Raw genomic sequence first — 288358 nt, forward strand, 5'->3', positions numbered from 1 at the left:
AGTAAATGATAAAAAAAGTCAACTAAACAATTCTGCATAGCAGAAGATACTTATCAAAATAACAAAGTGTAACAAGTTTGTGGTCTGGTATTATATATATAATACTACAGTTATAATGTTGAGTTATAATGTAAAATATATTTTCCACTGAAGGTCATGGTTAAAGATTCAAACATGACTGTAAAATAGAACCAGATGATATTTAAACCTTTTGCACAATCTGAAACAAAGTACATGTTAGCATTTACAATTAATATTTGCAAGCCACACAGAGAGTACAAATACTCTCAGCTGTGTTCTAAAGAGAACTGTAGTTATTGATTCTCTTTCCTGGAAGCCTTTATATTTCACTTTTCCCCATATCTCATGGGTTCTGGTTTTATAAAACAAAAAGTCCTTACTATTATTGCATATATGCCTATGCCCTTCTTGTTAGGGTTTTTTTGTTTGTTTGGTTGGTTTTTGTTTGTTTTTTTTTTTCCAATACAAATTAACACAAACGTAGGAGTATTTTAGACCAAAAGCTACTTAAGGTCTGTAGAGTTTGTGGAGTGTGAGTTTGTTATACTGTAGAGTATAAGCATTCTGGTTTAAGTCAACATTTCTGTAGGTCTACATTCTCCTGAGATTTGCTTTCTCCCCTTCTCAGTTTCCCCAGTTTCCAGGAGACCCTGGAAATTCCTCAGCTCAAGGCTCTTTCTGCATCTCCACATTTAGCAGTGTAGCACTTTAACCTCTACTTTAGTGGTCATCCTCCTTTCTGATTCTAAACCTATCTCTGTCTCTCTTTTAATGTACCCTGGTGATTTAGGGGCCTGTGAAGATATCCAGTATAATATCCCAATCTGAAAGTCCTTACTGAAATTTACCTAAGAATCTGAAAGTCCTTACTGAAATTTACCTGAGAATTCCGTTTGACTACTTAATAGTAGCAGTTTTTGAGGATAAAGTTTGCCTATTTGGAGGAGGGAACATCATTCTGCCCACTGCCCCCATAAATAAAAGATATAGATAGATAGATAGATAGATAGATAGATAGATAGATAGATAGATACTCCTTGTCTTTTGTAGGTGATTATCTAGGTAATTTCCTATAAACTTATTTTCTGGTTTTATGTTACTTCACTGACATGGATCAGTAAATTCACACCTCATCACTTATAACTTTTACAACCTTGCACTGGAGAATCTGATGAGATTTATATAACATTTCTTATTTTCACATTTTGAATGGGAAATGGTCTAATTTCTGTATCTGCATTGTTTGGTAATACATGGCAGGTAAGTACTCTCTGGAATGAGCATTAAAGAAGAATGGAAGAATGGGAGCTAGAAAGCACAAAGTTCCAGCCATCATTTGGGTAGGTGTCAGGATATGAAGATGTAAGTCTGATAAAGGCATTTGGGAAAAAACACGGTGCTCAAAATCACAGTGAAGGGAAGTATTCCAAGAGAATGCTACAAAATGTTCTATACTATCTAGTTTGTTTTACTTTTAAGCCAATACTTCTAACGCTTTTGATTCAGTGACTGGATTTTTTTTTTTTTAATTTTGGCTCACCTCCCCATTTTCTATGGGACTTTGGTCAAGCCAATCAGATTTTTGCAAATCATGAAATTTATTAGCAACATAGGTCCTTGGAATTATAGTCTATTACTTAAAATTTTTATGGTTTTCATAAAAAGAAAATGGACTCTGAATATTAAAATTAAAACTCAAGCATTTTTCATGGAAGTAGTGTATCTTATAACTTCAAGTATGTTAAATTGCTCTTTTAAATTAGCTTCTTTCCGCTTCTCAGTCTAGTTTTCCTTTTAATAGTTTTAATGTATAATCATTGGTTTTATTTGATATATTGCATGCCCTAAATTTAACCTTAATACCTTAAGTGGGTTTGTAAATTTACTTCTTTCTAATAATTTCATTTATATGTGTTCACATTTTCTCTTCAAAGCATAGTTTATTTTTCATTACCAATTTGACTAGATTTGGTTGTTAGCTTGTGCATTTATTTCAGTTTGAATGTACGTTTGGTTTGTCCTGGTAGCAGTCAATATTTGCTGTCACTACAATATGCAAAGGCAAGAAAGCAAGCACTCATGAACTCTCTGCCCATTAAGAGTGGAAAACATTGCAGTATCTTTTACATTCCCGGTGTCTTATTCTTTCAAACACTTCTTAGAGGTTAGAACCATAAAAAAAAAAAAAAAAAAAAGTTTGTCCTCTTACCTTTTAAAATGGTGTGTTCTTTGTCTATTAAAGCTGTAATAGAAAGGAACATCTTTGCTGGATAATTTACAAATGCTAAAAGTTGTTGATAATATTTGTAGAGCCTCAATAGCCCAAGGCCAGGGTGCCAGCAGAGGCTGGGTCTTAGGAGGAGCTTCCTTCTTTCAAGGGGCTGTTTTCTTGCTTTTTCTCTATTATGTAGCTATTTCCTCTGTATTGAAACACTTCTTAGAGGAAAGAAGGAGGTTTGTAAGACTCAAAAACAAACAAACAAACAAACAAACAAACTAATGAAATTTAAGGGTTTGGGGAGCTCAGAAATGGAATAAAAGGCCTTCTAAAAAGGTTATAACAGCACCAAACTACTGCTGTGGAGGAAAAAAAATGCTTTCCAGTGGAGCTGATCGTGCATGAAGTGTTACCTCAGGGATGAAGCTTCTGTACATTGTCATTCATGCTGCAGTTGGCTTTTTTTTATTAATATGTTAATTAATGATACACAATGATGGATATAATTACCAACAACATTTCAGATATAATTTATTTTTATCATATTTACCCTCAATTGTTTGACTCCCACTTCCATTAATCTCTTCCTCTGCCCAACTAGTCCCTCTCTTGTATTTTCATGATTTTTTTTCTGGCGACTAAAAGTTTAGCTTTTTCCTTGTTTGTTTGTTTGTTTTTAATGTGAGCTAGGGAGAGGAGCTATTAACTGGGTCATGTGCAAGTTTGCAGTAGGTACACCACTAAAAATGCCTTCCTCTCACCCAGGACTACTGCCCTGTTTACTATTAAACAAAAAGCTGTTGGGAAAGAAGCAGACAGAAATCCACTCCAGAAAACATTGAGTGGCCACATTTCAAATTCTGAAACCCTGAATATATTTTCTATCTCCAAGCAAACCAAGATCTAAGTACATGTGAAAGCTACAATTAATTGGAAAGAAGTTGTTAATTGAGAAGCAAGCTCTGCTATTCCCTGTAGGCAGTCAAGAGAGAACAGTGTTGCTTGTAACCCAATGAAACTGTGAAAAATCAATGACTAATCCTGCTCATGACTTTCAGTAATTATCACCGTGAAGCACGGGTTGGGCTAATTTGTCCCATTTTACATGGATCTGACCTGCCTATCCAACATTCTCAACTACTGCCGTGCCTCCATTTTGAAACTTAGCTAACAAAGTAAGCAGTATACTGTTAAACACGAGTACGGTTCACAGTGTGGGAGTCATTTATGCTTTTAATAATGTTTCAAAGGACCTGCTGAGAAAGTATGAGACTTTTCAATTAAATGTGATAAGAAATTTTAGAAAAAATATGTCTGGCATTAGTCAATGGCTAATGTTTTTCAGAGTTTTAAACCAGCAACAACAAAAAATGAATTTTGACTATATAGAATCATCCAGCTACGTTATAACCATCAAGGAGAACAAGACAGCATTTAAAACACATAGACAGAAGCCATGTAAACGTCTGTAATTTAAGAATACACCTTCAATGTAGACAATATGCTTTTGCTGTTTCTGTCAGCCATAGTTTTATTAAATCTATTTATTTATTTAGTGTGTGTGTGTGCATGAGCGTGTGTGCATGCATGCATGCGTCCAGCCACAGCATGCATGTGAAGCCCTAGGACTCCATCTTCCAACGTGATAGAACTGAGCAAACCAGGCTTTGTGGCAGGTACTTTCTACCCATAGAGCCATTTCACTGCCCCAGATAAATGTATTTATATAACAATTGGACACATTTTACAACAAAGGTAAAATATACTTTAAAAAATACTGGCATAGCGCTGATAATTCTACAAGTAAATTCTATAAGAAAAATGATATTTAAGTAGCTATGATGTTTAAGTAGAACTCAAAATAAGTGTTGTTGTTTTTTTTATTCTTACATATCAAGATTAATGAGTCCTGTAGGACAGACTAAAGAATAAATATGATGAAAGTAGTTTCTTACACCACTCGCATTCATACTGCAGTGCTGAGATACACCTTTCAATATTTCTGTATTACATTGTATACTTACAGATAGCTGTTTTTCTTCCATTTGAATAGTGGCTCATTGAAGACCCAAACAACCACTCTTTTTTTTTTTTTAGTTTTATTATTATTTTCTAATTCTTTATTAATTACACTTTATTCACTTTGTATTCCCCCTGTAGTTCCCTCCCTCCTCCTATCCCAATCCCTCCCTTCCTCCACCCTCTGCATGCATGCCGCTCCCCAAGTCCACTGATAGGGGAGGCCTTCTTTTCCTTCCTTCTGATCCTAGTCAATTAGGTCTCCTCAGGAGACTGATACTCCAACCAAGGACCATGCATGGAGATAACCTAAGATCCCTGCACAGATGTAGCCCATGGCAGTTCAATATCCACATGGGTTCCATTGTAATAGGAACAGGGACTGTCTCTAGCATGAAACTGATTGGCCTGCTCTTCAGTTACCTCCCCTGAGAGGGAAGCAACATTACCAGGCCACAGCAGAAGACAATGAAGCCAAACAACTACTTTTAAAGCATCTCTTTAGTTCTTCACACGGTAGGTGTCATGACAAATGCTCAGTATATTAAGAATTGATTGGTAACTGTAAAGTGACCACTCCCAGTATATTTAACTTTCTTTAAACTCTATGAGATATCACAATACTCTCATCTTAACAAATTCCTGTTTAGAATTTATAATGTGTTTCAGGCTCTGTGGTGGTAACTCTGATCCATCTCTCTAAAGTGCTAGGAGATTCTATAAACCAAAGGATTCCCCCAGAGCACCTTTTCTATATGAAATGCATTACAGTGAAGTGGCTTTCCTATATCATGGAGATACTATCTCATCTGATAATGTTGTGGGAAGTCCTGGATTTTAACATTGCCATAAGCACAGTGGAGAGTAGTGTGGATCTTGTCTCTTGTTCTTAGGCATGCATATTCTACTTGGTGGGTTGCTAAGATACACCAAACTTAAAAGTACAGAAATGTAACTCGACTCTTTAAAAATAGTCAAGGCAGCTTTCTTACATCTGACAAAATTATTCTCCAGGGAAAGTATACAGTTGCAGCACAGCCATTTATACTAGTTCCTTTCTGCTCTTAATCAAATACTGTGTTGTAAAGATTTTAATTTTACGTTTTGATATTGAAATAAACAAATTTACTTGAAGACTTAAGTGCACACCACTGGTTTTGGAGTCCTCACCTTTCATTTAGGTAGTCTGTAGAGAACATCCCGGATGTACTCCAGTTAAAGCCACAGTAGCTGATTTATTGCTTTTTCCATTCCTTCCCACCCTCAACCCTTAACCCTGGACAAAGCAAGGTGACACCACCCAGCTAAATTCCCTTTCATTATGAAGTGAAGTTGTTAGAAATTGTATAGGATTTACCATAGTAGACTCTTAAGTCACACAAAGCCTTTGACAATTGTATCTGCCCTAGTTGACCAAAATAACAAGCACAGATGTATTTGAAAAGTTCAAAATATTCCTTGTGTAGATCCTGATCTCAGAAACCATTCATGTTTGGTAATTTATAATGTTTTAACATTGCATAAAATTTCTAATTCATACCCTGGCCATTAGTTTTCTAATTTGTTTCTTGATGAGAACCAATAGAAAGTCATTTGTTCATTTGTTTTTATAGATGTGTTGTCTATATAAAATGAATGAAAAGATATGATCAGGAAAAATCTCTACAAGTTAGAAACATACATAGGTAGACTATAGATAGATAGATGATATAGATAAATAGATGTTAGGTTATTTTAAGATCCTTGTATCTGAAATGATAGATACATCTTTCCTAATCCTCTACTGATCCCCGAATTTGATCCTATTGTTTTTTTGTTCTCACAATGTTGCATATTCCCTTTAATTCCTCTGACATCATACTTACCTTAATTCTTTATAGGTTTTATTTCTCTTTCATAAAGCCTTTCATTTTACAATTGCAAAATTCATCTTTTCCCCATTCTTTCTTACTACTATACTCAGGCTACACTCAGCACAAAAACCACTGTCAAAACAAATTGCAAAGTGTTAAGTGTAGAACTCCCTGAATGTAACAGAAATTAAATATGAAGTGTTCCTGGAGCCAAAGGACACACTGGTGTGAACGTTCTTGGACTGGCACTCTCATAAGCTTCCCGTTACAGGTTTTAGAGACATCACTTGACTGTTTTGACACATTCCTGTATCTTTTTGTTTCCATGGATTTAGAAAACCCAAACATCCGGCCAAGGAGGATTGCACACAAATTCATCGGGTACATCACTTATTTGCTCCTGCTAAGTCCTCCTGGGTTTTCTCACTCATGATCACGTTGCTTGTTAGCTGTCCTCAGTGACGTCTGTGAGGATCCTGGTCACACAGCTGCCACCACCTGGGGAACCTCATTACCTCTGTGAAATAGTATGTTGTTGTCTTTTGCCTGCATAGCATGAGCTTTGCTAATCACTCTAGTAGAGGGAACCGTTTTTTTTTTTTTTCCTTCATCATTATCACACTGTGATCTTTGGTCATGTGACAGCATGACCCCATTGACATAGTTCTCTTAGAAAGACTGGTGATCCGACTTCTATTTGGCTTATACATTCTCATAGCATTTTGTCTCCTAAAGGTTTTGGGCAATATTCTAAAGAAAAACAGATAAAAAATAAAATTAAGTATTAGAACCTGAGCATATGTGGAGATAAATATTGAAATTATCTGTTTGTTTGGTTTTTTTTTAATCTTAAAGGAAGGCATTGGGTAAAGTTAATCTCCCACAATCTAAACATAAATAGCCTATAGTGTAGGATCATCCACATTTATGTTCGTGTCTTTACATCTGAGAGAAAGTTGCTCCCCCTACCCTTATGTTGCAGCTGTTACACATGTATGATTATTCTTTATGACATTTCAGCAGGGCAGAGAACATGCCCTGCTCTTCCTTGGTGTGATCACACCGCTAGTAAGTGCACCCATGGAAGCCTCACTGCATTCATGCATACCTTGCAAAAATCCCAAAGAGGTGGATTTTATCACTAAACCACTTTGTAGATGTATAAATACTCACAATAGGAAACTGAATAAGATTTCCACACAGCATCATGTTGAAGAACCAGAATGAAAACAAAAAGCCTTCTAACCAAGCCTGCACTCTGCACTCTTATTTGATGTTAAGTGGTTTCTTATAGTCAGCCTTGTGTAGCCAATAATTTCTAACCCCAAACATTTAGAGAACTACGTCTTGAAGTAAGCTGAGTATATGTATAAAGCTTTTTCTTTGCATGTATCTACATGGTATATTTATCTCCTCTCACTGAGGTTCCCTCCTACACTAAATTAATTAATAAAGGACTGGAACAACTGCAAGGACTTTTACTGAAACAGCCAGCACTAGGTAAAGGTATGTTGTGGTATTCCTACTATATAAGGAATGCTGATGTTATATTACTAATGCAACTTTTGAATAATTGCAACTGCTATCTTCAGACTTGGAATAGGATGCTACTTGATTCTTATGTTGGCTGGATATCAGAGATATTAATCAGATTCTAGATTCTAGAATGCATAGCTTGAAGAGAGACTAGAGCCCGTGTAAAGCATCCTTAAGGTCATCATGCTATGCTGGTCACTGTCGTTCGCAAGCAGCACATCTGGTGGGACTGTTGGTTGCGTACCTCCTTCGGAAAGCTATTTCTGGGGGAAATGCTTTAAGGTGAGTTCAAGCTCAGAGGGCGTCTATGCTCTGTGTCTCGAGTACATTTCTTCAGCAACAGGGACTTACTTTTTCTCTTGAGCAACTCTGACCAACAAAAAACTCAAAAGAAGGACAACTCATCCTCGTGTTGGGGTTCTGTTAGATGGTTTATGGCTCTTGGAAAGAACATTGTCAGCCCAGATAGAGAATTTTATTTAAACTGTATATGTATATATATATATATATATATATATATATATATATATACTGACTTGATTGTATTAGAGGTATTTTCAGATAAATAGTTATTAGTATAATATGTCTTTTTCAGGCATGCTTATTGTTTTTATACTCCTTCGACCTTCCCTGCTCAAAAAGAGGGAAAGTATAATTGGTACTGAGAACCTAGCCAGCTACCCAGGACTAGTCAACTCATGGATCTTGCAGGTAAATCTACAGCAGCCACCTGCCTAAAGCAGCATGATCCTTAGCTACATTCTAAATATTTGTCCTTGTACTCACAGATAAGTACAGCCTCATTGAAGAAGCTTTTCATCATAACAGATGGATATCATTACAGAAAACCAAAGAATTAAAATGCTGAGTTGTGGGCCCTAGTCCCAACTGATACATCTGCAACAAAACTTCTGCACCCAAGGCTCAAAAATCAGCAGAGGAAGGAGTGAAAAGATTTTAAGAGGCCGAGAATCACCGAGTGTGCTGTGAGAGCGTGTCTCCTAGGAGTGTTAGAAGCTACACTCATAAAGTCTCACTAACATAACTGCCTACACATGAACTGAACAAAAGAACATGCTTATATGGATGGGGAAAGCCAACAAGGAATCAAACATACACAAAGAACTACAGAAATGATAGTGGGACAGTAATCTCCCCAAAAGAGCATATATACCAATCTGTTATCCAATACCGAGTGATTAGTCCTGTAAACATACATAAAGGTGACATTACACAGACTGAGCAGGTTGTATTTAGGTATATGTACATATACATGCATACATGTATGTGTCTATAATTAATTTTAAAAGAGCATTCAAAAAGAGATCAAGAAGGAGTATATGGAAGGGTTTGGAGAGGGGAAGGGAAAAGAGAGAGATAAAATTATATCATAATATCAAAACCCAAAAGAAATAATTAAATGAGAACAAAAACTACCTGGTCTTTCTGTAATATTGTTCTACGGTAATGGAGAACAAACCAGTACAGTGCCTTCTGTTTTTAAATTTCCAAAAGCAATGGAAAAAAGATCTCATGAACAATCACCTAAGTGCCCAGACCTCCAGGGCCTCAAACCACCAGTACATTTGTACCGTCAGTACATCTCCTCAGCATGCTCTTGGTGCTTGTGAGAAGTAGGGAACTTGGTGAAAATGAATAGAATAGCCTTCCGAAGTCCAAAAGTTTTCAGGCTCTCTCAATTCTGGAACAGACTGGAGTAAGGCTGCTGACAGAAAAAAACATCCATAAGCAAATGGACTAGATATGCTATTTTTAAAACCCACTAACTGCAAATGTATTGATGGCTTTCTGAATCAGAGGTAAGAACTGTGCAAATGTGGGGCACAGGTCTGGTGTCAGTATCTTTACTGAGTGAATAATTTACAAATTCATGGTGTATAAAAAAATAAATAGATATTTATAAACTGAATTGTCACCCCTCCAAAAAAAGAAAAAGAAAACAAACAAACAAACAAACCTGGTTGCTAATCATGAATGCAAGTAGCTGCCTGTAGATGGCAAAGGGTGTTGGATTCCCCAAAACTGGAAGTAGAAGGGAGCCACCTGATGTCAGCACTGGAGACCAAAATGATTCCATTGCAAGAGCAGCAAGTTCTCTTAACCACCGAGTCTTGAAAGTTATCTCTAAAGTCAGTATTTGCACACTGACAAAGGCATGCCTGCACACACATGCGCACACAAACCCACACACAAACATGCACATCCAAATGCACAAACAAACATACAAACACACACATACAAAACCAGCTAAAGTCTTACACAAAATCTGAACTTTCAGTGCACTGCTACTCGAGTGACAATTCATGTCCTGTCTCAAGATTTCAAGAGGGCTGTGAGTAAGAAGTCTGAACAATTTGTCACCACACAGACTTGCTCACACCTTTTCTTTTTTTTTCCATTTATTTGTTTATTTTATTAATTACAGTTTATTCACTTCGTAGCTCAGCTGTAGCCCCCTTCCTCATCCCTCCCAATCTCACTCTCCCTTCCTCTCCTACTTTCATACCCCTCCCCCAGGTCCACTGATAGGGGAGGTCCTCCTGCCCTTCCATCTGACTTGCTCACACTTAAGGCTTACTTTCTTTTTAGACTGAAGGCTTCCCGGAATTCTTCAGAGCTTTCAATGTGAACAGCTAGGGCATTGCGTTTCTCCTGGAAGTCTCTCTGATCTCCTGTGTGTAGAACCTGCAGAGAATGGTAGGATCGGTTAGCCCACTTCAAAGTATACTTAGCTGACAAGAGCAATGCCATGGCCACAGAGGTGGTTTTTCCTGTGTGAGCGTCAACCGTGATACTCTGGGCATGCTGACCTCCGGATTTCCCCAACTGCAGGAGACTCCCGGAGGAGTGCGTTCATGACTTTCGCTGGCAATTTTGTTTCAAATATGTCTCAACTGTTGGATTTAAGGCCTTTGCATGAGTTGATGTCCCCATATTTGTACCTGAAAAGAAATGTGGGTGGTTTTTACATTTTCCTGTACGAGCGCAGTGTAACAGTGTTTGCTTAACACGTGAAAGGCCCTGGGTTCCGTTCCCAGCACCGCCAGACAAAAGACCCGAATAAAAAGAAATAAAAATATCTTAAATGTTTTAGGGATTTCCAAAATGTTGTCAAGTTCTTGCTCAAAATAGAATTCAGTGGCATTTACAAAAATGGACTGATATTAAAAGTTCATAGACCCTTATTCCTGATCAATAGTAAAGCATAAGCTATTCCTTAGTATCTTTACCAAAATTCATTATTCATGCCCCCTCTGAGGCTTTCCCATCAGTATAGGCTCTTTGTGAGATGCATAGGTTCATCTTAAATAGTCATCCGTGACAGATGTCGTGATGACCATAATTTCAATATGCCCCCTTCTCTCTCTCCATCCCTCCCACTTCCTGCTCTGCTGATACTTTCCAGCATTTTTCTTCAGTACTCAAAGAACAGCATTTCAATTTTCCCCGAAGTACTGGCACACATTTACCGTTTCTGATGACATCATGAGCTCCAAAAAAGAAAAGAGTGTGTTGTATAAGTAGCTATATTTACTAAGGAAGAAGATGCAAGAAGTAAAATAGGGTCCCAGCTGCCAGGAAACCAGAGCCTCCAGCCTTGTAACTTTGCACAGAGCATCTTACATATATGTAAAAACTTTTAGATTTTTGGGGGAGGAGGAGTGGGATTGTTTCTGTGTCTTGATGTGTCTATGTGTTATGTATGCCATTTGTGTGTTCTGTCTTCCTATGCATAGGCCCAGGGAGGACAGAGCACTTTCCTTAATTGTTGTCTGCCTTATTCCCTTGGAACAGTCTCTGCTTTATCTGAAGTTTGCTGGATTTCTTCAGCCAGGCCAGCAGCCAGCAAACCCCATTGGCCTTCCTGTCAGCCATTCTCAACACTACTGTGATTACATGGGCGCGAGGAATCTGAACTTAAGAGTGGGTTAGTGTCTTACCCACTGAGCCATCCCCCTCACCTAGAGTTGACTGTTTTGTATTGGTTTGATTCTTTGTTTTCAAAAGGTCCCCGAGCTCAAGAAAATCTCTAGTAAAGAAATGTAGACAGTGGAATTTATTTCTCTCATTGCATTTCATATGACCATGTCAATTACAAAAATATATACAAATATTACAATATCAAATAGAGAAGATATAATGAATTAATACATTTATTTGTACCCTAATGTATATTTAAACAACTGTACCTGTAATGAGTTTGGAATTACTCTTTCTGTTTTCTTAATTTATTCTCAAATTTAAAGAAAAATAGTTAGAGGAATGTTTAAAGTTTAAGCACCATTACTCAGAATTAGTAAAATATTTCATGAAAAGTAAAGTAGGCACTTACCAAAAATGTGTATTACATTTGAAGGCCCTACTTTTCTACTGGTTTAAGTTTTAAACCCACAAAGTATTCAGATAAAGTGCTAGAATTGAAGTAAAACAAGTTCTTCTGTATTTTTGCAGTGTGCTGGCATTATGCATTTAAATCTACTGTTTAATTAAGCAAAATGTGTATGTACTAGCAGAGACAAAATCATACCAAAGCAAAATAAAAAGCAATGAAATGCTCCCCTATTGTGTATGTGTGTGTGTGTGTGTGTAGCATTAATTCTGTTCAAAACTTTCCAGAATAACTTTGCTATATTTATAGTATGTAATATTAACTAACAGATAGTAATTAAAACAGGTCCATCTGAAGCTTGTACACAGCTTATTAAAAGCTACTAATTAGTCATAGCAGCTGTTTAGAATATAAACCAGATTAAAATACCTTTTTCTGTCAGGAGTATTTTAACCTGACATTGCTGGTGTGTAGGGTGATAAAGTGTAAACTGCCTTCAGAAGGCTTTATTGCTGTCTCTTGAACTCTCACTGCACTGCCTGTCACCCCAGCTTTGTCCTTGTCTCCACAGCCTGAGGCTGATAGTCTGAAACAATGAGCCCTGGAAGCTCACCTCAGTGGTTCTGTTTGGTGTTGACACCTGGCAGAATTTACCTTTCCTAAGCACACAGGCTCTGCTTCTTACTCTAGTACATAAAATTCAGTGGTCTTGTTTACACAAAAATGATCAACAGATTCATACTGTTTTCCCAATGGTACGAGGGACTTTTTGGTTTTGTTTTTAAGTTTTCAACTGCAAATGAGATATTACATATCAAATGAAAGACCTCTCCTTTCCCTTTTTGTTTGCTATGACAGCAGCACGAGGAAGAAAGGAGGGATGTACAAGCCAGGAGACAACAGTTCCTCTGCTGCTCAACCAGAATGTGGCTGCTCCCACCATTCTGTGGGCTGTGAGCATCTGGACTTTAGGAAGGTTTCATGGTATCTACATGTCTCAGTAGTATGGTTATTATAAGAATATTTTCTCCTATAAGGGTGCTTAAAGGATAGGATTAGGCAATTCATGTTGAAAGGAGGTCTTCTGTCCTCTGAGAGACTGACAAAGGCTTCACATGTTCCAGGAGCCATTATTAAAATCATAATAACTACAGAAATTCCAGAGAAGTCACTTCTAATCACACCCATCCTTTTCTGCCACACTCAGAACTTTTTCTGCCATTTTCACAAAAAAACAGTTACGCAGTTAGCATTGGCACCCCATTCTTTTTGCTATCTTAACTTAAAAAGTAAAGTCTTTTTTCTTATTTAATCTCTCATACAGTTTTTCTTCACTGCACACTGACATATTTCCATGTGATATGTTACACACACACACACTACGCTTAAATTTCTAGTTTGTATTTTAGTAATATAAAAAGCCAACCATTTTTAAATTAAAGACTTAAAAGTCTGAAATGTAATTCATTTAAGTGTTGGGGGCTCAGCTCAAGTCAAGGACACTATATATTTAATTTTTTAAAAAGGCAATCTGCACGGTTCGGCAGATCCAGGTGAGTCTCGGCATCCAAGCATACCCTGGAGTTACTGGAAAGTCCTTTGTTAGGACCAGTGCTTGGAGAAGAGAGTCTTCTGAATGGGAAACATGGCAACACTTTCAAATCAGGATCAGTGGGTAGTGAGATCAAAAAACGAATGCTCTATTTGGTGAGAACCAGCTCTCTGCACTACCATAAGAGGATGAGGCCTTTGCAAACCCAAAAGGTCCCTCAAAAGTCCTTCAAAAGAGAGAGGCAGATGGTGACAGAAAATATTCTATCAGCGGAAAAGAAACTTCCTACCATTTCTCCACCTAGCTTTAAGTCAGGAAAAAACATTAATTAGGAACTAGAAATTTTCCCACAGGATTATTGCTTATGACTCAAGTCTGATGCAATGGATTCATATGCACTGTTAAAACAGTGGCACTTCAATGTTTCATATATCATTACACTTTTCCTGGCTTTATATAGTGCTGGATTTGTCTGTAATTAAAAAGGACTTTTATTAATTGAAAGTGCTAATCATCTACATTGAAATAACAGTAGTACTAATTCCATTGCTCGTCATTTTCACTTATGCCTTAGAGTACTATTATAAATGCTTTGTTTTTACAGATTTTTTGTGTGTGCAGAATCTTATTCTACTCATACCATGTGGGCTTCATTTGGTGAATTCTAATGGTTCTCAGTGAAAAAAAAATTTAATAATCGTAAATTTGCTAGTCTTGCTCTTATTCCTGGTTAAGACTGCAGACATCGCTATTTCTGTGTGTATGTTGCAGCTGCTTCTTCTGCAAAATAGGACAATAATTAAAGTCCATTTCAGCTTATCTTTAAATTCCACTGATCTCCTTCAACTTCCTCTTGGGTGGGTAATGTGCCAGGTTCAAGTATGATGATCTGCTTCCTCCCTCCTCTACATTATAATTTTCTCTGCCATGGTGAGCTGTGTTCTATAAATTTCAGCACATTTCACACACAGATCAACGAAGCAGATTTAGACAGTCTTTCCCATTCACACATCCCTGCACACAAAATTCCGTCAAATGTTTTGCTATCTTTTTTATTTTGCAAATGAAAATATGTTCTGAAATATTCTTGCTGAAAGAAACAAGAAGGGATTCCATGGGATGTTTTTGATGTCACCTTGAAGAAATTGTCACACACCATCTGCTAGTTTATTGAGCAAACAGCGTGTCAATGCTGATGAATCCCACTTTAATAAATGACACATATTGACAGCCACCAACCATGTCCTAACGATCACAGCCGTGCCAAGAAGCCTTGAAATACACCTGGATTAAATTACACATGCGTCTTTCATATTTATGGGGTGACTAATCGTCTTAGTCATCTATTTTGGTTTGGACAACGAGGTGTGGCTTCCAGTCCACCTGACAAACAAGAAGGTTAAGTCTTCCCTGCCGTCATGGTTCCCGTGTCCCCTAAGGATTCTTTCTCCCTCAGTTGAGGATATGCAGATAACAAGACATCATCGGGTTAGTTACACATCACGGATAATTTAGAGATGAAACTTGCTGCTTTGCTACTGGATGGACTACAGTGAATGCAGGCACAAGGCAGGTGGTAACTATGGCAGAGACAAGAGTATGGTTACCTGAAGACAAACAGGAGAGTGCTGACAAATTAATGAATAACTAATTAAATTTTAAAGTTTTTTTTTTTATGAATCATGTGAAAGAAAATCACAGAACACTTCACAATCTCAGTTGGAAAATTGGCCTCTGGAAGCAATGGCAGAGAGACTGAAACATTCAGTCAGCTCCTGGGTAACCTGCATTTTAACATTATTTTACATCAATAGTCAGCATTTGAATTGCTGCTATCAATGACAACACACACACATGAAAAAGAAATTAAGCTTGGGGAGAAGATTTGGTGAGCAAAGGGTTTGCTATAAAAGCATGATGTCCTGATATTCAGAATCCATATTAAAATAACCAGGCACATAGACACACACCCGTAATTGTATATTGCTAAGGCAGAGACCGGAGGATCCCTGGGGCATGTAGACGAGCAAGTCTAGATGAATCAGTGAGGTCAAAGTTCAGTGAAGGACTGTCTCCAAAGAAAAGGTGCAGAGGCTGGAGGGATGGCTCAGCGGTTAAGATCTCTTGCTGCCTTTATGAAGACCTACATTTGTTAGTGAGCTCCCACGTGGAATATTACCACCCTCTGTAACTCCCATTTAAGACTATCCCACAAACAGAGCTAAACAGAGAATTCTCGACAGAGGAATATCGAATGGCAGAAAAACACTTAAAGAAATGTTCATCCTCATTAGCCATCAGGGAAATGCAAATCAAAACGACCCTGAGATATCACCTTACACCCATCAGAATGGCCAAGATGAAAAACTCAAGCGATAACACATGCTGGAGAGGTTGTGGAGAAAGGGGAACCCTCCTCCACTGCTGGTGGGAATGTAAACTTGTACAACCACTCTGGAAAGCTATCTGGCGCTTTCTAAGACAAATAGGAATAGTGCTTCCTCCAGACCCAGCTATACCACTGCTAGGTATATACCCAAAGTTTGTTCAAGTACACAAAAAGGACACTTGCTCAACCATGTTTATAGCAGCTCTATTTGTAATAGCCAGAACCTGGAAACAACCCAGATGTCCATCAACGGTGGAATGGGTACAGAAATTGTGGTATTTTTACACAATGGAATACTACTCAGCAATCAAAAAGGAGGAAATCATGAAATTTGCAGGCAAATGGTGGGATCTAGAAAAGATCATTCTGAGTGAAATATCCCAGAAGGAGAAAGACAAACATGGGATATACTCACTTATATAGACCTATAAGATATGATAAACATAATGAAATCTATACACCTAAAAAAGATAATCAATTGAGCGGACATGGAGTAAGATGATCAATCCTCGTTTAGAAAGACAGATGGGATGTGCATTGAACGTATGACAGGAGTCTACTGAGCGCATCTGAAAGACTCTAACTAGCAGTGTTTTCAAAGCAAAGACTCATGACCAAACCTTTGGCAGAGTACAGGGAATCATAAGAAAGAAGGGGAGTTAGTCTGATGGGGAAAGGATAGGAGCTCCACAAGGACCAAATATATCTGGGCACGGGGTCTTTTCTGAGACTGACATTCAACCAAGGACCATGTATGGATATAACCTAGAACCTCCACTCAGATGGAGCCTGTGGTAGCTCAGTAACCAATTGGTTTCCCAAAGTGAGGGGAACAGGGACTATTTCTAACAGGAACTCAATGACTGGCTCTTTGGTCTCCCCACCCCCGAAGGGAGGAGCAGTCCTGTTAGGCTTGAGGAGGGCTTTGCAGCCAGTCCTGAAGATACCTGATAAAACAGGATCAGATGAATGGGGAGGAGGTCCCCCCCATCAGTGGACTTGGAAAGGGGCACGGTGGAGATGAGGGAGGGAGGGAGGGACTGGGAGGGAATGAGGGATCGGGACACGGCTGGGATACTGAGTTAATAAAATGTAACTGATAAAAAAATAAAAAAATTAAAAAAAAAAAGACTATCCCACAAAGCTTCTGGCTTATGTGGCAATCAAGCACACATGTGGGCACATACATACATTCGGTCTAATATTTATGCAAATGAAGGAAGAATAAATAAAATTTTGAAAAGGTAAGGTAAAATTATTAAGTCTGAACATCAACCTGTGGCCTACATACACACACACCACACACCACACACACACACACATACACACACACACACAGAGTTTGGTTGGGAAACACTGCTCTCTAGGTTCCTTAAAAAGGAAAGGAATCAAAATCAAGGAATTCTGTAAACTTGTTGCAGTTACTGAAGATGTAAGTTCAAGGTTGTGCCTCCAAGGCCTATGCCAGACTCAGGAAGGAGAGGAATCAGGAATCACTGACAATCGTACTGAGTTAGACACAAACTACCACCACTACCACTGCATACAAAGTGTGGAGCAGCTCCCTAAGCACTATCCTGCCACACTTCCTCCTTTACAAAGGAAGTTCCTTGCTGAGCCTTAGGATACTAGGGAGCTTACTCTTCTCTCTGAGAGAGAGAGAGAGAGAGAGAGAGAGAGAGAGAGAGAGAGAGAGAGAGAGAGAGAATCTTTCTATTCAACTCCTTCCCCTAGCAGCTCACAGTAACCAGGAAACTGTACCAGCTCTGTGCACATGCGTAGACTGTAGACTCTTGTTCCTACGTAGGAAGTGCTTATATAAATCACAGGACTATTTAAAATAGCTGGGCATGAATGTCTCAGCGTCTAGGCTTGGCAATATAGCAAGGACCCTGGGAAACCTGGGTATTGAGCACCAGTCCGTCGTGTGCAATATCTGTCCAACCAGCCTTCACCGTCAATATACTACGTACGTATAAAACCCACCAGGCCAGGTGGCACTCTCCCCATTTTCAGATGAAGAAAATTTCAATTTAAAGGTGTAGTATGTCCAAGATTAAAGATGAAATAATGGTGAATTGGTTGTACAGGCTGGCTTTGAAGTCCTCCCTGCTAATGAGAGCTAATGGCTCTCAAAAACTATGGAGAGATAGTAATAGGTTCTGTTTCTTGGTAATAAACTATTTATAAAACGGGGATGAACACTAGCTAAAATACACACACACACACACACACACACACACACACACACACACACACAATTATTCCTATAGACTGAATGTTTGTATACTCCTAAATTCACGTTAGAATATTAGTCCCTAACATGATGGCATGAGAAAATGGGTCCTTTGGAGTTGTTTAGTTCATGAGGAAAATGCCTTCATGGTTGACATAATTTCCTTATAAGAAGGACCAGATAATGCACTAGTTTGACACTTTGGTCATATTGATGCAAAGCGGTGCCACAGCAAGCTGTGGGTGAGAGACTGGGTTGGTGGTGGTGTGTCACAGCAGGCTGACCAGACTAAGATAACCATCCAGCAAAAGGAACACACCCCTCTATAATAAATATGGTCATTTAAAGTTCTGAAATGGAATAAGAATTCATTGTGGAGTTAAAAAAAAAATCAAAGTCAAAAGCTCAATACTCCAAAAAGAAGTTCAGTATTGAAAATATGGTTATATAGAGAAGTATCCTCACTTTCTTACAGTCTTTTTAATTTTTTTACTCTTTTGTTTATTAATTACACCTTACTTACTTTGTATCCCCCCTGTAGTTCCCTCCCTCCTCCCCTCCTAATCTCTCCCTTCCTCCTCCTTCTCTATGCATGCCCCTCCCCAAGTCCACTGATAGGGGAGGTCTTCTTTTCCTTCCTTCTAATCCTAGTCTGTTATGTCTCATCAGGAGTGGCTGCATTGTCTTCCTCTGTGTTCATTCTTCAATTGAGGGACATTTTGGTTGTTTCCAGATTCCAGCTATTAAAAATAACGCTTCTATAAACATAGTTGAGCAAATGTCATTGTTGAATGGCATCTTTTGGGTATATGCCCAGGAGTGGTATAGCTGGATCTTGAGATAGCACTACTTCCAATTTTCTGAGAAAACGCCAAATTGATTTCCACAGTGGTTGTATAAGTTTGTACTCCCACCAGCAATGGAGAAGTGTTCTCCTTTCTCCATATTCTTGCCAACACAGGAGGACCCTAGAGGATGCTTATTTCTCATTCAGAAGGATAAATAGAATAGGCAGAGGAAGTGAAGAAAGAATAAAAGTGAGCCTACCGTATCCATCTGGGGATCTAAATAGATGCTGAGACTTGAAGCCACATTTTCGGCAGAGTTCAGGGAGCCTTAAGGAAGAGTGGAGGCAGATATGGAAGGGTGGTATAAAAGGACCAGGAGGAAACAGGAGCTCCACAAGGAGACCAACAGAACCAACAAATCTGGGTCCAGGGGGTCCTACAGAGACTGATGCACCAACCAAAGACCATGCATGGAGAGGATCTAAACCACCTGCGCAGATGTAGCCTATAGGCAGCTCAGTCTTCATGTGAATACCTTAGTAAGGGGAGCAGGGCCTACCATGGTACTCTGTTGCCTGCTCTTTGATCATTTCCCCCTGGCAAGGCCACAGAGGAAGAGGATGCAGGCAGTCCTGAGAAGTCTTGATAGGCTGGTAGAGCAGGAGAGCTCTCCCTTTCAGAGAACTAGGGGAGGGAAATGGGGAGAAAAAGGGAGGGAGTGTAGGACTGGGAGGAGACAAAGAAGGGGGCTACAATCAGGATTTAAAGTGAATAAATAATAAAAACAGAAAAGAAGAAAAAAAAAAACTTAGTCCAGGACAGCAAAGGCTACACAGAGAAACCTTATCTTGAAAAAAACCTACCAAACAAGCAAAGAAAAGACTAAGTCAGTTAAGGTATGAAGCGATGATACCAAGAACTAATCTTATTGAAAAGCTTTAGTTTTGTTAATCATCAGAAGACATGTGTTTATGTTATGCCAGGTTCACGGGACCTTCAGAGACCACCAGGAGATGACTCGATGCAATTACAAGAGAGCTTCATTACGAGAGCGATCGAACTCAGGACCCAAGTCTCACTGACACAGCAATAGAGAAGTGGGACTCCGAGCTCTGAGTGAACAGGATTTTTAAAGGGAAAGTCTGTGAGCAGGGGGTTTCCATGGCAGCAAGCAGGGGGGCACAAGCCTTGGCGTTACAGAATTGGGTGAAGTTTAGCAGGGCAGGGTGACCTTTTCTGAGGCACACAATCACAATGGCTAAGACATATAATCACAATGGCTATTTTTCTAAACCATATCTGAAACATTGGGGAGAATTTTCCCACCCGATTCTTAACCAATTCCCATTGATTATTGCCAGGGAGTTTGTCTCTATTTTCTATGAAGCATTTATTCTGTTATATTTCCTGGAGGCTGTTGCTAGGAGAGTTAACTTTGTTTTCTACCAGGTGTACATTTTGTGATATTTCCTGGTACCTGAATTTAGTTCCCAGTCAAGATCTTTATTTCAAAAGGGAGTTATATTCAGGCTATGTTAAGCTCTTCATTTATAAATATGATCTTTAAAAAGTATTTTAATTATTTGTATGTGTGTGTGTGTGAGTGTGTGTGAGAGAGAAAGAGAAAGAGAGAGAGAGAGAACATAGGCTCTCCTGGATATAAGCAGTTGTGAGCTGGATTGAGTTACTTTGTACGAGGACCTAAATTCATTTCCTCTATCAGATCCCCAAGCACTCTTTTTTTTTTCCTCCATTAATTCATTTATTTATTCACTTTACACCCTTCTTCTCTTCCCAGTCCTCTTGACATACAACCTCTCCGCATTCTTCCCTTCCTTCTCCTCAGAGAAGGATGAGGTCCTTCATGGGCACCAACCTGCCCTGACCCATTAAGTCACTGCAACAAGCACTCTTAACTGATGATTCTCTGCAGCCCTGAACAATGATTAAAAACAAACAGATATAAATGATTCTCTGTAAGTTAGAAATATCTTCTGTGCTTATGGTTTTAACATCTCTAAAATTTTGTCATTAAAAATGGGACGAAAGTTGAGAATGTTTAAACCCCACATTGTCTTTGTTTATTTGTGTGTGAGTGTGTGTGTGTGAGTGTGTGTGTGTGAGTGTGTGTGTGTGTGTGTGTGTGTGTGTGTGTGTGCATGCCTGAAGCTGATGTTGGTGTTGGCTATCTTCTCTGGTTGCTCTCCACATTATCTAGGCAGAATCTCGGTGTTAACCTGATGCTCACCACGTCTAGCTAGTCTAGCCGGCCAGCTTCCTCCAGTGATAGCTTGTTTTTGCCTCTTGAGTGCAGCTGCCATCCCTTCCCAGCTTTTTCTGGCTTCTCAAGATCTGCACCCACATCTGCAGGCTTGGGGAAATTTACCCATTGACTCTTCTCCTCAGACTGAACCACACATTTTAAAACCTATCTTGAATTATTTTATTTTGATAACTCCATCTGCTATCACTATTCCATGCACACTACTGTATGTCTATTATTGAATCCCATTTAAATATTCTTTAATGGTCTTATTTTGTATTAAGAAAAACAATGTTTTCCAAAAAGTTAAAAAAAATAATGAGAGCTGGACACAGTGACATGGACTTGAAATTCCAACATTCAAGGAAGGAAACCAGGAGTTCATGGCCAGCCTTGGCTAGATAAGAACTACTTATGGAGGATACATCAAGATGATCTAAAAATGTGAGTTCAATTCTCAGCTCCCATCATATAGTGGAAGTAAGAAGGGAACTGGCTCTCACAAATCAATTTCCATAAGTGCACTGTGGCATACAAGCATTATCCCACCTCTATGCTAAATATAAGCAAAATGTAAAATGATGAAAGTGGTGGATAGCATTATGTCAAATTGAGTCATGAGGAAGGAGGAAACCTCACTGAAAAATGCCTCCATAAAATCAGGGTGTAGGCAAGCCTGAAGGGCATTTTCTTAATTTGTGATTGATCAGGGAGGGTCCAGATTATTGTGTGTGAGGCCTACCATGGGCTGATGGTCCTGGGTTCTAAAAAAAAAAAAGTAGTCTGAGAAAGTCAGTAAGCAACATTCCTCCATGGCCTCTGCATCAACTCCTACAGCCATGTTCCTTCCTTGTTTGAGTTCCTGCCCTGACTTCCCTCAATGATGGACTATGACATGGAAGTGAAAGCCAAATAAAGCTTTTCCTCCCCAACTTGCTTTTGATCATGGTGTTTTCTCACAACAATAGAAAACCCAAAATAATGACAACTTGGAGAAGAGTAAACACATCCAAGAGAAACAGTCAAAATGCTACCATTCAGATACAGCTGCTTAATTTTGATGTAAATTGTATGGATTTTATAGATTGAAATAATATGATACAGTGTGTTATAAGCTTTCCCCAGCCTTTTAAGACTGTAAGACGAAATCTCAGGGGAACTGGAAAAGATCATCCTGAGTGAGATATCCCAGAAGCAGAAAGACACACATGGTATATACTCACTCATATAGACATATAATAGAGGATAAAACTACTAAAATCTGTACACCTGAAGAAACTCATCAAGAGGGAGAACTCTGGCTAAAATGCTCAATCCCCATCCAGAAAGGCAAAGAGGATGGACATCTGAAGAAGGAGAAAACAGGTAATAAGTTAGGATCCTGCCACAGAGGGCCTCTGAAAGGCTCTGCCCTGCAGACTATCAAAGCCGATGCTGAGACTTATGGCTAAACTTTGAGGAGGTTGCAAGGAATCTTATGAAAGAAGTGGGAATTAGTAAGACCCAGAAGGGTCAGGAGCTCCACAAGGAGAGCAATGGATCCAAAAAATCTGGGCACATGGGTCTTCGCTGAGACTGATAGTCCATCCAAGTAGCATGCATGGAGATAACCCAGAACCCCTGCACAGATGTAGCCAATGACAGTTCAGTCTCACAAATTGTGGTACATTTACAATGGAATACTACTCAGCTATTAAAAACAAGGAAATCATGAAATTTGCAGGCAAATGGATGCAAATAGAAAAGATCAACCTGAGTTAGGTAACCCAGACCCAGAAAGACACACAGGGTATATACTCACTTATAAGTGGATATTAGCCATATAAAGCATGAGAAGCATATTATAATCCGCAGAGCTAAAGAAGCTAAATAATAAGCTAGACTCCCTTTTGTATACCAGACAGGCCTTGAACTCCTAGACATCTGTCTGCCTCTGCCTTGCGGAGTGCTGGGATTACAGGCATGCGCCATCGTGCCCCGCTGATTTAGTTATTATTTCCTCAATATATTTTTGTATAGTTATTTAAACAATTCGTGCTTTATTTACTATTTTCTATTTTTGCTATTGCATTGTTAAAAGTAATTTCACTTTTTCTGTTAATTGCAAGTTTAATAAAGTCGTACCATGTAAATTTTGTTACAAGCTTGAAAATAAGGTGCTACTTAAAGAAAAGAAAGAAAGAAAGAAAGAAAAAGACACTGTAGGTGCATCAAACCACCTAATTAGAAGAAAATAGTATTAGAACAGGACATGTGGAGGCTGCACCCACAATTTCTTATTTAAGTTTCAAAGAAGTAATGCAGTCTAAAATAGAGCACATACAACTGAGATTTCAGCGAAATGACGAAGGTGGTGCGATTATAGGTTTGAGGTTTTAAATAGGAAAAAAGTACTGCAAACACAAGTTTTAGAAAAGATAATCTATTTTTTTCATGAAATAGAATAGGAAAACAATTTGAAAATTGTTATTTTTGTAAATTTTCTTTTACCCGAGGTTAATTGATAACTTGACAAAAATCTAGAATCATTTGGGGTATGCGCCTCTGACCAGACCTGTGAGATGTTTTTCTGACTGTGTAAATGTGGGAGGATGCCCTCCCCAAACGGGGTGTTACCCTGGACCCCAGGCTGAAAGCAAAGCAGAGATGAAACTGAGGAGCTTGCGCGCATCCTTTTTCTTCTGGCGGTGGACATGATGCGAGCAGCTGCTTCCAGCTCCTGATGTCTTGGTTTCTCGCCCTGACCACAGAACTGCGGCCCAAAACAACGCCTTTGCCATCAAGCTGCCTGGGCAGGGGTGCTGTGTGGGCAAAACGGGATTCAGTTTCTCTATTTCCCCAAAGCATTCAAGTTTCAGCCTAAAAAGACCCAAAAAATCTGAGCAAGTGATCAATAGTGTTTCACTGAAAAATTATTGATCATGTTTGGCTAGTGATTGAAAGTTTTATTTCGTTTTGTTTGATTTTACTTGCTCGAATTTTGGCTTAGCTTTCTCAATGAGATTGTGTACTGAGGCAAATAAAACTTTAAAATTTTATAATCATAAAATCTCTTTGTACAGCAAGCAGCAAGCAGCTTCGAATATAATTCTTTCTTTTCCTTTTTTTGTATTTCTTTTTTTCTTTATTAATTACACTTTATTCACTTTGTATCCCCCCTGTGGTTCCCTCCCTCCTCTCTTCCCAATCCCTCCCTTCCTCCACCCTCTGCATGCATGCCCCTCCCCAAGTCCACTGATAGGGGAGGTCTTCTTTTCCTTCCTTCTGATTCTAGTCAATTAGGTCTCATCAGGAGTGGCTGCAGTGTCTTCTTCTGTGGCCTGGTAATGCTGCTTTCCCCTTAGGTAATCAAAGAGCAGGCCAATCAGTTCGTGTCAGAGACAGTCACTGTTCCTATTACAATGGAACCCACTTGGATACTGAACTGCCATGGGCTACATCTGTGCAGGGGTCTTAGGTTATCTCCATGCATAGTCCTTTGTTGGAATATCAGTCTCAGGAAATATAATTCTTATTCAATGGCAAAATATATTCAAGGATGAATTGCCAATGAAGGTTTGTTTTGATTATGTTTCAAAATCTTTCATTCATTTTATTTTTGAAGCAAAGTTGTAGTTTATTAAAGACTTTTCTATCACATATTGCACAGAGAGTAACAGAGAGATGATTAAGTATAGACTAAAATGTACCTATGAGTAGGTATAAGCTTCTCAAATTTAATTTGTTTAGTATCCAAAACAAACAAAAACAAAAACAAACAAACAAACAAAAAAAAAACACCAGATAATCATTTAAATGTCTGAAGGGTGCCTAGAAAGAATTGTTGAATTGATAAGGTAATAGAGTTCCAGAAATTCTAATTTGTGAGTACTAGCTTAGTTCCAAAGCTGCAGGATATATTTCAAGAAATAATTTGAAATAAAATCTTAAACACAAATACTAAATTTTATTGTATGAAAGTACAAACATGTATTTGAAAGAGAAGTTTATTATAAATATTTAGACATAATAACTCATGCATGACTAGTTTTGGGTCAGGTAATATTTTCAAAGTATAGCAACTTGCCATGAATTATGCTAGGAAGTATAATGAAGAAATTAATTATTTCCTTTCTCATATGTCCTGGAAATTAGCAATGCTACCTGGAAAATGACTTGCAGACATTACCTCCAGAAGACAGCATGCCATGTTATGTATCTATCATTGGTGCCCCTGCCTGTACCTTACTGAACTCCAATTCCAGAAGTTAATTATCTTGAGGAAGTCAGTAAATCCTGTACATGTATGTGATTCTGAAGAACTGCAGATAATTTATAGCCTCCTACGTCAAATGTTGAGGAAAGCACTTTAGAATAGACAGTGAATTAAGCGGAGATGAAATTTCATGTGGATTAGCTGCTACTGTTTTGGAATCTCAGGCCTATGGAATGTGAGCCTGCTACATCAGTCACTAACTATTCTCCCTCAACAGGTTTCAGAATTGTCAGTCCACCCCCTCCATAGCTTGTGGCTGTTGTGCCCAATGTCTTCTCTCCATTGGTGTCTCCATCTCTCTATCCTAATTACTTCATGCCCTGCCACCCAAAATATGTATAATTCTGCTCCCTTTCACACACACACACACACACACACACACACACACACACACACACAAATCTGTATTCTCCTAGGCTCAGTATTCTCTTTTTTGAGTTCTTCACTCAGAAATGGACATTAGCCCAGGCATTCTAAGTAAATGAATGTCCCTTGTTATTAGTGACAGCTTTGAAAACCTAGATATGAGGGCAAGGTATTTTTATGGCTACCATTCTATACTTAGCCCTGCTTTACTATTCATGTGGCTTATTTGTTGTGTTTAACTGTCCTTTGTACTTAAGTATCCCTTTTTACCTATAGCCCTCTTCCATAGATCACACCCTAAATTTTTGAACCACTTATGTTTTTGTGTGTTGTTCTTGTATATTAAAAATGCAAGTAGATTTGACTATTTGTTCAGACTAATTAAAGTGTTAATCAGTGGTTTAAAAAAATAAAACCATGCAAAGATCAACACGGAAAATACAAAAATCCATTTATTCACTCTTTTCCTGAAATCTGTACTTGCTTTAAATTATGAAGCTTTTCAAATTGAAAAAGAAAACTGCTTCTGAGTGGCAGTTCTTTTTTCAAACTAATGGAACTTAACGAGTGAAAATGTGAATTTAAGTGAACTTGTGGGCACAGATCAAGGTATGCTAGAGTACTTTGTCCTAGTAATAAGTAAATTGTGCTATATCCCCTTCCAGAGACCTCACTGAGTTGATGTTCCTTACCCAGAGTCTCCACCGTTTATTATGTTCTGTCTTACAAACACGTGGCAGCTGGTGGGCCAGGGTGAGGTAGTAGATAGGTTGGGGCAGGTGAGGAAAAGATCTTGGAGTGGAACAGAGGTTTATATGGGGTGGCAGGTGGAAATACTGAAGTCCCTGCTGTCACCGGTGAAGTCAGAGCAGGAGTAGCATGAGCTCCATTGGGAGGCGAGGAGACAGTGATTCATCTCAAAGGAAGCTATGACCGAACCCTTTCCAACTTGGGAATCAGAAACTGTTTACACAAAGGGCAGAGTTGCCCAACTGCAATCTGGCAGGAGTTACTTTACCTGTTTAAGAGATGGATGTCAGAATATGCGGGGATACCTCCTACTATTCCTGATGACAGGGAATTAATTAAGACAGCTTTTGGAGGATGGGGGCTGGGGAAGGCAGATTGAGGGGAAATGCTTGATACCAACTCCTCACACCCTGCAGAGAAGGTTGAAACAATTTTAAATCAGTAACGCAGAAAAATTAAAAAAAGTAAATCAGCTAGCATGAATCTGAAGTTGCAGTATGTGTCATGTGTCAACACTGTGAAAATTGCATTAAGGAAACTAGCAGACAGCACATGTTCCAAATGTTACTAAGAATGTCTATCCAGGGATGCTGTAGAAATAATTATCAAATTATGACTGATAATCAGTAAAATAAGACATGGTGGAAAGGGCAGAGACCTAGAAAGTCTGCTTATGCTAACCAAGAGTTGTAACCAAGACCTTAACTTGTATTAACAATCTGTGCAAACAAACAATTTTTGTACTTCGTATCAGCTTTGTCTTTATGTAACTCAAATGTAGATGACTCTACAACTCATGTTTTTTAGCAGCTGAATGCTTTCACAACAGAAGGGACTTGGCCTATTCATAGTAGTCCATACTTTTGCACATAAACACATACCTTCACACACACACACACATATACTTGTATGTATGTATGCATGTAAACAATATTTTAGTATTTTAACTTTGGCTCATGGTTTACCTGAAATTTTGATTCATATGAAAATGTCAAAACAAATTCTGTGGCTCTTTTACAAAAGTTCCATGTTTGACTGCCGTAATTCCAAAGGGTACTAATGTGTGAAATCTTGAAGCATTTTATCTAACATTTAGCCACTATAGAGATAATATCATTACAAATAAGAATACAGACTTTCAAAAAGCAGGCAATCGAGTTCATGACAGACGCAGCACCCTCTCTCCTTACTCAGGAACCCATATGGAGGCTGAGCTGCCAGTCAGCTACATCTGAGCAGGGGGTCTAGGTCATCTCTGTGCATGGTCCTTGCCTCTGGTGATGCAATCTTGTCAGGCCACAGAGAAAGTGGATACAGGCAATCCTGATGGGTCTCGACAAGCTATGGGCAGATGGTAGAGGAGAACTCCCCCATTCAATGAACTAAAGGAAAGGGATAGGGAGGAAGAAGGAGGAATGCTGGGACTGGGAGAAGCTGAGGGAGGGGGCTACAATCAGGATATATAATGACTAAATTGTGAGAAAAATAAAAATTTAATTAAAAGAGTATAAAATTTTATGTAAGGTATCTGCACTAAGATGCCTACAAAAGACTTCCAGAAAGTTAAAAATACTTTTATTTATAAAGAATAATAATGTTAAAACTTTACATTCTTTGATTACTTCAGATGTATGTTTTAGTCTACATTTACAATATTTAGATATGTTTTCATGATTTCAACCATGTGTTTTATAGAATTTCTTCACCTGATTTACTGTTTAATGTAGTGATCATAATAAGAATGTATGTTTTAAATGTATCAAGCTAATAGTGTCATGTGATAAATAGGTAAATAAGTTTATGTTTAATACTTACTGACTCTTTTAAATTAAGATTATAGTTTTATACCTTACTATCTTAAATATTTCTGATGATTTTAAACTTCAGCAAGGATCTAAAATTGTTTGTAGGAGTTTTATGCCACCATAAGCACTTATATAATAAAATAATAAAAAACTTAATGCTTCATGGCTTTAGAAATTTTAAGGTGACATCTAAATAAAGTAGTAAAAAAGAAATCAAAGGAATTAAAAATGAGGACCAACCCTTCTGGCAAATGCGCTCTGAAGGAAGCAGAGAGCGTGCAGAAACAAGAATTGCAGGTTGTGGTAAGACTCAGTCTGGAGGACACAATGCCAGAGGTCTCCTACCTGACTGCCTATGTGAGCTACAATACTTTGCTAAAAACAGGAAATACAAACCCAAACTGCTTAAAACATCTATGCTGTATTGACCCATGTGAACTATACACAGAGCAAAACCATGTCCTGTTCATTCAGCAAGTGAACCACCTTTACAGGTACAGTAAAAGACCCCAAACAGAGGCTCATTGTCTTTCCAGCCTGAGTTCTGCAACCTAAGCTTCATTTGGAAAAATGGCTTGTCTTGTAACAGCAAGGAACTGAAAGCAGATCCCTGGAACCCATGCTTCCTAGAGCAAACCTTTTGCACTGTGGAAGAGAATGTGTTTATCTCAGCACTCAAAGAAAATGTCTCAAGAATAACTTTCCTCCCAATGTCACTCATTTTAAAACTAACATTTCATTAAATTTTGAGCATTTCAAACAAGATGTTCATCCCTTCCTCCCACAACACCCCACAGATCCACCCCCACCTCTCTAGCCATTGTCTTTTTTGTTTTATCTACTTGCTGATGTTACAGGTGCACTTCCTTGCCAACACACACACTGTATTCACAGAGATGGAACAAACTGGTTGGAGCAGAGCACCTACAAACTTAAGGAAGCTCCCGTGGAACAATGTAGACCTACCACCATCACCAATAGAAGAGTCTGATAGGACTGGGAAGTGGGGGTGGGGTGGTTTGAAAGCACAGCTCCCTTCCAGAGCAGATAAGTCCATGCATATTAGATACAATACAATCAGGTTAGATGGATACAATCACTGTAATGGAGAGAAGCTGTCATCACCCGAGTCATTCCTATCCCAAGGTTACAACAAAAGCGTTTTATGCTGGACACATAGGAAACAAAAATCAGAGAGAACACTGAACATACCATTCAACAATCACATTCAGACCAGTTGCTGCTAAGGTAAAATAGATCACTACTGTTCGGAGTTACATAAAACTCAAGATTTTCGTTATTAGGTTTCAAACATTAAAAATGATTATGATGAGTACACTGCTCTTACAATGGCATTTGAAAATGCATTAAGGGAAAATTAATATTTAACTAATACTTATTCTTCTTGTATATATTGTCCTGATCATAGCAAGGTAAATGAATACTATTTCCTTGCAACCACAGTTAATGTCAACAAAATACCAGGATGGTTAAAAATGAGTTAGGGACTTCAGTGAGATAAAAGTTCCAGAAAACAACTTTTAATTGGAATGCACTTGAAATTAAAATTTTAGAAAGAAAATATGACTTGGTGGTAAACATTTCTAAATAGCACATTTTAAATATAGTATAGAACACGGGATATGTCCTGATGCATTAACTCCCCGTGGGAAACACGAATAACTGTGTGTTTACCACAAATAGGGTGCCAAAACCAGATCAAACTATGGTTCCACCAAAGATCAATGCATTTATTGGGCTTATGCCACAAAGGTGAACAAAAGCACCTGGAAAATAAACAAATAACAAGAACAACAAAACCACTGCATATTGCATTTAACTTCTACAAGACTAATTAACTAATCTGAGTTTCTATAATTGTAGAAAGATTGGATGCTAGAAGGCCAGGCTTAATTACAGTATATCTGGAACTATATTTGAAACTCTTAAAAGCCAACCCTTGCCCAGCATTGCGAGTGATAGAACATTATTGTGATTATTGCGTAAATTATTTGTAATGTACAGATAGACAGCTTTCACCAACTGAAAGGCTATCAGTTAAACTCTGAGGCCTCTAGCTGAGATTGTCCATAATCTACCCACCTGTTTTTCTCACCAATGTATTTGAAAAGTGTCTTGATTCATGATTTTCTTTTTTCTGTTACTATAAAAACTCCAAGAAAGTGTTGTCATATTGGAATATGATTTCGATGTGAGATCAGGTTATTTTGTGTTCCTAGCCATGATCACCCAGAGCTGCCTCCAGAATACTGCCTTTTACTTCCTCTAAGGCTAAGACTTGTTTTCCTGTTGATGTTCTCGACAGCCCAGCGTGGGATCCTAAAATAGCAATTCTCTTGTATACATAAGGACTACTGATTTTCTTTTAATTAATTAATATCCAGCCACTTTGCTGAAGGTGTTTATCAGCTGTAGGAGTTCCTTGGTAGAATTTTTGGGGTCACTTATGTATACTATCATATCATTTGCAAATAGTGATACTTTGAATTATTTTTTTTCCAATTTGTATCCCCTTGATCTCTAGTTGTCTTATTGCTCTGGCTAGGACTTCCAGTACTACGTTGAAGAATATGGAGAGAGTGGGCAGTCTTGCCTTGTCCCTGATTTCAGTGGGATTGATTTAAGTTGCTCTACCTTTAGTTTGATGTTGGCTATAGGCCTGTGGTGTATTTTCTTTACTATGTTTAGGTAAGCACCTTGTATCCCTGATCTCTCCAAGACTTTTAGCATGAATGACTGCTGGATTTTCACAAATTCTTTTTCAACATCTAAAAAGATGATCGTATGGTTTTTTTCTTTCAGTGTTTTTTTTTTAATATGGTGGATTACATTGATAATTTTTCATATGTTAAACCACCTCTGCATGCCTGGGATGAAAATGTCTTGGTCATGGTGGACAATATCTTCGATGTGTTCTTGGATTTGATTTACAAGTAATTTTTATACATATTTTTGTCAATATTCATAAGGGAAATTGGCCTGAAAATCTCTTTGTTGGGTCTTTGCCTGGTTTAGGTGACTGTTGCCTCAGAATAAGTTTTGTAATATTCCTTTTGTTTCTATTTTGTTAGATAGTTTGGAGAATATTGGTATTAGCTCTTCTTTTCTCACTGGAGACACCAACCAGAGAAGAACCAGGTATCAACATAGGTCCCCTGTGTCCAAACCCTTCACTGGTCAGCACCTCTTCCCTGATGGGTAGACAGTGCAGCGAGAAGGGTGAATAGGAATACTGGTGCTAATGCAATCCTGGAAGCCTGCACAGTATCTGCCAGCACTACAGAGGCCATGCAACAGGGAAACAGCTTAGAGTTCACACACAGCTTGATTTCTCCATGTTCTACAACCAGCTCATATAGTAGTGTCTTCAGCAATAAGACCTCAGCATGTAATTATGGGATACAACCAACAGTAGTGATGTATGCTTTACCATTTGTAGGCCACTCTTCTTGGCCACTTAAGATATAGAAAAACAAAATAAACAAACAAAGAATGATTGTTTAACTGTTCTTTCAGATGTAAAACTCTTAGAGGTTATTGCTCAAACACTTGGATGATGATTTTTATTTTTAAAGTTGGCAGTATCCATCTCAAGCAAGTGTCAGTTGATCTCAGACATCAGCATCTAAAGAGAAACTAAAATTTCCAGTTAGCATGAAAACATTCCATCATTTACATCAAGTGTTCCTCAAAAGAGAACTTTAGGGGGCCAGTGATCAATAAGTAAATATACTTGCTATCCAGGCTGAGGAACTGAGTTCAGCCCAAGGAACCACCCATTGGAAGGAGTCAACCAACTCCAAATTGGCCTCTGACTTCCACATGTCTGCAAAGGCACAATAAATAGATAAATGTAGCAATGTTTACTTGCCTAAAGAGCAACTTTGAGTAAATGATACAGTTGGAAGTTACAACCTTATCTAGCTCTTTAGAATCCATGGACAATTTCCATTGGCAGTTTTTTCACCCTGTTGTACACTCATGGGGAAACCACACATCTCTCCCCGCTGCTCAAAGATGCTCAGCCTAGCCCAGGGCCAAGAGGGAATGAGACTTCCTGGTGGCTACTTTGTAGTGTTCAGGCTGGCTTCCTGGGTCTGACATGCTATGAAAATGCTTTTTTGGGGGGTGGGTGGGTGAAGTGTTTCAAGACAGGGTTTCTCTGTGTAGCCTTGGCTGTCCTGGACTTGCTTTGTAGACCAGGCTGGCCTTGAACTCACAGTGATCCACCTCCCTCTTCCTCCCTGAGTGCTGGGATTAAGGGCGTGTGTCACCACACCTTGCCAGATAAAGCTTTGAAAGGGTATTTCCCTCAATTACACAAGGCTATGAAATGGCTTTGGGTTAATTTTTGGATCAAAAGTTTTGTCAGTGGGTTGTTATTCTCTTTCCACTCGTCCTTCCTGGCTAAAAGGTGGTCACTTCAGTCTTCATGTTTCCCACTGTTAGGAGTCTCAGCAAGTGTCACACACATATCCTCCTAGGAACCTACCCTGTTGCAGGCCTCCACCTTGACAAAGGGATTTCCTCTCCCTCCCCTCAGTTTCCCTTCTTGTTCCTAACCCTTTTACCTCCCACCTTCCTTCTCCTCACATCTGATCCCCACTCTTGTTTCCCTTTCCATTCTATCTTCTGTCCAGTTCCCTCTCTTCATCTACATCTGCTGTCTATTCTATTTCCCCTTCTGAGTGACATTCTGGCAACCTCTCTTGGGCCCTCCTTGTACTTAGCTTCTTTGGGTCTGTGGATTGTAGTATGATTATCCTGTACTATAGGTCTAATATCCATTTATAACTGAGTATATACCATGTGCATCTTTGTGGGTCTGGGTTACCTAACTTAGGATAATCTTTTCTAGTTCCATCCATATACCTGAAGAGATTGAGGGAATGTCCAACCAATAATTGGCCTAACCTGAGACCCACCCTAGGGTAGAGAGCTAACCCCTGACACCATTATTGATGCTCTTCTATGCATGCAGAGAGGAGGCTAACTTGACTGTCTTCTGGAGGGGGGGGGAGGGCTTCAGCCAGCAGCAGATTAAGACAGATGCTGGGACTTACAACCAAGCATAGGGTGGAGCTCTGGGGGTCCTGTGGAAGCGTTGGGGAAAATATGGAAGGAGCTGGGAGGGACAGGAACCTCAAAAGAAGACCAACAGAGACAACTAACCCAATCCCATGGGGACTTACAGAGGCTGAGACATGAACTAAGGAGCATGCATGGTCTGGACCTAGCCCCCTGCACACATGTGGCTGACAGGTGGCTTGGTCTTCCTAAGGGGCACCTGGAGAGTAAAGGGGTTGGGCTGCTTCTAACATAGACTTTATTGCCTATTTTTGGATCGCCTCCTCCCTAGGCAGGGCTGCCTTTCCTGGCCTCAGGGGATGAAAATATGCTCAGTCCTGATGTGACATGATGTGCTAGGGATGTTTGATATGAGGAGTGGGAACTCCCCTTTTCTGGGGGAAAAGGGAGTGGGGAAGAAGAAAGGAGGGAAAGGTGAGAGAATGAGAGGAGAGGAGGGAGGGGGCACCTTTGGGATGTAAAGGAAATAAACAGAAATTTTATTTAAAAAAGCTTTGGGTTAAGCAAACAGTTTTCAAATTCTTTTTCGTGGTAGAGAAATGTACACAGGTTACATTTCTGACAACCCATATATGGGATAAACTTGATATTTTTCATCTATGGTTTTGTTTTTGCCTTTGCTGAACTATTGTTCCAGCTGTAAAGCTTTCCAGGTATTCTCTAGCCCAGCATTTGATTTTGTGTCAATTTTTCTCAGAGGAACTCCAACTCAGCACAAATCTCTCCACATTTGTTTTCAAGTAACCTAGGCTGACTCCTTTGATTACTTTGGCTATTGAAAAAAAAAAAATCCTTCCTCTACATTGGCTTCTCACTTTACAAACACGATTTACATGTTGGTCTAAGAAACTCAGATGCACCATACATAGTCCCTCTGACCTTGTAGACACCATGGCCCACCAAGGATTCAGCAGAACCTCTAGGATTCCACACTGGTCTCCAGCGCCTTGAAATAGTAAGGTCTTTCTTAACCCTCATCCACTCTGGTGAACTGAAAATAAAATGCTTCTTCTTACATGCCCCAGCTTTTCTACAGCCTGTAGTCTCTGATAGTCATGGAAATATCAGTATTTGATGGTCAAGTATCTCTAATGGCTCATATAAATTAATCTATAAGATTTCTTTCATTTTGCCTCAATTTGTACAACCGTTATCACAGGGAGGGATTGTAAACTTAGATTTTTCAACAAACTTACTACATTTAGCTTCTTAAATGCTTTCACCTCCCTTCCACTCAGTGACCAGAGGTAGTGGAGAAAGAAGGTTATTTTTAGAAGTAGTTCCTTGGGTCGAGTCCACTCTTCGTTGTCTGGATACCAGCAGTCCCATCCAAATGCCATCGCTAAACTGTAACATGAATCAGCACGAGTCAGCAGAAACAGTAAGACCCCACTAAATCAGAATGAGTCAGAGAAAGCCCCAAAACTCAGTTGGATCTCCCAGAGAAGTTCTCTGGAAAGTTTCTCTTTCTGAAGTCAAGTGTCAGAGAACAAAGATGAGTGAAACAATGTGGATCCAAAATAAGTGTCCTCTCACTGCCCGTGGGCTTCTGTATTTCTCCTCTCCCCAGAGTCCACCTCCAGATGTTTTCAGCTGCCCCTTGTGTGAGACAGCTCTCAACAAATCATCATGTGTCCTCTCACAAGGCAGTTTATAGCAAGGCATCACAAACCCTCTCACAGGGCAGCTTCTAGCAAAATATCACATTAAAATAAGAAAGAAAGAAAGAAAGAAAGAAAGAAAGAAAGAAAGAAAGAAAGAAAGAAAAGAAAAGAAAAAAAGAAACTTACACTTCAAAGGATCAGGAATCACATTATTCAACATTTTACTCAGGGGCCCTATCACTGTGATAAGCACCATGGCCAAATTCAACTTGGAGAGAAAAGGGTTTATTCCAGCTTATGTTTGATCGTGCAGTCCATCACAAAGGAAATTCGGGGGCAGGGACTCAAGCAGAGCAGTACCCTTTAAGCAGGAACTGATGGAGAGGCAGAGAATGAGTGATGTTGAGTGGCTTGTTCAGTCTGCTTTTTCATATCACCAAGGATCACAGTCCCCAGGGTAGTGTTATCTATAGTGAGCTGTTCTCTCACACACCAATCATGAGTCAATAAAATGCACCCCAGAATTGCCTACAAGCCAATCTAGTGGGAAGATTTTTCTCAATTGGGGTTTCCATTTCCAAAATGACTATAGCTTGTGTCCTTAATATAAAACTGGCTAGTAAGCACACCGAGCTTCTCTCTTTCCCCAGCACTCATACTGATTTCATATGCCCCATCCCATAACTTAAGAAGCCAGCCCATGAGAACTACACCAAAACAAACTCAAATGTAAGTAATGAAATATACTCTCTCTCTCCTTCCCTCTTTCCATAGTTCCCTCCTTCCTTTGTTCTCTATCATTGTCCCTCCCTCTCTCTCTCTCCCTCTTCATATTTTTAGTGAATGTAATGGTTTGACAGTTTGGTGAGTGTTTCAAAGAAAAAGTTGCATCTGAGTGTTGCAGTTTGAATATGCAGAATATAACCCCCCATTCCACTCCAGGGCATATGCTAAGAGTCTCTATTCTAGTACAGAGATGCTTGCTCTTCTATACTCTCACTGTTTTATTCACAATATCCATGAAAACAAATCAACCCAGGGTTCTATAAACTGGTGATTAGATAATGAAAAATGTGGTACATATATTGAACATAATTTTATTTTGATTTAAAGAAAATTAAAATTTGCAGAAGAAAAGAAATGAAACCCAGGTTCAGAGAGGAAAACATCAAATATTATCCCTCATACATAGGTCATACATGTGTTTACGTTGGAGTCAGTATCTGAAGATGTCAGGGAGCTTGAAAGGAGCCATAAGCTGTAAAGGCGGTGTACTGTTGTGGAGAAGGAGATATAGAAGTAGAATGAGGGGATATAAGGAAAGGAAGAGTTAAATAGGAGTGGGAGGCATGGGGGAAATGGTGAGGATAGATAAGGGAAAGCCATGTAGAAACATACTAAATTGTAATGTAACCAAAAGATTTGATAATGTAAAAAGCAGTTAAGGAAGGTGCCCTGCATGAATGGATAATGCTCCTCCAGGATCTCTAAAGGAAAATCTAGGGGCCTCATATGAAATATCTCTCTGTGAACTGTTGGCTTCTGGAAGTTCTCACAATGATGAAGGTTATTACCACCGTCCTTGTCACATACCAGGCCTAGGCATTAAGACACTCATACTGAAAATGGCACACATGTGAGATGCAAAACAGAGATAAATCAAGCTGGAAATAATGTATAAGCCTCCACCTTAATTGCTAGCTTTCACAATACCATAAAAGGCTGTATAGGCTGCTGGGGGGAAGAGCATTACTATTCCTATCAAGGTGTGGAGCATGAGTACGACAATACTGACTTTTTGTCAAGAAGTTCTCACTGATACAACAGTGCATGGGTATAACGGAGATAGCCATCTTCCAATTAGATTTGAGTCCTGCTTCATGGGATGAAATGTACATCTGAAATTAGACTTGAGCCAGAGTCTACGACAGGGTACATCATAGGCCTTACAGTAGAAGGTACTATTGTTATTAACCTAAGTGGGTATTATAGCCAATCTTCTAAATGCTTAAAATTATCCTCAGACACTAGTATTGCTATTCACCTTGCCCATAGAAGTTTCTTCTCTTTGCCTCTGCAATGGTTAATACAGAGATGTATATCTGGTCAAATGTTGAGAACAAATCACTGTTGAGTGCTCAGCCCTAAATTGGACAACTGTATCACCCCATTCTAAGACTCAGACACTAGTACAGAAAAAAAGGGGTGGAAAGATTGTAAGACCTAGAGGATGGAGAGGAGTCCTCTGAAATGCTGTCTTCTGGACATGACAAGGACAGACTAATCATGGACACATAATTTCTGCTGCTACCTGCACATACACACAAAATAAAACAAGAAAGTCGGAAGGGAAGAGGGAAGAAGTGGGAAAAAGAAAGCCATAGAAGTAGAAGGTTATATGATGAGGTACCAAGGTGAATAAGCCTCCACAGTGCATTGCATATGTGGTGTGCTTGAACTCATGTCCTCAAGCTAGTGCAGCAAGTGCTCTTATTTGTGGAAGTCCTCCAGCCCTACCCCCTACCCTGCTCTCCTTTTTTTTTTTTTTTTTTTTTTTGCCTTATACTGATAGTAACATTATGGAATAAACAATATATATGAAAGAAAGGGATGTAGAAAAGGAGGGAGGGAGAACAAGGAAGAGATGAAGAGATAAAGGAAGAAAGGTGAAGTTCCTTGAAATCTAAATCCTTGAAATAAACTTTCTTCAGAGTTTAAAAATAATGCTGCTAACTTAGGTGTAGTTTAAAAGTACTAGAAATCCAAAGATTAAAGAGAGAGAGAGGAAAAAATACTTTTTGCCATTCTTATTTTATCCTGCAGCAGCCATACCTGAAAGGAAATAGGTAATTGGAAAAAAGCAGCATCAAGACTGACAGGGTTTTTTTGTTGTTATTGTTTGGTCCTATTCTGTTTGTTTGTTTGTTTTATCTTATTATCTTATTTACATTCATATTTGCTTTCCAATGAGAGAAAAACAGAAAGGGTGTGGATTTGGGTGGGAGGGGTGGTATTGAGGATGAGGAAGGAATTGCAGGAGGGAGAAAAGTAATCTTAAAATGTATAAGAAATCCTAATTTCAATAAAAAGTAGAAAAAAATCAATTGATCAATAAAATTATAGGTATCCCATCCAACAAAGATGAACACAGGAAAGAAACTGGTTGCCAAAAAAGACTGAAAATGCTTCCCCACAGGACTACCTGTGCAAGAGAGACCCACCACTCACAATCAGGCAAGAAAGCAGTGGTTGTGTAAATGACCCATGCAGGAGCTTGACTCTCTTGGTCAGTGCTATTTTCTCAACATAGCTATCTGTATTTCTATTTGTAGCCTTGTGTGCCTTGTGCAGTCCTTTTTGTTCCAGGATACAAAATCCTGGAAGTGTAGAAGGTGTCCTCCAAACTCAGATCTCTGCCTAAAACAGTAGAACCATCACAGTGGTGCTTCTCTTGGGTTTTGACTGTGACTGTAACATCTTGCTAAGGTTTTCGAGAAGAAATCAGAACTAGAATGCTTATGGCAAGGCAGCTTGTTTTAGCCTCTATGTACAAAGTGTTCAACATAGAAGTCCACTTTTGAAACACAAATATTAATATGCTGGCTGCCACCTACATCTGAGTGTGGGTACAAAAGGGATGCATTTACTAAATGATTATGCTTATCAATCATGCACACTTGACAAATTAAGTTACATTTAAACCTTGTTTATTTGTCATGTCTATATGTTTAGCTGATAAACATCTCACAGATGATACTTGCTTCAATGTCTTCACAATATATTTTGGAAATGCAATTATTTCCTATGACTAACTAAAGGTATTCTTCCCCTTTGCTGAATCCACTGATGTTTTCCTCTGTCCTGAAGCTTATGCTCCTATCTCCAAAGATCTGACATATACAAAGGAGGGTGGTTTGTATCAGGCTCTTCTGAAAAGTCTAAGATAAAGAAGTAAGACTTACCATGTTCCTAGTTTTAGCAAAACAAAAAATCTGCTGGCAAGCACGCACATTTATATGCTTTATCAAGTACAGGAATCACTTTTTTTTTTTTTCTTTGAGTAGATCTGCAGTTCAACTTAGGAGCTGATGCCAGCTTCTTGAACATGCTGGGAAGAATCATTTCAGAAACCAAGTCTTTTAGTGTTTACTTGCTTTTAATCCGAATAAGAAGACAAATTGTTTTCTCAGCCAGATGCACACAGCAGGCAGGAATGGTAGCTTGCACCTATAATTCCAGTACTCATGATGCCAGAGGATTCCAAAGGTCAGCCTGGGCTACGTCATAGGTATCAGGAGAGTCTGGGCTAAAAATTCATCTAACTATCCAAAATTATAAATTAACAACAAGCTAAGTAATAAGTGTTTCACCGTAAGAAAATAGAACATCTTAAAAGCAAAAATTCTCTGATACACTCAAGCGATTGGCAATTTCTACTGTGCAATATCTAGCCATATAAAAAAAAGGCTTTGATTACCAAAGCAGTTATTGAATCCAGCTAATTTTTCCAGAAATTAATTGAAATAATTAGGAGTCTGTTTTGAAATAGCATCTCTACACTTGCACATAGACTTGGAAAATTTAATTTTCAAGCAGCTCTATTATCAGCAATAAGTAAATGATGATTTCCAAGGATTGTTTCCAGTCATGATATGGAAACAGAAAATAAAATGCAAGATTAGTCAGTTTAGGTCCTGTGGTTGTTAATGAGTTACATAACTAGGCCTTTTCATCTCTCCCATTTTACTTCATATTAACCCACTATTTAAGATTTGGAGGTCAGGCTTTGAAGAGTGAGTTGGTCCTTGGTGCTAAGGTCCCATCAATAGTATGTATGCCCTTTCAAAAGAGGCCTCAGGGGCTTGGAGGCAGTGCTGTGGTAGAGTATGCACCTGACAAAGCCATGACTGTGATTCCCCAATTCCCAAAAGCAACTCAATTTTTTTTTCACATGCAGACCTAGTAAGAGATGACACTGTAAACCAAGAAGCAGCCCTTAACATATACAGATCTATCCATACCTTAATAGTAGGTCTCCTACTCTTTAGCATTATGAAAAGTAAGTTTCTACTAGTAAAAAACCACGGAGTCTGTTCTGTTATGACAGCCTATGACAGAGACAGGAGGTGTCTTTCTTCCAGGAGTTGCTACAACAATGTAACAATAAATTAATGAATTAATTTAAAACAACAGGAATGTGTTCTCTGACACATCCTCAGAGAATACCGGAGATCAAGGTGATGATGAAAACATGCTCCTCCTTAAGATCTTTGGAGAGAATTCCTGTCTCTTTCAGGATCTGGAAGGCTCTGGCACTTGTTGGCATGTGCCAATACTACTTTCATGTCTATCTCTGCCTTCACTTGTCTTCTCTGTCACTTCTAATCAGGACACACACTGGATCAAAGTCTCACACAACTCCATTCGTGCCAATTACCATGAGCTTGTATCTAAATAAAGCTATGGTATAAGGCTCTAAGAGAACTTTTGTGTACCTTTTGGGAGATCAAAATTTAACTCATTGTTGAGACCTATAAATCTAGCATTTCTTTCCTGCATGATTTCTGAACAAAATGAGAAAGAAATGGTTTTCATGTAATTTTTTTTGCTCATTTACACATCTTATTTTAAAAAGCACTTGTTTGATTAATTTGCATATTTGTTAGCTGGATTTTTCAGCCTTTTTATGCATTCCAGATACTACTCCTTATCATATTAACAATTAGCAAAGATTTCCTATTCTTCTTTGGGGTGTCTGCATGGTGTATCAATTGTCATTAAAGTGCAGATTTTTAAACGGATGCAATCCAGTTTTCATCCTTGCTATTCATTCCTGGACTATTAGAATCCTATTCAGTAGCATTGACTTTGCCTAGACAGTTAAGGGATATTTCCATTTTCTCTAGTACCTACAAAGCTTCTGCTCTTATTTTAAGAATTTTCATCCATTTTTAGATCATTTTTGTTTGTACAGGATGAAAGATGGAGCTCTAGATTCATTCTTCTCCATGTTGAATACAATTTTTCCAGCACCATTTGTTGAAGGAACTGTCATTTCTCAAATGTATGTTTATTGGCACCTTTGTTGAGAAACAGATGGTTATAGATGCACAGGTTTATTTCTGGGTCCTCTCTTCTATTTTGGTCTACATGTCTGAGGGGTGTTTTTGCCAGCACCATACTGTTTTTGTTAATATGACTGTACTGTATAATTTGAATTCAGATATTGTGATGCCTAAAGATATCTTATAAATATTTGTATCCATAGCTACAGTGTATCTAAAAGATAGCTGAATTATTTTATTTTACACTAAGATAAAAGTGTAAATAAAGCTTTTAGAATACTACAAATCAGAGATCAGAATATAACTCGGTGTAGGGTGTTTTCCTAGGATGCTTAAGGTACTTAATTTGATCCCTGTCACAAATGTATCCCCGATAGCTCTTTCTTTTACACACACACATATATATATATATATATATATATATGTATAAAATTTACAGTTTATTTACATTGTATCCCAGCAGTGGCCCCCTCCCCCATTCCCACCTAATCCCACCCTCCCTCCCTCATCTCCTTTCTACCCCTCTCTAAGTCCACTGATTGGGGAGGTCCTCATCCCCTTCCCCTTCCATCTGACCCTAGCTTATCAGATCTCATCAGGGATGGCTGCAAAGTCCTCCTCTGTGGCCTAGCAAGGCTGCTCCTCCTTGGGGGGGGGGAAACGTCAAAGAGCCAGCCACTGAGTTCATGTTGGAAACAGTCCCTGTTCCCCTAACTAGGGAACACACTTGGATACTGAGCTGCAATGGGCTGTATCTGGCAGGGATTCTAGGTTATATCTATTCATGGTCCTTGGTTGGAGAAACAGTCTCAGAAAAGGCCCATGGGCCCAGATATATTTGTTCCTTGTGGAACTCCTGTCCTCTCCAGGTCATCCTATAGCTCTTTCTAAACTGAGGAAGTTATAGGTCCTCATAGATGAGCGGTCAGGAGGTGCATTTGCTCAAAAAGTAATGTTCATGATTAATTTCAAGCACTTACTTTTTATTTATTTATTTGGGGTGTGTGTGGGGTGTGTGTGTGTGTGTTAAACAGAGCCTCACTCTATATCCTAAACTGTCCTATAACTGATTAGAACAGCCAGGCCTTGAACTCATGAGCATCCTCTTGGCCTCAGCCTCCCAAGTGCTGTGATTACCAATGTGAATGATCATGTTGGGCTTTGAAGCTTAGCTTCAGAAGTCAGAACATAAAACCATAAAAATTGAAAGAAAATGTTTCATAACTTTAAATTGCATTTTTTTGTACTAGACTATACTGTCTATAATAAAATGCCAGTGATAGCTTTTGTGACTTCAGAAGTTAAATTGAAAATCTTAAAAGTCATCCTGTTGTCTTGAAAGGGGTAATTTGTTTAAAGTCAATAAGTAAGGAAGAGTACAGAATCATTAGTTCCATTTTGATACAATGTAGCCTTTAAGGAGTTAGAAAGGTTGAAAATGTTAACTGGCCTATGCTTCCGGAAAGGTACATGAAACACATCAACTTAGATTTTTTGTTTCTATGTTGGGAAGGGTGTGGCAGCTAGTCACAAAGCCTGTTCTGTGAGCATGGATTAGACTCGCTGACTTGACTTCAAATAAAGATGATATGTCAACAGGGATGGACCTTCACCCCTCAAATTTAAATTATATTTTATTAAGTATTTGAGATTTTCAAAGTTATTTTAATCATATTCACCCTCCTCCTCCAATTCCTCCCAGACCCACCCCCACTTCCCTACCTGCCCAGATTCAGGCTTATCTGTTTTTAACCCATATGGTCCAGTTTGTGTTGTCCAGAGTCTCTTGGGTGTAGGGCCTGCCCTGGTTATGCAACCCGGGATCACACCCTTCTAGAAAAATGATTCCACCTCTCTCAGCAGCTTCTAATCCCAATGGCTCCTCAGCTAAGAGTGGAACTCACTCCCACCTTCACCCTTCATGCTGGGATTTTTGTCTGACTTGAGCTTTTGCACAGGCGTTGTCCCTGTGCAGTACCTGCTGTCACTATCCCTGTGAATTCACATAGGCAACTGCCCTGTGTCTAAGAAACACTGTTTTCTTGAAGTGTTTCTTTAAGTATCACATCAGGATATTACAATCTTTCTGATCCTCCTCAGGAGACCCCTGATCCTTGTGGGTTGTGAATAATACAGAGGTCCCATTTATTGGTGAGCACTCTGTAGTCTTTTGTTTTCTGTGTGTTTTCCAGTTCTGTGTGTCTTGTTGTTATATTATTGTGAAGAGACCCCTTGACCAAAGCAATGATTATAGAAACAAAACAAAAGAAACAAAAAAATATATATATATTTGGGGCTTGTTCACAGTTTCAGAGGCTTATTACATTATCATCATGGTGGGACCATGGCAGCATGTAGGCAGGCTGAGAGCTACATCCTGAGCAGTAGGCATAGAGAAGGAGAAGGAGAGGAAGAGGAAGACACACATAGAGAGGGAGAAGGGAGAAGGGGGAGGGGAGAGGGAGACAGAGATGGAGACATAGAGACAGACACAGACAGAGAGAGACAGAAAGACAGAGACAGACAGAGACTGGACCTGGCAAGGGATATTGAAACTTCAAGGCCCATCCCCAGTGATACACTTTCTCCAACAAGGCCACAACCCCCAATCCTTCTAATACTTTCGAATTTTGCCACTCCCTGGTGACTGAGCATTCAAACAATAACCCCAGGAGAACTGCTCTTATTCAAACTGTCACACTGTGTTAACTGATATTTATAACAAGAAGAAGCTTCACTGGCAAGGGGTAAAAAAATTCACTTATTTCTGAGTATAATAATAAACTTTTAGGAGTTGTTATAATACATTATCTACTTAGCAAAATAATTGTAGTAGGTTCTCCCCTAGGACCTGGGACTTTCTTTTTTTTTTTTTTTTATGGAACTTAAAGTTGTTTTATTAATTAAAGGCTTTTGACAGTGAGACTTATCAGCTCCTGAGGGCATCCTCATTCTACTTCAAAGAAAATGATGGACAACAAAGACCCTCCATATGGTGTTTGCTTCAAATGTGGCAAGCTATCTACTGGACGAAATCTGTCCTTGCTACAATGTTGGTATAATGATCTTTTGGGATATATGACAACTTACCCTTGTTCACTCAAATGCTGATTTCTCTCCCCCACTCTCTGTTTTCAATCTGGAAGTTGCATTGTGATACTTATTCTAAGCATCACCAGTCTCAAATTTGTGTAAACAAGCCAAAATAAAGCAACCAGCCACAATGTTGAGCAATGGAGAGGAAGGAGTAGGTGGGAGAGAGGAGGAGCCAAGGGACAAGAAAGAGTGGGAGGCAGAGGAGGAGTAGAAGAAGAGAGAAGCTGGGAGTATGAAAGGACCTGGGACTTTCAAGCTAAAGCTTCTTGTCCTCAGTAATGGTGCCACTCAGGGGTTTTGTCTTGTGGAGCAGGGCTTCAATCCAGCCGTAAAATGGTTGGTCACTCCTATAACATTCATATCACTACTGGACCAGTGGGCATGTATTTGCAGTATAGTCAGTATTGAGGCTCATAGGGTTTGTAGCTGGGTAAAATTTATACTTTTCTCCTCTGATAGCATGTTTCAAAAGCTTTCTTTCAACTGAGCAATAGAGTTTCTAAGTCAGTGCTTGATTGATTTCTCCATGTTTCATGTGTCAACTATGTGGTGTCCTCACCCATAGAGTCATACTTACAAGTTTTGAGGGTAACCAAGATAGACGATAATATTCTGTAATGTTTGGGTGTATATGAGACACCAGTGGGCAACAATTCAAAAGGAGATAACCTATTCCTGGTAGGGGAGAATTTTTTATTTGTAGCAAATATTTCATTTGTTACCATGTGGTATCTAATTGTGGAATTGCCCCTATTATAGAATAACTCTGAGTTCTAGTAAGATTGTTACTGTTGTCATTAAACACACTGACTAAAAATAGCTTAAACAGGAAAGTGTTTATCTCAGCTTGAACTGTATGCTCCATCATGAAAGGGAGTCACAGTAAGAACTCAAGGCAGAAACAGGAGGCAAGAACTAAAGCAGTAGAATGGAAGAAATTTGTTTACTGGCTTGCTTTCTAGGATAAAATTGTATACCTTTCTTATACCTCCAAAATGACCTGTTTGGAGGTAACCTCATACATGGTAGGCTGAAACCTCCCATACCAACCAATAATCAAGAAAGTATGTAATAGACTTATCTACTGGCCAATATGATAGAGGTGTTTTCTCCACTGAGGTTTTCTTGGCCTAGATGATTCAGTTTCCATCAAGATGACAAAAAATTAACTGATATACCCCATTTAAATAGCTTTATAAGTATATGAACTGGAGAGAGAGCTTAGCAGTTAAGAGCATGCATTGCTTTTACAGAGGACCTGAGTTTGATTTCCAGCACACAGCACATTGGATGACTCTGTAACTTCAGCCAAAGTATTGGCCTTGTGTGTAAGTTCAAATATATCCAAAGTGTTACTGCTCTCATATTATTAAATTTGCAGGTTTATTTTCTTTAAGCATTCACATAATGTAGGTACCCATCGTTGTTTAATTTGTGAATGGCAAAGGGGGGTGGAGGAAAGTTCCACTGTGTTTCATTGCAACAGAATTGACTTTATCTGTGACATTGACTGAAACACTGAGCAGAATGAACATGCTGGTCCTGGAAATGACATAAGTAAAATTCTAATCATGTCCAGGTCGCATGTTCTCTACTGATCATAGGTTCTGACACAAATAAAAACTGCACAGAAGTCTCTCAGGCCACCTGTTCAGTTCAAAGTCAAGATGAGTAATTAATGGGCTAAACATGCCAAAGGGAGGACCCCAACCAGGTCTATGTCTCTGCTTCCAACACCTGACATATGTTACTTATTGATGAATGAAAACAAATGACTGAACAAAGTTGAGAACTGACCAGATTTGCTATGAAATTTTATTTTGGAGTCAGCCATTTTTCTGAGTTTACCTCTGTCAAAACCATCCCATGCTAAAACAAACTTCACTTTCATATTTTTCATCAAATTTATCAAAATACCTTTTTCTGTGCTCAGCAATTTGGTTGTAGTTGTAGAAGAAAAATAAAGAAAACACAAATACTGTTTTCGTAGAGCATATGGCCATTAACAGAGAAAAATGTGATCTGAAAATTGTTCATGTGTGTAAATTATGAATCCTGACAGCTGCATTTAAAGCAACTACGACAGTTGATGGCAAGAGAATAGAATTAAAATCTGAGGCAATAAAGAAGATTTTAATGAGAACATGACTTTTGATATGGGAATAGGAAGGTGATTACAAATGAAATAAAGTAAGCAGTTTGAAGAGATTTGTGTTTGTAGGGATAACAGAATCTGAATGAAGCCTGAGCTGGGAATCAGGATAATACATGGAAAGAAGAAGGAGCAAGACGTGAAGGGACAGATGACAAAGATCAGCACAGGCAGCTCTGCAAAGCCGTGTAGGAGAGAGACCGTGGGATAGAAGACCTTTGAAGAGTCTGAAGGGTTGTTATATTTCTAAAGACCAACTATTAGGACCAGGCTTAGTGAACTTGCTCCTGCCTACTGATGCACAGCCTGGCCAAAGGCAGGTCTTCTGCCTGGAGTTACCTATGTCCAGGTAGTGGATGGAGTTACCTGAGAGCTTCTGACCTCTTGGCCATACTGCTTCCTGGCTCATGAGTGGGTTATTAGACTGGCTTGCAGGATGAGGTGTGGGCAGTCAGCAACTGTTCTTTCATGGTGCAAAGGCCGAGGTTCTGGTAGTTGCACATTCCACAAGGCTGGACGTCTCAGCAGTCACCTTCGTGAGTTCGGGAAGATTCCTGGAGAATTTACAATCTTCAGTTTATGTTGGGATCCCAAATAAGTTAGTTCTGATACCAAGGAAAGAACTGCTGTGGCATCAGGATCGATGGACTTGCCAGAAAGAGTGGCAACGAGTAGGGAAATCCCAAATATTTCCCTCTTCCAGGTGCTTTTATCTGAGCTGATAGCAAAAGGCATGGCTCAGAGTCAGGTTGAATCTCCTTGCTTCACATAATCTGAGTAGTAAGAGCTACACATCCTCAGAATTCATTATTCTACTATCCACAGTCTCTCAGGAAAGGACTATATATCCAGTATGGAGATAAGAATAAATAAAGCTGTCTAGAAATGTAGAAGCAGCTGATAGCATATGAAAAGTTCAACAGGCTGTTTTTATGAGGCAGATATTAGTGAACTATAGTAGGGACGGATTGTCATTTTTTTTTTAAACCACAGTCTTACGATGTCTCATTTTACAGTGATTCATGCTCTATACATTTTATTTTGTATTTCACCCCGTAAGCTTTAATATTAAGTAAAATATTCCATTTTGCAGGGTGACATTTAGGAAGGAAGTGGGTAAGCAATGCTTGTTGATCCTGTATGAAAGCCAAGTTCAAAAACAACAGCTGTAGGACAAAGATGACTAAAAGGGATGGAGGCCAAGCCAGGAGCAGCATATCACAGCAAGCTAATGTGGAGAGATTAATTCTACCTTCATTCCCCACACTTCACAATTCAAAGGAGGCATATTAGTTAACTTTCTCATTGATGTGAAGAAAAAAAAATCTAACAAAAGCAACTTGAGACAGGAAGAGACTATTATGAATCACAGTTTGAGTGTGTGGTACATTGTGGTGGGGAAGTCACGAAGGGAGAATTTTGAGGCAGCTGGTTACATAGCACACATAATCATGAAGCAGAAAAAGGTGAATGCTGTTACTTCGCTCAGTTTCTATTTTGTTGTTGTTGTTCTTGTTCAACCTGAGAACAAAGCCCATAGAATGGTGCTACCAATTTTCAGTGCAGATCTTCCATTTCACCTCTCTAGAAACACCCTTGTAGACTAACCCAAATGTGTTTTCATGGTGAATCTTACTCCCAAATTGACAGTCAAAATGGCCTGCTCTTTGATCACCTCCCCCTGAGGGTAGAGCAGGCTTACCAGGACACAGAGGAAGACAATGCAGCCACTCCTGAAGAGACCTGATAGACTAGGGTCAGAAGGAAGGGGAGGAAGATCTCCCCTATCAGTGGACTGGGGGAGGGGCATGCATGTAGAAGGGGAAGGAGGGTGAGATTGGCAGGGGAGGAAGGAGAGAGCTACATGGGGAATACAAAGTGAATAAATTGTAATTAATAAAAATTAAAATTAAAAAAAAGAAAAGTAAGATTAACTGTGATGGGAGCCTTGCCCAGCATAAGCCTCCTTGACGGAACAGCAAGTTTGTAAATCTTTTATTTACCAGATTAATACGGGTTATACAGATTGGGCTTTCAATTGAGCAGACAAGATATGTTCCAACCTTCAAAGTGCCTGCAATGTGTAGGAGGGATGACAAACATCACACTTTGGCGGCACCAAGTTTGGCAGAGCAATGTAACAGCATGGAGAAACCTGTGCAAAGCAGGGGGTGTATTCTTGAGAAGGCTCCAGAGCTGATGCTTCGGCTGCAGATGGAAGGCTGGACAACAGTCCTTGAATACATAGTGGAAGGCAGGCATTTCACAATAGCAAATAACAGTGTACACAAATGCAGATACTGGAGACACAATGCCAGTATCTGTCTTTGTCACTTTATAATCCGTCTCAATTCAGCTACAAGGACCTTAGCCTTATATTCTTTAAATCTAACTAATCCCAACTGATTCTGTCCCCTCCAGCTATCTCTGGGTCCTTCTCCGGCATACATGGTCCTGCTTTTCCGCCTCCCTCCTGCTTCCTTTTCCGTGTTTATGTAAGCGCTCTAATGTTTCCTGTTATCATCATGTTCCATAGCTTCACATGTTCATTTCTGGGTTGCCTCCTCTGTTTACTTCTCTGGAAAATTCTTGAAAATTGTATCCACACAAGCTTTTCCCACTTTCTAATTATCTGTGTATAAGGTGCTTTTCTCTTTCCATGATAAAACAACATGATCAAGGCAATATTTAGTAGGAAGAGGTTATTCTGGCTTATGGTTCCAAGGGAATAAGCAGGCAGGAATGGTGGTATTCTCAGTATGCTGAGAGTTCACGTCTTCCAATGCAAACACAAAGCATAGAGAGAACTGGAAATCAGTCAAGGCTCTATAACCTCAAAGCTCACTCTGTGTTGTAATCACCCAGTGATGCTAGCCTACCTTCTCCAAACAGTACTACCAATTGTGCTCAATATCCGTGGCTGTGGAGGACATTTCTCATTCAAACCACTGCAGTATCATGAAACAGAAAGAGGTGAATGCTGTTGCTGCACGCAGTTTCTATTTTTTTGTTCAATCTGAGAACAAAGCCCATACAATGGTGCTACCAACATTATTTTATTTTTTTTATAATTTATTCATTTTATATCCCAATTGTAGTCCCCTCCCTCATTTCCTCCTGGTACCACCCTCCCTTCCTCTTTCCCCCATCTTGTTCCCCTAGTCCACTGAAAGGCAGAGTTCTCCTCCCTTGCCATCTGACCCTAGATTATTAAATCTCTCTGGACAGCCTGGATCCTCTTCCTCTGTGGCCTGGCAAGGCCTCATCACCAGAGAGAAGTGATCAAAGAATAGGCAACAGAAAGACACAGTCAAACAGATTGTAGCCTTTAGAGAAGAAATAAATAACTGAAAGAAATAGAGGAAAGTTGAAAAAAAAAACAAGTAAAGGAATTGAATGAAAGGTAGGGAAATACAAACAAACTAGTAAAGGAAATCAACAAAATGGTTCAAGATCTGAAGACAAAAATGGAAACATTAAAGAAAACACAAACTAAAGAAATCCTGGAAAGGGAGAACTTAGGGGAAAAAAAACAAACAAAACAACAGGAACCACAGAGGTAAGCATCTCCAACAGAATACAAGAGATGGAAGAAAGAATCTCAGGTGAAGAAGATACAATGGAAGAAATCAATGTATCTGTCATAGGAAATGTTAAATCTAAAAAATTCGTGACACAAACCATCCAAGAAATCAAGGACAACATTAAAAGATGAAACCTAAGAATAATAGGAATAGAGCGAAAAGATTATTGGCTCCAAGGCCCAGAAAATATTTTTAACAAAATCACAGAAGAAAATTTTCCCAGTTTAAAGAAGGACATGCCTATAAGCCTATAAGTGGCCTACAGAACACCTAATAGATTAGAACAGAAAAAGAAGAATCCTCCCACCACATACTAATCAAAACACTAAATATATGGAACAAAGAAAAAAATTCTAAAAGCTGCAAAAGAAAAGAAGCCAAGTATAATGGCAAACCCATCAGAATCACACCTGACTTCTCAACAGAGACTGAAATCCAGAAGGGCCTCAATGGATATCATGCAGAATCTAAGAGAACACAGATGGCGGCCAAGACTCCTATACCTACCAAAACTCTCAATCATCATAGAGAAAGAAAACAAAAGATTCAACGACAAAAACAAATGTGCTTCCAACGCTTAAACTTTTCATAATCAAAAACAACTATAAACCTATCTCAAGCTATTTTTACCAAAGAGCCAGTCAATTCTGTTGTTGAAACCAAATGGACATCTACAGACATGTGGCACAGCTGTTAATTCCTTCTTAGAAAGAACCACTGAGCTTTCTGCAGGATAACAAACTATAAGCTTCTCCTTCCCAAGTTTGCATCTCCTCTTTAGCCTTCTTCTTTTCTTCCATTCCTGAATAAGCATAAATTTTTCCATATTCATTTGTGGATTTTGGTTACAGTCTAAGTGCTGTGTCTTCCAAAAAAGCATAATTTGAAATCTAATCACCAGCCTGACAGTATTAAGGACTGGGGAGTCAGGAAGATAATTCAGTCAGAAGTCTTTGCTCTCATGTATGAACTAGAGTCCTTATAAAAGAGAACCCCAGGAAGCTTGTTCACTCTTCTCTCATGTTGAGAATGTGACAAGAAGGTGCCATGAACGAAGGAACAAATATGCTGATATCTTAGATACTGTGCTTTTAACTGTCAGGGCTATGCAAAATACCATAATACTTGTCTGCTGTTTATAAATTCCCCAGGGTGTTTTTTTGTTGTTGTTGTTACAACTTGGATGGACTAGGAAATTTTTGTTTTTTGTTCTTGTTTTTAATTCTAGAAGTTATTGAATGAAATGGGTAGCATTTTAAAGATACACTTTAAGCCTGGGGATGGAACCTAGAAAATACCAGAATACTTTAAGTAAAATACTTTACTTAGTAAAGTTCTGGGTCAAAGACACACTAAAAACAAAACTTCATTTAATAGATTCAATGTATACTAGTCTCCCGAAAAAGATACGATGACTTTTCGGGAGTGTTCACTGTCATAACCAAAATAAGCTCTGTGGAGACTAGAAACATTTTTTTTTTAAGCAGTGTAGTGTGAGAAACGCCATGGTTGTGTTTGTCTTCACCAACAATTTCTCCTAAGAAATGTCCTTTGCTGCTGTTTTGTGAAAACAGAAATATCCAACTCAGCTTGGAAAATGTTGTTAAAAACAGTGTGGGAACTGGACAGTGCAACAGAGCCGGGGAGGCAAGAAAGCAATTAAAGCTGTGAAATTAAATCTGAAGCAACCAACATAATTAATCAAAAGCAATGGACTTGTTAAAATAACTCCCTTTTTATGCTTCTCTTTGCACTTGGTGGCCATTTTTCAAGATTAAAAAAAAATGCTACCAACATCAAATAAAGTACCTCTTCCATTTCCTTTCAAATGACTGACAATGATTATTTTCTAAATAAAAAAAAATCCTTTTGAAAAGTCAGGAATGTTTTTCTTTTGTTGAGAAATATTTTGCTCTTCATATGGCTCTACCAATAGTCCTCTGCCCACACAGAGAGTGGCTTTGAAATAACAGCTCATCTTCCTAAGAAAAATAATTACTTATAAAGAGTGAGCCAAACATTTTATCTCCAGATTGAATAGATTAAGTGACCGAGGCCACTGGAGGTTCAGAGTTCTTTGCATAAGGATGGAGGGCATTATGACAGAATGAGTCCCCTGGGAATCAATATGCATAAATACTCTGATGATCAGTTTTTTTATGGTTGCTTTTGAAACTTGATTCTCTAGTCACAGCCTTATGTGTGGGGAGAAATTAGTCAAGAGAGAGTTCTGAGGACATGGCTCAGTGGGTAAGAGCACTTGCAGTACCAGCATGAAAACCTGAGCTCAAGTTCCTAGGACCCAGGGGTAGCCATGTATGCACCTCCAACCTCAGCAAAGTGGAGAGCAAAGATAGAGAATCGCCAGGACTTCCTTGCTGCCAGCCAAGCTTGAGGTCCAATTAAAAACTCATCTCAATGTGATATAAGAAGAGTGAGAAAAGAAAATACTAATATTCTTCTGAACCTCTAACACCCCCCCCACGCACACAGAGAGAAAGAAGTCAAAAGTATACATCAGTATTTGCATTTTGACTTAAAATTTATAGAAATGAGGAACTATTCAAAAGATAAAACACAGTGCCTAATTATTAATTAATTCAATTTACATCTTGGTCATAGGCTCCTCTTTCCTCTCCTCCAATTCCCACCCTCCCTCCCCTCTTCCCTATTCTTCAGAATAGGGAGCCCTCCTACCCAGACACACCAGCTCATCTATTCATAGGACTGAGTTTGTCTTCCTCCCTTGTGGTCTGGTAGGGATGTCCCATCAGGAGGAAGCAATCATAAAGCAGGCAACATAGTCCATGTCAGAGATATCCTCTCCTAACTAGTGGGCTGACATGAAGCCTAAGATGCCCATCGGGTTTATCTTCTTGGGGCCTGAACATTGTAGTATGTCTATCCTGTGGATTATATGACTAAAATCTGCTTATGTGTAAATACCATATATGTCTTTCTGGGTCTTTGTTATTTCACTCAGTGATCTTTTCTAGTTCCCGCCATTTGCCTGAAAATTTCATGATTTCCTTGTTTTTAATGGTTGAGTAGTATTCTATTATATAAATGTACCATAGTTTCTTTATCCTTTATCCATTCTTTGGTTGAAGGACATCTAGGTTGTTTCCAGTTTCTGGCTATTCCCATACATGGTGAGCAAATCTCTTTGTTGTATGGTGGAGCATATTTTTGATATATGCCCTAGACTGGGTCTTGAGGTGGCACTATCCCTAATTGTCTGAGAAAGTGCCAGATTGATTTCCAAAGTGGCTGTACAAATTTGCATTCCCACCAGCAATAGAGAAGGGTTCCCCTTTCTCCACATCCTCTCCAACATGTGCTGTCACTTGAGTTTTTAATCTTAGCCATTCTGACAACTATAAGATGGAATCTCAAAGTCATTTTGATTTGCATTTTCCTCATGACTTTTTTAAGCACTTGTCCACCATTTGAGATTCCTCTGTTGATAATTCTGTTTGGCCCTGTATACCATTTTCAATTGGAATATTTCATTTGTTGGTGCTTAATTTCTTGAGTTCTTTATATATTCTGCATATTAGCCCTTTGTCATATGTAGGATTGTTGAAGATCTTTGTCCAATCTGCCATTTTGTTCTATTGGTAGTGTTCTTTGCTTTACAGAGGCTTTTCCTTTTCAAGAGGTCCCAATTATTAATTGTAGATCTTAAAGCCTGTGCTGTTGGTGTTCCTTTCTGGAAGTTGTCTCCTCTGCCAACAAGTTCAAAGCTCTTCCCCACTTTTTCTTCTAACAGATTTAGTTTTATATTGAGGTCTTTGATCCAATGGACTTGAGTTTTGTGCAGGGTGATAGATATGGGTCTATTTGCATTTTTCTACATTTAGACACCCAGTTAGACCAACACCATTTGTTGAAGATGTCTTTTTTCCATTGTATGGTTTTGGCTCATTTGTAAAAAATCAAGTGTGCATAGGTGTGTGGATTTATTTCTGGGACATCAATTCAATTCTATTGATCAACGAGCCTATTTCTATACCAGTACCATGCAGTTTTTTATTATTATTGCTCTGTAGTATAGTTTGAGGTCAGGTATGGAGATAACTCCTGAAGTTGTATAGGACTATTTCCACTATTGTGAGATTTTTGTTTTTCTATGTGAAGTTTAGAATTGTTCTTTCAAGGTCTGTGAAAAATTGTGTTGGTATTTTGATGAGGATTGCATTGAATCTGTAAATTGTCTTTTTTAAGATGGCCATTTTTACTATGTTAATCCTTCTGTCCATAAACATGGGAACTCTTTCCACCTTCTGGTGTCTTCTTCAATTTCTTTCTTGAGAGACTTGAAGTCATACAGGTCTTTGGCTTTCTTAGTTAGAGTTACCTCCTAGAAACTTTATATTATTTGTGGCTATTCTGAAGAGTGTGGTTTCTTTCTCAACCTGTCTGTCATTTGTATACAGGAGGGCTACTGATTTTTTTTTTTAAATTAATCTTGTATCCAGCTACTTTTTTGAAGGAGTTTATCAGCTGCAGGAGTTGTAGGGTGAAATTTTTGGAGTCACTTATGTATACTATCTTATCATCTGCAAATAGCAATACTTTAACTTCTTTCTTTCCTATTTGTATCCCTTTAATCTCCTTTAGTCATCTTCTTGCTATAGTTAGAATGTCTACTACTATACTGAAGAGATATGGAGAGAGTGGGCAACGTTGTCTTGCCCCTGATTTTAGTGGAATTGCTTTGAATTTCTCTCCATTTAGTTTGATGTTGGGTAGAGGCTTGCTATGTACAGACTTTATTATGTTTAGGTATAGGCCTATTGTCCCTTATTTTCCCAATACTTTTATCATGAAGGAGTGTTCCATTTTGTCAAAGGCTTTTTCTGAATCTAATGAGATAATAATGTGATTTTTTTTCTTTCAGTTTGTTTATATTGTGGATTACATTGATGGATTTTCATCAATGTTGAATCATCTCTGCAAGCCTGGTATAAAGCCTATTTGGTCATGGTGGATGATGGGTTTGATGTGTCCTTGAATTTGGTTTGCAAGTATGTTATTGAGTATTTTTGCATCAATGTTCATAAGAGAGATTGTTCTGATATTTTCTTTTTTGTTGTTGAGTTTTTGTGTGGTTTAGCTATCAGAGTAACTGTGGCTTCACAGAAAAATTTTGGTTAAGTTCCTTCTGTTTCTATTTTGTGGAATAGTTTGAGGAGTATTGGTGTGAGTTCTTATTTGAAAGTCTGGTAGAATTCTGCACTAAAACCATCTGGCCCTGGCCGTTTTTTGGTTGGGAGACTTTCGATGGCTGCTTCTATTTTCTTAGGGGCTATAGGGCTGTTTAAACTATTTACCTTCTCTTGATTTACCTTTGGTAGGTGAAATCTATCAAAAAATTATCCATTTCCTTTAGATTTTCCAATTTTGTGGAATACAGGTTCTTTTAAGTAAGACCAATGATTATTTTGATTTCCTCATTGCCTGTTGTTATGTCTCCCTTTTTCATTTCTGATTTTGTTAATTTGGGTACTGTTTCTCTGTCTTATAATTAGTTTGGCTAGGGGTTTGTCTATCTTTTGATTTTTCTCAAACAACCAACTCTGTTTCATTGATTTTTTTGTATTGCTCTCTTTGTTTCTAATTTATTGATTTCAGCCTTGAGTTTGATTGTTTCCTCTTGGGTGTGTTTGCTTCTTTTTAGGTGATCTGTTAAATTGCTTATATGGGATCTCTCCAATTTCTTTATGAAGGCATTTAGGGCTATGAACTTTTTTCTTAACACTGCTTTCATGGTGTCCCATAAGTTGGATAAGTTGTGCCCTCATTTTCATTGAATTCTTTAATTTGTTTCTTCATTTCTTCACTCACCCAGTGATCATTGAGCAGGGAGTTGTTCAGTTTCCATGAATGTGCAGCCTCATTCCAGCCACAGCTACAATCCATCCCTTCTTCTCCTCTAGCATTCACAGGAAATCCAAAGAGTTTGGGATGGGGCTACCTGCTCAACTAAGTTAAGGGCTTATTGAAAACAAGGCCGTGCCCAGGAAGGCAATGGAACTCTGGAGCTGGGAGAGATCATAACACTGAAGAATCACCTGTGAAAGCCACAGTCTAGAAGTCCAGCTGTGGCAGTTTGACTGAGAATGGACCCCTATAGGCCCATTTGTTTGAATATGGTCCTCAGTTGGTGAATTTGTTTGAGAAAGTCTAGGTGGCTTTGTTGAAGATGTGTCACGCAGAGTTGGTCTTTTCATTGTTCTCTTTGCCTCTGTGTGTGAGTCAAGGTGAGAGCTCTCAGCTGTTTTCCTAATTTCATGTCTCCATACCTTTTCTCTACCATCAGAGACTATAATTCTCTGAGTTAAACTCAGTCAAACTCTTACAGTTTGCCTTTGTTGTTACAGCTGGATCTATTAAGTCCAATTTCAGAATGTTTGAGAATGTTCCCCATGCTATCATATCACGCCAACCACCATTGCAAATAGTACACTGGACTATAAGATCTGGGAGAGCCAGCTGCCTAAGGAAGCATGCTTAGGGATGTTCTAGGAAAAACAGAACAAGTTATTCAAGAAATTTGAAGTTTCTAGCACTCATGGCCACAGCAAACAATACACCCAGATTAACATATTCCCACACTCCAAGTCTATTTTAACTCAATTCCTACCCTTCAGAGATCTATCACACATCTTCCACCAACAACGAAATAAAACTACTTGGCCTTCCAAAAGTGTAGGAAAAGATAGGTTGAAGAGAGACAGAGAAAAATTAGAGCCACAATCAGATATGACAACAATTTTGATATTATCAGACTAAAAAAGTTTAACCATGAGTAATGGGTTGAAGCTTCTGATGGAAAAAAAATGATCAGGAATAAATAAGTCATATAAACAGAGTGACAGGAAATCTAAGAAAGGATAAAAAATAAATGTCAGGAATAGAAGCAACATTAACAGAAATAATAGGTTATCAAATTGGAATTAATAGATCTGCCTGTCGAAACACTCACTGAGCTTGAAGAGAGATCAATAGACATAATTATTTAAAAAAATCCAAAGCAAGAGGAGACATTAAAGGTTTCCTCTTTTATTCTTTTGAAAATTTGCATTGAGACGTTCATTTTCTTCCTCTCCCTCTCTGTCTCTGTCTCTGTCTGTCTGTCTGTCTGTCTCCTTCTCTCTTTGCTGGAATGTTACTTCTCAAAATCACCTGAAGCTGGTTTCAAGGCAGTGAATCTTACAAGTTGTATGTAATTATTATTTAATTGAGATAAACAGATGGGCATGGAAGATTGCTCAGTGGGTAGAGTTCTCCACAAACTTAAAGACTGGAATCTGGATCTCTGAAGCACATGAAAAGCCATACGTAGCACAGCACATCTACCAGCATGTGTTGGGGCAAGAGGCAGGCAAATCCATGGGGTTTTCTTACAAGCTAGTCTAGCAAAAATGGTGAGACTCAGTTTTAGTGAGAAAAATATTCACAAATGTCTCAAAAAAATTAAGTAAAGAAATGATTGAGAAAGACGTCTAATGTCAACTTCTGGCCTTCACACGCCCAGACGGAAGAGTGGACCTACATATACAAATGTGCACACACCACAGATGGAGAGAGAAAAAAGAGGAATTAGGAATTTTTCCCAGTGTCCACAGACTTTGCAATTATTTTTAAATCATATTCCGTGCTGTTATTATTTTAATGAATGTTCTATATTTATTGTACTGTGGGCTTTACCCTGATTTATGACTGCTTTGGTCTTTTCTGGGGTTAAGGATCAGTTGTCAAGCATTGGAATGAAGAGCTCTAGCTATGGCCTTTCCTCCTTGGACTCCAAGATTTTATGTCACTCCAGACAGTGTCAATTTCAGTTCAGCTGTTCGTGTTTGAACATTTAGGTAACTTGCTTCCAAATATTCATGGCTCTGAGCTATTGAAGGTCAAGTTGCTGCTAAGTGGCTCTTTTGTAGTAATATACTATTGGAACAAGAGGTCATCGGTTTCTATTTATTGACATTTAAGATAATTGGGCACCTAATCATAAATTCACCATGCTTATCATTATCATATCCTGTGTGTGAAATTTTGTACTGCGGTAGACATGAATAAGTGGCACCTGCCAAAATAGTGTCATCAGGCTGTACCTGTCAAATATATATATATATATGCAAACACATATATGTGCACACGTGAGAGTTCAGAGGGCAAAGACATATCCAACAAAAATAAGCAACAATGTTCTGTGAGCTGAAAAGGGCTGGAAAATATTTGGAAGGAAAACCTGACTGAAGTCAGATGCATTCCTGGCAGAAGGATACTATGATGACAGAAAGGCAAACATATATACTCGTCAAAGACCTTTGTGGACAATGTAAACAGAGACTAATAGGGTTGAAGGGTTATAAGATAAAAAAGGAATTAAAGTCCAAGTGAAGAGATCTTGAACACTTGGATTTCAGGATATTGTTATTATAAAGTATGTCTTATATAGATTTTGTTTTGTTTAAATGTCCAGAAATGTAAGTCTGTTATTCCCCAATTTTAAAAGTAAGCATTTTAATAGTTTTAAAATATCTTTCAGTTACTTCCATAATTGTTACTCTGTTTGTCATTTAACAGAATTGACTTTCATCCTAAATGTGGGTTCATAATTCTTAGGCATTTTTTTCTTCCTCAGGCACATAGACATAATTTAAATATATAGGTGCTTATTTTCCTAAACAAAATCTATTTTCCATGTTAAAATTTTTTTTATCATCTATTGAAACAAATCTATGTGGCATGGTGGAAAAGCTGCATCAGGAAGTTGAATTTGGAAGAAACATTAAAAAAAAATCAGCCAGTATACAAAGTGAATAAACTGTAAATAATGATGATGATGATGATGATGATGATAAAAAAGTGCATCAGCTAGGACTATTTGAAACTGGCCAGTAAAACTGTGCTTAGAGAGAAATATAATTAAATATCAAAGAACAGGAGGGAAATATTAATGTCTTGAGAATTGAAAATAGGAACCAGGATGAGTCAAAACAAGGCACAAACTTTAGTCCAGAGCAATTACAACTATGAGGTGTTGTTGACAGATTCAGTGAGTCAGAAGGACTGGCTTCCAGGAGTGGTGCTTTTTCTGGAACTTGGTGTCCTGAAAGCCATTTGCTCATGGCTGAGGCACTCTGGTCCTTAGCCTCTGCTGTGCCTTTCTCCTTCCTAACTTTCCTTTTGCTCCTAGGCACTAAGATCAACAATGAATAAACTGGACTTCATGACACTGAAAAACTCCTGTAAGGCAAAGCACACTGTCAGTTGGACAAAACTGCAAGCAACAGAATGAGAAAAAAATCTTCACCAGCCCTACATCTGACACAGGGCTAATTCCAAAATACATAAAGAACTCAAAAAATTAGACACCAACAAACCAAATAACACAATTAAAAATGGGATACAGAGCTAAACAAAGAATTCTCAACAGAGGAATCTTGAATGGCCAAGAAATACTTAAAGAAATGTTCAACGTCCTTAATCATCAGGGAAATTCAAATGAAAATTACTCTGAAATTCCATCTTATGGAATGACAGCACATGCTGGTGAGGTTGTTGAGAAAGGGAAATATCTTTCCATCACTGGTGGGAGTGCAAACTTGTACAAGCACTGTGAAAATCAATCTGGTGTTTCTCAGAAAACTGGGATTAGATCTACCTCAAGACCCAGCTAGAGCACCCCTAGACATAGTCCCAAAAGATGCTCCACCATACCACAAGGACACTCACTAAATTATATTCATAGCAGCTTTATTCATAATAGCCAGAAACTGGAAACAACACAGATGTCCTTCAACCAAAGAATAGATGGGGAAATTGTGGTACATTTATACAATGGAATACTACTAAGCTATTAAAAATGAGAACATCTTGAAATTTGGCAGAAAATGGATGGAACTAGGGGAAAAAAACCCATCCTGAGTGAAGTAATCCAACCCCCAAAATAGATGCATGCTATGTACTCACTTATAAATAGGCATTGGAGGTGGATGGAAGGAAGGAACTGGGTAGGAGAGGGTATGGGTTGGGAGGACCAGGGTGAAGACTAGGAGTAGGGAGAGTGAGGGAGAGAAAGCCCTGTGAAAAAAACAGAAATCAAAGGTTGGGAGCATCTCTGGGATTTGAATCTTTAGGATAGAGGAGGCCCCAGAAAGTCTATGGGGGGGGTCTCCCTAGCTGAGACTCCTAGCAATGGGGGATATGGAGCCTGAAGTGGCCACCTCCTGTAGCCAGGCAGGACTTCCAGTGGGGGATAAGATACCAACAGGCCCATATAACCTTTGATTCAAAATTTGTTCCTCCTACACGATGTGCAGGACAAAGATGAAGCAAAGATTTAGGGAATGGCCAAACAAAGACTGTCCCTACTTGAGACTCATTCCATGGGAGAGAACCACTCCTTGACACTATTAATGTTACTCGTCTATGCTGCAGACAGGAGCCTAGAATAACTGACTTCTGAAGGGCTCCATCCAGAAGCTGATGGAAACAGATGCAGAGACCCATAATCAAACATTAGACAGAGTTCCGGGAGTGTTGTGGAAGAGTTGGGGGAACAATTGAGGGAGTCAGAGGGGTCAAAAACTCTACAGGAAGACCTACAGAGTCAACTAACTGGGGCACACGGAGAATGAATGACTAGTCAAAGAGCATGCAGGTCCTGGTTCTAGCCCCCCTGTATGTAGGTAGCAGATTTGTAGCTTTGTCTTCATGTGAACCAACTGGAGCAGGGCCCTTTTTGACCCCGGTGCTGGCGTTTCCACTCCATGCCCCTAACTTGGATGCCTTGTCTGACCTAAGTGAGAGAGAATGTGCCTAGTTCTGCAGCAACTTAAAGTGCTAGGGCAGGTTACCAAGGGGTAACTCCCCCTTCTCTGCAGAAAAAGAGGGAATGTTTTTGGTTATTTTTCTTTTTTCTTCTTTCCTTTTTTCTTTTCCTTTCTTTTCTTTTTCTCTTCTCTTCTCTTCTCTTCTCTTCTCTGCTTTGCTTTTCTTCTCTTCTTCTTCTTATTTACTATTTACTCACTTTGTATCCTGGCTGTAGCCCCTACCCTCATATCCTCCCAGTCCCACCCTTCTTCCTTCTTCCTGCCTATGTCCCTCAGCTAGCTCGTTGATAGAGGAGGTCCTCCTCCCCTTCTACCTGACCTTATCCTAGCAGATCTCATCGGGACTGTCTGGATCCTCTCACTGTGGCTGGGGAGATGGTTCAGTCCTTAAAGGGTAGGCTTACAACCAAAAATATAAGTTAAAAAATTTTAAATTAAAAAAGGAAAAGAAAAAAACCTAAAACTTTCCTGATTAGGAGAACTATGAACCCATCTATATCTCTAATCATCTTTATTCTAAACAGTTGTTGGTACACATGAATAGTATAGCTCCTGAATAACTAGAAAATTTATTTTCAGAATAACCCCTGGTCACCTGATAGTTGTCCAAACAAGTCACAGATGATACCAGCATTTACACAAGTGAAAGGAGAAAGGAGACTAACATTGCCTTGGAGACCATGTAGCAAGAAAAGTTGCAATCAGATGCCTTTACTAGCCGACCGCTACCCTAGTCAGGAACTTCAACCTCAACAACTGCTTAAACGAACATGGACCTTCTAAACTCATGTGGGATGAGTAGTGGTTTGGTGATTAATTCTAAATCATTCACTATTAAGAAACTTACTCATGGAATGTCCCGGGCCCCTACTTCCTCGGACGTTGTCGTGAGCACTCTGTGGGGTCTCTTACACAGCACACAAAGGTTTTCCAAGCAGAAAAGAGAAATGTTTGGTTAGTACAGATTTCTAAGAGACAGAGGGAAGAGATCACATAACATACTACTTACAGAGATCTTTTCTTTCTTTTTTTTTATTCTTTATTAATTAGACTTTATTCACTCTGTATCTCCCCTGTGGTTCCCTCCCTCCTCCCAGCCCAATCCCTCCCTTCCTCCACCCTCTGCATGTTTGCCCCTCCCCAAGTCCACTGATAGCAGAGGTCTTCTTTTCCTTCCTTCTGATCCTAGTCCACTAGGTCTCATCAGGAGTGGCTGCATTGTCTTCTTCTGTGGCCTGGTAATGCTGCTTCCCCCTCAGGGGGAGGTAATTAAAGAGCAGGCCAATCAGTTCATGTCAGAGACAGTCCCTGTTCCTATTATAATGGAACCCACTTGGATACCGAACTGCCATGAGCTACATCTGTGCAGGGGTCTTAGGTTATCTCCATGCATGGTCCTTGGTTGTAGTATCAGTCTCAGCAAAGACCCCTGTGCTCAGATTTTTTGGTTCTGTTGCTCTCCTTATAGAGTTCCTGTGCTCTTCAGATCTTACTATTTTCCACTTCTTTCATAAGATTCCCTGCACTCTGCCCAAAGGTTACCCTGAGTGAGCTATCCCAGAAGCAGAAAGACACACATGGTATATACTCACTCATATAGACATATAATATAGGATAAACCTACTAAAATCTGTACACGTAAAGAAACTACTTAAGAGGGAGGACTCTGGCTAAAATGCCCAATTCCTATCCAGAAAGGCAAAGATGATGGACATCAGAAGAAGGAGAAAAGAGGGAACAAGTCAGGAGCCTGACATGGAGGACCTCTGAAAAGCTCTGCCCTACAGACTGCTAATGTAGATACTGAGACTTATGGGCAACCTTTGGGCAGAGTACTCACAGAGATTTAAGTAAAACCTACTACACCAAGCAGTTCTCAGTTTCTTCCCAGTTTAACAGCTCTTCTCTCCCCTTTCTGTTCCTCTACTTATTCTTGTCTTTTCTTAATGCCTTCTTTAGCAAATTCATATCAACTCTAATTCTAACCTTATAATGAACAGATGGAATAAACTTTGAAATTAAATTACACACACACACACACACACACACACACACACACACATATATGTCCTAATGGGTTTTATTGTCCACCATATTGAACCACATTCTTAAGTCCCTGTCAAACAAAATCAGGTTGCTTCTTGTCAGGAGAGAGGACAGATGTAAATTCTACAGAAAACATGTTCCTTCATAGTATCACATTTTTTTCTCTCATGGTGGTCAGTTTAAATAGTTTCTATAGAAGCAAAAACAAAATACCTTATCTTTATGGCAAAAGGCTGAGTGAACATGTCACTGGTCAATCAATTTGCAGTCACTATAGCAAATACCTGAGAAGAACTGCAGGCAGCAAATGACTGCTGGGAGAATGAGAACCAGCTTCTCCCAGGAATGATCTGTCTTATTTCTTGCCTAGTGTACAAACAGAAACAGACCTACAAGGTGATGGTGAGAAATATTTTGGGTTAGAGTTTCAAAAGTTCATCCCTTAGTCAGTGCTCTTAGTACTTCTGGGCCTATGTGAGGCAGCACAGGATGACTGGGAACAGAAGGTGGGAGAATGATTCTTATCTTACCAAGATAAAGAAGAATTCATACTCAAGAGCATGGCCATACTGACCTAAAACTTATGTTCAAGTATGTGAATAAAATGGAATGCACAGAAGCACAGGACTATTATATTAAGTCATTACCGTAAAATATAAACAGGTCAAATGTCAGAGCAATAAAAGCAAACTATACTGCCCGTACTCTAGAATCAGTGCAGACTTCACATAAAACTTGAAATCATAAAGATGCTTTTGGAATCGTCCTGAGAATGTCAAAGTCTGTTCTTAACACTGTGATTGTTTAGTATTCATTCCATGTCTCATATTATCATTAAATTTTGGGGCAAGGCTGGATGTACATTCTATATCAAGAAGATAATTTGATATAGAATGTATATATCTATATATTAAATAAAATAATTTCTATCACTGTAAGAAGTATGGCATGAAAATGTGGGCAACCGTTAATATGCTCTTTCCCTAAAATCAGAGATGATAACCACCAACCTCTAAAAACACAATAAATACAGTTTTTAAATGCACTCTTTTTAGTAAAGAACAAAGCATTACATAGACAAACAACCGCAAACCACTTCCTACAAGAGAAGACTGTATTTTCCATCTATGAACAGTTTATTTTCATTTTACAACCACTTTGCTCACACCACTGAGGAATCACACCACTGATCATAATTTTTTGAGCACAGTTACAAGAATACAACATATTTCCTGAACGTTTAGTTCTTAAAAAACATATGTATACTCTATTTCTGGTTTTATGGCCATCCATAAGTGGAACTTTTGTCATTAAGTTTTATTTTTCTCAGCTATTTCTAAAGGACAGAGTAGTAACGTTAAAACACTGAAACTCAGAACCCCAGGCCAAGATGTTTTAGTGTTTGTGTAGTATCAAAGAGCTTTTCTATTTAATATTTAAGTACATTGATTAATATTTAAATAGTAAGGTACTCATGCTGAGCAAATTCTATCTGAAGTAAAGTGTAAACTAGTTTCCCTTTGCCACATTTTAAAACTATAAACTAGAGATTCTCAGATATAAGCTTTGATGTGTGCAAGTGCCTCAATTGCATGGAAGCTTGGCTATTTAATCCTTTTCAGCCTATTCAGTGTAAAATAGTTTCCAGATTTATTTTTCGTCCGAATTGAACAGGAGGTAAAACTAGTTGAAATATTAAAATGATTCTTAACCTTTTTCTAGTTCCAAGATCTTCAACAAAATAAAATTTTCCAGAAGAAAATGCCATTCTTGTTAAATTTAGATTGTTAGCCATGTTTGCATTCTTCTTTCTTTTACTTATCTTATGTAATATATTGTTTTGCTATAAAGAGACATATAGTTCTGACTCTTTAGAGTACCAATATTTGTAAATGGAATGTTTTATAATCACAAAACAGAATCTGTTAAGCGTATGTCTGATAGACTCTAAAGGTATAAGTAAAAATACTAAGTTTTCTGAGGAACGGTTATTCCCTAGATCCTTAGATTTGCTTGATTTAGGATCAGAGTTCTTACATATTAGGTGAATCCCGTAAGAACTGTGTATTTTTTTAATTAATTTTTAAAAATTAGTTACAGTTTATTTACTTTGTATCCCAGCTCTAGCCCCCTCCTTCATTCCCTCCTAATCCCACCCTCCCTCCCTCATCTCCTCCCTCCCTCCATCATCTCCTCCCTGACCCTCTCCAAGTCTACTGATATTAGAGGTCTTCCTCCCCTTCCATCTGACCCTAGTTTATCAGGTCTCTACAGGACTGGCTGGTATGTTCTCTGTAGCCTAGCAATTCTGCAAACAGCCCAGATGTCCCTGAACAGAGAAATGGATACAGAAATTGTGGTACGTTTACACAATGGAATACTACTCAGCAATTAAAAACAAGGAAATCATGAAATTTGCAGGCAAATGGTGGGATCTAGAAAAGATCATCCTGAGTGAGGTATCGCAGAAGCAGAAAGACACACAAAGTATATACTCGCTTATAAGAGTTATGATTTTTAATTAAAAAATTGTTAATTTGCAGCGTAATGCAGCCATGACCATTCAGGCCTTTACAGCCATTGAAGCAGGACAGTCTCCCCAAGCATGGTTGGCTACCATAAAAAGCTAAAATGTTACGCTCAGTATGCGAGGCTAAGCACTGCACTCAGGGTCAGCTGCTTTCGACCCAGAGAAGAGCACGTCTGATTGCATGCGGGTTGATGCCCCAGGTCCCGCCTCTGAGAAAAAGGTATCAGACGGGTCTGATGCTCTTTGGGTGGATGACACCTAAATGAACATCAGTACAAAGTCCCAATTTATTTCTAATATCAGAGATCAGAGCTCTACTCTTGCCTGATGCGTCAAAAACAAAAAGGGGGAACTGCAGAGAGCTGCTTAATGCCGCGCCTTAAAGATGGAGCTGGTTTCCACCTTCCACCTTCCTGATGGTGAGTGCTCTCTGTCAGGAACAACTCCACATTTGGCTAAGGCCGAGGATCTGGCTTGCTTCCATGTATGTGGACCTATCTGCATTGCCCACGTGGCATGCTGGGGTTGGCTACCCAGAGGCTATTTAAGCTGTGGGCTGGCTTTCCCCAGGGTCAGATGATTGTTCAAGGTTCCTGAATAAACTGCATTGAAAAAAAAATGTAAATTGAAAAAAAAATTGTTAATTTGAATTGTATGAGTTGTGTTGATGGGTAAGGATAAAGAGATTGTAGATGGAATAGCATTTTCTGAAAGCATTGAGATCAATGCACAGAATCACACGTTTAGAATGTTGAAAGAATCCATTGCATGCTGTCAGCATTTTGACTAGTGTCTTCAACCTGTAAAAATACTTTCAGTGTTTTAAATTGATATAAAATGAACCTATTTGCTTTAAACTTAAATATGTATGATACTGCTTTTTGGAGGAAAATGAAGGACTTTGATAAAAGAATTATTCTTATTCTTATATCCCCTTGAATTAAAAAAATTCCTCTTATGAATATGTACTATATTCATACACATACATATACATATGACATGACACATACATATAATCTACAATTAAAGTTATTAAATGAAGGAAACTATTAAAGGAAAAAATAAAAAGGATAGATTGTATATGAGGCCTTATTTTTCCTCTGGGTACTATATCATGTATAAACAGGGTACAATATACTGGAGGAGGGCTGGGGGTAGGAAGGGAGGGGCTACGGCTGGGATACAAAGTGAATAAATTGTAACAAATAAAAATTAATTAAAAACAAACAAAAAAACAAATAGAAAGAAAGGAAACTTGTACTTATAATTGTCCCACAGAAAGAAACAGTGGTAGGATGAGATTAAAAAAAAGAAATTAAAAACCTTTACTATGGGAGCCTGTGAAGACATGAACTGCCTGGTTAACGTGTCAAGATATAAAACAAAGTTTGCTGTGCAGGAGGATTGCCCCCTAAGTTGTGCAACAGTGAAGGCTCTGGACCTCATGGGAGATCATTAGACCTTAACAGGGGATACTGTCCCTGGGAAAAACTAATGGTGACATCCTGGAGTGAGTCATTTTCAGGAGACTGAGTTGTTACAAAAGACAAGTTCAGCCCTGAATCTCTCTTGCTTGCCTCTCACTTACCACATAGTCCTCTTTCTCCCTCTCTTCCCCCCTTGCTGTCACACACACACACACAAACACACACACACACATTCACTCCTGACAGATGAAATGCATCCACCTCCCAATATTAAACTTTCAGCCTTCAGATCTGTGGATTGAATAAACCTCTTTTCCTTATAAAAATAAATAATTGCATCCTCTTGAATTTTTAAAAATCCGTTTGTGTGAGTGCTAAGTGTGTGTAATTTTTTAAAAATTTAAACATAAAATTTTGAACAAGTTGCATGGATGACAGATATCATTATGGACCACATGAGAATGCCTAGGTTCTGGGTAAGGCCATTGAAAGTATAGAAAGTTAACTCCCAGTTGACCCTTGCTGAAGGGTTTATTTGGGTTCACAGATAGAAAGTATCTCTCTCTCTCTCTCTTTTTATCATGTAAGGGAAGGAGGGGCAGTAAGAGCAATTCTAGCCATGGCACCAGGACCATGAAATCTCAGTCACATTGTGTCTGTAGTCTGGAAGCAGAGACATGGATGTTGGCCCTCTACTTACCTTCTCCTTTTTATTCAGCCTGTAACCTTGGACCATAACATGTGCCACCTATGTTCATGGCAACTTTTATTCTATCCTCAACTTAATATCTCTAGAAATAATCTCACAGATATGCCTCAAAGTCTCCCAGTTGGTTCTATATCCTGGTCAGTTAAAAGTCAAGACATCTGGGTTGAGGGACATCTGGGCTGTTTCCAGATTCTGGCTGTTATGAATAAAGGTGCTACGAATATGGCTGAACAAAGGTCCTCTTTGTATACTTGAGCATCTTTTGGATATATACCTAGGAGTGGCATAGTTGTATCTTTATAAATATATATATATATATATATAAATTTTAGTAGGTGAGTCTTTTGATCAATTTCTATCATCATATTTTTGGCTCAGCAGCTAGCCACATTTAAACACTTGCTTCTCTCATTCCAGTTAGCTATTTTCTTTTTTATTTATTTAAATTTTATTAACTCTGTATCCCAGCTATATCCTGCTCCCTCATTCCCTCCCAATCCCACCCTGCCTCCCTCATCTCCTCTCTGCCCTTTTCCAAGTCCATTGCTTGGGGAGGACCTCATCCCCATTCATCTGACCCTGTTTAATCAGGTATCTTCAGGACTGGCTGCAAAGTCCTCCTCTGTGGCTGGCAGGACTGCTCCTCCCTTGGGGGGTAGGGAGGTCAAAGAGCCTGCCATTGAGTTCTTGTCAGAAATACTCCCTGTTCCCCTTACTATGGGAAACTCTGCTAGTTATCAGTTACATCTTGATTTAGCACTATTCCTAATTGTCTGAGAAAGCGCCAGATTGATTTCCAAAGTGGTTGTACAAGTTTACATTCCCACCAGCAATGGAGAAGGGTTCCCCTTTCTCCACATCCTCTCCAGCATGTGTTGTCATTTGAGTTCTTGATCTTAGCCATTCTGATGGGTATAAGGTCTCAGGGTCAAGAAGAAAAAAAGAACCAAAAAATATGGGCTTAGGGATCTTTTCTGAGACTGATACTTCAACCAAGGACCATTCATGGAGATAACCTGGACCCCACACACAGATGTTGCCCATGACAGATCAGTCTCCAAATGGTTTCCCTAATAAAGGGAGCAGGAGTTGTCTCTGACATTAACTCAGTGGCTGGCCTTTTGACAACCTCCCCTGAGTTGGGAGCAGCCTGACCAGGCCACAAAGGAAGACTATGAAAGACTGTCCTGAGGAGACCTGACAGGCTAGGATCAAATGGAAGGGGAGAAGGTCCTCCACTATCAGTGGACTGGGGATGGAGCATGGGAGGAGATGAGGGAGGGAAGGGATGAGGGTGAGGCTACAGCTGGGATACAAAGTGAATAAACTGTAATAAATTAAACTTATATAAAATAATAAACATTAAAAATAAGTCAAGAAAAATCATCATGAAGCCTGTGTGACCTGTTCAAATTAACATATCATCCTTTCTAGAGCATTATACATTTATGCTGCCTTCAGGGGGGCATTATCTAATTACTTGGAAATTGTTATACCATAAATGGAATTAATTTTCCATAGAAATTGTTAAAATTAGAAGCAGTAGAGACACAACTGCAGTATATATTCTAATCCTTAGAAAAACTTGGTTTCATTGTTATAAACAACAGAAATTAGTTATAATTTTAGAAGTGTGTTAGTAACTGACAGAAAAAAAAAGAAAATGAGAAATGGGTGAGAACTTAGAACTCCAGCCAAAAAGATTAATTGTCAGTCCCCAGTGTAGTGCCACACTGGAAGTCCTCATTCCCTCATTACCGCCATGTTCTCGCTCCCTACTATTCCAACTTCAGGAATAACATTAAAGTGATCTGGGTTTTGCCTCACAAGCTATAGATTCAGGTCTAGAAAACCATCTCATCACTGGAATTTGTGTAGAATTCTCAGAGAGCAAGGTCCTGGCATTTTTCTTTTTCTTCTGTGGGAGTAAAAAGGGCCTTGCCTGTCACCATGAGTCAGATAATGATTAGTTACACAAACGTAGTGTTCAGATATTGGATTACCACCATTAACAAAACACTGGCACCATACAACGTTGTCATCTTTTAGAACTAGCCTTAATTTGGTGACATAGTAGAAGGAAATTGTATAGTAGGTACAAATTTTGGGAAGAAATCCAAAGGCAAAGAAAGCAAAAACATCAAAGTAAGATTTTTTTTCAAGGCTAAGTATCGGGTTCTTTTTAGAAATAATTATATAAAAGAAAAATGGAAAATGTTCTGAACAGTTTGTGGTTTCATAGAAGTTGCCATTTGCAGTCACAACTCTGTGTGATACTATCCTAAAAGAGTGAAGAATCTGTAATGCTTATGGAGCTGGAGTGCAAGCGTCACTCTCAAGACTTTCTTTAACATGAAAGCAAGGAAAAGAAAACCCATCCCCTAACCTGAGAATTGCAATGTCTGTGGCAAAGGATATACTGCTCAATGCATGCATGCAATTCAACCCAAATGAAACATTGTGTTTATGCTCATTGTGAAATCTTGCTTCTTCTTTCTCTCACAGGAGGCTTGTTCCATTTATCCTTCTGTAGTCTGGGGAATTTGTAAATCACTTAAAAAAACATCTGGCAGCTCAGACATAGGATGCAACAGAATGCAACTGTGTTGAAAGAAAAGCTCCACATTCAGGCGGAGTCATGCACTCCTGCCTCCTCGGCTCCTCCCCACGTATGTTATGACACTGATTCTGTAGCAGGGTTCCCATCAAACTGCTTAGGGGTAGGGTGTTTTGTTTTGTTTTATACTTTGTCCATGGTACTGAAATTTGAAAGTACAAAAATTGCAGTATGTACAAATGGATGGAAGTTTCCTTTATTTTGGCCAAATTATTATTCTTTTGTAGTACTAGTTAAGTTCATATGTATTTGTCTGATTTTAGAAGTTAATCATAGCATGCAATGTGGAAAAATATTAGCATTTCATTACTCACTGAAAACAAAAAACACAGGGGCTGGAGAGATGACTCAGTAGTAAGAGCACTTGCTCCTGTTCCGAGGACTTGAGTTTAATTCCCACCATGCATACTGGACAGCTCACAATAGCCAGTCATGTGCAAATTAATCTCCATATGTAGTGACCCCTTCTTCTGACCTCTGCAGACTCCTACATACGACTCCTACATACATGTGACATGCACAGAGGAATAAAGACAGGACAAAGAGAGATTTTCATGATTTTTTAATTTATTAAGATTATATTACATCATTTTCCCCTTCTCTTTCTCTAAATCTTCCCATATACCCCTCTTTGCACTTTTTCATATTTGTGGCTTTTTTATTCATTAACTGTTGTTAAATACATATTGTTTATATAATAAATACTTATATTCTTAAATAAAATATTACACATGGAAAACACATTTGAAGATTAAATAGAAGGGAGAACAAACCCTTTAATGTAAGAATAGCCATCACCTTTGTCTGTACTGCTCTCTTAGGAAAGAGTTTCAGAAAGCCTGGCATGTTCGCACACGCCTGTAATCCCAGTACTTTGGAGGCAGAGGAAGGTGGATCTCTGTGAGTTAGAAAGCCAGCCTGGCCTACAATTTGAGTCCAGAAGAACCAAGGCTACACAGAGAAACACTGTCTCAAAAACAATCAGACCTCTACTCTTGCCTGATGCGTCTAAAACAAAAAGGGGGAACTGTAGAGAGCTGCGGAATGCTATGCCTTAAAGATGGAGCTGGTTTCCGCCTTCCACCTTCCCGATGGTGAGTGCTCTCTGTCACGAACAATTCCACATTTGGCTAAGGCTGAGGATCTGGCTTGCTTCCATGTATGTGGACCTATCTGCATTGCACACGTGGCACGCTGGGGTTGGCTACCCAGAGGCTATTTAAGCTGTGGGCTGGCTTTCCGCAGGGTCCGAGGATTGTTCAAGGTTCCTGAATAAACTGCATTGAAAACAAAACAAAACAAAACAAAACAAAACAAAACAAAACAAAACAAAAAAACTCTCCTCCCCCCAGAAAAAAAGAAAGAAGAAAAAGCTGCATAAAGAAATTCTACATCAGTGTTACATTATGTCTTTTTAAATTTCTTTCAAATTTATGATTTCAGGTGAGACACTATTATAAAATCTACCTCCCTTAAGTCGGCCTACGCCAACTCTAAGACTAGACTAGGAATACTTGTTCTCTTATTCAGTGAGTATTTACTGAAGCATTGTGATAAGGGTATGTTTTAATGTGACTATACATTTGCTACGAGGTTCTGGTAAGTCATTCAACTACTGCTAAAATTAGATTTTCACGTTTATATGATGGAAATTGAGTATGTTCTGCCTTTTTTCTTCAGCCTGGTTAGAGTTGGTGAAAGGAAATGTATTCTGTTTTCAAGTGCATTATATATTGAGATGAATGTAAAAGTGAAGTTATTGCAGTTGTCACATTAGAGTTCTAGCAAGCACATTTTTATCATATATAGTAAGTATTGGTGCTCTGTTAGCAGGGCTAACTCCCAACTTCCACAACTGGACGACTGTGAAGTACTATGGTAACTCACAGTAACACCAGACATTTAATTTGCCCTCTCAACCTTTACAATACTGTTAAATAGTTAATCTTTGATCCTTTCAGAAGTAGAAAACGTAGAGCAACCTTCCCAATTTTGGTTTTCCATGCATACCTCTCAAAGTCTCTATTTTTAGAACTACATGAGCATCCTTAAGCCTTGAGTGCAACTCCTGTATGGCTGGTACCGTACATGTTGCCTTTATTTCCTCACATGAGGGGATGAGATGACAGCCATACCCAAACTTCATGAATACATGGCTGGGGCTGAGCCCAGAGCATTTCTATCTCTGTAGTAACTATCCTTAGACCTAGGCCTTCAAACTTTTAGCCTCTATACAGTCTAGTCTTCTGTAAGTCTTGAAGACCTCAGCTTCCAGCCTTCGTCTGCTAACCGAGGCCTAGAATGTTTTCAGGTGCAGAGACTTCTGAATACAATCATCCTTTCTAGCTCTTTCTGAACTCTGGCTGGCTTTCTGAATTCAGCTGTTCTGGCTCAAACTCCTCTCCAAGCAAACTGATTCAGTTTGGCTTTTCTTAGCTTGTGAATGAATTGCTCTGCCTGGAAAAAAACTGCCTGTGAACTCCACAAACTGAACTGCACTGACTGGACAAACTGAACAGAACTGCACAACTTCAGCTGAACTCAACTGTGCTGAACTGAAGTAGCCTCTTCTCCCTGTCTGCTCTCTTGAGAGCTGGGCATGTCTTATCTCTGACTCATTCTGTCAAACCTTTTCCGTCATTGTTTGGGATGAAAGGTGTCTACTAAGGGCGTGTATGTATTCCCGACAGAGTGATGAAAAGTGTGTGGTGTGTCTGCATTCCAGCCAGATCACACAGACCTAGAAGGTCTTTAGATATGCTCCCTTGCCAAAGCAGCCATGGTGCTGGATTAAAATTCCACTACATGGTACAAATAAGAAAAACATTTGATGCACCTTCTTTCTTTTAAGAATATTCTTTATGTATTCTTTCACAGTTTCATAAACATAGACAATAAATCTTGAACATAACCATTCTCAGTTCCTCTCTTACTTCCTTTGCCTCCATTCTTCCTCCCACTTTCATGTTTTTTTTTTAATTAACCCACTGAGCCCAATCAGAGCTTTCATGCACTTTTTTTTTTTTTTTTGTGGGGGGCCATCCATTAGTTCATGGGCAATCTATGAGTAATCATTCCTCTGAACAATAGTGTTTTTCCCTTCCTGAGCAACCATAAGTTGCCAATAGCTGTTCAACTATGAATAGAATCTCAGGAGCCCCTCTGCTTTCCATCTAAAATATTGACTAGCTTGATCTTATGCAAATCTTGTGCAAGTAACCACAGATCCTCTGATTTCACTAACCCTGTCATGTCCAGAAGACAGCATTACACGGAATTCCTCCCCATCCTCTGGCTTTTTTTTTTTTTTACCCCATTCTCCAAGATGGTTTTTGAGCCTTAAAATGGTTGATATAAACTTTTCACTTAGGAGTGAGCATTTAATCTCAGTAATTTGAACCATTATAAGTGTCTTCACTGACCACTGATCACATCAGAAGGGAGTTTCTCTGACCAAGGTTGAGAATATCACTAATCTATGGATATATTGAAAAGACAGTTTAATAACATTTCCATTTGTTGAAGCAACAGTAGCATTCCTCCCTACCCACAAGGGACATAACCTTTTGGGCCAGGTTTTCTACACCAGACATTAATGACCTCTTGTGACACATTCCTCAAATCCAATAAAAAAGCAGGTGGTTACTCACATAACAATCATGCCACTAATGCATTGGTAGGCATGCATATCTTGACTGGTAGTTCATTATTGTAGCATATAGGATCCAGTGCAAATAAGCCCATCGATGGCTCTCTTCCCGAGCAGCCTGCCTAGCATCATCACACACCATTCAAACTAGATAATGAGGAGAGGGGTTTCTTGCTGAATTCATGCTTGACTGTCTCTGGCCTGAAACTAAACTGTGTAATGTCTTCAAAATAGAGTCTTACCTTCTATTCATCACAGCAACCGAGAACAATGTCAATATTCTCTGCTATTTTGGGGATCTTTTGGAACCTCACTGACAAATGACTCATTGAGTGGTAGCCTGTGCCTGGTGCAGAAATTTTCATTAAATAACCCCTGTGTTCTGGAAAAAGCATTGTCTTAGTTAGGGTCTCTATTGCTACAAGGAAAGACCATGAACAAAAATCACATAAGGGGTGGTGGTGGTAAAGAGTTATTTAGCCTACACTTTCACAGCACTGTTACCATTAAAGAAAATCAGGACGGGAACTGAAACAGCATAGGATCCTGCAGGCAAAACCCTTGGAGAGGTGTGTCATTGGGACTTTATAAGCAGGGTTAGTTTTGCTTATGTCTCCCTTGGAAGTCAATTCTTGTAATGCCTGCCCCCCCATCCATGCTTAAACCTTTTATCATCAGTATGTCCCTCCTAATTTACTATAACATATGTTCTACTCCAATTTCTTCAGTTTTGTTTTTCTTTTTTCTTTTTTATTTTTTGCAACAGAGTTTCTCTGTGTAGCTTTGGCTATCCTGGACTCACTTTGTAGATTAGATTAGGATGGCCTCAAACTCACAGCAATCTACCTGCTTCTACCTTCCTGAGTGCTGGGATTAAAGGCATGCGCCATCAAGCCTGGCTTGTACATTCACAGTCTTAAGTATGATATTTTGTTAAGAAATTTAATAGTCTTCTTTGAAACATTTATATGTAAAGTGAATACTATCTTCATGTAGAACATGTGTGTGTGTGTGTATATATGTGTGTGTGTGTGTGTGTGTGTGTGTGTATTTTTGCAACCCATGTTTTTAATTGTGATAGGTCTGGGTTCTTGGCTGGCAAGAAACTTCAGTAAGACTCTAGGATAAGAATTTTTTTTCCTGTTATATCTCCTTAGTTTTTCCTGACTTTCTACTATGCGTAACTGGGATCATGAGCAGGTGCCATAACACCTAGCTTTACTACATTTTAATATAAGCATATTTTATGAGAACAGTTACATTTCATGAAAACAGAAAAGCAGCGCGAAGAATGATACTGTTTTACATTTTTACAAATGTCTATGGAATTCTCCAATCTGCCTCTCCTTTCGATTGTTTTGGGCTGAAATATATAAAGAAAATCTGTTATCACATAGAATGGTTGCCTCTTACCAACTTGTCAAGAATTTGAGGACCTCCAGGAATCTGTCAATCCCATTTTGAGAATTTCTGTTGACAGTGTAGAATGTCGAAGATTTGAAATCACACAGACTCCCTTCCTGGGATCCAACGGACCTAACAAGGTATGAGTTTGTGCCTTAGGGTAATTTGTTTCAGTCCTATCCACTGCAGTTTCTCCCTCTATACAGAATATCCTTCAGTCCAACTTCATAGATGGTTATCAGAGTTAAATAATAAGAATAAAGAACTTGGCACATGACATAGCAAATCATGAGTGCACTGAAAATAGTAGCTAATTCTGCATGCATCATGGGCTGTTTACTGTATCATCCTAGAATGGAAACCTAGAATAGCACTCTAACTCACAAAGCAACAGGGCCGGCTTTGGAGAGGAGATTCTGAAAAGTGAAGATTCTAATATTTAAAAAATGTTCTATTGTCTACAGCCTGGAATTATTGCCAGCCTGTGTTCTCTCATACACTTAAAAGTGCTTATGCCACAATTACTGAAACAGAACGTGTGGAGAGTTCTGTTACAGTGACCGCATGCTCCTGGAGAAATTGGGGTTCCCTGTTCTGACTCTCATGAATAAAAGAATGGACTCAAAAGGAAGTCCAAAGACAATTTTATTAGAGTTTTTTTTAAAAAAGAAAACTTCAAAGCAGGTACTCTGTACAAGTCGGCAGGCTGAAGGCAAAAGATGACGAGGAGGAGAAAAAAAAGCCCTAGCGTTTGGTATAAGATGGCATGGAGGCCAGCCCCATGGTAGACAAGCAGCCACATAATGAGTAGAGAAGCTTTAGAGAAAGAGAAGGGAAGCCTGAGGGACCAGACAAAGCATCCTTGGGCCAGTGTTAGAAACAAAAAGACAGAAAAGAAAATCGAAACTTGTGCCAGGCAGGTAGACTTTACGGAATCTTATGGTAGTTTATAAGGACTAGGGGATTAGAATGCTGGGAAGGAAAAATACATTACCTCAGTAAAGAAAAAAAAAATATTTCTTCAACTTTTTTAGTGTGGCTTAAGGTGAACCCACCTTGCTGAGGGATTCTACTTCCCTCAATGGTCAAATGGTCAAATCATTGACTTGCCCAACTGGAATGCTAGGTCTCTCAGCCATAAGAAAATGATTTTCCTTTAATGGGACTTCAATGCTAATTGAACACCATGGCTGAGATGTCTGTGATTTCAATGACCTATAGTTAATTATAATTTGATTATATTAAGTGAAGAGCTCTGAGTAGTGTAATAATATACATCATTATATAATGCTGCCTTGCAAGAAGGCTACTCATTCCTTGGTCTAATGTTTCCATACTGTATACGCTATCTCCCTGGGTTTACTGAGTAGCTACCTTACTTGTCAATATCCATCATTCTGCTATCACAGTACTTGTGTTCAAGAACTCTTGATTTTAGTGCACAAGGGTCACATAGTGCAAAAGTAATGATGGTGACAAGTCAGTCATGAGAAAGAGTGGCTAAATAGTGTTTCTTTACCTGGGAAAAGGTGAAAGTACAATGAGATATTTTGAGAAAGTGATCTATATAATTATACTTTATTAATAGCATTTTAATTTTATTTTATTAATGGATATTGTCAGGCATTTGTTGTATCTTACTTAAATCTTAAACTGTTTCATAAATATTTATAGAAATATTACATGCCCATTTGGTATGATCCAAAGTGTTGGAATCAGTGAATATCTTGAATTGTATCCTGCACAGACAGGGAGAGTATTGTAACATGATAGCCCATGCTAAAAGCTATGGCAGATTTGAGCAGAACTTCCACAGTCAACTTATGTTAAAAAAATTCTGTTTATTTTTATATAAAAAACAATAGACTGAATTAATAAGCAGAGAAATTAGTAGACTCTAATAGTCATAGCTTCTTTTACAGGATGAGATGAGGCATACATACTAAATAGTTTCTGATGGCTAGGAAGTAGCAATGAATATTTTCTTATAATTTGCATTATTTTGTTTATAAATTAATTTTAATTATGTTTAATGACCACTGATGCAGTATAAATGTCATTATTCTAAATGCAAAGCTGAATAGCATTTTTTGGCTAATATTTAATGCTTTTCTTTCTGCATGCTTGTAGTATATTTTCTGATTTCTATAACCTTAATATGTCTTCATTTTGTGGTATTTATATACATGTTTTATGCCTTTTTCTTTTATCCAAGGTACAAAGGTTCACCAAGGGTTTGAAGAAATAGCTGCCCAAGAATTTCTAGGCAAGGTCATTTGTACATGATCTGACTTATTAAACTATTACTGGAATTTCAATAGCACAATCCCTTCCTCGACTGCCAAGGTTTTCAACCGACCTCACTTAACCCTGCTCCTGGAACTGGAGTAGTCAATACCAGCTGGCTAGTTCCTCTTCCTACCCACTACAGGCTTTATCTACTGAAAGGAGGCGCAAGAAATGTCCTCCTGACACCCCTCTGGGCTTCAAATGAAACTGACAAAAGAGGTCAACAAGAGGAAGACAATATTTCATTAGGTATGTGGGAAAGATAGTCTCAACAATCAGGAGAACACAACCATCTTGTGTGTCTGGCTTAGGCTGATCCAGAAGGTAGCTACTCAGTCAGCATTTGGAGCTAGGAAAGGATAAGGACATGGTTCTTTGAGGCTGGGTGTGGCAACAGAAGTCATGACAAAATCAGGGACAGAAATGCAAGGTGAGTGAAGAGTGTCTTAAGCTAAGCATGGGGCTTATAACTTCAACACTTACACATAGAATGTCAACAGTTGAAAAGATGAGGCAGGAGGATTTCTGTGACTCCCAGGCAGGACTACATTGTGGATTCAAGGCCAGTCTGGGCTATAGTAACACCCTGCTTTAAAGCCAATCTCCACCAGTGCCACCAGTAACAATTTAAAAAATGGATGTCTCATTGTTCATGTGAACTTTTTGTCCTGGGTTGAATATAAAGTGTCCACCACAGGAACAATTGTTTGAGTGATTGATCCCCATTAGGTTGTACTGTTTTGATAGTATGTGGAGCCTTTAGAAGTGAGGGCTTGGTGAAAAAAGCAGGTAGCTGACCGTAAGCTTGAGGGATATAACCTCACTGGTTCCAGCAACCTGGTGTCCCTACTGCTTGTGTGAATTCTGCCATGGCTTCCCTGTCATGGTAGACTATTGCCTCTGGATTTGTGAGACAAAATAAACCATTTGTCTCCCAAATTGCTTTGAGGGGTATTTTGTTAGTAGAAGAAGGACAGTAATAAAGAAACGCTTGGAGCAGCCCTCTTTCTGACAGCTCCTTGACTACCATAGATTCCCCATATGAGCATACATTGTTTCTACAAAGGGAAAGCTTTTCAGAAAGACTCTTATGTCTGCAGTTTCTCAAAATAACCAGTGCAAAACATGCCAGCAATGTATTTTGAGGAGCATTTTCTAGTCTCTTACATCCAGATTTGGAATTGGTTTATCTCATGCCTAAAAATTTATCAACTTCTATATACAAAGAAATTCTTAGTGATAACATATAAAGGGTCAAAGAGCAAGAAGCTTTCTCATGATTGTGAAAAAACGTACAGGAAAATTAAAAGCGAATGTTGAAAGACCTTTTGAAATGAGCATTGGAAGGGCTTGAGGATAGAACCTATGCCCCACTCTAGCTTCTGTCCATGAACATGAATTTTTGTGCAAACAGTAGTTTGCTAGGCATTATGCAGACATAATTGCACTGTGTTCAAGACATAAGACTCATATCAAGATATTTTACTATTGTTTGTATATTTTTGCTAAGTAGACATTTTTATTTCTGTATCATTTATTGGTCACATAGCATTGTCATTTACAAAAACAAAAATTTAATTTTCTTTATTTTATGTTAATTTTAATTTTTATATTAATTATAGTTTATTTACTTTATATCCCAGATGAAGCTTCTGCCCTCATCTCCTCCCAATCCCACCCTTCCTCATCTCCTCCCATGCCCCTCCCTCAGCCCACTGAGGAGAGAGTTCCTCCTCCTCTTCCATCTGAACCTAGCCTATCAAGTCTCATCAGGGCTAGCTGCAATGTCTTCCTCTGTGGCCTGGTAAGGCTGCTCCCCTCTCAGGGGAAGGTGATCAAAGAACCAGTCACTGAGTTCATGCCAGAAACAGTCCCTGCTCCCCTTACTAGGGAACCCACTGTTCCCCTTACTAGATGCCATGGGCAACATCTGTGCAGGGGTTCTAAGTTATCTCCATGCATGGCCCTTGGTTGGATTATCAGCTTCAGAAAAGACCCCTGGGCCCAGATTACTTGGTTCTGTTGTTCTTCTCGAGGAGCTCCTGTCCCCTCCAGGTCTTTCTATCTCCCCATTCTTTCATAAGATTCCTTACACTGTGCTCAAAGTTTGGCTATGAGCTTAAGTGTCTGCTTTGATACACTGCTGGGTAGAGTCTTTCAGAGACCCTCTGTGTTAGGCTCCTATCTTGTTTCCTGTTTTCTCCAGCTTTCTATGCCCATCCTGTTTGCCTTTCTGAGTGAGGATTGATCATCTTACCTAGGGTCCTCCTCTTTGCTTAGCTTCTTTAGGAGTACAGATTTTAGTATTTTTATCCTATACTATATATCCATATATACTATATATCTACATATAAGTGAGTATATAACAGTGTGTCTTTCTGCTTCAGTAAATGATTTTCCATGATAGATCTTCCTTGCCATATAATGAATCAAGACCGTTAGCTTAATATAATTTCCTATTCTCCCTGATTTTGCTACAACAGTGAGTTCTGAATCTATGCTCCCTGAATCATATTTTTTAACTACAGATAAAATTTATATACTTTTAGTTTCTGAGTTTGGGTTAATTGACTGATGTACTTTTTGTGTACTTACTCTGTGTCTGTATAAATTGGGTTTCAGTGACTGCAACAAAATACTTAATACTTTCAACTTTAAAAGAGCAAAGTTTAGTTAGCCATGGTTATGTGTGTCTATAATCCCAGTACTTGAGATACATAGGAGGATCATGAATTAAAGATCAGCCTGAGGTACACAGAAAGGGCCAATAACAAGGTAAGATTTACTTTGGCTCATGATTTGGAAGTGTTCATTCATGATCAAGAGGCCTCATTGCTTTTGGGTATGTGTTGAGGCCAGCACATCTTGCTGGTGAATGTGTGGCAAAGAAAAGTGATCATCTCACAGCAACTAGAAAGCCAAAGGAAGGGCGAAGGATGAGGACACATTAGACCCTTTGATGGCATGTTCCCCAAACCTCTGGTTTTTGTCACAGTGAAGGAATGGTGAATAGTAAGCATACTTACTGTCATCGTTCATCCATCCTTAAAATAAAAATAGCCACAGTTCTTTGGGTTAGGTTATTCTGTCTAAACTTCTAGTACTGTTTTGAAGCATGACTCTTACTGAACACACATTATTTTTGAAATGAAAATAACAAAGTAAAGGTGGTTATTTTGCTGGCTAAGTGACTGACCCCATGTGAGATGGCCAGAAAACTATAAGGCATTCTACAGCATGGATCAAGAATGTTCTTCAAGGCTACTGATTTGGAGCCTTAGTCTTTACATTCTTGGGAGGTAGTGAAACCCTTTAACAGGAGGGCTTAATGGCAGATCTTGGGTCATGTTTAAGCATGAATATCTGAATTGGGATCCTCAGCACCCATCTGTAACCAGGCATGGTGACATCTGCTTGTAATCCCAGTATTAGGGAGCAAGCCTGAGATAGGGGGACCCCTGGGGCTTGTTGGGCAACTATTCTAGCCAAGTCCATGAACTGTAGGTTCAGTGATAGACTCTTTCTTAAAAAAAATGTGGAGAGCAATAGAGAAAGACATCTCTATGTTCTGCCATAGATACGTGAAGACATGTACGTGCATACATATGAGCAAATCACTACACACACACACACACACACACACACACACACACACACACACACGTATGCATTGCCAACCTTATTTTAGAATGATAAAGAGTAGAGATCACGTTTGTATGTCTCAAGAACCGAACTTCTCAGTAAAACTCAACATACACAAGTGAGTCTGATAAGAGCTAAGACCATTAAAAAATACAATCTAAAAGTGAATATATAAATTAAAATTAAAATTAAAAAATACAGTCTAAGAGATTGCCACACAGTGAAGCTGGAGGTGAAAGAATAGCTTAACCTTTTCACTCCTCCCGCCCTTCAGTGTACCACGTATCCTTTCACTAACCAAATACATTCTGAAGTCACATGATTTGATTTCATGTACATGCAGGGGTATACTCTCCACAAGTTAGAGAAGAACAAAGGCCAGGAAATCTAAAGTGTCGGGATGGTGTAGAAGATTTGTAGAACTTGGCCAAGATCACAGAGCTAAAGTTTTCATGTCTGTATACAAGATTTTTCTCTTTCTATGTATATATGTATGTATATATATGAAATGTGTAGACACACATAAAATGTACTATGAAAATGGAGCAGAAGTCTTGTGTAGTGGAATTACTTTCTTATGTAGTTTCATTTGATCGTATATATGATAAGATAGTTTGGAAGAAAGGTCATGAGAAAGAGTCTGAGGCCTGTGAGCCCGTGAGAAAGAGAACAACTTGGGGCTTGTTCAGGGTGAGGTAAAACAAATGATTGATACCATCAAAATCATCTTTTATGCTATCAATCAGTAAGCCGCAGCCTTTTCTCCATATGGTCTTTGCTTTCAGAGATCACTTTCAGAGATCAGCCGTAATTTATATTGTTATATGCATTGGTAGAAATGCTGTATTTACTTGTGTGCAGGTGTGTAGGTGTGGAAGGATGGAGTCAGAAAACAATTCATTAGGTTCTTGGTTCTCTCCTACCGTGTGGGGGAGAACAAAATTAAGCCAATAGGCTTCTGGACAGGTGTTGTGGCAATTCTGGATTTTTTTTTTTTTTTAGAAAACCAGGAACATTATGATAATATGTTTTCATTTTATCCCTAGGTGTGGAGATATGGGACTGCTTTGGACTGTCTGTAGCAGCTGACTATAATTTTTTTTTTTCTTTTTTGCCTCATGCTGTAGCAGAGGCATGGTTTTGCCTGGTACAGATAGTTTCTGCGATTGTGTGACATTTGGAATTCTGGGAACTTTTCAGACGGGATGGATATAAATGCTGGATTCCAGACAGGGAGTCAGTGGCTGTTGGCCATTTAGGGAGGTTGGTTGAGATTTGCTAGTAGCTGTGGTCAAAGAAGAAACAAAAGGAATTAGATTCAGGGATCTTTCTCTCTCTCTCCCTCTATTTTTCTTTCTCTCCTATCTAGTGGTGTGGGTGGAACCAGGGGACAAAGAGGTAGGAGAAAAGAAGACCCCAACACGTAGCAATACTGGACACAGGCAGGTTTGAAAAGCCCCTGAGCCACATGACCAGTCCCAGTTATATCTGTTTTCAGTTTAGAGAACATTTTCTCCAGTAAAACTATTATAGTGCAAATGTCAATACTGGCAGAAAATGTGTCGAGTTACTACTCTTTTATGGGGCAAAGCAACTCTTACCAATCTAAAAGGTTATGTGTTAGGCAGACAAGAGTTACAAGGGATAAGGAAAGTATATTGAACAAGGCTGTGCCAGACTGCGGTGAATTCCCAGAAGATTCATACATTGAAGCACTAGATTTTTATACTCCAGGATCTAAATTCTGTAAAGAAGTTCAAGTGTGTGACTGCTCTCCCGGGACCACTCAATACAACCTATTTCCTTAGGAAAAGATGGAGATATGGTAGGCTTACATGTACAGAAGGACAAGGAATGTGGCCCACTGGAAGCTAAGGAGAGAAATAGCAAGACACACATATACCCAGTCTGATCTCTGATCTTAGACTTCCAGCTCTCTGGACAGTTAAAGACATCCAACCCTGTTGTTTAAAACCCCAGTCTGTGGTCATTTGTTATACAGAATCTAGTATAGCAACCCAATACAAAGGGAGGTGCTATTTATTGATAGCTTGAGATATTAACAGTGACATGATTTGTCATATAGACCAATATGGCTAGGACCACAGAGCTATCCATACATAAGCTTCCTAGCAGCTCGTTTGATTTAACAAGCATCTGTGCTTGTGTTAGCCGGAAGCTTCTCTTACAATTCTTCACCCATGAGTATTCTACCTCCTACCAATGTGATTGTGACATCATAGAACCTCTTTTTCTTTTTTCATTTTTCTTTGCATGGTTGAATGGTTGATTATTGTTTTACTAGATGATCAGTGCATCTAAAGAAAAAAAAATTATGGTACTCTTAAGGCAGATTTTGAGACTTTTTCTTTCTGAGACAGAGTTTCTCTGTGTAACCCTGGTTCTTCTGGACTCACTCTGTAGACCATGCTGGCCTTGAACTCACAGAGATTTGCCTGTCTCTACCTCTCTGGTGCTGGGGTTACAGGCGTGCTCCAACATGCCCGGCTGAGACTTTCATTCTTAAAACTTCAAATTTACGTTAAGAACTGAGCTCTCCTTTCTTACAAATGTACTACAAATATCATAGTAGGGTCTCAGCGTACAGAAATAGATCTCAAACCTTGTCTAAATGAAGATAAATGTATAGTTAAGATAAACAGCCGGGCCTGGTGGTGCATGCCTGCAATCCTAGCATGCAGCAAGGCAGAGACAGGCCAGTCTCTGTGAGTCTGAAGCCAGCCTGGTGTACAACGTGAGTCCAGGACAGCCAAGGCTACATATAGAAACCCTGCCTTGAAAAACCAAAACCAAACCAAACCAAAACAATGAAAAAAAGATAATGCAATTTCTCCTATCTTATACATACAAAATATAATGGTGATTGTTGTTAGAAATATGACCTTTTCTCAATTGAAAAAATAGATTTGGGGTTTGTCCTTAGTTTAATTTGTGCTAGCCTAGTAGAGCACCTGAGAAAGGTGAATTAATTAGATTCCAAATAGAAATTTATTGGCTTATAGTCCCAGAGCCTAAGTAGACTAGAGGGTTAGAATGTCTAGAACGGAGGGCTCAGCCTGTATTTAGCAAGAACCTTGTTCATGCATCGTCCATGGAGAAATTGTGTGCGTGCGTGCGTGCGTGTGTGTGTGTGGTTGTGTGTGTGAGCACACACACGCACATGGGCAGTGTGACAAAAAGATCTTGTTATTTTATAATCATCACTCGTAATAATTCACTTTCCAAGTAACATTATTGAGAGAACGTCTATGTCTTCTCCACCTTTCCTTAGACTTTCCTTCCAATACTGCTGTCCTGGACATGTTGTCTGTAAGCCTTTGCTGAGGAATTTTCAAACTATAGTGTGATTAAAGACTATATCTTTATTTCACATGACGTCTTCCATATATTTTCACCCAAATATCAATACTGCCGAGTAATGCAGTAGTGTAGGAGTTCTTATGTAATAATTCCGTGAATCCACAGTTCCAGCTACTGTGCCTAGTAAAGCAGATGTGTGAAAAGCAAAACTGACAGGTACATGGGTTTTGAAAATGAGTCAGTTTTCAAAATGGGTTTTTATACTAATTTATCTTAATTAACAAATTTCTGTTCTCCGTTTATTCCAATTGCAAGCTTTCTAAAAGGAAACACATATAAGCTAACCTAAAACAGGTTATCTCAAAGTTGTATGCTTAGACAATTGACAGTGTGTTATAAAACATCGAATGAGAGAGGAAGAAAACTTCAGGAATGAGCTAGAAAATGAATGTGCAATGTGCTAAGTGGGCATCAAACTCTTGTTTATCTATTAGCCACTGGGGATTTTAAAAACTAAGACTGAGGAACGGGACTTTGAAGGTCATTGTACTGCCAAATTACTGAAATTAATGTTTAATATTGGAAAAATATTTTTTGTTTTTGTTTTTTGAGACGAGGTTTCTCTGTGTAGCCTGGCTATTCTGGACTCACTGTGTAGACCAGGCTGGTCTCCAAGTCACAGCGATCAGCCTGCCTCTGCCTCCCCGAGTGCTGATTACAGGTGTGCACCACCACGCCCAGTTATGGGCAAATGTTTAGAAGATGTAACAGTTCTTTAACATTTGGAGTAGAGCAGTCCTGAAGATAAAACATATAGCCCTGCCTGTGTTTACATGCTGGCTACTACTGACACGCACGTATTCCAGATCTCGGGTAACGTCTGTAATTTCAAATGTAAAAACCCGACTTTCTGAAAGTCTCTGTTCCATGGAGAATCCATACAGCTGCTCTGTGAGTGAGTTACAGTACTGTGGTCGCCAACTGCGGCAGCTTAGCTCTGAGATCTGTTCTCAGAGAGATCCACACTCTCAGGGTCTCAGCCTTCTCATCAAAAAGGAGCGGCTTGGAATTATCCCGAAAATTCTTCGCTTCGAATGGTTTTACAGCCTTTCTATTCTAGCAAGGATATAGGACCATTAATGAAGTAAAATTTTATAATTTGTCCAACTATTCAAGGAGTCAAGGGGAAAATCACAGACAGTGGTTGAAAACATCTAAAAGGCAGATTAAACACGGTTATAAAGTACAAAAATTCTTACAAGGCGTTTGCGAGTGACTATGATTCTATAAAGCCTGGGATTTTGTGGATTCGTTACCAAGCTTGCTTTCCTTGCCCTGGATTAAATTGTGCCCTGATCTGTACTTGAACCACGCACTCATAAATCTACCTTTCCTGCGCTGCACCCTCACCCTTTCTTTCCCCAGCATCGCTGATGCTACTGAGGACATTTTATTGCCCGATTTCTTTCTCACTTCTTTCTTCCTTCTTTCCTCTTTCTTCCTTTTTGGTGAACCAACTAGTTTTATTGGAGTTTGCCAAGCTTTTCTTACAGTTCCGTTTACAGTAGACACACATGGTAGTTAATCGTTTGTTTAATTTGGCAACAGGGATATTAGAGTTATGAATCATCTAGGCAGTGATTCTTTCATAATGTTGTTTGCCTTATGTCTATTCATTTATATTCTTTTCAGTAAACAAACCTTAGATCCCCATAGTCTAGACAGGACTGGTTCACATTCCTGTGCTTGAAATAGACACAAAATGTCACTACTGATGTATGTAACAGTTAGTAAGGAGAAAAGCACCATCCAAAAGGACTGCTAACAGCGTTCTTATTTGACTTTTCTTTTTCTCCCAGCAGGTTCGTTGCTTGTGAAATTCCTAGAAAGGTGTAGGTGACATAGGAAGTAGCTGGAGTTCTGGGCCCTGCCGGGTTTTGGGACATTGCAGGTAGGGAAGGACACTTTCTGTTTTGGAGACGTTGGGCAAGAGGGCTATTCGGTATGCCAGCGTAGGGCTCTAGCTTCCGACTGGGGGTCAAGATGGGAGAGTTTGGCAGGAGCCTGAAGGCGGGCGCTCAGTAACCTGCAGACGGGGTGGTTCTGGCGGCCCAGTCCGCGCCGTGGGCGGGGCTTAGGCGGTGGGCGTGGCGGCCCGGGGGCGGGGCAGCGAGCCGAGCCCCTCCGGCACCCTCCCGGGTCACAATGTAGGGTTAGGACGGGTGGGGCGGGGCGGCGCGGGGGCGGGGCCGGCGGGCGGGGCGGGGGCGGTGACGGCGGCGGGGGCGGGGCGGGAGGCGGAGTCGCGGCGGCCGGAGGACAGCGCCATTCCGGCTGGCCGCTCCCTCCGTCCGTCCGCCCGCCGGCCCGCAGCCGTCCCCGGGAGCCGTCAGGCGAAGCCGAGTGCGAACGCGTGACGCGGCCCGGCCAGCTCGCGCCCTCCCTCGCCTGCGCCCATGGGCCGGGCCGCGGCGGACCGGCGGCGCTGAGGAGGGGGCCGCGGTGGCGCTCTCCCGCAGCGGCTCGCAGCCTGCCCGCGGGGCCCGCGAGCGCCCGGCGCCATCGGCTCCGCGCCCGGCCGGAGGCAGCGCCGTCCTCCTCCGGGGCTGCTCGCGCCGCCGCCCCGAGCCCGGCGGAGCGCGGCTGGCGGGGCCGCTGCGGGGGCCATGACCGTGGAGCAGAATGTGCTGCAGCAGAGCGCGGCGCAGAAGGTGAGGCGCCGCTCCTCGACGGGCCGCGCGGCCTCCCGCCCGGCCCGGCCACCCCGGGCGTCGCGATCGGAGCCGCGGGGCCGCGCGCGGAGCCGGCTGTGGAGCGAGGGCTCCGCGTCCACTCCCTTCTGCGGATTGCTCTCCCCTAACCGACGGCCGCGTCCCCGGAGTGACCCCCGCATTCCTCCAGAGCTCGGCCGGGCTCCGGAGCGAAACTTTCTTCCCCTTCGCTTCCCTTTCCAGTTCCCTGGCTTCCCTAGGAATGTCACTTGTCACCCCGTTTGGACAGTTTCTCTTTCCGAGGTGCTGTTATTTCAGGCCTGTTGTTTCGCCAAAAAAACCCTCCCCGAACGAGTTACCTGTCTTCCAGGGCAGGTACATGTACCCGGGGTGGACTCCGTGTAGGCAGAGGGATCGGTTGGCTGTGTTTTCCCTTTTTCTCCTAAATACAGAAACTGTCCCTCACGTAAGGGTACCCCTACTGCTGTATTCAAATCTTTTGTCCCCTAAGTTTGACCTTGCCTTCTCGCTCGTTTACCCTTTACTCTTGAATCAATCACACACTCATTTAGGGGAATCATCGCATCTTGCTTTTAGAGTAGCATCTTGCTATTCTAGATTTCACTGTAAGAGTTCTTTTTTTTTTTTTAATGCTCCATCCTAGCTTGTTTCAAGCCCTGAAGAGTAGTTGGTCATGACTTCTACTGTCAGTTCCTTTCCCTCCCCGCCTTCACTGGTGTGAAAAGCATTTTGAGCACAAGGAAACGTTGGCTTAGTCCTATTCTAATTGTAGAAGCAATTAGGTTTACAGCCGAAGCAAGTGCCTTCTTTGGCTCCTCCGAGTAATGGATGCCACGCCCTGCTGTAGTTTGACACACAGAACTTGCAGTTTACCTGTGCTTTTATTTAAAGTAAGGCCTGTTGTACTAAAATAAACCTGCACACATACATGCAAACAGCTGGCTATTTATTTGTTTGTTTTTCTCCGAGAATAGTTTTAGGATTTGATGTTATGAGATAACTAAAGATGTCAGAGAATTTTGGAAAGCAATGATAGTGCATTATTTTAGGTACTTTTCTTAGAGTTGTTTTTGACGTCCGTTTTAGTTGTTATGTGTTGATTGTGAAGATTACTGCAGACTCTAATGTATTTGTGGAAAAAGAGTTCAAGGCTAATAGTGGAGAAAACAGCTTCTCTCCTAATTCTGTGTGCTGTATCTTGAACACTATACCCTTTAGGTTTTGATGGTGACTATGTACTGGAGTTTTGACAGGAAGGTCATGCGATCTTAGCAATCGACTTAGCGCTTTGTGTATACTTGCTTTTAATTTTAAAACTTCTTTGTTTCAAAGTGGGAAATGTTGCTATGTTTTTGCTTCAATCTTAAACTTGAAAATCGCCAGGAATCTATTTAGTTTGTGGTTTTTGTAGTTGTTCGTTTTGGCTAAACTGCTTCTTTGCATAGAGATAACTATTGTGATGGCTCAGAATTCTGTATAAAACTGTAGAATCAAGAATCAAATTACTGAAAATGATCTCGGTTATCCAGTCTAATATTGTTGTTTAATGAGCTTCCTCTCCCAAAAAAAGAATATTCACTAATTCAGAATATTCATGTTATGATGCTTTTCTTAACATGTGTTAAGTATGTTTGATCATTTCATTGCTAATAGGGTTTTTTTTTAAGAGCAGCATAATATGTTTTTATACATCTACCATGTTTACTATTAATGGTGTTGGGGATTGAACTCAGCGCCATGCATGGTAGGCAAGAGTTCTACCCAGTGAACTACAGTTGTAGTTTCCGAAATATGTTTCTTTCCATTGTTACTCTGTTACGAGCATTAGAACCTGTTCAGACAATATGGTTATAAATGCTTGAAACAATCAAATTCAAAGTTGAAGTTTTAAAATTGTGCTAGAAACTAGCAAGTGTGTTTCCCCCTAAGGAGTAGGAAGTGAACTCCATATTTAAGAAGAAACAAAAGTGAAACTGATTTCATTTAGAAACATCATAGACTGTCAGGAAAAGGGGGGGTATCTGGAGTGCACTGCTGTGTAGACAGAACGGGGTACAGGTCTGCTGACAAGTTTTAAGTGACTGTCTATTATTGTACCTGTTGGAATGAGTTTCTGTGTTTTCAACCCCCACCCACCCCTTAATGTAAAGAGCTGTAAGACTGGGATTTTTTTTTAAAGCAACAGTACACAAAACTTCAGGTGTTTTGTTTACCAACTAAGTAAGTTGTGACAATGTAATATGAAGAGAAAGGGGTCTGTGTTCTTCCCTTCTTTAGTCTCTGCTTAATTGCTGAAGTTTGCTCTAGCCAGGGAGTTAAGAAATTGGAACACTGCAGAGAGAGCAGATTTTCTTATGTTGAGATGCTACAGGTGAGGGTTTGGCAGAACAGGGAGTACAGCTAAACCTGCCATTATTTTGTTCTTGGACCTGTCTCTTCATCCTGTATGCTTGACATTTACCTAGGTGGAGGATCTTTTGTATCTTAGGAGAAATGGGATAAATAAATTCAGTTTCCAAATGCAGGTTCTTTAGGGAAGGATTGGGAACTTCCTCCCAGGAACCAAGGTGAGCAAGAAACACTTTACTTGCAAGTGTCCTGGTGAGTGAGTTACCTGTACTGTTGCACAATAGGGATTGGAATTGTTCTTGCCACATAGTAGGACTCAGTAAATATTTGACAAATGAATGTGTAAGTGAATAGTTCTTAGAAGGAAAGCAAGGATGGTGAATACTAAGAATCCTAGTTAAAAATTGACTTTCAGTTGAGAAACACTGAAAGTCTGAAAAAGGATCCAAGGTAGGAACTATGTAGAATAAAAAAGACAGGGTGTGGGTTAGATCTAAAGCACCCTTTTTGGGAAACTCATTAAATGTCTCCATGTCTTCTTGAAAAGCTTTAATCTGTGTGTAGACATGAGAAACTTCTTCAGATCTTAGTGTTTAGTGGTGCTAAGCAACCAATTATTATTTTTTAAATATAGTGTTGAGGATACGTAGAGGCACAGATATCGTCTTCAACTGAAACGATAAACAGACTATTCAAAAAGTGCTATCAGTTTGTTCACTCTGTTCATAAATTAAAAAAAAAAAACAGTTGTCAGAAAAAAGCTTATTTATTTTGCCATAAGATAAATGCTAATTATCTAGGTATGCCCATCACTGAAAAAGCTGGGCTAGAAAGATTCTCTCTCTCTTTTTCTCTTCCTCTCTCTCTGAGTGCTGGGATTACAGGCTTGCACCACTGCACCCAGCTGGAAGAATCTCTCTCTCTCTAGAGAGAGAGAGAGAGAAGGGGTGGAAGGAAGAAAAGGAAAAAAGATGTTTATAAATATCTATAATGGTTAAGAATCATATTTTCTAAACACAGCACACCACAATTCAAAACTAGAAAAGCAGCTCACCAGAATTACCATCTTGGGGACTGGAAAGCTAGATCAGTCTGTAAAATGCTTCCTATCCAAATGTGAGATTCTGTGTTGGATCTCCAGCACCCATGTAGAAGCCTAACACAGCACTGGGGAGAGAGACAAGATGGATCCCTGTAACTCACTGGCTCATCCTGCTAGAAGAGTCTCCAAGTCTAGGGTAGAAAGCAATTAAGGAACCCATCCAGCATCGGCCACTGGCTTACTGATACAGGGACGTGTATGTACATATGTGTGTTTGCATGCCGGCACATGTTTGTCCTGGCAAGTATTATAAGGTCAGAGGACAACTTTGAAGTCAGCTCTCTCCTTTCACCTTTGCAAGGGGTTCTGGCAATCCGATTCAGGGCCCCTGGCTTGCTCTTACTTGTTTAGCCATCCACCTGGCCCACCGCTTCTTTGATCATAGTTCAGACAGTCGTTCTGTCTCTGGGCAAAAGTGATAAGCATTCAGCAGAAACTGGATTTTGAGTTCTTCCCCAGGCTAGGAATTTGCTGTCGGGATATGGCTGTCTTGCAATGTGGGGCAGCAGCAGTGAACCATAGCTCACTGTCTGTCACTCAAAAGGAAATGAGTGACTTTACGGAGTGCCTTTTGGATACAGATATTAAGTTATGTGAGACATTCAGACTGTATAGTAAATAAGCGTTAGACAGGGTGAAGGGCAGAGTTAAGTGTTTTGAGTATGCTAAGCTATGATTTGGGGCTGGTCAGTTTTGGCTAGTCTTGGTTTTCACATAGAACCATAGATTTTTTTTTTCTTTCTTGTGAGAGTCTATCCTCTTTTTGCCTTCAAATTGTTTTTGAGCTTCAAATGTCTTCCATATTTCAGGTTGTTTTTATATACATAAATTGACAGTGAAATAGATTTATTTGTCATCAAGTCGTTGAGTAGACATACATATTTGTATTTGTTTTGGGTAAATACATAGGAGTAGAATTATTAAAATATATACAGACTGTCATAAAATCTTTCAGCTGTCTATGAGAAGTCCAGTTGGTTTACAATTTCTTCAAGATTTGGTCTTGTTAGTCTTGTTTTAGCTATTTTTAGTGTTAGAGTGGGAGCTCATCTTAGTTTGTATTTCTGTAATGATTAACGGATTTTGAGGTCTTCTTTTGCTGATTACATTTTGGATGACTTTTAAATATTGCCTTGCCCATAGTACCCAGTTTTCCATTGACACAGAGCGGTGATAACAAAAGCTGACTTTTTCTTAATTGAAATGAAAAACGATGCTTTTAAAGTTAAGTACCACACATAGGTATGTTTGTAAATGAAGTCACATAACCATTTTATTTCCTAAAGGACCATCTGATAAAAAAGGTCCATTGCTGAAAGCTAGTTCATTTTCCTTTTCTGCCTCAAGTCAAACATTCAATTTATCTCTTTAGAAATTTATTGCACACACACTGTAGAAATCTTCATAGTGCATATTTTATTACCAGTGTATAAAATATTTTCATGGTGTATGTATTGCCACATGTGTGCAATCTCAGGACCAGTCTAGGCTGCATAGTCAAATCCTTGCTTAAACTATGCTATCAAAAACAAACAAACAAAGCATTTTTTTTTCAATGCAGTTTATTCAGGAACCTTGAACAATCCTCGGACCCCGGGGAAAGCCAGCCCACAGCTTAAATAGCCTCTGGATAGCCAACCCCAGCGTGCTACGTGGGCAATGCAGATAGGTCCACATACATGGAAGCAAGCCAGATCCTCAGCCTTAGCCAAATGTGGAGTTGTTTGTGACAGAGAGCACTCACCATCGGGAAGGTGGAAGGCAGAAACCAGCTCCATCTTTCAGGCACGGCATTACGCAGCTCTCTACAGTTCCCCCTTTTTGTTTTGGACGCATCAGGCAAGAGTAGAGGTCTGATCTCTGATATTAGAAATAAATTGGGACTTTGTACTGATGTTCATTTAGGTGTCATCCACCCAAAGAGCATCAGACCCGTCTGATACCTTTTTCTCAGAGGCGGGACCTGGGGCATCAACCCGCATGGAATCAGACACGCTCTTCTCTGGGTCCAAAGCGGCTGACCCTGAGTGCAGTGCTTAGCCTCGCATCCTGAGCATAACATTTTGGCTTTTTATGGTAGCCAACCATGCTTGGGGAGACTGTCCTGCTTCAATGGCTGTAAAGGCCTGCATTTTACGTAATTTATTTGGTGTAGAAGTTTGGAAAAAACTTGGAGGAAGAATGGTAGCTGTGGGTGAATTGTGGCGAGAGAGAGAGATATATTAGGCAAAGATGTTTGTTATTTTGTTATAGTTTCTGCTCCATCTGAGGACAAGGAAGAAGGCTGATTTGAACTGCAAAACCTTCACTGCAGTTGTCTTTATTTTTTTCAATGGGAAAGAGGAGATATATGAAGGGGTGAATGGCATTAGGCATCAGAGAGGAGCTGGCTTTAGAGAGAGCTAAGTTTCCACTGAAGCAGAAGGATGTGTATAGAAGGAAGCAAAGGAAGGACCAAGAAGAACTTAACGTTTTGTTAACACCAGTATGGGCAGCAACTGCACAATGGTTTATGTAAAATATAGCATATATTTTCATGACAGTGTACTTGCAGAATCAAATGCCTTCTTTCCTTAAGCTAGTGCTGTAAAATCCAGCTTGTGCGGAGCTCTGAGTAGTCCATATCCTCCTCCCAAGCCTCTGAGCTGGCTCTGGAGATCTCAGCAAGAAGTCCCTCAAGTCTTTCCCTGAAGCCCTTAAGAAAATGGAATAGTGCAGTACTGAGAAGTGGGATGAAAAGTAAGCTAGGTTCCTTAGGTGTACAGATTTTAGTATGTTTATCCTATTTTATAAGGGAGGGACTGAGGGAGGGGGCTACAGCTGGCGTACAAAGTAAATAAACTGTAATTAATATAAAAAAATAAAAATAATTTAAAAAAGTAAGCTAGGAACAGGATTGCCTTTGGAAGGGAGCAGCAGCTCAGCACAGTTTGCTTGGAGTCAGCAGACGCTCTGTACCAGGTAGACTCTGACTTCACATTCCAGTTTCCTGCCTAGTGGAGTTCAGCTTCAGGCTAGCAATAGCACCACAGAACTAGAAGAGCTGAGTCTGTGCCTTTGGTGGTGGCAGTACAAGGGGGACAGCACTGAACGTTGCTGGACAGCTGAGAACAGCACACCTGGTGGTCAGCTTTGACCAGTCTGTGTCGTGAGATGGGACAGGACTCTCTCGGGGATACCCACCAAGAAGTTCTCTTTGGTCACATGGTCCGGTGCTATGGTATCTGGGTCTAGGGCAGCAGGGACTTGGCTAGCTGGATCGTACCATTAGCTTATGTCGGGCTTCCTTTACACAGAGGGTTTGGGCAAAGCTCACGATCAATCTGCAGGTCTGGCGGGAGGATGCTGCTGTAGGTGGTGCGCTTTGTAGGTGTCTGCCTTGTAGTTCTTCCTTGATTGGGACCAGGGAGTAAGCTTAATATACAGAGATAGGGGGACTGATGGACTTTTCTGTCCCTCTTTATCTCTACTTCCTGGGCGCTTTCTATTTGCTTATTTATTTTAACAAGGATCTTAGTTTATTGTTAGTGTGTGTGTGTGTGTGTGTGTGTGTGTGTGTGTGTGTGAGAGAGAGAGAGAGAGAGAGAGAGAGAGAGAGAGAGAGCTCATGTCCATTCCTGTATTTGGATGAGCACATGCCATGCATGCATGAGGAGGCCAGAGGACATCTTGCAGGAGTTTCCCTCTTCTCGCCTGTGTTCTGAGGACCAAGTTTAGGTTATCATGTTTAGGGAGAAGCATCTGTACCTGCTGAACTATCTTGTTGGCTCTGTCTGTCAAATTGTTAACTGGGTTATTAACCTTCTTGACTTTGGTTTATAGGAATCATTTGTGTATTTTTCACATTTACTTGTATGTGACTGATCTTTTAATTTTCTTATTCATTTCTTTGAAATAAAAATATTTAAATGTTGATGTCCTATTTTGTTTCATTTCCCTTTCATTTATCCTTTTAATTACATTAACTTTCCCCCTCAGTTTTCTTCTCTCAAGTTTTATTTTAACTTTGATGCTTACCTATAACACATTTAAATTTGTTTTGTATATGTGCTTTGAGATATAAAAAGATTCATATATGTATTAAAATATAAAATTTGTATATTTAATGTATGCTACAAACAGAATTTCAAGATTCGCTTCATATGGATATCTAATTATTCTAGCCTCTTTTTCCTTTTTTATTTCTTTATTCATTCATTCATCTATCTATGTATCTATGTATCTATCTATCTGTCTGTATGTCTATTTATTTAATCACTTCTCCTCCCATTCTCACCCTCATGCATCCTTCCCTCCTCCCATTCCCCCTCTCTTTCTTCTCAGGGTCGGGGAGGACTTCAGAGGGTATAAACCTGCTCTGGAACCTCAAGTTTCAGCATCCTCCTGACTGGGACCTGATAAGGCAGCCCAGATAGGGGAAACTGATCCAAAGGTAGGCTAAGTGGTCAGAGACAGCCCCTACTCCCATTGTTAGAGGACTCACATGTTGATGAGGCTGCACGTCTGCTATATATGTGTAGGGTGTCTAGGCCCAGTCCATGCCTGCTCTTTGGTTGGTGGTTCAGTCTTTGTGAGCCCCCATGGGCCCAGGCTAATTGACTCTGTAGTTTTTCTGTGTTGTGCTTGACCCCTCTGGCTCCCTCCCTCTATCTTTCCTCCCACTCTTCCACAGACTACTCTGATTTCGATCTCTGCCTGCTGTTGGGCTTTTTTCGTCAGATGAAACCTCTCAGATGACAGTTATGCTAGGCTCCTGTCTACAAGCTCAGCAGAGGCCAGTCATTGGTTTACCATTCCCTCAATATCTGCATTTATTTTTTAAAGGTGATCATTGATATTTGAGTTAAGGTAATAATTTCTTTCTGAAAAATTGACCATATGTGAGTGGGTTTGTTTCTTCACTTTTGTCTATACTATTCTTACTCTATATTGTGTCACAAATAGTGTGTTTTAAGAAGATGCTTTGAAATAGGTTGGGGAAGTTCTTCAGCATTCTTTTTGTTTAAAGAATATTTTGGCTGTTCTCAGTGCTATGCATTTTCATGTAAAATTCTAATGTTCTTTGTAACAAAACCAAGGACCAAAGTAAGATAGGAGTTTTGAGTAGGGTTGTGTTGATTATACAGATCAATTCTGAGTACATAGACTCTTTTAATCCAGCAACAGCATACTACATTTTCCTGTTAATTTAGGTTTTAATTTCTTTCTTTCCTATCTCCTTTTTTTCTGATTCCAACAAGCTTCTTTTCTTTAACTTCTCTTCATTTAGATTATCTTACAGGCTTCTTCTACTTGACACATACACATGCATACATACATAAATACATACATACATGCATGCATACATATTCACATATTGGGTAGATGGAGCAATCTCTAGAGAGTAAGCTCCAACCCAACCTTACCCACATACATATACACATATACACGTCTTGTGGGTGGAAAAATATTCCACCAACCTTATACATGCACACATACACACATTAGTGAATGGAACAAACCCCGAAAAGTGAGTTCCTACAACCCTATTCTTTCCTCCTCAGTTTATATATCCCAGCAATAGATTTTAACTTCTTAATAGCAAGTTGTCTCAGTCTTGGCATATCATTTATTAGAGCTGACTTTTTTGATACTAGTCTAGATGGCATTTTTTTAAATTTAGGTTTGTATTTTAATTGTTTTGGCAGATGTATTATCATTGATTTTTGCATAACCTTTGTCCAATGACCTTGCTAAATGATCTCATTTGTTCTGACAGCTTTCTTCCTGTATCCCCTTTGTTTTATACTCTCTCTCTCTCATTCTCTGTCTCTCTCTTTTATTTTGAGACAGGATCTCTCTACAGAGTGCTGGTGGCCTGAAATCCTCAATGATCTGCCTGCCTATGCCTCCCAAGTACTAGGATTATAGACATGTGCCACCCTGGCCCAGCATTGGCCATTTCCATTAGCATCCTGCGCCTTTTTACTCTATTTATAATGAAAAATCAGGAATTAAAGTTTCTAGATGGTTGTTGTTTTACTCTATGAATTACTGAGGAAGAAAACAGAAAAAAGGTTTAGCTATTGGATAAGAATTCTGTGAGCCTATACAGTGTGTGTGTGTGTGTGTGTGTGTGTGTGTGTATGTGTGTGTGTGTGTGTTTAAAATATTCTTACAGGCTGTACAATACAGAAAATTTAGCTTTGGTAAAACATATCTGTTTCTGTTTTATACATTTCTAAAATTTAATCTTTCTGCTTCCTACTTTGTTGTTTCCTTTTTTGGGAGATTTCATGTTTTACAGCCCATGCCTGTCATTGCTACCAAGTTTGTATATTCCAGGTAAATTTAATGCTCCATCCTCTCATCAGTTCTGGATTTGGGTTGGTTGCCTGCCTTTCTGCATAAATACTCAGTCAGTATCATATCTGTAGTTTCATTTATTCTTTTTAATGGAGATTGAGAAATAAAACAGATAAGTTTCTAGTCTTGTGGTGCTAGGAGTCCAAACTGCACATGTGAGATGAGATGCCAAGGGCTACAGGAGGATTGAAGGAGAATAGACAACAAATAGGGGTTGAAGTGGAATGTGAAAGATACATGGAGAAACTTCAGTTATTAAAGAGAAGCTTTTGGTTTCAAAAGAGCAAGGACGAAGAAACATCAAATGATCTGATAGTCTCTGTTCACTACATGTAGCTCTATGAGAATTGTGGCAAAATAACAGGCATTTGGTCCTTTCCCTTGGCTTCTGGCACAGAGTCATGAAAACTCTTGAAATTGCCTTTTTTCTTAATGATGCTTGATGGAGAGTTTAGATAGCTTGAGGGTGGTAGCTGTTTGCCAGAAAGCTAACCTGTGCCATTAGAGGGCGGGACACGTCACTGCAGCCTCTAGGGAAGGGACAGGATATACAGGTTGTGTTCAGTCACTAGTGGCCAATGATTACATTACCTGTTCCTTAACAAAACTTGTCTCCTGCATTTTTAAATTAAGTTTTCAGTAGATACTGTAAGAGTGTACTTAACATATACAGTTAAATTTTATCATCTTAGATTTTTCCCTAGACATTTATTCTCAAATGTTAAGTTTTACCTTCCTAATTCTTTTGAGATTTATTTTCCCAGAAAACATAGTAAAACATTGTTAAAATAAAAAAATTCAAGAACATTTTCTAGTTAAGATCCAACTAGGACATAAAGAAAACAAAGATTAGAATAAGGAAGGTTTAATATAATTGTCCAAGAACAAATGGTTGACACTTAAGAGAAAGAATTATGAAAACTTGGTAAGGAGGAAACATGGAATTGTCCTATGATACCAGCTGCTCAGGAGGTGAGGTCAGGAGCAGGGTTACAAGTGAGTTGAAAATCAGCGTGGGCAACTTACTGAGATCCCATCTCAAACACTGAAAAAAAAAAGGTGTTACAGAGATGACTCACTGCTTAAGATACTGGCTGCTTTCCAGAGGATCTGGCCACAATTCTCCGTACCACAATGGCAGCTCATAACTCCAGTTCTAGGGGTCCAGCACCTTCTTCTGTCCTGTGTATGAACCTCTGTATGTACACACGTGGTACATAGACACAGGTGCAGACAAAATACCCATGCATGTAAAGTGAACAAATACAAGTTTAAAGCTCAAAAAGAGCTTGAGATGTAATGTAGTGGTAGAACACTTGTCTGTCACGTGTCAGGCTTTGGGTTCAATCTCCAGTATAGTCTAGCCCCCATCTACCCCCAAAAACCAACCCCATACGAAAGGAGTTTGGAAGCGTGGAAGAGGCCTTTTATGGGAACCTCAAGCCTTTCAGATTTCCTTCCTGTAGGAGGTTGTGATATAGCTCACTGGGTAGGGGAGAAATATGCTGAGTTCGCCTGGGGCATTCCCAGCAGCAGGAAATGGAATTTCTATCCATAGGACATCCATTATGTAATTAGTACGACAAAACATTGGATTCACTTTAAGGGATTGTTTTTGTGGCCTTATAATTGTAAGGAACCAAGAGACACTTTAGTTTGAAAGTTCTATTTTTAACATTGTCTTGGTTCATTTTCATTTCAACTTGACCACAATATGTAGCAACCTGGGAAGGGAGTCTCGAATTGTGAGGAATTGTCTAGATCAGGTTGACCTGTGGGCGTGTCTGTGTGGAATCATCTTGATTCCTTCAAGATGGGAAAGAGACAGATGTTCTGGTGAAACCATTCCCTGTGTTTGGGTCCTGGCGTGCGTGTGTGTGTGAGGGGAGAAAGTGAGCCAGGTGCAAGCATGCACACACATGTGCACCCATTTTCCCCCTCTGCTTGTTTCTGTGGACATGATCACCTTCCTGCTTCAAGTGCCTGCTGGCTTGACTTGCCCGCTATGGTGGATGGCAACCTGGGACTGTGAGCGAAAATAAAACCCCTTTTCCTTAAGATGCCTTTGAACCAGGTGTTCTCATAGCAACAGGAAACAAAACTAGGACACAGATGTTTAATTAACAAATTCATTATTCTTTTTGTGTGTGCATGTGTGTGAGGGCCAGAAGGTTAATGCCAAGTTGCCTTCCTTCAGTTTCAACTGAATTTTCTGAGTGAGGACCTTTTATGGACCTGAAGTTCAGTGATTGCTCTCGGCTGGGTAGCTCGCCACCCCCAGCGATTCTCCTGACTCCACCCTTTCAGTACTTTGGTTATAGACCTAGAATTGAAGATGTAATTTAGTGTAGAACTCTTGTCTGTCCTGTGTTAGTCTCTGGATTCAATCCCTAGTACAGCATGTCTTTCTCCCTGCCCCAAATAAAACTGGGTACTAGACATCCATCTCAGGTCCTCACTTGGGCAACAAAGTTTGGGCCCTGAAACATCTCCCCAATGCCTAAAGCATGTTTATTTCACCAGTATAAGGAACTTTAATTTTGCCCTGAAAATTAATTATGAAAATATAATACAGAAATTAGAGATGTAAGCTAGGCAGTGGTGCCTCATGCCTTTAATCCCAGCACTGAGGAGGCAGAGGCAGGCAGCTCCCTTGAGTTCCAGACAGACCATCTTGGTTTACGGAGTTCCAGGACAGCCAGGACCACACAGAGAAACCATGTATTAAACAAACAAAAAACAAAAACCAAAAACACCAAACAAACACAAATAAGAAGTTAGAGGTACATAATATTTTAATTGGGTAAGAGAATTATATTTGTATCAAGAACAAGGTAAATGCCTATTTTATATAAACCACAGATAGGACTTGATTCTCCAAATTTTGTTTACCTACATGTTTTCTAGAATGTAGGTACTAATTTAAAGTCCGAGCATGTTCTGAAAAGTTTTGCCAGTTTGATTTTTAGAACTGAATACGTATGATGTCCCCATAGAAACCATGTTTGTTTCTGTAGGGCTCTTATTTGGCCCCCAAATGTACTTAATTTTGTTGGGAGAACTGCCTTGATAATTTTTATGCTTATTTCATCTGCTGTCTAATAGGGGTGGAGAATTCATGAAATGCTGTGTGTATGATGCTGATAGGACTGAAGGACTGGGTGACAGATGCGGATAAGAATTATTGGGTGAGACGGATGGAAACGTACATTTATCTAGGACTAGCTTTCTTCGTTACTATTTGCTGGTAATTTCCTATAAATCAACTCATGTATTTTCTTAGTTTTCTCTCTCTCTCTCTCTCTCTCTCTCTCTTTTTTTTTTGCAAGAGAGTTAAATGTAGAACTGCTGGCATTTCTAAGGTCAAATAAAAATGGTGGAAGACAACCAAGCCTACTGTCAGATTTCTGTGCAGAGGCGTGGTTGAAATGCTGCAGAGCCTAAAACAGAAAAGCGTCACCTGGTGGCTGCAGGAAATACAGCATTGCCTGAACCACTCTGAGGATCACTCTGGGATTTCTCAAAGTGAATAAAAATGTGTCAGTGGACTTAGAGAGGGGCAGGGAGGAGATGAGGGAGGAAGAGTGGGATTGGGAGGGAATGAGGAAGGGGACTACAGCTGGGATACAAAGTAAATAAACATAAAAAATTAAAAAATAACAACAACAAAAAGAAAATGTAAAAAAAAAAAAAAAAAATGGTTGCCTGGCCAGCCACCTACAGACAAACCAGTTTAGTTCTTAAATTACCCAAATCTTGCTTGGTTTGCAAGCACTTGGAAAAAGTAAACTACCTTGCAAATGGACATAGTAAAACAGAAACAAAAGCAAAAAAAAAAAAAAAAAAAAAAAAAAACAAACCCAAAACCAAAACCAAAAGAAACCTGATTTTTAGCTCTCTCAGAAGCAGCCAATAAACTTATATCTCCAGGGCTTTGCAACAGGATAGGACAAATAAGCTGAGGATGTGTGACCCAACATTTTCTTGTTTTACCTCTGTGGTCTCCACCACCTCTGCTTTGGAATGAGTTAATTTATGAGTTGTTTTTGATTAAATAGATGCTTTGAAAAGTTTTATTTGCCTCAGTTTAACCTTTCAGCACTTTAAGTATGATTGATAAGCATCTAAAGTATAAAGTAAAATGACTCATTTCTAGAGAGAGCAGAGGATGATGGAAAAAGCTTTTTTTTTTTTCTTTTTCTTTTTTTTTTTTTTACCAAGAGACCTTGGTTACTGTGTTCTGGAATCCAAGAGTTAGAAAATTTGCTTAGTATTTCATTAGTCCCTCTTTCCTGTGGGCTCAAGCCCTGTGAACTTGAATTCATCCTTGCAAACTTGCTATATTAATTTTAATTAATATTTTATATAATTTAAGCAAATAAACATTTTATAAATTAAAGAAAACAAATTTAATTAATATTAACACGTTAAAAAACAACAACATTAATTAACATTGATTGAGCCCCTGTGTGCTAGGGGACTGTACCTAAGTACCAGGAGAATAGTGATCGTGTAAATAATCCTACTTTTACTTGGATTTATTATCTGCTGATTAGCCTTTCTATATTATATTAGAATTCATGTAAATCTGAAGAAAAATTATAATTTTCATACATGGCAAATTTATAAAAACCTTTGCAATAGAAAAGAGAGCAGCATTCTCTATATTCCCAATGACAGTTAGAGGAAATGGAAAATAGAGAAAGTACAGGATAAGGCTGAACACAGAGGTAGCAACCCCAGCATGCAGTCTTTACAAACTACAAGCATTTTAAAGGGGCACGAAAAAGCTGTGAAAAGGACTTATGCACATATCTTGTACAAGTCATAGAATATTTTATTGGAAGGGAAATAAAGCTTAGGATGACATATTTTTTAAAAAAGCCTCAGGAAATGAAGGTTTTCTTTTCCTTTTTGTTTGCTTTGTGGCCAGACAGAGGAAGGTTTGAACTTAAAACACGAAGGTTTTATGTTCAGAAAGTGGTTTGCCAAAGGCAGTAGAATCCCAGTCATTCTGACTTTGCTTTCTGCACATTAACCATAATCCATGCTGCTTTTTGCTCTCCCACTCCTACCTCCTCTCCCTACTTCTTTTCTTCCCTTCTGTTCTCTTCTTCCTTCATTCCTCTATTTTCTTTTTTCAGGGACTAAACATGTGTCTTTATTGAGGGGGAAGAAGCATGAGGCATGGGTAGCATTAAAACCAATGCTGCCATTGCTTCATGTGCTTGTAGGTGATGGAGAAACTCACCCAGGCTTACCACTTCTGGCTTGATTTCAACCTGGCTGTGTGTACACACTCTCCATGCTCCTTCTGCTCTCTGGCAGGGTGATCATGTCCCTATGGTGGTGGTGGTGGTGGTGGTGGTGTGTGTGTAGGGGGGCTTTACTTCTCTCAGGCATTTGAGTAGGCATTTGAGGCCATGGCATGGTTTCACTGAAGGCCATGGTTCAGGAGCCATCTCTGGCTGTTGCTGTAGTACATCTGCTCATAGGACATGTCTAGGAGCTGGTCCAGGTCATGCTGTGGTTGGTGAATTTCAAAAACTCCGCCTGCTTTTTTGCTCCACTTCAGCCATCTTGCCTACTTCTTGGAAAAGAAAGCCTGTCAGCCTTTTTCCCTTTTGAGACAGGCTCTTCTTCTTCTTCTTCTTAAATCAATATATTCACTTTAAATCCCAATCGTTGCCCCTCTTTTCACTCCTCCTGGCCCCTCCCTCCCTCTTTCCTCCTTCCCTCTTCCCTCTATTTCTCCTCCCCCTATCCCTCCTTCCCTACCACTCAGAAAAAGGACTCCCTACCCCTACCCACCCCAGCACATCAAGTCACGACAGGACTGAAGGAATCCTCTTCCACTGAGGCCAGGCAAGGCAGCTCTGCCAGGGGGAAGTGATCAAAAAGCAGGTGACAGTGTCCATGTCACAGACAGCCTCCTATCCCATTACTGGGGGCTCCACAAGAAGATCAAGCTGTGTATTGTGTACATGTGTGTAGGGGGCCTAGGTCCAGGGACAGGCTCTCTTTAATCCTTATGCAGCCCTTGCTGGCCTTCAACTTGAAATCCTCCTACCATAACCTCTAGGTGCTTGGACCACAGACCTGTGCTACCAAGCTTAACCATCTTCAGTGATAGGGTACTTTTTCAGTCTCGTTAGATCATTTACAGTCTTTTCTTTTATTTAAGCCACTTTTGGCAGTGTTAAGTAATCATTGGAAGGTTCTGAGGAAATCTCCCTTGCCCTCATAGAGGCATGTTATGCATTCAAAATTCTTTCAGTGAATTATTAGTTATCATAAGAAACCCACTTTAGAAGTTGGCTGTTATCAGGTAGCAGTCTACATTTGAAGAGGAAATACATCCATGGCTCCTCCCCCTAAAGTAATCGTAGTAGAGTGAATAACCCTTATATTGGTAGGTAACTTTGTGCTAAGCTGAATATTGCTTTTGAACCCAGGGCTGACTTAAGAGTCACTCAACTGTGAGTCCAATTTATTTCCCTACATTGCAGTCGAGATTACATCCCCTCTTCATTATCTGAGTATTTCATGTCAGCATAGCTGGAGTTTTGCACAGTTTTAATTTTTCACATCATTGTTAATGACTGAGTTGGGAGAATCTGGAAAAGACAGGAGCTATCGACCTTCAAAACCTGTTTTTATTCCTGTTTCTGCATGTGTTAATCTCTTGAAGACATTTCAGGGAGCTTCAATGAGAATAACTCCTTGGGAACACAGCGAATGCTAAGATTGTGAACTGGAAGTGTTTAGAAAAGAGTATTGTATAGGCACAAGAAACAATTTACAGCCCACCCCCCACTGGTGATGCTCTGTTTTACATTCTGGGCAGCTATACTGATGTTAAATATGGTGCCTTTAGGTTACCAGTGAGCCGACTGGGACCCCTGCTCTGCCTGTATGAAAATGAACAGTGAGGAGAGACTTTCCTAGTTTTGGCTATCCCTGGCTCTTGAGTACCCAGGGCCTGGGGTCTGGACTGTTAGAATGTAAATCCCAAGAGCTATTGAGCTAAGCTCTAGAACCAGATTTTTTTTTTTTTTTTTTTTTTTTTTTTAATTTTAAACATGCAGGTTGGAGGCTTACAGTTCTGGTTTAACCACAAGTGACTTCAAAATTTGACAGCTGCTATAATCCTTCATTTTCAGCTGCAGTGAGTAGAAAGAACAGATACCGGAAGGCAGTGCTTGCTAGTGTGATAACTTCTGGGTGGGCTGTGCATGGTGGGACGGCAGCTCCTGAAGAGGCTAGAGTTACAGCAAAAAGACCTATCACGTTGGAACATTTGGATCTCGAGTCGCCCGTAGTGTTTTGGCTCTCCGGCTTAGGGTGTTGGGATTCTTGGCTCCCCAGGCTTCCATCTCCTTGGAAACACTCCAGTGAGTAGAGCCTGCACTGCAGTTTGTCTTTGGCTCTTTTGCTCATTTAGTTTCTGTCCCCGGCTTCTTTCTGTTACTGCTGCCACCTTGTGTTAGCAGTTCAATGTACCCAACAAAAAATAAATAAATAAATAATAAAGAAATAAATTAATTAAAAATTTAAAAACCTACTATGAAGACTCCTGCCTGGAGAGAAGTCTTGCTCCGTTGTCTCATGTCACACCAGCTGATGGCACCAGAGAAGGACTCACCACACAGTCTAGTTATTATCTGCAGGCCACATGTGGCAAGGTGTTTGCACCGCTCATGAAACTGTCCTTCACGCAGGTGAAAGCTGACGTTTGTATTGAGCAAGCCTCCTGCTGTCCCGCTCTGGTTTGAGTGAAGTGGCTGCTGGGTCAGCCGTAGTCAAGCAGCCTGGTTTTGCTGACAGTGCCGCTTTCCGAGGCTGGTACAGACTGGCCTGCCCACAGTGGAGCAGGTCTGCAGCAGTGTGTATTGGTCCCCGCAGCTACTGAGGTGTCCTCAGAATACTCGTAAAATGTCCAGAAAAGCTGGGCTGCTGTGAAGTCATCTATCCGGTTGCCAGGAATGAGGGCTTCTTGGCTGATGGTTCTTGAGGTTGATAACCATAAGGGACCTCCAGCCATTCTGGTCTACTCTCCAAAGTTGTATTCATTCACAGAGCATTAAATGGGTATGTACGATGTAGATGGAACTAAGAAAGGCTCAACACAGAGGTAGAAATTCTAAATGCATGTACCAATATTTAGTAATATCTAGCAGCCTCTACTGCTGTTCTACGCTAGCTCCAGTATTCACAGAGGTAGGTAGGTTCCAGTGGACTGGTATCTCCAATTTTTTTTTTTTTTTTTTTACTCAAACATTAAAACAAAACAAAAGCACAGCATTACATGGTCACCTGGTAAGGTACAGATTTGTATTGAAATTGTTCTGCTTCCTTCTCTTTGAAGTGTTGTATTTTGCAGTTTTAGAAGAGAAGAATGTCATTGTGCAGTGAAAATAACAAGGAAGAGGTTGAAGGCCTTGTGTGCATTTTGGCATCTCTGCTTATTGATTTTTGTGGCATTCAAAAACCACTGAATCTTTTGACTTGTGTCTTGCTCTTTGGCCCAGCAGTGGGAACAAGTAGAACCTGCCATGTTCTGCTCTATAGCATCTAAGAAAACCACACAAAGGAGGCCCTTGGGACTCAGTAATGGGCTCCAGAATTAGACGCTTGGAGTGAGTCCACCTTGCATCTGAACCTGCTAGAGAAGGAGAGATCCTGTGCAGTATGCATATAGTGAGGGTGGGACTGTATCAAACCTCAGATTTGTTAAGTGGGAAATGCCTTAGTCACTTGCCTTGTTGCTTCTACACAATATAGGGAAGGGAGGGTTTCTTTTGGCTTACAGCTTTCGGAGATAGAGGTCATCACGGCAGAGGAGATACTGATTTGTCACATTGTGTCCACAGTCAGGAAGCAGAAAAAAGCATTGTGCCCCAGCTTCCTTTCCGTTTTTAGATTCTGTCTTGGACCCTAACCCATAGAATGGTGCTGCCCATTTCCAGTTCAATTAACTTAATCTGGCAAATCTGTCACAGGCATCCCAGATTTTGTTTCCATGGTGATTCTAAATCCAGTCAGGCTGACAGAAAAGATTAACTGTCACAGGAAGGTACAAACCTCAGCAGACACAGTGGGATCATACTCACAACAGAAACGTCAGCTATATAGACAGAGCTGCAGGAGCTGAGAGCTTGGCTGGTGGATCTAATGACAAGAGGACAACTCTGCCAGTCAGGTGGCTTCCCTTGGAATTTTCTCTGCTGCACCCTTCCCCCATCTCTTTCCTATTTCTTGTCAAGTTACTTAAGAACACTGTCTTTAGCTTTTCTTTCACCCACTTCCCAGTTCCCACCACCTTATTTTCTCTTTTGTTCATTTTCAGTACAAATTTGTAAAAGCATAAATCATGGTAGAATAGGGCTTTATTTTTGGTAATGTACCAGACTGACTGCTTATAAAAAAAAAATAAACATATATGGCAAAATTCCAAAGGCTTTGCTTCTCTCCATGCATTTATCTGTATTTCTTAGGGAACTCTGTATGGGCCACCTACTAAAAATCTCACCTTAGTATTTGGTTGCTTACGAAGACATTGTCATCATATTTACTGATGTACCAGACTGAGTTGCTCTTTTCCACATCCACCTCATTTTTTTTTGGGGGGGGGGAAGGAGGCGGGTAACTGGGCTGCCAGAGTCCTCTAGTAAGGAATCCATGGAACTATAAGGCAGTTCCAATCATCCAAATACATCCCATTTCTGCTTGCATCCTATCCTCGATTGTGCCATGGATGAGTGTCTATCTTCCAGGCCACAGGGGACAATGTATTTAGAGACAGGAAGTAAAGAATAGCATTAATGTATTTATGTATTATTTGTTCTGCTCCCATTCTAGCATAGTTATTTTATAACCATGCATTCGTTATTCCAATAAAAGGTTGGTTGCCTTATTCACACTGCTTCTAGCTTTATTTGCATAAAATCATTTGAGGCTCACTGCTCTTGGAAACAGTCTTTGGCGGGATGTTGGGCTTCATGTTGTTGCTCAATGGACATTAGGTCATCTTGTTAACATTCATGTTTGACAATGTCTTCTCAGTTCCAGGATATTTGGCTTCTTTCCCTTAATTTCAAGATTGTGAAGAATAGCCATGAACATTTTTAACAAATAATTAATTTCCTTGGGATAGTCAGTAGTTTTTCTGGGATGCATGATTGAATAATTTGCCATTGAGAAAAATAATGTAAAGAAAGAGCTGAGGTTGCAGGTGCAGGATGTTGAGATTAGGCTTGTGGTGTTTTCTTAGCAGGTTTTGTTCACTAATCTAGCGTTACATTACATACAAAGTTCCTTGTGATATTTTTATATATCCTTAATTTCTAATCTTGACTATTGATTCCACTGTCAGTTTCATTGCTATTTTTCTCAAATCAAATCAATAGCAGAGTTGATAGACTTAAAGAGAGTATGTTTTCTTATTTCAACCTATAAATTGTGGGTTTGATTCTTTCATTGAGATGTTGGGTATTTCTTGGCCCTTTGCATACAGTTCTTTTGTATTTCAACACTTACTGTATTATTAGTCTTATCATCTTAGTTCCTTAATGAGACTTTATGGAAATGTAGTTCTTAGATGACATGGGGGACCTGCCATTGCCTAACCAGTGTCTTGTCTAATGCTGCTTCTCTTTGTTGCTTCTTCTCTTTTCTTTAAAACAGTTACTACATCTCTGATTTCACATTGTTATGGAGATCTTACACTCTGGCACATTTTAGGTCCATTTTCTAAAGGAAAAAGATATTCCTTACTATAATGCATTCAGGAACGTGACACTAGTAAAGTGCCGTCCATTGATTGCTTCTACAGGTGCCTCCACTGACATGCTGCAAGGCATGTCAGCCTCTCTCCCAGCAGTGCGTGCTTAGACCTCTGGACTTCCCTTCTGGCAGAGACCCCTTGGTGCTATAGACATCTTTTTCTTCCTCTTTCTTAATTTCTTTCTCTCTCCTTCCTTCCTTCCTTCCTTCCTTCCTTCCTTCCTTCCTCCCTCCCTCCCTTCCTCCCTCCCTCCCTCCCTCCCTCCTTCCCTCCCTTCCTTCCTTCTTTTCTTTCTTCCTTCATTTCTTTTTCTTTCTTCCTTCCTTCTTTCATTTCTTTCTTTCATTTTCAAGACAGGTTTCTCTTTGTACTCCTGGCTGTCCTGGAACTCACTCTGTAGATCAGGCTGGCCTCAACTTCAGAGATCTGCCTGCCTCTGCTTCCCAAGAGCTGGGATTAAAGGCGTGCTACCACATCAGATGGTATAGACATCTTACCAGCTAATGGAACAATTCATTTGCTCTGTATTCCTTGTTTGAGATTGTTTGGTCAATCTTCAAGGTGAGGTTTACGTTTTGTAGTTGTGTTGCAACTGTGTCAGGAGGTGCAAACTGTCATTTTGTTTTGTTTCCAGTAATATTGACTTTGACTTCCTGGTCAATGTGGAGGCTATCAGGTTTCCCTTTACAAAGTTACTTTTTCTCTTGATACTTTGTAGTGTGAAACTTTTTAAATACTCCTTTTCTCAGCAAACTTCACCCAGTAGGTTAAGCATCCTCAAAGGTTTCCATCTGAACTGGTACTAAGTAAAGTATAAACCATTTTGAAGTAATAATTCAGGAGGCCTACATTATTCTAGGGGTTAAGCTTGCTTCCTATCTTATATTTTCTGTACTTTGTTTCATAGTGCTGTTCTACAGTTTGAGGGAACCATGTTTTAAGAAAAAAAAACACACACAAAAAAAACCCATGTAGTAGGATTGTTCATAGATCATTGAAAGCTTTGTTAGTAGAGTCCTGGTGTGCTGTTTAAGTTAGAAGATTCCCCAGACTAGGAGACTGTGGAGAGAAGGGGAGGAAATGGAGCAAACCAGTTTAACTGAGGCTTTTTTATGACAGATTGGCGAATCAGATGATTTTCTTTTCATTGGGTGGATCCCTGGACCCTTAGATGTATTTACTGGTTTACTATATAGCCTGTGAAATACACATCTCCTAACCATATCAGAAATTATTCCAGGGCTTTAACCACAAACACTGTTCTATTTACTGCTAAGACATCTTGTGAGGAGATGGAGATGGGATGAAAACTGTTACCTTGATAAGGCTGCCTGGGATATAATGTAGAAGCCAAGGTTTAGGAATAGGAGAGTACAGGTGTAGAGGCACTCACCTTTAATCCCAGCACCGGAGAGGCAGAGACAGGTAGATACCTGTAAGTTCAAGGCCAGCCTGGTCTCACATAGTTCCAAGTAAGCCTAGGCTACACAGTGAAGATACCCTGTCTTAAAAAAAAAAAAAAGAAAAAGACTGAGGTTATCTGATGTGTGGATGTGTGGTGGGTGTCTTTCTGTGTTCCAAAAGAGTGGCATATTTATTCTGTATCTTTCAGCCTCTACACTTTCTCTCCTCTTTTTTTTTCTCTTTAAAATAAAATATTTGTAAAAAATATTTCCATTGTTCCTACTGTAATAATTCTGATTTTTCCCCTCCAGCACCAGCAGACATTTTTGAATCAGCTGAGAGAAATCACTGGGATTAATGATACCCAGATACTGCAGCAAGCCCTGAAGGTATGGCTGTTGGTTTTAGCTTAAATTTGTGTTGTATCTTTGTCTCTGTTGTGTACCATATTTGAAGCCAAGTCTCTTAGTTAAACCGCATGATATTAGTAGAGACAGAAGGAAGCAAATTTATATAAAGTGAGAACCTTATTTCATGTGCTGCAACTCTAAACATGTAAACTTCATACCATCTTATCTGATATAACCCCTCTATATCAGATACTTTTCTTGCATGAAGTAGGGCATAATCCCAGTGTTAATGAATAATGTTATTTGACTGTGTTTTAGTATATGAATGGGGCTCAGTGCGTGGATTAGAATAAGACCTGAAGGAGGAATACAAAGTAGAGAATCAACAGAGTCCAAAGCTTTCATCTTTTTCCTTCTGAGACAAGAAATACACATTCCTTTCAGTTATCATGTTAATCATGATAGCTTCATCCAGGTAATCATTCCTTAAGGATATTCAACCTCAAATTTGAGTAACGTGCAACAAAGCTAGTGTGTCATTTTGGTTTCATTCTAAATACACCCTCATTTCCCTACAGAGGTGCTGAGATGAGTCAAAGTTCATGGGTAGTTCACAGTGAGAATGATTAAGCGAATGAAGTATATGCTTAAAATAGACCTGTATTTGTATGTAACATTATTTATCTCTGTAGGCACACACATAACCTGTGAGACTTTGTAACTTAACCATGGAAAAAAGTTAAAATGGTCCCTGATTCTTAGCCAGAAGTTCTTTAATTTCCAGAGATTGACTGATCAATTGATTGATTGATGGATTATTTATTTATTCATTCATTCATTTTTGATGATTGTAACATATATCATCGGTGATAGTGATAACCATTGTTTACTGACTAACAGGCACTTTGGATCAGGCATCTTTTAGTTCCTTATGTGGGTTAGTTAATTTATTCCTGTTTTTCTTTATGTCTTTATTAATTACTGTTTATTCACTTTGTATCCCACCTATAGCCCCCTCCATAGTTCCGTCCTAATCCCTTCCCTCCCTCATCTCTTCTCATGCTCCTCCCCAAGTCCACTGATGGGGGTGGTCCTCCTCCCCTTCCATCTGACCTTAGTCTAACCAGTCTCATCAGGACTGGCTGCATTGTCTTCCTCTGTGGCCTGGTAAGGCTGCTCCCCAATCAGAGGATGGTGATCAAAGAGCTAGCCAATGAGTTCATGTCAGAGACAGTCCCTGTTCCCATTACTAGGGTACACACTTGGAGAGAGCTGTCATGGGCTACATCTGTGTAGGGGTTCTAGGTTATCTCCATGCATGGTCCATGGTTGGAGTATCAGTCTCAGAAAAGACCCCTGTGCCCAGAGTTTTTGGTTCTCTTGCTCTCCTTGTGGAGCTCCTGTCCTGTCCAGGTCTTTCTACCTCCTCCTCCTTTCATAAGATTCCCAGCACTCTCTGCCCAAAGTTTGGCTATGAGTCTCAGCATATGCTTCTATTTCCTTCTGGGGATAGTCTTGCAGAGGCCCTCTGTGGTAGGTTCCTGTCCTGTTGCCTGTCTTCTCCTCCTGATGTCCATACCTTTTGCTTTTCTGAATGAGGATTGAGCATCTTAGCTAGGGTTCTCCTTCTTGCTTAGCTTCTTTAGGACTAAAGATTTTAGTATGTTTATCCTATATTATATGTCTAGTATCCACTTGTAAATGAGTATATGCCATGTGTGTCTTTCTGCTTCTGGGATACCTCACTCAGGATGATCTTTTCTAGTACCCACCATTTGCTTGCAAATTTCATGATTTCCTTGTTTTTAATTGCTGTGTATTATTCCATTGCATAAATGTACCACAATTCCTGTTTCCATTCTTCAGTTGAATTATTTAATTCTTATAATTGCAAGAGATAAATACTTCCATTCCCCAGTTTGAAGATGAGGAAACCGAGATGTTAAGTAACCCATCCCAGGTCACACACATGGTGTGTGGAGGAACTGGAATGGAAGCTTCTGCAGCCAAAGCAGCAGGTGCTGGAATTAGGCTGAGTCTGCTGCTTTGCTGGGAGCTTTGTTTCCTCCTGTCTGACAGAAGGAAACTGATAGAACAGTGTTGTTGAACTGTTAGTCCAGAGCTGCACATGTCGTCATTAGAGAAAACAGTGCTTCAGTTCTCAGGAGCTTGACGTGTAGATGATTGCTAGTTTTTCTTTCATTCTGATAAATAGATGAGTAACCCATTCCAAGTCTATTTTAAGAAAATGCCTTTGCCAGGAGATCACAGAGGATGAAGCTCTATCCTATCACTTTGCCATTGAAAATTTGCAGGAAACTCCATCCCTTTTATAAATTTGAGAAATAGGGATCAAATTAAGTCTTGTCCATATTCCTTTGGTGTGAGCCCAAGAAGTCCTGTGCTTGGGAACCACAATTACTGACATCATTGTCTTAACTTGAAAATGCAGTTAATTACTTTCTTAACCCTGTGGCTGAATACCTGACAAAAGCAATTTAGGAAGGTGGAGGAGGCAGCCCTGTGGTTAGGGCACTGACTCTTCTTGTAGAGGGCCTGATTTTGGTTCAAAACACTTACATCGCTTGGCTTGTAACCATTTGTAACTTCAGCTTTTCTGGCACAGATTCACCTCTTCTGGCCTCTGCAGACACTGCACTCCTGTATGTATAAACACACATCACATGACCATACACACACACACACACACACACACACACACACACACGATTCAAAAAGCCACTTAGAGGAGGAAGGATTTGTTTTGGCTTATGGTTCAAGAGGACTGTCTCATGGTGGGGATGTCACGGAGGCAGGAGATTGAGGGTGCATCCTGACATCTTAGCAGATGGGAATCAGACTTGGGAACAGTGGGTCTGAGTTATGTGTCCTTCACCATCCAGATGTCCCTTAGTTCACTCAGCTGTACTCCTCAGAAAGTCACACAGCTTCCTCAAATGTTACCGTCAGCTGTGACACAAGAATCTGTGAAGGCCATTTTATATTAAACCACAACAAGCATCTATACTTCTCCATGCAATCTAAGTAGCCACCAAGTTGTGAAATTCTTGCTGTTGAGGTTTTCCTTGTATGAAACAGGGCATTCAAAACACTTAGCACACTTCTTGACACATAGTAAATGCTTCATCAGTGGTAACTGTCATTACTCAGCTCATTTTTATGAGTAACGTACGTATCTGACAGTGGCCGGTTGTAAACCTGTATCTTGGATGAGTCACTTAAGAGCCTCCTAATGGACATAAAGAAGTACTTCTTGAAGCAGCCACCCTCTCCTTAGCTCCCTGCTAAACTGAGATCATTCTTTTGGTTGTTGATAATTTTGCAATTATCTTGATCCCTGTATCATATCTTACCCTTATTAGTTTAGCAGGATCGCATACTCTGCTTCTATAGTGTTTCTTTTAATGCATAGCCAGCACAAGGTTTTTAAAGTCAACATCATATGATGTTATGCTGGCTTTCTACGTAAACTGTCAGGCCCACTACGTTCTGGTTCTGTATAGAGATGACTTGATTAATATCTGAATTTATTGTGCTGTCTCACATACCCTTCCTAAGCTAGTATTCCATTTTACTTATCATTAGCCTCTCAGAGAATCTAAATATAAAACTGAGCAATCCTCCTCTCATTGCTTTTTTTGCCTTCCATTACTTCTAAACAAACTTTGGCATATTTTGGTTAGCTGTGTTTTTGATGAGCACTGGTGTGTGTGTGTGTGTGTGTGTGTGTGTGCAGAGTTGTTATCTTGTTAGCAATGAGTACAGTATTTTTGCCTGTCAGTTCTCATGCCTCTCCATGTTATCAAGCCTAATACCTCTGATGTCTTAAGAATTCTTGACATTTTGTTCTGAGGTGTGCTTCCAGTAACCACGTTAGAGGGGCTATATTTTAAATATTTACTTTGTACTCTTATGGTAAAACTCAGAGGGGAGGATAAATCTAGAGTATTCATTTGTTTAAAATTAGTATGACTAGATTTTTTAAATGAATAAGAAATAATAAAAAAGTAAGAAAATACAGAATTGATTTTAGCATTGTAATAGAAGTTTTAATAATAAATATAATTTTTTGAAATGAATTAGAGTTTATGGGTAGTGAAATTTCACTGATTCAGTTAGAGTTGCATTAAAATAATTTCAAATCAAAATGTTTTTTGCTATGAAATATTATGGATAAAATTGCATACATTTTGTGTGATTGCATACCATTCCTCTAAAAATCTAAAATCCTCTTTCTTTATGCTTGAAGGCTAGCAATGGAAACTTGGAGTTAGCGGTAGCCTTTCTCACTGCAAAGAGTGCCAAGACCCCCCCGCCAGAGGACAGTGCCTACTACCAGACCGCACGGCCAGGCAACGACAGGTACATCAGTGTGGGAAGCCAAGCAGACGCAAGTAAGTTTTTCTTCTTAACGTTTTATAGACATGAATTAATCTTTTGATAATGTATTAATTTTGCTCATTAAATATAAGTGAAGGAAAAACAAAAAATTAATGAATATAAATTTTATTAATCACATACTTTTTTGTAGGCAAGCAATTTTATTTAAGTTATATATGCTTTTGCGAGTATCTCATATAGAATAGATGTCTTTGAAATATAAAACAACTGTGTGAATCATACAAAAAGTGTAGCATCTTAAGTGGGCAGTCATTTATGTATTTCAACTTTCAGTAGAAGCTGAATATTGTTTTGAGGGTATAAGTTTATAAGTTTAGTATATTATAAAACTTTTCTCCCTCACTCCACATTGAAAATATTCCAGAAGCTTATTACCATATGATCAAAATCCTTCTTTACCCAAAATGAAAAGGCACAATAACAACATGAGAAAGATGCTGGGAGACATCATACACTCTTGTGTACATTAAGTGCCAGTACGTGGGAGACTTAGACTCTCACTTGCATACTTAAAATGAAGATATATGAGATACTTTGCTCATGGCCCTGGCTTATCCTCATCATGTGAGTATTCTCAGGTGGCACTCAGAGTTTTTCAGTATATACTGATATCTCCATGCTTCATTGATGCTTCATTAATTGTGATACAAGAGGTACTGTTAGAGTAAGGCATATGCTTGGCCATGGTTTTAGTCTTAGGTATGCCAAAATACAAAACTAGTACATATAAAAAGTAAGCATTTATTTTTATGTGTTAGAGATTTGAGACGAGAGATCTCTAAGGTGTTTAAGGAGTATTTCTAGTTTCATTCTGAGGCTGTGAACTTCAGGAAAAAAGCAGGAAGAGCCCGGGTTCCTTTGCATGCAATTAATAGACGATGTGAGAAGAGCTGCTTGCATGAGGCAGACCCTCTTGTTTATGTCAAGTTCAGTATAAACTGAGGCTTTGCCCCAAAGTTATTTGTAGCTCAGTTTCTCTTGCTTTCTCCCTAACTGTACACTCTGACAATAATACAGAATGAGTTGAGTTCACAACGCCCAATGCTACTTACTCTCTCAGTGTTTGCCCCTGCTGTTCTTTGGGTCAGGAAGTGTCTCTCTAGTCTAAGTTCCCTCGCTAGTCTAAGTTATTTTGATCTCAGGGGTTAGCTCAGCAGCTGCTTGCTGGAGAACACTTTCCCTGTCCTCTTTCTTGGAACAAGTGTTTTTCAGCATCTAGGCTGTGCTTCTAAGCACTGTCATTTGGAAATCATTTGGTTGAATATTGATGCTCTTAAATTTTGCATAGAAAACTCTGCTTCATGACTAATGAAAAGGAATGAAGTTGAGAAACTGGTTGGTGTTGAAGAAGCTGGGAGAAAGGGAATGGTTTCTAAGTATAGGAAGAGTGTGTGTTCAAAAATAACATCCAGTTCTGTGGTAGAGAAAGGAACTAATTACATAGTTTTTTTTTTTTTTAATCTTTTTTCTTTTTAAAGAAAAAGAAAACAGAATTTTTTTTTTAAAAAAAGCATGTGTGTGTAGTTTTGACTGAAGCCAATAATTAAAAAGATGCAAACTGCCAAATAGCCTCGTTTTGTGCTCTAGTTAGAGAGGTAAGATTTTAGAAGTATGCTTGAGAGCTCTTGCTGTTAATGACAAAAGTACTGTCATTAACAAAAGATTGATCTTCCTTTGTGGCACAAAGAAAAAAAATAGGATTGTGAAACTGTCATAATGGAAGGCTGATTGGCTGTACTAAAGAAAAAAATACTACTTAATCCATGTGATAGCCTGTTCACGACTTTGGTAAGGATCAGTGAAAATGCTATGGAGCACTAGTGGAAACTCAAATAGGTTCTCATAGAGAGAGCACAGCTCACATTCAGAAGGCAGATGTCTTGTGATAACTAAACCTTGCCCCCCACCCCTGTGTATTTATAGCTCCAGAAAATATTACATAACTATTTTTTCCTTTGGAGTAAAACGTAGATAATCAAAGTTCTGCTTGTACCTCAGCTGATGTCATTGTGGGTGCCTTGTTTGTACTGTGGTTTCATTTTAAAATGCACTGGGTTAAGCTGGAGGCTCACAGCGCAATGTGTCCATTACACTGACTAGTGATCTTTGAGACGCAGACCTGTTGAAACTTAACGGGGTGCTTGCATAATGTCGCTGTTGGTTATACTTTAATAACAATACTTTTAGTAGCAATATTTGCCTTCTGTTTTAGAAAGTTATTAGAAGCATAGCTATTCGGAAATAGTCTTGATTCAATAAACTTATTGAGTTTGTGAACTGAATAAGTAAAGAGATAGAAATCCAGTGGATTAATTCTGACTGCAGCTATTGTTAAGAAATGAAGGTTTTGTGTTTGTGTGTGTGTGTGTGTGTGTGTGTTTTCAGTTTTTTATGGAGTATAATCGTGTGCACAGAAGAAAAGGTGCAAGATTGGAGATTGTTACAAATGAACAAAAAGTGAAGACTTGCTCACAAAACTGAGTGCAGAAGGAGTAGCAGTAGAATTCTCAGAGGGGGGAGTTTCTCACGGGATTCATGCGGATGGAAGTGTTTCACTTTTCAGCACTTTCCCAATTTTATTAGCAGTACATTGGTATTTGAAACTCTACTTTAGTTTGTTTCAAATGGCAAAATTTTACTTTCAATAAATCATTACTTTCTTTTTTCTTCTCAGCTTGAGGGTGAAAAAGCAAACAAACTGCAATTGAACTGTCAAAATATGGATCAAAAGATAAAAGGCACATTCCCAGCCTTTCACCTGCTGGCTTCAGTGCTAGCAAAAATCTTTACTCCGTCCTGAAAAGCTCATATGCTAGATACATATGCTACTGCCTTGCTGTAAGTTGGCATAGAGCTATTTCCACCTGTGTGCCCCTTTTAGAGAAAACAAACCAAAATAGTTTCTAAACGTCCTAGTTGGGGTTAGTATTAAATTTTTAATTATGTGTCACCTGACACTCAAAGACAATTAGAAGTTATGTCACTTGATTAGAAAAACATTTATTTCTGGGCCTTTTCCTGTAATACTGAAGAATCAATTACCTTTCAATACTTTTAGTAGTAGAACCATCTCATATTTCTAGTTTTATGTTTTATTTTTGAGAGAAAAGGTTACAAATTCAAGGAAACTTGTACTCTGGACTTCAGAGTTACTGTGCTGGATGCCCTTTGGTAACATTTTTTGTTGTGATTTAATACTATGTTGTATTCTGGGAAAAGTCTTAAACTATTTGCAATGTAACTTGTATAATCATGACCCATGTTAGGTAGCAAATTTTTAAAGGGATGCCTCCTGCTCTTAGCTTACATTAGGAATGAAATTATATGAGATCTTCTAGCAATAGCCGAATTAGTATAGTATTGTGCCAAATATGTTACACAAATATGGGGGGCCTGAGTTTGAATTCCCCAAATCCACACACACAGAGCTTCTGTGTAATTCCAGTGCTGTTTGGGGGCAGAGCAAGAGTTCACCAGTCTTTCCTGGCTTCCTTCCTAGATCTAAGTTTAATGATCCCCTGTCTCAGGGAATACTGTGTGACATAATTGCTTAGGATACCTGACCTGCACCTCTGGCCTTCTACACACACATCCGCCCCTTCCACCTGGACAACTAAACTGGATTAGATCACAGTGCATGGTATTGGCTATCATAATTGTACTTAAGAGTCAAAAGAGAAACTATGACATTTTTGAGTCTTGGCACACACTGTCTTAGCCATGACTGTACAAAGGGTTTTGCCCAGTATGAAATTTAATAATAATATTGTTAAACTACTACTATTAAATTGTTTTAAACTTTTTTAAAACAGGACAAAACCAGTATATGTCCACCAGAACAAGATGTACTGCAGTTGAGCAATCAAAATATGGATCAAAAGATAAGAGGGATTTGGGTAGGTAATCATAGTGTAGAAAGTAATATGGCCTTATTAATCTTTAGAAAAACTGGTATGATACACAGCAAGAGTTCTGATTAAGGAGTAGATGATACACAGCAAGAGTTCTGATTAAGGAGTAGGCTCTTCACATATGTGAACTGCTCTTGGTGCTCCACCCTCCCACCCCAGTACAACCTGAACTGTATTCAAAGTAAGAAAAACATCTAACTTCCACCCTACAATTCAGGTAACAGTTGCTTGGCCAGGGTGATCTGTCTGTCTTTCTTTCTTTCTTTCTTTCTTTCTTTCTTTCTTTCTTTCTTTCTTTCTTTCTTTCTTTCTTTCTTTCTTTCTTTCTTTCTTTCTATTTTTTTGAGACAGGTTTTCTCTGTGTGGTTTTGACTGCACTGGACTTGATCTGTAGACCAGGCTGGCCTCAAACTTGAGATCTGCCTTCCTCTGCCTCCCAAGTGCTGGGATTAAAGGCATGTGACACTACTCCCCCACTAAATATTTTTTTTTAAGGTTTGTTTGGTGTTTTTTTTTTTTTTTTTTTTTTTTTTTTTTTTTTTTTTTTTTTTTTTTTTTTTTTTGTCTATCCTAGATTAGCTTTGTAGATCACTGGCCTCAAATGCATAGAGATCTACCTGCCTCTGTTTCATAAGGGCTGGGATAACAGGTGAGCGCCACCTCACCTGCTCGGCCAGGGTGATTTAAAACCTTGTTGGTGAGCTGTACAGCTGTACAGTGCTTGTTCTCACGTGTAAGTTTTTGTTTTTTTATCAATGGACTCTTATCTTTATCCATTACACACAGTTTTTAAAAAAGCAACTTTAGGTAGGAAAAAAATCAGTTCAATGGAAGTTATAAGTGTCTAGAAGTTTCTATTTCCTGAAACTATTTTGGCCGTTCACCAACAGCAACAAGTAAGCATGGAGATAGATGAGGATGTGGGTCGATGTGTAGCTGATTAGATACACCGAGGTGCTTCAAGCTCATTAGTTAGTTTTTAAAAGATGTGGACTACAGAATAATCTGAATAACTTTCTAAATTTATTTCATTCTTTTTCAAGTGGAGCTTATATCCTAGGCTGCCCTTAAAGGCTACTTCTACTTCTGTGCTGAAATTCTCATTAGTTGTAGGAGAGAATGACAGCCATGGGCCATCACTGTCTTGTAGTTGTTGACTAAAATGGAACATTAATTTCAATTTTTTTTTACCATCCAAGTGGAAAGGCACAGAAAATTAACAACAATTTTTGAACGACTCCCCAAATCCTTTAGTTTTCATCATTACAGATGCTACGATTGTGAATTTAGTAACTGTTATTAAAATCAGACATATGTTTGGAATAGCTAAGGATGTTCAGTATAGTTACCAGTAATCAAAATTAAATTTAAGTAATGTTGCAATTTATAATATCTTATAATAGTGTAGAAAGTCCTGTTCACACAGTACAGGTTTAGAAATTGAGTTCAGCAGCCAGAATAGTAGGACTGTTATATGACAGCTAAAAAATCAGAGTAGGGCAGAACTGGAGAGTGGAGAAGGCGCTTCACATATGTATGTCTTTTTATATGGAAGTACTGTAAAAACGTATTGCCTTCTCTGTCCTCTTTGTAGAAAATGGGAGATGATATACTCATATCTTATTGTCACTATACATAGCCCACTTTTAAAATTGTTTAATATTTGGGTATTAAATTTCATTTGTTTTGGTACATAAATACTGATAATTTAATACTTTTAGGGATATTTGTAAGCTATTGAGAAATACAGTCTCTGTTTTCTCATGGAGGATGGTGAAGAATGGTATTGCGAGTTCTCAGAAGTTCAGCCCCTGCTCAGATGTAGCCCGTGGCAGCTCAGTATCCAAATGGGTTCCCTAGTAAGGAGAACAGGGGCTGACCTGAACTCAGTGGCTACCTCTTTGACTGCCTCCTCTGGATGGGGGAGCAGCCTTGCCAGGCCACAGAGGAGGACAATGCAGCCAGTTTGGATGAGACCAGATAAGCTAGGGTCAAATGGAAGGGGAGGAAGACCTCCCCTATTCTTGGACTTGGAGAGAGGCATAGGAAGAGATGAGGGAGAGAGTCTGGGATTGGGAGGTGAGTAGGGAGGGGGCTACAGCTGGGATACAAAGTGAATAAACTGTAATTAATATAAAAATTTATTTAAAAATTTTTCTATAGATTTGGGGGAAGGGAGTGGGAGAAGAAGGAGGGGAGGGCAGGATTGGGAGGGAATAAGGGAGGGGGGGCTACAGCTGGGATACAAAGTGATTAAATTATAATAAATGAAAAAATAAAATAAAATACCTCATCCTAAAAACAAAACAAAACAAAAAAACAGAGAGAAGTTCACAAAGAACAGAAGAGCTGGGCTAAGATTGTGACTTGGGTATGGCTGTGGCTGGGAACAGGAATTGCTATTTTAGGTTGTGTCCTCAGAGAATGCTTCTTGGGTGAGGTCACATTTGAACAGATAGCTGAGGGAAGTGAGGAAGGGAGTCACAGGGCTGTGTGAGAGAAATGAATGGCAGTCCCAGCCTCCTGGCTCAGCAGATGAGCAGAGAAACTGGAAGCTGCTGAAGCTGGATTTGGGAGGCTCTGCCTTGCTCACTCTTTGTATTCTCAGGGGCCTTCCTTAGAGTGTTCCCATCCTTGAGGTTCCTAGGTTGGCTTCCTCCTAAAGCAAGTCGGGCAGTATACAGTTCTGGTTTTGCATCCCAACTTGTTGCTTCAACTCTCCTCAAATTCATTTCTCCACCTTCCCACTCAGCACTGGGGATTCAACCCAGGGCCTTAGCACGTGTGCGGCAAGCCTCTAACTCCCAGTGTATCACCAGGTATCCTCAAATTCGTGTTCAATATTTCATCTCTCTCTCCTCACAGAGTGCTGCCTGCTATAGCCTTATGTCTGGGAGTCTTTATTGGTCAAAAATATTAATCCGTGAATTAATACACAACATTCCCCTGGACTTAGCTTCATGTAGATAAATAAATACTGTCAAACTTCATTTTAACTTTCCCAAATAAAATTTTTACATTGTCATTCAACTAGATTTTTGGCTAAATGATACACTTGGAAACAAATTCAATATTTAAAATGTATTTTCACGATGAAGGGAATCATAAACCATGCAAGCTCTGTGTGTGTAAAATCCAATAGATGTGTGTGTTTGTTAGTTAGAGATACATTTCATAGTATATAACAAATTTATGGTAATTTCTCGGGGAACAAACATTTATAAAGATGAGTATCAGCTGGATGTTGGTGGCTCACACCTTTAATCCCAACAATAGGTAGGCAGAGGCAGGCAGATCTCATGATTTTAAGGCCAGTCTGGTCTGCAAAGTGAGTCCAGAACAGCCAGAGAAACCCTGTCTTGAAAAACTAAACCAAAAAAAAATGTGTATGTACTTCTGACATTAAAAAATTATTTAAATTTAGAAATGTGGGTAACTGCTCCAATGAACATCTCATTTACTGAAGTGGTTTCCAACCAGCATGTCTATTAAGGGCCTTTGAATTGTTCTCACCGTGACACTACAGGGAGGATAAGTAGCAATGGAGTTTTTCAAAATCTTGTCATGACACAGATACAAGCATATAATATTCTGACCCTTGTCTGAAACTTTTACTAAGGCTATTTTGATTATAAATTTATTTCTGCCAATTACCAATTGTTTATAGCCAGGTTAATTCTTAGCTCTTTTTTCTAAACATACAAAAAAATCTTAGTTTTCATTACACAACTGATAGTTCTAAGCATTTAATATATTTGTTGTTCTTCTAATTCCTGAAAAAGGAAATTCAGTGAGGTAAAAGACTGCTTTCTCAGCTGGTCTTCAGCTTGGTATATGCAAGAATTCTTGGTATATGCAAGAATTCTGAAGAAGTAGGCTTTAATGCCAGTGAATGCTTGCTAGTAAGAGTGAGAGCAAGCAGGTGAAATTTGTTAGTTCCTTCCATGTCTTTTATATAGATATTAGCAGAAGGTGTGGCCCAGATTAAATATGAATCTTCTTACCTCAAAATATCCTAATTATAAATCTGTTTTCTGACTTCACATGGTTTAATTAAGAAAAAAAAAATCCCCACAGGAGTCCCCAGACAGTTTGGTTTTAGTTAATTTCAGATGTAGTCAAATTGACAAGCAAGAATAGCCACCACAAGGGGAAAATCAGCTATGCATAAATTTTAAAAATTCATATTTAATCACTTAAAATTACATCTTTCTAATTTATTAAATAAAATAATACTTAAAAGCTAAGTAATTTAATATATGAGTAGGCCATTAAATTCTTTTTTCATGGTGGGCACATTGTTCTAAAATCATGGGAGAAGAAAAACAGCTTTGGATTAATGGGAACACCATGAACAAAATTGTAATTATGGTGGTTTTACAAATGAGACCTTTTCCTTTGCTGGAAGAAAATGTTTCAGTCAGGACTGATAGTATCTGATCTCAGCTAACCTTTTCCATCATTAAAATGTACTGTTGCTCAAGACCAAGAGAGGCAGGCTCCAATTCCCATCTGGGTTACAGTTGTTCGTCTCTGCGACTCCTGGAAGTTTAGCAATGTGGAGAGAGACAAGGGTAGCAGAAACCACTGAGTGTGGTCATTCTAGCCACAGGCACTTCTAGCCTTTTATACCAGCCTTTATACCAGAAGGGACAAACATCTTTTGTTTGAATGCTGTCAGGGCCAGGCAGAGAATATGAGTGTTTGTCTAGAACAGAATCAGAAAGCAGGAAGCACTGGGTTGGCCACAGTGGGGAGGACAAGTCTGTCCAGCCAGAGGTGCTGCTTTGCTGCTATGTCCTGGCCTCGTAACGACGATGACTGGCACATAGGGCTTGTTGCAATGTTTCCTCACAAAGTCCCAGTCCTATGCAGCCAAAAGTATTGTAGACCATGTTTGTACTTAATGATATGGCATGCTTTTCATCCCGGGATTCCTGTAAAATCACAAATTTATGGTGGGTCTCAAACTGCTTTGATTGACATAAAATAGTTTCTGAGCTAGAACATAAAAGTCAGAGAAGCTTAGAAAATTAATTCTTACAAAAATAGCAACCTATTATGTTTATATAAACATTTTGTATAAAGTATATTTCTGAAGCAAATTAGCAAAAGGGTACATGCTTTACTTGGCTGTGTGTGTCTCACATCTGTGGTGTTGTAGAAGAACTGGGATCTCAGATCTGTGTTGTAGGAATCACATTGTGTGGGAATAAGTTGCCTTGGTTCTGTTATCTGTAGAAAATCTGGCTTTATACAGATGTTCATTTAGGAAAGAGAGGAGTGTTTTAACTGGTTATTCAAATAATAACAACTGTTCTGTTGACTATCCCAAAACTCTATGGTTCTTATTTCCTAAGGGCGAATTGCAGTGTGAATCCACAGTCACATTGCTATCAGTGCTGATTATCAATTGCCTTTCATATGGTGCCCTTATATATTAAAATCTACCAATATCTTGCTATTTGAATGGATCTGTTACCCATACATGATTTTGTAAAACTGCAGTGATAATTGTAGTTCCATCTATCTTATGAAAGAATACTATGTTAAAACATCAAATTTGTTAGCAGCTTATGAACTGGCTATCAGAAAAGCATTTACATTTTGAGAAACTATCAGGACCATAGTAATTGAAACATACCTTTTCAAAATTTCCAGCTTGTATGCAAGTTTCCTCTCAGTCATTAACGACAGTTACTCTGTAGCAACTAGTAAAATTGAGATTGGGGTATTCATACATTGTAGTATGTCATGTTTTTTCTTTCAAGTAAAAATGGTATTCTATGAAAAATAATACAAAGTTTGCAATTCCAGCACTGGACATACAAACTTTGTGTATTTTCAATTAGTCATTAACAGTTTAAAAACCTTGTAAATCAAGATTCAACGATTAATTAGTGAAGTTACTTTTTTTTGATCAAAGTTGTAATTCTTTTTCTTTTGTTTGTTTTTCTTCTTCTTATTATTAGTATTTGCAATTCATTTGCTTTGTATCCCAGTTGTAGTCCCCTCCCTCATCTCCTTTCAGCCCCACCCTTCCTTCTTTTTCCTCCTTTTTTCTCCCCTAACCCTCTTTTCCCCTCTTTTCTAGTCTACTGATAGGGAAGGCCTTCTCCCCTACTGTCTGACCCTCGCCTATCAGGTCCCATTAGGACTGCCTGGATCCTCTTCCTCTGTGGGCTGGCAAAGTAGCCCCACCAGGGAGAAGTGATCAAGAAGCAGGCGAGCAAGTATATGTCAGAGACATTCTCTTCTCCCCTTACTAGGGACCCCCCGTGGAGACTGGGCTGTCTGTGGGCAACAGCTGAGCAGGGGTCCAGGCCATCTCTATGCATGGTCTTTGGTTGATGCACCATCAGTTTCCGCTTTTTTTTTTTTTAATTGTGTTTATTTCTTTTTCTTTCTTCCTTTTTTTCCTTTTCGAGACAGGGCTTTTCTGTGTAGCCTTGGTTGTCCTGGACTCAATTTGTAGACCAGCCTATCGTTGAGCTCACAGAGATCTGTGTGCCTCTGTCTCTCCAAGTACTGGGTTTACAGGCATTTATTTCTATGTAATAAAAGGAGAAACAGGCATGGGAGCACACACCTTTAATTCCAGCACTCAGGGAGGCAGAGACAGGCAGTTTAAGGCCAACCTGGTGTACAAAGCAAGTCCAGGACAGCCGAGGCAACATAGGGAAACCTTGACTCAGAAACAAACAACAAAACAACAACAACAAAAAAACACAAACCAAACCAAAACAGCAGCAAAACCAAAACAAATGAAAATAAAAAGATAAAGACAGCAACAACAAAACAACCAAAAAAGGGATTCCGCATTGGTATTGGTGCCTTGATGTGTGCAAAGATGTGTCTCCATTGCTCCTGTTGTTCTCCCTCAGCAGAGCAGGTATCTACAGCAGCAGATGGATCGTATATCCATGTTATTGCGATTGTAGTCTTTACCTACAGGACCCCTCATTCCTTCCTTAAAGCATCTGTGGAGATGAACAGATCACACTTGAAGAACTGATTGTTGGGGAAAAACAGCCTGATGGGATTTAAGAAATGAAGGACAGACTTGGAGCCTGTGTACCATTGTCTGTCCTTACACTGTTAAATTTCTCAGTCTTCGTGGGATAGGCAAACAACGCCATCCTTGCTTATTGTTTGCATGCTAGTTGAACTCCGTTCATCGGTCATGAAAGATTGTAAGTAGAATCAATAAGGAACTCAAGTGAGGTTCAAGTCAGTTAGTCATGAAACATTAAACACTAGGTAATTTTGTAGAAGGTATTTAAGCCATGGGGTTAAGTGATTAAAGAAATTATTGCAGGGAATTGAGGGAGGGGTCGTGGGCTCATTCATCTGCAGTGATTACAGATCATTGCAGTTCTGATCACCACAGTGCTTCTAATCCCTCTGCCATTCCAGAAAGACAGCCTATAGCATGGCTCTGGTCAAGCACATACTTCTTACTGTAGCTTTGGCTTAGTGGATAGGAATCAACCTGAGTAACCTCCACTTGGCTCTGCCTGGATACTGGAAGGCTAAGAGGGTGCTGGTTTTGCTCTCTGAGTGGCCTTGCAGCTGGACATTGGATACTGGAGTGCTACTATAGAAAAACTTTTAGACGTCCATTAAGGTCAATAGAAAAAGCAGAAGCAGTAGGATTATAGCTTCTTCCTTGCTTCTGACTTCAAAGTCTCCTGTTAGTGATGGTATTGATGTGACCCAAGTTTCATTCATAATCTTCAAAAAGATAAATCTTTATTATTATTGTTACTATTATTATTATTTACAATTTATTCACTTTATATCCCAGTTGTAGCCTCCTCCCTCTTCTCCTCCCTGTCCCACTGTCCCTCCCTTTTCTTCCTCTATCATTCAATAGTCTACTGATAGGGGAAGTTCTCCTCCCCTACTGTCTGACCCTAGCCTATCAGGTCCCATCAGGACGACCTGGATCTACTTCCTCTGTGGGCTTGCTAGGTCACCCCACCAGGGTGATGTGATCAAGGAGCAGGCAATCTGGTTCATATCAGAGACTGTCTCTTCTCCCCTTACTAGGGAATCCACATGGAGACTGAGATTTCTTTGGTCTATATCTGAGCAGGAGTTTAGGTCCTCTCTATGCATGGTTTTTGGTTGATGAATCAGTCTCTGCAGTGCCACCTGGGCCCTGCCTTTTTTTTTCTTTTTAACTTTGTTGCTCTCCTAGTGTGGCTCCTGTCCCCTCCAGGTCCTTTTATATCCCTCTTCTTCCATAAAACTACTTGCACTCTGTCCAAAGTTTGGCTGTGAGTTTCTGCATCTACTTCAATTCCCTGCTGGGTATAGTCTTTCAGAGGGCATCTGTGGTAGGCTCCAGTCCTGTTTCCTCTCTTCTACAACTTCTGTTTTCCCTTCTGAATGAGAATTAATCAATCTGGTGCCTTCTCAGAAAACTGGGAATAGTACTACCGCAAGAGCCAGCTATATCATTCCTGAGCATATATCCAAAAAATGTTCAACCATACAACAAGGGCATTTGCTCAACTATGTTCATAACAACTTTATTCATAATAACCCAAATCTGGAAACAGCCTAGATGTCCCTCAACCGAAAAATGGATGTAGAAAATTGTGAAACATTTACACACTGGACTATTACTCAGCAATTAAAAAGAAGGAAATCATGAAATTTGCAGGCAAATGGTGAGAGCTAGAAAATATCATCCTGAGTGAGGTACCCAGAAGCAGAGAGACATGCATGGTATACACTCACTAATAAGTAGATATGAGCTATAGAAAATAGGATAAACATACTAAAATCTACAGACCTGAAGAAGCTAAACAACAAGGAGAACTCTAGTGAAGATGCTTAATTTTCATATTTTTATTTTGCAAGTGAATAGGGAAAATAGTTTTTTTGTTTTGTTTTGTTTGGGAAACACAATAGATGCACAGGAGAATGGAATCCAAGCACCAATTGAGCCTGTTCCTACGACTTAATTTCCCATTTTTCTGTGATTTTCAGATTTATTCCTCCTCATCATTGTCCAGGGGCTAGCCATTTTAATTACTGAATGGCCCTTGTTTTATGATGATTTTCATACCACCTAGCACCAGCCTCTTCTCCATCACTGAATCTGGATTTGGTAGCTCTACGACCTTATGTCTCTGCCCTCCTCACAGTTCTGCCCATCTTATAGTTCTGCCTTTCTTGTAGCTTTACCCTCTGACTGCTCCACCCTCCTTATATCACTGCCCTCCTCATAGCTCTGCCTTCCCTAGAGCTCCACTGTCCTTATAGCCTTGCCCTTCTTATAGCTCCACCCTCCTTGGCTGTCCTGAGGATAGTTATCTTCTCTGATCAGCCACGGGAAACCTTGGATTTGATGGCATGTGAGGTGTTTCATTATTTCAGCTACTGAATTCTGACTGTGTACTATATGTTTGACCTATTTTTCCAGATCAAATACTTTGGAGCATAGCTTATTATATTTTATGAGGTTTTGTTGTATGTAAGGTCATTAAGAAACCCTTTCTATAGCAACTATTTCTAATATTTTAAAAGTTCTTTTATGCTATTCTTGGAGGAAAAGTGGTAGAACAATATAAGCAGATTTTTGCTACATCAGTGTGCATTAGTGTTTCCTCAGAAAATTCTGTGATTCAATGATAAAATTAAGGCAGCCTTTTTCTTTTCTGTGCTGTTTTTTCCCTCATGTAATATTTTAAACACATTTAAAGTTTAAGGCACATGAAAACAAATTGTCCAAAACAGGAAATTCTAATCACACATTCTTTTTCTTATTAGATTGATTCCTATCATTGCTTAAATTGTAATGATAGTATTTATCATCGTCATCTTCTGTCAAGGAAATTGACCAGAGCACATTGCAGAAGTGCATTGAGCATATTTTACTGACGTTGATAAAAGAAAAGTTGCGGGTTTTATTGATTGGACACAGCAGCATATCTTATAGCGTCTAAGCTCTCTTTTAAGGAATGGGACAGACATGTTCACTTGCATACGCCTGTGCAAGTGAAAATCTTGTTTTCACTGAAAAGAATGACTACGTCCTAAAGTAATCACGTAGTACAGAAGTGTGAATAACAAAGTGACAGCTCCTTCCATCTCCCTTTCCTACATCTTCATCTTCTAACAACTGTTGACAGTAGAGCTTACTGTGCCAGACTGTAGAACACACACACATCCCTACACTGTGTCAGTGGGGTGTACTTACACAGAAATGAGGCAGCACCAAAGTAAATCTTTGGCAATGCTTATTGTGTTTTCCTTGATAAACCACACTCCCAGCAGTCTCTCTGCTTTTTAGCTTTTATTGAGATTGCATACTAAAGGAATAAATAACAAGAATTTTCTTCTCGTTACTACTTTTCTAGATTTTGTAGAAGAAACTATTAAGTTACGGAAAATAATTAATGGTAGCCATGATTGGATTTTTAAAGATATATTCCTTCTTACCCAAAGAATGAACTAACTTGGTTCTGGCTTTTGGCTTGGCAGCATTTATTGGCCATAAAATCTTGTGACAGGAGTTCATTTTCATTTGTTTGGTTAACTTCTGAGAATGATATTCTTCTTTTCAGATGTGATTGATCTCACTGGAGATGACAAAGATGATCTTCAGAGAGCAATTGCTTTGAGTTTGGCAGAATCAAACAGGACATTCAGAGAGACTGGAATAACAGATGAAGAACAGGCCATCAGCAGGTAAGAGCAGTCTGTAAAGAGCATTCTGTATTACAGAAAAATACAGACTTTAACTTTAAAAGCGATAAGATATAATATAATTCAATTTAAATAAATCATTTAAATATACCTGTACTGTTTTTATGTTTTATGTAATCAAACTTTATTTCTAAAATTTTAAATTATTTTGAAATTGTCAAGCACATAATTTTGTCACAAATTTATTTCTTTAATGTGTGTTTGTTTCCTTCTGTAATTTCTTCTGAATCTGCTGTCCAATTCAACCTCAGAAATGTATTACAGGAACTAATAAGCCTTTTTTTTTGTAATAAGCAAACGGTAAATGTGTTGGACATATGATAAATAATAGTTTTGGTTCGTGATACTTTCTAATGCCTTTGTATGTACGTAGGCGTGTTCATTTGTGCTTGTGTGTGGAGGCTAGAGGTCAGCTTTGGTTGTGATGCCTTAGAAGCTGTCTTCCTTGGTTTTTGAGACAGTTTCTCACTGGGACCTTTTGTTCACCAATGTGATGTGGGAGAGATGTTATAAAAGAAAAAAGGTATACTTGTTGCAAATGTTTCTTTGTAAATATACATATACCTTTGTTTATATCAATTTGTATAAGCATGTAAATATGCAAACATCTAGAATTTTATAATCCATATTAGTATCTATAATTCTTTGTCATGTGTTTTCTTGATGCTTTTGTTTTTAGCTTGGTTTTTTTTTCTGAAAATTACTATTTATTAGGTTTATATTTACATTGCCACCTTACAAATGCATATTGCTAGATTATGATCGATTTCTTCAGCAGCAATCCCTGATTCTTTTTATTTAAAGGAAAATAAGGAAAAAGTATTTTATTCCATTAAATTCTAGGAATTATAAGCTGATAAAAGACTAACTGTGGTTGGTCCAGACTGTGCCTCATCCAAGAAGAATTCCATTATAGAGGAGAAAAGCGGTCCCACTTGATGTAAAAGATCTGCTTACCTTCTTAATGGGGGCGAGCAGTTAGAGATGATGTATATGCAAAATTCGTGAACATTTTACAGTTTTTAATTTTTTCATAATTTATTTATTATATATCCCTATGAAGCCCACTCTCCCAACTCCACCAGTCCCACTCTCCCTCTCTCTTCCCCTCATCCTCTTCCCCTACTCCTCTGAAAGGGGGAGTTCTCCACTGTTGCCATCTGCCCATAGCTTGTTAAGTCTCATCAGAGCTGCCTGGATCCTCTTCCTCTGTGGCCTGGTAAGGCTCCCTCATCAGAGGCTAGTGATCAAAGAGCAGTCAACAGAGTTCATGGTAGAGGCAGCTGCTGCTGCCAGACCATCACTCAGAGATCCACATGGAGACTGAGCTGCAAATCAGCCACATCTGAGCAGGGGTTCTAGGTCCTTTCCATGCATGGTCCTCCATTGGTGCATCAGTCTCTGCAGGACCCAATATTTTACATTTGATTGGGTTTTCATTTTATTTATTGCTTACTTACATTTTTTTTAATTTATGTGTTGATTTCTTTGACAATTTTAAGACAGGGTCTTATTGGGTATCCAAAGGTGACTTGAACTCGTGACCTCCTGCCTCCAATTATAAGGGCATACATTGATGAGGACCTCTCCCATCAGTGGACTTAGAGAGGGGCAGGGAGGAGATGAGGGAGGGTGGTTGGGGATTGGGGGGAATGAGGAAGGGGACTATAGTTAGGATACAAAGTGAATAAACTGTGGCAGAGTACAGGGAATCATAAGAAAGAAGGGGAGTTAGTCTGATGGGGAAAGGATAGGAGCTCCACAAGGACCAAATATATCTGGGCACAGGGTCTTTTCTGAGACTGACATTCAACCAAGGACCATGTATGGACATAACCTAGAACCTCCACTCAGATGTAGCCTGTGGTAGCTCAGTAACCAATTGGTTTCCCAAAGTGAGGGGAACAGGGACTATTTCTAACAGGAACTCAATGACTGGCTCTTTGGTCTCCCCACCCCCGAAGGGAGGAGCAGTCCTGTTAGGCCACAGAGGAGGGCTTTGCAGCCAGTCCTGAAGATACCTGATAAAACAGGATCAGATGAATGGGGAGGAGGTCCCCCTTATCAGTGGACTTGGAAAGGGGCATGGTGGAGATGAGGGAGGGAGGGAGGGACTGGGAGGGAATGAGGGATCGGGACACGGCTGGGATACAGAGTTAATAAAATGTAACTGATAAAAAAAATAAAATAAAAAATAAAAAAATAAAAATTTGGAAAAAAGTAAAAAAAAAATAAAGCAATACATACTAATTTAAGTTACATGTTGGTTATTGTTGGCAATAGTTCTAAGAAAGTTGTGAATAAGCAATTTCCCTGGAATGTGATTACAAAAACCGAGATGTTATATCCTAGGTTAACAGCTCCCTATGGTCCTCTAGTTTAGACAAGAGACGAATGTGAGAAATGTGAGCTTCTGCCAACATACTGTGGCATTCATTTTTATAGTATGCTTTGTAATAGGATATGAATACTCCAAAATAATGGCAAGTGGTAGTATATTGACATTTCATCTTCATGGTACTCCATTAGGACCACCATTGCATATATAGTCTAATCTTTACCAGATTGTCACTGTGTGGCCCGTGGACCTCTGAGAGTGAGAGAGAGAGGGAGAGAGAGAGAGAGAGAGAGAGACAGAGAGTGTGTGTGTATGAAGTATTTGAAGCTAAGAACTGTGATTATAATGGCAATCGGATTGAGGTTTTCTGTTTCTTAGGAAATAATTTTTCTTCACTTGATCTGTTGCTTATTGCCACTGGCATGCTCCGAATGGCATCTAATTGCTATTCCAGTAATATCAGCTTCACATGTTCCTTCCCTCAACGTGTTAGAGCTATGTGACAAATCCTAAAATTCACCCATCAGATAATGCTGCTTAGGGTGTTCTCTAATAGTGTAAATCTTCTTCAACACTGTATTTTTATTTCTTAAGAGTTCTTGAAGCCAGCATAGCAGAAAATAAAGCATGTTTGAAGAGGACACCTACAGAAGTGTGGAGGGACTCGCGAAACCCTTATGATAGAAAAAGACAAGAGAAAGCTCCAGTGGGGCTGAAGAATGTGGGCAACACATGCTGGTTCAGCGCAGTTATTCAGGTAAGGGTCGGGGTTCTGCTCTCAGCCTGAGGAGCACTAGTGGGCCGTGCTCCTTCCTGCACACTTGAGTACAAGTCGAGGCAGGATTTTCATGTATGCAGTGTCATGCACCGTCATTTCATATCTCCTTGCCCTTTTGTCTTTCATTCCCAGTGCGACTTGTTTGTTTACCATTCTCTGACTTAGCCTGGGTCTTACTATATAGCCCAGACTAGCCTAGAAGTAAGAGTCTGCTTTCTCAACTTCCGAGTGCTGATGATGGGTATGAGATATCCCACCTGGCTGAATAAAGATCTCCTTGTTTTATAACAGTCTTTTTTAAAAATAAATTTCAAACAAGCTGTCAATATGTAGCCCAGGCTAGCCTCAATTCCCTGAATACTGGGAGTACAGACATGTAGCACACCTGTTTCCACCAGGAAGCTTTCAGTAACACACAAGTTAATTCCTTTCACTTATGTCAGATTAATTTCCCTGCTTTCTGGCTGTTAGGAATTGCTGCGATTTTATTGGTTTCTGAAGAGGTAGAAGATAATTTTGTGGGTATTTTAGAGAATAATTGTAACCAAGGTAGGAAATTTTTGTGAATCAGATCAGATTTATTTATATTTAAGGAAAATATTTATATTATTACAATCATAATTACAAATTGATTCTTTAAGGAGACATTTTGTTTGAGGCTTATATATCACAATACCTATGTGAGGAAGTGAAAAAGAATAAATATTGATCAATCAAAAAAACACATTTTATTTTTGTCTTAGAAAATTCTTATGGAATGTTAGGTTAGCTTTTTCTAAAATGAGAGCTGTTTGTAAATACACATACCCATTATCTTCTCAAATAGGAAGATTTTTTTTGTAATAAATTTGGTGTGATCTCTGATTTTTAGCTTTATATATAATAATGACAATTGCCATAGTATTTTTTTTATCATTCTCTGTTGGTATGATGCTGAATTTTGTATTCACTATGTGCCCAAAACAATTAATAATATTTATTTGGCATTTTGGAGTCTTGGAGGCATTTGTCTTAGGATCGTCCTTGTAGATTGTTTCTCTTCTCTTTTATAGAAGTGAGATTCTAATCATGGAATGGTTTAGACATTATGAACCACAGATCTAAAGCTGTGCTCTGAGTGTTACAGAAAGTGTCACTCTGCCTTATACACAGCCTGGTGTACAGTAATGTTTCTCCCTCATCAGGTGCCTCCATTGAGATGTTCAAGAAGAGGAAATCCTACAAGCAACATCTGTTAGCTAGATAAATGGGGCTCACTACTGACAATAGTCACAGAAAGTTTCCATTTGAAGTGATAAGTTAACAGAGACAAGGAAACTCCATTTTATGTTAATAAGTTCTTTTTCCATCTCAGTTCAAACGTGACAGAAATCATCCAACTACCCTAAGTTCAATAATAGACCAAGATTGTGCAAGTGTGTGTTTCTGTGTGTGTAAGGAACATAAGGGGGGAAAATGTGACTTATTCTTCTTAATAGAAAGTAGTATTTTTTATTCTTCCTTAATAATTTTATTAGTAGTAATTTTTTTTCTATAATTTTAATTTTCTCATTAGTTACATTTTGTTAATTCTGTATCCCAGCTGTCTCCCTCATTCCCTCCCCAATCTCACCCTCCCTCCCTCATCTCCTCCCTGCCCCTTTCCAAGTCCACTGATAGGGGAGGACCTCCTCCCCTTTCATATGACTCCCTTTTGTCAGGTATTTTCAGGACTGGCTGCAAAGTCCTCCTCTGTGGCCTAACAATACTGCTCCTCCCTTGGGAGGTGGGGAGGTCAAAGAGCCAGTCATTAAGTTCATGTTAGAAATAGTCCTTGTTCCCCTTACTATGGGAAACCAATTGATTACTGAGCTATCACGGGTCACATCCAAGCAGAGGTTCTAGGTTTTATCCTCTCATGGACTTTGTTTGAGTGTCCATCTCAGAAAAGACCCTGTGCCCAGATATGTTTGGTCCTTGTGGAGCTCCTATCCTTTCCACATCAAACTCCCCTTCTTTCGTATGATTCCCTGCACTCTGCCGAAGGTTTGGTTATGAGTCTTAGTATCTCCTTTGGAGCACTGCTAGGTAGAGTCTTTCAGATGCTTTCTGCGGTAGACTCCTGTCATACGTTCAATGCATATCCCATTTGTCTTTCTAAATGAGGATAGATCATCATACCCCGTGTCCGCTTTGATTATCTTCTTTAGGTGTATAGATTTCATTATGTTTATTCTATCTTTTAGGTCTATATAAGCGAGTATTAGTAATAATTTTATTCGTTTTCAAGTTTTATTTGCGTCTAGGAGTGCCTACTTCTATGACAGCAAATTTAGCTACTGAAGAGCATTTGACTTCTGCAGAAGAAACCTAATCACCCAGTACAAATAATCCCCCACTTGAGAAGTGTGGATTATCACAACCTTATAAAAGTGACGTGGAAATCTGTGTGCATAGAAAATGTCACAAGTTCACTCACAGCTGTATTGTTGATGGTATCTTCAGTGTCCATCATTATGTAAAGGGGCTATTTATTTCTATGTTTAGCAGTTAGAATCTTTTAATTTTCCTTTTGTTGGTATTGCTTACTTGTCAGCTGTGAGCTGAGATGTGACTGTGTATGATGGAACATTTACAGTTGCCTTGGTCAGCATCCACTACAAAGTGTGCATTGAAATTTACAAAGTTGGTTGGTATTTCTTCAAACTGACATAGATGCTGTGCGCAGTTTCAGTTCCAGAATATCCCACAGTCAGACAGCACTCAGCTTGCACTTATGTGAGACAAGACGAAGGTGAAAGTGTCACCTCCACCAATCAGCAAACAGCTGCTTCTCCGTGGACAGGCACTTTAAAGTGCTGGGGAAATGAACTGGAATTCCTTACTTAGTAAATATTTATAAAATGGAGAAAGAAGTTTCTGTACTTGCACATCCACAACAAAGGACATTCAAGGCATAGTAGTGGGATTCCCGTCCTCACAAGAGTGGTTCAGAGTTCTACCTGACACATTTCGACTTTCTGTTGTCAAGCTTTCTTCCTCTGCTGCTGTACTGCATAGGTGACTTTCCAGTTGCCATTTCTCAGGATCACTGTCTTGTCATCACCCTAGTCGAGTGTGGCAGCATTGCTCCTCCTTGTAGTCTTGAGATGCTCCAGTGAGTCCTTGTGCATCAGAGTCTTCATTTGTGTTTATGCAGAGGCCTGTGATATGTGCTGATTTTCCTCTTTGACATTGCATGCGTCTAGAAGCTCTGCCTTCCTGTATTCCTCTTCCTTGTCTCATTTCCTTGTTTTGATGCTGTGTTCAAAACCTATTTATTTATGTAGGTTCTGGCTTTAGAATGCCACCTTTCTGCTTAGACTTGGACCTGAGTCTTTCTTCCTATCTTTCCTGGTTCCTACTCCTCCTTTCGGCCTTTTAGCCTGCAATTTTTATATGGTGCTAAATGTAATATAAGAAAAGACCATATATTTTAAATGTCTTTAGTGTATTGTTCTCTTTTGTCGCTCATGCTATGTGTATTTCATAAGTGTTTATTAGATGTATGAATAAATGAGCTGGGCACAATGCCCTGCTTCTGTTGTGCCTTCTGGTCAAGTGGCCAAATCAGGAGAATTTCTGGAGTTAAATAGTTGGGAACACCCTGGGTGGCATTGCAAGATCCATTCTCAACAAACCAAAAATAACAAGAAGGGGAAATGTCCTGCTTCAATGGCTGTAAAGGCCTGAATGATCATGGCTGCATCACACTGTTGTGAGACTCTAATCTTGCATATATACCACAGGCAAACCAAGGAGACCAACACCAGAAGGCCTGCTAACGCTCCCATGCCCGCCCATTCCTTCAGATGATTCATGGCTGCAGCAATCCATGATGATAATCCTGTGGCTAGTCCTGCGTCCACTCTGGTAGAATTTACTGTGACAATGGCCACTCTCAGCTGCTCCATCGTAGTATCGAATTCTCCAGTCCAATTACCTAAAATATAGCTCGACAATTGTTTAGACAGATTTGCAGCACAGGGCATTCTCCCCAAGCATGGTTGGATACCATAAAAAGCTAAAATGTTACGCTCAGGATGCGAGGCTAAGCACTGCACTCAGGGTCAGCCTCTTTGGACCCAGAGAAGAGCATGCCTGGTTGCATGCGGGTTGATGCCCCAGGTCCCGCCTCTGAGAAAAAGGTATCAGACGGGTCTGATGCTCTTTGGGTGGATGACACCTAAATGAACATCGGTACAAAGTCCCAATTTATTTCTAATATCAGAGATCAGACCTCTACTCTTGCCTGATGCGTCTAAAACAAAAAGGGGGAACTGTAGAGAGCTGCGGAATGCTATGCCTTAAAGATGGAGCTGGTTTCTGCCTTCCACCTTCCCGATGGTGAGTGCTCTCTGTCACGAACAATTCCACATTTGGCTAAGGCTGAGGATCTGGCTTGCTTCCATGTATGTGGACCTATCTGCATTGCCCACGTGGCACGCCTGGGTTGGCTACCCAGAGGCTATTTAAGCTGTGGGCTGGCTTTCCCCAGGGTCTGAGGATTGTTCAAGGTTCCTGAATAAACTGCATTGAAAAAAAATAAAAACAAGAAGGGGAAATGAATTTATTTATGTACTCAAAATGTCTAATTAAAAAGTCTTCACTGGTAAGTGATGGCACATATCTCTAACCCAGCAATTGAGAGAGACGGGCAGATCTCTTGAATTCAAGGCCAGCCTCATTTACAGTGTGAGTTCTAGGACAGGCAGAGCTACATATACAAACCCTGTTTCAAAAAAACAACAATACTTCCCTGGGTGTGGTGGCACAGACTAATCCCAGCACTCAGCAGCAGAGGCATGTGGGTCTCTCTGAAGGCAGTTCTAGCCTCTCTCAGGCCAGCCAGGAATGTGCAGTACTGCTCTGCCACAAAATAAACAAACAATCAAATTAGAAACAAAGAAAAGAGGAAGGAGGTTATAATTCAGCACAGATCACTTTTCTTTTTTTTAACTTTTATTAATTACACTTTATTCACTTTTGTATCCCCCCCATAAGCCCTTCCCTCCTCCCCTCCCAATCCCATCCAACCTCCCCCTTCTTCATGCATGCCCTTTCCCAAGTCCACTGACAGGGGAGGTCCCCCTCTCCTTCCTTCCTTCCCCCATCTATCAGATCTCATCAGGAGTGGCTGCATTGTCATCTTCTGTGGCCTGGTAAGGCTGCTCCCCCCTCAGGGGGAGGTGATCAAAGAGCACACCAATCAGATTATGTCAGAGGCAGTCCCTCTTCCCATTACTATGTAACCCACTGGGACACTAAACTGCCATGGGCTACATCTGTGCAGGGGTTCTAGGTTATCTCCATGCCTGGTACTTGGTTGGAGTATGAGTCTCTGGGAAGTTCCCTGGGTTCAAATTTTCTTGTTCTGTTGCTCTCCTTGTGGAGTTCCTGTCCTCTCCAGCTCTTGCTATTTCCCACTTCTTACATAACATTCTATGCACTCTGCCCAACAGTTGCCCATAAGTCACAGGGTCTGCTTTGATAGTCTACAGGGCACAGGCTTTCAGAGGCCCTCTGTGGCAGGTTTCTAACTTGTTTCCTGTTTCCTTCTTCTTCTGGTGTTCTTCCTCTTTGTCTTTCAGGAGCATTTTAGTCAGGGTCCTCTTTTGGATATATGCCTAGGAGTGGTATGGCTGGGTCTTGAGGAAGTGCTATTCCTAGTTGTCTGAGAAAGTGCCAGATTGCTTTCCAGAGTGGTTGTATGAGTTTACATTCCCACCAGCAGTGGAGGAGGGTTCCCCTTTCTCCACAACCTCTCCAGCATGTGTTGTCACTTGAGTTTTTCATCTTGGCCATTCTGATGGGTGTGAGGTGAAATCTCAGGGTCGTTTTGATTTGCATTTCCCTAATGGCTAATGACATTGAGCATTTCTTTAAGTGTTTCTCTGCCCTTCCATATTCCTCTACAGAGAATTCTCTGTTTAGCTCTGTTCCCCATTTTTTAAATTGGATTGCTTGGTTTGCTGCTTTTCAGCTTCTTTAGTTCTTTATATATAATGGATATTAGCCCTCTGTCAGGTAAAGGGTTGGTGAAGATTCTTTCCCACTCTGTAGGCAGTCATTTTGTTTTGATGATGGTGTCCTTTGCTTTACAGAAGCTTTTCAGTTTCATGAGGTCCCATTTATTGATTGTTGCTCTTAGAGCCTGTGCTGTTGGTGTTCTGTTCAGGAAGTTGTCTCCTGTACCAATGAGTTCTAGGGTCTTTTCCACTTTTTCTTCTAATCAATTTAATGTGTCAGGTTTTATGTTGAGGTCTTTGATCCACTTGGACTTTAGTTTTGTGCAGGGTGATGAGTATGGATCTATTTGCATTTTTCTGCATGTAGACATCCAGTTAGACCAGCACCATTTGTTGAAGATGCTACATTTTTCCATTGTATGGTTTTGGTGTCTTTGTCAAAGATCAGGTGCCCATAAGTGTGTGGGTTTATTTCTGGGTCTTCTGTTCAGTTCCATTGATCCACCATTCTGTTTCTATGCCAGTACCATGCAGTTTTTATTACTGTTACTCTATACTACAGCTTAAGATCAGGGGTGGAGAAGCCTCCAGAAGATCTTTTATTGTAGAGGATTGTTTTAGCAATTCTGGATTTCTTGTTATTCCATATGAAGTTAAACATTTTTCTTTCCAGGTCTGTAAAGAATTGTGTTTGTGATTTGATGGGAATTGCATTGAATCTGTAGATTGCTTTTGGTAAGATGGCCATTTTTACTATCTTAATCCTGCCAAGCCATGAGCATGGGAGATCTTTGCATCTTCTGATATCTTCTTCTAATTCTTTCTTCCGAGACTTGAAATTTTTTCATACAAGTCTTTGATTTGCTTGGTTAGATCACACCAAGGTACTTTATGTTATTTGTGGCTATTGTGAAGGGTGTTGTTTCCCTAATTTCTTTCTTAGCCCTTTTGTCTTCTGTATACAGGAGGGCTGCCAATTTATTTATTTATTTATCTATTTATTTATCTATTTATTTATTTATTTATTTATTTTAGTTAATTTTTTATCTGGCTACTTTGCTGAAGGTGTTTATCAGCTGTAGGAGTTTCCTTGTAGAATTTTTGGGGTCACTCAGGTATACTATCATATCATCTGCAAATGTGCTACTTTGAATTTTTCCTTTCCAATTTGTATCCCCTTGAACTCCTTCAATTGTCTTATTGCTCTAGCAAGGACTTCCAGAACAATGTTGAAGAGATATGGAGAGAGTGGGCAGTCTTGCCTTGTCCCTGATTTCAGTGGGATTGATTTAAGTTTCTCTCCTTTTAGTTTTATGTTGGCTATAGGCCTGCTGTATATTGCCTTTACTATGTTTAGATATGTGCCTTGTATCCCTGATCTCTCCAATACTTTAAACTGAAAGAAAAAAAAAAACAACCACATGATAATCTCCTTAGATGCTGAAAAAGCATTTGAGAAAATTCAACAGATCACCTTTCTTACAGTTTCTATGAGAAACTGCTTTTTACCACTCACATGTAGCTTTCCCATCCTTCTATTTGTCTGACTCCTGTTTCTTTGTTCATATATATATATATATATATATATATATATATATATATATATATTATAGATAAGAGGTGAGCCATGTTTACCAACATTTTTTTTAAGTTTAATAAAATTATTTATCATTGATTTCTGATGCTGCTGTCATGTTCTTTAAAGTAATCAAATTTATATTTTATAAAATGTAATACATTATTGCTGCTTGTGTCAGTATATATATAAAATATAACTCTAGAAAGAAGTATAGTTATACTGTAAAACATGTACCCTACCCACATGTATGTGAAATACTCATAAGGAGAATCTTACAGAGATGTGTGGATGAATTTAATTCTGTTAAGTATGTGTTCTAATGTGTACTCTTATACTTTTGTTTGGAACAAATATAATGACGATGTGGTACAAAGTACCTTTTACTAAACACTCCTGTGGCTGTTGATTGAGCTCAGGGTCTTGGGTTTAGTTCCAGCAGCTCAAACACCAAACCACATACCAGAAAGCCTCTCATGAATGTCTGTTTCATTAAGTTCTTTTGGATTATTCTATCTTTACAATTATATTTGTCTCCTAGGCTGTGTTTTCTTGGCTATTATGAGAATTTGTATTGATTTATATTCAATTTTCTAGGTAAACAATCTGAAAGAGAACATGTTTAAAAAGTTATTCATTGTATTCTATCTATTTTATTTTAGAAACTTCATGTTAATGACATAGTAACATGAACAACTTTCAATAAGTGAAAACTGCATGCTTTAAAAAAGTCGTCCTTGTGTAATTTTATGTTTTACACATAGGATAAAACTTAGCAAGAATATTATGTCAAGACTAGAGATAGCACAGGGGCCAGAGTATTTGCTCTATGTGTAAAAGGCCTTCAATTCAATGATCTGAAACCCCCATCTATTTTAGAATATTATAAAGAGACGTTTCTTAAGGAGGAAATAGGCATTCTTGTACTACTTGCAACTGTTCTTTATATAAGTCGTATAGTTGTCAAGAATAAACCTTTTTAACATTGGTATTCACAATTCCATTAATAGAATTTTCTCTTAGGTGTCTTAAATTGTTCTTTTTCAGTCATTATTCAATCTTTTGGAATTTAGAAGATTAGTTCTGAATTACAAGCCTCCATCAAATGCTCAAGATTTACCCCGAAACCAAAAGGTAAAAATATAAAAGATTTTAAAAATCGAGTTTTAATGGTCTTCATGTTCTTTTCTCTTTAAGTATTTTGGGAGCCCTTGGTTTTTTATTAGACCTGAAACTGTTTAAATTTTAATGTTATGCCATTAATCTCTATTGCAGTAGCTTCCTATTCTTTGTTTCTATATATCATAAATCTGAAATTTCTGCCTCTGTGAGCCACAATTACATACTAATTTAGTGTGATCATCTTAGGACCCCTCACCTTTCACAGGCTATCAAATTAGAATACATTCATAGGCTACATTTTCTTAACTGACTTCTTAAAACTATTGTCAGCCTCAGCATTCCTTTTCACTTGATCACTCAGAAGAATCCTTTAAAACTGAGTTCTGTGTTGTTTGCCAAGACAAAGCTATCTCTTCTGTGTTGGAAGTTAGGGCGGTTAAGGCTGAAGTAAGCAAGCAGATCCCAGGTTCTGCTTGCTTGAGTTTTAGCCCTAACACAAGTCACATTTCTCTTTGAGATTTCCTCTTCTGTAGTGTAGACAGTAATTATTTCCTGGAGATGCTGAGAAAATTAAATGATAAACATGCAAAGCTCTTAAAAAGAGTCTGTCACCCAGTATTATCAGCTATTTTTTAAAAGAAAGTTTTAATTCATATAAATTTCATAATTTGAGTAAAATTGGACTGATTTTCATGCAAACTTTTCTTCTTAGTGGATAAAAACATTGTATATAGGGATGATGCATTTTGTGCAGGTATCAAGTAATTTCTTGTAAAGAGCCAGTGGCCTTAAAAACACAGGCTGCAGAGACAAAGAAGGTGAAGTTTTAGGTTTCAGTGATGTACTGAACTTTGTGTGACCCATTGTTACAGTAATAAATTATTAAGTTACATTTTCCTTTTAGTGTTAATTTTTAAAACCACCTTTTCTGCAAGTACATGAAACATTTATAGCGCACACTAGAGGATATAAAGCCTGAGATACAGCCAATTTTTTTAAGCTGTAATCTTTGAGTTGGGTCAGGCTAAAGAACAGCTACTTTTAAAAGGGGATTAAGATGGTTTGACAGTGACATAAGGCTAGGGAAATTAAACAAACCTCTTCAAGTGTAACGGTGTTTTCAGGTCAGTTTTGGACTGCTGCCTCTTCATATCACACATTAGTGTTGTCAGTTCTCCCTTTCATGTCCAGGAGAAGTCATGGCATGTATAATTTACATGCCATGAGTCAGAATTACTTCCAGGAGTATATTTATGTCTATTGTGTTTACCTTTTCTATTTTTCATTTTACTGCTTTACAGAGCTTCAGTCTCTTATTTCTTAATTCGAATGAGACCAAATCAGTTTTGTAACTTTATTTAAAAAGCAGTCATTATCAGTATTTATATATCAAAGTCTCTTGTGAGGGCCTTAATGTACTCAGCACATACTGGAGGAGAGTGTAATGAGAACGTGCTAGAGCGTTGTGTAACGAGCATGTGCTAGAGCATTGTGTAACGAGCATGTGCTAGAGCATTGTGTAACGAGCATGTGCTAGAGCATTGTGTAACAAGCATGTGCTAGAGCGTTGTGTAACGAGCATGTGCTAGAGCGTTGTGTAACGAGCATGTGCTAGAGCGTTGTGTAACGAGCATGTGCTAGAGCATTGTGTAACGAGCATGTGCTAGAGCATTGTGTAACAAGCATGTGCTAGAGTGTTGTGTAACGAGCATGTGCTAGAGCGTTGTGTAACGAGCATGTGCTAGAGCGTTGTGTAACGAGCATGTGCTAGAGCATTGTGTAACAAGCATGTGCTAGAGCATTGTGTAACGAGCATGTGCTAGAGCATTGTGTAACAAGCATGTGCTAGAGCATTGTGTAACGAGCATGTGCTAGAGCATTGTGTAAAGAGCTCATGTTAGAGGAGTGTGTGATGAGAACATGCTAGAGGAGTGTGTGATGAGAACGTGCTGGAGGAGTGTGTGATGAGAACGTGCTGGAGGAGTGTGTAACGAGTGCATCCTGAAGGTATGCTCATTAGCACATGCTAGAGGAATGAATAAGATCCCATCTAGGGACGTTATTTCTTATAGTGAAAAGACAGCATTTGCACTCTTTGAGAGACTCTTGGGCAGAAGAATATTGTGAACGTTTATATGAGGGGTGCTAATGGAGGTCTGTAATATGGCATGGTAACAGCAGAAACATGTCAGCTTGACACCTAACCTGTGCTGCAGTTATGCACAGTTGTCAGTAGCGAATTATGCTAAATTCAGTTGAGACAATGAAAGATAGTTTCTGTTTTAAAGGTTTCAATACGACATTTGCCATTTTCTGTTAATAGTGAATTTACACAGAACTCACGACCTGCTTATTATTAAACTGAACTTGAAAACCAATGTGCTAAAATACAGAACACACCTGGGATTGATTTAATCATATCTTTTTTAAGCAAATAAAGCTTCCCACAAACATTGTATACATTTTAAATAAGAGGCAGGAGCGCCTTAGGAGTCACTTTGTATTTTAAATAGAGTTGGTTAGTCCAAAATTATATATTGTTATTTTAACTATTCTTAAGTTTAGTGTATAGGATAATTGTTTTCTGAAAAATATTGACAGAACACTGTATCCCATATATAGGTATTCTTGGAGCTTAACATATTCTAAGGCCCTCAAAGTTTTTATAAAAAAATGAAAGTGTGTGTCCCCACAAGAATTTTCATACCATTTTATGCGACAGCTGTAGAGGCTGTTGGATAAAAATGTACTTACCCTACAGTGCTAGCCTGCACACAATAAGTGGTAACAGGTTACCAGTATGCACTGACATGCAGATGAAGCAATGATTTAGGACACAGACTACACAGAACCAGAATAAGACAAATAAAACAAATACCTAGAGGACAATTCCTTTGTCTAAACATGCAGAAAATGCAGCGTGACTTGGGTTGACTGACTAGGGGTGAGCATGCTTTGAGGGGTGGTGGGCTAATATTGACGCTGAGGTGCATGTGTAAAGCTTGGGAAACTGTGTATCGTTTAAGTGTCGCACACAGTGTGCGTTAGTTATGCCACTCCACGCCTGTGCACAAAGTAGATGAACACAGTGCACAAGCAGCTTTTGTGTGTGCTGACTTTTCCTTAACTTGGTAAATAGAGTAGTTGCTGTGTTTTATTATCCAATGTGATGCCTGTTGATAGTCTCCTAGCTGCAGGTATTGGTTGGCTGAGACGTTTCATAATATTCTACTTTCCAAATAATCTTGGCAGAATTTCTTATAGTTAAAAAATATTGTGCTCATTTTTATACTTGTTAAGGAGTATCTTCATTTGTCATGGGCTGAATGATAATAAAGAAAGGGATGGCAGGAAACACGTTTTTTTGAGAAATTATTGTGTAAATTAAATTTTATGATACTTATACCTTTAAAACTTAATTATATAAGGCAGTTGGTGAAAGAGTTAAGCGTAAGACAGGAAATGGGTTAATTTCTTATGTATGTATTTTGTCATTAATCTTATTACTGCTGACGGAATATATTATATTTAAGTAAGTGTTATTTGTAGTTTTTATGGCTTAGAAATTTTATTTCAGAATTGCTTTTTGTAAGAATACTTCAATGGTGTGTGTAGTTTGGGGATTAAAGTAATCTACTCATTTCTCGGGCTTCCCTTTTTAGTGCACTGAGAAAGCAATGATTTTTATGTAGGTTATATTACTCTAAACATCGTTATATAAAATTATCTACATTGATACTGCTAGAGTAAGGCCAATTATGAAAATGTGAAACCTTCCCAAATTTTAAGAGTAGTTTTTAAGATTTGTATGAAAATTGCTGTAGCAAAGACTTTTATGAGAACTGAATTGTGCCTGAAGCATTTCACTAAATTACATTTAAATGTTTTTGTTGTTGTTTTAAAATAAATAGTGATGAAAATTCTCTTTTTTAAGAAGGTTTGGTACAATTAACCATTAAGAACTGAATACGTGTTTGTGTGGCAAAAAGAGAAGATATATTGACATCATTGAGAACTGTGAACTCCTGCTGAGAATAGAATTAAGATTTCATGTCAGCGATTGATCTGATCAATGATTTCACCAACAATACAGTTACTAAACATTTAAATTTACAGTAATTACAATAAAATTATACTCTTGTAATTTACAAAATAAATGAATGAAATTTTATCAATAAGTAGAGGGTAGTATATTAGTGGGTGTTAGTGTTTATTAGGTCATTAAGTAAGGATTAGATAAAGCCCTAATATTAGTTCAATAACTAGAGACATCGTAGGACAAGTGGCAGTTGGTGGCCCATATTCACAGCAGTGCTTCCAGCAGGTGTAGACTGGGGGGCATTTGATGTGGAGGGTCTGGAGAGCTTTGTTTCGATGGGCTGCATGGAGGGTGGCCCTCAGATGGTGCCTGGCCGGGGCTGAGCTCTGCCTGAATGTTGGCGCTGCCCTTGCCAGCGCCAGCTGCGCCCTGCTGAATGGGAGATTATGATGGGCAGACTTAAATGAGTGGATATTCTTGGCTCGGTGGTGACATAATTTGCTATGAATATGTGACATTTATACAGAAATTGTAAGGCTAGCTTAAGGCCCTGCGTTGTAGCTCTTAACTTCTTTGAGTCATGTAGCTGACACTCTTTTCCAGTGTGACAGAGTGCCAGATTTGTTCTAATAGATGCCAGTTACTTTTGTTTCCTGCTCAAGTAGCATAGTTTGCTGATTTCAGTGAATAGTTTGCTGATTTCATTGGGTTAACACTTTTTCCCCCCTCTCTCTGCAGGAACATCGGAATTTGCCTTTTATGCGGGAACTGAGGTATCTGTTTGCCCTGCTTGTTGGTACCAAGAGGAAATATGTTGATCCATCTAGAGCAGTTGAGATTCTGAAGGATGCCTTCAAATCAAATGACTCACAACAGGTAGCTTCCTGTTTCTTTCAGTTGACTATTTCCATTTAATCTTATAGATTGTTATGTCACTTTTCCAAGTGTGTTGATTTAGGGTGGCACTACTAAACTGTAACTTGAAGCCATTGAAATCATTTTTTTTATTTGAAAAAAAATAAACAAAGCAAAATTGACAAAATTGGACTGAAGCTGAAGTTTATAGAATGATGGAGGTTGATGAGAAAAAACAATGAACAAAATTAAGAATATTCATATAACTAAAAAATTAAATTATTATGTGTATGGGAGTTTGTCTTGCATGTATCCTGTGTACTGTGTGAGTACCTGGCATGCCTGCAGGTTGGAGAGGATATTGGGTTCCCTGAACTGGAGTTTCAGATGGTGTAGAGCCACCATGTGAATGCTGGGATTGAATCTGGGACCTTTGGAAGAAGATCAGTTCTCTTAGCTTCTGAGCCATCTCTCCAGCCCCTATAAGTAATAATTTGAAGAAATATGTGATACTCCAATATAGTATATGCAATTTTCATGCCCCTGCTTTTGCTGATTGAGAGTATTTTTCGTTTAATTCCCAGTAAGGGCGTTTTAGTTATCTCTTTTGCTTTTAATGGTGTTATCATAGTGCCGTTTAATGAACATTTGATAAAAACAATATGTGGGGTAATTTTTTCTAAAAACAAGCAGTGTCTATAAGCCAGCATTGCTGCTTGAAGAGTCCGACAAAGAGCACACATAGGAACACAAGCAGGAGGCAGCACTGGAGTGATGCGGATGACGAACACAGAGGAGACTCAGAGCACCGCTGCCTGCACGCTCTGCGCGTTATGCTATGTGGATTCATGAAATGGAAATTTAGAGCAGGATTCAGGCCGAAAGATTTGTTTCTGTCTCCTGGATTTTTCTTTTTAAACTTTTTACCTTATATAGAAAAATATATGCAGACATAAAGTGCTTGCAACAGCATTTTATCTTGTAATATTTTCCTTTATACAATTTTTTTTCAAATAGCCCCCTGCTTTCTGTGTTTTCCATCTACTTTACTTCCTAATTTATTTCTTCTCAATGCAGCAATACTAGCACATGCCAAAATAAATAAAATAATATTCCCCAAATGATCCCAAACTGCCAATTTTAGAGTACTGCTTCTGGTTCTGAATCTATTTTGCTCATTTCCTCATTTGTTAACTCATTTCTATAGCCTTTTCTTTGTGAGATGGTGGCTGTCCTCTCTAGTTGCTCTTTGTTTGCAATTAATTTTTCTCACACTTCCATTCCTTGACAAGTTTTCTTCTGGGTGCTTTCTGCATTCACTTTTCTTTCTGCTTTCTACACATGCCATGATCTTTTCATATATGTCTATTTAAAGATGGGTCATCTGTGGGGCTTTCCTAAGAGTGAAAGTCCTCATGGACATGCTTTGGTACTTTGCCATTCTGTGCTTCTAGTGCTGTAGTGTGAATATCTTTCCCTTGTGTGGACCAACTAGTTTTATTATTGTTGCCTCTTTTTCTTTAGAGGTCTTTAAAAGTAGATGAACACTGGTTACTTTGGTACAGGTGTGTGTATGTGTGTGTATGTGTTTAACAATACACATTACTGAGTTAGTGAAATACCTATCTAAGTCACATTAGTGTTGTGATTAGTTTTAACATATCTTGGACTTGTGTTTTATATTCTCCCGGAATGTGTCATGTTTGGAAATAAGAAACAATCTTAGGGGAGATTCTTTGTCCATTTTAACCATTATTTTCTTACAGTTTAGACGTGCATTGTTACAGGAAAGACTTCACTTGTTCATCCTAATGAACTTTGCTCAAAATTTTGTTGTATAATTGTAAATTTTAGATTGATTACATAAAAAGTAGGGAATAATTATTTTTAAGACTTGTGATGAGTAGAAAATGTTAGTCCTTTTTCAGCTACATTTTCCAGATGAGTAAAATTGTTTAAGAATGTGAGCATTTACAAAATAATTTAAATCTTGTAGCTTAGGAACAATAGATAATTATTAATAGACCCAGAGGCCAGGAGCTTAGAGTTAAGATCCTGGCAGCGCCATGCCATGCCCTCTGACAGAAGGAGCACACTTCTTGCCTCCATCATTTTCTGGTATTCTTTGGCCCTAGAAGGCTGACTTTGATTTCTCTGTGTCCTCATATGTGCTTACAGCCTTCTCCTGTTCCCTGTCCCACAGGGAGGACCATTATCAGTGTACAGTTCACTTTTATCTAAGCTGAATCCACAAAGAGATTCTTAGTAATTTCTAAAGAGACACATAATAAATTAAAGTTACTTTTTGAGGTTCAAAGGGAGTTTAAAAAAATTGCCACTATTTTGCCCAATGTGGATACAACTCAACTGTTGTGCTGAGATTATTTGTGTTTTACTGTGTAGCACTAGAGTTACTTAGTTTCAGTACTTTATAGGTGATTGTTTGATCCAAACCCTAGGGGGAAAATGTATAATTACTTTATTCTTGAGGCTGCTTTGGTGAATGAACGCAAATAACCTATGTGGATTCATCTATCTAGACTTGATACCACAAACTAGTCTTTCTTTTCTTTTTAAACACAAATCACAGTGTGTAAGGGGTGGCAGCTGTCATGTGGGCCACCACTTATTCTTACTTTTTCGTGTTAGGGAAAAAGCAAACAATAAAGAGATGGCAGAAGGTAATATGTATATGCTTCTGTACACAAAATTAGTTTGAGGTGTGGAGGACTCTAGACTCAATAATTGGGCTTACTAACTGCTAAAGTTAAAGATATTGGTAAAAGGAGTTATGGATTAACAAGTATATATGAATTAAAGAAATGTTTGTCAAAAAGTGCTAGTCTTTTTTTTTTTCTAAGAGAAAAGATAATTTTGATTAGAGTCATAGTGAAAGGAAATCCTCCATATCATGGATTCATTGCAGAGTATAGGGAGGAGGTAACTATTTTTACAAACTCATTTGTTACTTTGAGTTTGTGTGTTGTGTTTGTGTGTTTTCTAAAATGAAACCTTGTGTTTATATGGTGCTTTGCTTTTTTTTTTTTTTTCTTAATATGGACTTTGTTGGTCTCCTTGTGTGGCCCCTGTCCCCTCTTGGTCCTTTTTATAAGCCTCTTCTTCCATAAGACTCCCTGCACGCTGTCCAGAGTTTGGCTGTGAGTCCCTGAATCTGCCTTGTTTCCCTACTGGGTGGAGACTCTTTTAGAGGACGTCTGTGCTAGGCCTTCACCCTGTTCCCTCTCTTGTACTGCTTCTAGTGTCTATTTTGTTTTCCCTTCTGAATGAGAATTAAGCATCTTTCCTGGGGTCCTCCTTTTTGTTTAGCTTCTTTAGGTCTGTAGATTTTAGAATGCTTATCCTATATTATATGGCTAATATCTACTTGTAAGTGAGTATATGCCATGCGTGTCTTTCTGCTTCTGGGGTACCTCACTCAGGATGATCTTCAAAGCCAAAAAAGCAGGACCTAGGGGCACTGCAGAGACTGATGTATCAACCAAACACCATGCATAGAGAGGACCTAGACCCATGCTCAGATGTAGCCCATGGACACCTCAGTCTCCATTTGGGTTCCCTAGTAAGGGGAGAAGAAACAATCTCTGACATGAACTCAGTTGTCTGCTTTTTGATCACTTCTTCCTGGTTGGGGCGACCTAGCTAGCCCACAGAGGAAGAAGATCCAGACAGTCCTGACGGGACCTGATAGGCTATGGTCAGACAGTAGGGGAGGAGGACTTCCCCTATCAGTGGACTAGGGGAAAAAGAGATAGGGGAGAAAGTGGAAGGGAGGATGGGACTGGGAGGAGATGAGGGAGGGGGCTATGACTGGGATGCAAAGTGAATAAATTATAAATAACAATAATATAATAATAATAATCTTTAAAACAATAAATATGGACTTCATATACTGGTTAAATTATGAAAACCTGTTGCATCTTATGAGACACATTCACAATATTTTTGTGAGTAGTGACTTGCTGTAAGCTTTACTTTTCAGCATTTAGCATCTTCATTAGTAGGATCAAATGCCAACCAAACTTTTTTCTTTCCACAGCAAGATGTGAGTGAGTTTACACACAAGTTATTAGATTGGTTAGAAGATGCCTTCCAAATGAAAGCTGAAGAGGAAACGTAAGTCACTGCGATGTTTAATGATGGGGTTTTAGGAAGCCAGTAAATAACAGTCATATTGTTCTCTTGGTTTAGTAGAAACATGGAACCAAGAGAGACATTGGGGAATCCCAGTATTTTCTGTGTTATTAAAAAAGCTGTTTGGAAGTTGTGTCACAAATTTTAGTTAACTGTCAGTTTCTACTATCAGATCTGATATGAGAAAAAAAAATCTAAAAATTGATTCCTGAAAATACTAACCTTGTAGCCATGTGTTTTTCCTGGATTCAGCTTTTCATGAGGAAGAAGTGGTTAGATGGGCATAAATTTAAAATGATTTTACTTTTGTTAAGTAAATATGAATACTTCCTTTTTTGTGAACCTGAGGACAGGATGAACAGTTCTTCCTTCGTATTCATGTTCATTCTCTGTTCATTAGATGTGTGCATATAGCCTAGACTATTATTGTGTGTGTGTATATGTGTGTGTATGTGTGTGTGTATGGAGACTGGGGAGGGTCAACCTTGGGTGTCAGTTCTCAGGTGGCATTCACCTACTTTTTAAAAAGAGCACCCCTCATTTTTTTTGAAGTTATCTGTGCCTTCTGAGGCTACTCTCCATATGCTACTTATGTTTTTCTTTTCCTTGATGTGTATGAGTGCTTTGCCTACATGTCTATATGTGCATCACATGCTTTTCTGTTGCCTGTTGGGGCAGAAGAAGGCATCAGATTTCCTGGAATTGGAGTTACAGGTGGTTTCTAGTTACCCGTGCATTGCAGAGACTAAATCCAGGTGCTTTGCAAGAGCAGGCAGCACTGCTAACTGCCGAGCCATCTCTCCACCTTTATGTATATTCTTGACACACTGGTGAGCCATTTAGAAGGCTGCTAAAAGGCTGTCAGGAAACCTGCAGCACACACATACAATATGTAGAACCTAGTTGTAAATCCTTGGCTCGAACCTCCTTCTTCTGATTGTCTTTTAAGTATCTTCCTTCTCCTATATTTTCTGTTTTAAATTATGTTCAGCCTCATTGTTTTGTAAGGGCCAAGAAAACATGGTTTTCAGGGAATTTAAATAATTTGAGCAATTTTATTTATATTTTAAGGCAAAATTCAAAGGAGTTATATCCAGAAATCTAAAACTAAAGCATCTTCTAAAAAATCTTAAGTAGTTCATTTAGTAGTCCTTGCATATACAAATCAATCAAAAATAATAAAAGTAATGCCCCAACCGACCTTTTAGTGTCTGTGGTGCCATTACCTGTAGCCTCACGGGCAGCAGTGTTCTTTCATGTAATTATCTGTAGTTTCCTCAACCAGGGCAGGTGTTGAGCTGAGAATGCTCTCCTTTTAGATTTCAGGAGATTATCAGGACACACCCACAGCTTGGACCAGTGTGGCATCTTTCACATTTACCCTACAGTGTCAATCGCACAACGTAATGCAATTCTAACTTAAGTTGTTGCTAGAATAGTGGCAGAAATTTGGAATGAAACACAAGCTGAGAAAACCCCATTGGCTTTAGCTCTGCAGAATGCCAGCCAGTAATAGTGAGTTGCTTGTAGATGACGTGCTGTGAGCTGAAAGCAAGCTGAAAGAAATTTACAGAGAACTTGATCACAGTATAGTGCTGGAGTTTAATCAGAGACGCTTCTTATTGCAATAGGTTGCGATTAACTGGCCGGCATGCTCAGAGTGAGATATAACAGAGTGCTCAGCACTAAACAGGACAGGGACAGCTGCACCACCTGCTTAAAGGTTCAGGGAACCTCACAGAAGGAAGAGGGAGAAGACAGAATGGAAGATCCAGATATGAAGCACAAAACGCATGTTCTTACATGACAGAGGCTTTGCACTTGAGAACTCAGTACGGCTGGTTATCTGCACAAGACTGGGGCCATCAGCAAATCTCAGCCTTGTAGATTTGGTGTGGGAATGGAGGGACTTTGGGCACCTAATAGTTGTTAGGGAAAGGACATCATTTTCTTCAGTTCACCTCTGGTGAGCTGCTCTTTCTCCAATAAATAACCTGTTACTCATGCTCTTGCAAGTAACTAATTCTCAGTGGGTCACACACAGAAAGGTGCCTTTGAGTGCAGGAGGGGACTCATTCATAAAAAGTACTTTGGTGAGAGAGGGGAAGAGATGAGGGGAGTCAGGAGTGAAAAAACAAAATTCATTATATAAATACACTAATTATCAAAATTTGAAATTAAAAAAATGTTCAGTACTTTTATATCCAATAAAAATAAACAAACAATTGATCAAAACAAAAAAGCAAAGCTAACTTAGCACCAAATCTGTTGTAATTGAGGGAATGGAATTGAACATTTTCAAACTGTTGCAGTCATAGAAAGGATTTTAAAAGCAGCTTTCTTCTTCACTTGTTTATAAGTTTAAGGCATTGTCCACCCTGTCGTCAAGCGTCCTTTTCTGTCCATAGAGCTCTTTGGCTGTATTTTCCTTCATAAATCATTTGTTGCCCATCAGCTCTCAACTGAATAGATCTTAAATAATAAGCCCTTTCTGATTGAGAATTTCTGTAGCAATGTGTTTTGCTGTGTAATTGCTCAGGCCTGCAAACCCTGCCTCCAAGGCTGGTTTCCATTTCATCTTGGCTTCATCTTAGTTATTCACCCGAAACTTTCTATTAAACTTCAGCACTGAAACTGCTTTTGATGTTTCTGAGACCCAAGAGCTAGCTTGTGTGTTTGTGTATGTGTGTGTCCCCCCCTTTTAGGAAGCTATGATGGTTAGTTTTAAAGATTAATCAGAAAGAACTCAGACCCCTCAAAGGGGAGCACTTCGACTGAGGAATTTTCTAGATCAGGCCGCTTTCTGAGCAGGTCAGTGGGGATCTCTTGTTAATGAACATGGGGAGATGTACCCCAAATGTGGGCAGCATACCATGGAATGAGCTGTAAATTGTACCAGTGGAAACCATTAGCTGAGGTAAACAGGCAGCACAGGTACATTAGTTCTTCTGTGGTCCTGACTGTGGTTATGGTGGAAGCAGCTGTCTGAAGCTCCTGCCTTGGTGACTGCCCTGAAATGATGGGCTCTTATTCGGAGTTATAAGCCAAATAAACCTTTCCTCCCCTAATCTGCTTTTTGGTTATATGTTTCATTGCATCAACAGAAATGCAAATAAACAGAAGACTTGAATTAAATGTTAGTGTTTTGCTACTTCTGCCTCATATAGAGCAAGACCTGCTTACTAGGTCTGTGTACACTGTCTTCCTGCTCATTTACTCTTTGCCTTTTACATTTGCTGTCATTCTAATGCATTCCTCTGCTGGCAATGAGCACCAATGAAACCTGAGTTAGGAGATCCAGATTGTTCTTCACTTCTTCTTTGTTCTCTTGTCCACTCACCTCTTTGAATAAGTGGACGGGTTCAGTCACACTGTAGGGTTCCCAACTTTGGGGTCACTCCATGACTCTGTTCCCTAAGAGTTTGATTCTTTTGCAGGAAACCTCATGTTTCTTGCCCTGTATTTGCTAGCTTTTGAGTTCCCCAAAGCAGTTGAATGTAAAGTTAACAGAATTGAGCAGTCACTTTCTCTCCATCCAGTAACCATTGTTGCTGGAGGTACTCTCACTTCTGTGAAGCTTTACTCTGAAATTTGGAGTTTTTCCTCTCAGGTGAACATCAAAGAGCATATCCCAAAGCACACTGCTTGATCGCCTTTCATCTATAACCTTCCACCTTCCACTCTCCAGTCTACTGAAACCTGTTCTTTGGCCTACTAACCTTTTCTTACAATTCTTTGATCCTATTCATGGTTTCTAAACTAGTAGCCATGTCGGGCTTTTTTCTAAAATATTCAGAAAAAAATTTTTTTCCTTCCCTATTTTATTTAAATCTTAAGTCTTACTGGAAATATTTCCTCATTTACTGTTTTAGTCGTTTTTAGCTCTTTCTGATTATGACAAGTTGATTTGAGCTACCACCTTGCTGTGCCCATCTCCAGGAACAGTCTTTGTTGTGCCAGTAAAGCCAGAGTATATATGATGTGTATGTATACACACACACACACACACACACACACCTATGGAGTGATCCTGTTTATCTTTTGATATGGAACTAACCCATTCCCCCAGAGTTCTACATGAATTATCTTTGTGCCAGAGGCCCAACACAACTAGGGAAACACTGAGCAAAGTTTTCTCGATTATTCTTTCATGTGCCCTAGTCTGTTGTGTTTTCTTACAACTTCACTCTCACTCCCAAGGTTATTCTCAATGCCTTCAGTGATATTTCTTTTGTCTTTGACTTTGGTAGTAGACTTGATATCCTCTACCTTTATGTTCTTGATTTTTTTCAGTTGTGTTTCCCCTGTTTCTATTCATATAAGCACATGCTCTTCTGAGTTTCATCAACTGAGATTTAGAGTGAAGAGCATCTGGAGGATGCAAAGAAGACCAGAGTAGACAGCTACTGAAATGTCCATGATGATGCCTTAGTGAAAGGCCCAGTGGTCCTTCAGTGCAGAGCATGCCAGTTTACACGGGTAGTTTGAAAATAAGATAAGTTCAGAATTAGGATAGCCATTCATACCCAGTTGTTTCTGCAAAGTTGTGAAATCAAAGTCATCAGATTGGTCATTACTCTTTCTAAGAGTTAATTTGTGTGATTAGAAAGGAAGAGAGGCCTAGAATGTTAATTTTCTACATGGAAATGTTGATTTAATATTAGTAATTATATCTAAGAATCAGAGATTTTGTATGTTTTTACTATGTCAAATCAGACTCCAGAAATTTTGATTATCACAGGTAAGAAAAATCTTTATTATAAGAATGCCCATAGATTAAGTTTTTGTGTTGTGTAAACACCTTGATTTTTTAGTCAGAGATAAGTTAACTGCTGGTACAACATAATTGTGTGGGTGATAACAACCCGAACCTAGTGACTTATACGATTTCCTCACATGTCCCCAGGGTATATAAGTAAGGGTCTCTACTCTGCATACTCAAGGCTGCAGGCCAGCAGAAGCCTCTGCTAGGCAAAAACTCACAGTCAACACACACACTATCAACCTGGCAATGAAAATTAAGATTAACGTTCAAGGTTTCTGCCCTGGAGGGTCACACAGCACTTTCACTTCCACCTCACTGGTATGAGCAAGTTGCATAACTTGCCTTATTGTAGAGGAGTGGGACACTTCACACCCTTAGGGTGGCTGCTGTCAAAACGATGCCAAATAATGTGAAGCCAGGGCCTTCGTGCAATGTTGATATGGGGAATAGTATAGCAGGCAAACAACAGTGTGGTAGTCCTCCAAAAGATTAGAAATAGTCACCGTATGATCTGCATCTTGTCTTGTAGACATGTGTACTAGTCAGTTGAAAGCAGAGTCTGAAGCAGTATTTGTATTCCCATTCTCATGCAAGCTGTACTCCCAGTGGCCAAATGCTCATTGCTAATGTGTGAACAAACAATAGTGTATTATTCAGCTTCCAATAAATGGGAATTCTGATCCTTCATGCATGGACCTTGAAGTCACATCAAGTGGAATTAAACTAATCATGTTCATTTATGTATGAGACATCAAGTTGTCAAGTTCAAATTAACAGAAGCACATACAAGATGGGATTGCTGTAAGGGCAAGGTGCCCCTTACATGTGCCTAAGATCTTGTGATGACCTGTGTAACACATTGAACAAGAGACTGGTGTTATACTCTCTCTTCACAAATTGGTTTTATTAATTTAAAGACAAAATATAATAAGAAAAAAATGTATACAGCTGTGAATAGAGCAAAGTTTTTTTATAGACCAGAATTAACAGCGTGTTTGAGAGGTGCATAATATAAGTCCTAAACAGAGACTATAAAAACCGCTGCTCTTCCTCATTTCCTTCAAATGAAAGAGGAACTGTGCTGTGGTGAGCAGCTTGGGACCTCGTGCAGATGACTGTGCAAACTAACTGACCTCAGGAAAGGACGCCCACACTACAGGCCTCTGTTTCAGAGCTGCGGCGTTTGCCTCCTTCACCGGTGGCATTGCTGCTGTAGTTTCTATCAGTTTTCTATGTAAACGGGAGAAAATGGTTTAAATGTTGTATCTTTCTTTTAAGAAATATATTTGGGATAAACACCCCCTTATCTTCCCAGAAAAGGCTGTATTATACAGGCTTAAAAAAAGTATGAGATGGAAATGTATAGTGACAATAAGAAAAGCAAGTTCCTTGTGAGCGTAGCTGAGTTCTCTCCTGAGTTGGCCCCTTGCTGTAACTCATTCAGCCCTCATATCCATCCTGCCAGCTCAATTACTGTAATTATCCTTAGCTGACAGGTGAAGAAATTGAAGAATAAATTTAAGTGCTTTGCCCAAGGTGACCCAATAAATAACAGAGCCCTGTGCGTGATAGTCATGCGAATGGTACCCTCTCATCATATACTGTTCCTTCTAATAGTTCTTTTTATGTTTTCTCAGATATTTATAGATCTGAGAGTTATAAGCATATTTATTTCTTTTAAACGTGCCTTAGGGATGAAGAAAAGCCAAAGAACCCTATGGTAGAGTTGTTCTACGGAAGATTCCTAGCTGTGGGAATGCTGGAAGGTAAAGTTGCCTGTTTCCTTTTATTATGAGCCAAGGTGTGTTCTAATGGCTCTTCTGTCTTAACTGTGTTTATTGGTGGTCTTTATTTGTAACTGGCTCTACTCTGCTGGTAGCTCTTTCCCAGCTAATCCTTTGCCCAGAGAGCCCAGACCTGACTAACGCATGTGTTCACCCTGCACTTCCTTTTCTCTCATTTCTCCTTTCAGCAAGTGAGTCTTTGTGACAGACAGCTGATGTGGTGTTAAAAGTTTATGATTTTCAAGTATGTCACAATCTGGTTTTTAATATTAGAGATGTTCAACCCAAGGAATTAGCTCAGTGGTAGAGTGGAAGTACACGTTTCCATTCTGAGTCCCTGGTGAAAAGGGGAGGGAGGGAGAAGAAAAAGAGGCACAACAACTCAACCAAACATCAGCAGATTTTTCATAATTAGAAACCTCACAGATGTCGAAATATTTATGGCCTCAGGCAGCTTACACACTGAACTTGCAGCCTGTGCTGGAGTTGAATAGCAGTCATGGTATGATAGCCACCTTTTGATATTTGAATTTAACAACTCTGCATTGAGTGTTTCAGGGTCATTATACTATCCTTACACATTTTCAAGAAATGAAAGTATTTTCCTTTTGAATATAAGCTAAGAGAGATTCTCCTCATTGTCTGCTACATACTTTTAAAAATTAGAACTCTTAAATTTCTGTTTTATTTTTCTAACAAGGGAGGAGTCAGGATCATTAAATGTAAGTTTTTCTAATCTTTATTCTGAGTTATAAACTTTAGAGAAAAATCCGACATCACAGAGAATTTTTTTCACATTGCTCAAAGTATAGCAATTATGAAATTGTCTTTCTGTACTGTCCTGAATACGGCAGATACAAACAGCATGTTAGCCGTTTAAAAGGTAGAAGGAAGATGAGTGCATTGTGAGTGAACCGTTTTATGCAGTATATTACATGAGCCTGCTTAGTTCTGTGTTCTGACTCAGCAGAAGTAGTAGTATGAAAATCAGGAAGTAAGTCTAAGCAGGTTTGGATTGGGCATATTTCTACTTGAACTGTATTTGTTACAGTGAAATAAGTTTAGAGCACTTTTCCTGCCATGTTTTCGTTTCTCATCCTCATACTCTGTTTTATTCCAGTGATTCCTTGCAGCCAAAGTGCTGTTGCTTTACTAACATCCATGCAGAGTGTCCTCAGCATATGGAGAAGTTCTGTTCCAGTGACCTAACTTTTGTTCCTCTCAGGCCTTTGCTGTACACACTCCCCTTTTCCTTCTGGTGTTAATCAATATCACTCTTACAAATACCTAAATCTGCCTTTTGCCCCATTCCCTCTGGCACCAACTCCCTGACTATCCTGACTCCTGTAAAACTCTTCACCATCCCTCTCCATATACTGATTACCTGACTGTTGCTGAGTCAAACTGAGACAAGAGGGGATTGTTTTAAGAGACCATGACTTCACACTGATATTACAGAAATCTGAAGCCTGGGGTTAAAGGAAGGACTTCAGAAGTGAACTCCAGGCACTTGCACTTTTAACCTCACCTGGGGAACAGTCTTCTCTCCATTTCCTCAGGAGCTATTTTCATTTCCCTAATCATTTCAAGTCTAGATTTCTGTTGTTGTTTGCTTGTTTTTTGGTCTTTTCAATCTCTGAGAAACATTTTTCTAATTTTGATGGAGTTATTTTGAAGCCTGTGAAGCCTACCCAACACTCTGAATTTAATTTCTTAATTTCTTTTTTGAAGAAAGTGCTTCCCTCTGTATATGGGCTTCAGATTTCATTAGCTCTACCTATGCACACCCTCACCATATTCTTGTCATCACCCTCTTTAGAAAACAAATACAGAAGACCATTCTTCTGTGCTCATAGAGTCTGTATTCCATCCTCTTATTTAGACTTATTCCATTCACTCTCTTTCCTGAGTCTTTAACTTTTTTCTCTCCCTGTGGTTCACCTCAGTATTTTCATGTGTTCCGCTGTACTTAATATCACAAAAATTAAAAAGAGAACATGTCTGATATTCTTTTTTTTCTAAGCACGCATTCCTACTCATAGGTAAGCCCCTTGTGTAGTGAGGAGATGGCTTCCATAGTTTGTACATGTGTTGTTTTAGTTGCTGGCCTCACAAATCTGAAAAAAAAATACCTTGTAAGATTATTGATTTCCTAGCTATGAGAAAATGCACAGAATGCAGTTCAGTTCTTTCGCTGAATCATTGTTAAGGCAATAGGCATTGGCTCTTTCTTCTCTTATTTATCTTGCCTCTTTCTTAAAAACAAATTTCTGTAGCCTCTGGAACATTACATTCATTTGGCTTTTTTCTGCCTATGTGAGCACTTAGGAGGTGTGTGTTTGTGTGTGTGTGTGTGTGTGTGTGTGTGTGTGTGTGTTGTCTGTATTTCTTATTGTATGTGAAGGTAGGTCCCTTGGGGCTTGGTATAGGCCTCCTTCCCTCTGTACAGTTCTGTAAGCAGTCTTACTCCCCACCATGATATTGTACTATTAGTAAGTCGGAGGTTCAGAAATACTTACATCCATCTCCTGAAATGGAAATCTTCTGGCCACTCTAAACGAGTGATTTTTACTGCTCCAGAACAGAAAGAGGAGTTCTAGACCTATGCATTCAGCGACTAGGAACCATCCATTGTCCATGGGAGAGATTTGGGTCTCTCTAATCCTCATCTTCTTGCTTAGCATCTGCATCTAGTCTACAAGCCGGCCACATAGGCCCCGGTCATACTCCATTTTGTATATTAGTGTAAGTGTGTGTTTATACCAAAGCAAGCCACAGGAGCTTCTGATTCTAGAGCTCATGGATATGACTGCTCTGTGTTTCTATTTTGCTGAGCACAATGAAAGAAAATTCTAATCAGGATTGGAAGATATAACTCTTGACCTCTGCCTAACTACATTTATGAACATTATTAACTACATTAAGAACAACTATAAGATGTTCTTAGCTTCTCTGGGTTCCTTAAACATGCCAAGTGTGTGAGCCTTAGTACATGACTATTTGTTCCTTGTTCCAAGAATGCCTGACAACCCTAAAATCTGGCCTCATTAATGTTACTCACTGTTCAAGTTCAAGTCTCAATTCATTGCCATGGGAGTCTTCATTGCCCTACTATCTATCTTATTGTACTTTTATTCAATATTTTGTTGTCCTACTGAATAATCAGTTGGTTTAGGACAAGAAATGTGTGTGTGTGATGTTTTCCAGTAAAGCAAAATTACTGTCACACACAGATACACACACACACACATGTAAATTTATATGTGCATATATACAAACAACTAGTGTTAGCACAATATCTTTTCTTGAGAGCTCATATACATATGAGTTATAATTACTGTCTCTGCCTAGGTGTGAATGAATTCACATGCACATATGTATATGCCTGTAGGAAAGCTCTTTTAACCTATTGTCATGCTTATGAATGTGTGTGTGTGTGTGTGTGTGTGTTTGTGTCTAGGAAAGCTCTACTCACCCATTATTCTCTGGACAATAGTCACTGGCGCTCTTTTAGGTTCATGAAAGAATCCACATATATCATATATACACTTAATTTTAGTAGCTGAAAAGCCAAATTGAGGAACATTAATTAACTTCTCCAACCATTCTATAGGAAAAAAATTTGAAAACACTGAAATGTTTGGTCAGTATCCACTTCAGGTCAACGGGTTCAAAGACCTGCACGAGTGCCTGGAAGCTGCAATGATTGAAGGAGAGATCGAATCCTTACATTCAGATAACTCGGGAAGGTCAGGCCAAGAGGTAAGTTCATCATTTTCATGATCTTTTTCCTTCTCATTCTCTTTTAAGTGGCCTGATGCAAATTTAATATTCTAATTACATAGCTACTAATGACAGAGAAAATACTCAAAATACATTTGCATTTAATTGCGATAATTTAGACATATTTGAGAAACTTGTACAGAACATACAATATGTAATTTATGTTAGTTTCTAATTCTAAATTTTTTGTCTATTTACTTTCATTCTTGTTCTCCACCTTGAGGACAACATGTAGTGTGTTATGATACGCCATTGAGGTAGTAGTTAGCAGCATGGTAGGTGAATTATAAAAGAAAACATCGATCAGTTTTTACATAAGCAAATGTTAGTTTATAAACACATGTTCCTGGGATTTGTCTGGTTGGGTATATCAAACCACCTTCCTATCGAGCAGGCATGCCTGGTCTTATGAGATTATTAGTTGATTGTGTAAGATAAGACAGAAGATTCTACCTTTTTTCATGAAAGAACTAATTTTAAAACAGCCCCAAACCTGTTTCTCCACATTGTATATTTAATTTCTAAACCCAACAGTTTACTTCTTTCCTTAGTATCTTCCATGTATCAATCTATCTGTGTCAGCTACCATAGAAACAGGACAAGTCATTATCTTCCAAATCAGTCACTGTGAAGCGCGATTGATACCTGAGCATAAGCTCCATATATATGGATGTATGGATCTTCATCTGTGTTGTTTCCTGTTGCATTCTTAGTGGGTAGGAGAGTGATTGCAAATAACAAATAGCATAATTTATGTAAGGTGTCTCAGATATTACCAAATAATTTGCAGTTACCAAACAGCTGCTTAAGAAGTACAAAAGTATGCTGGGCTATTGGTGCATGCTTTCAATCCCAGCACTAGAAAGTCTGAGGCAGGAAGATCATGAGTTTAAGGTTAGCCTGGGGTCTAGTGAGTTTCTGTTCACGAGTTACAGAAAATGCTCAGAAGACCCCTTATCACAGTTTGGCTCACCTCATTTTTCCCAGCCACTGCAGGTTTTATCAATTAAAACGTGTAATAAGTTAGTTGGAAAGATGATATTTAAAGTAGTGAGGTAAAGTATGAAAGTAACTATTCTAAAAGTATTCTTGCCTGTTTGAATATCACAAAATGGTTGTGGAATACTATCCTAAGGAATCAATCAGAAATTTGTTTATGAGAGAGCAGGGACAATGTTTTAATTTTATCTCACCTTAGCTATGGGAAAGAACTAAAGGGAGTGGCTGGAGAGGTGTCTCAGAAGGTAAGAGCATGGGGTGCTGTTCTAGAGGACCAACACCTCATGTCACTTCATCTCCAGGGAATCCAATACCTTCTGCTGTACAGCAGGCCCCATGTGACACACAGAGGTGTGCATGCACACACACACACACACACACACACGCACACACACACACACGCACACACACACGCACACACACACACAAATAAAAATGAAAATAAATCTTGAAGAACTATGCTACATGCTGTGATATGACCTTTATCTTTTAAATCTTTATATGCTTATTATATTAGGTCTTTAGACAGAACCTTAGTCATATTCAATTCAGGTAACTTCAGCTGAGCCAATAATTATTGGTACCTGGGGAGGAATAAAGAGCAACAGATAAACATTTAGTTTTTGTAGCTTTCCTTGGAGAAAAGTCACAGCATTAAGGTTCTAGAACAGTCCTGCAATGTCTGTCCCTGAGCCAGGGTCCAGATTTAAGTTTGCGGGTGCCCACTGCGGGGTGTGCGGTGCCGTTTAGTGGCGCTGGAAGCTATGACCCCTGCACTGTCGGTACCACACTTCCTTCAGTAGCCTCTTGTTGCACAGCTCATAAGTATAAATACCTTAAAGTATTGGTTTATTACTTTACACTTCTGAATTTGTTGTTTTGTGAATGTAACCATTCACGTTTTTTGAGACAGGCACTTTGTGTAGCACTGGCTGCTGGACTCACTTTGTAGACCAGGCTGGCCTAGAACTCACAGAGATCCACCCGCTTCTGCCTCCCTGAGTGCTGGGATTACAGGTGTGTACCACTGCACCCTGCTAACATTCATTTTTTTAAACAAATAGTATGCTTTTGTAAAACTTGAAGTTGTTACATAAAAACAAGCTTTTTGAAATTTTGTTGAATTTCATGCTTCATTTAACTGTGGCAAAATTTTTTATCTAGCAAGATGAGTGGGTAGGACATGCTCAGAGTAATAAGAAATTTAATTCATTAAACACTTTTGTAGATAGTGTTTTATAGAAAGTATTTGTAGAAAGTGTTTACAAATATAAACTTTGTTTGCTAATGAGAAAACTTTTTCAGAAGATAGTATAATTTGCAGTTGTAAATTTCAAGGTAAAATAGGAAAGAACAATCATGCAAAAATAGATAATGTTTTTCCATTTTTAGGATGAAAACAGTGAACATTTGTGCCAGATAAGTATTCTTCCCTTTGAGTCAAGTCGTGGATTTCACAGTCTGGTTGATTTCAATCAGTATCATTCAGCATGAGACTGAAGAAGGCAGAGCTCTTGAGTCTCAATGGAAACCAGCATCGTTTTCTTCTAGTTAGGATTTCAAATGTGAACAGTTATGGAAGGAGAGCAGTATGTAGATAAGGCTTCCTCTGTCCTCTTATGTGTCAGACTCACTCTTGGAATTTTCAAATACTGTGGAACCTTCCCAGAAGGAAGTTCTGCTGTAACAAAACCACTGTACACTCGCCTCTGTGGTGTTAAATAGTGATGTCGGTGCCAGTATCATGCCACCATCCCTAGCAGTACAATGGAGAAAACTAACAGTGTCGTTCTCTTTCAGCATTGGTTTACTGAACTGCCACCTGTATTAACGTTTGAACTGTCAAGATTTGAATTTAATCAGGCCTTGGGAAGACCAGAAAAAATTCACAATAAATTAGAATTTCCCCAAGTTTTATATCTGGACAGGTATGCTTTGTTCAATATGTGGTGATATTGCAACTGTTCAGTGAGCGAGGGAAGGATAACTGTACAGTAAAATCGTTACTTCCTTCAGGCGTGGGTTTACAGATGCTTGGTGCGTTTGTCTTAGTATTTGTTAAAGCAATACATTTGTTTCTCTTCTAAATATATGGATATAAATGTAAAATATTTTGTATTTTATACTTGATATTTTATAAAATTTAAACTGATCTTTTGTAGTGATAATTACATTTACCATTATATATTTTTTTATATATTTGGAAATACTAATAATTGTTAATTCTTTCCCTGGTTAGGTATATGCACAGAAACAGAGAAATAACAAGAATTAAACGTGAAGAGATCAAGAGACTTAAAGATTACCTCACAGTATTACAACAAAGATTAGAGAGGTATTTTAAGTTTTATGGAATTATGGCATGCAAGCATGTGTTTAGTGATGACCTAGATTTTTAATCTTAAATATGCTTTAGCTAAGTTATAATTATTTTCTGAACTTCATTGAATCCTTACTAGGCTTTAGATTATTATTTTAAACATTGAAGTTAACTATATGATTATCAACGGCATGTTCAACTGATGCTATAAGCGGAACTAAGGAGTCTAACATAGAGCTTGGGATTAATTTGTAGTGAAAGGAATGGCAACTGAGTGAGAAGATCCAAACACTCACCTCCCAAGAGTCCCAGTGATTCACTCAGGAATAAGCTGGGCAGTGAGGCAAGCTTAAGCAGCTCAGACAAGAATGACTGAAGTGAGGGCTATTGAGTACCAAAAGGGAGGGGCAGTGTTTGCAGATGTTCTTTCAAATCACAATAATACCTTATTTCTTAGGAAACCCCATAAAGTGAGGAATGTGGGTGCCATGCAGGCCAGATAAATCTACAAGCTGAAATGTGGTTTCAGTAATCCCAGTTGGTGACCTACAACTTTCTTAGTTCTTCTCATTTACCTTTAATGTGCACATTAATAATGTAAAATGTTGAGCATGAACCTACCACATTTTCCAGTGAGTTTTAGTATTAAAAGGTGCATGTGTGAAGAGCGTTCACGATGTGAAAGAGGATAAAAGTGACTCCCTTACTCCCGAGGCCCGTGCAGGATGCAGGGAGGAGAATTTCTGCAGATGGTCCTCTAGTTTGTCTTTCCACTGTTTGGCATCTGAGTGCAGCCATCCACATGACTTTGAATTTTGATCAGCTGTGGTGTCCTTTCTCTCAGTCTCTCTTCCCACTGATATTCCTTCTGAGAACATTTAGTGCATTTCTTGAATGTATGTTCAGTTTCACCATCTTTAGTAGAAAACAAGCAAGTTTGGTTGCTGATACATTTTTTTTTAAGTGTAGTCTTGTTTTATAAGACTTAATTAAAAATCAAATATGCTGACAATATAAAACATTTTTATATTTTACAAACAGATACTTAAGCTATGGTTCTGGTCCCAAAAGATTCCCATTGGTAGATGTTCTACAGTATGCGCTGGAGTTTGCCTCCAGTAAGCCTGTCTGCACCTCTCCTGTTGATGATATCGATGCTAGTTCCTCAGCTAGTGGCTCCATACCCTCACAAGCTTTACCAAGGTAACATTTCCCTGCTCCAGGCTGTATCCTATAGTGCATGCAAGCAGGGTTTTATGGAGTGCACGTGTGATTGACTGCAAGAAAACTTTTTTAAAGCAAGTTCACGTAGAAAATTGGTCTTTAGTATTCCAGTAGGTCTGTGCTTATTAAGTAGACTCTTCATATATTTTCCTCTGCTCAGAATTGTACTTTGCAATATTTTGGTCTGTAGCTTTTGAATCTTTTATGATATGTCAAGTATTGCTTTTAGAGCAAAGTTTATTTCTGGTAATGTAAATTGGAATTAACAAGAGATCTTTAGTTAGAGTATAAATTAGATCTTCATTTAAAAGTAATAGGGAGGAGCAGTCCTGCTAGGCCACAGAGGAGGACTTAGCAGCCAGTCCTGAAGATACCTGATAAAACAGGTATGAAAGGGGAGGAGGTTCTCCCCAATTATTGGACTTGGAAAGGGGCAGGGAGGAGATGAGGGAAGGAGGGTGGGATTGGGAGGGAATAAGGGAGTGGGATACAGCTGGGATACAGTTAATAAAATGTAACTAATAATAAAAATAAAAAAATAATAATAAATAAGACAGTCTTAACGTTAAATTCACAGTTTCATCCTTATAAGAGTTTAGTGCTCATGTCCTAATTGTCTCATCAGGCTATTAGATCAGTTCATGTATTTCTTAGGACCATTTCCTCTTGAAATGTTGAGAGAGTGATGCTGTCTGTGTAGTCTTTCCCTGGTGGTTGAGTCTTGGAGTTTAATTAGTAGTGTATGCTTTGAAAACACAGCACAGCAGAACAGCAGGGAGCCTCTGCTTCAGAACTGCCCAGCTCTTCACCTGCATCAGGTGCTGCCCTGTCACTGAGGTCAGTGATACACAAACCATTCACCCAGTCTCGGATACCTCCGGATTTGCCCATGCATCCTGCGCCGAGGCACATAACTGAAGAAGAACTGTCTGTGCTGGAGAGCTGTTTACATCGCTGGAGAACAGAAATAGAAAATGACACGCGAGGTAAGGAGCGCGCACAGTGTAGCTGTTGTCACTTCAGAGGACGTCGTGTGCCGACAGCGAAAATCACTTGAGGATGTTAGTTACAACCACTCGTATTTTTAAAAAACCTTTTCTCAAAATATTTTATGTGAGAGAAACTGACCTGGCTCTCTATTTTTTATGCTGTTTGTGTCAGATTCACAGGGATCAAAAGAGTTTCCCCAGATTACCTAGCTGATTAATGATGTAACAGATGGTCTGATTTGCTAGTGTAGTGTTCTAAATTTATATCAAGCTGGTATTCACAGCTACTTAACTGGTGAAATGTCATAGAGCCTCAGAATTTGTGCTCACCAGTTCTGACTTCCTCTGATGTTTGCATAATGAACACGGAATAACTAACTGTTTTTCTTTAGTTGTAAACATTTACAGAGCATTTTTTTTAATTTTGTTTGCTTTTTTGAAATTGTACTTGAGATTGAACCTGGAGGTCTAGTCATGTGAGAGATACTGAGCTCCATCTCCAGCCTTGGTGTTCAATCTGATCTAACAGATTTGCAGATATGATCCAAGGACCCAATGCCAGTATATAGGAGATTTTCAGGTGGTATGCAGCAAAATAAGAATTTTATGTGTGAGAGTGTGTATGGATGAACAGAAGTACTGCTGAGTAATTTGTCTTTCTTGAAATAAACTTTTTATTTTGAACTCATTTATTTTTCTGTTAAGATGAACTTTTTTATTTTAATGAAATAATATTTCCTGGTAGAATATATTATGGTCATTTTACATGTCAAAATATATCCTAATAACTCTAAATTTAAACTAGAAATAATACATGAATTTTTATTTTATAATAAAAACATGAAGCTACAAACAACACTAGTCTTAGGGTAAACAGCCAAATTGACTCTTTATGGTTAAGTGTGAGTAAGGAACAGTCACAGTTTAATAGAGTAAAAAATTGTATTGTTAGCCTTAGTAACTAGACAGTTTGTGTTAATATTATACATATATAAAACAATTTTCCATATTAGAACTCGCTAACAGTAATTAAGCATCGTGTTTATTGAATGCAGTATTAAGTGTCAGATAAGTTTCTTCTCAACATCACAGACTGTTTCATAAGTTTACGTTCAGAAATGTGGACACTAATAAACTTTTGACAGTAAGGCTCTACATAAAGAGAGACAATAAATGAAAAAAAAATGAAATAATATAAAACAGACACATGAAGGTTAATAACCACAAGTGTCACAGAGGAATGAGATTGGTCACTTTAGTTCACAGTGGCATGAGTAACTAAATAAAATATCTTTTCGAGTAGACAAACTGGTGGTCCCCTACCTGGAAGACGATGATGAGTTCAGTCTTTGGTCGTTTTTGATAGAGGAGTCTGAGGAACATTCGTGTCATAAGATTTTGAGCATATCGTACTAGAGTCAGGAAAGACTAATTTACCCATGCTACTTGTTTTCTGTCTTTAATTCCTACTGATACAATGTACTAGCATTGATTTTTTAGACTGTTGTGTGGCATTCTAACATACAGGCATAACATTTAATATCCAGGCATTAGCAGCAAAAAGTGTTGGCCTATACACTGTTACATAAGTATATATGTATATACATTACATATGTATGTGCCTTATATTCTTCAGTAAATAGAGTATATTTTTACCACACCCCCTTTTAGCTAAAGTGTATGTTTTACATTTTGGCTCTGTTTTAAAATAATTCTGTGTAAGAGAGTACTCTCAGGATTTTCCCAAACCCTGAGTGTATTTATTCACTCTGGAGTAGTTGGGGTAGGGGATCATAAATTACATTTCAGTGTCTTGATTTGCTTTTCCTTAATTCTGAGTCCATTAAATGTTTGTGTTTTTTAAAAAAATGTCTTATTTGATCTCATTTTCCTATTTTGTAAACATTTTTGGACAGTTTCATGCCAAACACCAAATACTGAAAGTATTATACATATTATTTATCCCTTGTAACAACTTGTGAAGCTGGCCATTTACCCATTCATTTATATTAAGTAAATTTTGTAATTCTTATTGCTTAAAAGAAATCATACTAATTAAACTTTTTTTTGCCTACAGTACATATTATAGATATTATTTTCCCAGTTTATCATTTGGCTTTAATGCTGGGTTTTGTTTTGTCTTTTTTCTTTACTTTTTATTTGTATGTGTGAGTGTTTTCCTTCTATTTATGTTGGTGCATCAGTTGTGTGCAGTGCCTGGGGAGGCCAGAAGTAGGCACTGAACCTCCTAGGATTACAGATAGTAAGCCGCCATGTGTGTGCTAGGAATTGAACCCATGTCCTCTGGAAGAGCAACTAGTGCTCTTAACCACTGTGCTGTGTTTGCAGCCCTTGTTTTGTTTTTATGATATTAATTAAAGTTTTAAATGTTTGTAAGTGGTTGCTCTTACATTTTTCCTTTATAGTTTCTTCATTGCCTATTAAAGTAGATCTTCCTAGAGTTTGAAGTTACTTTGTTTGTAGCCTTTCTAGCTTCTTGATTCACTTCAACTGATTAATAGTATGTAATGATTACGTGATACTTTAATGTATTGATAGTTGCTTACATTATTCAGACTTCAAAATTATGATATAATATAGCTTTGAACACGGAGTTTTATAGAATTTTTTCTTACTGTAAGTAGAAATAGTGGGGAATGGAAGTTCTGTGATTATATTCTTTTTCCCTTAGTTATTTTAGTGTTCAAGTAACTTTTTTGTATACAAATACATAGTGGGTTTTTCCATACATTCTCTAGCACTCTCTCTGCATGCACAGGCTGATGAGCTTTAACATTCCTTGAAAGCTTTCTGTAGAGACTTGAGTGCAGCTTGATTTTCTTGGCTCTTCATATTCCTAGGTGAGTCAGATTATTTTTCTTTTTGTATTTTAAACTATCTTTGTACTGAACATCTCATTTCACACAGACTCTAATGGTAGTATCTTAAAGAATAGTTTAGGAAACTTTTCTTCTTCTCTAGTGTGATTATAAGAAAACTTTGGTCCCTCTCTTATTAGTCTCGGTAGAAATCCAGGTGACATTTATCATCCATTAAGTCACATCTTATATCCGTAGATCTGCAGGAAAGCATATCCAGAATCCATCGAACAATTGAACTTATGTACTCTGACAAATCCATGATCCAAGTAAGTGAAAGCTTAGCTGATAATCATTGTCAGAACTGTTGACATACTCTCTAATTCAGCTTCATATTATTTTTAAGGATTTACTTTATATTTATGTGTGTATTGGTGCTGGTAGAGGCCAAAGCTGTTGCATAACTTCAGAGCTGGAGGTACAAGTAATTGTGAACTGCTGGATGTGTTTCTGAGAATAAACTCAGGTCCTCTGGAAGAGCAACAAGAGCTCTTGACTGCTGAGCTATCCTTCCAACCTCTCACCTTTATCCAATTTAATACTACCCTAATTCTTGTTACATATTGTGTCATGCAATTTGGATAAATTTTATTAAAATAAGCAATATATTTGGTATTAGAGTATAAACTAATGGGAAAAATTATGACAGAATTTTATAACAGATTTCCTTCATGCTGTACTTATCTTACTCTTTTTTAAAAGTTTACAATAAAATTTACAATTTTCCAGCAACTTAATTTAAAAATTATGACCACAGTGAGAAAATACATGACTCTTTAAAGATAGATAATTTTGGGAGAAATTCTGAAGCTCAGTTAAACTCTAACACTGTCCTGGGAGTGGTAGCACCTGCCTCTAAGCCAGCATCTAGGATGTTGAGGCAGATAGACATATGTGGGTTAGAGGGCAACGAGGATCACATAGGAAGTAACAGTTTCCAAACAGCACCAAAGCATGAGAACTTACTCTGGATATGCATTGATTATGCAGTCTAGTGTTTTAGCGATGAGAATTGAGATGGCTGAGAGAAGAAGTGTGTATTAAATGATTATTGTACCTCCTTGGTTTTGTAGAAATAAGTAGTAGGTCAGTCACTAACATGCACAAAAGTATACTTTCAGATTTGAAAATTATTTTGTCTTACACATGTTTATATATTTCAGTTTATTTAATTTCTGTTTATCTTCCCCCTAGATAATTTAGCATGTTTTAGTTCTTTGTTCTGTTGTTTTTCTCAGAAGATTTAATCCTAGCTACTTTTACCTACTTAGAAACTGTGCCCCTAGTTTTTCTCAGATAGGTAGTTTTCAGGTTTCCTTGGCAAATGGTATAATAGACTGCATATTGCAATTCAGTTTGTTTGTTTGTTTGTTTTCTTTCTGTGATAGGTCCCTTATCGCCTCCATGCTGTTTTAGTTCATGAAGGCCAGGCTAATGCCGGCCACTACTGGGCATACATCTTTGACCATCGTGAGAGCAGGTGGATGAAGTACAATGATATTACTGTCACCAAGTCATCCTGGGAAGAATTAGTAAGGGACTCTTTTGGTGGTTATAGAAATGCCAGTGCATACTGTTTAATGTACATAAATGACAAGGCCCAATTCTTAATACAAGGTAAGAGGGTGCACTGTCTCCATTGTTATTTAGAGTTTGTTTTTATTTTTTAATGTCTGAGTGATTTACTTGTAGTCATGAAAGTGCATTGCATCATTTAAGAGTCTGGTTCCTGTCCATCAAAAGACAGGAGTGGCTGCTCTAGAAATGGAATTACAGATGGTTGTTGTGAGGTACCATGTGGGTGTTAGGAAGTGAACCCAGGTCTTCAAGAACAGCAAGTACTCTAAACCACTGAGCTATGTCTCCAGCACCAGGGTGAGGCACTTTTGAAGATGGATTTTTATGTGACTATTTGACCATGTGATGAATTTACTCAGAAGGTAGAGAATTTGATTAAGAAGCATTCCCTCCTGACTGATGTGAAAAACTGGAGTGAGGAAACAACACAACCTAAGCTAGATTTCAGTAATGAGACATGAGCTGAGGCAGTCTCAGCTAAATATAAAATGTAAATCTGAATGTGCTCCTCCATTGCGTGAGTGCTTTAGGTACTACAGCCTGTTGGCTGACATTTGATCCCTAGCCTTGCACAGAAGGCTTTGGTCTTCTGTCCTTTATCACTTTCTCCACTTTCACTTATCACCATTGTCCCCTTTGAAATTTTATACATTTTACTGACATTTGAACTGTACATCATCTCCTCTTGGAGGTTTTTTTTGAACCTTCCAAAAACATTCATGTGTTCTCAAAACATCTGTATTCCAGTGTTTTTGGCTAGCCTTGCAAACTGTAATCTGTTTGGCTCAAAGCCAGAGTTTCTGTGACAGTGTACTGTAGTCCCTGTACTTCTGTTATTCTACTACAGGCTTTCAATGAAGGAAAGCTAGATGTCCCTCAGTTGAAGAATAGATAAAGAAACTGTAGTCTATTTACACAGTGGAATACTACTTAGCCTGTAAGAACAAGGAAATCATGAAATTTGCTGGCAAATGGATGGTACTAGAAAAGATCATCCTGAGTGAGGTAACACAGACCCAGAAAAACACACACAGTATATATAATCAGACTTAATCATATAATACAGGATAGACATATTACAATGCACAGACTCCAAGAAGATAAGCCCAATGGGCATCTTAGGCTTCATGTGGGCTAGTTAGAGGAGTGGGAGATATCTCTGACACAGACTATGTTGCCTGCTGTTTTGATCACTTCCCCATGATGGGACTAACCAGAAGGCTAAAGGGGAGGAAGATGAACTCAGTCCTCATGTGAAAAAATGAGCTGGGGTGTCTGGGTTGGGAGGTTCCCCTATTCTGAAGACTAGGGAGAGGGAATGTGGGAAGGAGGGTGGGCCTGGAAGGAGAAGAGGGAGGGACCTGTGACCTAAATGTAAATTGAATTAATTAATAAAAGAAAGAAAGAAGGTAAGAAAGAGAGAAAGAAAGAAAACATCCCGTAAAGGCTTGCTGCAGAGATACAGCCAATTTTCCTTCTGTAGCCATGCCACAAGCTTCACTAGGCCGTCCATTTATAACTAGAGTATAAGACGACCATTTAAGTACTAGTTCCATATTGTTTCAGAACATCTTGCTGCATTGATAAGCTGCATATATTATGTGTTTTTATGCTGTAGATAATCCCTTAATATGAAAAAAGTTTTAGTTCTACTTTGATCTTAGTAAAGTTAGGGGTTACTTCTTATTCTGTGAAAATGTTAATTGCTGCATAATCAGAGATTGGATGTTTTCTTATAATAGCAAAAATGATGTTACATCAGTGTTAAAGTCACAAGACATTTTAATTGTATATTGTGTCTCATCGCTACTCTTCGGAGTCTGAAAACTTGTCAGAGTGCATAAAGTCATTTTCATGTCATTGTTACTATTATAGTAATTATTATTACTACAATAATTATATATAGTAACTAATAGTATATAATTTACCTTCCATTTGAAATGTATTCTATTTTGAGCTTTGCATTTTTCCTGTAATTCTTAATTTTATAGTTGTTTTTGAAATATGATTTGCAGAGGAGTTTAATAAAGAGACTGGGCAAGCCCTTGTTGGAATAGAAACATTACCACCAGACTTGAGAGATTTTGTTGAGGAAGACAACCAACGATTTGAGAAAGAACTAGAAGAATGGGATACACATCTTGCCCAAAGAGCTTTACAAGAAAAACTTTTAGCTGCTCAAAAGCTGAGGGAGGCTGACTCTTCTGCAGACACAGGTTTGTCTGTTTTTATTAAGTTATATTTTATTATCAAGTACCAACATTTATTATCACTGTTTTATTTTCTTTTTAACATTTATTAAATTTAATTTTGTGTGCATTGGTGTGAGGGTGTCAGAGCTCAGAGCCATTGGAACTAGAGTTACAGACAGTTAGGAGCTGGAATTGAACCCAGGTCCTCTGGCAGGACAGCCTACTGACCTCTCTCTCTGGCTTTTTTTTTTTAATTGTGTTTTATTACACCATATGCTCACTGTTATGCTCAGTAGTGCTCTCTATCCAATTAAAAAAAAAAGATAAAATATTAGTCAAAACTAAATAGTTAAAACTATCTTCCAGGCTAAAAATGGTATATTGACCATTAAAGCTGGCACATTTAAGAATTCAAAGCGTGACATTTAACTTAGGAAAGGTCTAGCACTCGCCATGACCCCAGGTCACAGCTTGTTTGCTCCTTGGCAGATAGCACTGCACACACATAAACCCTTCTCAAGATAATTGCTGAGATTCCTCTGCCTGCTTTGATTCTGCTACTCTTCTGTTGACAGGAAGCAGGGAATAACTGTGATTAGAAAAAGCTCTCAAAAGACCATGTATACAACACCATACATACCATATATACTCATATACCCATAGTTACCGCATAATACTGGAGTAGCAATGTTAACAGTAATTCAGTTCCTCTTTTTTAATGAGATTATAAAGCAGGGTCGGGATTATAGCTCAGTAGTAGGACCATGTGATTAATACTCAATTTTTTTAAAATGATAGAAATTTTTAGTCAAAACTAAATATTTAAAAGTGTCTTCCAAGCCAAAAATTGTATATAGACCAAGAAGATTGGCAAATGTATAAAAATATAAATACTAGAAAATGTAATCCTTAAAACCATTAAAATATTCAAAGTAGATATTATAATAAATTTAACACAGTGAGATTTTAGGAAATGTGGAGGTAAAATGTCTTTTAATCTTTTTTATAAAATGATTAATTGCAAGTTTGTCTTAGGACCATATGTTTCTTCCTGTAAAAGTTTTATTCCTCTGGGATAGCAAAGTGAGAAGATACAAAGTAAACCTAGATAATTTCTGCAAATTAGGAAAATAAAGAGATGGGGATAGGGACTCATATCTTTCTGTCTCTGTTTCTTTTTACCTAGCTCAATTCCCTTGTCCAGCATATGCATATTCTATTCTTAGCTTTAAAGAAATCATTTGCTGGTTTTGTTTGCTTGATATCATCTTTGACAGAGATATTTTAATGTAGCCTCACCTCTGAGGGTTTTAGCTTTACCATTTTGAACATTAAACAGAATTGCATTTTCAGTAAGAAATATATGCTATCATTACAGACTTGTGACTAATGCATACATTGGTCATATCGATTTGTAACTTCTTTTGAAGTTAATTGAAATTTTAATTTATTCATACTAAAGAAGCAAATAATTCAGAATCCTTAAAAGACCTACATAAAAGTATTATACAAACAGAAGTCCAGCATTTTGGTATGCAAGTGTTGTATGGTCTGCTTGGCCATACAATGCCATTCATGAACAGTGAACTTTACCACTGAGCAGGGCTGTGCCTCTTCCCCAAGCATCAGTGGGTTCCCTGTAGGACAGGTGAGCTCTGTGTATTTGCAGCTATGGCTTCAGCAGCTACCAAGAGATTTCTTTGCTCCAATCAGCCTCTCTCTCTTTTTTTCCCTTCCTCCCTCCCTCCCTCTCCTTTATTATTTTTTCCTGTTCTAGTCCTCTTATAACTTTGTTTCACCCTTGGTCTTCTGTATGTGTCATTCTAACCACTTCCTAGAACTTGGCCAAGATGACATTTGTGTAGTTTATTCACAAGTGATTTTTCTTACTAGTAGGACATAGCGGCTGCAAAATTGACCCAAGTCATGGTAGAATCTATGTGTACAGGCAAAGATTCTCCACTCATTTACTAACCTACATCAACTTTGTAACACCAAAACATACCATTTCAGACATTCCCTGCTTCTTTATCTTGTCTTTTTAAAAACAAGACTATAAGTTTAAGGCTAGCATTTTATTTCAAAATCAAACTAATGCACATTCTATTAATCTACTCTCCCAGCATCCCCTTCCCCTATACATTGTCATCTTATTTTATTCCATGAAAGGCCATGTCCCTGTGCCCTGTGCCCGGTTCACATGATCACAACTTCTCATGTCCCTATGATCCATGCCCTGTTTTTGTGAACATTACTTCCTACCAAACATTTTGTGTGTTTTGGCATTTTAAAAATTCAGTGCGAATTATTAGATATATATTTTCATATTTCTTTTTATTGTAAAATAAACTTGATAGGATAACTATTTTGAGGGGAGCCAAAGCAACAAAAATATAAAGATTATAAATGTTCAGTTCACATGCATTTCTTTGCCTGATTGTGCTGAGATTTTAAGAAGCAATATTGCAATGATAAGCATTGTGTCCCCTGTAAGAAGTGTGCATTTTTTCCATGTAGAAGCAGTATGTCCAGGCTTATCTGAACCTCAGCAATCATTTACTTCTTCCTCTCAGTTCTGTGGTTATAGGTTTTAGCCAAAATGCATTATGATGTTATTTTAATACTACAGAAAAAAGAAAACTTTTACTCTGTTTCAGAGGAGTTCACATATCATAACTGAGTAAGGCTAATATTTCATGACAATGTTTATTCCATCATTAGTACAGAAACGCTTTCGTCACCTTCTTGTTTCTCTTCATAGTTTTCAATGTAAGTAATTTTTTAAAAATCTGATGTGGTATTTCTAGAATCTTTTTTTTATTAATTACACTTTATTTATTTTGTATCCCCCCTTAAGCCCCTCCCTCCTCCCCTCCCAATCCCACCCTTCCTCCCCTTTCTTCATGCATGCCCCTCCCCAAGTCCATTGATAGGGGAGGTTCTCCTCTCCTTTCTGATCTTAGTCTATCAGATCTCACCAGGAGTGGCTGCATTGTCTTCCTCTGTGGCCTGGTAAGGCTGCTCCCTCCCCCCCAGGGGGAGGTGATCAAAGAGCAGGCCAATCAGATTATGTCAGAGGCAGTCCCTCTTCCCGTTACTATGTAGCCCACTTGGACACTGAGCTGCCATGGGCTACATCTGTGCAGGGTTCTAGAATCTTAAGGAGACCCGGTATGTCTTGGATGTGCTCTACAATTATGAATGAGTAGTAGGAATAATGCAGGAAACGCTGTTCAAATAATTTGAGTGCTTTTCCCTTTGCCCCTGGCAAGCTCTTCTCAAGAAAGATTTAACAAAGTAGCCAATTAAAGATCTATATCTACTTAGTGATATTGAAATAAAGAACGCAGAAGGACTATACACATAGTCCTCCAAATTGGATCATGAGCAATGCATTAGTTTTGCCCATTAAGTTCTTTCTATTCATATGGATCTGCAGTAGTATTAGTGTTATGTGATTATAGAATAATCAGTTGTGGAGCATGTTATTTGGTAAAAAGTTAAGTTTCTGTCCTCCTGATGGCTTAAAATGATAAAAAAAAATGTCCTTATGTGTGGCAGGGAGTCATTTCTTGAACCTTTTATTCCTAAGAACTTAGTAAAATAAAGATCATTGAAAAATGTTTCTTATGTAAGTTTAAAATGTGTATAAAATCATTATTTTTCTTTTTCTTAAGACAATATTATTAAGTTGGTAATTTCCTGAAGAAGAAAAAGGCCAAAAATAATAATATTGCTTACCTTTGGGAATTATATATACTTTCCTCAATTTTTTCGTTTGTTCTGAAAATACATTTATCATTTTTGTTTTGTTTTGTCTTTGTTTTGAGCACTTTGTGTATCAACTTGTTTTCTGATAGCTTTTCTAGGACTTGTTAGGTAACCCCTTTTGTCAAAGTAACCCTATTCCTCATAGCTCTCGCATGTAGAGAACTCCCCTACAATAGTGACACTGCTGACAGTATTTAACGGGTTTGAATATCTTTATGAACCCTTCAAGATCACATCAATCTATTTTCATTACAAAGTTTTTTATAGCCTTTCTTAGGTTGTACTTAATTTTGACCTGCTTATTAGTGTGATTAATGTTAGGATATTTTATGAGTCTTTTACTGATCCTTAAAATGGTTTCCATAAACTATTTCTTCTGCCTGAGCTCTTCTCATTTCCAAAATAATCCGCCTATGTGCTTTTAAAGGCACAAATCATCTGGCATATCTTCCAAAAAATCTTTAATAACACCATAGGAGTGCTTACCTTTGGATATTTGGTTTTTTTGGGGGTGGTGGAGGGAGTACTTTGTGCATTGACTGATTCTCTGATTACTTATCTAGGACTGGTTAGCTAGTCCCTTCTCTCACCATAACCCTATTTTTTTGTGTATATTGGGTCCACAGTTCATTCATAAAATGTTATTAATATCACTATATTTAATATATTGTACTGTAATAGATTGTAGATTTATCTTAAATTCCAGAGAAATTAAAATAGGTGAAATACATAAATATTTATCTCAGTTTTGTTGTTGTTATTATTATTCTAGCCAGAGAAAGTAGTTCTGGGTGACAGTTAATCAGAATCATTTAATATTAACCAATAAGGCTTTTTGGAATCACATTTTTATATAGGAGAAAATCTTGGCCCTCATGAACTATAGTGCATTGACTTTATCAATCAGATGAAGTTGTTTTTACTATTAGGCATTTACTATTCATAAGTCTTGGATTGATAATTAGACCCTTGTCTGACCAGATATTTTCTAGGCCCTTATTTTGTTAAGCTTGTTATTCTTGCCATGTGGTGAAAAGAAACGATGGCAAACACATGGAAACATTTCCATGGCAAATTTCTGTTAAGCCCCAAGCACAAAGCTTAAGGTACTTGCAGGAAACCATCCCGAAAGAGATGCCCTCTCTAGTAGGAAGTATCCTTGACTCCTTTCCAACATCGCCTCCGTGGAGACCTTGAACATATAAGCCACAATCAGGAAATAGTGACATATGTAGGGAATTAACTTCCTTTAACTTCTCTCTTTCCTTGCTACACACCCTTTAAGCAATCCTCACTTCTAGTTTTTCTGATAACAAAAATCACCTGTATCTTCATAGTTCCCCATATCAAAACTTGGAATTGCCTTTATGAACAAGTTATGAGCCTAGTATTGCTTCCAAAATACACTTTCCCATCTCACCACTTCTATCTGCCTTTATGCTGTCTTTTATCCAGAGTGCAATCATCTCATTTAATATGCTCAGATAACTTCTTGTTCCTGACCTCGCTTCCTTCACTGATTTCAATTCTTCTTTCTACTGTACTCCATTATTAAAACTGTAAATAGTATAATTTCCTGGATGTGCAAGAGCTAGGCCTGAGACATTTTGGCTTACCAGGCAAGATTTGTATAGCCCCTATTTTTTTTCTGAAAAACTTGCCGTGTTGCTATTACATTAGAACTTTTCCTACCTCTTGGTCAACTAAAAACATTTTGTGGCATTCAAGAGTGTTAACACTTTGCCCATAAGCATTTTTCTTTGGTATCTTTGTTGTTTATTGTGATGTATATAATCTAGACACTCAAATTACTTGGCTCTTTGTGTTTTCTCTGGTGCAAAAAACTCATTAGTCTTCATATTTTCAAATTTATGTTATCCTGAATCCCACAAACTAAATTGTTTACAACAGCCTCATTTCATTTTTAGACTTTATTGTCGTTATATTGTTATGTTTGGTTGCTTTTCTATTGCTGTGACAAAACACCAAAGCCAAAGCAACCTGTAAAAGAAAGCATTTAATTTGGGGCTCATGGTTCCTGAGCCTTGGACTCTATGACTGTCATGACAGGGAGCACGGCAGCAGGCAGGAAGGCATGGCACTGGAGCAGGAGCTGAGAGCTTATAACCGATCCTACAGCATGAGGCTGAGAGAGAGAGAGAGAGAGACTGGAAATAGTGTGTGCTTTGAAAGCCTCAAAACACCATGCTGCCAAATCATTTCCAACACTTCCACCAAGTTAGTATCAAACATTCAAATATACGGAGGTCATTCCCATTCAAACCACTCCTTGTAACAATTAAAATCCTTCTGTTTTCAATTAGTGACTTTGTCCATAACTGATTTTAAGAGAAGACATTACTGTTTGTTTTGGTATTCCTGGAGACCTAGTGTCTAGCTTTGTAGGTGTTTAATTAAAATTTGTTGGTGAAATGAATGTCCATGCATATATATTGAAATTATGGTACTACATTTTGAATAATAAGCATTTGGATGATAAAAGTTAAATGTTAAGTAGGGGCTGCCTGTAGCTCTATTTGTTAATCAGCGACTCCCTAATTCCAGTAGCAGTGTGGAAAATTTACCTCTTCATTCTTCATTCTCCTTCTTTAACTTCACTGCTAATTCCTTCGTTGTATTAAGTTATATTTCTATTTGTGCTGGCCCTTGGAGAATTAACAAAGAGAAATAGCATGCCTGCTCAGGTGGCAGGGGATATGAGTTTTAAATAAGTAATAATTAAGCTATAATTGTAAAGTAGTCTTTATTTTTTGTATTTAATGTTTTATTTATTCTGATAGTTGATATTTGATATTTTCAAACATATACATTGTTACAGAATGTCTGTAAAATAGTAAAGTCTAGAATAGTTTAAGACTATAGTTCTTTTTAATATAATTTTTTATTTATTAAAATTTATTCACTTTGTATCCCAGCTGTAGCCCCGTCTTCACCCCCTCTCAATCCTACCATACCATCCTTCCTCATCTCCTCCCATGCCCCTTCCCCAGTCCACTGATAGTGGAGAATTACAGTTAATTCACTTTGTATAGCAGCTGTGGTTACCTCTCTCATCCCCTCCCAATCCCACCCCCCTTCCCTCATCCTCTCCCATACCCCTCCCCAAGTCCACTTATAGGGAAGGTCCTCCCCTTCCATCTGACCCTAGCCTATCAGTTCTCAACAGGCCCATCTTTCAGTCTTTCAGTCTTCCTCTGGAGCAGGCCTGCTAAGGCTGCTCCCCCCCTCAGGGAAGGTGATCAAAGAATCAGCCACTGAGTTCATGTCAGAGACAGCCCCTGTTCCCCATACTAGGGAGCCCATTTGGAGATTGAGCTGCCACGGGCTACATCTGTGCAGGGGTCCTAGTTTATCTCCATGAATGGTCCTTGGTTGGAGTATCAGTCTCAGAAAAGACCCCTGTGCCCACTTATTTTGGTTCTGTTGCTCTCCTTGTGGAGCTCCTGTCCCTTCTAGATCTATCTCCTCCTTCTTTTGTAAGATTCCCTGCATTCTGCCCAAAGTTTGACTATGAGACATCTGCTTTAATACCTTGCTGGGTAGAGTCTTTCAGAGGCCCTCTGTGGTAGGCTTCTGTCTTGTTCCTTGTTGTCAAGTGAAGTAGTCTTTAAAGGCAAGTTTTATATTACTGTAGAATGGGGGTTCTCCTCTTTTAGTGATTTGCTCCTTTAGGAGGAGCTATTTGCCTCAATGGAGACTCTCCATTGTCATATTTTGAGAAGGGAGAGAGGTGTTACATCAAGGAGGGATACATATGGACTTATTCACACAAAAATCCAAGTAATGCTGAGGCCTGGAGACTACACTCTAAAATAAGCAAGTTTCCAGAAAGTAGAAGAACAGACAGACAGGAGTATGCAAATCCATGGGTGTGAGGGAAGCTTCTCTTTAGTGTACACAGGATTGCTGGTTGTGTGGGGGCCTTTTTGAGCAGAGGATACAATGTGTCATTGGAGGGAAAAGCCAAAACCCAGTTATGTAAAGCTTTTTAGGACATTGGATATGCAGAGTACATGATATATGATCTGGAGATGAAAACATGGAGTAGGAAGTATACTCTTAATTCTTTTCCTAATGGTATTTGAAGTCACAATTTCATATTGGCAGTAGTGTGCCAACTTGGTATTGCTTCTTTCCTGAGAGCACTCAACTTACAAGGGCAGGATCAAAATGGGGATGGTAGGGTTCACTCAGGGTTAGGATTTGATAGATGGAAACAAACAAGCAAGCAAACAAACAAACAGTCTGTACTCATTGTGAAAACCCACACCACAAATGCTGTGGCAATCCAATTCTCCTTTTAGGTAAAACCTGGATGATTTTTCAGAAAGAGGCGTTGACATTTTTCATATAGAAAAAAATTCTTTTTTTTTATTTCTTTTTTTATTTTTATTTTTTTTATCAGTTACATTTTATTAACTCTGTATCCCAGCCGTGTCCCGATCCCTCATTCCCTCCCAGTCCCTCCCTCCCTCCCTCATCTCCACCTTGCCCCTTTCCAAGTCCACTGATAGGGGGGACCTCCTCCCCATTCATCTGATCCTGTTTTATCAGGTATCTTCAGGACTGGCTGCAAAGCCCTCCTCTGTGGCCTAACAGGACTGCTCCTCCCTTCGGGGGTGGGGAGACCAAAGAGCCAGTCATTGAGTTCCTGTTAGAAATAGTCCCTGTTCCCCTCACTTTGGGAAACCAATTGGTTACTGAGCTACCACAGGCTACATCTGAGTGGAGGTTCTAGGTTATATCCATACATGGTCCTTGGTTGAATGTCAGTCTCAGAAAAGACCCTGTGCCCAGATATATTTGGTCCTTGTGGAGCTCCTATCCTTTCCCCATCAGACTAACTCCCCTTCTTTCTTATGATTCCCTGTACTCTGTCAAAGGTTTGGTCATGAGTCTTTGCTTTGAAAACACTGCTAGTTAGAGTCTTTCAGATGCGCTCAGTAGACTCCTGTCATACGTTCAAAAAAATTCTTACATAAAATATAGTGGGAGTATATTCTGTAGTAATTGAGTACTCTTGTTTTTTGTTCATTTGTTTTTGGATACCTTTTGTTGGTGAGGTTTTGGGGGAAGTTTAATGAAGGACAGATTTTACAGCAAAGGACTGAACTTAGTTATTGTATAGCTTCAGAATTAGAAATAAGCTCCTCATCTTTGTATAGTGTCCTGCAATTTATATCCGATACACAACTGATTCTCTTCTCCTGAAGCACAAGCAGGAGGATCAGAGTATCTAGAGCAACCATCACGAAGCGACTTCTCAAAGCACTGGAAGGAGGAAACTCTCAGAGTGATTGCCAAGGCATCCCACGAGCATGAAGATAAAGGTCCAGAGACAATTTTGCAGTCGGTAAGAACTTCTCTTCTGGCTCTCAAGCATAGCCACGCACAGCATTCCCACAGTGTACTGGAGCGCCTTGTCAGGGAGTCAGGCTACCTGTGCCTTTGCTGTGAATGTGATCTGGGCACGTGGGTGGCATTTCCACAGTTTGTGATTTTAAATAAAGTTCTCTCTTAAGTTTCTGTTTTCCTGTTCCGCTAGTTGACTTGGCATGTGGTCTGCCAGTACTGGAATAATTGGGAAATTAAGAGACAATTGTCAATGTTCCATAAAAGGTGTTTAATAATGAGTGAGAATTATTAGAAAATAAATATGATGTGCAGTTTCTGTCTGTCCTGGGTAGTCATTTGTCGCCTTCCTGTAGTGTACTTTCCAGTTTGTTTTATAGGAGGAAGTTGAGCTGACATGTGTGGTTAAGTCAGTGAGTATGAGTCGGTGAGATTGGGAAGGAAACACATGGGAAGAATTTTGTACTGCAAAACCACCATGTTTCAGTAGCTTACCCCATCCCCAATTTTACTAGTGAATATTCAGCCCCATGCAGGCTTTATGGGAAATTCTTTAGGATGTGAAGATTCTCTTCCCAGGGTACTTTGCAAATTTACATGACTTAATGTTCTTTGCACATGAATTTTGCTTCACCAGTAGCCTGCTAATTTAAGACCTCCTTCATTAACCACAATTTCCAGGAAATAAGACATTCTATAAGCTATGTTGTAAGAACAAAATAATAACCAGAAATTCTTTTACTTCTAGCTTGAAAATCATATTATAGCTTTTTAAATATGGAAATTAATTTAAATATATTTTATAACTATAAATTCTGCAAATGTCTTAGAATATATAAATGAATTTAAGAACATCTGTTAACTCTAAAGCTTTCCTTGGAAAATATTTTCCTTCATGAGTCTGAAAATGCTGATATTGGAGGCCATGGGAACAGGAAAACCAGAGGAATAGAAACACAATAGGTACAGGGAGAGTAATTCTACATTATAAAATTCTAACTTGGGGTCTTTATAAATTGGCACCTTAAAACATGAAATCCTATATTATGCTTTTAGCCGCACTCAGAAAACCAAAACCATAATTTAATGTAATGTAGAATTATGTTTCATTTTGGTTCATCTAATTATAAATATTGTAATTCACACAGTCATCATATAAATTTGCATGACTTAGATTTGTTGTTAAAGGTATCATCTTATAAACTAGCAAAGTACTGCCTCTTCTTGAAAAGGGAAGGCGAAAAGAGAGAATATGATGAGAAAGCTAAGGATTTTCTATGTTCTCTTTCTCATAAAAATAACACTTGCAATGTTGCCTGTGCAATACAAATTTGTTGGAGAGTTATAAGCTTTGCTGTGGGTAGTTTGTGGCTCTTAATCTCAGGATCATTGCTTCGGAGCCTGGAAACCACTTCTTGTTATATTTCACATATATACTTAGCACATGTTAGAGACTAGAGTGAGAATCTTCAGACTATAAATAAGCAGTCTGTGACTTTTTTGTATGGATTTCATTTCTTACTAGAAATACAATCTGCGTAAACTTTTTTTTTTTCTAACCCTCTAACCCTCTTTCCAGACCTTGACAGTTCACCTGGGCGTTGGCAAAAAACCCTATTTTTTTTCTCTTAAAAACAAAACAAAACAGAACAACAACAACAACAACAAAAAAAAAACAACAAAAAAATCTGATTATGCATAGACCAGTTAAAAGCCATTTAGGACGGTAGCTGGTATTTCTTTTTTTTTTTTTTTTTTTTTCAGTACATTGTAGTATAACTGACAGACATTTCTTCTTATTTGTTCACATGACAAATGAGGGAAGGATCTCTCTTGCATCCTTTTATAGTGGCGCTAATCCTATATATGAAGGCCTCTCCCTCTTGACCTTATCATTGTTGTGATAAAATACTGTGACAAAGGCAACTTATAAAATAAAGCTTTTAATTGTTCTCAACCACATATTTAGAAAGCATATTGACATGGCTGCGTAAACTTTTTACTTGAGTTTCAGTTTTCTATCTTTCTGCAAAACTGTAGTTACCCTGAGTTAATGCAGAGGATTTTATCTGTTCTTGTTTCCTTTTGAGAGCAGGTGTCATGGTGCTGGTTTCTTCTCCACCCTAGGTCTCTCACAAATACAGGGCACCTTAAGGTCCAGCTCTAGAGTACTCATGACTGCCTGTAAAATGTAATCATAGAAACTATCTGCAATCTCCAGATGTTCATGCGCTTTCTTTTCCATAGAAAAAATATTTATTTTTATTAAGAACACTGTATTCACTTTGTATCCCAGCTGTAGCCCCCTCCCTCATCTCTTCCCAATACCACCCTCTCTCCCTCTTCTCCTCTCATGTCCCTCTCCTAGTCCACTGATACAGGTCAGTCCTCTTCCCCTTCCATCTGACCCTAGTCTATCAGGTCTCATCAGGACTGTCTGCATTGTCTTCCTCTGTGGCCAGGTGATCAAAGAGCCAGCCAAGTCAGAGACAGTTCCTGTGCCCATTACTAGAGAACCCACTTGGAGACTGAGCTGCCATGGGCTACATCTGTGCAGGGGTTCTAGGTTAGCTCCATGCATGGTCCTTAGTTGGAGTTTCAGTCTCAGAAAAGACCTCTGGGCCCAGATTTTTTGGTTCTGTTGCTCTTCTTGTGGAGCTCCTGTCCCCTCCAGTTCTTTCTATCTCCCCCTTCTTTCATAAAGTTCCCTGCACTCTGCCCAAAGTTTGGCTGTGTCAGCATCTGCTTCAGTACCCTACTGGATAGAGTCTTTCAAAGGCCCTAATTGAACATTTTAGGATATTTAAGAGCATGAAAAGCAGAATGCAAGAAAGAAATATTGTGCCTGGTTTCAGTTGCTGGCCAGTGGACAGTCACTGTTAACTTGGCTGTTTCTTCTTTCTTTTCATTTTTATATAGGGTTAGAGATTGGTTCTATAGTTGAATTACTACAGCATGCAGTTTTATATTGTAGTAGGGAGCATGTTTTTCTCTCAGCCCTAAGCTCCAAGAATCTGAGTCATTAGAACCAAAATAAATATACAAATCCTAGGCTATATAGCTAGGCTCTTCTCTGACTAGTACATAACTTAAAAGAACACATTTATAGTAATTCTGCCACATGGCTAGTTACCTCTGCTCAGGTACCATGCATCTATTCTCCTCACATTTTCTTGGGAGAATCACCCATACCTGGCTCTATCCTAGAATCCTTTCTGCCTTCTGGATGTCCTACCTTCTACTTTACCTTTTCCTACAGGTCACAGGTTTTATAATTGACTGGCAATGCATACATAGAATACAGAAAATAGTCTCTCTATATTATGTCTTGCCTTTCTTTTATTCTCCTAATGTAAAAGATATTTTCTCATGATATCAACTCAGTAAAAAAAAAATGCCAAATGTTGTTCCTCTCAATAATTGAATTTTTGTATAATTACCCAATTCCATTGTATGTTTGTTTTTCAGTTTTGTATTATTATAAAGAGGCTATTATAATAAAAAAGTTTCTACACATTTTACATGTATCCTTAGAATAGATTCCCCATATTTAATTATTAGACAGGGTATCACATAGTGTCCTGCTGTCATAAAAGTGACACCTGCTGTCAAAACAAAACCAAAGCATACTTATTAACGCCACAATCACTTCAGTCTTATTGAAACTTAAAGAAGCATTTTACTCTGGGTTGTATTTCTAGTCAGATGTAAAATTTATAGCTCTGCGACTTTTCACTTGATTCTTTGAGAACACTTTTACAAAACCATACAGCCCATACTTTTCAGACTGTTTTAGTTATTTCTGTCATGGTAACTGAGGATTTTACTAATTTTGTAGCCTTTGTTTAGTTTTTCTTCATTTGTTCACTATGTTTGAAATAATAGAAAATAAAAAATAAACATTTATTTTACCTCAACTACTTTATGTAAAAAATACTCTGAGTTGAGTTATTCTGTGAACTCTTTTCTTACAGTATTTATCAGTACAACATTATGCTTTTGAAACTCAACAGTGGCAAACAAAGCTTGTTTTGTTAACTCAAGTCCTCACACCCCCATGTAGCTGTTTTATAGGGACCCTGTAGCTATATTCTTAAAGTGAATTTTCTGTTTGCTTGTTTATTTATTTATTTATTTTTGAGATTAATTTTACTTTTATTTATATGTATGTGAGTCTCTGTACACAAGTGAGTGCAAGTGCCCATGGAATCCAGAAAAGGGCACTGGGTTCCTTTGAGTTGATGTTAGAGGTTATTATGAGGTGCCTGGCATGGTTACAGGGAATTGAACTTGGTGTCTCTGCAAGATCAGTATTATAACAAAGTCTCTCTATAAAATATGTGTGAGTAAGATTGTTTTTAAATCACTACAGTATAAATATTTAAAGGAATTTCATAAAATAAGGTAATGATTTTGGCAATGTCTGCCATTTAAACACCTTTTAAGTATAAGGTAGTTAAATGTTAGCTCATAGTGACAACAACAGAGATGATAAAAATTATAGCACCCTAAATGTGCTACAGAAATAACACTTCTAAAAGTAACATTTCTAACAGAAAAAAATACTATTCTTGACCATTACTTGTGTTTTCCTTGTTAAAAGCCTATTTAAATATGTAGTTATAGAATGGAACAAAATGTTTACAACATCAAAATTCACTCATACTTCAAATAGGATAACAACTTGTAATTGCTCTTATTCATATTTCCTGTTAGAACAAATGTTTACTTTTGTTAAAGAAGGTTCTGGTGCACAGTGCAATGACTGAAGCTGCCTAACCACTTTCACTACTTCTGACATCTGCGACTGGGAGCTACAGATGTGCAAGTTGTACACCTGTTGGTTAAACAGGACCCCGTGCAAGCTTCATGCTTACACATGGCTGAGTGGAGAGTAGGTCATTCTCTTATGTTCATAGAGATAGAAAGAAAGGCTTCCTGGAGCAACTAGGACTGCTTGTCTGCTTTAAATACAATTGCTAACTGAAACTCAGGTATTTATTATTTTGAAATACTTGAAGTCTAAAATGCTTGGTGAAAATGTACCTTGCATATTTGGAGGTTGAAAAGAAAGGCTACCGTTTTATATTACAATTTGATTAACCTGCTGCTAATGTTTTAAGTGGTTTCAGTTTATACTTAAGTATAGATATTATAGATATTATGAAAGAGATTGTAAGTCTCTACATGTAAAGAGATTGCCTGTGTCGCTGCCTCTCCTAATCTGCATACCAATGATTTTCTTCTGCAGAAACCTGAAAACACTACAAGCCACCCACCTTCTAACCAGCAAGTTGTAGAGGTGGAGATTCCCCACGTAGGGAAGTTTATGATTGAGTCAAAGGAGGGGGGGCATGACGACGAGGTACCTCTGTTGCAGCACTCTGCATGGTTGCACTCACTCTCTGCCCATCTGTAGAAGCACCTGAGGCCTGCCTGAATCTATACACCTAGTGCCTGTTGCTGCCTAACACACAGCTTTGCCTCCATGGTGTGAAGCTTGCAGTTACTAACAGAACTTGGGAATTAAGTGTAACATTAAAGAGTTTAGCTTAAAGAACAGATGAAAAGAAGGATTTTCCACTTTAGTTTACGTTAAAGCTGATAGATTTTAGTAAGAATCATTTAATTGTATAATACATATTTTGCATTTAAAAATAACTGATGTTTTCCTAATCTGTATTACATGTATACTTTATTTTATTCTTTGCCCGTCATTGCCTACCACAGAAAGCCCTATAACATGATTGGTTACAAGATTGGTAGTTGAAATTTTTGCTGCTATAGCCTCAGCCTGTAGCTGAATACCTAGCAGTGTCCTCCTGTCCCCGCCACGGGCACCTCCATCTTTCCACCTCTTTTCTACTTAGCTGTTCCAACACCCTTCAGGCATTTTTTGTTTTTCATGATAAAGTTCTCTTTAGTCCAGTTGAAATCGAGAACATTTATTCCACCAAATTATTGCCATTCATTTTCTGTATTTTCCCCCTCAAGTCCTCTAAAATGGTTATTTCCTGGGTTTGAGAGAGGGCAGATTAGTAGTTTTTGAATAGTAACAATGAAGATGGGGGAGGCTAAGGTGATTTCGGAGCATAGAGAGTTGTTGAATGCCACAACTTTTTAGTATTTGTATTTGTGGATAAGAACTGAATGTGTGTTAAATACTATTTTCCAAATATCTTTTATTCCTGAAAAAATGTTTTTGACTTTTAATTATGATTATGTAAAATCACCAAAATCACAAGTGTCGTAAAGGCATAACTAAACCAGTTAGTATCAGGGCCAATATGAGAAGGCATGCCTGTTGAAAGCCTAGATTTAAAAGAGAGGAACTGACCAGAAGATTTGCATAAGCAGGCAAGAATAAATAGTGGACACTTGCAATTCTCTACATACAATCTAGAGTAAAATTATGAGGAATAGTTTCAGTGAAGCAGAGGAAATGATCATAGCCTTTCAGTTGAAGTAAGACAGTTTCATAGTACTTAATTTCAAAGATATTTCAAATGCAAACAGCCATGAATAAGCCATTTTGAAAGCAGGGTATTCAGAATATGCCCTGTTGTATCTTGTATATAGTATGAATAGTACTAAATTACATTGTTTCATGTTTGCTCTTGAAAATCATCCAAACTGATACATTTCAATCAAAGTACTACTTTATTATGAAGCTTGTTTTTAGTGTGAGCTAACTGGCATTTATGAAAGAGTTGTGATTCCTCACTTAACACTACCTTTGGTGGGAAAGCTTCTGTTACTTAGGGTTGTATGTGTTGATGTACTTTGTTGTTGTTCTTGCCTAACAGCACATGCGCCTTGTGACGTTTCAAGATAAGCTGTATGGACGAAAAGCTTTGCTTACAGATATGCAGACTGTGCAGCTGTACAGAGGGCCCATCCTGGGACCAGGAGAGGGAGGAAAATGTAACTCCTCAGAGGCCCGGCAGCCCTCCGACTAGCTCTTTCTTTTCATTTATTTATCTATCTATCTATCTATTTATTTATTTATTTATTTACAAAGATTAGACAATTTTATTTGTCTAGCTATGCTTTCTTTTTTTTTAATTTTATTTTTTTCTTATCAGTTACATTTTATTAACTCTCTATCCCAGCCGTGTCCCGATCTTAAATAGTGCTCTTGGAGACTTGTTTTCTCATTTGTCCAGGAGAGGGCGCCTCCTTACAATTCTCCACTTACAATTCTCCAGAAAAGCATGCTTTTCTGTAGTCTGTACCGACAGAGGCATCCTGACAGCCATCTGTGTCACTGCACAGATGACTGGTTAGTGCTTTCACTTATACAGCAGAGAACATTTGCTCTCTTATAAACGCACCATTTGATTCGTAAGCAGTAGAGAACAAAGGGCTTTTAAGTTGCATGTAAATAGTTTGTTTTGCTCGGTGTAAGGTGTTTTGATTTTACTTCTGTGTTTTACTGTTAGCCATTCAAAAACTCTTACTTTTAATTTCTGTGGCAGATCATGATGACACCCAGTATGCAAGGTATTATCATGGCCATAGGTAAATCCAGGAGTGTGTATGACAGGTGTGGTCCTGAAGCAGGGTTCTTCAAGGTACTATTAACCTCTCATCTTTTAAAAAATGTACTGTCTTACAGCATCTTATCTCTTTAAACTAATCTATGCTTTCCTGCCTGAACCATGACAACCTGGTGTTCTGGGAGCTGTTTGTGTGTAAGAACCTTTTCCTTCTTTAATGCAGATAACTCAAGAAAGTCAGATTATTTTACCTGAGTTACTACATTTTTTTAAAAGATTATTTATGTATCTATTTATTTATTTATTTAGTATGCACTTCTGTACTGAATGTATGCCTACATATCAGAAGAGGGCACCAGATCTCATTACAACAACCATGTGGTTGCTGGAAATTGAACTCAGGACCTTTGGCGTTCAAGAGCACTGTGCTCTTACCCTCTGAGCCATTACTCCTGCCTAAGTTACTACAATTTTAAGTAGAAAATATTTTAAGTGAAATGGCCTAAAGAAAGGATTCACAAAATGGCAATTTAAAATTGCTCCAATGATAAAAAAACAAAATCAAAGAGATAAAAATTAAAGACAATCATAAAGGCCTGTTTGCTGTAACCATATGTGCATGCTGGGGGCAAAGGGCCCTATGTAATTATTACTCTGGGAATCACGTTTTATTTTCTTTGAAAGTCAGAGAGGTTTTTGTTTTGTTTTGTTTGTTTGTTTGTTTGTTTTCACTGTTGTCTGTACCTATTAAAGTTGTTTTCTTGGGGTTTTGTGAGGTAAGTGAACCTTCGTAGCATGGAACATTGTCCTTGTTAGGCGTGTCATTGCTTCGCAGTAATTATCCCAAATTGATAGTATTCAGTCTCTAACTTTACAAACCTTAATACTTACGACCACTGCTGCACCTTTGTTTACTCTGTAACTTATATTTAATTTCATTTATAAAAATGCTCTAACGTACAGCAGCAGTAGGCTACAACCCAGGAGATCACCACTAAAGAAACAGCTGCCCATGTAATCCACCAGTCAGGCCACAAAGCAATCCTGAGGTGCTCTTGCATCACTTCCGTGCTCCTTTCTGTAGTCCCCTCTACCAAACGCAGCTGTCCCCTCTGCTGTTAGGAACATTTTCCTCCTGGTTCTTTTCAGTATGTCTGGGTTTACAACATGCTTAGAGTTTATGTCATTGACTGGACTCGTAGTTTGTAGTATACCATGGTATTTCATCATAAAACGGTGCCATTATTTTTGGTTCCATTCTACTCTTGATTGAAATTGGAATTTATAAGACTTAGCGCTAAACCCAGTGTACATACTTAGTAGTTATGGATTGAAATTCTTCCTGAATAAATCATGATTTTTAGTGGAGAATCAAACATTAATTAAATTGCAATTAATAAGAAAAAGTGAATAAGAAGGGAATACATAAAGTAAAAGACAGCCCTGATGTCTAGAAGTCTTTTTAGAGAAAGTGACATTTAAATAACTAATACATGCATAAAAACATAGACTATGAATAGTTTTCCTTGCCAGCTATTTCCCCTACTTAAACTTACTCATATATTTATAATTTTTCCATTCCTAAACTTATTCACTATATTAATAACTTAAAGTAGGGTAATCCTTTGTTTCCTCATCTTGTTTGTTTCGGTAGTTATTTTTTCCATAGTATGGTAGGATTTTTATTGGGATTAACAAAATGTATTTAACATTTTCTTAGAGTAAACCACACATGTAAATAATGTGTCCAGCTGTGACACACTGAGGAGCCCATGGGCTCAGACACTCAGCATTCTTTTTCCTATAATTTACTCCTGTTTTAGGTTAAGAAGTTGGCATAAGGTCTCCGTGATCAGGTGCTGAGTTTTAAATCCAAGTTATCTCACTTAATTCTGCAACACTAGACAGTATATTAAATATCACATATAGTGCCTTCATTGAGATATCTTAAAATTAAATACATAATCTGCTTAGAAGGAATTCATTAGACAGTGTCTCAGCAATAGTTCAGTCGAAACTGTTGTTATCATTTGTGACTGACAGTTATGTTGCTCGATGTTCAGCTCACTTACGGGTATGGACATTATTGTATTATTGAATACTTGTCACAAATATAGGAGAGCCGAAGTACTTGACTTTAGTGCTGTTAAATGATTGTCATATTTCTTTATTGATATTAGTATTTAGCTTATGGACAGTTGTCTGTCAAGAGAGCATTACAAAGTTCAATCCCTAACTAAAATGTGTTTGGTTTTTGCTGAGCCTCAGTATCTTTGTGGAAATATTTTGCCTGTTGGTATTTATGATAACTGTCTTTGTTCCTTTTTGTATTGTGGGAATTTTTTGTTCATATTAAGTAAGATATGATAATTCATTCATCAACAGTTTGCCATTTGTATTTTGTGGTTTATATTTGTATCTTATACTTATTTGGCCTATGAAGTTTAATAAGTAGCTTTTCTCATAGATCTAAGAAGTCTAATGACTATTTGTATAATTATTGAAGTCATGAATTCTAATGCTTTTAACCTTGATATCAATTTTGGGATTTTAACTTTCTTTCAATAGAAAAATATTTAAAACTTCCAAAAATTTTGTCTAACCAATCTTTGATTAAATTGAGTTAAAATGTCATCTCTATCACATAGTAATTCTCCATGTAGCTAGGACTGTTTGTGTCTCTGTATTCTATTGCTGTATTTTTAAGCAATGAACATATTACCTCATGCACCATTAGTATATTTGATATCTTATGGAAAAACATTTGCTAATTTTTAATTTTTATAAGTTAAATATTTGATGAAACTTTTTCAATTTTTAAGATTTTTAGAATCATTTTAAATGAATTCTTAGGGAATCTAAGTGATACTTGGATTATGTCCAAGTTTTAATTGGAAATTATGTTGGATTATTTTAAAAAAGAATGAGAGATGACTTTTCAGTTGGTCATCCTTTGCTATGACTTTTAATAATGTTTCATAAGGTTGCTTGATAATTATGTTTTACACTGTTCTTAGATGCATAAATATTTTATTACAAAATGGTACATGATAGGATGAACACAGATAATATATTTTTATATATTTATCATCTGAAAATCCTATGTTTTTTAATAATTCTCAGTGTAATCTCTTGATTATGTCATTAAGCTCTTTCCCAGTAAATGCCTCATCTCTTCCATAATACCTGTTCATTTGATGTTATTTGATATAAAATACTTGGTTTTATACTGTTGACTATAAACTTTGGTACATATTCTCAATGTTAGAGTAATGGTAAAACATTGATTTGTTTAGTAACACATTATCAAGTATATAGTGAAAGGCTTTATTGCACGATGTCTCTCATTGGGTAGCACTACATTGGATCTTTTTAAAGTCAACCAGGGTTTCTATCACCTGACAACCGCTACCATGTGTCACACTATGAATGTGTGATGTTCTTACAGAATCTACAATAATTACCTTAAAGTAATTTTAATTACAGGCAACCAGGAAAATGAAAATTCTTAGGAACACAATAGAAAAGTAAGCTGAGGCAGTTCATCATGGTTAGCCTTACTGCAGTGGCGGGTGTGTGCCGCTCTGCTGGATGACACAGCACAGCACAGCACATCTGTCCATTTCTGCCACAAGCTAAGAAAGTGTGGAGGGAGAGCACCATGGCCAGAGTCACCATAGAAAGCAAGGAGGCTCAATGAGCAAATCGAGGAGAAAACCACGTAAAATACAAGGGTGTATAATGTTTGACATCTTTTCTAATGTTTAGTCTATACAGGTTGTTAAAATTACATGTGGCTCTCCTCACCAAATTTGAAAAATAAGCCTTTGAAAGAGATCATTGTGAAAACTGTGTATGCTATTTAAACACACAGTAACCCTGATTATCTTATATGTCAAAATACATTTTACTTTTATAGTGACTTTTAAGCACACCAATAAGACTTGACATGTATATTTGGAGGGAGAAGTTATTTTTCCCAGTAGGAAAAGTACTTTCTAAGAATTTATATTGCTATAAAATTAATGTCTTCTGTTTGTAATCCTTTGTTAATGTAGAAGGGACTGACTAACCTTTTAAGTATTATGTAGCATAAATATTTCAAAAATGTTTTCAATTAATTTCCTCTAAAATATAACAACATAGATTGGAAGATTATTTGAAATAGTTATGCCCAAAATGAAAGTGAAGGGAAGACAATAATAAACCGTTTTAATTGAATGAAATTTTTTGTAATGTGTCTTGCATGCTACCCAAAGTATTTTATGTTTAGCAGAGATAGAATATAGATACAAAAATAAAGGAATAGTTTGAAAGTGTTTATTTTTAATCATGTGAACTTTGTGTACTTAATACAGCACTATTTGATATTTATAATTCTAGATCATCTAGATTGTGCTCTTCTGCTGAAAGATATATTAATATTCTGTGGTATTAGTTCTCAATTTTGAAGTATTTTATGGTTAAAGAAAGAAGTGATACTTCACGTGTCATTGTTATTCTTATAGTAATAAAATTGAAATACTGTCAGTTTGAAGTGGCGAGGACGTCACTGTGGCTGCTGACGAAGTAGCTGTAGAAGTGGGCCTGCCCTCAAGAGCCTTGCTTCCATGTGCAGGCCTGGGTCCCCTAGGACTGCTTAACTGTTCCGGAACTTGTGTGTGTGACGTAGTGCTACAAGTGCGCGTCTGTGGAGAAGAGCACAGCACCTCTCTGTGGACGCCCCAAGCCAGGCCTTGATTAGACTCTGGCAGAAAATTCTGCATTTCACACTGTATTCATGTCTCTGGGTGGAATCAGAAAGGGCGTTTGTGAGATGATGGGATAGGTCCTTTGTAGTTGGTTATTCAGAAAATTCTTTTAAATGATGGTCTCTTAAATGTACCAGCTTACTTACCCCCAAACCTTTGCTCTTGTTTCATTTTCTAGGCAATTAAATTAGAGTACTCCCGGCTGGTCAAGTTGGCCCAGGAAGATACCCCACCAGAAACAGACTACCGTCTCCATCACATCCTGGTCTACTTTATCCAGAACCAGGCCCCAAAGAAAATCATTGAGAAAACATTACTCGAACAATTTGGAGACAGAAATTTGAGTTTTGATGAGAGGTAACATAAAAATATAAAACATCTACTTCATGTGCTCATACTTTTCTTATTCTGGTTTTGGTTTTGTTTTGCTAATCAAGTGTAAGCTTTTATGTGTGCACAAAAAATACAATAAGTATTGCACAGTACTAATCTTCTTGTAATTTGAGTGTCTGCTTTGCCATTTCTCTAAATTTTCTAGCTATGCCCTTTTAAAGTTTAAGCTAAAAGTAATTTCGGTAAATCAAATTACAAATAAAAAAAATAACTCTTCTATGGAAGAAAACTGTGTTTTTTCAACGTTTATCTATATGTGGGGATTTTAGGTTAGATACCTTTGCTGTCGGGCTCTCCTGTGATTTATCAACTAGAGCGATATCACTACCTGCAAGAGTCCAGTCCCTCAGATCAGAAAAATCTAAGCCTCTCCCATATATTTCCAGTGGCCAGGGAAGCTGGACAGTGAGCTTGCCCCTCTGTGACAATCCATGGCAGGGGTGTCTGAACAGGCATTGAAAAGTCTTTGATGTAAAGGAAGACATACAACAGTTAATTTTGTTCACCCACAAATATTTTTTTTTTCAGAATGTCCTCTTATACTCGTTATTTTTTTCTTGTTAGTCTGAATTTCATTTGAAAAAACAACTTGAATCTTACACCTGAAGTATATATACTTTTTATTCTATTTTTGAGACTATGTAACCACAGTTGGTATCTGGAACTCACTGTCAATAGACCAGGCTCACCTCAAGGTCACGGAGGTGTACCTGATTGCGGGGATTAAAAGTGTGCACCACCATATCTCACCATTTTAATCGTTGAAAAACTTATTTGTGTTTGTGTTTGTCAGTGGGCTGCGGGGTTGGGTTGGGGAAATATTTGATGCAGGTCCACTCTGGGGCCGTGAGATGTGGCGATTGACCCTAATCAGGCTACAAACCATTGAGCTATCTCACTGGCACTTGTGGAAACTGCTTTTATATGTTTGATAGTTTGCTTTTATGTCACATACTTTTATGTTTTTTATTTGGAAATGTGCTTCTTACATTTGAAGGTGTCACAACATAATGAAAGTTGCCCAGGCCAAACTGGAAATGATCAAACCAGAAGAAGTGAACTTGGAGGAATATGAGGTAGTGGGAAATACTGACCTCTAGTTGAAGCTGTCATACTTCATCTGTCTCAGCATTAAGAAGACTGGGTTTTGTTTTGTTTTGATGATAAATGAAAGTTAAATTTTTAAGTTAACACCAATTTAGTGTTTTTGATAAATAATTTTTAGATGAATTTGCTATAGTTGCTTATAGACCAAAATGTTTTAATGTCTTTCTCCTATTCATTTGTTTACTATAATGTACCCCAAAAAAATTTAGTTTTTGGTAGAACTTTAAATTAAAACTATATTCATTTTTTTTTAATTTTTGAACTAATTTTTATTAAAAAGAAAAACAAAAAAAAACTTTTTTTTGTCCTGAATATCCATGCCTTACTACTATGCTTTTGTGGGGGGAGTAGAAAATTTTTCCCCACCATATGTCAGATAGAACACTCAATAACACATTTAAAATTCCTTCATATTTAATAATATTAAATAAGTGAACGATGACATTTTTATTTTCTTAAATTTCTCTATCAAGCAACAGGTTCAGACTCTAGACTGTTATAATAATCAGTAGAATATTCCTGTCTGTAGTATTGTAATATTTTAAAAATTTATACTGAATAATGTTTTATGGGAAGAAAAAAAATAAGTTTTAATCACCCTGCCATTTTATTATTTTATATCCTGTATTCTTAATACTAAGTAGCTGATAATTTTTTTATTATACCAAAGTAGTATATGCTACCTAAATTATTTTAATTTTAATTTTTTTATTCCTCTTCATTTGCCAAGGTATAAGAACTGTGCATTTTTTTATATTCTTAACAAATTTTTACACTTTTTATTTTTAATATTTTATATGCAGGAGTGGCATGCAGATTATAAGAAATTCAGAGAAACAACTATGTATCTCATAATTGGACTAGAAAATTTCCAGAGAGAAAGGTAAGGCAGACTGTACAAATATGGAAAAATGTTTGTTCTTGTCATTAATTCTATTCAGTGATTGTCATATACGTTTTAATGAGCATTTTAGCTTGAAACAATTTTATATTACACATTTAATCATAGTGAGATTGTATACTCTCCATATAAAAGATATATTATCTTTTTTATTCTAAATCCAAAAAGTTGGCATTTGTATCTTTGTTTTTCTTGTTTTTTTTTTTTTTTCATTTAGTTAAAATTTGTTCTTCAGTAGTTTCACACACATGCACATTACTTATTGACTGTGAAATCCACACCCACCCTCTCCATTCTCCTGGGCTGTCCTCTCCAGTTTCTCCACACCAATTTTCTTGCAAGTATTCGTGAATATTCCTTTTGTTTTGTGTCCCACTGAACTGACCAGGTCTGAGTTTAATCCTGTTTAATTGAGACAGTGAGTTTGGATGTGTCTATTGGAACATAGTGGACTATAGTTATAAATTTTGTATGAAATCCCTCCATAATATATGGGGAGCAAAAGAGCTGAGAGCCCAGCGCATAGAACTAGTTACATTTCCTAAAATCTGCCTGGGACATTAGTAGATATTATTTCCTTTCTCAACTAACTTCACCTTACATCAGGGACAATCCTTATGTCGTCTTCTGAATCCCCAGGTACCATGAGATGAGCATCTGGGACAGAAAAGTATTCAGTGATCTTGTTCTTCTCTAGTATACACAAGGCCTGAGATTTAATCCTATTGTTTACCCACCAATAAATAAATAAATAAATAAAAATATATAGATAAATAAATAAATAAATGAAAACAAGTTTGTCTGTGGAAATGTCTAAATAGTACACAAATTTTAAACTGAAAATATTGTAATAATTTTGGCTTCATTAACTATAAAATTGCTATTCTCACTCTTTTCTTCTTTTAATTGAATATATATATATTTAATACAATATGTTGTGATTATGGGTTCTCCTTTCCCACATCCTCTACACTTTCCCATCCACCCAACTCCACACTGTTGCTTTCTTTTATCACAATATATCTTGCACCTAAGAGGAATAAGATAAAATAAGAACAAATTTGTATTCTACTATGATTGAGAAAACACTTTTATGTACTTGTCATTTTTGTTACTTGCTATTTTATATTAATTTCTCTCTGTATTATTTAATTTCTATCTTACTATTAACTTACTTAACCTAGAGATTTTTAAGACACTGCTTTATTTTCAGTTCAGTCTCTTATTGCAGCCAAGCAAAATCACTATTGACTTATTTCTTTGTGTCATTAAAGTGTAGGAAATTTCCACTAAGGTGATGGTGTGTTTTTAATATCAAGTAGGCACTTATTTTTAGAATGTAACTGTTCATCCTGGTACTACTATCCATGACTGGTAATTTAAATTTCTATAACTACATATTCAGCATCTTAGTGGCGCTGGCCACATTCTTCGAGCCCCTTAGTCTACACAGCGAAGTCCTTGCTGAGTGCCTATAACTTATCTAGCCACACGTTCTTAGCCGAAAACTGCTGCCAGTTATGAGTTTCATCTTGTACAAGTTTCATCTTGTACTTAAATCGTATCAGAGAGTGGTTAGTTACTCCCATAACATTTGTGCCGCAATTTATCAAGTAGGCCTGTCTTGCCAGGCCAGTTGTAGTTGTACTGTTTTCATCAATAGGATATTGCCACCGAGTTTGGAAGTATAACCAAAGGCAGCCTCTAATGTTTGGGGATCTACAGAAACCTCAGTGGCCTACAATTCCAAAAGAAATTACCCATCCAAGTCACTTGGCTTTTTTATTAATTCTCTTCTGGTTTCTAATAGATGCATTGTTGCACTGCTATAGTGTAACTTTATTTTAAGATGTGTGTGTGTGTGTGTGTGTGTGTGTGTGTGTGTGTATGAACATATGGATGTGTGTATGATGTATGTATGTATGGAAGCTTGTGTAATATGCCATGCCTCCTTATATCCTTTTCAAAGGGCTTTTGGTATTATATATCCTTCCCATACTTGCTTCTCTGTCCTACCCTCACTCTTCCATCCCAGTTTAACTCTTCCTAAATTTCCAAATTGGAAATATATTTTCCACTTTCCACACATCATCTCCTTTGGGCATTTTTCTTTTATGTTTGTCTCAGTGGCCAGAAGTTTGTCTACACATACAAAAACCTGACTTACATAGTCAGTTCATGGTCCAAATGATACTTGTAAGTACAAAGTAAATAAAAATAATCTTTTCATGGAACATTATTGATTGTTGGCGTTCACATTAATCTTAAATTTTGTTCGTAAGTGAAAAACATCAAACTCCCAATATATTAAAGACAACAGAAGGAACTATTGAATACCTGGACTGAGGCCTTTCTTCCATATTTTTGTATATCTTTTTTTTTTTACTTTTAAGATATAACTCTCTTATCTTTATGTTTTGCTCGTTATAAAAGTGTGTGCACATGATACATTGATTTTTTTTCATGTCATAGAGAACTGTAGATTGATTTAGAGTAATGAAATACTAATATTGTTTGTTTATTTTAAGTTATATAGACTCCTTGCTGTTCCTTATCTGTGCTTATCAGAATAACAAAGAGCTCTTGTCCAAGGGTCCATACAGAGGGCATGATGGAGAGTTGATATCGCATTATAGAAGGGAGTGCTTACTGGTGAGTATAAATAGCATGTGTTTGCATTTTCCTTATGTTAGCACATTTTTCAGATGCACACAAGTAATAACTGTAAACACTGACTGGACAAAAATCATAATATGTGCATGAAAATGTGTTTCTAAATGAGAAAAGATAGCTTTCATTGCATTTGTAGGTTTGATTATTATATTGCCACTCTCTTTTTATTGTTCAAGGAGTTATGAATGATAGTCTATACAGTAAACACTTAGTTTCCAGGAATTATAAATCATGCTCAACTTACCTTGCAGAACTCCTTTGAACGTGATGCCATTTATTTGCAGTAGAAGACTGGTAGACTTTCTTCAAATATTTCCGTCTCTCTAAATTATTATTATTATTATGTTATATTTTAATTATTGTAAAGTTTTAAAAATTAGTTTGAAAACATTTTTCTCTACTTTTTCCCCAACTTTACATATGTACAGAGCTTCACTGATGCACACTAAATCAGCTACCCTTCCTGTATGAAATCATAACTTCCCCTAAAATTTATTTGATTACATCGAACTCACTACTCTCTGCTGGAGTTACTTCTATCCATACTGAAAACCATTAAGTACTAATTTTTTCATATTTTAGAAACATGACGAAAATGTCTCTAGATATTATATGCATTAAGTATAAGGAAAGAACTCTTTTAAAATTTAATTTATTGTTATTACAGTTCATTCACTTTTATCCCAGGTGTAGTCCACCCCCTCACCCCTCCCAATCCCACCCCCTCTCCCTTTTCTCCTTCCATGCCCCTCCCCAAATCTACTGATAGGGGTGGTCCTCCTCCCCTTCCATCTGACCTTAGCTAATCAGAACCTCTGCACAGATATAGCCCATGGAAGCTCAGTCTTCAAGTGGGTCTCCTAGTAAGGGGAATAGGGGCTGTCTCTGACATGAACTTACTGGCCTATTCTTTGATCACCTTCCCCTGAGAGGGTAACAGAATTACCAGGCCACAGAGAAAGAAAAGAACTTTTAAGTAGATATTTTGATGAAACATTTTCTCTTAGAAATTACAATTAGAGTTTTTTATCTTAGCCATTCTGATGGATGTAAAATGCAATCTTAAAGTAGTTTTGATTTTCATTTCCCTGATGACTAAGGACATTGATCATTTCTTTTTTTTTTTCACTTTTTAAAAATTTATTTATATTTTTATAAATTACAGTTTATTCAATTTGTATCCCCTCTGTAGTCCCCTCCCTCATCACCTCCCAATCCCATCCTCCCTCCTTCATCTCTTTCCATGCTCCTCCCCAAGTCCACTGATAAGGGAGGTCCTCCTCCCCTTCTATCTGACCCTAGCCTATCAGGTCTCATCAGGACTGGCTGCACTGTTTTCCTCTGTGGCCTGGTAAGGCCGCTACCCCATCAGGGGAGGTGATCAAAGAGCCAGACAATGAGTTCATGTCAGAGACATTCCCTGTTTCCCTTATTAGGGAACCCACTTGGAGACTGAGCTGCCATGGGCTACATTTGTAGAGGGTTTTAGGTTCTCATGCACGGTACTTGGTTGGAGTATCATTCTCAGAAAAGATCCTGTGCCCAGATTTCTTAGTTCTCTTGCTCTCCTTGTGGAGCTCCTGTCCCCTCCAAGTCTTTCAATCCCCCCTACTTCTTTCATAAGATTGCCTGCACTCTGCCCAAAGTTTGGCTATGAGTCTGAGCATCTGCTTTGATATCCTGCTGGGTAGAGTCTTTCTGAGGCCCTTTGTGGTAGACTCCTGTCCTGTTCCCTGTTTGCACCCTCTTCCGATGTCCATCCTGTTTGCATGAGGATTGATCATCTTACACAGGGTCCTCCTCTTTGCTTAGCTTCTTTGGTGTACAGATTTTAGTACGTTTATCCTGTATTTTATGTCTAATATCCACTTATAAATGATGATATAGCACATGTGTCTTTCTGCTTCACTCACTCAGGATGATCTTTTCTAGTTCTCACCATTTGCTTCAAATTTCATGATATCCTTACTTTCAATTGCTGAGTAGTATTCAATTGTGTAAATGTACCAAAATTTCTGCATCTATTCCTCAGTTGAGGGACATCTGAGTTGTTTCCAGATTCTGGCTATAACAAATAAAGCTGCCATGAACATGGTTGGGCAAATGTCCTTGTTGTATACTTGAACATATTTTGGATATATCCCTAGGAGTGCTATAGTTGGATCTTGAGGTAGCAATATTGTTAATTTTCTGAGAAAGCTCCAGATTGATTTCCAAAGTAGTTGTACAGTTTACATTCCCACCAGCTATGGAGGAGAATTCCCCTTTCTCCATATTCTTTCTATCATGTATTGTCACTTGAGTTTTTTATTTATTTATTTATTTTTCAAATCATGCATCTTTTATTCATAATTGCATAAACCAGAAAAGTGGAATATTCCTTGACACAGATATGGTTTTTAAAAAAGGAGAAAAATGGCATTTGATTCAAATAACAATGAATAATACAAATATGGGAATTCATTATTTAATATATTTGTGATACATTTACAAATACCCCATGTTAAATATCTATTTATGTATGTTTATTTCTTTTTTTTATTTTTATTTATTTATTTTTTTTCAATGCAGTTTATTCAGGAACATTGAACAATCCTCGGACCCCGGGGAAAGCCAGCCCACAGCTTAAATAGCCTCTGGGTAGCCAACCCAGGCGTGCCACGGGGGCAATGCAGATAGGTCCACATACATGGAAGCAAGCCAGATCCTCAGCCTTAGCCAAATGTGGAGTTGTTCGTGACAGAGAGCACTCACCATCGGGAAGGTGGAAGGAGGAAACCAGCTCCATCTTTCAGGCATAGCATTCCGCAGCTCTCTACAGTTCCCCCTTTTTGTTTTAGACGCATCAGGCAAGAGTAGAGGTCTGATCTCTGATATTAGAAATAAATTGGGACTTTGTACAGATGTTCATTTAGGTGTCATCCATCCAAAGGGCATCAGACCCGTCCGATACCTTTTTCTCAGAGGCGGGACCTGGGGCATCAATCCGCATGCAATCAGACATGCTTTTCTCTGGGTCCAAAGCGGCTGACCCTGAGTGCAGTGCTTAGCCTCGCATCCTGAGCGTATCATTTTAGCTTTTTATGGTATCCAACCATGCTTGGGGAAAATGTCCTGCTTCAATGGCTGTAAAGGCCTGAATGATCATGGCTGCATCACACTGTTGTGAGACTCTAATCTTGCATATATACCACAGGCAAACCAAAGAGACCAACACCAGAAGGCCTGCTAACACTCCCATGCCCGCCCATTCCTTCAGATGATTCATGGCTGCAGCAATCCATGTTGATTATCCTGTGGCTAGTCCTGCGTCCACTCTGGTAGAATTTACTGTGACAATGGCCACTCTCAGCTGCTCCATCGTAGTATCGAATTCTCCAGTCCAATTACCTAAAATATAGCTCGACAATTGTTTAGACAGATTTGCAGCACAGGAAAAATTCTCATGTTGTATGCTAGTGACACAAAGTCCAGCATACTTTCATTGACAGCCAGGTTGAGCGATTTGCCATAGGGTATCAATTTGCTCCTGCAAGAGGTCAATCCTCTGATTGAACACCATCGAGCTTCCTTTTAGTTGAGCATTAATTCCTTTATGTACAACTAAGGCATGAGCTACATTGGCTAAAAGATTATTCAGGGTCTGAGCAGTCTGCCCAGTATGACTCATGGCTAATGCCCTCGTGGTAGCTCCAACAGCCGTCAATGAGATGGTAGTAACAATGGTTTAGGTATGCCCTGGTTACTTGCATGCCTCACTGGGTGCCTGTGCCCATTGATGCCCCTCACGCTATGACTCTCTTCAGACAGAAAAGGGATCTTGGAGTTTTTTATTTTAACAATTCTTATGGGTTGTAAGGTGAAATCTCAGGGTCGTTTTGATTTGAGTTTTCCTGATGACCAAGGACTTTGAGCATGTCTTTAAGTGTTTCTCCACCATTCAATATTCCTCTATCGAGAATTCTGTTTACCTCTGAACCACATTTTTTCATTGGATTACTATGTTTGCTGGTGTTTAAATTCTTGAGTTATTTACATATTCTGGATATTAGTCCTCTGTCAGATATAGGGTTGGTGAAGATCCTTTCCCAGTTAGTAGGCTGTCATTTTATTCTGACGCTATTGTCCTTTGCTTTATAGAAGCTTTTCAGTTTCACGTGGTCCCATTTATTGATTGTTGCTCTTAGAGCCTGTGCTATTGGTGATCTGTTCAGGAAGTTGTCTCCTGTGCCAATGAGTTCCAGGCTCTTCCCCATTTTTTCTTCTAACAGATTTAGTGTGTCTGGTTTTATGTTGAGGTCTTTGATTTACATGGACTATAGTTTTGTGCAGTGTAATAAATATGGTTCTATTTGCATTTTTCTACATGTAGACATCCAGTTAGACCAGCACCATTAGTTGAGGATGCTATCTTTTTTTCCGTTGTATGGTTTTGACTTCTTTGTCAAAAATCAAGTATCTATAGGTGTGTGGGTTTATTTCTGGAACTTCAATTAAATTCCATTGGTCCACCAGTCTGTTTCTTTCATTCTTTTTTTTTTTTTGACATCCAGTTTTTATTTTCTTAATTAATTTATTTTTTATTAATTACAGTTCATTCATTTTGTAACCCACCTGTACCTCCCCATATTCTCCCAGTCCCACCTTCCCTCCCTCTTCTCCACCCATGCCCCTCCCCCAGTTCTGATAATGGGAGGTCCTCCTCTCCTTCCATCTGGCTCCAACATCTGTAACCCCGTTGATGGCCAGGATTGATTCTGCTGATCTGGCAGGCTAGGCATGTGTCCCCTTCCTCCGTCACTGCTCTGTGTGCTTCACTCCTGAAGCTGCAGGCTGAGTCAAAGAGGAAAACCTTCCAGTAACAGAGGAGGACCGGGCTTTGGTCAGGGGTATATGAATAGCTGCACTCCCCTGCTAGAACCTCCAAACACCAGTCTGTTTCTATGCCACTACCATGCAGTTTTTTGTTTGTTTGTGTGTTTTTTGTTTTTGTTTTTTCTTACTGTTCTTGTGATCAAGGGTAGAGATACTTCCAGAAGTTATTTTTTTTTAATTTATTACAATTTATTCTCTTATAGAAGATCTTTTATTGTACAGGATAGTTTTGGCAATTCTGGGTTTTTTGTTTTCTCATATGAAGTTGAGAATTGTTCTTTCAAGGTCTGTAAAGGATTGTGTTGGCATTTTGATGGGAATTGCATTGAATCTGTAAATTGGTAGGATGGCCATTTTTACTATGTTAATTCTACCAATCCATGAGCATGGGATATCTTTCCATCTTCTGATAGCTGCTTCTTCTTCTTCTTCTTCTTCTTCTTCTTCTTCTTCTTCTTCTTCTTCTTCTTCTTTTCAGAAACTTTAAGGTTTTTTCATATAAGCTTTCACATGCTTAGTTAGAGTTACACCAAGATACATTGTTTTTGTGGCTATTGTGAAGGTGAAGTTTCTGTAATTTCTTTCTCAGGCCATTTGTCATTTGTATACAGGAGGGCTATTGATTTTTTTTGAGGCTAAACATAATAAAATCTACAGACCTAAAGAATATAAACAATAGGGAAGACCATTGAGAGGATGCTTAATTCTCATTCATAAGGACAAAAGAAGACAAATGAATAAACAAGTGGTAGAGGGGAACAGAAAGGGAGCCTACCAAAGATGTCCTCTAAAAGACTCCATAAAGCAGGGAATCAAAGCAGATGGAGAGACGTGCAGCCAAACTTTGGGTAGAGTCCAGGGAGTCTTATGGAAGAAGGGAGGGATAGTAGAAGCCAGAGGGGACAGGAGCTCCACAAGAAGACCAATATAGTCAAATGTCTGAGCCCAGGGTTCCTCCAGAGACTGATGCATCAACCAAGGACCATGCAGAGATAGGACTTAGACCTCCTGCTCAAATGTAGCCCATAGGCAACTCACTCTCCATGTAGGACTCCCTAGTAAGGGAAGCAGGGGCTGTCTCTGACATAAACATGGTTGCCTGCTAATTGATCACTTCCCCCTGGCAGGGTGACCTAGCCAGCCCACAGAGGAAAAGAATCCAGGCAGTCCTGATGAGATCTCATAGGCCAGGGTCAGACAGCAGAGGAGAACACCACCATTTCCTTGAATTAAGGGAGGAAGAGGGAAGGATGGTGGGACCAGGAATGGATGAGGGAGAGGGCTACAATTGGGATACAAAGTGAATAAATTGTAAAAAATAATAAAATAAAATATAACTATTCAGTTTACAATAATTTTAATGTGAAGTGTTTTCTCATAGTTTTGAATGAGATTATTGGAAGATTGTGATTTTATATTGTTATTTTCTGTTGTTACTGTTATGTTCATAGGTTTTCCTGAATATATATATATATATATATATATATATATATATCATTACACTTGACTATTTGTTCTAATACTGTTTGAACATATGTATCTTGTCGTCTTTTTATGACCATGAACAGTTACCTCTTTTCTTAACTGTAAGATGAAGCAGAATGTGTTTTCTTCTCTCATTCCATTAAGAAATTAAACGAGCAAGCGGCAGAGCTGTTTGAGTCTGGAGAGGATGGAGAAGTAAACAACGGCTTGATTATCATGAATGAGTTTATTGTCCCTTTTTTGCCCCTGTTGCTGGTGGATGAAATGGAAGAGAAAGATATCCTTGCTGTGGAAGATATGAGGAATCGCTGGTGTTCATACCTAGGGCAAGAGATGGAATGTAAGTTTAGATAGTGCTATTAGGCACTGGGATGGGACAAGCAGCAAAGATATTGTGGTTTGGGCATTGTTTTACGTTCTGTAGCACTTCAGCGTCGCACAGTAGCAGTTCTCCTTTACTGCAAAGGTGTGCACATTTCTGTTATGCACGAACAGAACAAAACACCTTATATCACCCAAACATTTCAAAGAGAATCCTCTCCTATAACAAGCCTACCGTAGGCAGTCCTTTAATTATTTATTTGTGTTTATAAATCTAATTATTTGTATTTGCAGCAAACCTCCAAGAAAAGCTGACGGATTTTCTGCCAAAACTGCTTGATTGCTCTACGGAGCTCAAAGGTCTCCATCAGCCACCGAAGTTACCGCCCTATTCTGCTCATGAACTCTGTGAGCGCTTCGCCCGAATCATGTTGACCCTCAGCCGTACTCCTGCTGACGGAAGATGAGCTGCCCCAATTCACCACACTCATCACAGAAACTCTTTTCTTACCCCGCCTTCCTGCCACGGGGTTTGCTTGCTGCTGCTAGAGTTTTTAACTTTTTATTTTAATAACTGCAAAAGACATAATGACTATGCCGACCTTAGCCAGACTGCAAACAATAAACCTGAGAATCGCATGGCGCTCACACTTTGTTTTATCCGGAACCGATGTACAATTACAAATCAACTGATTTTCTTGCGGCAAAACTATGCTTTTGCTGCCTTTATTGCAGTATTGCCTCTCAGTTTTCTTCATCAACAGCTTTCCATTTAGTCTGGGATTTCCAAGACTAAGCCATTAAGTGTTCAGCACTGTGTACGATACATAATATTTTGGTAGCTTGTAAATGAAATCAAAGAATAAAGTTTTATTTATGGCTACCTATGTGTTTGTAAGCAGGTATATTGTATAATGGTGTGTATTGTAGCTATATAAGTGAATTTAGTCATGGAGTTGATAGTGGGTGTTGCATAGAATAATAGCCCTTTTGTGTTACTATAATGAAACTATTGGAATTGTACTAAGTATTTAGCACTTCAATGTACCTATACCAACTGAGTTCTTGGACCTAAACATGTTGTTAAAGTTTAGTCAGATTTCACTGAAGTGAGTGATTGAGTTTTAAGTCAAGCTGCACTGAAACTTTTAAACTTGTCTTAGATTAAATGTTTGTTTCTTTATGTATGTGTAAATAATATAACAAGGTGATTACTTCAAGAGAAATCCGAAAAAGTACTTGAATAAGGGCTATTGTGAAATTAAAAAAAATAATGTGCACATATACACACATACAATGCACATACATGTATTCTTCATAATGGAGGGCAATGTTTTTCATTATATAAGTATTCTATTTTTGTAAATTATATACTACTTTAATCGAAATGTCCTCTACTAATCAATGCTGTGAAATGAAATTGATACTGTTCAACTAGGAATTATAAGAATCCTAACTTTTTATTTCCCTCCGTTTTTTTAAAAAAAGGTAAAAAGATGTAGACTATTTTATAGATGGAACTACTGTTTTAAGATCAATGAAGTGATATTGTGAATGAAAATTTAGATTAATGCTTTAAAGGTAATCATGTTACCACCCATCTATTTTTGAATTTCTAAAAAATTCTTTATAATTGATACTTTGTTAGCATAGTAAAATATATCATTATGCTGTGTGTATATGTTTGTTGTAGCGTCGTCAAACTAATAATTTCTACAAGTGCCTCTCACAAAAGATACAAGAGCACTGATTTTCAACTTTCCTAATCCTGTGACCCTTTAACACTGTTCCTATTTTGTGGTGAACCCCTGTCATAAATCATTTTGTTGCTACTTCATAACTATAATTTTGCAACTGCTATGAACTGTAAATATCTGACATGCAGGATGTCCGATATGTGACCCCCAAAGGGATGACGACTCACAGGTTGCAAACGGCTGCACTAGAGGGAGCGAAAGCAATCACTTCTGTGATGATTTTACAGAGGGAATTTTGTGTGCTGAGGCATCAAGGAGGAAGCATCGTGTAAAATTAGGCATTGTATATTGTGAGCGTCAAAATGTGTCTGGGTTTAGAGTTCAAAACTCCCGAAACTCCATGTGTTGTTGCAGTTTTGCTAGTTAGTTCACATGTTAGGATAGCCTGACAAAATGATGAACTTCTTTACATGCAATTGCCTGCTAAGGTACAAAGCAGTGAGCTACCATATAGGAACTAGTCTGTCAAGAAGCACATCCAGGGAATCATGTGCTTTGTATGTGGAAGATACTATAGTTTGTACTTAGGAAGGAGTTCATGAGTCCATGAGACAGCTTAGTGCGTAGAGCAATTTGCCACCAAGCCTGGCTATCTGAGTTCAGTCCAAGGACCCACGTGGTAGAAGGAGAGCACTGACTCCTACAGGTTGTACTCTGAACATACACAGACATGCTTGCACTAAAAAATAATAAATAAAATATAATTTTTAAAACAAGGCTATTTGTCCCTAGGATTGAATCTGAAATAACTTAGTTTGAACTTTACCTGTACTTGGACAATCAGCATGCTTTCCTTGGACCATCCAATTCATTTTTAAGGCTTAGGTCATTGAAATTTCCTTATGATGTTTGTTAAGAATAACTTGTAGCTTTTGATTGAACATTCGGAGGCTCACAGAACTGTTGTGCACAGTAGGGTCAACATTCAATCACTGACATTCTCTTTACTGTAGTAGTCTCCTCTTACCTTTTGAAATACTAGGAGTAGAAGTCAGTTAAGGAAGAACCTAAAACTTCTTACATAGACATGGTTTAAAGGGACCAGAAGCCACGAGTGAACCTATGATATTCTGGCAGTGTCTCATTCTTTTTTCCCAAATTAGCATATACTGTATTTAAGGGGACTAGTTCTCACGAGGTTGGCTCCAAATCAGTCTTAAGCATGCTAGGACTGAAATTCTCGAGTCCTAACTCATTAGTACAATTCAAATCCATCTGCTGCTCCATTCATAAAGTTTTTACATGTGCTGAAGTTTGTGAGCCACCCATGTCATGAATCCCTGGTGACTTCTACTCTCTTCTGATTTTGTATTGAAATAATCTTATCTTCCTCACTCTTAGTTTCAAAGAAATGACAGTCTTGTTGGTGTTTCACTTTAAATATTACTGAGAATAGTGGGAATTTTCTCTATATTTGGTTCTGCAGGAGTTCAGTACCTTTGTGCTATATTTAAATTTGTTGACTTGCCTCTAGGTAATACACTTACCCCTCCCCCAACTTAAAAAAAAAGAAAAGGATGCTTTAGGGAGTGATTGATTATTGTTGTATTTTATTTCGTTTTTATGTTGGTAGGTAAATGTCCTTTGCTATGGCCATGACCCACCTCCCTCCAGAGCATGTATATTGGTTCTCTGTGCTTTGTTCATGAAACAAAGCAGTGAGGAAGTCTGTATTTACTCATACTTCTGGAAGCTACAAGTTCAAGACTAAGGAGTTGGCATGTTGGTGTCTGTGGAACATTGTGTCCTGTGTACGAATTCCCACATTCTCTGCCCCAGCATGGCCTTTTCTTTGCACACACACATTCAGATTTCTCTGCTTTGTCCTTATGCTGGGTGCAAACCCCATCTTCATGACCGTATGCAACTCCTTTTACCTCCATCAAGGCTTCATTTGCAAATACACACACCGAAGCTTGGAACTCTGATATGGAGTTCGGCAGGCCACATTTCAGCTCGTATAGTATGAATGGCTGGGTGTTCTTTCTAAGTAAGGATAAGGTTGATAGAGTTTTCCTTTAGTCTACATTTTATTTCCTTGCCACTTCTACTTCATCTTAGGAACCTCTGTAGCAATCTTAGTCAGAAAAAGGTCATCTGGCACTCAGTTCAGTGTTTTCAGTAACATGTTTCTGTTGAAGGAATGGAAACAGCACGTATTGATGAGTGTGGATACATTTTGTTATTTTCATTTCACATTCTACCTTTGATACCCTTCCAGTAAGGGTAATATTTTTCTTGTTATATTTTCATGTCCCTTTCCAATTCCCTAATGTTCTCCATACTGGTATGGTTTTGTTTGTTTTTTGTTTCTTTGTTTTTATGTTTGGGTAATTTCAGCACAGATATGTTTGATGACTTTTGTTTTTGAGTGTTGATGGTGGAGGACATCATTAGTTTTGCCAATTGCAACAGCCATCTATTTTACAAATTTATTCCCAACTTTCCCCAAGCCAGTTGATCTCCATGAGAGTGACTAATAATGAAGTAATGGGAATATCTTGGTTGAGAAGAGCTGCCGCTCCGTTCAGGAGGCAGAGGTAGCAGGCTCTGATGTCTGATGTCACCTTGTACTATGTAGAGAAAAGGTGTCTCAAAAATAAGTGCATTAATGAGTCACGACTGAGATTTTATGTGCAGTAGAACACACACACATCTACTGGTGCCAATATTTTGAATTTCCCAGTTGGGCTCGTCCCAGTGAACACTTCAGACCTTCATGCATGTTAGAGCTCTTATTCCATCAGCTCCTGTGTCACAGACTAAAACTATTCCTTTCCCTTGTAGACAGATTTGAAGAAATTTTGGTCTCCTTTCAACTTTATACCTACCTGTAAATTTACAGTTAGTTTACCAGTATGGAGGTGGACATTTTGGGTAAATAAGTATTCTGAAAAGTGATATAAATCAAATTTGTAGATGGACTTACACATCTGTTTTAATATATGCCCATTATTTCAAAGAGATGCTTGATTGTCTGCAGAAGCAATTCAAGAGTCCCTCTTTGTTTCACTCCAGAGTATCTTTGTGTTTCTCTTTAACAAATAGTTACCTTTTTTTCTCTCTCTCTAATTACCTACAGTTTCTCCAGTAGTGTTAACTTGCACATCAAGAATGTCTGGCATATTTTTTTTTGTTGTTATTTAAGTCCTATTGGTGTGTGTGTGTGTGTGTGTGTGTGTGTGTGTGTATGTATGTGCATGTTGAGACAGGCTTTCCTATTTAATAGGCCTAGTCCTCTATATAGCCCAGGATATCCTTGTAGTCATGAATCTTCTTGTCCTCAGCTCCCTATCTTTGTATTCTTAAAATGCTTCTTAGGTGAGAACTGAAGTAATACACAAGATACTTATTCCTCTGTTTTTTGTTTTTTGTTGTTATCTAGTTGATTTTAGTCCTCCCCTGAGAGACTAGTTAATTAGCCATTATGGGTGGGTTAGGTTTTTGTATTACCACCTTTCATTTCCAAGCTACCTTTCGGTTCAGAAGTGTTTGGTTGTCTCCAGGTGGAAATCATGCCCATTTTGTCATGTGTTCCACCTGAAGCTAAAGTTGCATGGAGAGATTTTCCAGTTCTTAATTTATTGACACCTCCATCAGAATTTTTTTTTTTCATTTTGTTAATGGTGTTTGCTCTTATGCTGCTTTTCAAAGTCTGTGGCTTCCTGAAACATTTCTTTCATTTACTCTTTTCCTGTCTATATTTTTTATAATTCAAAAGTCAGTAATTTCTGACTGAAAAGTCCTCTTAGTTTTAGACTGGTATTTTTCTATTGTCTGTCTTACCAGACTGGATATTTCAGACAAGATAGGTGTGTTCATGGTGGTAAAGCTGTAGACATTTCTGTTCATTTCAAAGGTATTTTAACCATTGCACATCCAAACTAAACTTCATGGTTTCATGGATCTGATTTTCTTATATGCCTTAGAGGTACAAATCTAGAAATGCAGTTTTAAAAATTCTATCAACCTCTACTAATGCCAAGTGTTGCTTACACAACTTTTGCATGTCTCCTCACTATTGTAGATCATGGTCCTCTTAGCTCTCTCTGCCTTTGGACTATTGGGTTTGTCGAAGGGTAACCTCCTGGCCTGGCTCTTGCCCTCGTAATCCACCTTCCACACTGATGATTCTGGTCTTCCAGCGGAGCTTGTTTTATGTCTCTTCTTTTCATCGTCTGACTGGACTCTGTTGGAGGGAGACGATGCTCTTTTATAGCTCAAACAATTGCTAAAATATCTGGTAACCTAATAGAGGTCAGTTAATTTTTGCATCTTCTCCAACCCTCAACTCATTGAATCTATAATTTCTTTGCCACAAGCTACTTAAGTTTAAAAGAATATCGCTTAGTCACAGTGACCATATTTCATACTTAGTAGTCTCAGATGGCTCTTGAATATAATTTTTATAATGCTCTCATTTGAGTGATATTACCTCAGCTCATTAGCCACGTGGATGTCTCTTTCTTGAAATGATATCCCTTTGTCAAGCATATTCAGAAATGCCAATCAGAACACATTAGTTTTTAGTGTTGATTTCTATCTTGATTGTACCATAAACTGATTTATTGTCTGTTCTTCAGATAGCACCTCTGGATTAAGGAATGTCAGACTCGACATGGAGCAGCTGTTAGTACAGTGCTGTGAGAAGGTAATCCAGAGATATAAATGCAGGATATACCTCATTGTGATAAGCATGGGGAAGTGAAAAGGGAAGCTTCCATGTTTTCAGACCCACAGCGCTTTGACAAGTCAAGTAGATATTGACGTTCAGCCCTGCTAGGAAACTCACAACTGGACTGTTTATGGTAATTCTGAAGGCTACATCTTTTTGATAGCTCAAGAAGTCCTGAAAGTGGTTCAAAACTACAGTCAACTATGTTGTTAATTCAACACTGATAGAATCATGAAAAGGATATAGCTCTTGTTTTTTCTATCTTTCAGCTTCCCTCTAGCACTTATTGGACAAACCTGACATAAACATAGCATTAAAAGGTGTTGAGGACGTGCAGTGTAGAGGCCCAGCCTCAGCATTAGATGCTGAGAGCCAAAGGGTAGAGTTGCAGCTAAGATACAACAGGCAAAGAGCTATAGACTAGTTGCATTTGAAGATTCTTTTTATGCAGACAGTGATTCCTAAACTTGTATTCAAGGACTTGTGTATTGTCTCTGGGTCTTAAAAAGTACTGGTTGTGATTAAAAGTGTTTATAGGCCTATGTGGTATGTGTGTGTGTGTGTGTGTGTGTTCACATGCCATTGCATTTGTAGGTGTATACTTTTCCTCTGGATCCACAGTGGAACACTGTATGCACACTCAGGAATGTAAGCCCATACATAAATACATACATGCATACATGCAGTGCCAACATGTTCCACAAAGTCTTTTGGTGAATATAGAACTAAACCAAGATCTAAGACAAAAGTAATTGCCCATTAAACCTGTCTATTCAAACTTGACGTTTTCCTATAGAAATGTGAACCTATGTGTTCCACTCAGCCATTTTCAAAGAATTCTTACTAGAGAATTGTAAGATCAGCTTAATGCTTGGTGAGCTAGCTTAGTAGAGATCTGTAAAGCACCTTCCCAAACTGAAAATGAAGGGAAACCAGAATAAACATTAATAAACTATCAATAAAAACAAGGTAATAAAATAGACCTTGCAGGAACGAACTGGCTGGTGGGGCAGGACGAGAACATGGGACCATCTGCCTGGAGTGTTAGGCTGAGCCTCTGATAGACTGGAGAATTACTTTCTACCCGGAGTGATGTAAGCCTCAGGCAACAGAGCTACCTGACTGTCTTCTCAGGCCAACCATGGGGAAACAAACACATTTTAGGATTGTTGCTTTTAACTTTGTCATCAGTTAAGGCTCTTCTGAACCCCAAACTCAGGAAGGTTGCTTTACAAAGTAAAGATTATTTGCAATTGTTATTGTCAGTTTACCCTTGAGATGGCTGATTTTCAGCAACTTGGGCAGGATAAAAAAGAAAACAGTGCAAAAGCAGTTCAAAACCCCAATCTGCTTTGTTCTTTGATTTTTATTGAATCGATACCAGTACAGTAGCAAGCATTTCAAGGACTGCTTGCTGAAAGGTTAGTGCTCAGGAGGCTTAAGCTGCCTCTGAAAATATGTCTTCACTAATTTTCAAGCTGCTTGCCTCTTCCAAGGTGATACCTTGAAAATTTTGTAGTAGGTATGGATAGATTTCTAAGGAGATACATACAAAATTGGTGTCTCACTGCTGAACTGTGTCTGCCCATACACAATGTGCCGCTATATAATTATGGGCATATGATGGAGGCTGCTAAGTGTGTCTGATTTTTCTGTTCATGTCTGAATCACAACATGTGTGCTGCAGCGGTGCTCCTGTTCCATCTCACATTGTTACCCATAGCTTTATGGAGATCATTTTTCTTAAACATTAAGTAACACAGCATGCTGTTGTTTTTAATATTTTCTTTTTTTTTTTTTTTTTTTATTGTTTATTTATTTATTTTTTTTTTATCAGTTACATTTTATTAACTCTGTATCCCAGCCGTGTCCCGATCCCTCATTCCCTCCCAGTCCCTCCCTCCCTCCCTCCCTCATCTCCACCGTGCCCCTTTCCAAGTCCACTGATGGGGGGGACCTCCTCCCCATTCATCTGATCCTGTTTTATCAGGTATCTTCAGGACTGGCTGCAAAGCCCTCCTCTGTGGCCTAACAGGACTGCTCCTCCCTTCGGGGGTGGGGAGACCAAAGAGCCAGTCATCGAGTTCCTGTTAGAAATAGTCCCTGTTCCCCTCACTTTGGGAAACCAATTGGTTACTGAGCTACCACAGGCTACATCTGAGTGGAGGTTCTAGGTTATATCCATACATGGTCCTTGGTTGAATGTCAGTCTCAGAAAAGACCCTGTGCCCAGATATATTTGGTCCTTGTGGAGCTCCTATCCTTTCCCCATCAGACTAACTCCCCTTCTTTCTTATGATTCCCTGTACTCTGCCAAAGGTTTGGTCATGAGTCTTTGCTTTGAAAACACTGCTAGTTAGAGTCTTTCAGATGCGCTCAGTAGACTCCTGTCATACGTTCAATGCACATCCCATCTGTCTTTCTAAACGAGGATTGATCATCTTACCCCATGTCCGCTCAATTGATTATCTTTTTTTAGGTGTATAGATTTCATTATGTTTATCATATCTTATAGGTCTATATAAGTGAGTATATCCCATGTTTGTCTTTCTCCTTCTGGGATATTTCACTCAGAATGATCTTTTCTAGATCCCACCATTTGCCTGCAAATTTCATGATTTCCTCCTTTTTGATTGCTGAGTAGTATTCCATTGTATAAAAATACCACAATTTCTGTACCCATTCCACCGTTGATGGACATCTGGGTTGTTTCCAGGTTCTGGCTATTACAAATAGAGCTGCTATAAACATGGTTGAGCAAGTGTCCTTTTTGTGTACTTGAACAAATTTTGGGTATATACCTAGCAGTGGTATAGCTGGGTCTGGAGGAAGCACTATTCCTATTTGTCTTAGAAAGCGCCAGATAGCTTTCCAGAGTGGTTGTACCAGTTTACATTCCCACCAGCAGTGGAGCAGGGTTCCCCTTTCTCCACAACCTCTCCAGCATGTGTTATCGCTTGAGTTTTTCATCTTGGCCATTCTGATGGGTGTAAGGTGATATCTCAGGGTCGTTTTGATTTGCATTTCCCTGATGGCTAATGAGGATGAGCATTTCTTTAAGTGTTTTTCTGCCATTCGATATTCCTCTGTCGAGAATTCTCTGTTTAGCTCTGTTCCCCATTTTTTAATTGGATTACTTGGATTGCTGCTTTTCAGCTTCTTTAGTTCTTTGTATATACTGGATATTAGTCCTCTGTCAGATAAAGGGTTAGTGAAGATTCTTTCCCAATCTGTAGGCAGTCGTTTTGTTTTGATGACGGTATCCTTTGCTTTACAGAAACTTTTCAGTTTCATGAGGTCCCATTTATTGATTGTTGCTCTTAGAGCCTGTGCTGTTGGTGTTCTGTTCAGGAAGTTGTCTCCTGTGCCAATGAGTTCTAGGCTGTTCCCCACTTTTTTTTCCAATTGATTTAGGGTATCTGGTTTTATGTTGAGGTCCTTGATCCACTTTGACTTTAGTTTTGTGCAGGGTGATAAATATGGATCTATTTTCATTTTTCTGCATGTAGACATCCAGTTGGTCCAGCACCATTTGTTGAAGATGCTGTCTTTTTTCCATTGAATGGAATTGGCTTCTTTGTCGAATATCGAGTATTCATAGGTGTGTGGATTTATTTCTGGGTTAAGGAAGAAATAAAGAAAGAAATTAAAGACTTCCTAGAATTCAATGAAAAGGAAGGCACAACATACCCAAATTTATGGGACACACTGAAAGCAGTGCTCAGAGGAAAATTTATAGCACTAAGTGCCTGCAAGAAGAAATTCGTAACATCACATACAAACAACTTAATGGCCCAACTGAAAACCCTAGAACAAAAAGAAGCAGATACACCCAAAAGGAGCAGACGGCTGGAAATAATCAAACTAAGGGCTGAAATCAATCAACTAGAAACAAATAAAACTATCCAAAGAATCAATGAAACAAAAAGCTGGTTCTTTGAGAAAATCAACAAGATAGACAAACCCTTAGCCAAACTAACTAAAAAGCAGAGAGAAACTATCCAGATCAGCAAAATCAGAAATGAAAATGGGGACATAACCACAGACATTGAGGAAATCCAAACAATTATTAGGTCATACTACAAAAGCCTATATGCCACAAAATTTGAGAATCTAAATGAAATGGATAATTTTCTTGAAAGATTCCATCTACCAAAACTAAGTCAAGATCAGGTAGAAAGACTGAATAGCCCTATATCTCCCAAGGAAATCGAAGCAGTCATTAACAGTCTCCCCTCCAAAAAAAGCCCTGGACCAGATGGCTTCAGCGCAGAATTCTACAAGACCTTCAAAGAAGTGCTAACTCCAATTCTCCTCAAGCTATTCCACAAAATAGAAACAGAAGGAACACTACCAAACTCATTCTATGAAGCCACAGTCACCTTAATACCTAAACCACACAAAGACCCAACAAAAAAAGAGAACTTTAGGCCTATCTCTCTTATGAACATTGACGCAAAAATACTCAATAAAATACTTGCAAACCGAATCCAAGAACACATCAAAGATATCATCCACCATGACCAAGTAGGCTTCATCCCAGGCATGCAAGGGTGGTTCAACATACGGAAATCCATCAATGTAATCCACTACATAAACAAACTGAAGGAGAAAAACCACATGATCATCTCCTTAGACGCCGAAAAAGCATTTGACAAAGTCCAACACCCATTCATGTTTAAAGTCTTGGAGAGATCAGGGATACAAGGCACATACCTAAACATAGTAAAGGCAATATATAGCAAGCCTATAGCTGACATCAAACTCAATGGAGAGAAACTTAAATCAATCCCACTGAAATCAGGGACAAGACAAGGCTGTCCATTGTCCCCATATCTCTTCAACATAGTACTTGAAGTCCTAGCCAGAGCAATAAGACAACTAAAGGAGATCAAGGGGATACAAATCGGAAAGGAAGAGGTCAAAGTGTCACTATTTGCAGATGATATGATAGTATACATGAGCGACCCCAAAAATTCAACCAGAGAACTCCTTCAGCTGATAAACACCTTCAGCAAAGTGGCAGGATACAAAATCAACTCAAAAAAATCAGAAGCCCTCCTATATACCAAAGACAAAACGGCTGAGAAAGAAATTAGGGAAACAACACCCTTCACAATAGCCAATAATAACATAAAGTACCTAGGTGTGACTCTAACCAAGCAAGTGAAAGACCTGTTTGAGAAAAACTTCAAGTCTCTGAAGAAAGAAATCGAAGAAGATATCAGAAGATGGAAAGATCTCCCGTGCTCATGGACTGGTAGGATTAACATTGTGAAAATGGCCATACTGCCAAAAGCAATCTACAGATTCAATGCAATTCCCATAAAAATACCAACTCAATTCTTTACAGACCTTGAAAAAAAGATTCTCAGCTTCATATGGAGAAACAAAAAACCCAGAATCTCCAAAACGATCCTGTACAACAACAGATCATCTGGAGGTATCTCCATTCCTGATCTCAAGCTGTACTACAGGGCAACAGTAATAAAAACTGCATGGTACTGGCATAGAAACAGAAAGGAGGATCAATGGAACCGCATAGAAGACCCAGAAATAAATCCACACACCTATGAATACTCAATATTCGACAAAGAAGCCAATTCCATTCAATGTTTTTAATATTTTCAAATGATGCACAAATTTTCACGTTTAGAGACAGTTTAGAGAAGATGTTAGTAGCTCACTCCTCATTTTTTCTGTTAGTTCCTCATGCTTATTTGCAGAAATATATTTTAAGAATCATTTATCCTTTATTATATATATATAGAAGTAGTCTTTAAAACAGTCGTCCTAAGCTTCTTTATTGTCCCTTTGTATCTGTTCCATTTTCATGTACTCAAATCTTTTGATTTCATTTATTCATTTCTTGCCTTTGGAATAATATTGAAAGCAACTTTTCTCTGGACAGAATTATGAAAGTACCATTATATCTCCTGATATTTTATAATTTAATTTTGTGTCTATCTTTAACACATTTGGCAATTAAATTTCTTTAAGCATTTCCAGCTATGTTAACTATCATAGTACAATAATAAAGCAATTTTTATATTTGATATTTATAAACACATCAGTTCCATTTGTCTTCTTATCTTCACAGCTACCATCACTAATTTAACTAATTCTCTTTTATGTTTTAATATTGATTGCACATTTTCATGTCTGATAGTCCAGATGTCACTCCCAACCAACTCTCATTTGATACCCATTTTCCTTTGAAGTTGTGTATGTGTGTGTGTGTGTGTGTGTGTGTGTGCTACTCTGTAGTTAATTTTGGCATGATTTAATCTTTCTTCAGACAAAGGCCCTGCCAGCCCTGTGATGGTAGTCATTGTCTGTGACAAAAGGATGGTGAACACATGGAGAAGCTTGAGTGCTTCTCTAATGTCAGACAATATTTTGTTTTGTCTTCCATTAGTGTCTTGTGGTGCATGGCAGAGTTCTGAAGACACTTTCAGATCATTTAGGTAAGTCTTCCTGCACGTATTGTAATGAATTTATGGCTTTTCAAAAGAGGAAGAAAGGAAATGAAGGAAAGAAGGCAGGAAAGAAAGAAAAAAAGAAAGAAAGAAAGAAAGAAAGAAAGAAAGAAAGAAAGAAAGAGAAAGAAAGAAAGAAAGAAAGAAAGAAAGAAAGAAGAAAGAAAGAAAAGAAAGAAGAACGAGGAAAGAAAGGAAGGAAGAAAGGGAAGAAAAAAAGAATGGACAGAGGAAGGGGTAGGGGAGGGGAAAGGAAGGGAAAGAAAAATATTTCTAACTGTAAATTCTATTTTTAAATCCTGGCATAGAAAAGTATCAACCTTTTTGGCTTAGAAACTTTTTACGCAAAATTATTAACTTTAGGTCTGTTGATGTTTTTATCTTAGAAATAAAAATGAAAATGTTACTAAAATCATTAATTTAAAAACATGTGAGCATGTTTAGCCTATATTATGTGGCTAATATCCACTTATGAGTGAGTATATACCTTGTGTGTCTTTCTGCTTCTGGGGTACCACCTCACTCAGGATGATCTTTTCTAGTTCCCACCATTTGCTTGCAAATTTCATGATTTCCTTGTTTTTAATAGCTGAGTAGTATTCCATGGAGGAAAGTATCCATTCCTCCATTGAGGAACATTTAGGTTGTTTCCGTCTTCTGGCTATTATGAATAGAGCTGCTACAAACATGGTTGAACAAATGTCTTTGTGTACTCAAGCATATTTTGGATATATGCCTAGGAGTATTATAGCTGGATCTTGAGGTAGGACTATTCCCAGTTTCCTGAGAAAGCGCCATATAGATTTCCAAAGTGGTTGCATAGGTTTGCACTCCTACCAGCAATGGAGAAGGGTTCCCCTTTCTCCACATCCTCTCTAGCATGTGTTGTCAGTTGAGTTTTTGATCTTCGCCATTCTGATGGGTGTAAGCTGAAATCTTAGGATTGTTTTGATTTGCATCTCCCTGATGACCAAAGATGTTGAGTATTTCTTTAAGTGTTTTTCTGCCATTTGATATTCCTCTGTTTTGAATTCTCTGTTTAGCTCTGTTCCCCATTTTTCAAATTGGATTACTTCGTTTGTTGCTGTTTAACATGGTGTTTAACTTCATGAGTTCTTTATATATCTCTGTTAGATATAGGGTTGGTGAAGATCCTTTGGCAGTCTGTAGGCTGTCATTTTGTTCTGATGACAGTGTCTTTTGCTTTACAGAAGCTTTTCAGTTTTATGAGTTTCCATTTATTGATTTTATCTAGTAAATTTTTGCTGGGCCTATGGTTCTCCCACATCTGCTCTGACTACGTTTCTGGAAGCCCTTTACATCCTATGCCTCCTTGCTCTCAAATACTGCAACCTTGAGATATCCAGTGTGTAAACGAGAAGAGTTTGTGTATTTGCGCCCAGTTCTGTGATTATATGTGTGTCAGGTTGGCTTCTTAGAAACAGGTTCCATGATGGCTACATCATAGACGCCTTTTAGATGGTAGCATAGAAGTAAGAGCTCAGAGTGCAATGAATTTCTTCACATACAAAATGGAGCAGGAAAGATATTTTTATAAGATAGCAATTTTGATTTATGTATGTGTGCGGGTACATGCATATTCCAGAAGAGGGTGTCAGATTCCTTGGAGCTGGAGTTGCAGGCCATTGTGATGCAAATGGAAACTGAACCCGTGGCTTCTGCAAAAGTTACAGTGTTAACTACTGAAGCATCTCTCCAGCTGCAAGAAAGACAAAAAGTCCCTACGATGTGGCTCAGTACCAATGTTTGTTTCTGTGAATGAAACACTGAACACAATCCCCAGCATTGGAGAAGAGCAATGAAAAGACTCCCACAGATCATGGACATAGAAAATATGGACTGAGCAAAGATGTCCTCAACATATGAGAGGACCCTGGCCAGTTAACGAACCTGTGAAAAGCAGAGCTGGGCAAGATCATTATGCCATTTTCTTTGAGATAGTCTCGGGTTGTTGCAGACAGCAGAGACAATAAACTGGATATAGAAACACAATACTCAGTGAATTGAAAAAGCTTTCTCATAAACCCTAAAATACAAGCGTATGGTGCCAAACTGCAAGCACCTATGGCATTGTTGACAGTTTTTGTAAGTCACAGAAGACATAAAGATATATCATAGGAAATAAACTGCAAAGAAGAAAAATACATATATAATCTGAAACACATTTAAATGCCCGATAATTAAAAAAAAAAAAGTATACTCAAACAGGCAGTGTTTCATGGAAACAGAAGTACCCAAATGATAATAATCCTCAGAAGAAAACCATCTCCATCAGCAATCGGGAGACTTCAGCTAGACCCACAGGGAGAAACAATAAACAAACCAGACTGACAACCAGCTTTGTTCCTACCCAGTGCTGCGGAAGGATGAGCAGGCAAAATGCCTAAAGTTGTAATAGTGCGTTCCTCAGGGTTCCTATGTACTCTGTTCATTATAGTAAATACATTTGTGGACACACACACCTCAGCTTATACGTACAGAACATTCTTAGAGATGATATTCGTATCTGGGCACATCCTAAATCTGTCAGCAGTAAGCTGAAAAATTATGCCATAGCATACAGTAGACTAGTAGGTGGCAGTAAAAGCATTCAGACTGGTCCCATTTATACCAATGGGAATAAATCATGAATGAATGATTTATTCATTCATTATATTGGGCCAGACAAAATTGTGCCCAATATAATTTCATTTATTAAATGTTCCAAAACCCTAGTTAAAGCCAAATTACAAGAAGGCACACACAGATGGTTAAAGTAAATTTAAAATAGAAGGTGTAAAAAAAGATGACCAGCTCTTTCAGGAAACGGTTCCATTTAAGGGTCCTGTGTGATGTGAAAGGGATATATATAGTTCTTTGGAATGGCTTCCAGTATGTGTGCTTTCATTTTCAAGTTCGGTTTACATGCTTTCAATTGGCACTGCCAGTTTGAAGAATTAGATGAGAAGCATTAGCTTCTGGGCTGTGACAAGAATATTTGCTGTAACTTAATATGATGATACTGAGATCAGGGGGACAGATCTGAGTTCTGAGGGACATTAAGAGGCCTCAACTCTACACAAAGAACTACAGGCAATCAAGGAATGCTCAGAATGGGAGAAACAGTCTTCCCTGGGAATGAACACACTAAATGGTCATCCAATACCAAATTGTAAGCCCTGAAAACATATATACAAGTAACATTATACAAACTGAAGAGGTTATATTTAGGAATATATATGTATGAATATACCGATTTGCATGTAATGTCAATTGATGAAAAAAGAGGCCATGAATTGAAAGAGCAAGGAGGGGAGGGTTTTATGTGTAGGAAAGGAAAGGAAGAAATAATATGATTATTTTAATCTCAAAAAGAAAAGAGGCCTGAAGGAAACCCACAAAATATGAAGTGGCAGACAAAGTAGGTAAACTCTGATGTCTCACTTTAAGAAGCATTTTTTTTTTTCAGAAGTAGGAAATGGTCACCCTTGAGTGAGCACACTGAGATGGTGACCTGGATGGTGACAATGGCGGGGTGATGCAGGAGCTTCCGCCATTTAGGGCTTGTGAGAGAGGGACTCACAACAGGGTTGCTGACCACACAAGCAAGGAAACAAGATGCTTCATGTACTAGACAAAATGTTAATGCATCACTGCCCTGGGAAGAGAGCAAATTATTTTCAATGTCAGAGGAAAAGCTTGGCTGTGTTCTAGTAAACCATGCTAAAAGGAGATCTAAAATGCTCTAGTCTCCTATTAAAAAAAAAAAAAAGATTACAAAATGAATGGGGGCAGCATGATCGATATCGTGATAAAAATCTGTTGATAGTTATCATCTTTGTTGTAATTTTTAAATTTTTCTTAGGTATGCATCAACCCATACACTTGCTATTTTTCATCTAACAGCTTTTTCCTTCTATAAACTGGGTATTGGACACATAAAACAAAAGCATAAAACTAAAGGTCCATGAAAAAGGCAATTATGACAGGCAAAAGGAAGAAACAAATTTTTTTCTCGGAGGATATTAAATGTGACACTTTCCTTCTTCCTGGGTTGCTCCAGGTAGAGGGAGTGGTATACAACCATCAGCTGCGTGGCTGGGGATGTGGGCTTCAGGCTAGAATTGGTGTTCCAGATGTGGGCTAATTATCCCAGATGAGACCTTTTAGAAAAAATTAGATGGCTCTAGGTTGGTGGTGAAACCTGGACATGGTGAGCTTAGATTCTTTGTAGGAAAAACAATCCACATTAAGGAAGGTTGAAAGTAAAAATGGAAGAAATTTTATTCCTGAGAAATGTAGCATTTTCAATGATTTTGAAAAAAATAAGCCATAACCAGGAGGTAAATATAAACATTTATGAAAGCTGGCATAAAGGATCCATGCAGATGCTAATGCATAAACGCATAAACATTAACCCTTAACTGTGATGCAAATAGCAGAGTGAAGGAAATCCATGGAAAGAATAGCAAGGCAGACACCATGTTTATTATACTAAGGGATCTTACAAGACCGTAGCCTAAGCTTCAGATCCTCTCCTCATCTTATGTTGAATTTGATTTGGAGAAGTGTCCTCCAGACATAGATGAGCGCTTGTCACTGTGCTGTTTCAAGGTTTGATTTGGCTACAGAAGGTCAATTCAGCATAGCACAGTTGACCTCTCATGCCGAACTATATCTCAGGTCCCAGGGTACGTGAAAAAAAGGTCAGGCCAATTTGGCTCAATACAGGACCAACATGCTGCAGAATTCTCTACGGGGTTCACACAGCTTTGACTATAACAGTTGTCCATTTCTCCCTATTCTATCCCAACCTACCCTGTATCTCCTACAGGTGCTCACTGAGCTTGCTGCTGCTTTGAGAGCAGCCTGGGATATCATATAAACCTTGGCAGGATGTTATTATTAATTTCCTCTGGTGTGTTCTTGACCTAGAACCAAATTTGTAATAGAGACAATTTCCTCGCATTGTATAAGTCATCAGTTGAGCACTTTATTAAGTAATTATAAAGTAATTATCAGTTATCAGTCTCATTAACCTACACTTCTTAAGTTCATGTATCTGTGATCATTCCTACTTGAGAGTAACCAACATAGGTAAGTAAATGGTTAAACCAGAGGCTTGACTAAAATGAAAATGAATAGATATGTCTAATTTCTCTCTATATACCGTTGTCTGCATGTGTGTCAGCCATTTCTTAAATTCCTCTGTAATAACTGTGGAATGCTTATAGTTTGAAGAAAGGATAGCTATGCTGAGATCTCATCACTGTTGTCTTCTAAATTCCCAGTAGGTGGTGATATAACACTGTATTTGAGAATTTAAAATTTAAATGTATATGCATTTATTCTCAAAAGTAGTTTTGTTTTTATGTTAAAAAAGCTATGCACATTTTAATCCCATGTATATTTATTTAATTTACATTTTTTAACCAAAAGTTATATATTAAATGGTGGTGTTTTGTTCCTTTATTCTCAAGAGTTATAAAAACTTAGTTAATAAAACAGGATGATAGAAAGTGTTAACAGGGGCAATTTTCCACCATCTTTTTGTATCCATGTATCTTAACTGTAGTTAAAAAACCATTGTGTCTGTCTTGGAAATAAAACAGCAAGGCCACACTTGCCATTCTTACTATTTTAGCCATTTTATTTTTGCTCTCAGCCTATGAGTACAGCAGTAAGATTGCTGTTTCCTAGGAAAGTTGGCTCTTTACCATATCACTGTGTGTAGTAAGTTGAATTGCAGCTTCCTTGTGGCATTATACATTTTATTTTAAATTCTAAAGGACTTCACTTTATAAAAATAATAATATTTCTTTTAAAATTATTTTTATTTATTAATATTATAATAAAATGGTACATGTCTTTGTCCATTCCATCTATGCAAACCCACATATCACTCACTCTCTTTCAAATTCATGGCCTCTTTTCATTAATATTTGTTACATACATACATATATACATACATATGAATATATATACACATATATGTGTGTGTGTGTGTCTGTGTTCCTAAATACATAAATATACCTTCTCTGCCTGTATAATGTTACTTTGGTATTTTATAACCAATTGGTGTGCCCTTCCCTGGGGTAGAATATTTCTCCTGCTCCTGCTGGTAGTAGTGTACTGTATAGAACAGTTTTTGATGTTTGGGAACTCTTAGCTCTATTTTAACAACATCCTGGCACCCATTATATAAATTAGCTCTTCCTTTGTATGTTATTTGGTGAGGCAGGGAATCCATGGTGCCGTGCTCTTTGCTAAGGAAGCACTTCACAGAACCCTCTTCAAAATTGACCATAAAATCAGACACAAAGCAAGCCTTGCAGATAACAAGAAGATTGAGATAATCCCTTGTATCCTCTCAGACCACCCGGCATAAAACTAGAGCTCAACAGGAGTGGTTGCATTGTTCTCCTCTGTGGCCTGGCAAGGCTGCTCCCCCTTCAGGGGGAGTTGGTCAAAGAGCCAGCCACTGAGTTCATGTCAGAGATAGTCCCTGTTCCCATTACTAGGGAACCCATTTGGACACTGAGTTGCCATGGGCTACATCTGGGCAGGGGTTCTAGGTTATATTCATGAATGGCCCTTGATTGGAATATCAGTGTCCTGATAAGATAGGGTCAGATGGAAGGGGAGGAGGACCTCCCCTATCAGTGGACTAAAAAATATATAATTAAAAAAAAAAAGAACTAGACTTCAACAAAAACCGAAATAACAAAAAGTCTACACATGCATGAAAACTAAACAACTCTCTACTCAGTGACAGCTGGATCAGGGAAATAAAAAAAGAAATTAGAGACTTCCTAAAATTCAATGAAAATAAAGGCACAACTTACTCAAACTTATGGGACACAATGAAAGCAGTGCTAAGAGGAAAGTTCATAGCACTGAGTGCCTCCAACATTTTTTTTGAAGAGTTATCTCAACATCTTTTTGAAGATATATGGACTTACCACAACATATGGAAATAGAGGTACTTCACTGTGAAAGAAAGAAAAAAATTCAATTGTTTGAAGCCATCGAGGTTGTGATTATTTGCCCAAAGCCAATGTCTCCAATAGCGAATGCTCAAGATGAACAGGTTTTGAGTGTAAAGCGACTAAAGGATAAAATCAGCAATCGCCAGTGGGACCTTCTCTCCTCTTATCCTGGAAATCTGGGCTTTAGTACAGAGTGGCACATCAACATGCCTGATATTTTTAGTATGATGGGGTAATGTTAATAGTAGTTGACCATGAAAAACTCAGAGGAGTATTATTCGAAATGCCTTTTTAGTCTTTGGGGGGTAGGTTGCATGTTGCTTGTTAATATATATGCCCATAACAGACTACATTCAACGTATCTTCAAACAGAAGCAGTTATTGCCAATGTATATTCTACTTAGACATTTCATGGTATGCATAGAATGATATTTTGATGCAAATGGTCTATGTACTGGAAAAATTTTGATGTTTGGAAACTCTTAACTCTACTTTAACAACATCCTGGCACCCATTATATAAATTAGTTTTTCCTCTGTATGCTATTTGGTGAAACAGGGAATCCGTGGTGCCGTGCTCTTTGCTCAGGAAGGACGGGCCGTATAATCTGAGCTGATGAAACTGCACAAGACAACTGAGGAGAATGAACTTTGAGTGGAAGGAGTAAAGGATGGAGGAAGGCTCCCAGCAGCCCAATATTCCCCACAATTCCTTAGCACAGTGTCCTGACAGTGCCTGCTTCCTGGTCTTTGGAGAACTTTTCCTTGGGGGCCTCCTGAGCTTGGTTCTCCCAGTCTCCTGCCAACTGCACAAGATCTAAATACATTTTTATTTGTGCCTAGGTTGGACATCAGGTATGTCTGTTGCTTTCAAATCAGTAACCATAAATCTAAAAAGTTATGAACATGCTGAAATCTTGAATGAATTCTGGATCAGACAAGATAAAGAGCATGTGTTTATATGGAGATGATATGAAAGAGTTAATTTTAAATATTATCAGGATTCTTCTGGCCTCCAGGGTGGAAATGATAAGGAACAGCTTTCCCTTGAGTAATAAAGGAAAGGTGCTTTGAACTAATGCTGTAGTGTAGAAAACTTTCTTTTGTAGCTACACACTTAGTTGACAGGGTAGGGCTGTACCAGTGGCAGGGCATCAGCTGGCATGTTCACGTCTCCAGATCTGATCTCTAGGGCTGAAGGGTTAATGTCATTTAACTGCCACTTTTATGATTTATATTTGTGTGAGCATTTCAGCAGTATTTTCACCAAGGGAAATCGCTTTTGAAATGAGATAAATTTATTAGTTTAATAATATATATTAGATGGCACATTTGTGTTATCAAATAAGCAGATACTTAAACTAATGTCCACATAAAGTTGTGACACAGTATTTTTGTTTAAATTTTTTTCATCAGGTGCTACTTTTTCAAGAATGTGTTATACATGTTTAATTACAGACATATATTATTACATGTAATACTGTGGCACATATATCCATTGTGTGGCTTAGCTTTTAATTTACCATAAATGTGTATCATCTCAAATCTCTATGGTAAGAACTTTTTGTAGAGGATGGGACAGAAGGATTGGAGGAGCCAGAGGGTTCAAGGCCACTACAAGAACAGGGCCCACAGTATCAACAGATAGGAACTCATGTGGGTTCACAGAGATCAGGGAGCTGTATAGGTCTGACCCAGTTCCTCCTCAAAAATATTATGGTTATATAGCTTGGTGTTGTAAAATTTTTCCCTCAGATGAGAGAATGAGATGAGAGCCATTCCCAAGACTTTCTAGCTCTTTCTGAACTCTTGCTGGCTGGTTCAACTCAGCTGTTATGGCCTAAACTCCTCTCCAAGCTAACTGATTCAAACTGTCTTCTCTTAGCTTCTGACTGAATTGCTTTGTCCAGCCTCAAACTAATTCTAGCAGTATGTTCTAATCTTCTGGCTTTTTCTCATTCTCTGGCTCAATATGTCTTTACCTGTGTGTAACTTGTTGGCTATGCAAGCTGTCTCTATAAAACTGTCCCAGTAAGAAACTCTTGGTTTTACAGAAGCTTTTCACTTTCATGCAGTCCCATTTATTGTTATCTTAGAGCCTAAGCTCTTGGTATTCTGTTCAGGAAGTTGTGTCCTGTGCCAATGAGTTCAAGGCTCTTCCCATTTTTCTTCTAACAGATTTAGTATGCCTGACTTTATGTTGAGTTATTTGATCTGCTTGGACTTCACTTGTGTGCAGGGTGATCTATTTGCATTTTTCTACATGTAGACATCAAGTTAGACCAGCACCATCAACAGAAAAAAATGACAGCTTACAGACTAGGAAAAGACCTTCACCAACCCTACATGTAACAGAGGGATGATATACAGAATATATAAAGAACTCAAGAAATTAACACCGACAAACCAAATAATTCAATTAAAAATGGGGTAAAGAGCTAAACAGAGGAATATCAAATGGCAGAGAAACAGTTAAAGAAATGCTCAATGTCCTTGGTCATCAGGGAAATGCAAATCAAAACAACTCTGAAAATCCATCTCACACCCATCAGAATGGCTAAGATAAAAAACTCAAGTGACAACACATGCTGGAGTGGATATAGAAAAAGGGGAACCCTCCTCCATTGCTGGTGGGAATGTAAAATTGTACAACCACGTTGAAAATCAATCTGGTACTTTCTCAGAAACTGGTAATAGTGCTACCTCAAGATCCAGCCATACCACTCCTTGGCATATATATCCAAAAGATGTTCAACCATACAACAAGGATATTTGCTCAACTGTGTTAATAACAACTTTATTTTTAATAGCCAGAATCTGGAAACAACCTACATGGCCCTCAACCAAAGACTGGATACAGAAATTGTGGTACATTTACACAATGGATTACTATTCAGTTATTAAAAACAAGGAAATCATGAAATTTGCATGCAAGTGGATGGAACTATTAAAAATCATCCTAAGTGAGGTACCCCAGAAACAGAAAGACACACATGGTATATACTCACTTATAAGTGGATTTTAGCCATTTAATATAAGATAAACATACTAAAATCTACAGACCTAAAGAAGCTAAACAACAAGGACCCTAGGGAAGATGCTTAATTTTCATTCAGAAGAGAAAACAGGATAGACACAGAAAGTGGTACAAGAGAGGGAACATGACTAGAGTGTACCACAGATGTCCTGTAAAAGATTCCACCCATCAGGGATTTGAAGCAGATGCAGAAACACACAACCAAACTTTGGGCAGCATACAGGAAATCTTATGGATATAGAAGGACCCAGAGCAGACAGGAACCCAACAAGGAGACGAACAACAACAAAAAAAAAAAGGCCCAGGGAACTGATGCATCAACCAAAGACCATGCAAAGAGAGTACATGGACCCCCCCCCTGCCCAGATGTACCCCATAGACAGGTCAGTTTCCATGTGGGTACCCTAGTAAGGGGACAAGAGACAGTCTCAGACATGAACTCGATTGCCTGTTCCTTGGTCACGTCTCCCTGGTTTGGAGGTAGGCAACCTATCCAGCCCACAGAGGAAGAGGATCCAGGCAGTTCTGCTGGGACCTGATAAGCTAGGGACAGACAATAGGGGAGGAGGACTTCCCCTTTCAGTGGACTAGGGAAGAAGGATAGGGAAGGAAGAGGGAGGGAGAAAGGGACTGGGAGGAGAGGGAGAGGGCTACACCTGGGATATGAAGTGACTAAGTTTTAATTAATTAACTAATTAATTAAAAAATAAAGGAAAGCTTCAGATAGACTAAAAAAAAAAGAAAAGAAAAAAGAAAAGGAAAAAAAATCCTTGGTAAAAAATCCTCTCTTTCTCTGTGCTGTTCTTATGTAACCTTTCCTTCTTGTCCTATTCTCAGAAAAATTGGGTGTATCTTGTCTTTGACTCATTCTTTCAAACCTTTGTCTGATTCTTCAATTTGCTTGTTAGATGTCATTTTCAAACATGGCTGCTTCCTTCTATAAACTAATCTTACCTTCATTGTTTGGGATTAACGATATGTACTAAGGATATGTTTGCTTTCCAGCCAGAGACCTAAAAGGTCTTTGGATGTTATTTCTTGCCATACCATTGGTGTTGCTAGATTAAAATTCCTCTACAGGTGTTTGAAGGCTTCATAACAATGGGAAAAGGGCTGTCTCTGACTCTTCAGCCTGCCTTTGGGACCTCTCTCCTCCTGCTGTGTTTCCTTGGCCAGCCTTGATGTGAGCATATGTGCCTGATTTTATTGTAGTTTGCTGTGCCATGTTTGGTTGATGTCGCTGGAAGGCGTTCTGAAGGGAGGTGAAGGGGGGGGGGTTGGATCCAGAGGATAGGGGAGGGAAGAGGGATATATTGGAAGGGGGAGGAAGAGAAACTGAGGTTAGGATGTAATACATGAGAGAAGAATAAATTAAAAAAGAAAAAAAAAGAAAAAAACTTTTTTTTCTGTCCATCTTTCTGCTTTCTGGAGCCCACTGCTCAGCGCTGCCAAGTCTCACTACTGTTCATCACTCTGGTGCTTCTTGTTCTGTGACTCTAATGTTCTGCTTACTGGTCAACCTTCCTCCATTTCCCCCACCTCCTTCCTCCCTGTGCTCTTTAGCAAGGCTGCCACAACTCTAACTCAACTCTCATGAGAGACCACTGTTTTTGAAATTAATGTTTTATAAATTTCTGTGTCATTATAGTTTATTTATTTATTTATTTATATATTTTTTAATTTTCTTTCTTTTTTTTTTTTTTTACATTTTATTAACTCTGTATCCCAGCCGTGTCCCGATCCCTCATTCCCTCCCAGTCCCTCCCTCCCTCCCTCATCTCCACTGTGCCCCTTTCCAAGTCCACTGATAGGGGGGACCTCCTCCCCATTGTCATTATAGTTTATAAATAATGCTTTAAATGATAAATTTTGTACTCATTGCATTTATAGCTATTTGAAGACATGCATTATTCAAGAACCAATCAGTAGAAAAAGACTGTTAACATAATTTAAAAGAGAAAGGGAAGTATAAGCTGTTAACTAGAGTGTATAAACGTTACACACCAATAGAGAAAACAGCTCTAGCTTATGCTGAATTGTGGGGGGAGTGAGTAGTCATTATCTCTAGACCTGGGGCATAGCAGCTGAGGACGACACAATCTGACACTCCTCCCTGCTGTTGGAGCACCATGCCAATTTCATCCTCCAAGCAAGTGTCTTACCAGAGAATTATACAAAGTAACATTTCCTCAGCACCCTGAGAAAATGGTCTCCTAGCAATTTCTGCTGGCAATGTGTCTGGGAGAACCTCTCCACCACCCAATAGGCCATGGTCATAACAGTGACATTGTCCATGAGAAACCCTGTCCCATAGCAGAACTCATGGATGGGTCCCTACTGAGCTGTGCACTGCATAACCACACACAGCAAAACACCCTGAAAGTAACCCTTGTCTCCCTGTATTGACCTCTAGCGTGATCTGCTCACAACACTTAACAATTTACCATTTGTCAAAGAGGAAATATTTGCAAGTCTCATCTCCAGTGCCAAATCAAGCCAATGGAGGGTGGGGTTGGATGTTTTAGGCACTCAATTTACAATTGGCGAGAGACAAATGGGATTACTTTCCTTGTGAAAGGAAGGGATTTAGCAAGATGTAGTATCTACTAATTCATAAATAAAGCAATATGATTTGGTGGGCAGCCAATTTTACATATTGCTCATAAGGGTTTTTTTTTTAATTGTATAAAGAAGGAATAGATGTACCATTTTTGTATCATGCCTTTGAAATATTTAGGTACCTTTAGAAAGCAGGGAAAGTGTCGTGAATCTCATGTTTAGCCTGTGAAAATACTCTGCTGGAGCATAATTTTTGTAAGAAAATAAACCAGAGAGCCACAAACCATCCCTTCCCTGAAGGGAAAATCTGTGGTTTCTTAAAAATTGAGTTCAGCTTGCAAAGACATAGTAAGGGACAGGATGACTTTCGTGTGTTGCTGAATCATCTAAGCGGTGGAATTGTACTCAAGCCGTCTGATTGCATAAGAAAAACGGAGGTCACTAGTTACACTTGCGTGTATAATACACTGTAAAGTAACATACGAAAGTCATTCCAGAAGGGTTTCTGCTCTGCTCTACTTTTCCTAATGTCATTTAATTCCCTTAAATTTTTTCCTTCTGTTTGGGAAGAGAAGTCTTCAAAGCCCTTGAAGTGACTGAGCCAGGCCAGACAAATGTACTTGGCAAGTCTCTATGATTAGAGAGATTTACATAAAATAATCGACTCTCAATGTCAGCTAGAGAGAAGAGAATGGCTTCCCATGTGCATCTTGGTATTATACACAGCTCTTTCCTTGTAGGCAGAAATGCCATGCTCTGGATAGTGCCCTCATAATATTCTGAATTCTTACTGTCACGGGTGTGTTATGTGGGGGCTACAGAAGCAATAAGGGAAGAATTAACTGGAAGCAATAGTTGCCCTATTCACTCTATTACTCAAAAACCCTATTACTCAAACCATAAAAATAAAATGAATTTATTATGCAGGTAGATGTATTGCTATGCTAAGATTTCAGGAGCTTATGTAAGATTTCAGCCATATCTCATATTTTACTTTGAAAGGTTCAGCACTTTTTATATGTTATTACCAAGCTTTGCAATCATGCATAACGGATTTGTAATTTAAGCAGAAAGAAAGGCGGTATCATCAAAGCTGAGGCATTCGCATACCATGTATTTTCTCTAACTTTCACAGCTAAATGTGTGTATGTGAACCTGACATTACAGTTAACCAGCAGATAAACCAGTGACTATTTTTTAAGTTTCTTTTGTGGAGTTATTGTCTGAATACCATAGATATTTATTCTAAAATACCATATTTGGTAAATAAAATAAACATTAGCTTCATGTTGCTTATAATTGATTTCCTGCTCCCCATATTTTTGTGATTTATTAATTTTGAAGTAATTATAATTTGTGTTCTTTATCTCAATTCTATGTAGTATAGTAAAATGAAGTTTGATTTTCTGTGGTTTGGGTAATCTTTCTTATTTGGATAGCAGATGGTTTTATTTGTTTTCTCAGATAACATTTTTCACAAACACAGTAGCACATTGGAACAGCCAATTAAGAAGAATCAAGTTCTTTTGTTTATATTTATAATAAAATTGAAATACCTCTTCCTAGTAAGACCCATCCTTGACATCTGTAGACCTGCAACAAAATTTACAGGAGAGATTGGTAACTTTATATAATTTGCATTTGTTTAAATTTAAAAATTAATCATCCAGATTGTATTTGTTTTTCACTTTAGAAAATAACAACAGAAGAAACCAACCAGAAAAGAACAAGGTTGACGCAGCAGAAGATAGCAAATGCCTCAAGACCCTTGGGTTCAACCATTTCTACCTTTTAAGAGTAGAAAGGTTTACAAGGATCTTTATAGTCTCTTCTCAAGGGAAGGTAATTTCCTGAGTCATGGCATTGTCCCATCAATAAAGACTCAATTAAAATTGACTTAAAAAGAGAGAGAAGAAACAGCGTTTGAAGTGAAATGGTATCTTAGGATTGTAAGACTCAGTTAAATAATTTGGGTTGATTTTAAGAGGAACTAGACCATAAAGAAGCCCAAGAGCCTTTGAATGAGGAAAATAGTTCAGGGTAGACAGAAAACTACTTAACTTTACATTTTGATTGACTACTTTTCTTTGCCTGTAGGTAGGCTCCACAGTAATAGGCATAATTGGGCTTGACAGCATTTGAGTAATACTAATTTGTGAGCATTTAGGTATGTACTTATAATAATTGCATTTACAGTGCTTATGGAATACATGTGTGTAAGTTAGAGTGGCAGTAAAGAAAAATATGTACTTGTGAGCAATGAAACCTATCTATAATTTAGTTGAATATAAGGTATGTAGATAAAATAAACTAAATATGTTTTGGCCTCCTGTTTTGTTTTATTCATTAAAAAGATGCCCTTAATTGTTCCTGTTAACTTCCTTATGGTTGCTGATGTCATGGCTATTTTATAAACACATTTTGTAGAATATAAGTTTTAATTTAATATAAGTTTTAATATTAAAGAGATATGCTTTAATATGATAACCTTATTACACTGAGAAACCAATGTTGACATTGAATCTTCCAAGTAAAAATTACATATACCTTCGTTATATGTAATTCAACATCTGTACTATGTTAGTATTTCTATCTATTGGTTGTCTTTTCTTGTTCAGGTTGATATTTTCCTAATTCTTGTTAATGTGAGTGGTTATACCTTAGGCTTTTCCATACCCTTTGTTATAAAAGTGGATATTAGATACTTAAATATATCTGCTTAGCAGGCTACACCTAAAGCTGGAGGACTCTGAAAGCACTTCATCATTTGTGAGGGGTGAGACTTGAAATCTGGGTTCTCTACAAGGTATGTGAAGGGAGTATTTGGGAAGGGGACACCTCAATATTAAAGGATGGACGTGGAAACTTAGATTATGCTGCTCCATCATTTTTAATTCCTTTGGCCTAAAGGATTTTCTGTAACTTCCTCACAGCAAGGACTAAGACCAACAGCCGGAGGGGCAGTGGTGAAATTTCCAAACCTCTAGGAGGCCTTCTCTGGATGAAGCATGGAGAAGCAAATGGATTGCCATCTTTCCTTCCTTCTTCCCTTTTCCCTCTGTTTTCTTCCTCCCTCCCTTTTTTCCTTCTGTTGGTTCTTACTATCATCAGGTAATCACTGTAGAAAATGATGAGTTCCCCTGTAATACTGTCATACTTAGATTTTGTGAAGTTTTTCACATTCATTTTTTCTCATCCTCTCCTGTTGCTTCCCTCTACTGCTGGTCTCCTTCTTCATCTGGAGTAGGCTCCCTTTCAACTTTTTTGCCTAATTTATTGTTTCCATTACAGCAGAATTTGGGTGAAAAGTCAGGCTACGGTCTACATGGATACAATACATGTTCAGTAGAGCTTGGTAGAGATGGACATTAGTGCAGCAGGAGTCTGCTATGGAAGACTACCCTGCGCTGAGCCAGGTGAGAAAAGCAAAAGCAATAATCTCACTGCAGTGTCATTGCTTGGGTTCTTGGGTTCACCCCTCTGATATTTCTTACTGAATTTTGTGCATAGATGTGTCTAGGGGTAGCCAGTGAATATAGTGGGAGGAAGAGAAGATGCGTTTCCTCCATTTCTCCAAACTAAGAATGATGTTTTGGTAGATTAGAGGGAAGACATGGCCACTTATAGGAAAATTCACTGAAGTGGAGATTCCTGTGTTAACAGAAGCCAGACTCAGAAAAAAATACTTCACGTTTTCTCTTGTATAGAATCTGTATTTATATGCATGTGTACATATGTGTGGTTAGTTTGTGAAACTAAAAATGGGACAGGAAGACTTCTTAGTATGGATAGAAGTGGACAAATAAAATATATATGATGTGAAATCAGATGGGGACTATTAAGTGTAAGGCAGACAAACAGAAGAGGAGTTTGGGAGCGGGTAGGGGAAATGGGAGAGAAGGATGAATAAGAACAAGTACGATGGTGTATATATATATACAAGAAAATGTCATAAAAATAAATTACACATATGGCAGCTCTGAGCATTAAAAAAATAACAATAAGGGTATGAAAGAAAAATAAAGCTAGAACATGTAGGAGTGGAAAACAAAAAAGTAACAAAAAGAACTTGAGCATAAAGCAGAATGGGTAGGGGAAACTAGAAGGAAGAAAACGAGCAGGTCTAAAACGCAAAACCCTGAGGCCATGCAGCTCGAGATGGGTGTGACTAGCCCCGGTTAGATACATGTTGGCACTTACACCATCACGTGCCCCTAAGAGCATTTCCTAGCCTTGGTCACGGTGTCCGCAAATACGCGTTCCTACCCCTTTCCCCTCTCACGGGTGAAGGATGTGAGGGAGCAACTTTTTGGGGAGTAACTGATTGGAACAGTAGAGGTGCCTCGTAGAACTTTTCTCCAGAGATTCTAGGCAGAAGGCGATCCAGAGTATGGCGCTGTGTCCTGTGTGCGCCACGGCTATGGGCTAAGCAAGCAGCACTGGCTGGATTATCTTCTCCATCTTGCCAAGTCCATTTTTTTTTTTCATTACAGTATCGAGTGTGAGAAATGCAAAGTTTTGTGTTACAAGAAATTCCATTTAAGACAGAACATTGTGACTTTGCCAGAATTGTGAGCACCAAGATTTCATTTCACACCAATGAATATAACCTCAAGATATCCCGATCCCGTGCAAATCAAGTTGTTTTACAAAAAAGTAATTCTTGGGAAACATAAAAATTTTTGCCGTTTCAATTTTCCAAAGTCCTAGTGTTGGAATCGCAATCCCCAGCCTTATTATATAACGATCGTATCAGGCTTTCGTTTTCCCATTCCTTTAGCTTCCCCAGCTCAGTGATACAGTGAGTAGTACGGGTATTTAGAGCCATGATAAAATTATAACCAGTAAAGAGTTATCTCAGAAACCTTGGCTCCCACATACACCCAGGGATCAGTGTTGAAAAGTACTCTGTGTGTCTAGTCAGGAAGCTTTCTTCGATCACGCTGAGTCTACGGTTTGACTATGCTCTCTTTGCTCCAGTTTAAGGAAGGAGGCATGCCCTGGGAAAGTTCCAAGCATTCAGCATTTTCCCGAGCCATCTGCATCAGGACAGGTCGTGAATACTCTCCCCAGAGGGAGTTTTTAAGTCAAGATCTGACTCGAAAGGCTCAGAATACCGATAGCTTTCCAGCTGCATTGTAGGAAACCCCACACTTCTTTGCACACATCAGCCATCACTTCAAAGAATCATTCGCGGACAGTGCTGGAGATGTGTATTGTGGCTGTCTCCCTTGACCGTTTACTGTGTGCTATGCTCAAGGAAGGAGGCATGTCTCCACAACGTATTTATATTTGGGGGAAAATAAAGATATTATTTGACTTTCATTGCACTTTGGAGTATAATCTGCTGTGTAGTGGGCTGACTAAATTCCTCAGTATTCCAAAGAAATATTTTTTTTTCTTCTAAGACTCTTGAAATTTTACTTTTGCTTTTTTTCTTTATTAATTAGACTTTATTCACTTTGTATCCCCCCTGTGGTTTCCTGCCTCCTCCCATCCCAATCCCTCCCTTCCTCTACACTCTGCATGCATGCCCCTAAAGAAAAAATATTCTAAGAGAATAATTATTTTCAGTGATCATAGTCTCCATATTATGGGTGGGACTGACCCCTGGCAGGTAGAGCAGGTCTTGGACCTGTGTTCCATTTGGCAGTGATCTGCAACAGTCATGGAGCACTAACTTGAATTTCTAAATAAAACCCTCCATCTTTGCTTTTTCTTTGTTTGGATTCTTTCCTGCTCATTATTAATTCATTTCCAAAATATTCCATCAATAGTTTTCAGTCTCTTCAACACCGATTTTTCAAAAAGGAGTATTACACAAGAAACCCAGAATGCTTTGCTTTGTTTAATGATAATAGATGTTTCTGAATCTGAGGGCAGGACAAGAGTATGAGGATAATACAAGGAGTAAATAAGTAATGCAAGTCATTGGGGGAACAGACACGGCCTTCTCCAGAAAGAGCTGTGGCACGTGAGCGCACAAGAGTTGCAGGTCAGGTGTGTCCTATGTAGCCATCAGCTTTTCAAGCAGAAACCATTATTTAATATATCAGTTCATACAATTCTGTGTCTTCGTAAGGATACATCAGTCCCTGATAATAACTTCTTTGGCATTTGCTAGACAGACTTTATTTCTTGAATTATACCAGCCACAATGAATGTCCCATTGGAGCCTTGCCACCCTGTCACTCAGGAAGAAAGGTCTTTCCTGACTCGTACAGTTCACCTGTAGGGTTATGTCTGTCTCGTGGTATGCTAGCAGAAGGGTGAACTATATAGAAGAGTGTATGTGGATGTTTGAGAGCCAAACCTGAGGATGCAGTGTGAATTATTTCTGCTCAGATCACTGTCTAAAACATGTCTTCACATGCTAATCAAGGTGGAAGGAATATCGATTTACTCAAAAGACAGAGGGCTTAAATTAGCACCTCTACTCACCTTATGATAGCGTACTTCATTCTTAGCTTTTAGGGTTGGCACCTGAGGAATAGTCATATGTGCGCAAGCGTGAGAGCCAGCATGTGGCACGCACACGTGTGTGTGTGTGCCGCGCACACACACACGCACACCAATAAGAGAGATAAGTTGAAAGTGTCTGCACAGTATTTCTGAGAAATGTTGGAATTGATAGTCTATGTAAGAATATGTGTTTTGAGGGCTGCAGAGATGGCTCAGTTGTTAAGAACACTTCTATTCCAAAGAATAAGGGTTCAATTCCAAGTACCCACATAGCAGCTCACAAGTGTCTGCAGCTCCGGTTCCAAAGGATCTGACACCTTCATACTAACACACATAAAATAAAATTAAGTAAATTACAAAAATAAAATGACTGGGAATATTGTCTAACCCTAGCTAATAGATATTTCAGACTTAAGCTGTGACATTAAAAAAAAAATGGTATCTTTTAAAATGTCTTTTCTGGCTTTCCACACCCCACTACAAGAGCTAATACATCTACCAGAAACAGAGTATGATGTAGTTCTCTGTGCGTGTTTCCTGACCCTCCTCATGTCTGTGTAAACCACTGACAGAATCCAAGCTTCTGGCTTCTGATTACTCATATGGTATGACTGCTTTGCTCTTGAAGGTCATTTGATATCCTTGAACTAAGGCCCTTTCTGTAGCTCTGTTATTGGCTGACTGACAATCCATTTTATCTTTGAGGCAAAATTTTTGGACTAAAGAAAAGTTGTCTGAAACTCAAACCTAACTTGGTTATAATTCAAATTTAGAAAAAGTTAGTTCTATCATGTGGTAATGATGATAATGATTTAAATTTTTAACCAATATTTTTATTGTAATTTTGGAAGCATTTAAAAAGCAAAATTGGTACAATTTTTCCTTATGGTCATTATAAAACTTTTTGATAAGGAAATGAGAGTGTAGCTTAGATTTGTTTGGGGTTACATAGACTCTATTGTGCAAAATATGTCTGTCTGGTCCTTTTTTTATCCCTCTCAGCTAATCTCCCTCCACAGAACCTCACTCCAAGCCCAACCACCACTTGTCTCTGTTCCATGGTTTCCTTTTCATGAATAGAACAAGAGAAGCACAGTCATCTGTGACTTTTCCAGCTTAGGAGAGTGCAGAGAAGATGCCATTACTGTCCTGATGACTGTGACCTCCTGGTGCCTTCGTGCCTGCCTGCTGCCCTTTGGCCTTTCAGCTAGCTCTTCTCAACCCTGATGCTTGAAGCTGGCAAGGCTTGTGTGTGGTAAACTTAGAGGGTCAGCAGCTTCACAACAGCAACTTTTAATGAGCAGGAGGAGAAAAGAGTGTGCATTCCTATATGGGACAGACAAGGAAGACAATCACAGGGAATCAACAGTGGCGATGCAGGAGGCATATGCATTGAGGGACCAGTTACCTAGTTTCTGATGCCTGAGCTGTTGATGGAGTGACTCCTTTGTGATCCAGTGGGAAAATTCACCGATAGTGCTCCCTCCAGCTTTCACAATAATATTCTAACTCTCATAAAATATTAATGGAACTTGTGAACAGAGTTCACTGATCTGCACCCTGAAAAGCAATACTCGTTGTCCTGAAACTAAAGCTCAGACGGAATATAAACTGCAAATCTTACTTCCCCTGCCCTTGTTTGCTGAGTCCTTGGACTGAATGTTCTACAGGAGGGTAATAATTCAGATATCAGTTTACTTTTCTCAAGAGAGTCGTTTTCTAGAAAAATACCATTAAAACACAATATACTTAGTAAAATCCTCAGTGAAACTGTAGTATACCAGACAATTACAATGCTTCATAAAATTATGGTTTTTATAAACATACTGGAAAATTTCCATAACCAAACTCACCTGCCTTCCCTTGCAACTGAAGTCATAGCTTTGAATTTATTAATGCAAAAATTAGAAAAAAAATGAATATTTGTATAGTTGAGGAAGGTTAAAGACTAAATAAGCTGTCATCCGTTACTTCCTTTTTCTAATTCCATTCTTTATTTTAATTTTTTATAAAAGTGAACTCAATGGCTGGCCCTTTGATCACTTCCCCCTGAAGGGGGCGCAGCCTTACCAGGCTACAGAGAAAGACAATTGCAGCCAGTCCTGATGAGACCTGATAGGCTAAGGTCAGATGGAAGGGGAGGAGGATCTCCCCTATCCGTGGAATAGGGAAAGGGCATAGGGGGAGAATAGGGAGGGCCAGCAGGTGGGACTGGGAGGAGAGGAGGGAGGGGGCTGCAGAGGGCAAACAAAGTGAATAAATTGTAATAAGTAAGTAAGTAAATAAATAAATAAAATTTTAAAGTGATGTTTTTTTGTTTGAGGTGTTTATTGTTTCATACATGAGTATAGATAGTGTGGTCAATTCGACCTCTGGTCCCTCTCCTCTAATTCTTCCCATCCCTCCCATCATTATGCCCTCCTACTTTCATATATTCTTTTCTTAAACCCACTGAGTGCACTGTATGTTCAAGAGTGTAAGGAGACAGTAGGACATATGTGGACTCTTAGGAGCCATTTCCCTGAAGAAAAGAGACTTTTCCTCTCTCAGCACCCATTTTGCCTATAGCTGTTCACTTAAGGAGAGACTTTGTGACCCCCTTCCTCAGCCACGTTGGGAGTTTGAAATCTTATACAGGTTTTATCTTGTGCAAATTGAACTAAAGTCAGGTACCATCAAAACTCTGATACAGGTTTTACCTTGTTCAAATTGCACCAAAGTCAGCCAAAACTCATCTGTTAAGGCTTGTTTTCTAGATAATGGTGTTTTGGTGAAGAGATGAACGCTTTAACAAGTGTGGGAAATGTAGCAAATAAGTCATTGACTGCATGCCTTGCAAAGTTCTACTGGGACCCTGGCCTCTTTCTGCCTACGAGTCTTTGCTTGCTGGTTTCTGAAATGTGAGCAGGTGTGCTTTATCATACAGACTTCACCATGATTTTATGCCTTTCCTCATTCCCGAAGCTAGCAAGGCAAGCAACTGTGAATCTATGCCTTTAAAACTAGTAGACAAAATCGAAGTTTTCCTTTTATAAGTTGATTGTTTCAGGTAAATTCGCAGAGTAACACAGAGTTGTCTAACCTAACATTGATACCAGGAATATTTATTTGTACTCCATCTATGTAGTTTAGAAGCTTTAACACTGGTTGGTGGGAAGGATTTGGAAAAATTTGGAGAATCTGGGTTAAAAAATATAAAAACTTCGTAAGTAGAGATTAAAGATCAGTTCTGATGGGGGAATGTAGAAGACCAGAATACTTGTAGGAATATGAACAGGAGAGACTCTGCTAATGACAAAGGTAAGGACATTACTTAGAATTAGATTAAAGGCTGTTTGTGGTCCATTTTGACAAGAGCAGTTGTTGATAACTTTTCAATGGTCTCAGAATTTGAAGGAGGCTGAGTTTAGATGTGATATACTACATTAACAGGAAATTTCAAGAAGGCACAGAATTCATGCAGTTGATGGCTCTTGCTGGCTGATTTGAATCTTGATTTATAGTGAAAATCTAAATCAAAAACCATTCCGGGATGATTTGAAAACCTTGTGGATTCCCGGAAAAGAACCCATTTAAAGTGTATTTACTGTGGTGGTTTGAAGGAGCATGGTCCCCATGGGATTTGGAAGCATGGTTTGGTTGGAGGAGGAGAATCATGGGGGTGAAATCTGAGGTTACAAAATCCCATGCTGTTTCCAGTTAAGTTAGTGTTAATCTCTCTCTGTCTCTTTCTCTTGCTCTCTGTCTCTGTCTATCTGTCTCTGTGTGTGTGTGTGTGTGTGTGTGCCAGATTTTGTAGATCAGGTGTAAGCTTTCAGCACCATGCTGCCTGTCTGCCTGCTGCTGTGCTCCTCACTATGATGGCTATAAGATGGCTATAAACTCACCCTTTGAAAGTGTAAGCAAGCCCCCAATTAAATGCTTGCTTTTATAAGCTCTCTTGGTCATGGTTTCTCTTAAAGGCAATGACTTTTTCTGGAAGATTAGAAGAGATTCCTTGGAGGTATCTGTAGCTTCTGTTTGAGAGAACTCTCCATTCATTGGCAACATCCTCATTTGAGTTTCTGACCACATGATTCCTGGCACCACCATGTCTTCCTGATGCTGCCATATCCATCCAGATATGCAGAACATTGATGTACTTACAAGGATGCTTGTCACCATTTATATCATGGCATCTTCCGGGAAAAAATTTAAAGGACACACCTTTGCCCTCTTTGAAAAGTGGTTGGTAATAAGGCCTCTACAGAAACAGTAGAGTATCTTGATAGTCTAAGGAGTTTGTGAACAGTTGTCTGATAAAGGTTACTATTGCTGTGATGGAACTGCATGACCAAAAGTAAATTGGAGAGAAAAGGATGTTTTGTCACATCATTGGCAGTCAGGACATGAACTAAGCAAAGTAGGAACCTGTAGGCAGGAAGATGCAAAGGATATGGAGGAATGAGGCTGACAGCTTGTTCCAAATGGCTTGCTGAGCCTGCTTTCTGAGAGAAAAAAGAACCACCACCCTAAGAGTGACCCCGCCCACCCACAGTGGGCTGGGCCCCTCTACATCAACCCCTACTTAAGAAAATGTCACAGCTGGTCTTATGAGAGTGCTTTTCAGTGGAAGCTCTCCCATTCCCTAAGTATACTAGCTTGTGTCAAGTAGACATAAAATGAGCCAGCACAACAATGTAGTCTAAAGTCATTGGATGCAGTATGTCTATATCAAGTGGTCTTCATAAGAAAGTATTCTTGTGTGGTATTAAGTAGCCAATTCTCCTGCAGCATCTAGTCTTAATTAGAGACACTAACAGAAAGATACTTCAGAACCCAGTTCAAAACAAGATAGAATAAACAGAGGTCGATCACATTTTGGTATAAAAAGTGACTTTAAGAGAAGACAATGACACAAGAGAATTTGATATATGCCAGTCTAATTCTCCCCCTAAAATCTCCACCATGTGTCTTCTGCACTGTGGCCTAGGCATCCATCCTGTTTTTGATCTTTTATTGATCTCCTGTTTATTTGAGGGTTAATCTGGAATATGGGAGACTCAGTTTTGTTTTGTTTTTATAGCGTGTCTTGGTTAATGTGGAGTTTAACTCTTACCTAAGCAAGGCCTTTATTGTAATTTAAAGTTCAGATTAAATAATATTTTGTTGTCCCTATGGATCCTGTTAAAGCTTTTATCTTTTTACTCACATGGTACACTAGGTTCCTGATAACACAGACTGTTTGGTTAGCATTTAATCATAGATTTCCAGAGGTTTCTGTAAAAGTAACCTTTATTTGCCTGTTTCAGTTGTCTTGGAGGATCACTGTCTCGGTCTCCTAACCTAGGCCTAGTCCTGGAAGTGTCTAGCCTCCGTATGATCTAACCTGGGCCTAGAATGTTTTCAGCCTCTGAGACTTATGGCTGAATAAGCTCACCTTTTCTTTTTCTTTCTGAGTTCATAGTTGAATGGTTCAACTCAGCTGTTCTGGCTCAAACTCCTCTCCCAGCTGACTTATTCAATTTGGCTTCTTTTTTTTCTCTCAGCCCCTTAATTGCTTTGCTTGGTCTCAAACTAATTTCAGCAATCTTTTCTAATTTCTGGCTCCTCTGGCTTCTCCTTCTCTGGTTCTGTCTTCACTTGTGTCTGGCTTGTTTTCTCATTCAACTCTTAAAACTCTCCCAGAAAAACTGTATCCCTGTATCCTCTCTCTCTCTCTCTCTCTCTCTCTCTCTCTCTCTCTCTCTCTCTCTCTCTCTCTCTCTCCCTCCCTCCTGCCCATTCAGTCACTCAGTAGCTTTCCATTCTCTTCTGGTGAGAGTTGAGCATATTCTATTCTGTCAAATCTTTCTCTGATTTTTTTCAATTTTTCTGCCACTCAATTAGAGAAAACTTTCAAACATGTGTGCTTCCTTCTAGACACTAACATTATCTTTATTGTTTACAATTAAAGGTCTATACCACTACACCTGGACCTAAGCTTTTCTTTACCTGAAATTTGGTTTAAACCAGGCTGGTCTTGAACTCACATCTGCTTGACTCTATCTCCTGGATTAAAGGTGTGTTTGTATTCCAGCCAGATCACACTGAACTAGGAGATCTTTGCATGTGATCTCTTCCCAGAGAAGCTATGTTCTGAATTAAAATTACAGGTCCATTTTTTTTTTTCAGAGACTGGCACATAATAGGTCTCAGTGTATATTAGTTATCTTAGGAGATACTAGGATTTTCAGGCAATTCAGAAAACATTTCTCACAACTCTTTTAACCCTCCAGGCTTCAGCTCACAGGGATGGCTAGACTCTGGCATCTCCTGGGGCCTACCCTCAGACCTTCTGCTTCACTTCCTCTGAAGTGGGCATTTGTTGTCACAGAAAATCCCCATACTCCAGTTGACAAATGCTTCTTTGGGAGACACACACTCACATGTTTCTGTGGTTGAAGCAATTATTTTACTTTAAACACACTTGGGTTTTTCAGACCACCGAAGTAGAAATTTGCTGGATCACAATGAGCTTTTCTTTAAAAGAATGTCTCCCCCCCCTCCTTTGGTGGTTTTGAAGTAAACTGCATCTTCCCTCATGTCTAAACATGTCTGCTTTCAAGCTGTCTTTGTGTGTCTGTTGTGAGTCCAGCTTTAAAGAAAAATTGGTTGTTTCCTTTTTTAATTCTTAATGTGAAATTATATGGCGAGATTTGTTTTCAGATTTCAGGGAACAAAGCAGGTCTGAACAAGCTATGATTTAGGCTGCAACAGCAGGCAGAGCTTAAAACATCTGAAGCCTCATGGAGGTGATTTGAGGACTGACCGTTTTTCCACTTGCTGTGGTTGGGTTTGAGGAAAAGCTTGTCAGTCACTGACTGAGCTCTATGGATGTATTTGCTCTGGCAACGCTGGCTAGACTGGGTCTACCACTTTGGGCAGGATGCTCACTGCGTTTATTCTTACTGGTTGACAGTTTTATTTGTAACTCCTATTTAAAATAGAGCATTTAAACCCAACCCTTAAACATTTGGCTTTGGTCAATCTGTTTTGGACAAGATACAGAAGGCTAAAGGAGGAGAGGGTGAATTTTTTCCTTCATAAACCTTTCCTTTGTGAGCTTGGCAAATAGTAACCTACTAAACGGTGGGCAGGTTTAAACAAGTTGTGCAATGCCAGCATGACCAAAAGAATTCTTTACCAGAAAGCATACTAGCTTCTTGTCACAGACTGTTTGGGTACTTTTCAGCCAGACATCCCAGAAAAACCTTATTAAACTTTTGAAGTGTTATAAATATCAATTTGTGGCCTTGCTGTATGTAAGGAGCTATGTGTGTCTTCATAGGTGCTTTAGAGACTCTTGCAAACTTTCTTCTGCTGGGAACAGCTTAGAATAATAAATCAGCAATTAAAACATATTAAAGAATACCATTGAAGCAAACCACTCATATTTGTAGTAAAGAAAAGGAAAGTGTTCTCTGATTTTTTTGTGATTTTATTTTCATCCTTATGCTCCTTGAACATCAAAGTCACAATGTTTTTAAAAGGAGTCAAGGACTTAAGAGATGTTTTTGCAGGGGAAAGCATTTTTCTGCATAGGCAAAATGATGACTCCCAGAATGCATGGAAGGAGGCAGAGAAAGGATGATTGCTGAAGCCTGATGGCCCATACATGCATTGATTTGGGGGCTCTGCTGGAGCATGGGCAACCTATGAGAAGTTATGCCCCTGCAGAAAAAAAAGACACTTCCTTTCCAATAACCATCAACCGTCACAGTCCTTGGGTAACAGCAGTCTCCTGGAACTTCCCTACACATGTTGGAATGGTGACTGGCTTGGTCTACTGCAGAAAACCACAGCTGCTGTGGGTTCATGACTTCAGTGGCCTTGTAATGTCCCAAAGTAACTATTTTGTAGCAGTCTTGTCCTCTCTGGCCTCTGACTCTTACAATCATTCTTACTCATCTTTTTGTGAATTCAAGGGTAGTATCAATGTCCTATCTGGGGTTGAGTACACCAGAGTCACTCAAGATCTACTCATTGTGAGTAGAAGAATATACAGAGAATCCAGATGATTGAACACTATCCTGTTAAACCACATAGACCTTGTTCAACTATCCGGATTCTGCAATCATTCTCTACATACCTACCTCCCTAGCTCCCTCCCACGTAACAACCCCCTACATTATTTTTCTTTCCCATTTAATGCAATTTTTAGCTATTTTTTAAAGGAACACATTGTGCCAAGGACTTCCAGAATGTGAGTGGGAAAACCATCTGGATATATGACTGAAACTTGTCCTACATAGAGGAAAAGCCGCCCTTGTGTTGTGGAATTCTAAGTTCATCCACACAGAGAGGGATAGGTCAGCATCTAACGAAGACTCTTGGACTTAATAAATTCCCAGTACATTTCTGATATACAGAGACAACTAGAAGACAAAAAAAACAAAAAAAACAAAAACAAAAAAAAAAAAAAAACCAACAAACAACCTCATAATGAAGTGGTTGCAAGATTTATAAACTCGTGTGTTTAAAAAATGCTAGGAATATAATGCTATTAATCTTAAATAGAGGAGCATTTTTTCCAAGAAAAATAAATTTCTTCTACAAACACACACACACACACACACACACACACACACACACACACAAAGAATAATGCATGAGCATTTTGGTTCTGCAGGTGTTTTCTATTGCATACCAAAATGTTGCAAATTTAGTGTCTTATGTAACACTGACAAATATTATCACAGTTCTGTGGGTGACATGTCCAGAATTGTTTAGTTGCTTTTTTGGCTCTAGGTTTCACAAAGCTGTTATCTAGGTATAAGTGCTCTGGAATCTTCTCTGGAACTTCTGAGGAAAAAAAAAAATCACCTAAGATCTCTTAGATTATTAACAAAATTCAATCTTCTTTTTTTGTTTGTTCTTTTTTATTTATTTTATTTTATTTTATTTTTTTTTTTTTTGAGACATGGTTTCTCTGTGTAGCCTTTGCTGTCCTGAACTCACTTTGTAGAGCAGGCTGGCCTTGAACTTACAGCTATCTGCCTGCCTCTGCCTCATCGAGTGCTGTGCTTACAGGCATTCGACACTGTGCCTAGCTACAGAATCCAGTTGTTGACGGATATAGGTGTATTGGATACACTCTGCAGTTTCCCCTTAGTTCTGACGTTTTTCCTCTGGCCCTTCATGCAGGGGTCTGGTCAGCATCAAAGTAAAGTCAGATTCTCTCTTATAACCACCCTGGCATCTTCTTTGGTCCCATGTTTCTATCCTACAGTGGGTTCTCTTGCCTTGTGATCATCCCAGATAATGCAGAACAAGGCGATAGTATTAGCAACTGTGTTATTAGCAAGTACAGTGTCAGTCTTTGTCCACAGTTCAGACAAGTGTCAGCATTCTCGCGCTCTTTACAGTGGCATTAACGTCCTCAATGTGACATTGTTCTGTCCAGTAGCTGGGGTTCTTGAGAGTCTCGGTGTAGGATACAGAAAGACCAAATGACAGTTGCAAAGTTGGCTCTTTCAGTCGTATCCTGATATTCAGCTTCTCTGAGAGAAATGGGAATGAAGTTTGCATTTATAAACCTGTAGTCAATAAACTAACCAAGTATGTCTATGTAATGACACGTTCACAAAACCCCAAATGGCTGAGTTAGAAGGAATTCTGAGTACATTGAAGTTCCTGGAGGTTGACTGAGCCATAGAGGGCATGAACTTTCCATGCTCCTTCAGGTTTACCTTGCTTTCATGCATCTTCCATGCAGTTGCTCATCTATAACCCTGGAAACATTTTTTTTAAAAGAAACTAGTTAAGCACAGTATTTCTGCAAGTTCTGTGAGCTATTCTAGAAAATTAATTGAAGGCTTTCATGGGAACTCCAATTTATAACATACTAAACAAGCACAAATAAAGAAAATTGGACCTTGAAATTGGTTTCAAATAGTCTTAATTTATGTAAATCACTAGTGTCTAGTATTCAAATACCAACAGGTAGACATCTTTTAAATTCTGCCTACCTACTACTGTGTTGTGCCTTGGGAAAAGTCATGTGCCAATACAAATAATCTTTCTTGAGAAAGATAGATCAGAAGGAAGCTACAGGTCATCCAACTCTTAAATTCTTTAAGAGACGAGACTTATACTTGCTGATGGTAAAATATGCTAGAGTGGGTGACTCAATGTGAGGATTGTTATAATCTAATTTTGCATTCAGGTCAATGATGAATAAGTTGGAAGGCAGGGAATCCTGAGAGCCAGATGGACAGATGGTCATTATTAGCAACACTGACCTGTCAGTAAGCACAGGTCTCCCATGGTGGGCAATGCTCAGGACTCAGTTTTATTCTTCGGGTGTCAAAAGAGTACATCAGCAAGCTTGGAGTACTAGGTGGGGTAGAGGGCCAAATTAATTAGAAGACTAAAAACAGAATAAAAATACAGAAGAAGGGGCATATTGATGGAAATTTAGGGCTGAAGGGGATTCCTCTTTTGGTTTCTAAGAATGTTAACCATTATTCTTGGTATGAAAGAGGAATAGAAGTACATCTGTATGACCCAGAATGATTCTTGGAAGGAGGCTCTGGAGGGAAAATCTTAATTGTTCTATTGGGGAAAGCATCATCAATAAACCTAAGGAAGCAAAGTGAAGATTTCTAGGGTCTGTTTGAAAGCTCTTTCTTGGGTACACTGACTCTATGCTTGCTTAGTGTCCAAAGACTTTTATGAAAGGTATCTATTTACTCTTGACGTGCATGCTCAGGGAGTGACTCTTAGGGGAGAAGGTAGTAATTACTGAGCACTTTACTCTCTTTTTAGTCAACTTACACCTTTTTAATGACCAAGTTTCTGCTTTATTTTTTTCCATCTAGCTCCTCTGGCCAAAATTTAATGTAGCAGATGATTGAACATGACATTAGCCAAAGCCGGACTGCCTCCAGCTTTCTGTCCTGGGCCTCCTCTCCTGAGATTATTACGTTTCAAGTCTGATTCTTCTCCAGCTGGCTCATTACCCCAAAGATTGCCTTAACTGTGTCATGGACAGATCATAATAGGAGTTAAATTTCAGCAACATAACAACCTCTTTTTCTAAATCTTTTCACTAATAGTTCTTGCAAGCTACACAACTATCTTGTGTGTGAATCCACATATATTTTTACTAGAAAAAAATAAATGCCTTTAAAATACACTTTTAATTAAAGCAGAATAATTACATTATTTTATCCCTCTTTTCTGTCCCTTCAGCCCCTACCAGGTATACTTTCTCCAACTCCTCCCATGTACCGTACTCTAAAATTGATAGCTTCTTTTCTTTGATTATTATTGGCACATATATACATATATATGCGCAAATATATACAAAACTAGACATCAAGGAAATAACTAACCCAATTAAAAATAAGGGACAGATATAAACAGAGTTCTCAAAAACGGAAACTTAAATGGCTGAAAGCCCTTAAAGAAATGTTCAACATCCTTAGCCATCAGGGAAATGCAAATCAAAACTACTTTGAGATTTCATTTTTTTTTTTTTTTTTTTTTTTACCAATCCAATGGCCAAGATCAATAAAGCAAATGGCAACTTATGTAAAGGAAAGATGTGGGATAAGGGAACACTCATCATTGCTGGTAGAAGTGCAAACTTGTTCACCCACTATGGAAATCAATGTAGTTGGTCCTCAGAAAGATGGGAATTGAGATGGCCTTGAGAGCCAGCCTCAACACACTCTTAGGCATATATACAAAGGACTCTTTACCCTACTACCAGAGCTACTTGCTCAACCATGTTCATTCCTCTTCTGTTAATAATAGACAGAGATTGGAAATAACCTAGATGCCCATGAAGGTATATGGTATATTTCCACAATGGAGTATTTCTCAGTCATTAAATGAATAAGATCATAAAATATCCAGGTAAATGGATAGAGCTAGAGAAGATCATCATGAGTGAATAACCATAAGGTAGTCTTCCTTCTCTACATGTATCTTGAGTTCTTGAATAGGGTTATTTCAGAAACCTAAAGTATATAGATTACAGAATTTTTATGATTATATAATGTTTTTAATTTATTTATTATTTATTATTTATTTTTATTAATTACACTTTATTCACTTTGTATCCCCCCATAAGCCCCTCCCTTCTCTCCTCCCGATACCACCCTCCCTTCCCCTTCTTCACACATGCCCCTCCCCAAGTCCACTGATAGGGGAGGTCCGCCTCTCCTTCCTTCTGATCTCAGTCTATCAGATCTCATCAGGAGTGGCTGCATTGTCATCTTCTGTGGTCTGGTAAGGCTGCTCCCCCCTCAGAGGGAGGTGATCAAAGAGCAGGCCAATCAGATTATGTCAAAGGCAGTCCTTCTTTCCACTTGGACACTAAACTGCCATGGGCTACATCTGTGCAGAGGTTCTAGGTTATCTCCATGCCTTGGTTGGAGTAGGAGTCTCTGGGAAGACCCCTGTGTTCAAATTTCTGATTCTGTTGCTCTCATGGTGGAGTTCCTGTCCTCTCCAGATCTTATTATTTCCCACTTCTTACATAAGATTCCATGCACATTGCCCAACAGTTGGCCATAAGTCTCAGCATCTGTTTTGATAGTCTGCAGGGAAGAACCTTTCAGAGGCCCTCCGTGGTGGGTTTCTAGCTTGTTTCCTGTTTTCTTCTTCTTTTGATGTCCTTCCTCTTTGCCTTTTGGGATGGGGATTGAGCATTTAAATCAGAGTACTCCCTTTTGATAAGTTTCTTTAGATGTACAGATTTTAGTAGGTTTATCCTATATTACATGTCTATATGAGTGAGTATATACTGTGTGTCTTTCTGCTTCTGGGACAGCTCACTCAGGATGATCCTTTCCAGGTCGCACCATTTACCTGCAAATTTCATGATTTCCTTGTTTTTCATTGCTGAGTGATATTCCATTGTGTAGATGTACCACATTTTCTGCATCCATTCTTCAGTTGAAGGTCATCTGGGCTGTTTCTAGCTTCTGGCTATTATAAATAAAGCTGCTTACAAACATGGCTGAGCAAATGTCCTTATTGTGTATGTGAGCCTCTTTTGGATATATGCCTAGGAGTGGTATGGCTGGATCTTGAGGAAGCGCTATTCCTAGTTGTCTGAGAAAGTGCCAGATTGATTTCCAGAGTGGTTGTACAAGTTTACATTCCCACCAGCAGTGGAGGAGGGTTCCCCTTTCTCCACAACCTCTGCAGCATGTGTTGTCACTCGAGTTTTTCATCTTGGCCATTCTGATGGGTGTAAGGTGAAATCTCAGGGTCATTTTGATTTGCATTTTCCTGATGGCTAATGACATTGAGCATTTCTAGTGTTTCTCTGCCATTCTATATTCCTCTACAGAGAATTCTCTGTTTAGCTCTGTTCCTCATTTTTTAATTGGATTACTTGGTTTATTGCTTTTCAGCTTCTTTAGTTCTTTATATATTAGCCCTCTGTCAGATAAAGGGTTGGTGAAGATTCTTTCCCAATCTGTAGACAGTCATTTTGTTTTGATGACGGTGTCCTTTGCTTTACATAAGCTTTTCAGTTTCATGAGGTCCCATTTATTGATTGTTGCTCTTAGAGCCTGTGCTGTTGGTGTTCTGTATAGAGAAAATAAAGAATTTGAAAGAAAGCAAAGCTTCTGGTTTTGGATTTTTATCTGATTCCTGTGTGTATGTCTGCCCATAGCTCCACAGGTAGAATTGGGACTCATCAAGCCATCTTTTGTGCTTGAAGGTTGAGGGGTCCGATCGTGTTCAGGTGACAACTGCAACCATGAGTTCATGATTGCAACACTCATGCCATGTCCAGATATCAATGTTTTTACAGCTGAATCAGCACCATCTAACAGTTTCTCAGTTAGGTTTGGATTCATTGAACAAAGCACCCCATCACGTGGATAAAGGAGTGGCGATCTATAATAAGACAACAACAACAAACACATTCCTGTGACTCTATGACCTCTGTGTTTCTTCTCTTCTGCACGGAGTTGTTATGCTTCGGTCTGTACCATTTTGGAAGATGCACAGCCACTTAGGTGTCTTCTGACAGTGGGCTCTGAAAGTTACTCCTTTATTCCTGTTGTTTGAAGAGAAAGTTGATGAGCAAATCCTATCTCCTAGAGATTTCAGTCACATTGTCATCTTTACAAACATATCAATGCCTTTCATTGATGATCTTTTTATTACTTTTTAATGTGGTGACATTAATTTGTTTGAATGTTATCTCTAATAATCAATATTTATAAAAGTATTACAATCATTTGCGTGATTACTATGCACACACTAAGTTTTATTAGTTCAATGTTATTTAACACATGGCAAATGTGTCTGAGTACTTTTACAGTGTATAATTACAGTTTATAATTACACCTATACAACAAAATCCTTTACCATGTAGCATTTGCGTTTTTTAGATGAACAACTTTTTTTGGAGAGATTCTGATTCTCTGGGTAAAGTATTGTAATAAATGGACTCTGTTTATGGAAACAAAATGATAAAGCACTAAGTTCTTACAAATGAAGCAACTTAGGTAACATTTGCTTCCTCGATTAACAAACTCATTACCAGGAGAAGCAATTTTGAAATGAAACACAACTGAATACACAGAATACTTTCAAGGAGCTGAATTTTTTAGAAGTGACAGGATACAAGATGATTTTATTCAGTGTAATTTAGCCAAGGCTCAAGAGATTTTCATATTAAGTTATGGTCCCCAAATATCCCATGCCTTACGTGGGCCTGTCACCAGCCTGTTACTTTTGGAAACACCTTCAGAGAGGTGAAACTTGTTTCCTAAAAAGGAGGCACAACATGGGGCTTCTTTATTTTAAACATTTTACTCTTTAACGATTTCATGTATTTTTATATTGAATCTTAGCTTTTCTTTACACTTAGCTTTCTCACCACCTCTTCTACCTGGATTCCTTCATTCACCCCTTCTTTTTTGGACCCATTAGATCCTCAGTAAGGGACTGCTCCTCATGAGCCTCTCCACCATGGATGATAGCCTTTCTCATCATTGGTGCTTGGATTATAGCACATATGAGTATATTGAATCCTCATTAAACCTTTTCTTGTCACATCCAATCTGATAATATTCTTATTTCAAACACTAAAGTATTTATTCCTAGACATCTCATTGGATTCTGCTTTAATTTTTTTAAAGCTATTATTGTAATGGTGGCAAAATACAGACATAACATTTGGTGCAAATTTTCACACCATTAATCTTCAGAATTCATTTTGTCTCATAAAATTGTAAATCTGAACCATTTAACTGAATAACCTCTCCTCCTCTGTTGCCTCATTCAAAAATTGCTTTATTGTTGTTAATTTCATAAAATCTTGCAATGAACTTATCTACCCAGCATTTTTCCTCCACCTCTCCCATCTTCCCTTTGTACATGTCTCCCTCCCAAATTCATGTATATATATAAAGAACCAATATATATATTGTGCCCATTGTTCAGTAAGTCCTTACACATATGTCTAATAGATGTTTTTAAATTGTCTGTTAGTTCCAGATTCCTGAGGCCTTGGCCTGTTCCTTACTCTTTCTCCTGAAGGACTTTGACTCCCAGAAGTTTCTAATAATGTGCTTTGATGTTTGCCTTATCAGGTCAGTTTACTTAACCAGATTTTAACTTCAAACTCCACCTCTACTTGTGCTTGTCAGCTCCTGACACTGCTCAGTCTGTTGGTCTTCATGGCTTTGAATTTTATGTAAGGTGAAATTACTAGGAGTAAGATCCGTGCTGAGCAGGCCAATGATGGCAACGTCTGTAAAACTGTCACAAGACTTAGGAGGTGGCAGATTTTTCTGCAATACAGTAATGTTTCAAGCTATGTTATCATGGGTCACATATGTTCTTGTATATTTCCTTCTTATATTTTTCAACCAACTAATTATTTTATTTTAAAAACATCTAGATGGAATGGGAGGAGGACCTCCCCTATTCGTGGAATTGGACAGAGGCATGGAAGAAGATGAGGGAGGGAGGGTAGGATTGGGAGGGGAGAAGGGAGGGGGATACAGCTGGGATACAAAGTGAATAAAGTATAATTAATATAAAAATAAAAATTTAGCGCTTAGGGAGAATGTCCTGCTTCAATGGCTGTAAAGGCCTGAATGATCATGGCTGCATCACACTGTTGTGAGACTCTAATCTTGCATATATACCACAGGCAAACCAAGGAGACCAACACCAGAAGGCCTGCTAACACTCCCATGCCCGCCCATTCCTTCAGATGATTCATGGCTGCAGCAATCCATGTTGATAATCCTGTGGCTAGTCCTGCGTCGTCCACTCCGGTAGAATTTACTGTGACAATGGCCACTCTCAGCTGCATGCGGGTTGATGCCCCAGGTCCCGCCTCTGAGAAAAAGGTATCAGACGGGTCTGATGCTCTTTGGGTGGATGACACCTAAATGAACATCTGTACAAAGTCCCAATTTATTTCTAATATCAGAGATCAGACCTCTACTCTTGCCTGATGCGTCTAAAACAAAAAGGGGGAACTGTAGAGAGCTGCGGAATGCTATGCCTTAAAGATGGAGCTGGTTTCCGCCTTCCACCTTCCCGATGGTGAGTGCTCTCTGTCACGAACAACTCCACATTTGGCTAAGGCCGAGGATCTGGCTTGCTTTCATGTATGTGGACCTATCTGCATTGCCCCCGTGGCACGCCTGGGTTGGCTACCCAGAGGCTATTTAAGCTGTGGGCTGGCTTTCCCCGGGGTCCGAGGATTGTTCAATGTTCCTGAATAAACTGCATTGAAAAAAAAAATTAATTTAAAAATGCAAAAAAGAAAAAATATAAAAATATAAAACACATTATTAGCTTGAGAGCAATTAAAAAACAAGTCTGAAACTCATATTTGTTTCATAGGCTCAAGTCCACCTTGCTTGATCTAGGTAAAAATGGGACTGGGACACCGAGACTCAGAGGATCCCTTATAACAATCACAAGGCAGCAACAGAGGGCGCCCTAGAGCCACAGAGGAGGAAAGGCAGGCATCAAACTCTACTCAAAGAAGCTTGTTTTACTGAATGAAAAGTTTAAAATGTTGACTTGAACTTAATGCTAAATATTAAAAATTAAAGAATGCGTATTTTTTGGCATATTCATGTGTATCCGGTATAATCCAGTCCATTTATATGTGGTGAGGTCAACAAATCATGACGTTAGTGTTATCGTGTCCTCAAAGTCCAATCATTTTTAGAAACTTCCATTTCTTCTAGGTGTTTTGAAAGGTATCACAGGGGTGGCTTAATGACTGAGTTTAATGTAGGAAAAAGGGAGCAAAGAGTACCAGAACTTCTTTAGAGATAAAGAAAAGTTGAAAAATTCCTGGGTTCACTGAAACTAAAGCTGCACCCTAATATTTCAAAAAGAAATCCATTAAACATACAATAAAAATTAAGAACAAAATACGAATGAACAATATAAAGCTCAATGATGAAAATACAGAAATAGTCTATAATATACTACCCTGAAAAAACAAAAAAATCTCACCAAGGTTTGCTTTTTATGTAGACATATAAACATATAAGCATAAAACATTTGATTGTTGAATTGGAAGCTAATTTAAAGTTTATGATAGTGTGAGCATAAAAAATAATTCCTTTATTTGCTTACATCTTAGGTTGTATCTCTAGGATACACACAGAAGTCTTAATTCTCTGTTATGTCCCTTCTTATATGATGTATTTTGTCTAAAAATTTTGTTATTCTTTTAGCTATGAGATGGTTATAGAGTGTACGACAAGGATTGTGATTTATTTAGTAAGGGATTTTCTTGAACTGATAGGTTCAAGAATGATAACAAAAATTTTATAATTTCAGAAGCTTGAATAAATTGACTCTGTAATAAACAAATTATATAGGTTAGATAGATTTTTCTCATATCCATTTTTTATCTTTGTTTTGATAAAATCTCAAGGGATGATTAAATCTACTGAAATTCATCAAATTTATCATTTATCTGAAAGATGACCTTTTCTAAACTATTCAGTGCACTACATCCATTATATGAATGTGCACCGTTCTGGGAGGAAAGGGTTTCTATTTTTCTAATATTACCTTCTTGCAATCAATGCTATTCTCAAGAGGATTTCTGTTTCGTACCCTAGATGTTCTTTGTAAATTCTCAACATGACCTAATATAAAAATCAATGCATCTTTAGGTAAGTTCATTTCTATTATTAGATCTGGCTGTAGCTTTACACTAACGTGTTTTGAAATATAAGTAGCACCCAACTATAGGGCATGGCTTTTTTTCCTGGTAATGCATTAAATTTCATTATGGTAAAAACCATTACAACAACAATAAGATTCACCCTGGGTTTCAAGTCTTCCAGCTCCAGCCCATTGCAGGCAATGCTTGTCCCTTAGCGTTCTCATTGAAATATTAGTCTTGATTGAGCTAGAGATGCTTCTGTCAAAGTTAAGTCTCTGTTAGAAAACTGCCCTCACAAGGGTAGAAGCCAGAGTGTCCGGGTTAGTGAAGACTGAAGGAAACACTTTGCTGTGACCCTTGAGCCCGGAGGGATAAAGAGCTGACTGTAGTGCATGCTGTTTCTTACAGGACTGCTAGGCATGAGAAGCACGTTTCAGGGAGGAGAGGGATGATGACCCAGTCTTCCTTTGGCATCTGCCTGGAGGACAGGAAGAAGAATGATGACAACAACAATAACAAGGGGTAGGGCATTTCAGAGTTGCCATAATTTGTTCACACTCACTCCAAAGAGGTGATAAATTACCCTGCTGCTTGGATCTTTCTAGCCACCACAATTAGAATACTCTAGCATGAGAAAAATATTTATACCTCTTAAAGTACTGTACAAAATTTTCCCTTGAGTGAAATTATTTTCTAGAGTATAGTGTATAGAGCGCTTCGGTGATTGCAGTTTGAAACCGACTCTACTCTTCCACCAGACCACAACTTGATCATGTCGTTGATCATATATGTGAATTTTTGTGCCTATTGGTCACCTGTGTTTTTCACTATCCCCCAAATTCACTTTTGTATTCTAGCTATCTTTATCCTGTGCTTGATTGAAAGCATCATACTGTGTGTTTTACATTTACTCTAGTGAGAAAACACACACCTTTGAAGCAAAATTCTAAGGGAACGGACTGAGGGCATTTCTAGAAGCAGAGAATTACAGAAATCCTCATGAGAGGATCTGGGTATCACCCTGACAGGTGCTCTTAAGGCCAGTTAGGAAGCGAAATAGCTATCGATATAAATACAGTTAAAAAAATCAATCTTCGAACTTTCCTGGTAAATTTTGAATGTTTAAAGTTTTGGGAATTTTTAGTTTCTAGAAAATTAGGCATGCTCAAAATGATTACATGTGAAAATAGAATTTAAATAATTCTTGAATTGTCAGTTACAAAAGTTTAAGATCACTGTTCAGTTGAGTCTATTTTTCATTCATGGGTGTGTCCCCCCTGTGTAGAAGTTTGCAATGACAACTTGAAAGGCCATAAAACCTGAGTGGCATCTTCAGTGAGAGGGGCTTCAGACCCTGGGACCCAAAGAAGGGTGACAGCAATAGCCTGGATTGTTTGGGGAGTCTCAGGGACTGAAGAGGAGGCTTCCCGTGCTTGGTACAGGATTTTGTTATCCCACAGTTCTTATAAGGTGCATTGGCAGCCTAAGTGGAACGGTTTCCTTCTGTGTGTGTGGACATAGTTAAAAGTATTCTGAATAATTTTAGGTACATATGAAACAGTATGAATCTCCAAATTTTTATCAGACTACCTTGGTATTATTTGATCCTTCTTCTACCTCCTTATTGACCCTCCCCACAAGGTAAATTTATATTTTCCTGTTTTTTGTGATGATTCCAAGGCATCTGCTCATATCAGAAGAACTAAGAACTATAGCTAAGAACTATAGATAAAAGACAATGGGTGTCATTTGTCTTTCTGCTTCTGGACTTACTTGAGATCATCTTTTCTAGGTCCATCATTTGTTTGATAAATTTATGATTTCATTCTTCTTTACAGTTGGGTAATATTCTTTTGTGTATAACTACCACAATTTCATTATCCATTCATCTTTTCAAGGCTATTTAAGTTGTTTCCATTTCCTAGCTATTGGGAATAGGGTGGCAATGGACATTCCTGAGCAAGTATCTTTGGAGAAGGATGTGCACTCCTTTGGGCATATACCAAAGAGTTACATAGCTGAGGTATATGGTAATATGTATTTTTAGATCTTTTGGTATCCTCCATACTGGCTTCCAGAGTGACTGCAACAATTGCCATTCCTACCAAGAATGAATGTAGGTTATTTTGTCCCCACAAAATTGCCTGCATTTGTTGTAATCCTCAATGGATACATCTACATCACAGCTCCTATATCTATGACCCAGGGACTGACACATAAGAGGTGTCAGAAAGACTGGAAGAGACAGAATAGCAGGAAGTCTGCTGTGAGACTCTCTCTCCTAGAAATGTCTGTACAAACAAGGTCTGACTGATAGCAATATCAAAAGACATGCTGACATTGAAGGGGGAAAACAGAGTCTCACCCTTAAACAAAGAACTACAGGCACCAAATGACCACTGAAAGAGAGGGGGTTAGCCAATCAAAGGACTTGGCCCCTACTTGGTTTTGCAAAGCAAAGTGATCATCTCTATACATACAGTCATCAAAAATGTATTCAACAGGTTGTATATGATATGTGTGTGTGTATGCACACATATATATGCACTTGTATATACAGCACTAGTATGTGGGAAAGATGAGGTGAGGCTATCACTTTGAGAGTGAGGGTGGCATATAAAAGAAGTGTGGGGGAGGGGACTTGGGAAGAAGGGTGCTTGAAGGAGGAAAGGGAAGGGAATAAGTGATATAACTATATTTTAATTAAATACATAAAAATAAAAAACAGTAATAATAAATGTAAATTGTGTTAAAGTTTGATTGGTTTATGTGCAGTTTTCTTTAAGATCTCTTTATGTCCTATTTTCTTTATGAGAAAATCATTACCTTAAATCTTGCCATTCACAGAAAAATGTGCATTATTTTGTGTTTATCGTTCTGCATAACAATTTCAAAGTAAGGAGGAGACCTCCATGACTTCCATAGGATGGTGACTGCCCTGAGTGAACAGAACAAAAGCAACATGATCTCTTGCCTCTCTTAGAGTTCTTTGGTGTAAGTCTCTGTTTGAAGACTAATGGAAACTGAAATGATTGCTCTTTCCTATATTCTAACCCAGTTTTGCACCATGACTCTAAGAGAAAATGTCAGCATGATGCAAATGAACTTTATGAACCAGTAAATGCCAAGTAGAAGCAGACAGTGAAACCTATGCAATCAAGCCTGACAAGAATAATTCTATCCACGAGCAAGCCAGATATAAGATTAAAAGGTACAATTTTTTTTTTTAAAGAAAACATTTCCTGGCAAAAAGATAGAAGTAGGCATCAGGGATTCAGCTGTCTAACTCCTACTTTCCCTGTAACCAGTGACATGATGAAGAAAGGAAGGGTTCTCAGTGTTGTATGATCTTCACTGTGTAACAGACAAATGGGGATTTCTCAGACAATTTCATCAGAACATCTGATATTATTATTATTAATTACAGTTTATTCACATTGTATCTCTGCTGTAGCCCTTCCCTTATATCCTCTCCATCTCACTAGCCCTCCTTCTTCCCCCCATGTCCCTCCCCTAGTCCACTGATAGAGGAGGTCCTTTTCTCCTACTCTCTGACCTTAGCCTATTAGGTCTCATCAGGACTGTCTGGATCCTCCTCCTCTGTGGCCTTGTTAGGTCACCTTGCCAGGAAAAGGTGATTAAACAGGCATAATGTTAGAGAAGTGGTATATTTTAGATGGTAAGTGCAGACCACATTAATTTTATTGAATTCACCAAAAGAGGTTTTGTGTAGATCAAGGGTGCAGCCTAAACAGCTTTAGAAGAGCTATTCAACCAGTTTCTCTCCTGCACTCTTTATAGGTGTATTTATGAGGTTAAAAATGAAAACCAAGAAAATAAACGTGTTATCCAGTTACATGTCTTTCAGTGTCAATGAATCATTGAGTAGTTTGAAGATATTTTCCACCAGTATTCTTGTCAGGTCAGGAACTTTTTTTTTTTTTTTTTTTTTTTTCAGAAAAGAATGTCTTTTGTGCTAATCAATGTTCTTTGTTCAACTCCTGAACAGAAGTCTTGGCTCTTTAATAACAGCCCTTTCTAATTCTGTTTTGTAATTGCAGCAAGCCATCTTGGAGGATTTATCTGCAGTGATGCGCGCCAGCAGTATGTGGCCTTTTTTTGAACCCGTCCGGACTGTGCCTTTTCTTTGAACCCTTGGCTCCTCGGTGCTCCTGACCCTGTTGCTCATTTATAACATGGGTGCCATTTATCACTTCCAGACTTACAGATATTGTTGTGGAGAGAGACTGAATGTAATCATTCATGCCATTGCTGCTTTCTAGTGGGGCCTTGCAACTTCCTTCCTCACAGGATACCTGATAGGGAGAGATTAGTGATGAGGCTGTAATTCTATTGAGGGATTGGGATGTAACTGGATTGTAAACCATAATGTGACACTCAGGACATTTGAGATCACCTGAATGTGGAGATTAAGTTACAGCAACCACAGTCCATCTCTGTCAATATGTGTGATGTGATGGTTTGTAATCTGCCTGTAAAATATTAGCTATCCGAAGAAAAATACTTCTCTTTACAGTACAGATGTACTTCTGCAGTTTCAGAGCTAAAAAGAAGCAGTGATGTTTCATTTTTACAGATACTTACACATATTTCAGAGTCCAGTACGTAAGAAAGTTTCCTCCTCAATAATATGCTTTTACTTACAAGAAACTTATTGTTGGTTTCGCATATACGTATTGACATATTTGTTTTTTTTAAACAAATCATTTTTGTGCATATAAAATTAAGAGATATAAGTTACTGAAGAAAAAAATTACAGAAGACCTAAAATTACAAATTCATGGTGTACATTGCAGTCAGGGTGTTGGACAGCTGACAGTCTTATTCCTCAGAAGTTAGACAGTATTAGATCCTACACTCATTTAGCTTTTCCCCCAACTTCTACACCCTGAATATGAATTGTGTAAAAATAAGCCAGTCATCTGAACACTGTACCTAACACCTAGCAGGGACTAAACCATCATCTCCAAGTTATCACTAATCCTCTGCCTCTGTCCTTTAGCAACTTATTCATGTGCGATCTTTATTATTCATGTGCAGTGTTCAATCTCTGAAGTTGTTAACAGTGATCAGTTATTAAGTGTGGCAAAGAAAGTTGGGATAAGCTTGTACAAGCAGATTTACTTTCTACAGACCTTTCTAGAAACCTTTTGTGTATCTATAAACTCTGCCTCTCAAGCCCAGTGTCTTAGAATATAGCATTTTCTGAATCCTCTACTTTTGGTCGCTTGTAGCATCTCAAGGTCAATATTGAGACCAACTCTACGGTTTTAATCATCTAGGCCTAATTGGGACACTGCTGAAAGGTAATAGTAAGAGGCAGGAGGCTTTTCACTAAAGGCATTTAAAAGCACAGATCCCTTGGACATCATTTCCTGTTAGAATAAGCAAGATCAAGGATTTTAAAAGCCTCTGCTAGAAAGTTAAAATAGCAGCTAACCTATTTTTAAAGCATTTTAATACGTAGTTTTTGTATGTTCCAGTCATCCTGAGAGCTTCTTATTATCCTCCTTTTTCAGATGAATAAACTCAAGTTCACAAACAGATTAGTGAAGTTCAGATATGTCACAGTCTCCTGTTGGGGGCTGAGTATTTTCTTAATATTTCACACTTAAAAAACTGTGGGTTGATTTCAGCCCTGACGTCCCAGTTTCCCGATTTGGCAATCTCGCTTTTCATTCTGTAACACTGCTCAGTAAGCATAACTTGTCCCCTACTTTCTGGGTATTAGTTTCTATATTTATAAAATTGACAGGATTGGATAATCTCTAATATCTCTTTAAGTTTTGAAATCCTATTACGTCTAAAAGAAGTCACAAGTTCCCAATAAAAGTGTTAACCTACATCAAATACATGAAAATTATGACAGCTGACCTTTCTATAAGCCTCATAGAACTGAGAATGAGTTATGGAATCAAGGGGTCAATACTGCTCGGCTTTCATAACTACTGAGACCAATGTAAATATGTAACTTCCCTGAAACACGAAGGTTCCTTAGACACATATTGAGAACAAAGAGTACATATGTGGCCTGCTTTTGCCTGGCATTGCATGCAGACAGATAAAACAGTCAGTTGTGCAGCCTCGGCCTGTCTCCAGGAAGGAGGTCCGGCATGTCTAAATAGAACAGTTGTTATTTTTGTCAGCAGGGAAGATTAGAGGGGATAGATTTGGTCAAATGTCAGATGACCTAACAAAGATACTATTTCTCCATTCTCACTCTTAGTTTTCAGTGTTTGACAGTGGTTTTCTCCTCTTGTTCCAACACATGCATGTCAAAATCACCCTCAAAACTTTCTTCATTTTGATGACGATAAATCACTTCAAAATTCCTGCAGTATATTATCAGCTGAAAACGTGGCCTTATATTTTGACTTTCAGGGGTTGGCATTATGTACTACTATGTCATAATAAAACCTTGTTTTGTTTTTAAAAGTTTCACTAGATATCAAGTTAAGTAGTTGTCAACTTATGATTTTTTTTTCATCTCTTACTCCTCACATTTATATTCTTGGGTCTTCCTTGGTCTGATTTATTTTGAGTGAACTCCTTTATTTTTTGTCTCGAAATTTTTTTTCATACAATGTATTTTGGTCATGTTTTTTTCTCTTTACCAAATTCTCCCCTCAAATCTGCCACAAAACACGCCAGCAAAATCAAAACAAAACAAACAAAAACCAAGTAAAAAAAAAGCCAAAATAGAATAAAATAAAACTCAAAGTTCAGAAAACAATCACAAAGTTTGTTTTTTTGTGTTGGACAACTATTCTTGAGTACGGGGCCTGCTCTGGGTTGTGCTTCAAATACCCAGTGACACGCCAATAGAGAAACTTATTTTCCATTTGCCAGCAAGTATTGGCAAGTCGCTTCTTGACTATGGGCAAGACCCCATGTCTGCTTCCTTCTCAGTACAGGAGGCTGTTTGGGTTACACTGATGCAGGTCTTGTGCCTGGTGCCGAAATCTCTGTGGGTTCATATGGACATTAGTCCTGCTCAATTAGATTTTAGGCCCACTCCTTGAAATGGAATCCATCCATGACTCTGCTAACGTGGCCAAGGATCTGAAATGTGGCAGGTCATGGGCCTAGGGTGAAACCTATTACTATTATTTTACCAAAGGAACATAACAATGACATCTTGCTATACCAGTAAATAAGTGCTCACTCAGCCCTTAATCAGAGAAGCTTCCTCCAGAGGTGGGAATTAACATAGGCACCCACTCACAGATAATGTGCAGCAAGTGAGAGCTTTGGAGGACTTAAGTCTAAATGGGATGTTGTTATCAAACCTATCCCCTGTTCCTCTTACTAGGGTACCCACTTGGATGATGAGCTGCCATGGGCTACGTCTTAGCAGAGGTTCTAGGTTATCTCCATGAATGGTCCTTGGTTGGAGAAGCAGTCTCAGAAAAGACCCCTGTGCCCAGATATATTTGGTCCTTGTGGCAACCCTGTCTTCCCCAGGTCTTACTAACTCCCCCTTATTTCATATGATTCCCTGCACTCTACCCAAGGTTTGGTTATGAGTCTCAGCATCTGCTTTGATACACTGCAAGGTAGAGTCTTTCAAACACCCTGAACTCAGTGGAGGGCTCTTTGACCTCCCCCTCCCCCCAGAGGGAAGAACAGCCTTGCTAGGCCACAGAGGAGGACATTGCAGCCAGTTCTGATGAGACCTGATAAACTAGGGTCAGATGGAAGGGGAAGAGGACCTCCCCTATCAGTGGACTTAAAGAGGGAGAGGGAGGAGATGAGAGAGGGAGAGTGGGGTTGGGAGAGAATGAGGGAGGGGGCTACAGCTGGGATACAAAGTAAATAAATTGTAATTAACATAAAAAAATTAAAAAAAACCTATCCCCTTCAAGGCTCAGGAGTCTTTGCAGAAGAGGAGGAGGTGAGACTCACAAGTGATGAACAGCATCTGGTTCTCCCATTCTGAGGCTGCAGAGTAAGTTTCGGATCCCACTTCATCTTCTAAACCTGCAGTTTTGGTTGAGGAAACCAAGAACATGGGTTTTGCATGGAGGACAGATGTTCATCCACTTAGGCTGCCATGGGGAAACTGGACCACAATAGAAGAGACAGTGAGCTTTCCAAAGATTTAATCTCCCAGTGACTAAAACCTACAGGTATGAGACCTTTCAGAAGACACCGTGGTACTTGACTTCACGCTGGCTTTAGTTGTTTTTTTTTTTAAACTAAATGGAACTTTTAGAACTTTCCAATCAAAAAACAACAACAACAACAACAAAAAAAAACTTTTCTTAGTCTTTTGCTCTTTCGTCGGTTACTTCAGAGCCACTGTGTTTTCTTTTGTCATGAATTAGAGTAGTTCTGCTAAGTTTGCTCTGTCAGTTTTTGTGGGTACATCCTGAGCAGCTCTAAAATCACTTTTCATGAGCGCATAAAACCCCCCAAATTTTATAATTTTATATAGGTAGAAATTTCCATTGTCTTTTTTTTCTGACTTCTGTACAAAAAAATTTTTGTCATTAAGTAGTAAAGATGGGCTTAATGGAATGGAAGTTAACAAGCAGCTACAGGATGTTTGAGTAGATTCTGATTTGTTTGTTTGTTTTTCCAGACAGAGTTTCTCTGTGTAGCCTTGGTTGTCCTGGACTCACTTTGTAAACCAGGCTGGCCCCAACTCACAGAGATCTCCCTACTTCTGCATCCCTGGGAATGCTGGGATTAAAGCATGTGCTGGCTAGATTCTGAAATTTTAAATCCTAAATTTATCATGAATTTATTGATGTAATCTGGATCCATGGAAATGACAAGTGAGAACTTTGACATTGAAGTGTATGTAAGCTTTGTGCCGTTATCAGGATTTGCCTTGCATGAGGTGTGTCACCAAGTGGGGAGAATAAGGCATGTGAGCTGAGGAGGCTTCCAGAGTAACGCTAGCCTCTGTGCCTTGACATTTCTTTCTACATTCTTTCCATTTGAATATCTTTGAACAAGATAAAATTTCTCCATTATTTGGAAATGTGGTTACTGATAGCTTATCAATCTCCATTGCATGGCCCCACTTCCATACCCTTGATAGATTTTGAGAACAGAATTAAGAGGATTTGAAATTAGAAAGGACACATGTTGTGGGAATCTGGGAGAGTTGGGCAGGGAGAATGAGAAATAAATGTGATCAAGGAATATTTCATACGTGTATGAAAATGTCAAAAAAATTAAAAGTTGATACTATCATGGAAGGGTTGGACACTAAGACATGTAAGGGTTTCTGAGGTCCTTGAGAGGGATTTACGCCTTCTTCTGAAGGTTAGTGCACTCTCACTCCCAAGACTTGGTTATTCTCACAAGTCATGAGAGTAAATTCACCCCCCCCCACTTGTATGTCTTCCTTGGCTTCACATTTGCTCTGCATTTCTCAGGATACAGTAAGATAGTGTGACCCAAATTAAAGTGATAGATAAATTTTGGAAGATTTTAATATTTTTTTCTTAGTTATCCAGATAGAGACAAATATATGTCCCTGCCTTTACAATAAGACTTCTAATTTCCCCATGGTCCAGTATAGGACACATTTACTTTGTCATTGCTCTAAAGAAAACATAGAGAAAAAAATCAGTTGCTTGGGCGTCAAGCTTGAAGAATAAAGTAGAAAATACAAAATGGCGCCTTGGTAACCCATTATAAAGACAGTCACCTACAGAGTATGCTCATCAGCTAGATAAAACCACAACCCAGAAACACTCCCTCTTCCTTAGTGTGAAAGTATGATTCCATACAAATCTGTCAGGCATGAATACCAGGAGATATGAGGAAGAAAAGGACAATGGATAATACAAACATTGTTCATAATAAACTCTCCATTTAATTCTGGGATAAATATGGCAAATAGCAATATTATGAACAAAATAGAGTTGAGGGGGTAATGAATGAATTTGGCTTAGGAGAATCAGGGAGTCATTAAGTTGCCTTTTGTCCATGTTTTGCTTTGTTTTGTTTCATATCAGAATTGACACTCTAAAGGAGATAGATGCGCCAAATGCATCCAGATATTAGGTACACATTTAAAGTGAAAGATTAATGGGCTAAATTCAGTCAAAGATGAAACTTCTGCTTTATCAAACAAACAGCTACAACAACATAATACCAGCAATATACCTAACATTGCTCCAGGGTCTAGAATGCGTACTGTTCAAAACTACAAGAACCCCTGCTCTCATAAAAGCTACACTTGGTGAGGGTCACACAGTTAAAGCTAACCCAAAATTAGTCTTGAGAACCAAAGGAATGAAGAAGCTAGAACAATAGAGAATAATTGAAATAATAAAACGTAAGAATGTGCAGACCTGTTTTCAAACTTGTTCCAAAGGAAGAAAACCTCAACTCTCTGCACCTGACTTAATTTTCAAAGATCTCATTAAATATCATCTTCATTATGGAAGTGTCCAGAACACTTTTATAGAATCCTTGCTTATCAGAACAGGGGCTTTATGAGAATGCAACACTGGGAAAAAAGTAAAATTTTCTGTATGATCTGTTTTGAAATGGAGAAGTAAGAGGAAAAAAAATCTGTAGTTAGATGACTGGTTCAGGAAAAAAATATAGAGAAACATATCTTTGTTATAGATGGACTCCTCTATGTAAAAGTTTTGTAACTCTATATGATTATGATTATATAATTGGCTGAGATTATCATTCTAATTTACAAAGTGTTTCTACTACATTTTGCCATTCATCCCTTTTACAGAAGTGACACAGCCTAGAATCATACATGAAATATGCTCCTCAAACTCTGAAGTCTGTTTTTTTTTTTGCACAGATGTTGGCTAGTCTTAAGAACTGAGTGAAAGTTGAGAATTTGAAAATAGGAATTTGAAAATTATTATAATGAAAGCTTTTGACTTTCTGGAGTTATTACATGCAATGTATGCTTCTTAATTCCTTAAGACTTGTGAATAGTAAAAACATCTCCACTGTATAAAAAAGATGATACACAGAGGTCTTCCCAGAGACTCATACTCTAACCAAGTACCATGCATGGAGATAACCTAGAACCCCTGCACAGTAGTAGCCCATAGCAGTTTAGTGTCCAAGTAGGTTCCACAGTAATGGGAAGAGGGACTGCTTCTGACATAATCTGATAGGCCTGCTCTTTGATCACCTCCCCCTGAGGGGAGCAGCCTTACCAGGCCACAGAAGATGACAATGCAGCCACTCCTGATGAGATCTGATAGACTAAGATCAGAAGGAAGGAGAGGAGGACCTCCCTTATCAGTGGACTTGGGGAGGGGCATGCATGGAGAAGGGGGAGGGAGAGTGGGACCAGGAGGGGAGGAGGGAGGGGCTTATGGAGGGATACAAAGTGAATAAAGTGTACTTAATAAAATAAAATTAATTTAAAAAGATGATATGCTGTAATTTAAAAAAACACTAACAATTCTTTGACTTTGGTTTGTAGTTTAGAAGGATCTTGTATATTAACTGAGTGTTATTATTCTGATGATATCTGTGAGGTTGTCAGATATCAGACATCTGGGGGAAATATTTATTTTTTGAGTCTTCCAATTGCTCATTGTTTTCTATGTTTCATCTCTGGCAATATTCATTTACACTTTGCTAAGTTCTTTTCTCTATGTTTAGCCATTCTTTTCATTTTTCCACAGTCATTTCATTTTTTTTCCTTTCATGTTCCTCTTTGCATTTTTTAGAGACTTTCCTTCCTCTATATTTTTGCTGTTGAGTTGCAGTAAGTCTATAAAGGCATTAACTTGAACTTAAACAGTGGTTTAAAATGTAATAAAAGATAATATAAAACCTAAGCATGTAACATGTAGCAAGGCTTTGTCAAACATTTCCCACATATATGAAATGTGATATATTTTTATTGGGAGTCATTGTAAAAAAATTAAAAAGCTACTCAAGAAATGAGTGTTAAGGAGTTGATAAAATTATACAGAATTATTTTGAGTAGAATATTGTAAAAATTCAGCTAAGCCTGGGCTATAAGACAGAGTTTATGACTATTTTCCTTATAATGATTATTTATTTTAAGTTTTTATAGTAATAGAATTTGACCTTGTTAACAGTTTCTATAATGTTTATTCATATTAAGGATATTCGGACTGGAATGAATTCAGTTCATGGAACAGTCTGGCATTCAGTAAGAAGGTGAAATGAGGGTAGATTTTAAAAAAATGTATTCACGCCTAATAGCCCAGTCAGCTTTCTCCTCTGGGAGCTGTCCTTCACCTTCCAATCCATATAATTTAACATACAAAATTTATTTTAAAGGCTATTTTTCTCATGAAAAAAATTTCACCAGTATTTCATAAACCAACTTATTACTAATAAATATTTAACATGAAAATGACAGATGTGCATTTGTATTAATGAAGTGAAAATATTTCTTGCTCCTATTTGAGATGAAAGGACTCATTCTTCTTTGCTTACTTTTCACTAATTACAGTGCAAATTCACATTAGAATGCATTTTTAAAAATATATCTAAGAAATTTAATTCAAGGAATTATCTGAAGTAAAGAAAATCTCTACTTTCCAAATAATTGCTTGATTATTTATGATACCAGTTTAGAGGAAAATCAAGAACTAAAAGAGGATTTACTATTGGAATAAAGACAGAATATATTTTTAATATTTATGCAAATAACTATTAAATGAATAGCTAATACAATACAATGTTTATATAGGAAATTAAACACTTATACCTATATCTACATCAAATCTATATCTATACATCTTTCATTTCTAGCGACTTACAATCCCTATTGGCAAAATGTTTTAAAGTTCTGGAGCATAGTTTATTTATTCCAGTTCCATGCTGGGAGCATGCAATTTTTGGTTGAGAAATCTGATTTCCTATTTCCTTGAGATTTGTTGCCAGCAGATTTCTCCCAGAAACTCAGACTGTTAGAGTCTGAAGGGTCTCAAACATTCCCATCTAGAAATGTGGGACACTGAGACCAATAACTGGGGTGTTTCAGGAATGCTTACTGGACCAAAGAGAGCACTGTTTTTCCATACCAGGACTTCTAAGCTTGGTTGAGGCTATTTCTTGCAACTGTTTCCTGACATTCATACTCCCAAATGAACTATAATCACATATTCACAAGTTATCTCCACAGCCATAAGTTTCAAAGGACTAACACAAGCCACTAGGTTGTCATATATGCTTTCAAAAGTTAATAATATAAGCACATTATATGTAATATAAAGGTTTCAAATTATATACAATTAAGAATTTTACGGGGGATCCAAGATGGCGGCGACCAGCATGTACCGTATCTGAGGGACAGAGTATCTGGAACTCCAAAATTGGTGAGTAGAGGGGCAGCTGAATCCAGAACATCAACATTGATGCTTCCTGGGCTAGAGGGGACAACACATAAGCTGAGACTATTTGGACCTAGGTCACCCTCAGACTTCTCTGGGGACTGAGAGTGGTGAATATTCAATCACCCTGCACTTCCCCTTGTCTGGCCTTCCTCCTTGGCAGAAGTGGCCCACAGAGCCTGCTGCTCCTAGCACAGAACTCCCTACTTGGTATCTGAGACAGAGAAGGAGGACCTTCTAGTCCCTCAGCAAGACTGCCAGCTGTACCCAGGTCTGCGAGCAGCTGTACAAGCTCCCCAGGGCCTTCCAGTTCGCATCTGTACTCTCCTTGTAGTTCCTCAGCAGCAGGTGGTTGGCTGTATAGGTCACCCAGGTCTGCCTGGCCACCCAGGTCCTCCAGAGCCACCCAAGTCCAAGGGTAACTGTACGCACTCTCCAGGGCCTCCCACCAGGCATCTATACAAGCCTCTCAGTTCTGCAGCTTTGGTGGGACACCCAGTGGGCAAAAGACCAGCCTCCCAGTTCGCAGCTGCAATACCACTGAGCTGATGGATCTCCTACACTCACATTTGCCTCAGCAGACCCAAATCTGAGAGTAGAGAACAGGGGGAACCCCTGTGCTTTCTGATTAAGCCTGGTAGAGAGTGAGTGCACCTTGAAGTGATTTCATGAAGAGCCCCAGATCCAGGATCCCTCTATGCTAGCAGCCAGAAATCAGATCCCTCCCACCTACAGTCCCACTGTGGGTAACGTAGGGATTCTTGGGACATGTTCTTAACACTGAAGCCCCTGTTCTGTGGGTCTCCCAGTAGAGTCTAGGCAAACAATTCCTGGAGCCCAGACAGATCTGAATACCAGAAAGACAATAGGACAGGTCTGTAGGGCACGGAGGTATTCAGGGAACCTGTGCATCGGCATTACATCTGTGAATAGCACCAGCGCCTGCACGCCCTCCCGCACCTGCCCGTGTCCCACATTCCATGCATCTACACTCTCTAGCATCTACACTCTCTGTGCCTGTTCTTCAAGAGAAACTTCCACGCACACTGCTGTGCTTGATCGCCCGCACTCATGCACCAGCGCTGTGACCTTCCACCCTTAGCTACAGCTGAAACATCAACACACACTCTCAAACCGGTGGACCTCTCTCGTCTTCCCAGAAGAATACTCCAGACATCAGAGAAAGACCCGGTCTGAAGTACAGACTCCAGGAACAAACAGCAAAGGTTACAGATAAGCAAATGGCTAGAAGTCAGAGTAAGAACACATACAACAAAAATCAGGACATCATGGTTTCACCAGCAATCCCCCAAATCAATGGATATTTTAATTCTTCTGTAATACAGGAAGATGATTTTAAAGCTATGCTTATCCAGTTATTAGAGGCACATAAAGAGGAAACTACCAAATTTTTCAAAAAATAGTCACACAAATGGAGGCAAATAAAAGAGGAAATGAACAAAGCTCTCAAAGAAATACAGGCTCAGATGTGACCCGTGATAGCTCAGTAATCAATTGGTTTCCCATAGTAAGGGGAACAAGGACTATTACTAACAGGAACTCAATGACTGGCTCTTTGACCTCCCCACCTCCCAAGGGAGGAGCAGTACTGTTAGGCCACAGTGGAGGACTTTGCAGCCAGTCCTGAAAATACCTGACAAAAGGGAGTCATATGAAAGGGGAGGAGGTCCTCCCCTATTAGTGGACTTGGAAAGGGGCAGGGAGGAGATGAGGGAGGGAATGAGGGATACAACTGGGATACAGAATTAACAAAATGTAACTAATGAGAAAAATAAAATTATGGAAAAAATAAAATAAAATAAAAATATACATCTTAGCTCAAAAAAGAAAAAAAAAAAAAAAAAAAGAAATACAGGCAACTACAGCCAAACAAATAGAGGCACGGGTAAAGGCACAAGTAGTGGCATAAAGAAAGGAAACAAAAAAATAGAGGCTATCGTGGGAAGACAGGAATCCACATTCAAACAGATGAAGGAAATGGTGCAAGACATGAAAACAGAATTAGAATCAATAAAGAAAACACAGAGGAAACCCTGGAGCTGGAGAACTTAGTAAAAGGACCAGGACCACAAAGGTAAGCATCACCAATAGAATACAAGAGATGGAAGACAGAATCTCAGGTGTTGATATACCTGAAGAAATTGATACATCTCTCAAAGAAAAAGTAAAATCGGAAAAGTTCCAAACACAAAACATTCAAGAAATCAAGAATGCCATGAAAAGACAAAATCTAAGAATAACAGGAATAGATGAAAAAGGAGATTCTAGGCTTCAAGGTCCAAAAAATATTTTCAAGAAAATCATAGAAGAAAAATTTCCCAACTTAAAGAAAAAATGTCCATAAACATACAAGAGGCCTACAGAACACCAAATAAACTAGACCAGAAAAGAAACTCCTCACGTCCCATAATAGTAAAAAACAATGAACAATAACAGAGCCAGCCAATGAGTTCATGTCAGAGACCATCCCTGTTCCAGTTACTAAGGAACTCACTTTGAGACTGAGCTGCCACGGGTTACATCTGTGCAGGGGTTCTAGGTTATTTCCATGAATGGTCCTTGGTTTGAGTTCAGTCTCAGAAAAAACTCCTGTGCCCAGATTTCTTGGTTCTGTTGCTCTCCATGTGGATCATCTCCCCCTAAGGGGGTAGGGGGACAGCCTTACAAGGCCACAGAGGAAGACAATGCAGCCAGTCCTGATGAGACCTGATAGGCTAGGATCAGAGGGAAGGTGAGGAGGACATCCCCTATCAGTGGACTTGGTGAGAGGAATGGGGGAAGATGAGGGAGTAAGGGTGTGATTGGGAGGGAATGAGAGAGGGGGCTACAGCTGGATCCAACGTGAATAAACTGTAATTAATATAAAAATTAAAATTTAATTTAAAAAAATTACATACCCTAAATGAGTATTATTTTTGTTTTAATTCAGTGAACACTCTGACAAATAACTATATACATTTTTAGTATGTAACTATGCATAATCTTAGACAAAAGGAAAGAAAAGGCCTTGTGTTGGATTTTAAAAAAAGTGTGTAAAGTGCTTCCTACACAAGCATGAGAACCTGAGTTTGGTACCCAGAGCTCCAGAAAGGCCAGGTATGGTGTCATGTACTTGCAAGACTAGTGCAGAAAAGTGAAGTAAGGGTGGATCTTTAGGGCTCAGTGTCCAGAGAACCTACCCTACTCAGTGAGCTAAGGACAAGCTAGAGGTCACTCTCAAAGAGATAAATGACACTTTAAGAAGGACATATGAAGTGGTCCTCACTTCTACATACACACACACACACACACACACACAAACAGCTGAAGGAAAAAGCATAGTTATTTTAGTTGTAGAAACATGATTATTAGGTTTTACATTCAAAATAAAATATCTATTTCTAGTACCTAAATATGATATGATGCTTGTTAAATTTGTGCTGTGTCATTACACCAGCTTAAAATTGAAGCTAGTACAGTATAATTTTAAAAGGCATTTGATTCATTTATCATCTCCTTTATGGAGCTTCAGTTACTTCCTTCTCTTTCCCTCTTGATTTAAAAAAAAAAAACAAAACCAAGATCTAGTTGTATGATTTACCAGATCTTCAATAATCTGTACTTGGAATAAGCCCATCCATCATTGGAGATGTCTTTTCAAGATTGTATAGACTTACAAGGTCTGTACTAAACTTGGTCAGTAAATCTTCACTAGTGTGTTTAATAAGTTTAAATTTTTATGAACTATTTTTAGTGTGCATCCAGGATTTCAGACAATACAAAAAGAAGGAATGAGTTATGATTTGATTCTCAGGATTAAGATGTAAGATGCTGCAGCTGGAGGGATGGCTCTTCAGTGAAACACACTTACATAGGACCTGAGCTCACCTCCCTGATCCTACATCTGGCACCTTAAGGCTGCCTGTGACACACTGTTCTGGCTTCCGTGTATGCCAACATGCATGTGTACACACACACACACACACACACACACACACACACACTTACTATATTTTACTCTTATTGCCTTTTTAAAAGTTTTTTTTCTTTATTATTGTTTTTATTTTATTATAATATATTCACTTTGTATCCTGGCTATAGCGCCCTCCCTCATCTCCTCCCATGTCTCTCCACTAGTCCACTACTAGTCCTCTCCTACTATCTGACCTTAGCTATCAGGTCTCATTAGAACTCTCTGGATCCTCTTTTTATGTGGTCTCACCAGGGGAAGGTGATTCTTGAAGCAGGCAACCTAGTTCATGCCAGTGACTGCCCCTGCTCTCCTTACTAGGGAACCCACATGGAAACTGAGCTGCCCATTGGCTTCATCTGAGCAGGGGGTCTAGGTTCTCTCAATGGATGGTCCTTGGTTAGATTATCAGTCTCTGCAGGTCCCCACTGGGTCCAGAATTTTGGCTCTGTGGGTCTCCTTGTGGAGCTCCTGCCCCTTCCAGGTCTTTCTATCTCCCACCTTTTCCGTAAGATTTCCTGTACTCTGCCCAAAGTTTAGCTATGAGTCTTAGCATCTGCTTCAATACTCTGTTTTTATCTGAGTTATATAAAAGACTGAGAAGTCTGTATAGTACCAGTGATAAAAAGCTAGGTATATGTTAAAGTGAATGGTAAATACACTTTAAGAATACACATCTAGGAAGAGTTTCTAAGATCCACTATGATTCTCATGGAACATGCACTTCAGAATGTATGCAATATTGAGTGAATACATTTCATTAAAATTTACTTAAGAATAAAAATATTTTAGTTCTACTTAACATTAAGTTGTTGGTGGATTTTGTGTATATTTGAAAATAAATGATACACTGAGTATTTTTTAACCACAGAAGTATTCACTACAAAATCTTGAATATCCCTGTGCAAATACAACTATCAATTCATCTTCACAATGCTACGGTTGTGTGAAATATTGATGTCATGTACTTGGTTCTTCTTCATGTAATGTAACTGTGGATGATCTAGAATGTATTATAAATATGTATACAATTTAAAATACTTTCTAGAAATCAACAAGGTTGTTTTGATATTGGCAGTAACATTAGTAACATATAGTTGCATGAAGAATTGATATTAATGATAAATTAATGTAATAGTTGATTTCCAGAAGAAATAAGCTAATAGAAAACAAGTAAAATGTAGGAATTTTCAATGAGGTGAAGTGTAAAACCCTGCAAAAATACCATCCCCAAGATGGTATTAACGAGAACATTACTAAAGTAGACCTTAGGGTTGTTAATGGAAGAATTAATATAAATCTTGTTAAGATGGCAGTCAGAGAGATACTTGAACAAGGAAATAAGAGCTTTCTCTAATAGGAAGCTAGAGGCACTCATGTATTGTCTTCAAACAATGCAGAAAAATAACTGCTGACCTAGAATTTCATATTACTGAACTTTTGAGAAAGAAAGAGAAAGATCTGGGAATAGAAGAGTGGAAAGCATTTCTGAGCAGAAGTCTTGATGTGTCAAAGAAGGTCCAAGATCCATAAAGAAGAGGTAAGCAAACAATAGCGAACAGGGAAGTAAAAGTAAGTGAACACTTATTTGTAAAACAATTAAAATAACACAGACCAGTTAGAGAAATTCAAAATCAGGAGTCGTGCATTTTTTAGGAGCAGTGTAAAGAAACATGCATACGGGTAGCATTATATGGACTGAACAGACTGCATTCAAAGTGCATACTAACCCTTCCATAGGGGCATGCTGGTGTGGCTGCCCTATTAGTGGGCGGCAGAGAGAAGGACTGCTACTTCGACTCTCAGCGTTTTGACCTGTGGATATACGGATAGCCTAACATTCCCTGAAAGAGAGCCTCCACTGCCAGGAGGCCCCAGACGCGGAGCCCGCCTGAGTGGATTACCCTCTGGTGCCATACAGACTGAGAAGAGCTCCCAGGAATGGAAGCAAGCCAAAGACTAGACCTCGATGCCCTGAGCAGGAGTGAGCCTGACACAACCACCAGTCTGATGCCACACAGTCCTGGGGAAGATTCCTGCTTGCTGCATTAATGCCCTATGGGTAGGGCATAGCACTCCTGAGATGACTCTAGACACTCAGAGACCCTGGGCACCACTGCAAGGTGCAAGTAAGTGGTAGAGAAATGGAAAGGAAAGAGAAACAGAAGGATTGGCCACAATGGAGAGAGCCACACTGGCGACTCAAGGTAATGAAGAACAGTCTTATGTGAGTAGCACATCTGGGACCATGGTGAGGTCCTGGACTGAGCTGCCTCTGGGAGCCACATCTGGGTCTGTGGCCAAGCAGCAACAGGGGTCCCTTAGCACGAAAGGCCAGGCAGATGTCCCTTGTCAGGGCTCCTGCTCAGGAACATGTTGGTGTCTGAGGGCTGAGCAGAACTGTGCAGATCCCACCCCTTTCCTGGGCATCCTGGGAGAGCTGGCCCTGGGGGCATAAGAGCAGCAGCAGAGCTGACCCTACCCCTAGCTTGCTGCAGTCCTGAGAACAGCACATAGCCCATAGCCAGTAGAACAGGCCCTGCTTGCAGGAGTTGCCTGTGTGAGCATGGGAGAGCAGACGCTGCCACTTGTCTCTCATTTGGTGGCACTGTGGTGGCACAGATGAGGAGAGATACCTTTCCCCGCCCTTGACCCTGGCCACCTATGGAGACATAGTCCTAGGGTCATGAGAGCAGGAGAGCTTTCCTTACCCCACACCAGCTGCAATGCTTGGGAGAGTGGGCCCTGCACTCCACCTGGGCAGCGGAACAGAGTTGAACCTGGTTTCTGGGGTTGCGAGTGAGCCTGCCCCAAGGGCATGAGAGCTGGAGAGCTTGCTCCCCCCAGCATTGGATGGGCCTGCCCTGGAAGAGCAAGAGAGCTCACCCCCATGGAGTGAGTGTGGGAATGCTGGTAGCCTGACTAGTTCAGATACCTCTTAGCCCAGACCGAGGGCTTTGAGTTGACCAACTACATCTATCCCATTGATGAACTGCTGGGCTAAAAAGGAACCATTCTTAGAAATCCAAAACTACAGGATCTCCATGACACAGGGCAACAATAGGATACCCAAGAGGAGGTCCAGTGAGGTTCCGGTATTGATAGTGTAGCAGAGGCGAGAGTCCTTGTACCAAAGGACTCTTTGCAGTAAACTTTTGCATGCAAAGAAGTGTAGACAAAATGGTGTGTTGTGGGACACACTATGGCACACTACAGCTTTCACAATGAGATTTTTTCCCCTCTGTTAGGGGAGAGGGTGCAAGGGTGGACGTTGGATATGAGGGGAGGGGGAAATTAGTGGGATTGGGGTACATGATGTGAAATTCACAAAGGACCAATAAGAAGTTTTAAAAAAGAAGTATATGTATGTATGTACACCTATATCTATGCAATAACAATTATTGAAAAAAAAAAGGCCATGGATTTGAAAGAGAGTGGATAGAGGTATAGGGAAGGGGTTGGAGAAAGGAAAGGGAATGAAGAAATGTTGTAATTATAATCTCAAACCCCTGAAAGTAAAAAAAAAAAAAAAAATTAAAGCACTATTTTAAAGCAAAAAAGAGAGATTGATTATCAGTTGACTATAACAAAATAATAGTGCATTTTCCCCCAAGAAAACAGATAATCAAGTAGAAATAGAATGTTTATTGGATTTTAAATTTTTGTTGGATTTTAAATTTTGATCTTAAATGAAATGACTTGATAACTATTTAGTCAAACCTATGAAATTATATCACTGGCAGCAGATGGCAGGATATCTTTGATGCTGGCTGAATAATTTTATGAAACTGCAGAGTATCTCAATTTTACTAAAATCCTGTATTACATGTTTTGACAGCAGATATTTTATTGCTTAAGATGATGACACATTTTTTTTTAAATTATAAAGCAAAGGCCCTCCCAAGAACTTAGCTTCTAATAAGATGAATACTATATGTATTATTTACCTTTGAATTTTGTAAATCTGCTGTGGTTTGCTATACCATTTTGCTAGGTACTTTTGTTTTCATTGAAAATAATTTCAAAAATTGTGGGTTTAAAACAGAAAAATAAAAATAATTAAGACTGGACAGCAAGTACCTGAACAGAGACTTTTAAAATCTTTGTGATGAGATCTTTTAGCTATGAGCTTTCATATCCCATATGTAAAGATATCTGTGTTGGTTCTGAATTTTATGCAACATCTTTGAAGTTACTGTAGATTAAGAGTCACCCTTACGTTCTATTTCAAGCAACTAAGTTAGTATCCAAGAGGCATATGAATGCTTTTTTTAAAGTTTTGAGCAAATGAGATATTTTACGTTGAGTCACTTTCATGTTAATTATTCTGACTAAAGTGTCACAGTACGAGTGGACCTAGATTTCCACATTTTATAATTTAGGTAGGATAGCCTATGTTATCTTAAGACAAGTCACCTAAATTTGCAGCAGCAAGTGTTCTAGTTCTCAAAGGACAAGGTGCTATGGATTGCAGTCAGTACTGACTCATGCTGCCCTCCCTCAGGAACTCAGGTTGATCACAGTTCCTGTAACTGGAAGATTTTGACCTCCAGACACCAAAGAAAAAGAATCTGACAGCTACCATCATGGCTCGTGAGTTTTCTTCCCCTCTGTGACATGTGTCATGTATCACGTGCACAAATCATGTGTGAAGGCTGACAATGGAGAGTGGGGGAAATGCATCCCTTCCTGAGAGACAGGCTGTCAAGGTTACAAAAATACTGCTGCCCACGACAGCAACCTTACCATACTTCTTAGAAATCTAGCCAAAATGTCCCATTTGTTTGTATGAAAACTATTTATTACAGACAGCTTGTGTTCTGTATCTATTAATGTTGTTTAGTTGTCATTTTCTGCGAATTTTGAAGCCAACTATTTAGGAATGCAGTGTAATGAATATTGAGAAACTACCATATATTATGTTGCTGACTGCAAAATTACCGGGTTAGTATGAGGGTAGAAAAGCACAAATTCTACACTTTGAGCATCTTCCACATTTCTGGCAGAAAGTATGATAGATTTTTGAGGTAAAGGAGGTCTAAAAATACTTAACCTTTAAAAAATATGATCCCAAGTTTCAAAAGATTATCTTAATGAATATGATGATTTACATTTACAAGAAAATTTGTGTTTTCCATGTAGTTTTCATTGTGACCCTGCATATCTGGCATGTGATAATGGCTAGCATCTTCTATGGGATTACCCAGATTTAAGAAGAATTGGCTCAGAGTACCTAAAATTCTGAATGGCAGTATAAACCTCAGAATATTGTTTTGTCATTATTTTATGCAGTCTCAGATATTTAGGAATCTTGGATGCCATTTATTCATTCAGTGTCATTTGCATGACACAGTAAAAATGATATTAAAATAATGATTTCCAGCACTTATTTTCTGACAGCTTAGCATAGGAACAACTGCCTTGCCTGAGATTATTACACTGGTGTGACAAATTTGTTATTTGATAATAAATTTGAGATTACATGTAGCGGATGTGCAGTGTGGTCAACATGTGGGTCCCCTAACAATGGGATTAAGGACTGTCTCTTACGCTGTTGCCTGACACTGGATCCTTTTTCCCTAACTGGGCCGCCTTGTCAGGCCCCAGTGGAAGAGGATATGCTTAATACTCGCTATTTGAGGTGTCAGGGTGAGTTGATAGCCTTTGGGGCAGGTGGGCCCCTTTTCTGAGTAGAAGGAGAGGGTAAGAGGGTGTACTAGGAGGGTGGTACTAGGAAGAGAAGAGTGAGGAAGTGGAGATCAGGCAATAAAGAGATTAAATAAATAAATGAATGAAAAACTTAAAAAAAAGGATTACATGACATACACACACACACATACACACACACAAAACAAACAAACAAAACAACCAGCATGCTGATGCATTACAGTAATTCTAACTTAGAAGATGCAGGCAGGAAGATCAGAAATTCAAGGTTGTCTTTGGCTGTAGAGAAAGGTTAAAGCTACTGTAGTTGGAGACTGTTTCAGAACAACAAGCAAGGAAGAAATGATAAAAGCAGAAATAAAAAAGAACAGCAACAACACACAGTGAAGAAATAAACAGAGATATGATGTGTTAGCTCAAAGGTTTCTGTGCTAGAAGAACCCAATGTCACTCTATCCTCCCTTCCCTTTCTATTTTAGAAGGATGAGAACTGTCCAAATCTCAGGTCTATACATCAATCCTGAAAAAAAAAAATTAAATCCACTCATTCCTTTAGGGATCTGATGTGCTTTCTTTATGTTGTCTATACATCTGGATATTTTTTATCACCAAATAAGAAGTAAAACTTCACATTATCTAGTTCAGAATAAAAGCAAACCTTATGCATGGGGACATTTCCCCAACACAGCTACAGAGCTGAGTAATTATGATGACACACTTCATGTTCAGCTCAACATACTTAACTCACTGTCCCTTTAAGATAAGTCTTACTCCTGTTCTCAGTAGATGATCTTAGACAACTATTTAAATACCTTCATCTTATTTTAGATTAGAAATCATAAAATGTGAGTAATAGTTTTACTAGGTTTGTTGGTGAATCAAATAACTTTGAATTAGAAATAGTATAATGACAGACATGAGTAAGTGTTTGGCTGGGTCTAGCTGCTGAAAAACCCATAATCATATGCAGAGAATATAAAATGAAATGTGTTTCCTCCTCACTTATGGAACTGGTAAAAAATGCATGTAGGAGAACTAATTTTAGTTATGTTTTCATTTCAAGGATCTGAATTGTTTACTTCTTTGCTCACGCTCTCTCTTCTCTTCCTCTTCTTCTCCCTCTCCCTTCTCCTCCCTTCCTCCACCCCTGTCTATGCCCATGGCCAGGAACTTGTAGGCCCATGTAAGACTGCATAGACCTGGTACTTTTTAAGGCAACCCCTTTCTGATGATTCATGAAAACAGCCCCTTGTGTACATCTGGAATTGCTCACAGGTAACTGTAAGTATGGTATACTTATTACTGGCTTATTTCTCTCCAAGACTCTTTCCAATATGCCTGGAGCCAGGGACTTCTAGCTGGAGAACAGTGTTGTGTGTTCACAGAGACCTTATGGCTTTGCTCTCTGTTTGCTTTCCTACTGAAAAAGAGACTTTTTAGTCTGCTGGCTGTTAGGCATGAAGACTTTTCATGACAAAAAAAAAAAAAAAAGCCTCTTTGTTGAGCAATGTATTTCTGCCCTGTACATTTAAACATTGTACAATAATGCAGATGTAGGGACTCTGTTTTAATAGTGTCTAATGAGGCAGGATAAATGTAACAACTTATCTAACTTCATGGCTTCTGATTTATTTTTGCATTGGTTTTCAAATTACCAGTAACATATATGCAAATATTAGGCATTACAACAATTAGCATGGGATAAAAGAATTTTTCATGGTCGTCTTTATAAGTGTAAAACATCATTAAAAATGACATTTACTGTTACATGATACCCCGTATGATAATGTGCGACATTTTCTGTATCAATTCATCTGTGGAGAAATATCTAGGTTATTTCTAATTTCTGGCTACTGTGAGTAGAGCAAGTGTTTCTTGGGTAGGATGAAGTATCTGTTGAGTATATACCCAAGAGTGGTATAGCTGGATCTTGAGATAGATCGGTTCCCATTTTCCTGAGGAGCAGCCGCAATGATTTCCATAGTGGCTCTACAAATTTACATTCCCACAGCAAGGTATGAGTGTTCGTCTTACTCCACATCCTTGGCAGCATGATCCATAACTTGTTTTATTGATCTTAAGGACTATAATCAACTGAAAGTTTTTAATTTAATAGTTATTACTCACAACTTTGGAAAAATTCCTTTACCTTCTATTTAGGTTCTAAAATATTGGGTTTTCAGTAGTGCACTTATGCATATTTCTAGATCCACTTACTTCTTTCAGTCTGTTTGTGAACCAGATGACTATTTCCTGTGTTTACCTTTGTTTCGTAACTTGCAAAATGGCCAACAGTAGTTAACATCACTGTCTTAAACAACAGTTCTACTTATACCACTTAGAAGGGAAAGGGACTTTCGTAAGGCTATGGGTAGCAACTATTAAGTTAAAAACCGTCAAGTTGAGAGGAAATGGAGGGATGAGGTGGAGACACCAAGGAGCTCTAGGAGATTTTCAGAGTGGATATTTGCTCCCATAAGTGTGGTTACTGAGCAAGCACTGACTGGAAAGAAATAGAGAAGACACCTCCTAAGTATGAAAGAGATGTACTGCCAAAGAAACCACAGTCTAGACTGAAGAGGCCTCTGACTGAAGGTGGTTGAAAATGGTCTTGGTTCACACACACTTATATACACATGTATATGTCGTATACCTCTGATGGGTGGAAGATGAAATCTCATAGTTTTGATCTGCATTTCCCAAATGACAAAGGAGGTTGTACAGTTCATTAAATGTTTATTGGCCATTTGAGTTTCCTTCTTTGAGAATTCTCTGTTTAGATCTCTATCTTATTTTTTAATTGGCTCATTTTTATCTTGATATCCAAACGTTTGGGGTCTTTTTATATTTTGGATATTAACATTCCATCAAATGTATAGTTGGTAAGAATTATTAATTCTAATTTCATTTTCTCAGCTTCATCATTCTTAAGAAGTTTATGTCAATACAGTGTGCCTATCTCACATGTATCATGGTGGTTAGAGTGTTTCTGGAGAAGTGAATTTCATTTCTCCTATATATCGTTAATGGCAGATAACCAGCCTTTTTATTGAATATTATTGACCAACATTTTGTTAATTTTTGAAGACCACCATGAAATAAAATTTATTGTTACAAAAATAGCGCATAATAATACAATGACTGACAGAGCACGGTAACTACAAATATACCTGAATAGTGATTACAATTTAATTTCTAGATAATACTTGATCCTAATAATAATTTTTCGTGGTCCACCTTTGCTGACACTATTATACTCTCCTGCTTCTGTCATAGGAAACTTTTATACATCAGGTAACTTTTTTATTTTAACTAGTTAATTAATTTAGTTTATCATGTATAGCATTAAATTTCATTATGGCTTTTTAAATAAAACTCATTATGTGGGTCCTCCTCTCCTCTTTGTTTGACATCAGGGATTCAGCTCAGGGCTTATCATGTGTTAAGTGTATGCTCAACTACAGAGCAACCCAACTACTGCTATCCTGATTTATAAGTTCTGTTACATAACTTTGTTTTTCCATATATTAGAGAAAATTATTTTAAACTATAGTGTGAAGCTACAGTTCATCCTGTGAACTGGTTTTATAGCTAAAGTTTTATTGACAAATGCCATGCCCATTTCATACATTTACATATCATACTAGTAATGATTGGCATCATTTATTTATTTATGCCATTGTTACATCAGTAGGGTTAGTAGATGTGATAGCAACCACATAGCCCACAAAGCCTAAAATATTTACTCTTTGACTTTTTACTAAGCCCACGACCACTATCAATGTAATAGAGAATTAATTTCAATTATGATTATCAATTTTAAGGAATTGCTTACATTGCAAGAAATTGTGTTTTTATTATGTTTTCCAGAAAACTAACTCTGAATTTAATCAAAATATTTCTTCTCGAGAATATAGCACATATTATTTTCCTATGAAGTCCTGATGATTTTCATTTCTAAAAGATTACCCAAACCCACTTAAATTACTAGAACCTGGGGTGCTGTAAAAATATTCAGTGTCCATTCATATTGAAGGGTTTCCACCATCCTTATCACTATGCTTGAAGGATGAGCTTGTCTGATAACTTGGTGCTCTTCATTCCAAACAAAATGCTTATTACCCTCAGAAATGGGCACTTACAATATTTACATATAGTTCTACTCTTCTTCTCTTTTTCTCATCTCCATTGTTTGTACCTTGCTTTTATTCTATCTCACTGATTATGTCTTGTTGTTGTTCTGTTGTTGTGATTATCTAAAATTCTTCATTGATTCATTAATTCTGAAATAAAGCCAATTTATAACTCTCCAAAAGTTATAAATTAATTGGATTATTATATACCATTTCACATTATCAGTTACTAAGTGTATTCATAAGTAAAGAAAGGGATCATGGCAACAGTGTGCACACCTTTAATCCCAGCACTTGGGAGGCGGAGGCAGGCAGATCTCTGAGTTCAAGGCCCGTTCTTGGTCTATAGAGGGAGTTCCAGGACAGTCAAGGATACACAGAGAAACACTGTTTTAGTACACACCCACAAAAGAAGAAGGAGGAGGAGGAAGAGGAGAGGAAAAGAAGAAGGAGGAGGAGAAAGAGAAGGAAGACAAAAAGAAAAAGAAATGAAAGAAAGAAGAAATGAACAAACATTTTCATAATTGTGCTTTTGATACAAAATAGTAATTTGACAAATATATTTATACCATTGTGGTGAACAAAAAAATTCACTGTGTATTATTTATATCTTTATGTTTATCTAAATATTGTAAACATAAGGGAAAAAAGAAATTGTCTATTCGTGTGATAACCAATTTTGACTCTCTCTTGGACACATGAAGAGGACTTCCCACCTATAAGCTAGGCACAGATTAAAGCCATGAGAAATATTCAATAAAACTTCAAGTCTAAGAGATTTCAGTATAAACCTAAGTTTTTCTCCATCTGTCCATCCACAGGCTACTGGCTGGAATGGCAGGTTAACGAGAATGAAATAGTTAACAGCTTGGTTTCCTGAGTGACTGAATGAAGAAGACCTTTGCTAGATCATCATGTGAACAGGAAGCTAATCTGCTGTCATAAACCACTGAAATGCTGTGTAATTTGTTGTTACCTATACTCCATTTATTCTTCTTACACAGAAATGAATTTTAGAGACAGGATGCAAGTATAACTAACTGTATGTATTTGGAAAACAGTGCACAGGCACTGAGAAAGTTCATTCTTATGCTACAAAGAAAATGCAAATATTTGGTATAGTCAAACATTTGCTGAGACTGTTACAATCAGAACTTAGTAAGCAAAGTAGATAGAGAGTTAGGTAACGTTTAGCTCCTTGATGAGAGGTATAAGCAGAACTGTTCTTTAAGATAGTGATGCTTACTGCTACTGGCCATTTTACAAGTCATTATAAGACAAAGGTAAACGTGGGAAGTAGTCATCTGTTTCATGAATAGACTGAAAGAAATAAGTGGATCTAGAAGTATGCAGAAGTGCACTATTGGAAAACCAATGTTTTTGGAACGTAAATAGAAGGGAAAGGCATTTTCCCAGGGCTATGAGTAATAACTACTAAATCAAAAACTTTTCAGTTGGTTATAGTCCTTCAAGTGGTTAAAATTCTCAGTGTGGAGGAATTTTAAGGTGATATCACTCCACTAGTTATAACAGATGCACTTTAAGGTAGTCATCTTCCAGCTGAGAGGAAATGGAAGGATGGGGTAGAGACACGGGTGAACTCCCACAGAATTGTACACTGGGTGTTAGATCCTGTGGGTGTGGTAACTGACCTAAGACTGACTGGAAACGAATAGAGAAGAGGCCTCCTAAGTATCTGAGAGAGATGCACTGCCAAGGAAAGCAAAGCCTAGACCGTTGACTGAATGTGTCTGAAAATGACCTTGGTTCACACACACTTGGGTGAGCAAGAGCTTCAGAAGCTACACAGTCTTGAAGAAATGCATTTCTAAATTAACAAAAGTGGCAAAATAGACAAAAGGATCCTTTCATCCAGTGGAAACAGCAGCTACCCACTGGTGCTTTCCTGCAGAATGTTAGCATTATAAATGACTGGGGTATATGTGCCGCCATTCATCTCCTTTCTAAAAGGTAGTGGACACTTTTAGAACCTGGGAATTCACATTTCATTGAGTGTCTGTGAGTATCTCTGCAGGGGTAGGAAGTTAAGCCTTTAAACTTACAGTTCCCTGGACCAAGAGAAGCCTCAAGCTTAATTTGTGTCAATACATTTTACCTCCATATGCTGGACATGGAGGTTCAAGAACTGCCTGGAGTCCAAGTTGTTGTTGTGGTACTGGATGTGTCTTAGGTGTGGGAAGATGTAAACTGAACATTGAGTGAAAGAAACAAAAAGGTAGCAGAGTCTTCCCCACAAAGGACTAAAGGACTTTTTGTTTTGTTTTGTTTTGTTTTGTTTTTTTACCCTTGTTTAAAATTTTCTAAAGCACATCAGGGACACAGATTGCTGAAGACCTGGAAAGTGAAGTGCTTCCCGGGAGAATGAGCTCCCTTCTGCTTTGCTGTGGCAACTGCTGAAGCCTTGTGTGAGATGTGAGGTGGCAATATCACAAGATGGAACTCTTTCTCAGGCCAGGTCCTAAAGCACCATGGAGAAAAAAAAAAAAAGTAAGTTGTTCATTCAAATCAGATGTGCATTATGTCCAAGAAGAGATCATCTTTTAGAAAATAAGCTGTTCATATATTAAGTTAAATGTTTTTGAATTTGAGTTTACAGCAGGTATTTTGTTTTGACATTGTCTCCTGGAATGATCCAGGCCAGCACCGATGTAGGCTCTGTAAACGAATAGGACGTATTGCTCTTTAGGTGCTCCCTGTGCGTGTATGTCAGAGGGCAATGTGTGGGTGCTGCTTCTCTCCTTCCACAATGAGGATCTTAGAGAGCAAATTCAGGACATAAGGCTGGACAACTATAGCCTTTACTCACTAGGTAACTTTACTGGCTCAGAAACCCCTTTTCTGTTCAACAAATTTTGATCTCTTACAACAAAGCCCCCAAAAGATGTTCCTGAACCATGACAGGCAGAGGATTATTTGATTCTCAACACATCTCATCTTTTTTTTTATTAAGCACCCCCCACAAAAAAAACCACAATTCTATGTTTATTTTGGTTCTAGAGGAGGCTATTGTTTTCCTTCTGTAATTACAGCCATGTAGAGCTATGTGCACCTAATTTAATTAGATTGGGCTTATTTTCCAAATTAATTTATTTTTACCTAAGGATGTTGTAAGAGTGATTCATTAAATATTTTATAAGAATTTGAACAAACAACAGTTTTTACACCAGGGAAATAAAGCATTCACCCTGTCAAAGTTTCCAAGGACATAAATACACAGAGTAAATTATATACAGGTTTACAGTTGACGAAGAGTCAAGAAAAAAATTATCTAAAATGGGACTGTCCTGAAATATTCATTTTTCTCTGTTAGCTATTATTGCAAAGTTTAATGAAGAATGAAGTCTTACAGGAAAAGTAAATGTGATTGCTAAAATAGATAGTTGGAGCTAGGAAAATAAAACTTTGCTCTACAGGAAACCAAACTAGATAGAAAAAAGTAATGTTGACTTGTTTCTTGGTTAACATGCACACATATAGTTTTGGTTTATAAATTGTCCTTTCTACCCATGTTGTTTGTAAGAATGTATTCATTCTTCAGGTCTGTAGATAGAATATTGATACACAAAACTGTGTATAACTGGATGAACTGTGTACGGAGAGGTATAGACAGTGTTCTGGCCTTTCAATTCCATTTGCTAACCTCATACTTCCTTATTGTTTAAATGTAACTCAGTTGTTGTACGGGTACTTTTAATATTTTCAATTTCTTTCCCTTCCTTCTACTCTCTCCCTCCCTCCTCCCATCCCTCCCTCCTTCCCTCCTTTTTTATCTGTCTCCCCGAACAATGTTTTGTTTTGTTTTGTTTTGTTTTTCCTAAACAGTCTAGGAATATAAAGTAATTCCCTCCAGAAGCAACTCAATGTGAGTACTGCATTTATGTCTCACGGGATTAGAAATGAATCTGACTTTGAAACTATCATAGGAATTTATGACACAGAAATAAGCACCTACCTAGTGAATCCCATGGAAACGTGGACTCACTGATTGTTTATTTGCAAGAAACTTGTTTCATATCTAAGATAGAATGTTTACTACAGCTGGGTTGCCTAGTTCTCTCCCAGTTAAAAAGGTTTTCTAAAGTGCACTCAAGAAAAAGAAAAGTCAGTATCAATCAATTTTAGGAGTAAATTGGTATCACTGTTTTAAAATATGGACCCAATGTATGTAAAAACCCAATGTATGTAGAAATAATGATTACAATAATTAGGTTTGAAAGCTAATAAAAGTTCTGAGATCCAGACCCAAAGAACCATTTGGAATTCTAAGTCTATAAATTAAAATACATAAATGGCAAAACTTATAGAATTTACCATGGCTATACATTTTTACATCGTTTTGTAACTGAACTCATTTTAAATAAATGGTTTGGTTTTTTTCTTTTAACTGTATTACCTTTATTCTTTAAGTCACATGAACTGTAAGTCCTTTGTGTATGTTTTCTAGTGAGGTTGAATGTATCTTTTCTTTACGTGGCACTCCACAGATCTAAGATATTTCACTTAGACCTGGTTTGAGATAATTTAAATGACTTCTCTGCTATAGTATTTTAGTGAAGCAGTAGAGAAATATTTTGGGGGACAGAGTGGGTGAATGGTTAAGAGGGAAGACATGAGCTGACCAGAAAAGCCAGTTAGGTCTATGTTGCATCATTGATTGCTGCTTCAACAGGTCAGAGCAGATATTTTCTCTGTGTCTTTGTGTTTCTAATTAGGAGCATCTTTATGTTTTAAAAATGGTTGAGATAGTTTCACTTTGAGAGCTATTTCATGTGTGCTTTAAACTCTTAAGAGCCTTTTAGCTGATTATCCTGTTGAAGGCATGAATACAAATCAAGACTTTCACTGCATTTCTCCCCACCAAATCTTCCTTTTTAAACCAAAGCAGGCAAATGTGGCATACTTAAATCTCAGAAACACTATCACAGTTAAATAAAAATACGAAGTGCCAGCTGTGATGGGACTATAAGCCAGCTCTGGAACAATTAATGGAAAAAGTGATTAGCTTTAATGAATTGCTTGAGAGAATCTGCATACGTCACTTGTGACTTTTTATATTCTTACATAAGTGAGAAGTGCTAAAATTAAAGTCATTAAAACTGTTTATTTACTTCAACACTCGGAAGCGGGAGCTTGCTTTACTCCGTTAAATGTAGTCTGTTCTTCCTGCCCTTAAATAATGAGATGTGTGTTAATTGTCTATTTTGCTGGAAGGGTTCTAAAAATGTATCTTATGTTATTTCAGGAACTCTATTTACTGTAACTTCTTCAGATATTTAAAGTGAAATGCAAGAATGTGACATATCATTGAGACAGAATGAAATTTTCATAAAGAGTAACTAAATTCTTGAAAAAGAATATATAAAGTATAAGCAAGAAGAAAGTACTAGCAATGTTTCAATTCCTTACCCTGAGGCAGAACGATGTCTCCTCTTACCAGATGTCCCTGAAGGTTACTGAAAAGTTTTAAAGCAGAGCACTGAAGAGAATGTGTCTGATTATTAAATGCTTTTGGAAGCATGCTAACTTAACGAAGCTCTTTACTACCACCTCCCAAACAATCACTGCAACCTCATTTTTACATACTGAGGAATTGGCTCTTAGCATTTACTTGTCCATGGTCACAAAGTTCACACTCTGAACTGTGCCCGCAGAAGTCATATAGAAATGACTTCAATTCTCCAAGGGTGAGATTTGTTTCCCTGTGCAGAGTGTGTACAGTAAGAGCCATCCAATAAGAAGCATATGGCTGTGCGGAGACACACATAAAAGTAGATGCTTTAATATATGTTTATAAAGCTGCTTAGCTTTATCAGCCTTGAGCACGCTATTAGCACTCAACCTTTACAGTGTTTCATTTAAAGTATCTGCATATCCCATTTCTAAACTGTGTGTCTGGGAGTAGCTGCCTGGAACCGTGTTATTCTTCTGTTTCTCATTACCTGGCACACACTGCCAAGAACAAAGCAAGCGTGTAGCCAATGTTTGTTGACACTG

At 38.5% G+C, this 288358-nt stretch overlaps 1 protein-coding gene across 3 annotated transcripts; it reads left to right on the plus strand.

The window, feature by feature from the left end:
• Positions 1-86802: 86802 nt before the first annotated feature.
• On the plus strand, positions 86803-206807 carry Usp25 (ubiquitin specific peptidase 25). Of its 3 annotated transcripts, XM_060370668.1 has the most exons (26): positions 87049-87207; positions 109526-109603; positions 113835-113979; positions 128478-128601; positions 131552-131714; positions 140346-140432; positions 145198-145335; positions 149372-149448; positions 155924-155997; positions 159629-159777; positions 162598-162725; positions 163037-163132; positions 164159-164320; positions 165101-165327; positions 168408-168478; positions 169598-169826; positions 171803-172003; positions 180985-181124; positions 186375-186488; positions 188602-188697; positions 193552-193730; positions 194764-194842; positions 195677-195756; positions 198303-198426; positions 204952-205147; positions 205423-206807. In XM_060370668.1, the coding sequence occupies exons 1-26, from the start codon at positions 87163-87165 to the stop codon at positions 205593-205595; spliced, it is 3375 nt and encodes a 1124-aa protein (XP_060226651.1). In that variant the 5' UTR covers positions 87049-87162; the 3' UTR covers positions 205596-206807. The 3 variants fall into 3 exon arrangements, with proteins under 3 accessions (XP_060226649.1, XP_060226651.1, XP_060226650.1); XM_060370666.1 differs by lacking the exons at positions 186375-186488; positions 188602-188697 and having other exon boundaries at positions 86803-87207; XM_060370667.1 differs by lacking the exons at positions 87049-87207; positions 109526-109603; positions 113835-113979; ... (3 more) ...; positions 186375-186488; positions 188602-188697.
• Positions 206808-288358: the final 81551 nt, after the last annotated feature.

Source organism: Meriones unguiculatus, chromosome 17 (genome assembly GCF_030254825.1).
Source record: "Meriones unguiculatus strain TT.TT164.6M chromosome 17, Bangor_MerUng_6.1, whole genome shotgun sequence".
Taxonomy (NCBI): domain Eukaryota; kingdom Metazoa; phylum Chordata; class Mammalia; order Rodentia; family Muridae; genus Meriones; species Meriones unguiculatus.

What these genes read in the sequence shown, in the direction of transcription:
- Usp25 (XM_060370668.1), top strand. Translation starts at nt 87,163, where the DNA reads ATGACCGTGGAGCAGAATGTGCTGCAGCAGAGCGCGGCGCAGAAG. An exon ending in CGGGAAGGTCAGGCCAAGAG is followed by an intron (nt 159,778 to 162,597) that starts GTAAGTTCATCA and finishes GTTCTCTTTCAG; the next exon opens with CATTGGTTTACTGAACTGCC. An exon ending in TGACTCTTCTGCAGACACAG is followed by an intron (nt 172,004 to 180,984) that starts GTTTGTCTGTTT and finishes CTTCTCCTGAAG; the next exon opens with CACAAGCAGGAGGATCAGAG.